We start from the raw sequence: 288,358 nt of genomic DNA on the forward strand, positions 1-288,358 counted from the left end.
CCCCCCCAAGTACCCTCAACTCCACCAGACAAAAAAAAAAAAAAGTGCGGGGGAAGATGTCTTGGTTGTGATAAAACCCAAGTCTGTAATATTTCAGGGGCTGTATCTGCCTCATCTTTGTTTTGATTTGTCTTAGTTTGGGCTAACATGTAACTTGAATGAAGTTTTAAGGTTTAAAATATAGGTGAGAGGAAAGTATGTTACTGAGCTGCCTTTTCCTTGTGTGCAAGCATATTTAAAATGCTAACCTAGCAATTGGTGATAAAGTGGGCTCTTGACTTACACTGTCTTCCTTTTAGATGCAAACTGTTCTGAATTTACATCTCTGCATCATAAAGAAGAGCAGAGGTGTGGTGCAGAGAAACATGAGGGGGATCACTTGAATCTTTTTCTTGAAGAGTGTAAGTATAAAAAGGCTTCTAAATTGCTATGTAAAGTATTTTTGCATAGCAAGCATTAGCATTCTCTTCTCTTTCTACAGTGAAGAAAATGAGGGAAAACATGGATATGCTTCTCCTCAATCAGCAAAGTCAGCTGCAGGTCCTTCAAGAAATTCAGAAACAACTGAATATCCTCCTGCCAGGCAATGATCTCATTAATTCAAACGTCTACAGTTTAGGACTTCTGCTAGGACGGCAGGCAGCTGCAGCAGCATCTCTTACTTTCCCCCTTCTTAATCCCAGCAGTCTACTCCCCGAAAATGCCAGCAGTCTCTTTTCCCAATCATCCACTTCTGGAGTTGTGCCTACCACTCAGCTCCCAACCTCTCCGTATCCTGCAGCTTCTACAACCTGACCAGCTTTGTGGTGTGAATCCATCCAGTGTAAACAAATGTCACTACTGTTTTGTACTGGTTTCTCACTCGAATATGTGATCTCTGCGTTGTGATTTTGAACATGTAGTACCTGTGAAGGTGTTGACTGTACACTCAGACTTGGAAAGATATCTGTCTCAGGTGCATCAGCAAACAGCAGCTAATTAAATCCACTGATTATTCATTCATTGCAACATGCAGGTACTCTGGCCATTTATGTGTTTTGTCCAGGCAACTTAAGACACTGGGGTGTAGTTAGGTGCAACATCCCTATAGCAGATAATGCCTAAAACTTAAGCATATTTTTCTAACTGACACGTAGTTAATATGTACTTGTGAAATGGAACCTCTCCTAATGAGCTGAAGCTAATGATAAAATCACCAGGGATGCTTGCAGCAACTCCTGTTAAATCTGAATTATACAGAGGTAAACAGCATGCTTAGGGAAAGGTGTTCAAGTTAATTCTACCTCTATTCCTATCATCTGTTTGTAAAAGCTTCCTTCTTTCAGGAAGGATGAATGAAGGCACTACTAAAACTACAAAAAGTACTTGTTTTGTTGTTTAAAATGAGCGAACAACTTTCCCCAAAAAACCAATTCTGACAGAAGACTGCTGTTCAAGTTGCTTATTAAGAGTTTATGAGATTAATCCAAAGGGGTTTATAGGACATATGTTCTGTTGTTCAAAGGTGAACTCACTTGAGTCTGGTTTGAGATATTCTGTCACATCCTATTTGGATTAATACATGTTGTTGACTGTTGCCTATTAGTTCATTGAGGGTAGGACTAAAGTAAATAATTACCATTTGTTTATGGAACACTGAGGAGCTCAGGTGCATGATCTTGTGAAGCCTACAGTGTTAGGGGAGAAGGGATCATTTCCTTCCCCTGAACCTCATTCCTGCAGGTGTCTGACACAGGGACTTTAAAAATAAGGAGGTGCAGAATAATAAGTGTTAGTCATTTCTGCCTCCTTGTTTCTGTTAGTGACACGGGCTGGTAACACTGTCAGAACCTTTGAGATTCAAAAATTAAAAAAAGGTACCTTGGAACAGCTGCTGGGATAAAGAAACTTTGGGGCTTGTGCCTGATCCAAGCAGTCTTTGTCTTGAACTGCCATTTTGTTTGTGGTTTTTTGGTTTTATGGTGGTATTTTTTTATGATGTCTTGTTAAAAGGATGCAGTGTTAGTAATTAATAAAATATGATTTAGATTTTTGGGAATGAGAAGAACTACTTCCCTTAACAAGTTGTCTTGCTGGTAACAGTGCAGTGATGTCAGATTGTGGTCCGAAGAGAAAACTCTGTGGGAACACATATGACTCTTGGAATAAGACAGAAAATCACACACTGGTTCCTATTATGTAGATTTTTGTATTAGTCTTAACTTGATAGGATAGTAATTTAAGCCAAATTAAGAGGCCCTAAAGGCAGAGCATTCCTTCAATGTGAACTTGTACTGAAGTGTTCAGGATGTATATTCCATCAGCTGAGTATGATGAAGTCATGTTACTCTAGATTAAGAGCTCCATTAAGTTTTTAAGGTTATATGGTAACTCTGTGGTACTATTCATAATTTCTTGGATGTATAATTTCATTTTGCTTTGAAGAAAAATCCCATCTTCAAAGCAATGGTTAAAGTTTGCATTGTGGTGTTTTTTTAAGATGTTCAGTATTAAAGTGTTGAATTTTTGTTAAAAATGAATCTTTGGTGAAATTTTGTCCTTTGTGAAAGAGCACCAATGCTGAGACATTTGTACCTTGAACTGGAATTCATTTACTCTATGTGCCTTCCCTGGATCCTTCTCTGACCTTGAGGATAAAGTCTGAAAACCTCTGAACTGCAGATGTACTGGGCAGTGGAGGAAGTGTTGATATTGAAGAGCACAAGTAACCATCTTACTTCTTAGGTTTGGGTTACCCCTCTCTCCTACATGAGGATAGATGCCAAAAGTCTGCCTTATCTTCCCAAGCATTTAAGTAGTTCTAAAAAGCACCTTTGACGCTAAAAATATTCCTGCTCCTAGGTGAGGTGGGGTTTGGGGACTTCTTACCCATGTTGGAAGGTATCTAGAATGCTTTTTGCCTTTCCTTCCTTGCAGTGCTCTGGGACTGATGTAAAAAGGTGTGCAGGACAATGTCTGATAGCTTGCCAGGGATACTGGAAAGCTTTGCAGTGTCCAGAAATATGTAAGAGTATGACACAGATGCTCTCCTGATGAATTCTGAGTCTTTGGTCCATGCAGGTCTGTGTGATGTTGGGGACTGGACAGTGCATAGACAAGTGAAAGGTATTCTCAAGGAGATGAAAGCTGCTCTGGCAGCTTTCAAGTCCTAGGATTGGAGGTTTAACATCATTTTCATCTGCTTCTCTAAGCATTCATCTCTACATTTAATTTTGTCATTCAGATTGGGTATTTTTCAGTGTACATAGTGTGCTTGGTAATAGTTTTCTGATGAAAGCAATGTTTTTGCATCATCTGGAGAAGACATCTTTGTTAGTCCATGTCAACTCTATTAAACTAAGTAGTGCCCGAGTAGGCACCAGATGATCTTGAGGGCTTTCTCCAGTCCTATTTTCTCTAAGATCAAGGGAGGAAAAATAAACAGATCAGAGACAATATGAGTTGTGTATCTAATTGTGAGGATGATTGGTACATATTGTTTTGGAACTGCTGTGCCTTTGCCTTCATCAGTGCTTGTAAGGGCCCTTAGGTATGGTTTGCTGCTGTCATTTGATTTGTTTTTCTTGAGTTACCAGACTTTTGCCTTTATGAATCGGATGTGGGATATCCATGAACACATCACTAAATTTGGCAGAATTGTACCTTCTATAAGCTATCAGAGGAGGAAGATGATGCCTGTCTTAAGTTATGTAGTAACTTACTCTTTTTACACATTTTGGTGAGCTGTTAAAGTGCTGTATTGCTGTTCCAGTCACAGCAACTGGCTTGTCCTCTTCTTAAAAGCTGTAATTACTTAATGATAATAGTAGTTCTCATTTTGAAGACAAAGCTGTAATCCAGAAAATCATGACGAATGAAGCCAGTCTAAGAAAATGTGCCTATTCCCTGTGTGCACAACAAGAAAAAGAAAGGAAGCGAGGGCAGAAACTGGAGAAGGCAATATAGGAAAAGCAGCCCCAAGAAACCTGGGCTGAATCAGGAAAGAAAAATACCAACAACAAAAGAAAGAAAGCAAAATGCACTCCTGCCCCCCCTCAAAAGGGGTAAGAGGAGCAAAGAAACTCTTCAGAGTTTTCTCATCCATCAAGTTCAATGAATAATCTAGTAGTTCATGCAGAAATAGCATGCAAGTAGTTAAAGAGCCTGCTTGTAATACATGAAGTGGATAGAAAGCTTTGATATGGCATTTTATAATTCTGAATCCTTGACTATGGTAACTTAATAGTTATAGTGATTTTTTTTTTTTTACATAAAATTCCTTTGAAAACTTTCTAAAGTTGGCCTAGTAAGACCATGCAAGTATCTGTGCAAGTACTTTTAATGTGCAAGATACCACTTTTGCTAAATGAAGTAGGAGTCCTGTTCCAATTTAACAGGAATATTCTGAGTTCTGACCCTGCCCTTGGCAGTGCCTGCAGCCTTCCCACCTTGTGGCTAGCTGTGGTTTTGAAGAAAATACTCTGAATCCCATCATTCAAATTATTAATGAATCAAATCCTTCTCATCTGGGGTAACATAATACAGTTTTTCAGATTACCATTGAATTGCAAATAAGCACTGCGATGATCTGACAAGTTTTGGATTCATTTTATAGTATTCTTGCCTCAGCTCATTAATGAGAATCACTGTGAGATAGTATCAAAAACCTTTTAAAGCATTGACTGTATGCCATCTTCAACTCCTCTGTTTTTAACAGTGCCTCTCACTCTATTGTAAGAGGAAATTTGATATGACATAATTTGGCTTTAAAAACCTAGACTGTCTATTTTCCTTTTAAAATTCTATGTGACTTCCAGACTTGTCTCAGTATTGTTCCTGTAGTGAAGTCAGGCTCACTAAAAATAGTTTCCAGGTTCTTCTTTTCCTTTCATATTTCCTTTGGTCTATCTTTTACAATCTTGCCCATCTTTCATGAGCTGTCTGTGATATCTACCAGCATACTTCAGCTTGATCAAGTTTACAGGTGATGTTAAAAAAAAAAGTACTCTGTAACCTCTTCTCTACCCACTGTAAACTCAGTTCTTACCCTTTGGTTGCTGGTATTGAGCTGAGGATGTAATTTCTGCCGTTATTTCTAGCAGACACAGGTCTTGATGTCTTGTGTTGATTTTTTGTATTTATTCCCCCCCATCTCACTGAACAGAGTATCAGCTCTGCTGATAGTCTTTGTCTTCCAGTCAGTAGTGTTCTAGAATGTTTTCATGATGTTCTTTCTAGTAGCGTTACCTTTTGTTGCTTGCCATACTTGCAGATGCTTTTTGTCCCCCCTTTAATTATTTTATGTAATCTGACCTACTTCTCACCTTCTATGTGGTTCCTCTTCATGACTTTGGACCAGTGGGGAAATTTGTGGCTTGTCAGGTTGATTTTCTTCACCTTTTGTCTTTCCTCTAGTTTGAGAGAGTGTTTACATGTTCACTTAATGTTATTTAAGAGACTGCTGGGCTTCCCACTGCCTGTTCCCCAATGAGTTACCTGCCTTAGGATTTTACTGTCAGTGCTATGAGACTGCAAATATCTCATTTCTGCAGTTACATTCTCTGTACTTTATGCTCCCTCTTTCCATCCATTCAAGCACATTTCCAAATAATGACCCAGAAGCTCTATAGTGGTCACAGTGTAGGCTTAGGAGGGTCAATTACTACAGTTTTTTGGTGAGGAGAAAATGCTTTGGAAAATGATGAAAATAAGATTCCAGGTCATCTTATGGTACAGTGCTTAAAGACATCAAAGAACTGTCCATCTAGTAAATACAGCACCTAGTAGCCAATGTCTGAGGTTTCACATGAAGATATAAAATCTTTCCATGCTTTAGTGGTTTAGTAATCATTATAGGTAGAATAATGCACACTGGATTTCATTTAGATATGCTTGCATTTTAAACATTTAAAATATTTTGTTATTTCTCTTACAAATACACTTGTGTGCTACACTGCTCTGTTTTCCAATATCCTTGTTTGTATATTCATTATGGTGCAGCCAAGTATTCAAATCACAGCATCTTTGAATATATACCTCATGCATTTACACCATGTTCTTATATTTAGAGTCATGCTACAGAGCATTTCTTTAACGTGTATGAAATGTTTTCCTTACATCTGTTTTATAGGGACCTTTAAAAACATTAACATCCCATCTTCTCAATGGAAACTTTTTCCTTCTCCAGCTATCTTTCTGGTTTTGCCTTCTGTACAATCTGCAAGTGCAAGTGAAAATAGTAGGAGAGAAGGAAGATAGAGGGCAAAATAACTATTACTCCAAAGCATACTTAGATTCTTTTCCATTTTCCTTTTCATTTTTAAAGCTACTGAAGCATGACAACATAATCTCTGGTTATTTTTAGATTAAAATAGACTGTTTATATAATAGCCAATACTAGCATTGCTGATATGTTCACAAATGTATAAAAAGTCTGTCTTATGAAAATGCAGCATATAGGCAGACTAGGAAGTACAGAACTGTCAAATCTAACTTTTAAAATGCATATTACAGCAATGGACAGAATGAACATCAATTTGCTAGTGATTTTGCTGCTTCTACAGCTGCCGGGCTTTGAGCTCTCAACCCTGGGGTATTAATGCCTACTCTTTGCAGAATACATTTTCCTTTCATCAGCCCAAACTGGACAAACTGACTTCTCAGAAAGCTGCTTTCTGTCCAACTGTTCTTAAAATGTCCAGCTTTTAAATTTTTTTTGCTGAAAACCGAAAGTACTCCAGCGGCCTTTTGGTAATGAAAGCTACAGGAAAACAGCCCATCGTGATTCATTTCCTTGCCCTTTTCATTTGGGTTATTTTCAGTGTTCAGATCTCTGGCTCACAAGGATAAACAGTAAGATCAGTTTGAATTCCCCAGGTCTAGGATTCTGAAAAAGGAAATGACAATTTTTGGGAAATTTTTCATGCTTTACCTTCCCACCTCACTTCATAGCTTTCTGTTAAACCCTTTTAAGTCCTTAAAGATGTAAAATTATGTTTCTCATTCTTCAAATGTACCAATTTTTAATTTATTTTACACAAAGTAATGCAAAACCTCAGTTTTAAAAATAGCAAAAGTAATACTTCCATAGCAGAAAAATGTTGTATTATTTTATTCCAAAACTGAAGAATTTAAGATTATGGAGTTCAGTGTGTAGTCACCACTACACAAGGCATCTTTAAGGTAAGTTTTACCTCAAAGTAAAACAAAGTATAAAATACTATTAATACATTTCAGTTATTCTGCCAGCTAGATGCCATGTTACTTTTTCTATAAATAAATACACACTACTTCTTAAAAACCAGTTAGTTAAATGGGTGTTATTGACATTTCTGTTGTCAGTGTTCACATTTTTGTGACGATGGTGATTTAGATTTTTGTTCAAAGGCCACGTTTTTTAAAGGCTCCTCCCCACCAGTTTTGCATTGCTCTTAAAAAGAAGAAGAAAGAAGAGAGAAGAAGGAGGAAAAAACACAATCTCAAAATAAGCCTTGTCATAAACCAAAGATGTTATGCCAAATTGTAAGATTCTGGAAGTCATGAAGGACTTGACTCAGTTCACACATTTCTCCATTGCAGCAAGAGGAGGATAGTGAGCAGACTTTACTTTGGTGGATGTGCATTTCTGTATAGCACAGAAACATAATCCATTCACTGCTGAAGTCAGTAGGAATTCTGCATTAAGTGTACATGGACTTCTGATTACTTGGCTGCAATCTGGAGAAAAAATAGCTTAAAAAATAATCTGACTACCTTTCAGTCTTTGTGCTCTTTAGAAGTTCTTTCATTATAAAGTTTGAAAGATCATTTCATAGGTTTGCTTTTTATAGTAATCCCCTTTTCTGATGAGTCTCTGAATATTACTGGGATTAAAAGAGGGCTCTTGCTTAACTCATTTTAAAAATTATATCCTCTATTCCTTAGACCTCAGTAGTTCTCTGTATGACTAATACTCATCAATCATTCTCTGCATCAGCTGCTGTCCCTTTTCTGCCTTATCACAGTATATGACAGCAGGGTGTTTTCATCTCCTATGGCTTTACTTAACACCAGTTCAGCCACATCATCCACTTGCTGTATAGGTGGGAGCTAATGTAGCAAATTAGTTTAATCCAATGTGAGAATTTATGGAAATGGAAAGGTGCTTTCCTGCAGGTTTCGTTGCGTTACTTTTTCCTTTTTTTTATAATCTCTCAAAGCAATTTTCTTCTGCCCATTCACAATCTTTCATGGATTTAATTCACTCATAGTCTCTCACACATGCACCCACTCACACGTGTGTGGCCTGACCCTAAACATATGTATGCAGGGTGGAGGTAAAGGCATGGCAGATGGCAAGTTTGCTTTATTTTTCTTGGGTTCTTGAGCGGAAGTGAGGGATGCAGGGGATGTCTTCTGGGATATTTTCTCTCATTTTCTTTCACTTCTCATAAGTCAGTGGCAAAATTCTTAATTTTCACAGTTCTTAATCTTCTGTATGTGGACATCTGACAGATCCATTCCTCTTCTCTCTTTTCTTGCTACCTTATCTGTAGGTAAATTTGTTCTTGTCTGATTATTAGCACGAAGCCACAGGACTGATGGAGTGATATCAAGCACAGAGACTTAAATCTTCTGCTAAAGGGAATTTTGATGTAGTGATGAGATGCCAACACTCTCATCTGTTTATCTACAACATGTTGGTCTTCTCTGTGAACCTGATTGGTTCCACCAAGTTCGTTCTTGCAGCTGTTTTGTGGTCAATACAATATGATGGTGACTGGACAAGAATGTTCTCATGTCAAAGCAGGTGGATTTCTTTCTCAATACTATGAAATAACTGAGTGCTGGAGGCAGGAGAATTGGCAATCCTGAGGCACATGGGACTCTTTCTTAAGATGTGTGATCTATTACAATCTTACAGCTGATGGACAAGATAAACATGTAGTGTTCTTATTTCTCTGGTAACCAAGAAGCTGAGAAAAGCCATGATATCCTGGCATATAGAAAGAGTCATCTCAGTGCAGGACTTAAATTAATGATCACAATATTCTAGTGGACTTTCTGAAAAAATAAACTGTGCTATCTGTGTTCAGCCTCCAGAACTGTGATCTTCTCAGTCAGCTTCCCCAGTGCAAGGCTGTTTTCATGATCTGGTTCATTTTTCTTGAAGACTATTTGCTGCCCCAAAGTGTTTGCCAGTTATAAACTAGACAGACCTCTTTTCATTTCTATGGGCAAGTTGGGTGCCATTCAGATAATGGGAAGAGAGCAGAGCATGGAAGTGTTCCCACTCCTCTCTGTCATCTCCCATTCATAATGATGAGCATTTCTGGAGGAGGAGGAGAAGGTGCAGGCATCCTCTCTCTGCTATGCAGCAAAGGCAGAGGGCATTACCAAGACCATCTTCAAGACTAAACCTGCTGAGAGCTCCCCACTAAACCCTTTTGTGAATCAGCAGTAGTAGAAAAAAAACAGCAATAGCAAAAGTGTCATGTAGGTCAGGACTGCCAAAATAATTGTTCTGAGGGCTTTCCCCTAAGATGACCAAGATGCTGTGGTCACAAACAGGAATGAAGTTGCTTTTGTGGCATACATGCTGAAAAGGCAGACCTAGAAATTAATGTATTGCAGTGCCTCTGCCTCCACTAAAATCTGGTCACAGAATAATTGTGTTTTGAAAGGACCTCTGAGATCACTGAGTCCAACTATACACACATGCAACAAGTGAAAAACCAACCCCCTACAATTTCTGCCCCTAGATTATGCCATGAAGTGCCACATCTTCATGTTTCTTGAATACCTCCAGGGATGGTGACTCAACTACCTCCCTGGGCAGGCTGTTCCAGTTCTTGACCACTATTTCAGTAAAGAAATTTTCCCTAATATCTAATCTAAACCTTCCCTGCTGCAGCTGCAGACCATTTCCTCTGATCCTGTAATTACTCCCTTGGGAGAAGAGCCCAACACCCACCTCCTTACAGCCTCCTTTCAGGTAGTGTGGAGGGCAATGAAGTCTCCCCTCAGCCTCCTCCAAACTAAATCTGCACAGTACCCTCAGCTGCAGCTTGCATGGCTTGTTCTCTGGGCCACTCACCATCTTAATAACTTTTCTCTGGACAAATTCCAGCACCTCAATGTCCTACTTGTAGTGAGGGGCCCAGAACTGAACACAGTACCCGAGTTGTGGCCTCACCAGTGCCACGTACAGAGGCACCATCACCTCCCTTCTCCTGCTGGCCACACTATTCCTGATACAAGCCAGGATGCTGTTGACCTTCTTGGCCACCTGGGCACACTACTAGTGTTTCAGCATGTCACTACAAGGCTTGAAGTGGGTGATTTTTAGATACACTGAAAATTAGACGTGCAGCAGCCAATCTGACATCCCTGCTCAACAAATGCCTTCTCTGAAAAAAGGCCTAAACTCTAGGAGACCCGGTAAGCAGTCACTAAAAAAATGAGTAAGTAATGGCAGAGTCTTGCCACTCTGAGATATGTGAAGCACTGAATCACCAAATTTTTTTGAACAGTACTTCCATTCTTTCCATTTTATTTCTGTGCTTTTCCTGTGAATCCCTGATGGTGGCATAATGACACAGCCTTTCCTTAGGAGTGAAATCCTATCCCACCTCATCCATCACCGAGGTCAGCTGACAGGAGGTTCTGTAAAGTGAGTTCTTTCTTGAAATGTCATTACAGCATCTTTCTTTGGCATTAATTCAGCCTTTGAAATAAATAATATCATTGGGTGGTCCCCAGCATTGCTGAAGGTCCCTCAGGTGTTTCTAACATGCTTTATCAGTCCAGTAGGCCTGGAGTAGAAGAGCAAGAGAAGACAGCATGTTCTAAGAACAATTAAAACATTGCAAGTTTTCTGCCTAGGGGGAGGATGATAAATTATGTACATCTACTTACCATATTTGCCATAGTTCAGTTCATAGTAATTCAGCTTTTTACTAGAGATTAGAGAACAAGGGATGGGGTTTGCCCTGGAGCAGTGTTCTTCTGGCAGTGAACCCGGGTTCTTCTTGAGGTTTGCACCTGCAGGTAACAAAAGACTGTTTTCCTGACACCTTGACTTCACTGATCTATGTGCAAGATTTAATCCCAGCTGGCTGGCCACCCACTGCTATTACCATCTGAAAAGAATTTATGTGTTCAGACTGACTTTTTTCCCTTTTTTTTTTTTTTTTCTTTTCCATAACATTAAACCAGTTTTTTTCATGCAATATTTTTATTACATTATTTTTTCTTTTTGAGTCAATAATCAGTATTTCTAAGTGATATTGTTTAAAACTTAGTTCTTTGGAATACTTTTGTGAGGTTTTTATTTTCCTTAGAAGTTGTTCCTCACCCATCTTTGGTTCTGAATTTCTGTCAGTGAATGACTAGAATTAGTGCCCATGTGAAGAACCTTTGCTTATGTCTTTGCTAGGGACTTCAGGATTGTTCCCTTTTGTTTAGCTGAATGAGGCATTGTTAACTTCGTGGCTAAATCATTTAACCAGTTTTCTTTGCCAGGAGGAGCAGGTAAATAGTCTTCATGTTGTAACAAAAGGAATTTTTGTTCTCTGTGAGGGAAATGATCCTTCTATATACAAGATGGACTAAAGGTAATTTTTTACAGTATTAAGCACATAATTAATGAAAAAATAATAGTGCAATATTCTATATGTGGACATTTAAGGCAGGTAAAGAGGGAAATGTAAGGATCTGTTATAAGGAAAATTCTGCCAAAAAAGAAAGTAATAAAGGCATATGACTTGGATGATATTTTTATAGGGGTGACCAAACTAAGACTAGTCTTATAATTTCCCTAAGTTTTACCACAGAAATGTGGGGTTAGTATAGGTAATTTATGCCAGGGAAGTTTGATTTTTTTATTGGGAATGCTGCAGGCTAAATGATATAATAGAGCATAATGAACGTACAAAGATCTTGCTGTTGTGCCATATAAAAAAACTAGCAAAGGTTTAGGTTGCCAGAATCAGTGTGCTGAAGTGAATTCCTCTGTTATCTTGTGCTAAATTGGTAATTAAATGTTTAATTTTGACACATATGCAGTCATCCATGAAAACAGAGAACTTAATTGCACAGTCAAAAGGTGTGATTCTGACAATGACAAAATGCCCGTGCAACATGAGATTTAACACCTGGTACCACAGAGTTTGGCCATTCAGCCAGGGCACGTATCGTGCCACTATCCAGGGGTAGCCTGGCAGGAAAGTAAAGGTTTGGCTGTAGCTGTAGCATCCTCCATCAGTTCTGAGAGTGCAGTTCCACGCTCTCTCTGCTTTGGACATTTTCTAAGCCATATTAGCCTGTAAAGTCCTGTTATTTTGCAAAATCCATCTCAAGAAGACAGGTAATAGTATAGAATGAGGTGATAGGGTAAAAGGACTATATCTAAAATGTTCTTCTCTCTTTTATTTACCAAAATAACATGAACAGGACTAAAAATTATTGGCAGTACTGGTAACCATATAAAGGTGAATGGTTGGAAGTGCATTATTTGTTTTGACAGGGAGGGGTAGTTATCCTCTCATTTCTGCATTACCAGTGTATTTTAGAAAAAGGAAAGCTTGTACCAAAATCTGAAGGTTGGAAAGGATTTATTGATAAAAGGAAATTTGCTACTAAGACTTGAAGGTAAAAATTTTCCTTCTGAAAGGGAAATTTTGTCAATTTATGGAAAAAAAAAAACCTGTAATGTTTTTGTTTCTTTTCTGCTATGGCTTGTACCAATACACAACTCAAATTTACTTATATTTCACAAGCTATGAAAATAAAAAAATACATTTTACAAGCGATTAAAAATACAGACTTGGGAAAGATTTTAGCCTTATTTCTGATGCCATTTAGGCATACATTTTGACTCTTACCTTCCACAGATATGAAATTACCTGGGTCTTTTTATCAGGACTTCTCTAAATGACTGTTTAGAGCGCCACAGATGGAGGCCCCTGTGTGGTGGCTACAAAAGGCAGCCCCAGTGAAGCTGTCACCTATAGGCAAGTGCTGAGGTCCCCAGGATGTGTGTGGAGGAGATGATGAGCAGATCTGCTGGTGGGGAAGAAGGGCAGGCAGAAGCTGGCTGGGGAGGGGGAAGCTCTTTCCTTTCCTTTGGTCAGCTCCTTACATGTTGGGAGAAATCCTCAGGGGCTGTGCAGCTGTTGGCTGTGTGGCATGGGAGCAAGCTTAATTTACTCTGGTTGTCTGTTTCTCTTCCCTGCTGGCTTCTGCCTCTAGTGCCAGGCACTTCCAACCTGCCATACTATTTCCTTGCTGTCATGCTATTTCCTTGCTTCCATACTATTTCTCTGGTTGAACTGGTCACAGAGAGACTCTTCTGCTTGCACAGCTTTGCTATTTGCACGTGGGGTTATGTGGCCATCATCACCCCTTGTTGCAAAAGATATTTCATGGACCTGAACTGGGCAGCTTAAGCTAACCCTGCCTGAGGCTGGTGAGTGCAGGCAGTGTTATTTTGGGAAGACACTCAATGCCTGAGTGGTGGCAGGAGGGCGGAGCAGGGGGCAAGGTGGGATGGTGCAGATGTAGCTGTGCTGGCTGGGATGCAGCTACAGCAGTTGTGGTGGGATGGCTGCTTGCATCCACAAATGGCTTTGCAGGCCTCTGTCATCTCCTCTGGAAGAGCACAGGAGTTTGTACTTGGCCCATAGTGTTGGTTATCAGTAGCAGCTGAGCACAGTTTTCCCCATGAAGGATGTGAGGGTAAAAGTGGGAGGATAAGGGAGAAAAGCAGTGGTGTGGGGAAATGAGAAGGTTCAGCACTGCCTATGAGTTTAATTTGTGACCCTAATGTTGGAGTACAGTGTGCACTTCCCAGCTTTGCAGATGGCAGTGAGAGCAGAAATATCAGAGGAGATGATTAGAATTTGAAATGACCTGGATGAATTGGGAAGAATGGCTCAGAGATGATTCAATAGAAATGCTCAGGCTTGGTACTGAGGTGGAAATAATGAGCTGCACAGCTCCAGGCAGGAGCTCCAGGAGATAAGAAGAGCTTGCAGAGGCTCGTGGGGGAGAAAGAGTATGTGGCAAAGCTAGAAAATGAGGGGTGGAAGGAGAGAAAAAAATCAGGATAAGTTATTACAATTACAGTGTATAAGTTATTACAACTACAGTACAAATAACCTGGAGATAACTGCTTTCATCCTACTTCCCACATGTTCTGACCATGTGCACTTTTACTGTGAAGATAAGTGGAGTGGTAGGTAAGCTGAACATTAAATCTTTTTGGAGGTGTTGTTGTACTACAGATCAGGTTGTATCACAGAACTTAGTTTCATCAGGGTTTGTTAGCTCTCTCCATTAAAAAAATCTAACTAGATTTACAAAAGACAAACAAATTTTTCCCTCACAGTAAAGGAGAAACTTTAGGACTCTGATGTCTTTTTCCATGGTAATTGTCTTGGTTTGGGCCAGGATAAAGGTGGTTTTCTGTCTTGTAGTTTTGCTTTCAGCTAAGTTTCTTGTAAGTGGTTGCACTTGCTGGAATTAACAGCAAGTTTTGCAGACAGTGTCTTCTTCTAGGACTGATAACACTCGATGTTTATAGTTATAACCAGAGACTGGTATGCAGAACCAAGGACACTGCTCAGTTCTGAGGAACATTTTGCCATCAAAAGGAGTAAAAAGGTCACACCTGAAGCCCTCCCTTAGGGAGGAACGGACAAAATAAATGACCAAAATTGACCAGAGTATTCCACCCCCTACACGTCATACTCAGTATAAATTTGATGTATCACTAGGGTTAAACCCCTTCCTGCTTCTCCCTCTTTACCTGTCCCTGTTTGCTTTGGCATCCTAAGAGGAGTCTGTCCATTTATCTGCCTGTGGTCCTGATCTGTGCCAGCCTGAATCTGTGTGTTCCTGCCTCCAGCTCCCGACTGCTGCTGACTCCAGGAGTCCAGCCTGGACCCTGGGGCCTTGGTGGTGATGTGAGAGTTATTGAGGGAAAGGGGAGAGTAACGTAGTATAAATTTTCCTGTATATTTGTATATATTTAGTCATTTTTCCTATTTATCATTACTGTTTCATTAAAGTCGTGTAGTTTAGTTTCCAACCCTTAAGTCTCTTTCCCTTATTCTCTCTCCTTTCTTTACCAGGGGATTAATAGAGAGCATCTGTTATTGGGTTTAATTGCCGGGCCAGTGTTAAACCGTGACAGTAATGTGATTAAAAATATGAAACAAATACAAGACAAAAACCGCAAGATTACAACATGTTTTTCAAGCCAGCATACTGGGAATAAGTAGCTCAGTCTGTCTAGAAGCAGCCATTTGACTGACTTGTCAGACTAGACACAAATAGATGTAATTTCCTTTAAAGCTGCTGTCCAGCTAGTTGCTTATGCTTGTGAATGTCTGTTAGGTCCCAGAACTGGCTCATGAGGTTTGTCTAAGGAACTCCCCACCAGAGGATGCAGCCACCTCTGTGGAAAGTGGTGCAATGAGTGCTTTTGTACTAGGGGACTGTTAAATTTAGGGAATACAACCTTGGCTACTTCCCACACTATGGCTGGGTGATGTGGAATGAAGTCACAAATAAAAGGGGTTGCATGTCCTGCACAGTTCCCCGTAGGTTTTCTAAGACCCTAAGAACACAAAAAGGGTAAGGGCTAGTGTGGCAGTCACCTGAAGCAGAGCAAGGTGTTTGGAGGATGTCTTCTTGTCTTTCCCTTTGACAGTGCAGGATATAAAGATACCAGGACCCAAAGGAGAAATGTGTTTTCTAGCTCCCCTGTCTTCACTTGGACAGAGTAACACATCCAAGTTCCTTTGTAGGTCTGGGACAAATTGTTCAGATGTGTTTGGGACGTAATGATGCACAAAATTACAAGTTGTCCTGTGCCCTGGCTTTCTTATAAATGAGTTGGGTTTTATTTGAAAGCGTTAAATCTGGGTTAGTCCTCTGCCAGCCAAGGGTAGGATTTACTGCCAGTGGGGCTGAGGCCGTAGGTGGTGTATCCAGAATCCCACAGTGGGGTGGTCCTGTCTCCCTCTGCTTGCTTAATTAACCTGTGTGGGAGCAGGGCTATGCTTACACTGATGCCCCACTCGGGGTGGCTCACATGAAGTATGGGGCAGACAGACTGTGTTTGTGGAGGAGCACTCTGTGTGGCTTCCCATATAAGTTACTACTTTACAACATCCCAAAGCTTTAAAGGTTTTGATTACAAAAATCTTGCTCACAAGGGTCACAACTAATAAAAGGTCTGTTGTCTGACTGGGATTATAAACTGGTGATGTGAATCTGTGTTACTGGAGTCTAGGAATAAATGAAACTGTAAGCCATAAATAATGTGGTTATGCTTATCTGCTTTCTTTCACCAGAGCAACATGAAAAAATTGTTTATTTCTCTCTTTTGCTTTCTAACTTCTCTTATTTGGCCCTGCTGTAGTGAATTGTTTTCCTGACATGAGAATGTCAAATCCCTGACTTCAACCTCACTTGCCTTTTCAAGTTAGTTTAATTTATTAGTCTGTTCACTGCTGAATTTGCCCTTGCTGATTTAATGGTACTATTTTTCTTGGCATATCCTATCTGGCAGCCCCTTATTTGTCAGCACAGTTTTCCCAGAGGTGCTAAGTGGTAGCAAGCTGTCCAAAGACCTCTGCAAGCAACTAACATTTTTCTCTTCCCAGACCAGTTGTCACATCAGCCTCTGCTGTGAGAGCAAGTATGAGGGGAGTGACAAAATGTGCTAAAATGATCAATAATCACAGATTGTGAAGAGCGGACTAACTCAGGGGGAAAAAATTCCCTTAAACAGTGTTTAACATAGAAACATAGAAATTAATTGCTGTATAACTTACTGTACTTCTAAGTGGCCAAACATTTATTACAATTACAAGCTCTAGTTTATACTGTCTGTAGCTGTAAATTTCTTTTTAGTTCCTCAAGTTCCAAAATGTCTTCATTTTTGAAAGTGTGAGGCAATGAGAAAGAATAAAGTAAATTTAAATCCACCTTCCTTTCTCTGCAAGTTTGTCCCATAATGCAGCTTTCTATTACTTTCTTGGCAAGATGTAACAGGCAGAGACACTGGGGTACTTGCCCATTCTTTTGGGGGCTTTTCAGTTGTCTTGTACAGCAAATCCTGTCAGAAACCATGGCAAATGACAGTGGCAAAGGACAAGCATTATGTCTCGCAAAACAATTGCCTTGTGTACCTCAATTTTTGTCTGTTCTCTCTCATTTACCAATCTAAATAGAGACACAGCCTCTTCCTACAAACCTTTTTTCTATTTTTGCTGACATTTCACCAGCCCTGATTTCTCTAGCTTGTTTATATATATTTATACCAATTAATTATGTTGCACCTTGGCAGCAGCTTTCCCCATGTACCTTCCTAAGCCAGTGAGCTGTCAGGAGTGGTTATGAGCCCAAACAGCTTGACTGGAGAGCAGGAGCTTGCAGGGAGGAGTGAATCAGAAATACACAAGCCAGGTCAGCAGCTGAGGTGGGAATTTCTGCTTGAAAGCCCTCTGCAAAGCTCTCTGCATACACTGTTCAAGGAAAATTGGGGAGGGGTGGATTTTGTTGAGCAGTGGCTTTAAAAGTCACTTTTTTCCTGGCCCTAAGTTAGGTGCAGACTGATCCCTGTACAGGCAGACTGTCACTCGTATCCCTGTGCCTGCAATCCGTGTCAGAGGACCTTCATCTGTGTTGCTCTTTTTTCACTCCCTCCTCTTCCTTAGTGGTATCCAAACACATACTGGGACAAAGATCAGGCCAGTGTGTAGGGATGGAGACATAACAGTGCTAATGATATTCAGTGAATTTTTCCTCTGTTTTGTTTTGGAAGCCTCTAGAAATCACTACCAGGTGGCCCTTGAAAGGAGACTTCAGCATTATTACCTCGGTGCTATCTAATCTTTATTCTGGCTCAGTTTCATAGAAGGTGCATTTCTTTGATGACTAATTTTGATGTGGCTTTTACATCTGTGTCTAGGTGAAGCTCTTGGGATTAGCAGTGTAGTGTGTGCTCTTTGCCTGGAAGGAGGAAGTCACCTCTGAGACTCCACTGCAGGGAGTTTGGGGAATTCTTAACAGGTCACTTCTGACAACACAAGGAGATGAGTGTGTGCCCCTCTCACAGAGCTGAAGGGGACACTGCAGGCACCTATTGCTCCTTTTGCTTTGGTGTCCTGGTTAATAGGTAGGGTGTGAATGCTGAGTCCAGAATTTTACTGTACCACTGTGGCACAGAGTTAAATAATCCTGATTCTGGCAGTTATGAAGTGAATCCTGTGGAGTCTATTCTTAATGAACAACAGTGATTTCTGGCTGTCCTTAGCTGAAGGAGATGGGGACAATTGGATGGGATTCATTCCATTGAGACCTGGAGGTTATTCTGTTATCGAAGGTATGGTGTACCAGCTAAGGATTGGCTGTTCTACATCACATAATTTTCCTCCCCCCTGTTTTTTTTCACTTGGAAAATGAATAGTAATGCAGTTTCCTTGGTTTATTTAATTAATTATTTGGCTTGATAATACTGTGTCATCAGAATGTCAGAAGACACAATTTAAATATTAAAAGTTTGCAGGGTGACCTTTAAGTCTTTGTACTTTACCATGAATTTGAGCTTTCCTGATGAATACATCTTAACAGAAAATTGATTTTCTTTTTCCTCCCTGAAGATCACATTTACATAAAAAAAAAGGGAAATGACATTTTAAGAAAAGATTTGCTAATAAAATGAAAATTATGTTTTTGATGTATGCCTTAGGCTTCACAATTTGAAATATTTTTCATTAAGGAAAGACTCATGATAATGCTGTGACTTTTTCTCTCATCAAACTCTGCTATGTTTCAAGGAAGTGAGAGGTGATTACAAGGCATTATCTATTCATGTTTTATGAAAGACCACATCATGAGGTGTGGTCTCTGTCCTTAATTTTCAAAACCAATAAGGCTGAAAGGCTTATCCTCTGTTTGTTCTCTAAAAACAAACAAAACCCAGAAACCAACAAAGAGCCCTTAACATCTTTGTCTTTTCTGATTGGGCTGGGACATGTACTATAAATCTTACAAAGCCTGGAGCAAGACTGAAAAAATGCCATTCTGATGAAAGAGCATCATTATAAAGTCAATAGCAAATGCCACTAAGAGTGCCATTAACTTAAAAGAAGAATGAAAAAAAAAATTGTCTAATTTGAATAGCATGAGTCAGATTTTGTTTTTCATGCTAAACTCTGTTTGGCAAGACTGGAGGAGTAAGCCTGCAGTAAGCTGTAAGCTGTAGTAGGAGGCTTTTACAAAGGCTGAGGCAAAGCTACTCTTTATCTGGAGTCCTTCAATGCAATCTGGGGGAGCTCCCTTCATCATTCTCTCCCTAACCTTACTTTTGCTTTAGCCTACATCAGCAAAGGACCATCTTGTGGATATTCTGCAGATTGAGAAATGTCAAGCTCAGCCCTCTTTCTTCTCCTTTCACAGTGAAGCTGTGATGAGCCAGTTTCCTTCTAATCTTGGCCCACAAAACCCCTGGTCTTCTCTGGACCCTCCTCTATTTTTTCCTCATCTCTGAAACATAAAACAGGACTTATCACAGAGAACTTATAATAAAAATTTTTTGAGAGAGCTGTGTGGGATAGAGAAAGACAACAGATTGTGTAGACAGAGGGAATCTGGGACCTGCATTCTAGAAGAACAAAAAAAAGTGATGTTAGGATTGTGGAAGTATTGTTGGCTTTAGGAACAATGTCTTAGCAAAGATGTGACTTTGAGAAATGTAATGGTGTGGAATGGGCTGTAGTGATGGTGTGAGTTCCCTTGCCTGCAGCAATGGATCAGACCTGCAGGATTTGTGATGCTCACACTTCTGTACATATAAATAGAATGCATCAACAATGCTTTTGCAAACTAACTAATTTGTGAAGTTATTTTAAAAATTATTTTATAATGAAATGTTTTTCTTGAGTAGGGTCAGACAGAAACTGAAATATACTGGTCCATCCGTATCTACCGCCTCCAAGTCTTGGCCCCACATAAACCTCTTGGAATTAAAGAACAGGAATGTTTGAAAGATATTTTAATCTTAGCATTCAAAATAATGTCTGAAGAATAAAAAAAAGCCAACGTTCTGGTCTCTGAGTAGGCATGATTTTAAAAATTAAGTAAGACATAGTTTACCTTCATTTTGAAAGCAGGGCAGCTCTGGCTCCTACTTCTGTTAAGTTTGTTTACCCCTACATCCAATGACAAGTGCATGGCATGTCACCATTTACAGCATGTTTGCACCTCACTATCCTCACGTTACACTTAATTGTAATGGCAAGCAATGTTAAAACCTCATACCTCTCCCTTTCCAGAAAGCCAGCTATAAGGAGATAATACCCCAGTCAGATTAGACCTGCACTCTGTCCCTGATTCTGTGTGTTTCTCTGTGCACTCATATGTTAAGACACAGATATATAATTGCCAAGTACTTTGACCAGTCCTGTCTTGAGACATATGTTCGATATTTAATTAAACACATAGGGAATATATATACATGTATATACTTTTAGGACTCAAAGTTTCTGAAAATGAGATTATTGCAAGGAACTGCAGTCATTAGAATAAAATGGAAGTACTGAAACACAGAACAATTACAATTTGTGCTCAGCACTCAAGGTGACTGATCCTGCTGAGCACTGGAAGAAGCTCAGACAATCTACCTGTCACAAATCTTTGTGTGGTGCTGGGGAATGAGCCAAGATCCAGCAGGCCAACCAGAGAAATGACTGGGCTTGTGGTATGCTGTGCAGATGCATTTGAAAACAGAATTGCTGCAGCAGCCAAGGGAATTGAGGCATTTTGATTTTTATTTGCGTTGAGCAGCTGGAGATTTTTGACTCTTGAAGTTCCCAACTGTAAAGATTCTATTTCAGCAAGAACGTATTTTTTTCAGAGCTTGGAAAGGTAAGAAGTGTTGTACTTGTAAAACAAAAAAACCCCAACTTTCTACTTAGTCCTGCTATTCATCAAGTAAATTTCATTATGTCACTGTAATTCCAAATGGCCTTGGAGACATCATTTGAAGTTCAGTGAAGTGTTTGTCATGAAGTCAGAATGTTCTAGGCAACCCCAAAACTGCTTGGTTAAGAGTTTACCTAACAACCTGATGTATTAATTGTGTACACATCTTGGAAACAATTATTTTTCATCCCCTTTTCATGCCTATGAAATAACATCCTTAAACTTTTCTCACTATATAGTAGGGTCTTGAGGTGCTAGTGTACCATGTTTCTCTGGACTTTAACACCATAGTCCTCTTCTGACATAGAGAATTTTTAACACCAAGTGGACACGAAAGTCCTTACCTTCTAAAACGAAGAATTTGGGGTAATATTCTCAGGTGTATCTGTTCTGTTGCTCAGGAAGTTAGTAAAGTTGTTACAAATTTGTTGCTGAAACTATGACTGTGGGAAACTTATCAGAGACGCACACTTCCAGGTTGTCTGTATCTGGATTAAAGTCTCATCCTTATACTCGATAACATTTGGGATTTATCCTCTCTTTACTTTCCTCTCTCCTGGGGACCTCTCCTGGACTTCAGCAAGGCCTTTGACACCGTCTCCCACAGCACACTCCTGAAAAAGCTGTCAGCCCACAGCTTGGACAGGAGCACCCTGTGCTGGGTTAGGAACTGGCTGGAGGGCTGGGCCCAAAGAGTGGTGCTGAATGGGGCTGCATCCAGTTGGGGGCCGGTCACTAGTGGTGTCCCCCAGGGATCAGTGTTGGGCCCAGTTCTGTTTAATATCATTATCGATGATTTAGATGAGGGGATTGAGCCCATCATCAGCAAATTTGCAGATGACACTAAGCTGTGGGGGAGTGTGAATCAGCTGGAAGGCAGGAGGGCTCTGCAGAGGGACCTGGACAGACTGGAGAGTTGGGCTGATTCCAATGGGATGAGGTTCAACATGGCCAAGGGCCGGGTCCTGCACTTTGGCCACAACAACCCCATGGGGAGCTCCAGGCTGGGCACAGAGTGGCTGGAGAGCAGCCAGAAAGAGAGGGACCTTGGAGTTTGGATTGACAGGAAGCTGAACATGAGCCAGCAGTGTGCCCAGGTAGCCAAGAAGGCCAATGGCATCCTGGCCTGTATCTGGAACAGCGTGGCCAGCAGGTCCAAGGAAGTGATTCTGCCCCTGTACTCAGCGCTGGTGAGGCCACACCTCGAGTCCTGTGTCCAGTTCTGGGCCCCTCAGTTCAGGAAGGAGATTGAGGTCCTGGAGCGGGTCCAAAGGAGGGCAACTAGGCTGGTGAAGGGACTCGAGCACAGACCCTATGAGGAGAGGCTGAGGGAGCTGGGGATGTTCAGCCTGGAGGAGGCTCAGAGGAGACCTCATCACTCTCTACAACTCCCTGAAAGGAGGGTGTAGCCAGGGGGGGGGGGTGGGGCTCTTTTCCCAGGCAACTCTCAGCAAGACAAGAGGGTACGGTCTTAAGTTGTGCCAGGGGAAGTTTAGGTTGGATATTAGAAGGAATTTCTTTACAGAGAGGGTGATCAGGCATTGGAATGGGCTGCCCAGGGAAGTAGTGGATTCTCCATCCCTGGAGATATTTAAAAAGAGACTGGATGTGGCACTCAGTGCCATGGTCTGGTAACCGCAGCGGTAGTGGATCAAGGGTTGGACTCGATGATCTCTGAGGTCCCTTCCAACCCAGCCAATTCTATGATTCTGATTCCTTGCCTATGCAGGTCCTTGTGCTGCCCGTAGGTGGGGCTGCGGTTCCAGGCAGGCAGGGGCTGAGGCAGCTGTGGTACAGATGTGAGGTTGGAGCATGTGCTGAACTGCACGATCTCCTTCAGTGATGAGCAGTGACCATAGTTTTTAAAATATTTTGTTTTATTAAATGTTTAAAATAACATAAACATCGTATTAACAACTTTATGGCTGAGGTTCTTGTTATTTGTGACTTTACCGTTTTATCCAATTTGAGAGCTCAAAAGATTACGCCATGACATTAGAAACTTTGTAATTAAGTTTTATAACAGTAAGTTTTCTCATCGCTAACAAGAGAATAGAAATAGCAGATAGGACCATATAAACTTTAGACAGTGGGAGAGCACATATTTTGCTATAAATTGGGATCTGCCAAGATTCTTTAAGAACAAGAAACCTTTTACAAGCAGTTTCAGGTTAATCTGAACAAACCAACTCAATTCACGGTTGACTTTTAAGCAATAGAGAAAAAGTGGGATAGTACATCTTTATTACCAAATACACAGCTATATATGTATTTTTTAATTCTCTTAAGTAAGTCTGTGCCACCTTCATATTGATATTTAGCACCATGTAATGGGATATTCACCATCTAGCTTCTGGGGAATGTACAATATCTTATTTACTCTGTGCTAGAATAAAGGGTCCAATTGTAGTAAAAGTTCATCCTTGCTTTCTGCAGTAGAATGTCAGTGCTGGAAGAGCAACAGCATGCTTTCAACCATGAAGCTGTAGCTTATTTACAAACAAAAGAATGCCCCCCCTCCCTCTTTTCCCAGTTGCTTATTCATGATGAGGAGTTGATTAATAGTACTACAGGTTAGGTTTCTTTTACACTGGTAAATAGGGTAGGCTTTAGTCGCTTCATCTGAAACTGAATTGGAACAGTGCATACCAAACAAGCACAGCCAGGAATTTCAATATGAGCTCCACTCCTTTTACCATTTATGTATGTTGTATGAGAAGACCAGTGGTGAAAGATGTAACTATATACACAGACGTATACAATAATGTTTTCTTAGAAAATGTGAAATAGATTTATTGAAGAAGTGGGTAATGTGCTGACAATCTGTAATATACCAAGTATGTCTGTTGCCCCCTCTCTCAACGAAGAAAGAATTGTGTTTTCATAATAAAGTTATTTGGGTAGATGGTGGAGGGGTGAGAAACCCTCTTATTTTGGGTAACAGACATGCTGGAGATAAACAGCTGTCACCAGTCAAAGTGCAGTTTAAATTCAGACTGATTTGAGGGGTTTGCTTGTTACCTGTTTCTTGTTACCTTAATTGTTCGAAATTTTTTTTGTTATTGCAATTTGATAAAAAAGATACTTCTTAATTATAAGTTTTTGCCCATAGCTCTTGGACAGTGAAATGGTATTCTGTTTCCTTGCTTTCACACAGCAGTTCATAGCTATATCCTACAGATCAGTGTATATGCATAGTATTAACAAAACAGTATTAGGGGTTCAGCAGTGAGCCCTGGTATTTCTACAGCAGCACTGCAGGCTTCTAACACCATGAAGGAGTTAGACACACTACACCTTCATTAGGTACAAACCATTTTAGATAACAGCCCCATTATACTGTCTTGTGGCAGAAAGTTTCTTTTGTGGTTGTGCAGAACAACTGCTGATCTCATTCTCCACGCTGCCCGCTGGTAGCTGGGGAAGGTCAGAGGAACCTTTTGGTTCATAGATCTTATTACAAGAACCCACACTCCTAACACAATGCTGATGGAGTTCTTCCCCTCCTTGGGAGGCAGAGTCCTGAGGGTTTGGCAGCTCATACTTCTCTGATCCTTTGAGTCTCCCTTCGCTTGTTGAGTTGGATGCTCCCTGCCTAGCAATGCTTCTGACGTCTGTGCGCAGAAGCTGCAGGAATGCTCCTCTTACTTATCTCATCACGCTAACTCTGCAGGTAAAAATACTCACCAAAAACCTGGACCCCTGCTTCAGCCTTACCAGGGATTAAAAGTTCTAACCTTCAGCCATGAGTTAATATCCACTCCCAAGTTGTTTACATTAATTTGAGCACAGCTGCCACAGAACCTCTGAGTAACCTTAATAACAAAGGTGTTTGGCTTTTCTTTTGTCAAAAGGTTGAGTATACATGAAAGACCAAGAGACAGAATAGAGAAGTGCCATTCCTTGGCGTTTTCTTTTAGGTCTTTTCCCCAAGGCTTGGCTTTCTTCAGAGCAAATACAAATACACTGAGGAGCACACAGTAGAACATCAAAGAGAAGTCACTGCTTGAGGTGAGAACAAGTTCTTATCCCAGATCCAGCTCTCCATGATGACAGTCATGACTGACAACCAGAGGCCACTGCTATGTGCCCCTCTCTGCATTGAGGTTATTTTGAAATATTTCCATTCTCTGAGCCACCTGGAGACATCTCAAGCCACAAGAAAACGGATTAAAGATTCAAGTCTCACAGCATGTTATATCTGTATAAAGAAATGCTAACAGCTTGAGCTCCCTCCAGGCAAAGCCAGAGCTCTGGAGCCAGCTGCTGGCAATGCTGCAGGGGCTGTGAAAGGTCTCCAGAAGAACACACACCATCTGCACCAGCTATGTTTCTGCAACATCCCAAGCAGCTCCTGCTGCTTCTCAGGGCTCAGTAGCAGCTTTGCTGTGGCTGTTACCATCAACAAAGTGCTGACAAGCTTTAAAACGTGACACCGCCATTGTGAGTGAAACCTGAAGCACCTCTTTGCATCTATGAAAAACAGGTTGGGACGTGCTTGTGGTGAGCAAAGGTACATCTCACACTCGTTGAGACATCACAGGCTGTGCTGTGACCTGTGAGGAATGCACAGTGTGACTCTCACTGGGGACAGGAAAGCAGGAAAAGTTAAGAGTAGGTCTGGGCTACATCAGTCAGCTGCTGTAGGGGTAGCAGCTCTGCAGCACCTACGCTTATTTCTCTTTCCTGTGAGACTCAAGTTTTTGTCTATCACGTGCACAGCGTAAGATGGCTGAGTCTCTCACCTGTTACTTCTGTTTGTACATAAGGCAGGCACTTAAAAAGACTTCTAGGAGTTAAAATTTTACCTACTTTAAAAATTAACTTTGATTCAAAACAATCTGCGGTTTTGTTTTGTTTCTAACCTTTCGTATGAGAAGACTGCAAACTGGCTGATGACCTGAGATTATTTACTTGAGGAAATGCAGTCTTTCTGGAGGAATTCCTACAGCTACCTGCCTCACTCTGCCAAGGTGGCCATAGCCTCTGCATAGCCAAGTGGGCCAAGTATAATGCAGATGGGTATTCCACCAGTACATGGTATCTCTGGCCAGCATCTGAACCCATGCCTCCTAGTTTTCCAGCTGGGGACACTTTGCTAACAATGCACAGCATGCACTGCCAGTTTTCTGGAGTAGGAAAATACCTAGCTAAAAAACCCCAGCACGTTTTCATTCTGAAAGGATGTTTTCAAGGCTTAAAAAGTTTGCATCTTGGTAAACTGTGTGCTTAACCTAATAGAGCATAGATCAGAAACACTGTCTGACAAACAAAGAGGCCTGTGTTAGGGCCATTTTGGACAGCATGTGTCTGGTCAGGTTCTGCTACAGGCATCCTTTGGCAGTTGTTTGCAACTAGACCTAATGGGGGGAAGATTAATTCCTTGCACCTTTAGAAAGACTTTTGAACTAGCTTAGAGGCCTAAGATATAAATACACTGTCATCTCAACTTGCTATTGTCAGCACTGCCAAAAACAAGTATAATTTTTTAAGCATGCCAGCTTTGTAAATACTCTGTTATTCTCAGGTCTCAAAAGACCAACAGTGTCATTTTTATTTGTGATGTAGCATTGCTTTTCCAGACAGCTAGCATGACACAAGACTAGAGAAACTAGTTAGAGAAACATGCTGTGTTATTTCAAAAACTACCTGCTTTAAAGTCTGAAAATCTTAAAGTGCTTATTCAGTGTCAACTGAATAAAAAAACGTTCCAGTATTAGATTTGACTTTGAAAATCTGATAGCACAATAAATCTGTTGCTGTTGCACTAAGGCTGTTGTTGCACCAGCTCTTTCTCTCACCCTCTCCTAGGAATTCAATACTTCACGAAGCAAAACAAATATCTCCAATAGACATGAGTGTTAGGAAGGACCTTTCAACACTGCAGTGTAGGACAAAATGCATTACCTTCACAATGCATGATTGTTTTAATACAGAAGTTAATTAAACCTTTCCCGTTCATGACAAGATCAGGTTTCAGACTTTTTAATTCCTACTGACAGGAGTGGCAGCAGAACTGACGAGGAGGGATTTCCTCCATACACATCTTTATGCTTTCATTGCTAGGGGAAGTGATTTAGCTATAATGAAAGCCTGAAGGACAGAATCAGGCTGGTTTTGAACAACAAGGAGAGAAGTTTTCTACAGGCAAATGGAAGAGGGAAAAAGACCTAATCCTCAAAAACAATATAAAGTTTCTGAATTCTATTTCCATCTTTAGAAGCCTTCTCTTCATTCATAGAGTAAATACAACATTTTTCACACCAAAAAAGTACAGGGCATTTTAACCACAGAGAGGAAAAAATAGCTCTCCATCAGAAAGCAGCTTGTGAGTGAGTACAGTTAACACAGGTACGTGAATTCGATGTATGTCTTCAGTTATGGCTTGAAAGTATCAGTCCTCAGTAGCAATATAAGACAAGACCTGAAAATTTTTCATTGTGTTCACTGGCCTAGCATAACTGGTTTTCCCACTCCTACTAAGTTTTGAAAAACTGAGAATGTGAAATCTTGTCTTTTAATAAAGTACCATTTCACTGAATGAGAATGAAGGAATAGACTCTTTAGGAAGACCTCTTACAGGTTAATTTCCTTGGTTGGGTCTTCTTTGGTGGCATCCTTTTCTTCCAAGGTTGTATGTTTTAAACAGCCTCTTCTGTGGAAGAAGATGGAATTTAGATAGCCTAGGTAGTACATGGGAAGACAATGACTTTGGTTAATCCTTACTCTTGTATGTCAGACTCTAGATGAAGGGTTCCAGCTTTAACTGTTCCTAAAGCTTCAGTTATGGCTTTAAAAATCGGCCTGGTCCTAGGGAAGAGAGACCACCATGTGTTAAAGCATTAGTTACAATTAAAAAGGTGAACATATAACAGTGCACAATAAATGCAGGCTGCTGCTGAAGGGTGTGGATTTTTCTGCTACTTTGAGACCCCGATGCCCACAGTTGCTGATTAGACGAGATGGAAGTCCTTCTGGAAGAGGCTGGTTGCTGATGGATGGCTTCAGTGCCTGAGGGTGCTGGATGCCCTGAAGTAGGAAAGGAACTTGTAGCAGAGGCTCACTACAAAGTACCAGATGTTCCGAGCCATCTGTGACCTCGCAATGAAAATGCGCCAGATGATCACAAGGAGGGTGGTGTTGAATGCATACTGGATGTTCCTCAGCCTGAGAAAGAGAAAGAAAGAGGCACCTTATGGAAGAAGGGAAAACCAACAACAAGCTTAGAAGCTTGCTTCATTTGCTACAGGTATTTTTGTTTACAAGTGGCCTTTGGGCTTTTTGCCCTTTCTGTTTTGGTGAAGACACTTGTCTAAGATGTCTAAGATGACCCCTCCCATCTTGCCAAGGACTATGTTGAAGTTACAGAATAGTGAATAGTTAATGGGATAGGTGGAATACCTGCATTGCAAGGGTCTCTTGCTCCTCATTTTAGATGAGTGGACACTGAAGTCATCCTGAGAGTTTTCTTAATGATAGTTTAGGACCAATTCTTTCTGCTTTGATACATTGGTTATATATATTGTTTAGTGGGATTGGTGACAAGCTGGAGGATCCTTGCAGGAGCTGCTGAATAAGGTTCTCCTTTTTGCTTTAAACCTTGCCTTTAATTTTAGAAAATTACTCAATAATCATAAACAGGCTTCACTTTTACAACACTGAGGTTTTGGGATTGTTTCATTTTTTTCACACCATATATTTAAAAGGGATTATTGGGTCTTTAAGATGCTTATCATTTTGTCCTCTTTCTGTCAAGTAAAAACTTATGGAATTCTCTAATCGCACTTCCCCAGTGTCTGACCAATAGAAAAAAGCTTAGAAAACTTCATTCCCAGTGTGCCCAAGACTGGTTTAATTTTATTAAGAGTCTCTTGTGGGGTTTTTGGTAAACTTTATCACTGCACTACACCACCCTGCCTATTTGGACTATGAAGCAGTTGCTGGCCTGTTGCAGAGGTTCTTATATATCCTTGAAAAATGACCCATGAACAAGAAATTGTTTAGGATTCCTCACTATGGCAACAGGCTGTTTTACACTTGTAGAATTTGTAATGCACAAGAATGGTTTTCTTAAAGGAAACAACCAGGCTCTTATTCCAAGGGAGCTGGTCCTTCTCCTTTTGCCTTCATGTCTCAGCAAAAGGGCTGGAGAACATAGGAAGAGATCAATCTTTAGCTGAATAGAAAGAAAATCTCAAATTGCTCATCCAAATACACTTTTATGGTCACCAGGGCTTGAATTCATAAGGTCTCTGGCAATTTTGGGTAATTTTTTGCCCATTACCCCTCAGGCATTAGAAACTTCAGCTTTCAAATGAAATTTAAAATCATCCAAATGCTTTAAGTCTTTATATAATGTCTTTGAATTGCTGAAACCTTCTAGGTGCTTCACAAAATCTAAATCTGACCCTTATTTTATGCTGTAATTCTGAATTATGAGAATCTTCTGCATTAATGTATTCCTCTTATGCATTGCCTCTGGCGAGACCTTACAGCAGTCTTCCAGTGCCTGAAGGGGCTACAGAAAAGACAAGGAAGGACTTTTATAAGGGGATGTAGTGATAGGATGAGGGGGAATGGCTTTTAAATGGAAGAGGGTAGATTTAGGTTAGACATAAGGAAGAAATATTGCTCTCCTCAAGTTCCTTAAAGAAGGTTATAAAGAGGTGGGGATTGGAATGTTCCAGGAAGTTACAACTGATAGGACAAGAGGTAATGGCCTCAAGTTGCTCCATGGGAGGTTTAGATTGGATGTTAGGAAGAATTTCTTCACCAAAAGGGTTATCAGGTATTGGAACAAGCTGCCCAGGGCAGTGGGGGAGTCACAATTTTAGTTAAGGACTTGTCAGTGCTAGGTTAATGGGTGGACTCGATTGTCTTTAAGGTCCTTTCCAACCAAGGTAATTCTGTGATTCTGTGGTGAAAACACTGTAACAGGTTGCTCAAGGAGGTTGTGGAGACCCCCTTCCTGAAAGTGTTCAAGGCCAGGTTGGATGGGGCTCTGACCAACCTGGCCTAGCAGGAGGTTAGGGTCTCAGGAGGTGTCACTGCCCATGGCAGAGGGGTTGGAACTAGGTGATTTTTAAGGTCCTTACCAACCCAAACCATTCTGTGATATGACTGTAAGTTTGTTAGTTGGATATCTGCTGAGAATGCATAATATCCCACCTCTGATCATTAGTATCATCAACAGTCCTCTTTTTCTTACAGGATGAAAAAATGAAATACTGACAACCCTCCACCCTAAGAAATAAGCTATGCTATGTTTAGCTCCATATTATTCAACAACAGTTATTGCAATGTAAATAGAGTAATTTTCCTCAAAGCCATTCAAGCAAGCCAGGAGCTCTTGTCCTTTCCACTGGGTATGACTTACTTTCGTAAGTGCTGCTTTGCTGCTGGAATGCCAGCCATGTCCTCATTTAGCAAATACTTCTTAGCACCTAGGCAGTAGCTTTCAATGTATTCTGACCAGTGCAGCTGGCGAACATCAAAATTGTATACCTGGGATTTAAAGATAAAGAGCAGAGGTAAGATGCCAGAATTCAAAAATAAGTTTACTTTAAGCATCAGTTCTTCAATGACATCTGTTCCTGCCAAGGCCCTCTCTGTTAAATTCTTCAAGCCACCAAGTTTCCAAGAAGACCCAAGCACTGTATTTCACAGCTGTCCATTAGTGTCTTACTCAGCTGGGAATTTGGGAAAAGCAAGCAGAAACCTTGTGCTAGTTGGCAGAAAACAAACGATGATTTTGTCTTTCAGGTGGCCATTTGTGCAAAAATATGTGTATTTGTACACACATATCTATTGCATATACACATACACAAAGCCATGGAAGAAAAATGGAGTTCCACTTAGGAAAGTGGATTAATCTGAAAACCTCCATGCAGTTTGTAACATGCCACTAGAATTCTGTATAAATAAACTGGACACTGAATCAACAGGTGCTTCTGCATCAGTATTGACTGTGTCGTGCTGTTTTATCCATCAGCATTTAGACCAACAGAAATGAGTTACTCTGGTGTTGAGCATCAAAAATTCTCCTTGTAGAGTAATTAACCCAGATAATTTCAAATGCTGATATTGGAAAAATTGTCAGCAGGCTCTCAGGCAGCTGACTGTCCATAGAGAAAGTAAAGAGAAGTAGTAGTAGTTGTAGTAGTAGCAAAGAGAAAGAGGTTTTGTTGTAGAGAATTTTTTAAATGAATGAAGTGAATGGTATTTCTTACAGGGTCTTAAAAGGGAAAATACTCAGAAAAACAAATTCTTTTCACCCCCATGCCAATCCAGGCCAGTTGCTTTGGTGCAAGAGCTTTGCAATCAGACCAGCAAGTGTTTATTATTGCTATAGATAACAAAAGTGGAGATTAGCAATCCTTATCAAGGATATACTTGCCTTTTTGTCCTCTGTGTTAAGGTGACTCATTAACATATTCATATTATCTGAAGACCAGTCCCAGGACTGGGTGGAGAAATACTGCAGGAGCATCATAGACTTATGTAGTCGATTGATAATCTTCATCATTCTGAAACAAGAGGAGAAGCATCAGAGGTGGACAGGAAGTTTGACCCTGAGCTGTCAGTTTGCTCTGCAGGTTTTCACCAGTCCAGATGAAACACCTATTGCAATGCCTGATGATCACTGCACTCTGCTCACCAAGCTGGGAACTTGCTCAGCAAGTCTGGCTGCTCCAGCTGAGTCTTGAGCCTACAGCTACCCAGCTTTTATTGATGGTTGGAACATGGGTGCAAACATTTATTTTCCAGGGTAGGACTAATGCCTAACTAAGCGGCCAAAACTAAACTAGGGGTGGTGGTCATATCTATATCATGTACCACATTTGAGGTGAACAGCTGATCTGAACCAGTATCAACACAGGAGATTCCAAAATTACAAAGGGGTATTTCTTGCCTCTCAAGGTGGGTACTTGTCCTTCTGTCACACAAATTCTGTTCTGTGCTGTCTTCAAGCCTGAGTTGGGTCCCAAAGCAGGCCTCTGATTTTTAGACTTAGTTCCAGTAAGAAGGTGACTGCATCTGCAGCATGGACAAGCTCTGAATTAAATTGTTTAACTTAAATTAAATTCCTTAATTTGTTTTTCTTAAAGGCCATTTGCTACTGTATAATATAGTAGCAGTTTGGAAGGATGTTTTGTGTTCTTCCTTATACAGGAAAGGTCTGATATTATGCACTCCTAGCAGGTGTCATTGAAAATCATCCAGTCTGTATGCTTCTTGCAAGTGTGTGTGTGTGTGTGTGTGTAACTGTCTGAATATCTTTCTGGAGTGGGAGTGTCCTGGTAAAAATGAAAGCTGCTTCAGGGGCATTGCTGCTAAACAAGGACTTGCAAAATTTAGGTTCAGGTCTTCCGTGTGCCTTGGCCTTTTTTTATTATTAATTATTTACATAAAATGGTATGACAGTAATGTTGTCCTACCTTGCAGGATTATTTTACAGTGGTCCCAATGGCCATGAGTACAAAAGGCCTCTGGGAGGCAGCTGTTTTAACATGTGATGTACAGTGCTTAGTGAATTTTGAGAGAACACCACGTTCTCTCAGACTTGATAAGGGCAAGAGAAAGCATGAAAAGGATGATTTCTGTGGAAAAACAGAGCTGTTTTCATGAGGAATTTTGAGCTGCCTAGAGGGTAACACAGTTGCTGTGACAAATAAAAGGCTGACAAATAGGAGGTGGCAGTCTGGGGAAGAATGGTGCCAGGCTGGCCTTTCTCCATGCAGATGTGACTGCCACAGTGATAAGCACCAAGCAGAAAAAGACTCAGTGAGTACATGATTTCAGAGGAGAACTGTGCAGCTTATCCAAAGAGAACTGAAAGAGCACTAAAACCTTACACAGGCCCTCCTACTCAGAATTAAAGTGGCTTTCATCTTAGAAGTACACAATCTGATTAGGGGAACCTTCATTCTGCATAATTATGTGCACATTTGCTGAATGCAGTTTATCTAAACTACTTTAAAATTACTTCAGATTATTGTTCCTGATTGTCCCCGTGTAGGTAGTTTCTACAGGGCAAAGCTTTTTGAATATTTTAACACCTTTTAGTGATGCAGGAAAAAATGTAGACGGCTAAGAGCTAGAGTTGCTCTTCAAAATGGCTCCCCAAAAGCCATCAACATCTTTAAAATGCTTAAAACTAATGGAATCCAGCAAGAAATAAATAAATAAATAAATAAATGAATGAGTCAACTGTGTGTCCCTGCTTTCATTTTGAAAATAGGCTGTCCCCATGGTCTTCTGATAATGTGATCAGAATAAACTTTGACTACTAGATATACTCAAAGCAAAGTATCTGCATGGCTAAAAGTAAGGGTCAAAAAGAGAAATTAAGCATCTAAAAGAGATATGTATGAAAACTGTGTTTCAGAGTAACTGATGGATCACATCAAAATTATTTACTAGTTTGAATGAAGTGCACTGGAAAACATCAGTCAAGTAGAAACATGCTTTTCTGCACAGTTCTCAGAGGCTTGGGCAAAGATTTCTTACAGAAAATCTCATTGTCCACTGTGGAGGGACCAAATGCAAAAAACCAAGTCTAAGCTGTCACTGATAGCCTTATTTGTTACACTTCAGAAATGCATTTTGTCTTCTAGAAAACTGTTTAAAGCAATGATTTCTTTATTTGCTCCCATACTGAGTCTTGCATGAGCAGATTCTGAGGGGTGACAGACAGTCCCAGGAGACTACTAATGATATAAACCTCATTTTCTTACTCATAGATGGATGTGCAGCTATAAGAGTAAGCCATATAGAGCAGCTTTGCTAGACATCTGGCAATTTATGTGTAATGAGCTACACTTAAAATAAGCTTCTCAGGAGAGGCAGTATATTAAAGTCTAAAGGGGAAAGAGATGACTCTTGTACCTATTCTTTGGTCAATGAGATACTGTGTGTAAGAACTACAGGAGGAACTACACTGAGTTCCCTCCTGGTACCCTGCAGTTCCAAATTAGTGAAGGGCACAGGCTGGTTCTGAATAAACAGCAGAATTGTGAGACCATAACCAGCTCCCAGATAACCTATTCCAGATGTTAACCCATCACCTTCTGATGACCTGAGTATGGATACACTACAGATTGAAGCTTGAGTCTTGCTCCTCACAAAGAAGTTTCTCCTTTCTGCTTGCAAATCTAGTGTAAGGACGTGGAAAGAATTTAAAAAGCTGCCATGAAGATGGCTTGTACTTCAATAGAAGGGACTGACAAACAAGACAATTAAGCTACATGCTCTGTGTAAAGCAGAGGGAGAAACTTAAAGGGAACCATTAAAGTTTACTGTCCTTAGAGCATAAAGACCTGATATCTAGGTAGCTGTGTAAAAAACACAGATTGAGTTTATACTATGTTTTCTATCATATTGTGGCAGTACCTGAATGAGCTTAAGTAGCATGTAAAAAGAAAAGGTAAATTACATTTTAAAAGAAAAGAAAACAAAAAGACTCGGTGAACTCACAAGTTCATTGCTGTGCTGTGTTTGCTCAGCATTCAGAAATCTGAAAGTCCAGATGAGGAGATCTTTCTCAGAATGACTTCATGCTGAAGCTCTATTTCAAATTTAAGTACAGTGTTGTGGCCACTGTCCATTGGCTACCTATTCCATCAGCCTTCCAGAAAGAAATGCCTCCTGTAATGGCAATGCCAAGTTCTTACTGCTGCCTCTTTCAACAGAGTCTGGAGAGTCCAGTCTATCCTTACCCAAATTCTGTTTACTTCTGGGGTATTTCTTGCCTCTTGGATATTTGGAAGTCTCTTTACAGACCGATTTGCCTCTAGCAGAAGTCTGAGAGAAATCAGAGCAATATATCTGCCAGGGATCTCCTTGCAAACAGCTTAAGCACGCTTTCTAACAGGCAAAAGAGCACTGAGAAGCTGATCTGGAACATACCACTGGCAAACTGCTCTTGTCTTGCACAATAAATTCTACTGTGTGGTGGCCAGGAGTAAAGGAGGATGATGGCTGAGCTATGTCATTTACACCAAGATTCCTTGCATGTGGGACACGTGTCTGTATTTCTCAAAACCACGACACTGCCAAGGCTCAAATAGTAAACTGTACCTGTAGTGAAATGAGACAATGATGCAATCAGGTGTGGCTAATTACAAGGTGGGAGGCATGAGCTTGTGCCAAGCCCACCTGTGCCCAATTAGGGCTGACCCCAGCTGCACATGAGCAGGATTGGGCAACCAACAAAAGGTGAACTTCCGAATGCACGCTCAGCTCACTCTCGAACTCACAACCTCGGCATTGCTTGGCTTTGTACTGCTTCTATAAGCACCGTGTGCTAACCTGATTGTGCCACTGGAGCTCACCCAAAGGTGAGGCTCGAACTCACAGCCTCAGCATTGCTCAGGTTTGTACTGCTCTATAAGTACCGCGTGCCAACCGGCTGCGCCACCGGAGCTCATCCCACCGGTGCTCACCCCTTGTAATTAGCCACACCTGATTGCCTCATTTCACTACATGTACCCATAAATACAATTCAGAATTTATTCAAACCAAGAAACAGATTTCAGGGTGCTGGGACAGTGATGGCAACTACTAATTATGCATCTGATTTATGGGAAAAAAAATCAGATTGTTCTAAACTTTGCTGGTCTAAACTCCTTACACAAACTTGAGTCTCGTGATAGATAGAGGCAATTGCATCAGTAATGGTGGAGGGTCTTGCCATACAGAGGACAACATAACTAGCAGTCTTCTTGCTACCCTAGGAAAGTCTGAAGCTGAGTTTAAAACATGTGCTGCTCCCCAGGTATTGGAGAGGGTGAGAACTCAAGGCTGTGCTTAGCTATGGCTCCTCAATTCTTTTTGGTTTTGAGCACTCTCCTCAAGACTCTTCCTGGAGAAGGGAAGAAGACCAGGGACTCCGGGCTGAGGCAGACAGTTCTCAGAGCTCGTTTGAGATTTGCTCTCTGTAACAGTGGTAGGTGGACAGAAGTCTTACCTGGGCTTTCTCCCCGTGAGCCTCATGTACAGGTCATAGAGCATGGCTGGAGCCTTGTGGCTGACAGTGACCCAGTACTGGTTTATCAAGTAGTTGGATGTCAAGTGAGCGTTGGGTGTTCGGAAGGCCTGCTCCAGGGGGTTCCTTTTGAACGTGGACATGACATATTGCTCTGTAAGGGAACAGGAATTTTACTTAAAATCAGGCACTTAATTTCAGTTGACTTTGGCACACCTGTGCCAACACGCTGCAGTAAAACCCAAGTTACAGGAACCCATTTAGGCTACAGTTCTAAAAACTATGTCACCAGGGCACAATCATCTCATGGTCCCTTCTGGCATTAAATTGATTATTCCACCAGTTGCTAATTTGAACTCAACTTATTTAACTCAACTTAATAGTGGCAGACATAAACTTCCTTATCAAAACACCAAAATGCAATGGAGGAAAAGCAGGAAGCAGGTAGCCTGAAGTGCTTCAAACCAAAGCAACTGCAGTTTTGATTTCACCTGCAGTAGATGCAGAAGAAAGTGGTAAGTGTGAACATATCTTCAGATAGATGAAAGCAAAATTTGATCTGCTAGCATAAAACAAAAACAACATTTCTAATTTCCAATCAATTTTTCAAAAGGGTTGATGTCAGTATTAATCTGAGTCACAGACAGATTGCTTGCACACATAAGCTTCTAGGTGCTGCTTCTAGAAAGACTTCATTATATCCTTTCAAAACACATATGACCCACAATGCCAAATACCTCAGCCTGTTTTCAGAGGAGCTCTGGATAACATGGAAACTCAGTAATCTTTCATTTCCTTTGTATTTTGTTAAGGGAAAAAATAGATTGGGCCTGATTCTTATGGCCTGATTGCCATTCTTGCAATGGCACAATGCCACAGAAGTGGCATCTTGATGTGCAAATCTGGGGCATTTCCATATTGCAGAGGCTTAATAGAACTGCAGTAGTCGAATATAAGACTCTCATCCTAGGGACCAATAAACAGATGGTGCTCCTATTCCTGAGTGCCAGTGAGCTCAGCAAAGAAGATGTGGGTTTTTTTATTACTTTTTTAAAAATTAATTTGAGAGTTACGATATCAATCTGTGCTCGTATTATAGTTTATTCTCTAGGCTTATGTTACAAATAGAAAATCAGATGACAATTTGCAAGTCACAAAAAACATCCAGATCATCCTCAGATAAGCAGATTCCAAACATTATATTCGTATGGTCCTCTCATGTATCTGTGCCTGGCTCGTTATTGCACTTCAAATAGTGGCTTTTCCTTCTGCTGTACTTGTTCTAAGTAACAGCAACTAGAGGTGACTTGTTAACCACTTACCTGCTAAGTTTAGGCAACAAAGACTTTTAAAATAGTACAATTCAGTTTTAGTGCAAGCTAACTGTTAATTTTTGTGTCCCATATACCACAAGTTTAATGGCTGAAGACCAACCAGTTCTCCTAAAACCCACCTTGCATCTGAATAGCTACAGCTGATGGCCATCCCTTCTGTTTCACAGAGCCTCACTGCAATGAGGTGGTTATCTTGTGGTCATCTTATGGGGTGCAATATGGAAATCTTACCCTTTGCAGCATATTCTCTCAAAATGGCAGGGATGAGCAAAAAAAAACTTACTTAAACTTCCTGATGTAGTTGTACCCGGTTCAATGGAACTGCTTTAATGAAGATCTGGAAAAGTATTCACTCCTTAGAGTACATTCCAGTGTTTACTGGTTATGAAGGTTTCCCTTTGGAAACATGTTAAAGATATTACTGCCTTTCTTTTCTCTTTGCATTTTTGGTACCTTTGGCCAGGATAGCAAGAAAGAACTAATCAATAAGTGGAAATTTCTTGTTATTTCAGATCATTGGCCATATATCAGATTTACACAAATCAGCAACATCCTTATCATCTTGGTTACTTCAGTCTTGTAGAGGAAGAGCAGATGCAATATCTGATGGGAACTCAAGAAAAACTCTCAAAGTCAGGACTGAAATCAGTTTTTTTCTAAAAATGCACAGTAAGGAGGCAGTGAGAGCAACTTGAAAAGAGTGACTGGAAGGAAGTCAGGAAAACACCAGTGTTGCAGAAGGTGGAACAGTTAATGCTATGGGTGTTTTCTTTACAAACTTCCCTTACCCAGGCTTACACTGACTCAGCACAACTGCTACGTCTCCTAATTTCTGGAAAGCGTTCAACTTTGCAAGGGTACCAAGTCTCTTATGCTCTAACACTTTGTGTTTTGGAAAGAGAGAAAGAATCAGACACACAAATGGGTCAGGCAGAAAATCCTGAACCAGAAACACATCTCCAGGAGCTACTGAGATGGCTTAAGGGTAGGTGGTCTTTCCCTTCTGACCCCAACACAAAAAACACAGCAGCAAAATCTGTGACTTAAAGGCAGATTTAGCACTTGAAGAATCAGGCATTAAGCTCACCTAGGTAGCTTGTCAAGGCTACATTGAAATGAAATTTTCACATGCTGAACACTGTTTTAAAACTTGCTCTGAGGTTTAGTTTTGAACAGGAATTGCACAATGTACTCCACAAAGTCAGACTAGCAAGACTTGCCTTGCAGCCAAGCAGAATACACTTCTGCAGATTAATATTCAGTTGTCTGACCATGGTGTGGTAATAGCAGGAAAAATAATAGCAGTAGTGGAAGACAGTAAGAAAAAAATTCCAAGGCATGGTATTACTTGGAAAGGAAAACATCAGTTAAGGTTCCTTCTGACACCAGAAGTCTGTCTGTATCTGGTGAGTAGTAGAATAAACTGCTCTGCAATAGATGTTTAAGTGTAAACTCATAACTAGACTTCCATATTTTACAAATAATTCTCTTTTAGATTATCTTTCTTCTCCTTCTTTCCAAGCTCACCAACTTTGTACTTAAAATGTCCCCATCTCAGAAATTTCCATTCCCTACCCAGAGCATCCTCAGGCTACTCCTGTCTCAATTTCTCTGTCTGATCTTTCCCTCCTCTCCTCCTCCCCTCCTCCAAAAAACTGGTAGAAGATTGACTTGAGAATTGAGAATGTGTGGTTACAGTCATAACAGTCCAATGCAATAAACCTTTTCCAAACTCATTTCTTAAACCATGTGATATCTGTAAGGGCAAAATCTTGCTCTTTGATAATCTGTCCTAACTCCTGTTCATGAATCTATACCTAAATACCCTTCAGCAGGCTGCTGCTCTCAGGAAAACTGTGGTACAACATGTGACATAAAGAGCTCCACAATGTCACCCAAGGAGAAAATTTTGCCTTCAGCCCCATCCTGCAGCTGAACTGCTTATGCAAGCTTCTGCTGTGCTCAGATTATTTCATTGCTAAATCCACAGTTATAAGCAAAGTAACAAAGTAAGATCAGTTACAATGCATTAATAAACTGCTGTCTTCATCAGTAAAATTACACTGAAAATAGCATTAGAAAGGCAAACCTCAGGTTGCAGTGTTATGGCAGCTGTTGCCTGAAGTGGCAGCCTGTGAAAAGCTTTGCATTTACTCCTGTGAAAAAGCCACAGAAGATCTGACTTCACACATTATGAAGACTGGCTACATTTCTTAACAATTACCTATGAAGTCTCACCTCTTCTCAGAATGTGATAAATCACACCATTAAATCATTCATTAAAAAAAAAAAAAAGTCAGGAACTTGGTGTGATTTTCTGACTGCTCATCCAATTGCTGAAACATCTCTCCTGTTAAATCACTCCATCAAATATCAGGGTAGGACATTAGTAGGATTTTCAGGCAAGCCTTGTTCTCAAACTGCAATTATGGTCTCGATTCTCTGCTGACTTACAGTTTTCCAATTAAATAATGCAGAGAGAAATGCAAAGCAAAGGCTGAGAGGTGGAACACCACAGCAGTGATTTGCCAGCATCCTGTATCTGAAGCACAAAGGTTTCAATTAATGTATAACAGCAAGTGAATCAGACCCTGTTCATCTGTCCATGACTGCACTGAATGAATGAAGTATTTCTGCTGCTCAGCCTCAGTGTGAGTTTTCTACAGAAGGGTGTCAGGATTTGCCTCCCTTTCTTTCACCTCTACCTTGGAAGCACATGCACATGATGTCAGCCACAAAAAAAATTGGGATTTTTCCACTGATGAAACTAAGGATCAAAAGGCAAACTGTCCTTGAAGCACACCTGTCATCTCAAGCTTTGCCTTCTCAAGTCTACAGTAGTCACTTCTGTTCGCAATTTTCCTCACAGAAGGAGGAAGGTAAGATACTTTACTTCCATAATACACTAGTTTTCATTCACTATTGAGGTTCTCCAAGTGCTTTCAAAGCATGAAAAAACCCCAAAACAACAAACCAACAAAAAACCCAAACAACAACAACAAAAAAACCACCACGAATAAAAAAACCCAATACAAAACACAAAAAATGTTCCCAGTCATAAAAGGAAGATGTCCTATCATGGCAACACAGAGCAACTTTTCAAGGAATTAAGGAAGGGACAGGATATTTTCCATTCCTTTTCCCACCACTTTAATACCTCGTTGCAGCAAAGCATGTACTTTGTTGGCTTTGGTGGTGATAACACCCACAATGAAAACTGAATAAAAGCTTTCCTGAGCTGAATGGCCACCACCAGGACCCTCACTGACTGCAGCTGAGCCTCCCACATGCAGTTTGAATGACAGCTGCTGAATGCCACCTAAATATAGGTAGGCATCTTTTCAAAGCCTGGCAGAGGAATGCTATTGATGTTTGACATGTTCTGGGTTTAAATTAGACCTTACCCATCTCTCCCCAGAAGAATGGGTTGATTCCACCTGTTGTACAGTTGCACACCAACAAGTTTTTTGGTCTGGAAAAAAGAAAGAAGTATTATTTTAAGGTGTGAAGAAAAGCACTCACAGCTTTATTGATGAAGAATGAAAGCTAAGCTTGCATCCCAAGAAACACTAACATCAGCTCATTAAAAATGTAGAAGAGGTCATTTTTCATAAATATGAAAATAGAGTATAAAATGAAGTTTTAATAACTTCATTTTAAACTTCATTTAGTAGTCAGATTCTGGAGAACTATGAAATTAACAGAGACAGATGGAGTTTAAGAAAAATGATCCATATATCAAAAACTATAAATAAGTAAGAAAAGCATCCATACTGACAAATGTAATGCTTTCCCTTAGCATACTGTAAATAATAGGCCCAAGCCAACCTCAGGACACACTATGTATTTTGTGATAATTTATTTAATGAATATGATTTATGTTACTTTTAAGGTCTATTTGTCAGGGTGGTGATTACAAATCAACCCATTTCAACAAAATTCTCATTTTAATGCCAAATAAATCTTAGCTGTTATTTGTACACGGAACTAAACATAAATCATACTGGCTTTTTACTTCCTTTGATACAAGGCAAGAAATATCCAAACAGCTTTCTCGATCCAAGCTTTGCCAAGGAGCAAGTGATGCCAGCAATACAGCATTTTTCTTTCTCTGCATTAGCAGCTGGAGCCATCTCCCAAAGTGCTAAAAGAAGTGGTGTCTGGTTTTGAACAGAGGATAGCAGCTTGGCTGGAGGATACAGCATCTCAGTGCTCCTGGGTGCCTGTGGTACCCCCAGCCTTGCTCCACTGGGGGAAGCTGCCCGAGAGGAATTTTCTTTACAAAACTTCTATGTCTGATGCAGCCAAGTGACAGAACCCCTTAGCCTGGGGTAGGAAATCTCACACAGTAATACTGGAAAACTGCATTTGGATACTGCACAGTTTTAACAGTGCTTTTTGTGCTTTTTTTTTTTTTTTTTTGGCATTTGATTGTATATTATCATTATTAGTAATCTCTAGGAGACTTCTAGTTATGGTTAAGACTAACAGATGTGTCAGGTGCTGTATCCATGATCTCTTGTAATTCTGAGTTACTCAGTCGAAGTCTGATAGAATGCTAAACATAAAAATGTAGGGCTTAATGTGGGAAACTGCCTTATGGAAATGAGTAAGGCAACTCACTAAGGACTAAATCCAAAATAGGTGCTCATAAAGAAAACTCACCTAGTGCTGAGCCACACGCACAGCCTGTGGCAAAGTGTACTGAAGTGAAAGCATAAACTTTCACTTACAACAGTTTGGCCCAATAAATACCAGCAAAGAGGATTTCTCCATTTTCCCAGCTCCCAGTGAGGAATCTCTCCCTGTTGTATTTTTCCATTCTCAACCCTCCTCATAAGCCTCAGACCTTGGTAGAGTGGACAGCTTTGTAGAGCTTCCACAATAGGTAAAGAAGATTACAGTTCTTTGCTAAGTTTTACAATTTAATTTCCCTCACTAATTTCACCTGCCTTGAAGGAGACTGACTTTCTAATCAGATGATTTGGAAAAAAAAAATTAAAAAATTAAACCACACATGCTATTCTTCAAGACAGCACCTAAACCCAAAACTCCCTCCCTGAGACATTAAATTTACAGAAGGTTCAGGCTCTTGTCTTTTTGTTTACAGATTTCTAACCCTGGGGTTGTGCCCAGCTAGACAACGCTTTAATTCAAGTTCTGCAATTGCTCCTCAAGCCTATTAATTATTTCTGTGGGAACTAGATTAAAAGCATGTATCTGTCTGTCACCAAGGAAAAGCTGAAAAAACATGGTGCATCCCCTACTATGGCCTGAGCTTGGAAGGTGACCTGAGTGCTGAGATACTGCTCATCAATCAGCATTTTTCCATCTCCTTTCCCAGCTTTATGGACAGCCCTTTCCATCGGGAGGCTCTCAGGCAGTGTGTGGGTAAGGGCAAGCTGTATTTTTTACCCAGGATGTGCTGCTTTGCCTGTTGCTGATAGAGGGGGACAAAATCATGAGAAAAATAAATCTGAAGAGCTGGTGAGCTGCCTTTTAAGATCCCTGTGTTTAGGTTACTCTACACGGCTCTTCTCTACCCACAGCTCAGAGAGCTTCCTCTGTCTTTCAAAGTAAAATATTTCTGCTTTTATCTTTCCTTGTATTGATTTCTCATGGTTGAACAAACCTCCAGAATAATTCATGTGGTTTGCTCTCTAGTGCTTCCTACCTTATGATTACAGGTCAGAGCTAGAGATTCACCAGCAAAGAATATAAAACCTTGTTACATTCTCGACAACAAAGAATGGGATTTTCCTTTTAGATCATCTGCCCTGTTGTATCAGCCCACAATATATTTATATTGTGCAGTGTTTTCCAAGGAAAACACGTGGAGCATTTTCACCAAGAAAACTCTAGAAACCACTTGAAAAGCTGCTTAGTGTAGCTGCCTGACAAAGGGGAGCCAAAAATGCCTGCAGTAAAGCTCTTGAACTTCAAAATAGTGACTTCTGAGAAAGACAGAAGACTTGTAATCCCAGTTTAAGCTGTACAAAGAAACAGTGTAGCTCTAAAGCTGTAGCTTTAGAGATTTCCTAACTCTAAACCCTGTCTTTGTTGCTTCTGCACCCTTGGTCATTGTCAACCCAGGGAAGAAAACATGAACCAGAAAAATGTATCAGCAAGGCTTAGTTTCTGCTTCCCTTTCAAGCCCTGATGCAAACAGCAAATGCCCCGTTCTGGCAGCAAGAGGAGCACCTTCCCACCTGTGCACAGCAGTGTACCACCCAGCTGCCAGGGTGAAGTTGATGGCCACGTCTACTGGGATCATATCTGCCACGGCTTCGTTGTTGGCAATGACTGTCCGCAGAATCCCTTTGCCTGCCTGTGGGACAAAGGAATAAAAGACACTGAGAGTAAGACTGGCAGCGAGGTTTCCTTGGCTTGGAATAAGGACAGACCACCATGGTAGCACATTTCAAGACCAGCATTAGTGTCAGTAGGAGATTATTTGGTTTCTCTGAAAACAAACAAGGATCTTGCATGGATCACAGCACTGTATTTTCAGAAGAAGTCTAAAATATGATGGCTCTTGGGCTGTGTGTAACATGAAACAAGTGGGCACAAGTTGCACCGGGGATCCCAACTGAACACAAGAGGAAAAATTTTCACTGTGAGGACAGTCAGACATTGGAATGGTCTCCCAGGAGAAGTGGTGGATTCCCTCACTTTGGAAAAAGTCTCAGCTCAATGGGATGCTGAGACTCGTATAAACTACAGTATTAGAAGAGTAAGACCAGATGATCCTTGAGGTGCCTTCCAACCTGACATCCTACGATTCTGTGAAACATTGTGATTCTTTGTTAACACAATATGAAATACTGTAAGAAAGAAATATATTTGAATTGACTGCAGAAAAATTCCTAGTGATACCTAAAGTTCCATTTTCTTAGGCAGACAGAGGTCTAAGTGTCCCTCAAAGACAATAGGTACTTTGGAAATGACACCAATAGGCTTTTTGGAAAATTTACTCCCTGTAGAAGCATTTACACCTTCCTCTTTTCCAAAGCTTTGTTTGTTAAGCACAAAAATACAGTCAAGATGTGGCCCCTGCCCTTCAGAGCTCACTGCCTGATTTAAAACAAGATTCAAGAAATCAATGAATGAAAATACAAATTACTGTCAGTTAAAAAGAAAATGGAGGCAAGAACAGTCAGATTTTTATTTTGCTTTGGTTGGAAGTGTGCTTGGCAGGGGGTCACACTCTCTGAAATAAATGTATATTTAACCTGAATGCTTATCAAAGGTTTTCCCCAGTGACATCCAAGTTAGGCTTTGGTGGGGGACACAGCCAGACACTAGACAGACTCAATCAGACACGACAAGTCAACAGTATAAAGAAGGTGGAGGTGGCATGGGGTGAAAGAATTTGAACCTAGTGTGTCATGTATGAGGGCTGAATAGAACGAATGAAATGAAAAGTAAACCCCCAGCAGCAGAGTGAAGGTTTCAGTCAAGTTATCTAGCATGTGGAAAAAGATATGTAATGGATTTGAGTTTCATATAGAAGTTGAGGTCCCAGTTAAAAAGCTGGGAGAATACTAGTGAAACAAAGAAGCAAAAAAATCCTGTAATTTAGATCCATGTAAAGCCAAAGGAAAGGAATAAGTGAAAGGACAATGGAATATGCTCTAGAGATTCACAAATATTTGGAAGTCAGGGCAAAAGAAATGTTAAAGCATTTTTCTCCTTTCTTTCCAACCTGATCCCATTTCATGATGAAAAAGCTTTCCAGCTGTGAAAAATAATTTTTTTTCTACAGCAGCTAGGCAGGACGTGCCTCATTCTGCAAAATCACTTGACTGAAGTCTGGGAAGAAAAAAGATGTGATGAAAAAAGGATTTAAGACTCTGTACCAACTTACAAAGCACATACAACTGTCTACTGCTCATTGGTAACTTTAAGGGACACCACAGTTCCAGGGTGGGAGGTGTTTATCTCAGTTATATTGTTCTCTTTCCCCTCCCTCACCTTTCTCCTTCTATAATCAGATGGCTTTGTTACATTTCACAGCTTACAAGTAAGGGAATACCACTGATAACTGATTTAATTTTCACGTGCTGAGATCCAGCTCATCCTCGGTGCAGGTGGCAGAGGGATCATAGAGGGACAGGCTCAGACACAGGGACCATGTAAGCTCCCCCCCATGACTCCATCCTCCTCAAACCCAGGGCATGCAGTTAAGTTCTGCCACCATGGTTATGCTTGGACATTAAAACCTTAACTTGCAACACCACTCAAATTTTTGGTTGTTGTTGTTTCTACTACTGATTTTTCAAGCAAGGAGAAGTAAAAAGAAACAAAGGAGGAAATCAAGCTCAGCTATGAATTTTCCACTGCTGTGAGCAGATGCACACTAAAGACCACTGCGTGACCAACTATCACATTTGCACATGTGCACTGAAGACCTTTTAGAGATCTTCAAAAGGAGGAATTTTGATGGATGTGCAGCAAAGATGCCTGTATTCAGAGCAGCATGTGGTGGTCTTATACACATGGATGAATGAGGCCTTTTATATCTTGTGTATTGAATTAAGACTTCAGGTTTAAGATTTTTAATGTTATTTCTTACATTGGAAATGGTTTGGTATTTCTTTATTGGGTGTAGCTTGGTTTCATGTCATAGTTGCTGGCTTCATTCTTTTAGTTAAATAGAAGATACTGTATCTGAAGCCTCCAAAATAATTTCCTGGTCTGAGTCTGAGGTTTCTGGACAGTCTCCCAATGGATGTGCTTTAGGGTCAGTCACTGTCCACAACATGAATTAAACCATGGCTCTGCCCTAGAGCTCCACTGCCATGCAGAGAGAAAATCTGTCCATGTAATACAGAAAAAAAGATAAAATGTCTCAATTACAGTCCAGTGGGAATGTAATTAATTTCATTTTGGTTTTCAATTGACAAAGCTTCACCCTGCAGCAGCTAGAGGAACCCTAGGCAAAAGAAACGTAATTTGACTATCAAGAACAACTTGAACTCCCATATTTATGAATATATAAAAGAAAAATATCTATTTGAGGAAAGAAATCATCAAACTCAAATATTGTAGTGCTGACTGATGAAAAAAAACTCAACACAACTTTGCAAGGTTTAGTGTTCAGATTCTGCCCAGATGACCCCAAAGATCATCTGAACCAAAACTGAATCTGCAGTTTGTTCTCCTTATAGGATGAGGTTGGGTTAGAAATGCTCAAATGAGTATTTTAGTATGGGGGAGCAGGAACGGACCTCAAAAAAACACACAATCACCAAAACACTTCCTTTTTGCCTTTTTAATCCAGGTAATCTTAAAACTACCAAACAGGATTTATCAACCCACTACATCCAACATATCAAATCAAAATATGTATCTATTTGCAAACTGCCCCCTGCACCCCGAATACCTAAAGTCTCTTGGGATCCCTAATAATAAATACTTTTCACAAAGTCATCATCTCTACACCCTGCACCTATTGGTATTGCTCTTTTTCTTGCTAATTTGGTCTGTCTTAGCAACTTTCTTGGTTAAGTCTCAATAAAGTTACATTAAAAATCATCACTGAAGAGATCAGTGCAGATGACCTGAATTTCAGTGTCTATTTCCTATATTGAAGAACTTACAAGCTTCAATCCTAAACCAAAAAATACCATCTCTATTTCAAAACTCTTTCAGTACAAATTGAAGCTTTTATATAAAAGGGGAGGAAGATATTTACTACAGTGACCCTATAATCTCAAAGCCTTTATTTTCCATGGAGTAAATCTGGAGATAAAGATACAGGCTGCCATCTGCATGTAAAACCTAACCTGAGTGAAACCACCATTAGATTTGCCTTTGTAAGGCTAGAATTCTTTTGAAGAACAGAAAATATTAGTTACTGGTATGAGTGGCAAAGGAGAAGCATATAAAATACATGTAAACTATAGTGTAAGATCCTGAAGCAGACACTATATAAAAAAAGATGGATATATGGGCAGAATTCCCAAATATTTAACCATTAGGTATTTTTTACTTGTTGGCAGATTAAAAGAAAAGAAAAAAGAAGGGAGAAAAATGCTTTTTAAATTACAAAAGATTTGACTGGCATATTTTTATATGGTTGAAAGCATATGAATTTGGCCTGTGTTTCATAATGTAATAGCATACAATACACGTATGTCAGCTAGCTGCTGTAATTTGTTACTTTGGTAATTCACTTGTGGGGAATAAAATGCAACACAATGGAACTTTTTTGCATAACATCCTTCTTGCAAACCTAATCTGGAGAAATTTTTCTTACAGATACCTTTAATGCTGCAAAGTAACTATAAAAAAAATTAAAACTAGGTATCACTACAAAGCTTACAAAATTTAGAATCTGTCATGTAAAAGTGTAAGGAGTGGATCTGCAGAATTAAGGAACTGTAAATCCTTTATTTATTACGGTGACAAGAAGACATCATGAATCACAGAACCGTAGGATGGTCTGGGTTGGAAGGGACCTTAAAGATCACCTCATGCCATGGGCAGGGACACTTCCCACTGGACCAGGCTGCTCAAAGCCCCATCCAACCTGACCTTGAACACTAACAGTGATGGGACCTCCACACTGGCAACCTGTGCCAGCGCCAGTGTCTCACCACCCTCACAGTGAAGAATTTTCTCCTAATGTCTAATATAAATCTCCCCTCTCCCAGTTACCATTGTCATTACCCCTGGTCCTCTCACTACATGTCCCTGTAAAAACAACAGGAGATGCTGGGAGTAGAGCAGACAGGCAGTACAAGGTTTATGAGAAATCAGTATTGAAAAAAGAAGATGACTGATAATTACTTTAAAGAAGCTATGACACGAATAGGAGCTAATAACACTTTGTGACCACTAATTATTTGGGGGCTTTTGAATGTCTCTGAAATGTGTAAGTGGGGTTTCAGATAAAAGCATTAGTTGGGATTTACCCACTAACTTCAGTGGTCCTTGGGATTACAGGAGTAACTGTAACAGTTTCTATTTATGCTCTACTTCAGGTACAAAGGAACATTCTTAAAAAAGATTATATTTGGATTTTAATGCCCTCTCCTATGATTGTAGACTACTAATCCTTTTATATACTACATCAGGCTGATTATAATATAGCTTTTACAAAGTAATCAGGTTGGGCAAATCACGCATGAACAAAAATAATCTGCCCATAGCTATATGCATTATGCATCAACAAATACAACTAAGGCAGCAGCTTGAGTTCAGAAAAAAATAGAAGCCAGAAGAAAAGATATGCAACTTTACTGGTTTTGTATTTTAAATGGTAACGATCATTTTCCTATTACAGGGAGTGTTTTATTAACTTATTGTTTATCTTACAGATTTGTTCCTCATCATTTTGCACAGTAGTTATGTGCACCTGTGCTAAGCAAGAATATAGTGAATTATCCACATGACTGGCAGAGTCTGAATTGATAGTTACACACATTATTTAGGTGCACTCTGCACATGGAGAAATTCTGCGTAAAGCAATGGCAAGTGAGACCCAGAATCTTTGTTACTGTGGAGTGGTCATAAACTAGAGCAGTGGACTTGGCACCAGAAGACATGAAAATAAATGAAAGGATAATGCTACCTTGTATTGATGGCATGGTAATCTAGCCTGGAAAACTAAGTTCTGTTATAAGATTCAAGCTTTGACATCTGTGAATTTACCCTGGTTTCAAGGATGCATCATTTGTTCTTTCTCTGAAAATCTGGCATAAATTGGACAAAACCGTAGGTTTTTGCAATAGTTTTTAGAAAGTGCAATTCACTTTTAGTGCAAAACAAATAGTCTTGCAATCATCTCTTTTGAGTGCCACAAAAATGGACAGTTTTCTGGGTAAAACAGGTACATAGATCTAAGGCAACTGTGTGACAACCTTTTACCAGGTTTAGAAAATTGCTATGATCCCTTTTTGCACTCAGTTTCAAAGTGAGGCTGTAGAGTAACTTTAGAGTTGCTATGGGTGATGATAAAAAGCTGGGAGGGGTGGCTGGTGCACCAGAAGGCTGAGCTGCTATCCAGAGAGATCTGGATAGACTGGAGAGCTGGGCAAAGGTGAACCTCATGAAGTTCAGTAAGGAAAAGTGTTGAGTCCTGAAGCTGGGTAGGAATAACTGGTAGGCACCAGTACATTCTGTTGGAAAAGTGGCTCCATGGAGAAAGACCTTGGAATTATAGTGGAAAGTGAATTCTCCGTGGGTCAAGTGTGCCCTTGTGACCAAAAGGGCCAATGGTATCCTGGGGTGCATCAGGAAAAGTGTGTCCAGCAGATCTAGGGAGGTTCTCCTCCCCCTCTACTCTGCCCTGGTCAGACCACACCTGGAATACTGCACCCAGTTTTGGGCTCCCCAATTCAAGAGAGAGAGGGATCCACTGGATAGAGTCCACCAGAGAACTATTAGGATGATGAAGGGACTTGAATATCTCTCCTATGAAGAAGACAGGCTGAAATAACTTGGGCTATTTAGCCTTGAAAAAAGAAGGCTGAGAGGGGATCTTAGTGATGCCTATAAATATCTGAGGGGTGGGTGTCAAGAGGAAGCAACCACACTCTTTTCAGTGGTGCTTAAAGGAATAACAGGTTTAAGCTAGAATATAAGAAGTTCCACCTCAACAGGAGAAGAAACTTCTTTACTGTTAGGGTGACAGAGAACTGGAACAGGGTACCCAGAGAGGCTGTGGAGTCCCCTTCTTAGGAGACTTTCAAAACCCACCTGGATTTGTTACTGTGTGGCCTGCCCTAGGTGACCCTGTTTTGGCAGTAAATTGGACTAGATGACCTCTAGAGGTCCCTTCCAACCTCTAACATTCTATGATTCTATTTTAGTAGCCCTAACTCCACTTTAGGGGGTCTAAATAGTAACCAGACATACCGCAACAAATATTCCACTTGTCCCGTTGAAGCTGTCAATCCAACCCTGCAAAAAAGAAGAGCAATTACTACTTCCTTCCATGACATGCTGCTTACACAGGCTTCTAAATGGTGACAATGCTGTGGTGCAGACAAAGCAAGGAGACACCAGTGGAGAAGGGAGCCAGTCTATCTGGGATCGCTGCCAGGAAGCAGACGAGGACAAAGTACCTAATTGATTTTAAACAGGGGATGCATTGTATGATACCTCATTCTGTATGCAATTTACCCATTAACAACAGAACCTAATTTTGTTATTAGAACAACAACAACAAAAGAAGGATTCCACTTTTTGAATGCCATCCCACTTCAGGTCAGGGAAACTGCCACTTGTGGGAGATGGAGTTCGGAGCAGTGATGAGCTGTCTGATCTGAAACAGATTATGACACCTAAGAGAGTTCACTCTGTCTTTTCAAGATGGGGAGCTTGTCCCAGGGCCTCGGCTGTATCTCAGCCATCTTTGCCACACTTCAAGCTGCATGAAAGCTAAAGGTGACTTTATGTTGCCTTTCCAATTTGGCTACAACGTTAAGGCACATTATTTCTACCAGTATATTTATCTTAGTGAAATATTTCAGTCTGAAAGTTCACCTGCATTTAATTACTGTGTGGGTGAGGTGTATCGGCAACAGGCCCATACAGGTGGCAACCCAGTGAATCCAACCAACATGAGACAGAGATACCAGGTAACTGCACATGACATTATCAAATGCTTTCATGGATAACGTGAGGTCTACTGTGCACACCAGAACCTCATTTATAGGCTGAATAGACCATGGAATGACTGATACCAGAATGCATCAGGACTACAGTCGACCCCCAGATTTCACATTTGCCTAGCTAGTACAGAACTGCCCTGCATGTCTGTCTGGGCGTGATCCTGTGTGTAAGACTGTCACTTGCAACTCCAGCATCCTGCACCATTATTATCCTTCCTCTTGTAATTAATGCTTAAATGTGTCCATTTCACATGGAGCCAAGAGTGTTTTTTGAAAATACTGAAGAAGGCTGCCTGTTCTACTCTAGCACAGGTCCTCCACTTCTTCTACACGCTTTCCTTTGAACTGGAGTACCTGTTTCTCAAGTGGACACTGCTACAAGTAGGGAGAGATCCCTGACAGCACTGCAGCTATAGCTGTACCAAAGGGGTCTTGATAGGGAATTGCTGTGTATTTATGCTTACTGGGAAAGGCTCGTGCCAGCTAGCTCCCACGATGGATGGCCTGATGATAGCAATGTTCAGGTTTCCTTTCTCTTGCTGAATCAGGTATTCTGACAAGGCTTTGGTGTAGGTGTAAGTGTTGGGCCAGTCCCCAAGCAGCTTGGGTGTGATGTCTTGAATGATAGATTCATCCAGCCACCTACGGGTAACAAGGAGAACTTCATTATCTGCCATGCAGAGAGAGAAAAGAAGACCAGTGAGACAGGAATCCTCACCTGAAACAAAGGACAAGGAAGTCAAAGCCACGTAAGACAAAGCAAGGAGCAACTTACAAGTTCGGACTTACAACAGCTCTGTGGGAGAAAGGTTACTTTTGTCTTTAAAGTGCAAAATAACTCTGATGAGCTTCCTGGTATTCATCGTATATACACAATCCCATTTTTAAGGCAAATTCTTGTGTGCTTTATTCTTCACTCCAATCTGTAGCATAAATATATCCATGGTCTACAGCTTTCCAGCCTAGCACTCTCACTAGGTAGTGCTCATCTTTAGCCAACACAGTCCCCCAATACTCCTGAGTACCTCTCAGGAGAACTTTGGTAACCCTGAGTTACTGAATCAAGTAGCATTACCAATGTCTCAAAAATTAGAACAATGTGCTACAGGCATATTATATATAGGACTATCTATAGTGTTAGATATTCCAACTTACTGGTTTTTACACAGGCTTGCTCGCACAGGAAATTAGAAAACTGTCAGTGCAAGCTGCTTTAAAAAAAAACAACAAAAAACCAGAAAACAAAACCAAGCTTTGCTGAGGTGTGGTGTATTTTTTTTCTTTTCTTTTTAAGGTATCTATTCCATCAGAATACACCTTTTAAGAAGTGGCCCTTACCACCATGGTGCTGGAGCAAGGGCCTAAGGCTCTAAAGCTCTTCTCCCTGGCACACCATCAAGACTCCCATCGGTCCTGCCAGCATTTGGGTCTAAAGGACAGGAACTGGCTGTACTTCCAGAGCCCTTGGACACTGCTGCCAATCCTTGACAGGCTTTCAATAGTCTGGTGTTACAGCACAGAATCAAAGATTAACTCCTATAATCCAATTTGTAATTAAGTCAATGGACTTATAGCTCAGACTGAAGGGGCAGGCTCTTCCCGGGGGCATGGCAAGGATACAATTTCCTGTGGGTCCTCGCCTCACCCCTCTTTATCTTCCAGATACAGGGGGAGGTCAATGGGAGAGGAATAAGGTGGAGACTGTCACACCTGGAGAATTACTTGACTGTATCAACTTAAACATGCAAACTCCTGATGGCTGAGGTGGCACTCAGATGGCTCTCTTTGGACACAGATAGAAATTTTGCAGGGAAACTGTTGCAAGAAAAACCATTGAGTCACTGAAACTGCAAAACCACTTGCAGTGAAACTCAGTTTTGCAGTGAGTTAAAAAAAAAAATCTGTCAGTTTTTATTTAGTGAATAGAAATTAAATTTTTTAAACCAAAAAGCCTTACAGAGGCACAGTTTTCTTTGCAACCTTAGTCCCATGCTTTAGAAATAAGGCAGAAAAATTGTTTGAGCATAAAAAATGGAGTTGAAACATGCAGAAGCTATAAGGAGCACACAATATTGAGTTAATTTATAAAGCCTTTTTAGGCAGGCACTGAACCCAGCCTCCTCAAGGTCTCAGCTAAATTGCCAGTGTTTGAATCTGTTGAGTAATTAATTACCAGCCTACCAAATGGAGATGTCTATTTCTGCAGAGCCTGGAAGACTAAGTTCATTCAGGAACTCAGACTAAGTTGCATACAAGTCTCTTTTATTTTTTATTATTTGTTTTGTTTGTTTGTTTTTTATAGTGCTAGGGACTTACAGGTAGTTGTTTCTCACAAAGCAAAGACAGGTAAGTACAAGGAGAAGAAATTTCCCCTTGCCCTCATCCTTCCAGACAGGGCTCTGCATTACTTTAAGTGGTCATCAAGAGGACTAAGTACCTGTCTGTCTCAAGGGTGCCATCCTACCAGGTGATCTGATCTACCAGCATTACCATCACAGGAATGCTGATCTGACAGTTCAGTGAGGTGAACTGTTCCTACTCCTGTGACCTACTTTGAAGATTCCAAAACACTAAATCACAAAGCTACTGCTTTTGCTCACTGCTGCAGCTGCCCCATAGAAACAAGAGATACAAATTAAACACCACATACATGCACCAAATTACTCTGCCATAGGGAAACATAACCTTGTTATGTTAAACCCTCTGCATTAATAAGACTCCTTCTTGTAAGTAATGACAAATCTACATTTTCTGCAATAACAAAACCAGTTCTGGTCAGCTCACACTTCACCATGTGCCATGTTCCCTATCTCAGCACACCCTTCAAAGCTGATTTCCCTCAGCTTTAGATTAAGGCAAACCTTGCTTGATGCCACAGATTATATGTTTCCTCTATTGGCAGCATTTAGAAGTGTGACTTTTGCTTTACACAGATTAACCCTAAGGCTTTACTTGCAGGTTAAATATCAAAATACTGGAAAGAAGAGATATAATAGGAGGATTAGAACAGGAAAAAAAAGAAATAGCCAGGAGTCCTATTTGGGATTCCAGTTGAATAAAGAATCACAAGAATGCACTAACTGCATGGCCAAAAGCATCATTAAATGAATCTGTGATCATGCCTCTTAATGCATTTTTAGAAGGATCCTTTAAGACAAAGGTTGTTTGCAAAGGGAAGCTCCTTCTCAGACGGCTGATGCAAAACCTGACCTGTATTTCTTCTCCCTTAATAAAGGGGGGTTTTAATTCCTTGCCTGATTTTTTACTCACCCCACCTCTACATCTTTTTGATTCTGATGCATGTTAATCCCCTTTTTCCTGAAACCCTCCATACCCAGATATCCACATATTTCTTCCACTAACATGATAATAAAAGGTGTGTCTCTCACACCTCCTTTCAATTCTGCTTTACATTCTGTCTCTCTCTCCAACTAATACTCTACCCTTCACATTCCCTCTATCCCATCCTACTTGCATCATGCCCCAACATCACAGGGACTTTCCTCACCCTGCATGGTCTTCAGCCCAATGCTTCTCCTTCATATATTGCTTTTGATTTGCAGAACACTTTTCAAACCAGTGACCCTGGAGACAGTGGTTTTCAAACAGACCCACCTGGTTTCAATGACTTAGAAAGCAGGGGTTGTATTTGCTGTGAGCAATTATAACACTACCTGAAAACAGTGTAAAGAAACAGATGCCATCCTAGATGAGGACATGCTGTGACTTCTGTCACACTAAAAGTATCAGAAGGTGGTGAACTTCTGGAGTGTGGGACATAGGAAAAACAGTAGAACAAACTGGAAAATCTAAACTGAAACAAGCATGAAAACCCATCTCTAATTATGTGTCTAAGAAAAACCCAACATACTACTAAGATAAACACATGAAACACATCTGAAAGCCCATCCTCTGTCACTCAGCCTTTCTTTCAAACATCATCCTCTCTGCTGTACATGCAAACTATGACAAATGAATTCCTAATGTCTTGTATGAAGCAGCTGAAGTAGCAGCCTCTGGGGTAGCCAGGCACTTCTGCACATTTCTGATTAGCATTCAGTCCTTTGCTGGAGTCTTTTTTTATCAGAGCCATCAACACTAATTGTTTCTAAAGCTGCAAGTGATGAGGCACTGAAATGGAATATTGATAGTGATAAACTCCAAAGGATGTTGTAAAACTCAGTCAGTGGCAAAAAGGTGGTTGATTAGCTTCAGTGTAAATAAAGGTAATGCATTTAGGGAAAAGCAGTCTAAACTGGTATTAGAGGTTGCTGAAATCAGAACTGGCAATTGCAGCTCAGCAAGAGCTCTTGGAAGCAGAGCTGACAGCTCTATGAAATCTCCAGGTCAATGAGTACCATCAGACAAAAAAAGTCAGTGAAATGTTGGATATCATCAGGCACTGAGAACAAGACCAATGGGGCCATCCGGAAGCTATTTAAAGAAAACTTTAAGGGGCTACACCTTGAGGACTACATGCAGTTCTGTTTAGCCCCTGCACCTCAGGGACACAACAAATTTAAAAAAGGCAGAGGAAGGGCAACTAAAATGAAGAAGACAGATCAGTTGGCGTATGAGGAGATAGTAAAAAGGCTGGGACTCTTCGGACTGCAGAAGAGAAGGATCAGGGTGAAAGGAATATAGATTTGCAGAACTGCAGAGGTGGTGAATAGGGCAAATGCTGCAGATACTGCAATGCTGTAACTACATGCAAAAAACTATTACCATGACAGCTTGAAACAGGTGTAAGAAGGCTTGTCTTTAGTCAGCAGTCAGTGAACCTCTGGAACTTGCTGCCACAAGGGTTGTAGAGAGAGTACACCAGAAAGTTCAAAATGGAATTAAAAAATTGATCCAAAAAGTGTAGGATGTAACACTCCCCATACTACAGTTCACTCCCTGGGTGGCTACAAGGGGAAACAGATTGCAAGTATCCAGACTTTTGCAGTTACCTTAAGCAGCATCTCTCATTGCCACTGTTGAGGGCAAGACAGTGGGCCAGACAGTCCATTGCTATAAAGCACTAGGATATTTCTTATGTTTTTATCATGCTCCACTTACTGAATAAAGGATAAACAACAGATGACTACTAGCTGGAAGTAAACATTCCCGAATATGGGCTATTGGAGAAACTCAAATAGAAAACACTGATTTGTATGAAATTTCCTGCAGTAGTACTTAGACAGTGAAATTACGTGTTTAGGCAAACAATTTTTTGACATAAAAATGCAATGGTTCTCCTAGTAGACACTAATTCATCTCATCTCCTATCACCCTAAATCAAGGAGAAGATTTTTTTTACCTGCTCTTTGGGTTATCATTTCACGTCTTATCTCACAAATGGAATACCACTGGAGAATAAATGAAAACAAACTTAAAGCTCCAGGAAAATCCTTCTAAGGGATAGGTTTTCTTGGGCCTTTATCATCAGGTTTTTTTATTCTCTCTGAGTATTCATTTTGGTAAATTCAGTTAAACAAGATTTTTTTCTGTTCCCTCAGTCCTGGATTCTCACAATGGACTCTTTTCTAAAACAGTCTGTTCCTAACTCATCCCCATATAGCTCTCTTTCAATACCACAGGATTGCTGGAATAAATGGAAACAAGGTTGAAAAGCTGAAGAGAAAAAGGAACGAATATAAAGTAAAGAAAATTTTCAGTTATTATTAAGTTAGCAACAGAACTGAGCCACAGAGAAAGCAACATGACTCCACTTGTGCATAACTGCTGGACTCTCATGAAATCACAGAGTCGTGTCTAAAATCATTTAGAGGTAGTGGAAATCACAGGATTATTAAGTCTGACATGATGTTTCCTAACACTTCTGTATTTGGAAAAGTATTGTTAAGCTCTACCACATGTTTTAAAGCCTGACTTCATCAGTTCTCCCGGAAAAAAGGCTACAAAACGGAGTCTCTATTTCTTCTGTTTTCAATAAACCTCAGCTCATTTCAAGAGAAAAATCTGGAGATACTGGGTGAGATTTTGTGGATAGCAGCCCTCAAAACCCCATAGAAAAAAAGCTCTCTCTTCCCTTGGTCTCACTCTCATGGTCAGCATTTCTTACTGCCATGGGCGTGCACCCATGAACAGAAATCCCACTGGAGAGGTTGCTTGGACAATTTCCTCTTTGGCAAAATGAAGCAAACCCAGCGCTTGGAGGAGGCCGTGCAGTTCCTACTTACTCTACCAAATCGAAGAGCTTCTTGGGTTCAGCTGGGGGTGGGTAAATGACTTCATCTATGCATTTCCTGACACAGTTTGCATAGGCAGTGGAGATGTGGACAAAGGCCTCGAGGTTCTGCATCTGCCGGGCCAGCTCCAGAAGCCGCTGCGTGCCCATCGCGTTCAGCTGCACCGCGTGTCTAAAGGGGGAAAGAGACAAAATGCGTTTCACTGGAAAAGTATATATCAAAACTGGGCATTTTCCAAAGCCCAAGCAATGAAAAGAGAAGGAAGAGAAGGGGTCACAGCAGAATGGAAAACTTCAGTGGGCTAAAACAGCTTTTTCAGAACTGCTGGATCCACTGTTCTGGTCACAGAATGTCTCTTTTTACTCAAGTCAAAGGATCAGTGATATTTCAGTAATATCCCAAAATATAGTATATTTTTTACCCCCTTCCAGAACAAATATTTCCAATAGCCACTGGGGCATTACGGTTCCTATGGTCCCCATCCAACTTTCTCCTTAAGGAACTTGAGAATCACATGGTCTCTGTAAGCAGGAAAAGGTCCTTGAGCCCACAAAAACAGTTTCATATTGAGAGAAGACAAAATCAGAGACAGCTTAAATTCTGAAGGAATGGAGAAGAGGACTGGCTAGCTAAGTTGAACTTGAAGCACCCAGCATAGCTAGAAGTTGTCCTAAAGGCTATCTGCAATGGATCTCAGTGGACAGATGTGCAACTTTTTTGTATCTTTTGAACAGGAAGAAAAACATTTTCCTGTACAGAAGGGAAAAGTCTAAGGAATATGCCACCTGTTCAGCCCAGGGGTAGAAACTTTCAGCAATATGGTCAAGAGTAGGAATAAAGTAATAAAGTACTGTGTACACTAAGGAAATTAATTACAAGAACACTGAAACAAAACTGGAAATAATCCAGATGAATGAAAACAGAAGCTAAGGGTATCACTCATGTTTGAATCACAATACCTAAAGCCAGAGATACTACTTTTTATAGTATGCTGCTATTAAAGAATAGCATTTTCTATAGATTTCTATTTCCTCCTGCCCTTCTCGCAGGAGAAATTCATTAGTTTCATCTCCTATGAACGTTACTGTATGTACAATTTCTATTCAATTACATCCCTTCTGAGAGAGGGTGAACAAAACTGCAGTCAGAACACAGGCCCAGCATGGGTTTCAGCTGAGATATTCAGAGTTCCTTTAGCCCTCTAGGGGAATATCATCTAATTGTGGAGATTTATTACTCTTTATTTTTTGTATTTATATCAAAACTGCATCTACTAATATTTCAGTATAACAGTTTCTCAGATTTCTGCCCTCAAGAGTTCCAGAATCTGGGGAATTCCCTAAATATACTGTATGTTGATGTCAATAATTCATTTAGTTTCTCTGCTGTTGCTTTTTTAGTATCTTGATAGCATTGCTTTAGCACCTCCCTTATCTATTTACTCTTCATATTCTGCAGCAGGCTTTGAAATTCTGCCAGGCTTAAAAAATATTTTTCTGTGTGTGTTATTAGCAAATTGCTGCTCAAAATTGTTTGAGATACAGTACTGTGGTTTCACATTTAAGTTTCTAGAACTTTCACCCAAATTATATATTTTGTTACTCAGACAGGGATAATTTGATTTAAGGAACTTCAACAATTCAACAGCTATTTTGCTCTTGTTATCTTAGAGAGATTTTGACAGATCACATGCAATCAGCCTTTAAATAGTTTCTACACTGCCTGAAATCAGATGACCATTTAATTTTTTTTTAAACTTACTTTAAAAGAAGTAGTTTCCATTTGATGTTACCTGCCACTATGACTTCTTTCTTTTTTTTTTTTTAGCATGATCATTTGTGGATTGATTTAAGAACATTTATGATTATCAATGCAGTGCAGTGCTTTGCTACTTGTACCTTGAACTGGATTCTCATGTGGCTCATGATTAAATCAAGAGCTGCTTCCTTTCTGGTGGGTTCTCTAATCAGTTGTTGCACAAAACCATTACTTATGGTGGACACAGTTGATATCTATTTAGCCTATGGATGAGCAAATGAAGACATCGCTTAATAATTGTGTTTTCAACTCTTACAGCTTCAGTGTTTTTTAAAAAGCTGTGAAGATCTGGCAATCTAGATTATCCACCTCTTTTTGCTGACCTTTACAATTTACACAGAAGCAGCCACACATCTAATCTTGGTTTAGTGGCTTATTTCTGCTGTTCTTTCTTAATGGAAAGCCTGCTTAGACAAGCAGTCCCATGAGAGCTCCTTCGGAAACTGAGCATTTATTGGAAACAGTTAATTATATTCAGTGTTTGGTATTTGAAAGTTTATGATAGGCTATCTGCTCAAACAACATCTCATTTCCTTCTTTGTCATGCAGTGACAAAGAAAGGCCATTAACACCAGCTTTAGAGACAGACGCAACATAGTTTCAGTTCAAGCTGTCTCCAGCTAGTTCTGCCAAAACATTTCCCTCTTGACCTAAAACACGTTTTTTCCTTATCCCAATTTTAGGTCATACTTAACTCTCTTACTATATTACTATATTACAACCCGAGCTTGCAGTACTTCTTTCTGTTCCTATGGAAATCTGCCAAGATACTTCACTTTTGACGTGCATATGCACATGACATTTCCAGAGCATTCACACTGCATATTCAGCTCAGAACCACATGTAGCATGAAATGGGGAATTATTACTGCAGCCATACAAGGATGCACTGAATGGTGTGTTAGGGGCTAGTAGTGAGCATTCTGAACCATGCTTAGGAAATAGAGAAAGGAGGAGGACATACTTCAGGGGTTCATCAAAGCGAACTGTTGCTGCACAGTGGAAGACAATATTGACCCGGGTCAGAAGCTCCTCCTCATCTTCAGCACTGATGGCCAGCTTGGGCTGAGTGAGTTCAGCATTAATAGGCTTAATCTTCTCGTGGAAATTAGGGCAATCTTCTCGGACCCTGTCAAAGACCTTGAAGCACAAACAGAGAGAGATCAGGTACAGAATTAGGCTACCGAGATCAATTCGATTAGTAGCCAGTCTGATTTTATATCAACCTATGAAACTGGCACAAAAGAGAAAGCCTGGTTCTTGAGGGAGGACACAGGTGAGATGATAGAATGGTTAATTAGCTTGTTCTCTCCCATGGGAAAACCTCACAGGGGAAACAGAACAAAAATATCAGAGGTAATGCATTTCCCTGAAGAGAGGAATGGTTCTCTGTACCTCCTGTTTCCTAAAACAGGCACTGAAATGCCTGTATCTCTACATCTCCTTCAACCATTCTCCGAGGCTGCTTGTCGGACCATATTGGGAGCAAAAGAGGATGGCAGAGTATGGAGTAGGAAAGCCTGGGAAACATTGGACTGAAGCAATTTTCTTCATGGTTTTACAAAGAATTTGAGGAGGAGGGTAGAGCAGGGCACATTCCGGCTTCTCCCCTTCCTTATGCTACTCCTTGCCTACTGTCATTTTGTTCACATCAGATAAGTCCTGTGGGGAACTGCCTTTGGGAGGGAAAGATGGGGAACCTCAATAACCCAAACTGCTAAAGCTGCTGACTGCCACCAGCAGTTTTGCATGAGTGGACAACTATGCAGCTAGCTGCCCTCTCAAGCTGTCTTCCAGCTCTTTTTTTTTATGACTACAATCTACAGCTCTTTCCAGTACATGTTTTCTGCCCAGTCTTCTGCCAAATGACAAGATTATGCATCTGTCCACTAAAAAGATCCTCACATTTCTATATACTGTCCTGATGCTGAGCATCTGGGGCTGCCAGTCTGCCTAAGTTCCAAGATAGCAGGTACCCTGAACAGCAAGACAACGCTCCCCAAACCTGCTGAAAATAAAGGGAAATCAATACTGTAATCACCTGAAAAGTGCTTGTGTGAAAGCAGCAGGTTCCTCAGCTGCCATTTTAACCCTGTGTATAGATCAGAATCACTGATGGCAGCATAGCAGCTCTTGGCACAGCTCTGCCTGCACCCAGAAAGCAGACAGCTACTACTGCAGGTTCCACCTGCAGACCTTCTACTTGGTAAATCTGACAGGAAAAAAAGCAGCTTGAATTTCCAAATACTATATGAGTTTGCTGGAGTAGGAGAGGATATGAAAAAAATCACCCTGAGTTTAGATGTACTTTTTCTAAGAGATTTGTAGTGCTGGCCAGGATTATTGTATTCGAGCAGATTCAAATAAAATACTAGTAAAAGTGAATCCAAAAAAGCTCTTCCCTTTCAGGGGTGGAGTGACAGAGTAGAAGGGTAGATTAAACAGAACAGAGAGAGGTCTGAAATCAAGATTTCATAGGTTAACTACACTTCAAAGGTAAAGTAGGCTACTGACACAAGCTAATCAGTCATTTTAGTTGGAAAAGACCTTAAAGATCACCAAGTCCAATTGTTAAAGCACTGGGAGAGATTGCTGGTGGATGCTGTGTGCCTTTGCATGCATTTATAAGATAAATGTCTAGATAAGCATCACCAGGAAAGGCAGGGGATAGCTGAACCTTCCTTGGGGCGAAAGGATGGGCCAGCTGGCTTCTCAGTAGCTCTATTTTTTTTGGTTGTTTCCACTAGTTTGTAGCTTACTCATCAGTAACACCAAGTTTGCAAATCTCTTTACCATCATGGCCTGTTCTTTGCTACAGATTGTTCTCTGTGTGAGCTGCCCAGTACTTATGTAACAGCAGAAATTGTGCTACACAGATTAAACATACTAAAAAAGAAACACATAGGAAAGAGCAAATTGATACTAATAGCAGTATTTTCTAGTTTGAGAAAGGGATTACTGTCTTTCTGATTATCTGACAACTTTATCTATATAAACCTCGATGTTCTTAGGGAAAAGGAATTATAAGAAAATCACTAGCCTTCTCTATTATGCAGCCCACTCAGTACTTCATGTATAAAGCACACAGCTGCACATCCTTCAAAAACCTGAAACGTGAGCAAGTTAACAGAAGTTGGGACTTGATAATGTCATTTCATTTATCTCAGCTGCACCCAACTATTTCAGCAATGTAGTCTAGGCAAGAAAATATAGACAGAGAAAACTAATCATGGCAAAGATGTTGGTGAGAACCATGTGGACCATGGGAACTCAGTTCCCTGCTATCAGCATTAGTGTCTGAAAAAGCTTTTCTTCTAACAAGAGGACAGTAGAGTGGTTGTCCAAATATCCATCATCTCATAAGAGATCACACACACAAGCAAACCCTGATGAGACACAAAATGGAAAGGTTTCTCTGAGAATCCATACAAGACCAAAGCTATCTTTTCAGAGCTTTAGGAACAATTTTGCATTTGTTTGTTCTGTTGCAAAAAAAAAAAAAACAAACAAAAAAAAACCAACCCAAAACAAACGAGCAAAAAGAAACCCCCCAAAAAACCAAAACAAAAACCAAACAAAAAATCAACCAACCAACCAACCAAAAAAAAAAAAAAAAAAAGACAAAGAAAGAAATAAAAAAAAGAGTGTGAAACTCCACCCAATGAGAGTTATTTTATATTTGCTTTACTTTGGTGCAAATAATGCAGAGTAAGAATGAATCAGCCCTTTCTCAATTTCAGTCATGGTGTATAAAAAGAAGAGCAGTATTTCTGCAGTGCCAGCATTGCTTGATTTTGACAGTTTTATCCTTTCCAGGTACCATCTCCTCCTGATATTCCCATTGCAGATAATATCCCCTTCAGTTTCTGTGCTTACTTTGAGGTACTGTGTACTACCACATGCCATTCCACAGCTGTAGTTTTTCAATCCCTTCATTGATTCAATGCATTTCTCTGCAGGACGATGGCAGTTTCTAAATGGAAGCTCAGAAATCAGCATACTGCTTTGGAAACCTTCTGGATCACAAGAACATTCCGTTCCTCACCACTATTAAATCAGATAATAGGAGCAGCTGTTTAATCCAAGTCTGCTGCTTCTTTTATGGTGTCTGAAGATCTCAGACTTGTCAGTGCTTTACAGGAAAGCATAAGAAGATTAAAATATAAACAAATGCAGCTTATTCAATACTATTTCCTACAGCTAAAGGACTGTTTAACATAAAGATGATGCTTAGTCTGCAGGCAAACCATAATTGTATCTCTAAATTCTGATTAACTCAAGCGTATATATAATAAGTCCCCAAAACTGCACAAGGCCTAAGGATTGTTCTGTTTTTTCTTTTTAGAAGTCACCTGCCAATACAAAATACATTGAATGCATAGAAGTGGGCTGGCATGCTATATGCTTGGAACTGCATGAAAACACTGGCCAAGTCAGCAATACTTCAGAAGTGATATATTAATTACTTCTGGATTATAGTGAACAGAAAGGAAAGATGTTTGATTTCAAGTTGATCAATAGTGTCCAATATTAATTAAACTGAGGGGAATCAGTAATAATGTATCCTGCTTTTAGTCTTCTTTGAGCATCTTAATGCATTCCAGGGAAATACTGCTGCCTTGACAAAAGCAGAAGAAATTAACCTAATAACTTCTATTCCCATTTTAAGCCTCAAAATAGGATTCAAGTTGTGCACAGGCTGTTCTGTCTCTCAGCAGAGGTGAGAATTTCACTCTGCAACTTGGTGATTTGTTTCTTATGTTATAATCAGGCAATTTCCACTTATAATAATAAACTAATTTCTGTAATTTCCATTCACATTTTCAAGCCCTTATTATGAAAACAGCACTTCTAGAAATTCTCCCAACATTATACTTGAGAGTGTTTGATGGGCATGTCTTTCCCTGTTCCTGCTCACTTAAGATTCAACGTCCCTTCCCAAAGGATATCTGTAACTGTGTCCCCTGCTCTTGCCTTAAAGCATGTAATAGAGAGATTTCTGACCATCAATCAGAAATTTTCCTATAACACACAAACACAGAAACCTTAAAGAAATGGCAAACTGCACATCTATGAAACAGCACAGCTGAAAAATAAAGGAACTGCTGAATAATGTAAAATGCAAAAGGATTCACTTCTTCCTCAGGAGAAAATACAAAATAATGGAAAGCAGAGTGCCTAAGCCATAGTCTATTTAAAAAAGGAACTTAAAAGAATTTGGTAAGACTTTTGTCCTTCAAACAGGCCTGGGTAGTCTGTTTGTTTGGATACATCAGTCCTAATCCCTAAAAAACCCAATTTACTGTAACAGGCACCATTCATGATGGCACTTCATTGAGAAAGGTAGGAAGGAGAGGAAGCAGTTCTCCTTCTTGCTTGGTGATGTTATCCAACATTATTCCTTGAGCTCTCCCATGATATGAAGAGTTCATCTTCCAAAATGCCGAATAAACATGTCCTGGTAATGCCAGCTGTGCTAAAGGTGGGCTCCTGCTCTTCATCCTGTAGTCAGAGGAGTCTGTAACTCACAGAATGGCTTAGGCTGGAATGGACCTTAAAGATTATTTAGTTCCAACCCCCCTGCAGGGGCAGAGACACCTCCCACTAGACCAGGTTGCTCAAAGCCCCATCCAACCTGGCCTTGAACACTTCCAGGGGAGGGGAGTCTCCACAGATTCTCTGGGCAACCTGTTCCAGTGTCTCACCACCCTCTTAGTGAATAATTTCTTCCTACTATATAACCTAAATCTACCCCCTTTCATCTTAAAGCCACTGTCCTATCACTACATGCCCTTGAAAAAAGTCCCTCCCCAGCTTTCCTGTAGCCCCTTCAATGACTGTACTGGGAGGCTGCTGTGAAGTCTCCCTGAAGCCTTCTCCTTCTTCAGGATGAACAACTCCAACTCCCTCAGTCTGTCTCCACAGCAGAGATGCTTCAGCCCTCTGAGCATCTTTGTACCTCCAACAGAGCATTGGTGTACAAATGTTAGGGCACAGCCTAACATCCTGGTGTGTGTCCATCCCTCTGAGACTTCACTGCCAGTGTTGTAAGTGGATATGAGAGACCACCACAAATCTAAACTAGTGAAGGTACCAAAGTCATGAAAACATCTCTTTAAAAAAAACCAACCAAACAAAAAACAACCAAACAAACTGATTTCTGCAGTTTTATTTTGACGAAAGGCCTCATCCCAGTTGTGTTTGCCACTGATAAAAATCCTCCAGTACAGTCTTGAAGAAAGGTAGGAAGGTAGGTAGCTACTTCTAGAATTGCCATTGTACAAATCTGAGAAATAATTGGGCAGCTTCTTGACATAAAGTAATTAGCCTGCAATTAATTTTAGCCTGGTACATTTCCAGCAATAAGCATCAGGATTGCTTAATCTAGAAATGCGTGAAAATGCATCTCAGGCAGCATTAATGGGCACAGACCCTTTGTCTCCTTTGTGGACTCTCTGCCTCATTTCCTCTTCAGAAAGTTGCTTTTTCAGTATGGTTCTTCTCAAGGCAAGCACAGCATAATTCATCTAATCAGTTAGAAAGCATGCAGCAGAGTGTTTCTCATTACAGGGAATCAAATGGCTTATGCTTCAGTCTACAGCTATTACTTTCCCCTGAGTAGAGCTAATGTAGTGGAAATACAGTACCCATGACCAACATTTAGTAAACAAAAGAGCTGATTCATTTTAAGGCTACAGAAACAAAGAGACAACAGACAGTAAATTTCAATATAGATCAGTCAAGGCTAATACATATAGCCAGCTATTTAGGATGTGGTTTTAATTGGCCAATTTCCTTGAAAATTGGCTGCTGACAAAGCCTGCTGTTTTCTAGCAAGAATACTCGGGTTATGTGTCAGTTAATTTGGGACAGTAAAAGGAGCTCTTTCAGAGATATGCATTGTAGGCAGGAGCATTAGGGACTTGATAGACACAGCAAAACTTTCAGTTGTCTCTAGTGCCATTATACAGGTGGGTGGCAAAGTCACAGAACATGGAGCTTTTTTACATTCATCACCATTGTGTGCTACTTAGAGGGATCTCACTATCAGCATTTGATGGAATGTTTGACATTTAAAACAGGAGAAGAATTTAAGTGTGGGGAAAGAAGATAGTAGCACTTAGAGCTTCCATTTAGTTTACTCCTTGCCATGTATTTCCCAGAATTGTTTTCCTTCTCATCCCCCCTCTATAAAAATGCCCCAATGTGGACATAGGTGAAGGGGGAGTCAGTGGCCAAAGGATCACAGGAGCACTTGGAGACAACCAGAGAGAGTCCCGTTCATCTCCCCTTTCTCATTCTCACCATGCAGAATTTGCAGCTGACTACTAGGAAATCCCCTCATGTACTTGGAAGTGTTATATAGTGCCAAGTTATCCTGACATGGGATTTGAACCTGCTTTTCCATATCCATTGCCATAATTACAGATCTTTGAAGTTTCACTGCCAGATTTGCTTGGGCACCAAGGTACTTCAGGAGTGCTTGCTAAGTTCCCCAAAGGCTAACCAGCCAGGAGTAAAGGCTGTGCCAAACACAGATGCCTACTTCTTGGAGATGTTTATAGAAAGAGCTTAAAGTCATACAAGGAAATAGCCAAATAACAAAGAAATCAGTTTCCCATTTTAAAATACCTAACAAAAATCAGGATGACTTTTAGGAGTCTATGGAGATTGGTATTGTAACTGTCAGTGTGATCTCCAATGCAGCCTCACTTACATTAAAGCACATTATATAGGACAGGTTCCTCCTCTCAGAAATATAAGCTGCATGTATATAGTCACGCAAATAGTATGGAGAGGAGTTTTGGGGAACTGGGGGACCACATGCAGGCAAGCAAAGTGTGATTCAGGTAAGAATCCCATTTACAGGGAGCCTTAGTAGAGGAAAACAGGCCACACAGAGCTCCCTATAGCTGCACATCTGGCTGCCCAGGTAAACCTGGCTCATAGGGTCACAAAGAGGAAAAGATCACACAGCCCAGCTCTGCAAGTGAGTGAGATGCAGTCCTGGCTGCAGAACAGACACTCTCAACTGTGAAGCTTCCCAGGACTGAATGATGGGAAAAGGAGGCCATCACAGGCTAAATTCAGCACGATGGCATCCTCAGCCAGCTGCAAAACAGCTGAGCCAGCACAACACAATCAGCCTTAGCTCTGCATAGCAGTCCTTGTTTCTCCTGGCTATCATTCCTCTGATGGCTGGAACTGGTTGAGCCCCACAGAAGTCTTGGGATCTACCTGCCCATGTCTCTGTTAGACTGCACAGCAACTCACAATCTCACTTTCCAGTGAAAACAGAGCTCTGCCAAAAAATCACCGAGGGATCTCCACAACCAGAGACATCCTGGAAACCTTATTTCAGCCACACCCTGAGGGTACTTCTCCTTCTGCTACAATCCTGTCTCCCAAGAGGACAACCAGGCACATCGGTTGTCGCACAGATAAAGCTGAGGAAGCTAGCACATAACCTAGGTATCACACTGATGGTCAAAATTTTGCTTCAAGGACAAATCTGTGGATATATCTGGGTCCTGTGACTCCTGCAAGTATATCCAACAGTCCTGAGGTGCTTCACAGTGAACCTGAGCCCCTCCAAAGAGCTCTTCCAAACTAATTACTGCAGCAGCTGTGGCAACCTAGGGTAGATGTTCTGCACCTCCATATTCCTTTAAGCTCTCTGACCATTTCCTGGAGCACAAAGAAGAGAATGCTGTTATGAACAGGATCACAGATAATGTGAGCACCAAAGTCCATCTTGGTTAAAAGTGGAAGCAGGAAAAAAAAAATCCTTGGATGTCACACAGAACAGAAACTGAACAAATCAATACAAGTGCACTGAATATTTAAAGTGACTCAAATAATAAAAAAGGATTTTTAAAACATTGTAGTGAGATGGCACTCAAGCACAGAGAGCTGAACATCTGGGAAATAGTACAGCAGAAAAGTAAGTCCTTCTTCTAGCATGAACTACACTGGAATTTTCTGGGATGAGAGGAACAGGCAGTCATCAAATGGTGAGCCTTGTGCTGAACCTCACCTAAGAGAGCCAATGAATTCTGTGGAAATATCTATACCTGTAAATTAAACTGTGCCAGTTATGCCCTAGGCACAGGAACTCAGTCATAGAAGGGTCTTAGCACAATTTTGCCCTGACCCAACTACCAGAAAGATGAACAAATTTCTGGTCACAAGTGAGGAGTTAGCCTGGACCAGGGGCATATATCCTATATGTAGCCATGCTTTGGAAGGTAAGACATTTTAATGGGATAAGTGCAAGCCATTTCATACCAGCTGGTCTCAGTGCCTGAAACCCATCCCAAGAACACTAAATTTATGGTCCTTGTCAAACAGTATGATCATTTAATCTTGGAAGTTTTGTATACAGGTAGTCTCTCTCATTTCACTTCTGATACAAATATTTTGGTCTTCTTATGCCATTCCACGTATATTTTCATTATATTAATCACAACAATGTGATTTTTGATTGGTGCTTAAAAGAAAAGCACTGAGCCCAGGTACCTCTGCTTATCAGTTATCTTCTTCCTTACTGTCACTTAACTGTAATCATATGCACACAGTAAGGCTACAATCAGCGCACACATTGAGTAAATAAACCGGAAAATTACTGGGAGATGATTGGAAGGTAATGCAATCTGTAAGGCTAACGGGAAGAGCAGGGACACTACAAGAAGTGAAGGCACTTGTGAAAAAGACGCTGAGCCTAATGAAGAAGAAACAAGTGAGATTCTTAGAAAACATCTAAGAAAGGAAGAAAACCATTTAAACCAATTTTCTGTAGAGTCATTATTTGAAGCAAGCAGGGAAGTAAAGAGTTACATGTAATCCTTGATTTCCATCCAAGAAGCCTTTAGCTTAGGGAATTTAAAACTTCTTTAAGAAGATAGAACCATCTGTCCAAATAGTGTCCAGCTGCTTATAACCCAGTGTGGCACCTCAAGTACCACTCTTATCAAGGATCAGCTGTAATCAATGGTCCTGATTTTGGTCATTTCTCAGAAGAATCCCTGGAAACTCTTCAGAAATGGTTGGAGAAGCCCACATATAAGCCTGACAGCTGGATTCACAGCTCTGACCTTCCCTCTAAATCCAACCTCTTTGCATGTTATAGAAAATATGGACTTCTTTCTGTATTTGAAACCACTTTTGACCGTGTTTGATCAATTGGTTCTGCCCATAATAAGTATTCTTGAAATTCACTTCTATTCACTTTATCAAGTTATCCTGATGTAAGGAAAAGGCAAATTGGGCCCATGAAGTGCACCCCAGCCTTTTGGCACATTTACTCCTTTTTCTACTGCCCTTGGTCTCATCTGGCAGGAGGTGCAGTTTTCAGAATGAAGATAACTGTTGTTAGGAGGACCACTTAATGTCAGCTTGTGATAGTAACACTTCTACCAGGAGCAGATGTCACCCAATTCCTGGTACAAAGATCAGAGCATTGCCACAGATGGTTTAGTTACACCACATGAAATTTTTCTCCTGACTGTGCCATTGAAGTTGGACCTGCCTAGAATGCTTTGACAGGGCTGATGGTAAGAGACAAGCCAGATGATGTTTCATACACCCTGCAAGAAATTTTCCTCCTCTTCAAGGCAGTACAAGATAAGAATGAGGTTTGGGGTTTTTTTTTGCAGTCAGGTAGGAATTTTTCTTTTTTCTTATTTTTCTGTTTTAAATAAATAGTAGAGAAATCCAGGTATTTTAGTACAGAAACACACACACATTTTAAAGAGGATCAGGAAAGCCATATGAAGTGTCCTTAAGCCAGGTTCAGGTTTTAGCTTACTCTGGAATCTCTCTGAGACTGCTGAAGGGTAATCAACCATTAGAAGCCTGACTTCCCACTGCTGGCACTCCTACTAATTCTTCCAGCTAAAGCCATAATGTTAAAACTTTCTGATCAGAGGATGTGTGGCTCAAGACATCTTTCACACTGAAATGCAGTCTTCATTTCACTCAAAAAATACCCCGAATACTTTTCATCTCTTATTAGAAAAGTTGTCCCTTCAAGTACATTTTCATCACATACTCCTTCCAATGGAGACCAAAGAGGAGAATTCATGTAAGCTAAAATGGCATTGATGTTTTCCCCATGCCCTGCCCTCAGCTTCTAGATGTAGATTTCACCAATAATTTTTCTGTTACTCAGTTCATACAAGGCAGAAAAATGAGCACCTGGACTAATTATATTTCAGGTGCAACAAATCACTTGCCCATGTGTCACCAGAAGGAGAAATGTTTTCAACTAGGTTGAACAACAAAGTTGTTTGTCCACAAAAGTCTTCTCATCTGTCTGAGCAGGGATTACAGCTAATGAGCCTGTGTCCTTGGCCCTAGTCCTGCGAGGTTATAAATTAATTTAATTCTCTAATCTACCAGTGAAAAACCCCGTCCAAAGGAGTCTGGAAAAAATAGCAGAATATACCACAACCAACTATGCATACTGAAATACACCTCTCATCCTTCGTAGTGGTTACACAAACAAGAAATACACAATGATCTGAAAAGGACCACTTGCACGAGGCTATACATCCTAATTATATATTTAACAGAGGGAAATATAACCCATCTTTACGTTTAGTCTTCACCTGTGTGCCACATTCAGTAGACAGTCTATCAATTTTCCAGATTCTCTGGGGGAAAAAACCCCAACAAGCCAATGCTTAAGGATTTAACCCAAACATAGCACCTTTAGGGTATACAGCTCCCCCTGAGCTGTGCTGAGTCTGCAAGGCTAATAGACCTAAAATTGCATTTCAGTCAATACAGCGATCAAATGAGTCCTGAAAATACACTGTCAAGCAAGAAGGGGCACTTACTTAACTGCTTTCAGTTCTTGCACTGAAAAAATTGAGATGTTATTTATCTAATTCCCAGCTGGTGGGATGGTCAAACAACCTGAAAATGAAACACCAACTTATCAATGGCTGGCAAGGAGCTCTTAAGAGATTACTCATGACTAAGCAAATAGCCCACAGTACTGAGTAGTTCTTCTGTAGGGGAAAATCTCTTTCATGGGGAGAGACTTTAATACACCCACTCAGCAACCTGGTGTCAGAAATGGTTCTGTATTGCTCACAAAAGTCTTTCTCAGTGCTGGTAATTAAACCAGGACCTTTAAGAAATAAGTTTTTATAAACACTAGTGAACTGAAATGAGCTTAAGTGAAGACTCTATCAGTTTTAATTGTATGTATCAGTGGATTTACAGGATGAAATCTTTCATTATGCAAACTGCCACCTCCCTGGGCAGCTGCAGAGAGGGGCACCTTCAGCCTCCCAAGCAGGCAATTACTATTGCATCCATGTGGTTCCCACCACTCTGAAGAAGGACACATCTGAGACAAATATGCAGCACAGTCTCCTGCTGCTTCAGTTCCTCCCACGTTTGAAGATCCACACAACAGGGCAGCTTCCTACTGATCAGACCTGTGTTGCTGGTCACAGAAGGAAGCCCAGGTCAGGCAACCACATCTGAATCATTTATCAGTGGCTCAAAGACACCTACTGGTCATCCCAAGTATGATTTATCACTCTCTTTTTTCTGTCAAGACCTTTGGAGATACAATGCAAAAATTAAACTTATGCTGGCCTCCATCAGAAATTCTCAAGGGTTTCCTACACCACCTTTATGTGGATAGATGTGGATCTGTAGAGGCACAATTTCTGCTATCGCAGAATTCTTTTTCATTCCAAGTTTCATGTGCCTGGTTTTCTGCCCTCTGTGCTCAATGACAAATACAGGAACATTTTAAAAAGAAACAGCTCCATAGAATATTGTCCATAGGAGAGCTATTAAAAAGCAATTTATTTACCCAGGAGACTTACCACTGTAAAGTATACAACAAGCAGCCTTGCTTCATAGTTCATTTCTTTGTTTACACTATGGTTACCTTTCATATTTCTATTCTTCAGCAAATCAGCTTGATAGATTCAGACTTTTTTGAGCGTTGGTCTTAGGCACTAGAGTCTGCTCACCAAGAACCATCTGTTCCCCAAGATCTCCCTCCCACACACCATGGCAGAATTACGCCTACAACAAGTTTCTTCTATTAGGAACAAAAAGACTATAACAAGCTAGTTGACATAAGTCCCTAGGGAGACAACACAAGTACTCATGTCTTTGTTCATGATTATAAAGCGTTTATGTGTAATACCCATCACTCAAGGACTGACTCTGGAGTGTAAGTGAACTCACCTGCCCTTCCCTATCAGAGTCAGAATTTAATACTAGAAATGCTTTAAACCACAGTGGTATCATCACAAGGAACTAATGTGGAAATCTGAACAAATTCTCTTTGTCAGTCATCTGAGAAACATTTAAGAGAGGAACCACTGTTTTTTTTTTTATTGTCTTCCCCTTCATGCCTAATGGAGACAGTATTATCACCCAGCTTGTGTCAATGTTAGGTCAGTGCAAACTGGAATAGCTCCACTGACACCATGCATTTTAGCTAGAGAGATAACTCATCTTTTTTAATGGGAAAGTTCATATTGGCAGTTTCCCTGCAGTACAATATCCACACTTCAGTTACAGAGGGCAGCTGGCCCAGAGGTTAACACACTGACCTGGGATTTAGATATGGATTTACGAGCTTCAGCTCCCTACTCCGTATGGATTTCTGATTCCAAGTCCCTTGCTACAGTACCAAAAGCTCAAGAGCTGTGCAAGATGTGGGGTTGGAGAGAGAGTGAACAAGGTTGTACAAGCCCTCCTTCCTCTTCCACATTGCAGGCCCTAATTTCATTGAGTGTGTTTATGTTCAAGTTAGGGGTGATGCCCCTCAAATTTCTTCCCTCTGCCTCTGACCTTCTGGTGATCACTCAAGAGTCACCTAATCTTTCTGACTCAGACTCATCCCATCTACCTTACCTAAGTAAGTGTCTGGGAGAGTTTAATCAGATTAAACTAAAAGAGCTAACAGGTCTATAATGAAGGTATCATCTTGCATCAAATCTGCAACATCTGCCAAATAATAACACTAAAGCAAGGGGTCTCATCCAAAGTACAGGACATAGACTACAGACAAAAAGCCAGACTGCAACCTGTGCTACGCGTTTATGCTTCACCAAATACCAGGATCAAGTGCACCCTGGGTAGCTATCACCTGCATTCATGTCACTCAGGCAAGAAGGCAAATTGCAGTGGAGGAGTGAATAAATACATGCCATGCATTCCATAGAAAACAAGCTGTGAGGCAGTGAAAAAAACAATTGCTGTTTCCAGACTGAAGGGGAATACTATTGAAGAAACAGCTTCTGTCTTGAACTTTACCTATACAGTATTTTCACTCAGTGTCTTAAGGGGCCTGCTGAACCAAGCCCCAAGGCATGCTGCTTGCCTTAGAGAAAGTTTAATCTCTTTTAGCAAAATGCTGAAGAAATGGCATTTCTTGGCTCTTCATCTTTCCAATGTTGCATCTGAGGAGCCCTGGCATCTTACTGGTGCATGCACTCAGAGATGCTTTGGGAGCTGAAATCCATCTAACCTTACTGTTAGAATAAAAACTAATGAAAAGAAGAAAAAAGGAGAAGTTGGTAAAGTAAATGGAGTTCCTGCCAGAGGACAGGAGCACAAAATGAGGTGTAGGCAGAGAGTTTATCCAGGGACCCAAGATCTGCAGGAGCTGACCTAAGGCATATCTGTTCCTAGGCCCTGTCTGACAGCAGCTACAAGGGACGTTTCAAAGAAAAGATGTAAGGAGTCTGCATCAGGCTTTCACATCATTCCAGATAGGTCTCATTCTGATTTATAGGATGAAAGGATTGGTTAAAGTGTGAAGTTATAACACTATCTTTCTGTACATATTTTACTTGCAATATATTTTTATCCATACAAATGTTTAATATAGCTTGAAACCTCATTTCATTGCCTCAGTAACAACATATATAATAAATTTCAAAAATCCAATTATTCTTTAGTAACATAGTCTCTCCCTTCCTTGCTTTTATTTTCACTTTATTGCCCTTTGCTGGGCACTGACTTTATCTTATTTTGGTTTTATTTATTTTTAGCACAGATGTCTTTGGCTACTCAGGTTTCATGTTCTGCTGATTCTCCTGATGCCAGGGATTTGAACATCTATTAGTGCATGAGCGATCTCTTGTCAAGCATACAAAGCTGATTGCTTTCCTAGAGAGCATCTGCATTCCAAGGAACTCACTGTTTCCATAGGCACAGGGACAGCAAATATAAAGAGCATGGTTTCCAACTTATGTGAGTGGCTGAAGAATGACACTCACTGGATGTCCTTGAACCTTCCAGATTAGGTTTGAAGCAAGAGAGACCAAAGGATAAGTAAAGGTACTCCAGACATATCTTTTGGCTTGCAAATAGTTTTTTTGATTAAGTATTCCATTAATACATAACTATTACATAGCATTTTTCTTCAGTAAGGTTTTTATAAAAGAGAGCTATGTAATTTTCAGGGGAAGAAAGACACAGACTTCGAGTGACTTACCCAAGGTCATATAACTAAGCAGCGGAAGAACTGGGAGGAGGCTATTTTAAAGCCTTTTAAGAGGCCATACTCCTTCCTTAACTAAGTGCTTCTTTCCTGAGAGCTGCAATTTGAGTGCCAAATTATCATTAAAATTACGGCACTGACTCAAAGGCAAGCTTATGTTGAAAAAAAATTTCAGCACGCATATTTTAGGATCAGGAATATTATCTCTCTTTAACCGAAGTGTAAGATATTTCAATAAAGGCAGAATACATTGGTGTGAATGGTTAAAAAAAAATTGGGCCTGTGAAAATATCTGTTCTTTTTGTAGGTACCATGTGCTCTACTTGGTGACTGCTCATTGCTTCTCTGTTCAGGAGACCACAGGCCCTGAGGGAGAAGGAAGGGGAAGCATAAGGCAGAGGCAGAGTGATTTCAGTTCCAGAGCGTTTCAGCCCTATGAGAAACAATTCAAGGTGGTGGTAACTACAAAATGCCTCTGCTTGTCTTCAAGCAGGCTGGGATGATCACTCTTTCCACCTCCAAACTTCCAAAGAAAGAGGGTACAAATAATTGCTTGGCTCTTCATGCTTAGAATCATAGAATTAGCCGGGTTAGAAGGGACCTCAGAGATCATCTAGTCCAACCCTTGACCCACCGGAGCAGTTGCTAGACCATGGCACTGAGTGCCACATCCAGTCTTTTTTTAAATGTCTCCAGGGACGGAGAATCTACCACCTCACCGGGCAGTCCATTCCACAGCCTAATCACCCTCTCCGTGAAGAAATTCTTTCTAATATCTAACCTAAACCTCCCCTGGCACAACTTAAGACTGTGTCCTCTTGTCTTGTTGAAGGTCATCTGTGAAAAGAGTCCTTCCTCCACCCCTTCCCCCCCCAAGTTTCTGACCCATTCTAATGAGGTCCTAACATTTATCTGGAGTAAAATTGCCTTGAGGTAGCAATCCTAACATGTCCTACAGAGTTAACATGGTTAGGAAATGTGGAAATTGACACGTGGTAATCCAGGGGTTTCAACTAAACAAAATGAAAGCAGTGAAAACTGTCCTCAAAGGACACATCCGAGAGGGACCAAGGAGTGACTGATGTGTGTGACTGAAGCAGACACAGGCGAATTAAATTAATGCCTGTAGAGCAACTAAGGTAGAAAACCAAAATAATCTTCTCTGCAATTCACAGACCAACACAGAGGCAGCTGTGTCAGCTCTCATTTGATGTAGTACAGATCCCAAATATGCGTTGAAGCAGGAGACTAAATGGTACACGAATTACAGAAACTATCTCAGATCTCAAAAGCACTTCTTCAACAGCTTTTCCCATTGCCCAATTTGTGTAAATGGATAGATAACATTCAGTTGGATTAGGCTAAATGTATGTCACTGCTACAGAAAACAGCAGGGAATCGATGCCTTAGGATTGCTAGAATTTGTGTTTTCACGTCCCCTTCAGCAGGAGGTTTATCTTTGCAGGTTTTTATGGACATAAACAAGGCTTCATCTTAGCCACACCCCTGGGCCTCTAGCATTAAAGAATGTCTGCTCATTCTTGCAAGAGCTGTTCAGCCCCCCCACTCTTCTGCAAAGTAATGAATCGAGCACACTCCAAAATAGGTTTTTAGAACTTGCCAAGGCAACTAACTGCATATTTTACTTTGACAAATCACATATGAATGCATGTCTTCTGCAACTGACTCAGACTAGCACTCAGGGTAATCTAACAGTGTGTGTTTCCGTGCAGAAGTTGTGACTTCTACTTAAAATGATTTGCTTTCTCTTACTGTCAATAGGTAAATGTTCTCCTTTGCATCACAGACAATGTACAGATTCACAGAAACATGCCCTCATTTATGTGCACCTGCTTCACAGCTATTTAAAATACACAATGGCATACATGAAGCCTTACTATCACATACAATTGGCTTTTCAGTTTAATGGAAAATTTAATATGACAGAAATTGGTTTTCAGCCTGGTTTCCAAGGAAACATTTCCAGCACTATTGGTGGAGGTTACAGGTTGACTGTCAAGCCCATGGTTTCCTTTGTTCCTGGACTATCAGTTTGATTTCTTTTATCAACTGGTCTTCCCTCCTGAATAACATGCCCATAGAGGGGGAAGGGTTGCTTAATGCATGAAACATAATCACTGTTTCCCAAACAGCCTTCCCAGAAGAGAAACATTTTAAAAACAGTAGCAATGATTAAAGGAGAATAAATGAAATTAATGTATTCAAATTAATTTCAAACATGATACCCAGATTTGTATATGTACGAGCCTGTGGAATGTTGATAAATATCTACTGGAGATAATCTACCATTTTAGTATTTACCCCTAACAAACAGATGGACTCCCACATTGCCATTTCCAGGAGTACAAACACATTCCAAAACTAAAAACAAAACAAGGAGTTCTAGAATACCTGTGTAGGTCTTTAAGCATATGTGCCAATGCTAAGATTTTATAAAGCCATTAGAATGCCCACATTTGCTACAATTTGCCTGGTCACTGCCTGGCTTTGCTTCTTACAGAAAAAAAAAAAATTTAAAAAATGGTTGGTGCAGAGGAAGAGAGGGCAGCTGGATATTTCCATGCATGCAGAAGTGAAGCCTTGCTTAATGAAATTACACAGACTCACAGATGTATCACTGCTTCTGTTTCTACTTTTGCCCTTACTCTTCTTTCTGCTCACTCTTTTTTTTTGCTCCCTGACAGGGAAAAATACAGGGAATTGTGGTGGTTCCCATGTCCTTCCAAGGACACACTCCCCTTCCCAGGGCATTCACATGAGCCCATACTACAGTATTTTTGCTTCTCTTTACCTTTTCTAAAACCTCTGTAGTGCCAGAAGGCTGGGCATGTCTCTTTTTAAGGACACTACTAGTATCTTTCACACACAAGAGAAAATTTCTGGGAGTTATTCCCTCTCTGCTATACCTAAGCTATGTCAGTCATTAAATAAGCACATACAGTAGCATTTTTAACAGATATAGTTCATCTTTTTCTGACTGCAATATGCTCTTCTCCACAAGTGCCTTGCAATGCAATTGCCCCAGCCCGTGCTTTCTCTCCTCGCTCTTCTTATCTAAATTGCACACTAGTAAACACCTTCCTCTCCTGTGTTTAGAGCACTTCTGCATACATTGGATTAAAAAAGCTCAAAATTTCTCTTCTTGGGCCACACAAAATAACTTCACAGTCCTTCCAGCCTGCTATTCAGGATACCCTCAGCTCACGCATCCTGAAATGGATGAAGGCAACCAGAAGCAGAGATTAAGGACTATGCTTTATGTTAACAACTGGGTGATGAACCAGGCCTGATAGTCTCAAAATTAGAGTAAGACATGACCTACTTGCATAAAAGCACAGCCACCAACACTGCTATGAGCTGAACCTGACCTTAAAAACTAGCTGCCTTAATTCCTACACAGCAACACATACTCTGACTTTTTCATTTAGACAGTCACAATTTTTAAAAAGTCTGCTATGACAATTTCCCTCAAACTTGTGTTCTCAGTTTCCACCCATTATTTTCTATTATATATAAACAGATTTCTTTCCTTCCTTTGAGGTCTACAGTGAAATTAGGAAAAGAATGTGAAGGCAGGAAGGATAGTATTTAATTTCTGAAAAAAGCTGACCAAGAAGTCTTCCTCTGAAGACATGGTGCAAGACACTGAAGGAAATGAAAACAGAAATGGTAGGAGGATGGCTAAGAACAAGTGCAGGCTGGAAGTGCCAAGGGAGGCACATGGTGTTGGCAGTTTCTTTCCTGGGATGATGACAGAATTAGCACATCACTGTAGCTTTGACAGCAGACAGCCCAGAGCCGGATGCAGCACCAGAGGAAGGCTACTGGTGACCTGGATGGGGATCAGTTCATGGCACCACTTTTCCCACCTTTTACTCCCCGTGACTTGCACAGGCCCAAGAGGCTGGGAATTGGTTGCTCCCACCCCTGGCACTTCCCCAGTGTTACCCAACCAGGTCCCTGCCAGCAGCAGCTCCAGCAGCACAGCTTGCTGAGGCCCCCAGCACCCTCTCTTGGTGGGTGTTCATTGATTTATTGCCATTTTTTTTTCTTTCAGTTCCAGGATACTCCACCCCTACTGTATTTGATTATTATTCTTTGTTTTGGTGGTAATAAACACTATTTTATTACCCACTTCCTTTGCAGCAGGTGTGTGATGGTGCTGGGAAAGGACAAGAGACACAGATGCAGAAGGGCTGGAGCACAGCAAGATGTGGGGTTAGACACTGCTCCCAGGACTTAAAGGCTCATGGCCTTGAGGGAATATCTATTCCTTACCCCTTAAAGTAAGGAAAATGCATTCAGTGGTCAGGATGGTCTATGGTTTGCTGAGATGTTGCTTAAAATCCTTGTCTTTCAGTTGCTGTCCTAGTATTATCACTGTCTTATTTTACTTATTATAAAAACTTAATTTACTTCTGTTCACTCAATATAGGTTTTCTGTATTTCTGGATTTTTAGGTAATCTTTGTGGGTCTGATCTATGAAAGTCTGGCCCAATATCATAGAAGCCTGATAAATTCTACTGGGCAGGTCCTGATAAATTCTAACATTGCTCTAAATTTATTTTAGAGTGAATCCACATAAATTGATCCAATTTAGATCACCTGGGATCAAGGTGAAACTTTTCCAAACATGTCACGCAAACAGGCCTGCCTTAGAACACTGCAAGGACCCACCTTTCTCTCCTGAAATTAACTAAGTGGAGATATCACAATATTATGAAAAAATTGTGGTTTGGATAAGAGCAGTATAAACATTTGACACTAATCAACACTGAAATGCCTAGAAAAATAGGAAGCTGTCAGTTTGCTTAAAGCCTGAAGCAAAATTTGCTCAGTTGATAGCAAAGTGAACATTACATAGGTTCATTTATTTTATCTGAAATAGATAAAATGTCTCAGCATGACATGCTTTCTATCCAGAGAAGTGAATGCATTTGCAGTGTACCTCAGGAGAAGGGAACACTTCCCTCAACAAACTCCAGGGCAGTTTATACATGGTTAATATTTTACAGCCATTTAATATAAATACACTCCTCTCTGATAAGATAACAATCTGAGGGCAACACCTTCTCTTTCAAGGCTGCCAGTAAAATGATAACCTTTGAAACATGCCAGCTGCCTGATATAAAAACTTAGAACTGTTTTCATCAGGCAGCTTAACTTCTCATTACAGAGACCTGTATTGCCTTAAATTGCTTCCAGAAAGACACAAATGAAAATGAAAAAGTTATTCTAGGCCCCTGAGAGGGGCTTGCTCAGCATATCAAGATACCAATACAGTTCTGTTGGAAGCCTTCAAAACACCTACATGGGCTGTATGGCTACTATACCTGCAGTTCACTTCAGATGAGTATTTTACTTCTTTTGTTCCTTTTCTTTCCATGGGGCAGCAAATTTTACAAGCTGTAGTTCTCTTTTTTCCCACCCCCCAGAACTGCTAAGGACTCTCAGACTAATATTATGGTGGTCAGTTGAGTGACATCCCATGTATCTTGCATGGGTAGACTTCAGCCTCATTGTGCATGTGTTCTGAAAAAGAAGATAGCATTGTTTGCCATGCACAGGTAGAAATGAAGAAAAACAGGGTTGAAAGGGACCTCAAGATCATCAACTGTCCCAGTGAGATACCAGATTCTGAGAGTGTTGAATTTGGGGTCCATGATGTGGTAAAATGGCAAAGACTTTATTTACTGTTGACTACAGTTGTGAGGGTATAGGAAGGGGCAGCTGACCTGAGAATGCTGGGAGCTGGAGATAATGAGAAGGAACTGAGCAATGATGGCTGTAGTACTCTATAGATCATTAGACAGAAAACAGAAGTGGAGCTGGACACAGGATTTGGGTCAGACTTGACTTGAAAATGTAATGGTGCAGCTAGAATCACTGACACGAGAGTGATGTTGTGATCAAAACCTTCCCTGGAGTTTTCTTGGGCTAGTGGGAAGTGGGGAAATGGGCTGCTAGGCTCTGAAGTAGAAAGCTTTGCCTGTCAGAAAGATATGGAAGAGCTAACAGGGACAGGGCAGAAAGAATCATCATCTTCCAAGCTGCAAAAGGAAGGGCTGAAAGGAAGAATCTTGGAAGGATGACAAAATGATTTTCTGCTTCCATGCCCTATGGAAGATCAAGGTCTCCGTGCTGCTAAGAATGGTTACCATCCACTTACTCAATGTGCTGTGCATTTGGAAAAGTTTGACAGAGAAGAATCTCATTACCAATTCCTAAAGGCTCAGAGACCTTCCACTGATAAAATTCCTTCAAAGTCATGGAGACATTACATTAACAATTCCGATTTGAAGTAAACTTGATTTATTCTTTTTTTCTCTGGTATTCAGGACACAATGCACAGAGTCCTACTGCCCTTTGGATGTTACTACCAAAACTAGCACATTGACTTCTTTGAAGAGTTTGTGTTTCTGCTCAAGATGAAACAGAGACAAGCAAAAGCAGCACTCAGGATTTGCAGCAGACATCAAGCATTTCAAGGATCTAATATACTGGGTTAAATACTGGAATGAGAGTAATATCTACAAAGAACATGCCACAGTGTATTTTTAGCACATATAAGTCTCCACATAAAATATTTTTTTCTCTTTTGAACTGCCATACCTTGATCTCCTGTGCATCCTTTCTTAGTGTAAATCCTTTAAATGGGTTATATTGAAAGAAAGAAAGAACTACTTATTTAATGCTTAAAAGAGATGCTAAAGCAGTATTTGGCACATATTTATAAAATGACTAAAATCTTCTACTTATTCCACACAGATTAAAAAAAAAAACCAAACAAAAATGCACCTTCTTTGGTAACTGATACAAAAAAGCAGGGACTAGTACTTTAAATCAGTGCAAAGATAAGAATCAAAACCTAAATGTCCTTTCTTTAATGAACACAGCATAAGCCCTGTGCAGTGACAGTCCTTTTTTTTGAAGAACTATGAAAGACCAAGCACTATTTTCACTTCAAAATCCTTGGGAAACTCAGAGCAGGTATGCCATAGGTTTATAATTTCGCTCCCAAAATGATGCAGTGTGCTTCTAATATCACGTATGTGGAGAATGTGTGACACATGGCAGGTAGAAAAGAGACAATGATGGTAATATTTCTTAGAAATTAAATGTTCTTAGAAAGCTCTGAATGTACCGAGAAAGCCGAGCTGTATTTTAGATGCAAAGTTTGCTAGAGAAACCAGCTGGCAGCAGCATATCTGAGTAAGCTCTAAAACACATGCTGGTTTTCTTTGACTGTGCAATGTGGAAATCTGTGGCTGAGTAAGAGCTCCTATCCACAGCAAAGGAAAAGCTGTCATGGCTTAGTATTCATTCGCTGGCATATTCTCCATGTCTGACACACATGGAACATCTTTTCTAGCTTTGGGCATCCAAAAGGTAGGCATTCTGACTAAAATGCTGCCCAGATTAGGTTTAAAATTTAAGATTAAATGCATGTGTACTTGTCCTCATTCCTTATGAGAGTTTAATTACAACCTGAATTACACCTTGCTGCTGGCAGTGCAAGCCTCTCCCCTGCTTTCCTGTCTGCTACCAGTGTTGATGGACACATCAGGAGCTGACCTGGTACAGGTTCCCTTCTCAGCCAGAGGGTGTTTTTCTGTTTTGTTATGGCAGCCAGGTTTGGGGGCTGCTTTTTGTGCAGGGGGCAGAGAATGTTGCCTGTGGGTATTTGGATTAATTGCTTACTTAATTTATTTTTGCTGTATAAGGGTACACCCCATACAGCACATGGGAAGTAGTCACATCATGTGGCACGTGGTGAAACCATCCTTTTTGGTGGAGTCAGCAGGGACTTCTGACTGGCTGAGGTCCACCCTTTAAGTAAATTCCTCTTTTAGAAGTTAAATCAGGGAAGATTAACCCTGCTCTTAAAGGTCTTTGGGTTAAAGCCACGAATCAGAACACAAGAGACAGAAGATCCACTGCTTGCTTTCCACTGACAGGCTGTGGAGCTTGACACAGGTCAATTAAATCTTGCTTCAAGAAGATGCCTAAGCAGGTATTTTATTTAAAGCATACTCATTGTAATTGAAACATATTAGGTTGGCTTTTGCCACTTGGGGTCTGGAAGCTGTACATTTTGTCTCTCACTATAACAGGAAGAATAATACTGATTTTTTTTTCACAGAAGGGGTAGATTGAAATGATTCATCTAGATATTTAAGTAGTTTTTCTGAAGGAAGAATATGAAGTTCTGATATGTATCTTTCACATCTCTAAATTATAGCAGGTGTATGGTCCCTTTACTGAATCAGAACTTTAATTACACCAGGCCTCCAGTATGCCATTTGGTCGGACATCTTTGGTTGGAAGTTAGCATTTGGTTGGTATTAGTATTGCTACTGGCTCTTCATTACCTTTCCAGTTTTGCTGCCAGCTGCTCACTTGCTTCACTATCACCAACTGGTAACTCCTGGAACTTAAAACACCCTGCCAGGATGTGCCTGACACTCTTGGAGGTTCTTATCTGGTTTGTTCAGTAACTGACTCCTAGCAAACAGAAACTTCCTTGTACTTCAGTGGCAAGGGACTTTATATACTTTTATGTATATAAAGACCAGGGAAAGGTAGCAGCCTTTGGAAGCAGACAGATGCAGAATAGGTTTACTCCTCTGTTTCCCTTCTCTGGCTTCATATATTAGATATTATTTATGAAAGCACTGCCAGTTATCATTAGCTTAGCATAAAGAATGCAGTATAATCTGGAGATTTTTTTTCAAGTCACTAAACAGGGCACATATCTTGATAAACCCCTATGGAGTTCTACTTATAACTGGCCTCCAGACAGATCAAGAACCATTAAACTCTCACAGTATGACTGTCCAGTCAGTTTTCTTTTCCCCATCTTGAGGATAACATCCCAGTCTGGATGCTGGTGTACTGCTAGAGACTATGCAGAAAGCTTTCCCTTTATCCATAGATTCAGTCATTTCATCACAGAGTACAATCAGGTTGGTCAAGCCAAAGGTACCAGATTTACCAAAGAGTAAATCAGTCCTGAGCATTCTCAGTCATCTTTTACTCTTTCATGTACCCGAAAATGTGCCCCAAGAAAACTCACTCCATGATTTTTCCAAGGACAAGAGTGCAACTACCTGGTTTGCAGCTGCCTGAATTTTCCCTCTTGCCCTTTCTGACCATTTGTCTTTCTCCAGACATGTGTCCTCCAGAATCTAGAAAGCTGGGAAGCTTTAGAAATAAATTAAATCCATGGGTTTTCATACTCTTTGCCCCTGTGGCTAAGCACTTTGCTGCAAAACATAGACACAAACACACTTTTAATAAAGACAGCTTCCTGGAGATCATAACAAGGACAAAAGCTTGGGAACACATACAGTGGGGAACAAACAAAATATTGTCTCTTCAAGCATGGACGCTACACATTAGTTAATTAGACTTTTTTAAGAGGTTATTTCCTTCAAGTGAGCAATCTCCCCAAACAGAAGTCTACACAGAGGAGTGTTTTTCCTGTTCCAGTTATTCAGGTGGTTAATTCCTTGGGTGTGGGTACACATGCAATGCCAGAAGCAGTACAGCTGTATTCACCAGGGCTTGTGAAACATGACCTTAGTGCTTGGTTCAGGAGTAATCACTGCAGAAACCAATATGCTAAAATCTTCTGTTACCCTACTGTTACCCTACTTACTCCTCTAGTAAGCTCTTACAGCTTACATTACACTTGAATACCTTGTATAGCAAATAAAGTACTTTTTAAAAAGTACTTTTTAAAGAGGTCAGACAGAGATGGTTTATAGAGAAGATCATAAAGCTTTTGAGTAAGGAGTCTAACTGCGTGCTTACTGCATGTGTTACACACCTTTTATTAACATAACTTTATTTTAAACTTGAGAGTACTATAGAACCACATGGACACCTTATTTTTCAAGATGCTTTTACTATGAAAGCGAGAACCCATATAAAATAATTCTTGCTTGAACTGAAGGGGAAATTTTTCATGAAATGAAAAAAAAAAGTGTCACCAACTAACATTTTTGCAGTAATTTTGAGCTCTAGTTACACAATTTTAAAAATAAAAACCTGAAATTATTTTCAAAACGAAACCAACCTTCTGAACAAAAATGTGGACAGTTGTTTCAGAAGAAGTCATCCAGAAATACTTTGGGTTGTGTTCCCCCCCACTCCCTGCCCCTTTTTAGAGCTTGGTGTTGGAGCATCACCAGAACAATCTGGGTAATTCAATACAAATGTGCATATTGCTTGTCCTTATCCGTATTTAATTTGCCAAAAAACATTTAGGTGGAATTATATTTAATTCCCTACTAGCAAGATAGTGACTGTTCACCATAGAAATTTTATTACATATATGAACTACTTGTGTTATTATACACAATTGTAATGCCCAGCTGCATTACAAATCATGCTGCAACCACACATAAACAAATTAAATGTTTGTAGTCAGTAATTTCTCTCAGATGGGAGAGAAGCGTCCAACAGACTGGGACAAAAATTACAAAAACATTTTATTATTTTGTTGTAAATTCTGCCATTCAAGTAACCAGCATTGTTTCTTGTTATCACAGGTACCACATGCTGTGCATTGCAGGCATTCCTGTCTTGGGTTCAGCCTGGAGACTTTACCTTTTATTAATTTCCCTTGGTAAATGCTCTGGCCCTCTGCTGTTCTCCAGTTCTTTGTCTTCATAATTCTGCACTCTTCTAAGCATTACATTGTGCTGCCACTGGGGAGGCTTCCCAGTTCTGAATTTTCCTTACTACACCTAACATTAAACAAGGTACTGATTCTCCAAGCTCAAACTTGACACATCTGAACTCTTCCAACACCACTGCCCAGCACATGCCTGATGGAATATTTTAGGAACTGACAGGCAAACCAGCTACTTAATCCAGCGATTATCCCGAAGCTCAATGTATGAGGAGATAATTCTAAATTTTCTCTCTCACCTAAGTCATGCCCATAAGAAATGGGCCACATACTTGACAAAGCTCACCCAATTCAATCTGTATCAACTGAAGGCAAGATTCTGCTAACTCTTTACTGGCACCTGCTTCAACACGAGCTCCTTGAGTTTAGGATAAAACAGGCCCAAACTACAGCACAAGACTGATTCACCAGTGAACAATGCACCAAGTTTCTTCAAAGAAATCAAATACTGCAAGACTTCTAAAATATTTGTCATCTCAATAGCCAGACACTTCTTCAGGCACCTGAGCATCCCAGCATCCAGAAACACGATGCACAGCAGCAACCCCAGTAGCCATAGCTTAGAATCCACTGCCACTCTGCTTGCTGCAGGTTCCCAGCAGTTTTAGAGTCACCTTCACTTTCTGTGGGAAGGTGACATGAACATGCAGGACGATGAAACCACAGGAAATCACATAATGATGTCTCAGGAGAACAATAGGCAGAAGCTGTGACAGCCAGGCAGAAACAAGGATGTACAAAACCCTGTCAAACTGGCACAAAGTCCCAGATGGCATGGTGCGGGGCTGGGTGCGGTGATGTAGGAAAACGTTCGGTCCCAAAAGTACAGCTTGGAAGCATTCATCTTACAGTCAGGGTTTTGAAACTGGAAGCTTATAGTAACTAAGCAAATAAAGGATCAAAAATCAGTCTAATGGTAAGTTCTGACTGTGCATAAAGGATGCTTTAATTTTAAAAATATTTAGCTAGACCGGTAACCCCTTCTCCAGTACCAATTCTGTATCAAACACAATTCTAGTAATAAACAACAGGCTCTGAACAGCAACCTTCATGATCCAGAACATGGCAATAAATCATCAGTACTCACAGAATCAACAGGGTTCCCCTTTGCAAAATCAGAGCAGCTTACTCTGAACATTTGGCTGCAGTCAACCAGTTGCTGTTCATAATCAAACCATCACTCACATTTAATTACGAACGGAAGAGCAGCTTTGCCACAGCAGTTTTTCTTTCAAGAAGCAAAATTAATTTACAACAGGCTAACACTAATAATATTCCCGCCACCAGCTCCCTTGAAAGGAAACAAAAGGCCTAATACAAGTCCACAGAAAATTACCAAAATCAATTTTTATGCTTGGGTTCCTTGGCACAATTCAGACATTTTGATTTGTGTCTGCGATGATGTGAGTCAGAACTTCACATTTTTAAAGCATTCTCCCTAATATACTTGGCAGTCCTAATAGGTTTGGTAAATGAATTAAAAACAATAGGCTGGATTTGCTGGAATAAACTGCAGTTGAAGGTGACCTTCAGCCAATTTTTAAGCTGTCTGATGTTCTGGAGGATTGATTTTGGGGCACATTGTTTGGTACATATTGCAGCAGTCAGTAGCTCTATGAACTGTCTTACAAGCACTTTCTGGTAATCACAGCAACCTGGTGTACAGGGATACCCTGCATCAGTTCTCACTCTCCCAATTGTAGCTCCATGCCAGGGACAAGGAGCAGGATGATGTATGAGCCAGTGACTCTTTGCAGATTTTCCTAGAAGATCCAATGCTCTGGACTGTGCATAGCAAGGTGTATCAGTGTTTCACAAGTGGGAGCTCTCTCTTAGGGGTTCTAAAGCTCAGATTATTCCTCTCCCATCTCCCCAGTATTTTACAAAACTTGTTTATAGAAAGTATTACCTGGTTATCTGGTTTGAAGGTTCTGACTTCAAAGTCAAAATTGGAGACTAGAGACTGCCCCACTATATCAAGAATGCCTTCTTAAACTGGAATGTTTTGTTTCCAACAAACTTTATTCCTTTACAAGGTCTTCTGACATAAAAATGGTTTTAGCTTTCATCATTAAGTCATAGTCAGTTGCCAGGTAAGAAAAACTACAGATAAGTAAGACCAGGGTTAAATTTAGGAAAATAGAAAAGCTTTCTTTAAGAAAAACTGAAAGAAGCAGCTGGGGATAGGCTGTAATAAAACTGGACATGAAGGATGAAACATGACTTTTATTTTTTGTGGAATGACAAAAGAGCAAATTCTGCTCTTCGGGTACTGACTGATAGCTCCATTACCATCCCATCTAAGAAAAGATAAGACCCCATTCTTAACGATGATTTGCAGGCCAAAATGTTCCCAACAGAGGTTGCCTGAGGTTAAATGTCCTTTGAATTCAGCTCCAATTCAAAGCAAAGAACCCAAGCCTACATATAAGCTTTGGTTCATGAGCAACTCCGTTGATGTCCAGAGTAGTTCTGAAGTGCAACAGCCCAAAAAGGAATCATGCCAACTTGCACATGTCAAGAGCCAAGTCAGGGGCTCCAGCAAAATGACAAACATTGTTTAAAAATGTTTGCTGATGGCCTTGTTGGTGAACGGGTCACTTGGCAAAATTGTGAACACAAAGCACGCTGTGCAACTGCCTAAAAAGCTCTGCTCTCCTCTGTGCCAGAGCAAAACTGGGATAGAGGAGAAATCAGAAGGTTACAAAGGATGCCCAGTAGGGCTGCTCTAATCATGCTGCTCCATGGCCTTGATACCAGCAAAAGCTGCTGGGAAAGAGCTTTGATTTTTGTTACTGATGACAACTCTCGAGCCTGTTAAGTGAAGCTTTTCTCTTCAATGCTCTTTTTACTCTTCTTGTCCTCTTTGAAATTGCTGTGATGAACTCTACCATCACTTTCCCCTGTGCCCCATTTCTTCCACACCTCTAATGCATCCCTTCTCACCGTCTTGATTTTATCACTTACGATACGCAGAGAGCAGTGGTGACAATGCTGAGAGCTGAGAGCTTTCTGCTCTCCAGGAGAATAACATCATTGCAGGGCAGTTAGACTAGCTGACCTTTAAAGATCCTTTCCAACCCAAAGAATTCTATGATTCTTGATACTACTTCCATTTCCAACCTGGGTCAATTCCATTTTCCACACACAGGGTCAAGTTCAGATGCAATCACATTGGTAAAAGAAGGGGATGAGAGTCAGCAGTACCAATAAAACTTTCGCTTCTTGCTTTTGGTAGCTTTCAAACCCCAAAACTTGCTAATCCTCTAAAATGAGCTTTTAGGCTGGACTCAGACAGAATTGGTTTCTCCAATACAGAAAACTAATAAACTGCATTTGTACCCCTGTAGCAAACACCTCTTACTATGGTTAAATTGCTATCATCTGAAGATGAGAAATTGGCATTGAAATAAAATTCACACGTGCATTTTTACTGTAAGATAAAAAAATACCCAGAATAAAAAGAAAATCTAACAGAATCATATACAAATGAAAGGATAACCGTAAGTTATTTATTTGGGACCATCTTTTCTTTGAAACCCACCTTTAGCATGGTACTCTACCAAAAGCAAATGAAGATAGCAAGAGAAATTCCACTGCTTTCAGGAATTGGGCTTTGGCTGCAAACCAGACAGCACATAAGCATAAATGCAAATTTAAGCAATGTTATGAAGATCCTTTAAAGCTGTGACTCAGCTGCAATATTAGTTTGCTAACTCCCTGAGACTCCCTCTTTTTTCTGTAAGATATCCTTGCATTAAAGAAAAAACCAAAAACCTGTGAAACAGATACAAGCTAGAAGTGTCCCAAAATAAAACTGCTTATGGAGAACTAAAAATGCATTTCATTTTTCATACATCTAGGCTGATACTGACAAGAGAAAAATCTTACTTTTGAGGGCTTTTAGAACTGTATCGTTTTAAATGCATATCCCACTCATTTGCTTCAAGGGGTGAACATCTATTTTATCATTAATCAGCTAGCAGAATTTTTCACTGCAGACATTAACACATGAATCCCTTGGCACATCCAACACTAAATAAAAAAATGTGGGTTGGAACTAGATGATCTTTAATGTCTCTTCCAACCATAACTATTCTATGGTTCTATGTATATGGGTGGTTAGATATTACTCAGACTGCAGAGCAGAGTTTTCTATTTACTGCATAAAAACCTTGTCCATAATGTTTCTTGGATCAAATGAGGTCCCTGACCATCAGAGTTCTCAAAGAATTGCATGAAATTAGCCATATCTTAACAAATATATCAGAATACAGGAATATTTGCACTCAAACTTGTGCCTAAGTCTCTTGTTAGGCACCTAATGTGAAACTGAGTGATTTATCCTTCCTTTTCAGTTTTTTTTCTGTTGTTGGTGGTTTTTTGTTTTGTTTCAGGTTTTTTTGGCTTTATGGCACTGGAATCACATGCAGTAGCACACAAGTGGCTAGAGGGCTTTTTCTGGAATGTTTATATTTGAGGCTTTATATTCTCCCCTGGAAGCGCTGCTGTTTAGATTATGATCATTCATTTAAGTAACTAAGTAAAAAAACAACCAACAAAAAAACCATATTTGAAATCTGATGATTTATTGTGATTCCAGTCTAGGCCAAGAAGAATCATGTGAAGCCAATAAGTAAAGATAAAAATGAAGGCCAGCTTTTACATTTCCTTCTGTTAGTGGTGGATATTTGTGTTGACTTGCATGACAGAAACCATTAACTCCCTTGTACCTGAGCAAGTAGGTCCACAGGAGGCTAAGCTCCAGAAAGAAAACTTTGTAGACCCTTGGAACAAGATAATTTCTGTGCATGTAGCTAGCAAAAATGAACGTGCACCTTGTGATGAGAAGCTGGTAAGAGAGATGGAGTTCCTGCATGGCAGGGCTGCCAACAAGTGAGATGCTGAAGTGGCACCTGTCACCAGGCTGGTGGCCTCTGTCCAGATAGTGATGGTGGGACATCACACTTCATGCTGGATTTGTCTTGCAGGTGCCTGAGCACCTGGACAAGTACCACTGTTGCTGTCATTCTGCTGGTCTCAGTGGACATGCCACATCAAGACATGTAACAGCTATTTCAAGTGAACAATGTGGAAGCTGACGTGCCAGATTTTGACAACAAAACATTGTAAATCAGAAAATGAAAGACAAACACTCCTGAAACGGGTTGTGAATAATTTTTGCTTTCAAAAAATTACTCATTTCAGAATAATATGCCTTGATTTTCCTGTTAAGCACTGTGTCAACATTTTTCATTTAACAATTTATGTTAATCAATGTCAATTTCATCATAATTTATTGTATAACTATTGCAAGAATGTATAACTGGAGTGAATTAAAAACTGCAGTTGATTTCAGGAAACAAAAACACAAGTTGACCTTAGTACTGTGAATGCCCCCAGGAGCTGAGGTACCCAAGACAGTTAGGAAACCTAGAAGCTGTGAATTCTCCTTGGCAGTGACAAAACTGAGGTTCTGTACCACCTACCAGAACTCATGACCTGCAGAAAACTGGCAGGCTGTAACGCTTGTATTCCAGCCATGCTGCTTGTTGTAATAAAAGACAACACATCACACAATTTGTTCCTAATCCTTCCTAGATTGTCAGGGTACTCTGAGTTCTGCTTTTAAGGGACAGCATCCAGAGGAACTATTTTGATGACACAAAAGAACTGCATCTTTAAGTGACCAGAGCTTTATGTTTCAGGGAGAGATTCAAGCCAGAGCACAAGGAGAACCCATGTAATAACAGCCTCAGTGGGAAAAGCCTTTGTGATCTGCATAAATTATTTGTGCTTCGAACACATAAAATGGAAAAAATATTATCCTAGTCTTCTCTGATTCCATGTAAGATACTCTGGAACTTCTGGGGACAGTCTTTCTCTGCCTCCATTGCAACTTTCAAGAGAATCTACAGAGTGCTCCAGAAGACAGATTTAATGGCCAGGTTTTTTCCTCATCAGAAGGAGGCACTTCAGAACTGGTTAGCCCAACACTTATCTGTCAGCAGCACTGCCTGAATGATTAACCATTAGCACTGGTTATTTAGCACTGGTGAGGCCACAGCTGGAGAGCAGTGTCCAGTTGTGGCGTCTCCATCACAAGAGAGGGATGAATGTCCTGGTGAAAGTTCAGTGAGGGGCCATGAAAATGATGAAGAGACTGGAGCACCTCTCCTATGAGGAGAGGCTGAGAGAGATGGGCCTATTCAGTCTGTAGAAGAAAAACCTCCAGGGGATTTTATCAATGTTCACAAATACCTCACAGCAAAGGGTAAATAATAAGGTGGAACCAGGGTCTTCTCAGGTGTATCCAGTAACAGGACAAGAAATAATGAAATTCTGCCTGAATATATGAAAACACTTTTTTTACCCTGAGTGATGGAGCACTGGCATGAGTGCCCAGGTAGGCTGTGGAGTCTCTGTCCTTGGGGATTCAAAACCCACATGGACATGGTCCTGGGCAGCTCCCTCTATCTGACCTGCTCTGGGCAGGAGGTTGGACTGGACCATCTCCAGAGGTCCCTGCCAGCTTTGACAGTTCTGTGATCCTGTGAAAAGGGGCAGAGGGGAGCATGAAAACAACAAGAGATTGGCGTTTTCAAGTTAATAAAAAACTAGCTGAAACAGCAGTAAGGAGAATAATTGATTTTTAAATAATAAAGGTCACTACAGAGGTTTTATTGTATTCTCTAATTGAAAAAGGTGAAATTTCCTGAGAACAGCTACTGTAGTGTGACAGTATCAAAGACCAATTATAATTAGAAGACTAGGAGATTATTTTCCCCTGAAACTGGAGAACAGTACCCCTTTCTGATTCTTGATATGAGTGGCTAGGGGGAACACAGAATTTCTCAGGCCACAGGGATGTCCACATGATATTATGACACAGGCAGAGAGCAAGTGATAAATGGACAATCTAACTGGCCAAAGGAAGAAGAAAGAGTGAAGCTTAAATGTCTTAAACCTCTTAAACCTCTGTGAAGTTTTAACGATGTTAATAAAAAAATTATTTGCCATTTCAATAAGTGACCACAAAAAATTAAAAACGTAACGTTTACATTGAAGACAAAAGACTTCTTTCAAAAATGTCTTGAACAGGGCCTAAAAACTCCTCTTTCATCCTCCTAAAAGTTCAATGATGTTTAACATACTTAGCAAAATGTGGGATAAGCAGGAAAACATTGTCTGATCACCCTGATAAACAAGAAATAATGAATTCAACAGGGCTATAAACCAAACACAAGGGGTTTTCTTTTAAATCAGGCATAATCCTTTTTATAATTCAAGTCATGGTGTTGATTCACTTTCATAGGCTCTCTGATCACCCTAAACGACTTGTCTTTTTGCTAATGCCAATATAAGGCAAATAAAATTTAGAATATATCAATATGAGAAAAGAAGGTTTCTTCTTTTCCCTCATGCCTGCCAATGTCCTTTTCTGATTTTCCATTACTTTTTTCCTCCATCTATCTCCTCAATCCCCTTTTCTTCTGGATTGTTGTCCTGACTTTCATCAAAGGTTATGCCCCACTACTCATACTTTCCTTCTGGTGCCTTTTAAAACCTTTTTTTCCCCAACTGTTATCCTCTCTTATCTGCTGCAGACCTCCTCCCTTCTATTTTTTCTCTAATTGTTTACTCAAGTTCTCTTGCTACATTTTTATACCACTTCAGCTTTGTATTAGTCCTTTCATCTTCCTCATCTGTTATGTTTTCCTCCAGTTCCATGGGTGTCACCATTATGTCATAAACTTATCTCTTAACTCTTCTGTTCCTGACCCACTTCTCTTTTTGCCATCTTTGAACTTAGTTGATGTCTCTCCTTTTAGATGTCTTGATTTTCATTGCAACATCTCACAATCAAAATCTAAGTCCTTTCTTTAACAATACCACCAAGTCATTATTTAATGACTATTTAATGCTTCCTCTCTCTGGCCCTGAAAGTCTAATTTGCATTACAAACCTGTTACCTGTGTTTCTCTCTGCAGTTTCATTAAAAACTGAGGTCTCATACTTAAAAACTATATATTTATATATATATATATATGTGTATATATACTATATATATATATACATTTTTTCATGTCTGCTTTTGTATGTGAATACAAAAGAATCCTACAGAATAAAGCTGTTGTCCTAAATGAAGGAGTATGAACCCAGCAATGCTTCTTCAAAGATACAGGATGTTTTCAAAGTGACTGTTGACCTGAGGTGCTCCATTTTTAACAGTTCTAAATTAAAACATCCCAAAGGGAATCAGTCTGCAAAAAGGCACCAGGATTAATCAGACTCACCAGAAACACTGGAAATTTTTAGCAAAGAAATACAACACAAAAAATATGCATCTGCATAAAGAAAAATTTAGTTATTATTATTTATAACAATATTATTAGGCATATATAAGTATAACAAAGCACACAACACACACAGCAAAGAAGATTTAGGGTTTCTCTAAATCCATAATTCTGAATGCATCTGTGACCAACTTACACTTCGTATGTAGAAATTCTAAATTACAATGCAACATCCACATATATGAAGTAGTGATAGCAATTGTATTCTGACTACAAAACTGCAATAAGTCTATTTTACGTGGAAATTGCCTCAGTCACACAAACAGAATCTTTCTTCCTCAGAAGATTTTGGCCCGAATTTATATGACTCATGCAATGGAGGGCATAATTTCAGTTACTAACTTTCTTTCCTGCTTCCTCCTGTAATGTTTTCTACTCTGGTATCTGAGTATGCATTAAACAACCCTAAACCCTGCCATTTCTAGCTAATTCTCCTTCCAGCACTTCTGCAGAACACAGTCTGTGCTGACAGCTGGGCAAGTGCAAAGAATGTGTAGGAGGCCAAGTTCTCCTGGTGCTAATTGATAATATCATGGACCTCTGTTCTTCTCAGCTTGTCCATTAGTCTCCTGGTAGTTATGGGTTTGCATGCAGAATAGATGGAAAAGCAAGTAGGGCTGCCAGATGTCCCAGTTTAACTGAAAGCTCATGGGTGAGATTCCACACCCTGCCTCATAACAAAGGTTGGATGTCCATAAAATGAGGAGAAGCTGCCACTATTCAAGGCTGCAGCTTTGGCCCAGCACCCAGAAAAGGCAATGCCATTGCACTTAGCTTATTCCAGATGCCCATGCTCCAGCAGAGCTTGGAGCCAAGGAGCAGGACCGAAAGTATTCAACTCCAGAAAGTGGCACCAGGAACCAGTAAATGTGTCTTGACCTCAGGACTTTGCTGGAAGAACCAGTGGTCTTGCTGGTCCTTCTTTATGCTGTAGGAAGGAGGCTATTAGCTGCTACTATATAAAGCAAAACCTTACTACCTTTCTTCAAACATGAACTGGAAAAGAGAAAGAAATTAAATGGATCCAGAGGGTGTTAACTTTGTAAAGAGGAACAGAATGGTTCAAGACTCTTGCCTGCATTCATGCCAGCTATGTTACCACGCTTAAGATGGACAGACAGCTGGCTCCTCTCCACCACATACATGGTTTACAAATCATGCGGCCAAGTAAGAAAACAGTTTTTGTTAAATGATAGATTTGTTCCTTTGATAGATCAGAGTTATGTTTGATAACCTACTGACCAAAACGAGGTGAAATTAAATGGATAATAAATCATAAAATATCTTTATCTCTGTTTCACTCCAACTAGTAGTCTCCATTCTTTCTACTGAGAAAGTAGGATCTTATTCCATCAACCAAGCAACGTTATTACTCTCAGGTACTGATCCATGCACTATGACAGTGACCACAGCAGATTTAGAGGATGCTGTTCCAAATGGAGCAACAACCACACTGGTTTGGCATGGAGAACCTTTAGTGCTCGTGGCAATGAGCAAGATCCATGAGTGATGGAGTGGAGAAAGACAGTCAAAGGAGATGAAGAAAGAGTAATCTGGTGAGATGGGGAGAAATTCATAGTGATAACAGAGTCTTGCTGTATATGTGCTCGTAGAAGTAGCACACTTGGCAAGAAAATACCACAGAGGCAAAGTTGCATGGTAATGCTGGACTTGTGTTCAGTTTTCAGTGGTCAACCCCATCATTATGAGCACCCAGACAAAGCTTTGCAGGGAAGAAGCAAAAGAGAGGAGCTCTAGCTGTACTATCCACTCACTGTACCTGTTAGCAGAAAGGTTAGCAGAAGCCTGTAGTTCGACAATATGAAAAAGCAGTAGCATTTTACAGTATTTATGGTCACACCCAGCAATATTTGCTCCCCGTTATCAGTAGCCTTGCAGCCTCTCCATTTACTCTTTGAATTATCAGGGACATCAGCAAGAGTCTTCATTTTGACTGATATTTCTCATTAGGAGCATAGAACAAATAGATCCAAGAAACAGCCTGGCAGCCACGAGCAGCCTTGGTTCACTGCATGCAGGGCATGGAAAAGGCTCTGCTACCCCAGGAACAACGTGAAAGCTACAACCAGTGACTCACTGTTGGCCCAGTAACTGCTCTCCAGGGAATCTGAGACAACCCCTCCAAGCATTCCTGCCTATTTCTGCACATGGAGTACAGATCAGACAACAAAAATTACTCCTTGAAACAATTTCCTACTTTGAGTAAATATCCACTTCTCATGAACTAATAAATAAAAGAGCACTGTCAAGCTTTGCCTCGTGATACACATCCATGGATACATCCAGAGTGAAGCTGATACTGAATTGTGTTTTTCTGTGCAGCAGCTGTGCTCTGTGCCATGCAGACATGACATTTTATTAAGCACAGGCTAATAGCTTGATTCCCTTAGGGATTCACTGCTGGAAAAAAGAACATCTCCTTTCATAAACAGGCAAGGTCACCGTGCACCACACATTCCTCAGTGCACATGCTCATTTTGGATTTGCTGCTGACATAGTTATGTATCTGCTCATTAGATGTTTCATATTAATGCAGTAACACATCTTCATGTAAAACTAATTTTATGACATCTGAGGAAAATCAGCATTACATTACATTTCAGTGCCATCTGTTTGGCTACACCAGAACACTCCAGAATCAGAGGGAGAAGACCTGTGATTCATACTCAACTTATTTATTACATTTTACTCTTCATTTTGGATTCAGAATTTGAAAAATTCCACCTAATAAACATTTGAAAAGAACAGACAAAGGTATTTTGCCCCCTCACACTTCATCATGCTTTTAAAACTTAGTCACTTCTTTATTTAACAGGAACCATCCTCCAGCATATCCTCCCCATTTACACACTGTGAAGACAGTTCACAAGTGTGACAACTCAAACTTTAATCTCCTGTAGACATAAGAGAAACCACTAAAAATTCAAGAAGTATATGAGAAATATAAAAAATGATAGGTGATTTATTTCAAAATACTGTAAAGTACTACCAAAAATCAGGAGTCTGCAGAGGGCCTTACCTGAAGAACCAGTGCAACTAATTCCTGCTAATCTATTTCTCAGCTCTCATCTTATTTCATTCCAAATACTATTTTTATCTGTTTGTTTAGAATATTTAAGAAGCTGACAATCTGTTTTCCTCTATTCCTCTGGCTCCTGGGAAATTTCCCCTCTGGATGTGAAAATGAGAAATTCCAGAGTTATTGGGTTAAAGCATAAGGCAGAAAAAGAAAGAGCTACTTTCCAAGTGAATGTGTAATATGGCAGTAGAGAAAATGACACAGAATCATAGAATGGTTTTGATTGGGGTTGGAAGGGACCTTAAAGATCATCCAGTTCCAACCCCCCTGCATGGGCAGGAACACCTCCCACTAGATAAGGTTGATCAAAGCCCCATCCAGCCTGATATGTTGGATGGTAGAGTAGAATATAAAAGCAGAAATAAAGTATTTTCTTCTAAAAACAGACACAAATGCTCTGTTGTATTAAAGCCAACAATTTGTGGGGGGGAAGAATAATTATGTAGTACAGAACAGACATTATATTAGTACATGAAAGGAAGGGAAGGAATTTAATTCTTAATATCCTTTTGCATACTCAAATCTACACATTCTTCATTAGTGATTATGACCAGGAAAGTCAAGAGCAAATGTTGCCTGAAGACTTGGAATAAGCTCTTGCTGCATTCTTTGTTTATTATATAGCTCAGGAGTTTCCCAAACTGAAGAATGCAAACCACAACTGTAAATTAAATTGTAGTCTCTTCACTTTGAATGACTGCGTGGCTTAAAGACATAGAGTAAACTGAACTGCAAACAATCCACAAAAATGTTAAGAATAATGTTTCTTGCCCTCTCTCTGCCAGAAAATGTAGAGTTAATTGAAAAAAACCCACCACCACCAAAGGCTGTCAATATTTTCACATGGAAATAACCTTTAAAGAGTGGAGGTTCTGCCTTAGGGTAGTGTTTTTGCTTTATTTTAAAAAGAACTGCATAAAACCCCACCTTTTTCTTTAAGGGGATCCTGGATGAGTTGTGAGCATACCTCTGGAGCTTTTTCCTTTTCAAAGCTGTAGCAACCTAACTTAAGAGACTTGCCTCCTTCATTTGTTCATTTGAAACAGGCTGTCAAACGTTCAAGGAGAGGTTATCAAGTCCTGTTTGCTGTCAGCATGTCTAAAACTGCTGACACATGCTAGGGAAAAAAGGTAGGGCAGCTGCAACAATAAAACATTTGCTAGGGAGACTCACCTAGAACTAATGACCACACTGAACTGTGATGGCCAACTGAAGAGGTAAAAGAGTAATATTCAAAAAGAAAATGCAAGCAAACTTTGTACAAGTCCTGAAAAATAGCTTGGTTTGGCATTTTAGTGGGTTTAAAGAAAAAAAAAAAAGACAAAAAGCCATGCAAACACACCGTATTTGTGATTTTGTTCTTTGAAGATGAAAACCATTACCCACAGTCTTCAGTGATGAAACAGCGGAAAAATGTTCACTGGCAGAAAAAGTAATAAAAAATTGTGCACTTGACAGACTTGCTACAAGTGACTGATGTGATGGTTTCCTCTTGTATCACAACTTTTCCTGAACAGGAAAAAAACCCACTCTGTGCTGAAAACACACAAAAAATCAAACTCTGATGTTCAGCACAAGTACTTAAGATTTTATAGCTTGATGCCTCACAACATCAGAAGGAAAAATGCAAGCCTTCTCCCAGATCCACTTGGCTCCAAGGAAGTTCCCTATAGCCCTATTTTACCTCTAACTCCAGTAGATCCAGGAGGAGTGCTTTCCCAGTCAAGCTTTGTTTAAAGTTTTAGACCAATACTCTCAAGATATGTTGAGATTTCTTGGATTAATTCCAAGTAATTCCTTTATTACTAGGACCAGGAATGTCCCCTCCCTTCGTTTCCCATTGGCTATGTTCAAATTCACATTAGCACCAAGCATTAGCTTGAACTCTGGCACTTACCATAGCTGGAGGAATCTGAGCAAGTTCATGATCTCACCAGAGGCCTAAGCTCCTGAGGACCTTGAGATCCTCCAGCCAAGATATTTATCCAATCAAGATAACCAGCCTAGCAGTGTCTCCTTACAAATCTTTACATTCAGTACAGCAAAGGGCTTTGCCATCCCTGCTTGACACTAGAGATCTGGTTTTCTTCACTAAAGCAAGACACATGGGAGGAGGTCACACAGGTTTGTGCTCCAGCTCATGCTGTTTTCTTAATTTTTGTGAAATTTTGGAAAGCACTCTTTTCAAAGTATTTTATCAATCCATAATTAAGCCTAAATTGGAGCTGCCATCAGAAGGTGGCAGAAGCCCTACTGTACTGTAGCAATGTACATCTCACTATACCTTGCCACTAGGCTTTTTTTTTTAATTAGTTCAATGCCATGATAAGGGCAATTAATGGAATGCTACAGGCTCACAGTTTTATTTTTTAATGTTATGTTTTGAACGTGGGGGAAGGAAAAGAGTTCATGAGACAAAAATGCTTCTGTTCCTGCAAAAAGGCAGTTTGCTCAGGCAACAGGATTTTGAAAAAAAATACTTTTTCAACAAACAGCAATGCAGAAATGAAGAACTGTATCCCTAAATGTACAAAATACTTCATCACCTATCAAAATAAGACAGATTCAAGTGCATTCATGTACAATATTTTTTTTTAGATGCAGTAAGAATATACAATGATTACAATAGAAGAGTTTGTCATCAATGAGTTGTGTGTACAAGAAATCCTCTGTTTCACTCAGCTGAATGGATTTCAGATTAGCATCCAGAATAAAATATAGAATCTTACCTTGCATTTCAGCATGTTGGCCACTCTCTCTTGCATTGACTGTCCAGCCTTTGGCCTGACGAGGATATAGATTGCTTTTACATCAGGGCTGGAGCGCAGAAGCTTTTCCACCAGTACTTTGCCCATGAAACCTGTAGCTCCTGTGATGAGGACGGTCTTTCCATTGTAATAAGCTGAAACTGAAGACATGGTGCTTTCTTGTTTCTGTTCTTTCTTTAACTTCCTGCAGGAGGTACCTGAAAAGATGCAGAAAAAATATTTTAAAGGCTGCTGAGTCAAGACTCAGTTTGCTTATTTGGATATTTCAGTCTGAGATAACCTTTCTCAGTCATCTAGAGCAGCTTACATTACATCAATCAACAGCAGTTTTAAAGATGATTTCTTTAAAAGCTTTTCTTATAAAAATACACTACAAAATTTAGAAAGGTTAATCTGAGAAGCTTAAAAAAGTTCAGGCTCAGTCTTATCCTCTATGTTATACCATAGCTTCACCCAGCAGGCACAGCTTAGAACATAAGTGGTGCTGCTTCAGACTCCTAGCAGTAGATGCTCACTGTTGAATAGTGTTTACCTCACACACTGTGAAGTGGCAGCCATGAACATATGCAGTTATCCCTACATTGCAAAGCAGAAACAGATCTCCTCACAAACAATGCAGGTACAAATTAAAGTTTTCCACTTAAATTCCACTGCGTCAAAGCAGTTACGTGCCACCCACCACTTTGCAATGTGCTCAGTCTTTTCCTGTTGTCTTTTCTTGGAATAAATCCATGAAAAACAACCTCTTCATGGAAAATATAGTCCAATGGCATTGCTCTGCAGGACTGGAATACCATGTTCCTGTGTGTCATCACCCATTGTTGGCTGCTGAGACCAAAATGCATCTAAGGAGCATAGATGTCATAGGCTTTCTCTGGAGAATTTAGGTTGTTTGAAATGCCCTTTGGAGATCCACTGACTATATAAAGGGACTGACAGGACTAGGCTCCCACATGAAGTGTCCCAGTTAATTATCTTAATTAGATAGAATGGTTTCAGGCCTACACATCCCAGTGCAAACTCAAAGTTGAATAAATGACAAACATGGCTGGACTGAGTCTTCCTAGAACAGCCTCTTTCTCTCCAAGACTAACTGAAAGAAAAAGGAAACATCTTGCCTATGAAGTACACCACTTCCATTGCAAGCCAGCACATAGAAACATCTTATATAATGAGTCTTTGGGTTGACCCAACATAAATGAACAACAGCAAAGAGTTTAAAGTACTGCAAGAACTTTAGCTACGTGTGATGGTAGGTTAAATCACTTTCATCTCATAGCATCACAAGAGAAATCTAGCTTGTCCTACAGCCCATGCTTTCCTCAGGGTGGAGAAAATTGACCACTGCTATGTGAATCATGAGAAGCACCATGGATCAGTTCTCATAAGGTGTATTGTGTTCATTGCAACACTCAGGAAAGTGCTTCATGGGACTCTGATCCCCAAGGTGTCAACACTCATAACAGTGAAAAACAACCCACAGTTTGTGCTGATGTGCTGTCATTACCTGGATCCACAAGCTGATGCATCTACCCAGACTTGACTCTGCACTCCTACTAATCTGCCAGTTTTCACAATCATGGCATTGCTAATTGGAAACCCTGAATGAAAATTTCTAAGTCCAGACAAATGGACAAACAAAATTTTATGTCCAGACACATAAAATAGGGACTCAAGCCAAAGAAAATACTGTTCTTCTTTCCCAGTGCTGCCTTGGGATTGCAAACAAGTGATAATCCTTAAATTAATTTTTGGTAAAGAATCATCAGGTGTGCCATCCAATTTAGAAGGTGGGTCACGTAGAAAAACTTCTGAAGGACACTATTTTACAAATTAATAGCTGTGGGTATTTCAGCTCAGTGAATTTGGGCATTAGCCTACTTTCAGATATGGCCTAGATCACATTCTAAACAACGTAGCAGGTTCGGCTCCGTCTATTAAAAACCTGTTCTTATTAAAGAGACGGCCACTTGGGACGTGAAACAAACAGGTTAAACTATTAGATAATTAACTTGTATATAATAAAATGTCACATCTGATTCAGGTTCATAAGAAGTGGGTGAGACTGGAAGAGAGGAACTCATAGAACCTGTTGTGCAAGTCCAAAAGTAGATATTAGTTGAGTCAGATAAAGATGGGAGGTGACAAAAGACTTAAGAAATTTGGTACAGAGCATGCCCTGCAAAGCAGAGAAGTTGAGAGAATATCTTAGTCACTAGAGGCCATACAAATTCTACTTATCATAAGGAATCAAGAAGATGGAGCATAAGACCACTTTCAGCAACTAGATACTTGCTTTGAACTCCTATTTAGAAGATCTACCTAACCTCCCTTAATATTCTGCTAGAAAAATGGTACATTTACAGAGTGCTTTGCACTACAGACTGGAAGATTATTGTAGTGTTTAACATGAATTATTCTTCCCACACTTCAGTAGTACAGAACATTTCCCATTTCATCACTAAACATTAGTGCTTTGCATTATAGCTGTAGACTAACACAAAGATAACTGCTAAGATTTCAGAATGTGGGTATCAATTTATTATGGCACTTCATCTGTGTTCTCTAAGTTATCCAAATAGGGCTAAATTTGTTTTGGCCATATGTTCAATGCCTACTAGAAGAGTTACACAAAACAAACCAACCAACCAAACAAACAAAAAGGGAAAACCAGAAAAAAAATACACTACTTTATAGCAGCTAAAATTAGCTCTGCAGCCACATTTCATGAAGTGTTTCTGGCAAGTAGTATGCACACATAACAGAGTTTTTCCCCATGTAGTCTGAGACAATTTTAAACATTTGTCTGAAAAATCTCAAGAAAAAAACACATCTTCCAAACCATTCTGGTATGGTGACAGTGGCAGCACCAAACTGCCACAGAAAAACTGGACTTCTAAGGCAATCTGGTTGATTATTGGCTTAACTCTATAGAGTTAAAAGAAGAGGTATGAAAACCTCCAGCCTTTCTGTTTTCTGTACTAAAGCAGTCCAGGTCAGACAGCCTGTGATTCGCACGACCAGTTTCAGTTGGATCCAGTAGCTCAGGGCCTTATCCACAATAAAAAAACATGAGGAATGAGATGGTTTTTACTTATTACAGAATAAGTTTTGTGTCTCCTTTCAGTAATTTTTTCCCCCTAAGTTAGCTTTGGAAGCAAATACAATAATCTTGCACTGACCTGATGCCAATGCTATTTATCATCAAAGAAAATCTGTGTATTTTTTAATGTGCACCAACTGATGTTTTGAGATCATGACACAAAAGCCACAATGCTGCTCAGACAGATCCCTGAATCTCCACTATACAAGCAAGTGTTAAGAAGCTCCTACTAGGTTCCAAATTCAAAAGCAGATTCTAATTTATATTCAGAATTGCTAAGATATTTTACAGTTGGCTCAGTCAGGGAACATTGACTTTTTTATTTTAAGAACCATCTTTGTTTCTTCTATATTTAAGAGTGCTATTTTATAATAGAATTTATTCTTCTGTTTTAATTGATTTTTCCTGGCCCTTGTAGAGAAAGTACAGAATAAGTTATAGAGATTTTTAAGGAACCAGAGGATTTATAAGGTCAAAAGGCTCAATCCAAGTAATTTCTGCTGACCTGAACTTTGGATGTGTACTTCAAGATACAGACAACAACATGCATGCTTTTTTTACTTTTCACATTCACTCAAATGAAGAAAATGCTTCCTGCAGAAGCTTATACTTAGCTTTCCATTTTAAGGAACAAACATCCAGTACTGGGCATTAACCATTTCCCAGTCAATTAAGCTGCATGGGATTAAGTGTCTGGTAAGAGAAAACTATTCTAATCCTGAACCAGAGTCAGCAGGTGCAGTGAGCTGATCCTTATTGAAGTGAAGAAGGACAAAGACTGTTTCAGAACCTGAGCTTCCTGTCTCTCCCAAAACTGACTGGAAGTAATCAAGCCACTGGCTGGGGGAGAAAAGCCCACACATGAAGCCCAGCTCAGGTGATTAATTAGAGGCAACTCTGACCCTTCAGGCACTAATCAGAGAGCAGCAAAGGGATGACTGCTGCCATGTGAACTACTGAACACAGCACCTTTGCAGCAGTACACATTTCATTGATGCTGACTCATCTTGAACTGTAGTGTGAAAAAAAAAACTTTTGGACAGCCAGCCAGGAATTGCACTGAGCATCTCTGCAGACTTGAGTACACAAACTGCTCTGAGGGTGAAGCTCAGTTCCTGATGCCTGTAACAGTCTGCTCTGGGTGACCCACAAAGGACAACTTAACAGCCCTGTGTTACAAGTAAAACCATGGGTCTCTTGCCAGGGGCACAGGCCAAAGGACCAGCAAAGGGAAGGTGGGAATCCTGCCAACCAAATGCTTTGTTCCCACTAAAGAAAATGCTCAGACCCCCAGCAGAAGAGTATAAAGGAGAGCTTTGCCCCACCAAGAGCAGATACAATTGAGCTTACATTTAACAGAACAACTAATACACCACCCTCCTCTTCCACCTATTTGAATTACGCAGAATCTGCATTTGGATTGCAATGGTGCGTGTGGGGAGTTGGATTCATAGAATCACAGAATGGTTTGGATTGGAAAGAACCTTAAGCATGGTCTAGCTCCAACCTCCCACTTGACCAGGTTGCTCAAGGCCCCATCCAACCTTGAACGCTTCCAGAGAGGGGGACTCCACAACTTCTCTGAGCAACCTGTTCCCGTGTCTCACTACTCTCACAGTAAATAATTTCTTCCCAATATCTAATGTAAATCTACCCACTTTCAGTTTAAAGCCATTACACTTTGTCCCTCCCCAGACTGCTATCAAAGCCATAGCAATGGGAAGGGAAATGTGTCCCTGAACCTCACTGACTGAAGCTTCTGCTGCCCAGAGCAGTTCCATGACTGCAGGTGTTAACTTGAGATGGAAAAACTGAGCACCACCAATGAAGAATGGGTAAGCTGGAGCAGGTTTGGACCTGTTATAGGATTTCCACGCTCTACACAACTAGGTCAGTGGGCAATGCAAAAGCTAATTTGTCATGATATTTGCCTTTTCAAGTAAAGAGCACAAAATTAAGAAGAAAAAATTAAAAATGTTTAGCTTTGTGCAAGAGCAAAGGACTGTATGCCTGCAAATACAACCTAGATTTACAAATGGCCTCTCTGGCATCTCTAACTCATCTGGTTTTGATGAGGTTTCTCCTATCGTGCATTTTCACAACTTTACGCATGGATGTAACGTCTATAAAGGACAGTCTTCTAGACAATGTATTAAATGTAATGAACCACCTTCAACTAAAATTATAATTAATGACAAATAACATTTTTTTAAACAATGCTACAGACAGCAGGAGTCCTTTAAAACAAAATAACTTTTGGCCACTTTCTGAACACAAATTTTAAACCCTGGGTAGAAGTGCAAACAAAAGTTTTCCTTAATCAGGATTCTGAAGGAATCATAATTAACCTGGGACATGCAGAGAAAGGAAAATTGCTTTGTTGCTTCAGAGAACTTGTACAGCTGAGGTCCAAAGAAGCAGGATAAAGTGGTCACAAGCCATTTCAGTTTCATCAATTTGCTTTTGCAATCTATTAGTTTATGAGTTTAAAATGGACTGAACAGTGGGGATACCTAAATAATATATTTCCATACAATTGCTTTCTTTTTTGTAATTTTTCCCAGGATGTGTGACAGAGACTTGAAAAATATGCATGTAGTTACTATACAATAAGCAATTATTTCTAACATATAGAAATATATTCAGGCAATATTCTTTGCTCCAAAATATTTGCACATAATTTCTTGTTAGTTAATCATAAGCAAGTAAATAATCCCATGACTACACCTGTAGCAGAAACAACCTCATCTTTACATTTCAGTAGCCAGCAGAGGTGGAATGAACAGTTTTCCTCAACACTAATGCCTATAGAACAATTATATGTTTCAAGGCAAACCTGTGGAACCTAAGGAGAGCATGTACACAGATGAAGAGGCAAGAATAACGTTAAAAGTGCAGCACCTGCACACCACCTCCTATGGAGTGAAGTCCAGTCTGAAATAAATCAACTTTACAAGCTGCTGATTCCTGGAGTAACAGAACACTCAATTCCATGCTTAAAGAACACAAATTAAAAAGATGTAAGGAAAATGCAATAAGCATCTACGTGTGTCATTTATGTGTATGATTTAAACACGGGATATAACAATGTTCATCCATTCACAGTGAAATCTCAGATGGATGCAGGTGCAATAGTTGTGTGTACTCTGTTATCTGAGATGCTTTCTATGGATGTCAAGGTTTTGCTGAGCACCAGGCTCTGCTTCAGAGATTCCACAGAGTATTTTCAGCCCCAGGACATCTGGAAGTAATAGAGCATACTGTGGCCTTGGAGTCACAGATCAGAGTCCAACAGCACACACGCTAGCAACAGCTGAAGTAGTGACTTGCATTTCATTGCAGTGACTTAACTCCTGGCTTCTCAACAACACTGGGAAGAAGCTTCTGCCACTCAGCTCCATTGATTTGGTTTACTGGGCCAAACTCACAGTCAGGGTAGTTCCACTGCAATGACCACCATTTCATCAGAAATTAACATGAATTAGCTGAGACTTGAGCCTTTACACTCAATATATTTTCTGCTTTTTTCAGTAATAAATAAGTGACTCAGAACAGAAAGGGGCTGCAGTTCAACACTGCTCAACATTTTTGACAGCAGCACTGCTAAGACGAACAAGCAGATAGTACCAACAATGAGGCACTGATGTTACACAAGGTATTTTCAAATATCTTTAGGTATATAAAGACTTGTGTAGTACAGGATGTTTGGGAAGAGGTAGGAGAGATTTTACTGATGGCAGAACATGAAGGAAAGATGTTAAAATCATTAATAGACAAATTAAAAGATCCTCATGGTTTGCTGAACTTCCATAGTTACTTAATAGCACTAACAACTTCACAACAATAATAAACTGACAAAAATAAACCTTCTTTCACTTAGCTACAGAATTCAAAGGAAGGTTATAATCCATGCTTTGCACAGGCACTATAGATGCTAATACAACACAAAGAAATAAAATACCATGATTCAAAGATGAGCACATTTACAGCCAGACTCAACTCTTGACGATAATCCTCTTAACAAAAGAGATTTTGCTCCAAGCAATTTGCACCAAATGTAAATGTTGTTGCTAGAAGCCTGAAGGTTAAATCACTTTTCTGCAGCTAATATATTTCATATAATTTTTATTTGCCAACAGTATCACCTCAGTTCCATAAAAGCATATCCATGTGGCAACAAGCAAGGAGAAACTCTCGTTGCTCCCGGAAACCCTTCATGGCTTGAAAAATGACACCAGTTTTGCAATCCATTTCAATTTACAGCAGTTAAATCTAAAGAGACAATGCAGTGTGACAGGATAATTAAGAGCTAGAGATAATGAGCAGCATGCATGGCCAGATCCTGCAAACTCCTGGACATTACATGACATGCAGACAGAAGCTCCTGATCCTTTGGAAGCTACTGGGAGTTGTGGCTTCTGGGCTAGGGATCTGCCCACAGAACAAGACCCAGACACAGGGCAAGATCCTGAATTTCAAGATTTGGTCATTGCTTCAGCATTACCTGTAGAACTCCACAGATCACCCCACTCTCCTACATATCCCAAGCTGTTTGACTGCTATTAGGAATTAGAGAAGGATAAATGATGTATGTGGACCACTGATGTAACACAACCCAGGAGAGGCCTCTTGATTTTTTAGAGAAACCTGTTAGTCTGCGTCTCACTATGATCTCTCTAAAAACTATGAAAACAAGCCTATAACCCTTTTAGAGCTAAGATGGGGCTACTGTGCTAAAGACATTATTTTGTGTGTGATACTGGATGTATTCTGACTCACCCCTGTTTAGTTACCCAATGTTAAGAACAGCAGCTCGCGGGATATCAAAAGAGCAGCTTCTGCAAGCTCCTTTCTGTATCACACATGTCAGCATCAATACCCCCTCATTCTTTTTTTTAATTCCTTTTTTTTTTTTTTATCAACACTCCCTTAAAGCTGGTTGTTGCAAAGCCATTGAGCGGGTCACATGATCAAAGCTTAGATGCTGTGAATAAATCAGGAGCAGAAGAGAGTTTTTGCTCTGCCTCAGGATAATTGAATACAGACATTCTGCATCAGAACATTTTCACAGACAATCCTTCTCCTTCTCTTCCCACCAGTTCACATTCCACATTCATTATCTCCTTGCTCTTTCTCTTTTAACTGTGACTGGAATTTACAACCAGCAGTCTTCTCCCAAATCCCTAAATCAAAAGCTTTGCAATACCCACTGAGTAGCAATCACACTGCATCTTGGCATAGCAAAAGGGAGGTCTCTCAGTTATTAAGTCAAAGCTGCACAAATCTCTCTGTGATACCTGGTGGGTTGTCTGGTACATTTACTTTCTTATAGAGATCTCCACTGCTAACTTTGTATGAGTATCCAGCATGTCTTAGCACACTCTCTGAAGACTTTCTGTCCTTCTCTACTTGGTTCTTGCCCCTCATCAAAATTAGTGGCACTGTCATCTACGGCACTTGTGGGAAGACCTGGATTTGGAGACACCAAATTGGGTTGTAATGTTGATTTGCCTGAGGGTAGGAAGGCTGTACAGCAGGACCTGGACAGGGTGGATGGATGGACCAAGAACAATTGTGTTGCAAGACAAACCTCTCTTAGGGTACAACGCTCCAAGGTCCAACCAGGTGTTCCAGCAGAAACTCACAAATAGTGCTCTGAGCCTATTGCCCTCAGGGTTGACTAGCCTGGATCAGTGCTATTGCTCCAAGAGCACCTGACCTCTCTGCTGACTTGCTCAGGAGTGACCTGAGCCTGTGCTTCAAAGCCTCACCTTTTATTGGCCCCCTAATCCTGCTCATGTGCAGTTAGGGCCCGCCTTAATCAGGCACAAGTGGGCTTAACAAACTCATGCCCACTACCTGGCAATTAGTGGCATCTGGTTGCCTCATTTCACTACACAATCATATGAGATTCCATGCTACAGGCTTGGGGAAGAGTGGCGGAAAGCTGCATGGCAGAAAAGGACCTGGGAGTATTGGTTGAGAACTGGCTAAACATCAGCCAGTGTGTCCAGGTGGCCAAGAAGACCAACAGCATCCTGGCTTGTATCAGAAATAGTGTGGCTAGAAAGAGCAGGGAAGTGATTGTCACCCTGTACTCAGCACTATCTGCTCAGCATCTGCACCGCAATTACTGTGTTCAGTTTTGGGAACCTCGTTACAAGGATGCTGAGGTGCTGGGACATGTGGAGAGAAGGGCAACAAAGTCAGTGAAAGGTCTAGAGAGCAAGTCTTATGAAGAGTGGCTGAGGGAACTGGGGCTGCTTAGACTGGGTAAAAAGAGGCTGAGGGAAGACCTTATTACTCTCTGACCTTATTACTCTCTAAAACTACACGGAAGGATGTTGTAGCATTAGCATTGGTCTCTTCTCCCAAGTAAAAGGTGATAGGAAAAGAGGAAATGGCCTCAAGTTGCTCCAGAGGAGGTTTCATTGGATATTAGTAGGAATTTCCACAATGAAAGAGGTATTAATCACTGAAACAGGCTGCCCATGGAAGTGGTTGAGTCACCATCCTTGAAAATATTTGAAAGACATGTAGATGGGGTGCTTAGGGACATGGTTTAGTGGTGGACTTGTCAGTAGTATGTTAACAGTTGGACTCAAAGATCTTAAAGGTACTTTCCAACCTAAATGATTCTGTGATTGACAATTTTAAGAATTGCCACATACAATTAGAGGGTAACAGTAGGTTGAGGTGCTGTTTTTTTCAAGTTTCACTTTTGGAACAGTCCAACTAACACAGCTGTTGTGAAGGACTGCAGCAGCAGGACTGACACCTCTCCACTGATTTTCACATTCCACCACTCATGAAAAACCATCTCCTGGTGGCCCCAAAATAGATGGAATAACTAAAACAAAAAGAATTTAAAAACTGCCTGAATTTTTGTAACATGAAAAAAAAAAAAAAAGTAGTGATTGACAGTAAGGATGCAAGTATTTAAATGATTACAGGAACAATGCTCTTCACAAAGGCACTGTCATGACATTAAGAATGGTCTTCACTCCAGATTTTGAGTCAGCAGCAATACTGACCCAAGTAAAGCTTTATCTAGTCAGTAAATCTATGTCACATAATGATGGAGAGTCTGCCTTCCTGAGGGATTCCTCCTTTGTCCCTAACTTCTACTGTCACTGGAGCCAGCTCTCTTGCCAGGTAAATATTTAAGCACAATACTTAAGTCTTAATGAAATAAGATTCATTGATTTTGAACCACATTTATATGTTTTCATAACAAAACCTAAAAAAATACAAAAACCAATGAAAGAAGAAACTGAGTGCTACATCCAATGGTCAAATTGATGACCTCTTAAAGACCATGTTTTTGAAAAATGAACTTATCCAAGCCCATGCCCCCTTCCCTCCTCTTACAGCATTTTTACAGCTATGTCCAGTGGAAGCTGTAAATAGAAAAGATGAGTAGCTTTGTACTCCTGTGCAGATTTACCAGAATACATTCATATCTTTTTTGTTTATATTAAGCTTCAAAACAAATGCAAAGCAGTTAATAATTGGCTGAATAACACTAGCTGCAAGCAAGCAAGCAAGTAAAAAAAAGCTGCAAGGGTTCAAGAGCACACATGTTTGCCCTCTCCAGTTTCTGATGACCTCAGAGTCCCCCATTCAATCTGTCTGGACTTCCCAAAGCATACAGGCTTTTACTGAAGGAGGATTTTCTTTAGTAATGTCTATGTATATACTTGTGTATTTACACACACATGCAGAGAAAACCATTTTTAGATCATAGATATAACAATGTTAACTGATCTTTTCCTTAAGTCCCAACCATTTTTGGGTCACCAAGACCACAACTCCTTTCCACGGTGGTGGCTACAGAATACTTCCAATTGTAAACTTCCATAAGCTGTAACAGAATCAGTATTCCTTTTACTCCATCCCTCCATAATGTTTAAATTTGCTAATAGCTTCCCCACAGGCCAGAGGTGACCACTGAGAAGCTCTTGACACGTCGTCAGTGAAACCTCTTGATGAGCTCAGATGAAACCATAGCAGGGTGCATGTTACTTAATGGAAAAACATGGTGACTACACTAAGAAGCCTAGCAGTCCTGTGACAGCAAGCTAAAATGAAATTTCACACTTCAGATCTCAGTTCTAACAGAGTGGAAAAAATCACCTGCTGAATCCAGATGAAGATTTAAGCTTAATTAAATAACTGTAATTATTTTTCTTTCCAATAGAAAACTGAGCTGAACAGTCTGAGCATTTTTTATATTCAGGTTTTATTGAAAAGAGCAGCCTAGAACTCTCCTCTTGGTTGGGGCAGAAAGATACAAATGTTTGGAGTATTTTCTACGAACAAGAGTCTTTTTAAAAGGACAATCAGATGGATGTGAGAGTCTGTTCTATCAATTTAACAGCAAAGAATATATAAGTACAGACACATGCTTCCCAAACCGAAGATGTAAGACACCATCAGATCTTCTCTTTATACTGAAACCTAAAAGAGAGCCTTATCAATAGAAATGCCAGTTTCGCCTGTATCTCATCATTGTATCAAAATTGACATAGGGTAAATGGAAACAGAAAGAATTTCTTTTTTTAATTTCTCCCCCATTTTTCTATTGTTCACACTTAAAACAGTTGATGGCACCTGTCGATTCATCAGACAACAGCATCAGTCTCAATTACCCTGTCCAGCTACTGAAATAGGACAGAAGCTATCCAGGCTTCTGCTATGCAAAATTCACCTGTCAAGTGAAGTTCTCAGCAGACAGAGCAGGATCAAAGCCTCCAGGAACAGGTACAATGTGCAACCAAAGTTTATTTTGTTAAAGAAATTCTACAGGGAAATTTATGCTGCTTGGTGCATGCTGCTAGCCAGTTTATTCTGCAGGAAACCATCCCAGCAGCAGCAGTGACCAGCTGTCCAATAATTACCTGCATCCCCTCTTTTGTTGAAGACAATTCTGGCACCACCTGAATCTGAACCACGATACACTGACATACGTGTTGCCAGACCCCTCAGCACTGAACCCAGGACCTTGCACAGGCAGTGTGAGGGTGTGCACTAAGGCAGCTACAGCAGCAGAGGTGCAGCTGTTTCCCTGTTTGGCAAGATGCACACCAAATGGAGATGAATGATGAGTGGTGTTCCTCAAGGGTCAGTACTCAGACCAGTGCTGTTTAACACTTTTTTCGGCAACATAGACAGTGAAACTGAATGCACCCTCAGCAAGCTTGCTGATGACACCAAAATGTGTGGTGAAGCCAGCACACTGGAGGGAAGGGGATGCCATCCTGAGGGATCTTGACAGGTGTGAGAAGAGGGCTCGTGCAAACTGCATGAAGTTCAACCAGCCCAAGTCAAGGTTCTACACCTGAGTAGTGGCAATCCCATGCATGAATACAGGTTGAAAGGAGCAAGGACAACCCTGAAGAGAAGGACTTGGGGGTGGCGGTGGCCCAGAAGCTTAACCTCAGTGTGTTCTGGCAGCCCAGAAAGCCTGGGCCCAGAAAGCCCGGAAAGCCTGATCTTGGGCTATATCAAAAGAATCACAGACAGCTGGCCTGTGGGGTAGGGCTTTTTACACAGGTGTGTAGTAAGAGGACAAGGGAAAATGGTTCCAATCTTGAAGAGGGGAGATTTAGGTTAGACGTTAGAAAGAAATTCTTTAATTTGAGGGTGGTGAGACACAGGAACAGGTTGCCTAAGGAAGTTGTGGCTGCCCCCTCCCTGGAAGTGTTCAAGGCCAGGCTGGGTGGGGCCTTGAGCAATCTGGTCTGGTGGGAGGTGTCCCTGCCCATGCAGGGGGGTTGGAACTGGATGATCTCTAAGGTCCCTTCCAAACCATTCTCTGATTCTGTGTCCTGACTCTTGCTTCCCAGAAGTAATAGACTGACAAACACCTCATTCTCCCATTGGAAATGCAGAGAAACCACAGTGAGGAGAAACTAGCAAGCTGTTTCCTCTTACAAGGACTGGGATTGTTGGGAAAGGGCAATGGAGACAGCAGTATGGGGCTCATCTGCTTCTAAAGAGACAGTGATGAACCCCAACAGCAAAAAATATTTAGACCTGATATGCACGACACAGAAAAAATATAAAGCATCTTATTTCTTCAGAGAGAAGTCAGTGAGAGAGAAGGCATTCCAGAGATTCAGCAGTGTTGCTCCTTTCCATTACACCTCAGCATTCAGGGTAGAATTTTACCCTACTTTGTCTGACTGTCCCTGAAGGGATGCACTCCAGAGCTCTTTAACTCTTGTTCTTTTCCTTCTAGCAAGATGAGAGAAGTTACAATGCACAGCTGCTCACTGCTGCTGCTCACAAGGCTGCAGGATAACTTGGAGCCAGGGGATGAAACTGCACAGCAAGACCAGTAGTTTTTGCTTCTGCCCTTTTGGATAGCAAGTGTCATCCTGAGAGTTCAGGAGGATTTCTTGCTTGGGATCAACAAACACAGCATGTGGGCAGCATGAGCAAGAAAGCTGCCTTCTCTGGAATTGTGAACAGGGGATACAGAGGCGGCCCAGCTAAGCCAGAAGCTTCACTAGCCATGTGCTTTGAGGTAGCTTGGTAGCTCCAAGGTGGCTTCTAGAGGCTTGCTTGGTTTTTGGTTTTTTGGTTTTGTTGTTTTTTTGGTGTTTTGGGTTTTTTTGGTTGGTTGGTTGGTTTTTTTGTTTAGGAACTGCCTGAACAGCCTGTAATTTCAAACCTTTAGTCCAAAAGAAAAAAAAAAAAAAGCAAGAGAGCCACAAAGAGAAGAATTTCTAAGACTCTCTGTGATTAGTATCCGAGTCAGTCTGTTCCAGGAAGACTTCCCATTCAGCTTCTACAAGTAGGCCTACATCTCACAATGCAATGAGTGTAGAAATCCAAGAGACCTCCCTCACTGTGCTACCCACAGCAGCTTAAAACTTATGTTAGCTCTCTGATCTCTAAACACACGGAGTCAAATTACTCCTGGGTGATATCTTAGCAATCTTCAGTGATGATAATGCCAAAACTGAGCTCTTCCAAAAAATTGTTTCCTTAAGGCAGACAACAACCTGAAAGAAATAAACAACTTCCAAGGGTCTCCTCATGTCCCTTAAAAAATACTTCTTGTAGAATTTGCCAACTGGCATGCTGTGGCTAGCTGGCAACAGTTTGCTAATAGGGGTGCTTGCAGAGAATGTGAGCTTTTTTTTTGAGGTGGTTTAGTAGGAAATGGACTAAGGAGCCTCCCATTTTTTGCCATCTGACAGCCACGGCCATAATATTTTGAGATACAGGTCAAAGGTGCAGTTCATAAGAAGGTAATCAACAGATCATAGAAACATGGTCTATTTGCTCTTATAACTATATTGAAAATATTTAGTGCTGGCCTTGGTAGTGCTATGTTAACAGTTGAACTTGATGAACTTAAAGGTCTTTTCCAACCAAACTGCATCTGTATGATTCTATAAAACTTTTTTTCCTACCCCCATCACCTGTTCCCTCACTTGAAATCCAGCTACAAACAGGAACTAATTCTACTAACAGTGATGACATTTCCACAGAATTTTTCAAAATTTTACTGATCAGACTCTTGATACTAAATATTATCTTTACCTAATTTAAGAGAGTTCAGTTACACTCAGGAGGTAGTTTCACTACTATCAATTAGTTTCACTACCTCCTGGACCCTCATCTTTAAGGATTTCTGACTCTCTCTCTCTCTTCTACTAGGATAAACAGACTGAGAAAACAGATATAAAACTACAAAACAAATGTGAAGTAAGTCTGAGTATTCTGTTCTAAAATACAGAGCTAGATGCACTCTTCTGAAATATGTATTTCTCCAGCAGAGTCTACAGATTGCTGCTTCGAAAGCCCTTTGGGATGGGAACTATACAAGTGCCATAGTACCAGTCAGAATAGGTCTCTGATCACAGCTGAGCTACCTAGAAGTTAGTAGAGTGAAAATATTTTTTCTGGACATGTTTATGTAAATCAGAAATACAGCAAGTATATTCAGAGCAAACACAGCATAGCAATGTTTATCTCTACCTTGTGCTGCTAAAAATTCTTTTGTTGTATTAGTGTATTCACTTATTCCCTGTTTTATACACATTAAATAATGATCTCTGAATTACACTGGAGAAGCAAAGTAGATGTGTATTTTATTATTCCCATGATTAGAAGCAAGGCAATTCTCAAGGGCTGATAATGAATAAGAGTTAATGAAGCAGTGCCAAGCAGCCATTTGTTTTCCTCTTTTTATAAGCTGTTTTGCTTGGGGTTCTTTTTGTTTGTTAAGTTGCTTTGGAGGAGTTTGGTTTGTTGGGGGATGGTTTTGTTTAGTTTTTTTTTGTCATGCAGTTATTCCTCTCACTCTAGAGCACAGGCTGAACGTGATGTCAGGAGGGAAATGAAAACTCTACATAGAAGAAGTCAAACTAGAAGAACAAAACAATACCTTTTCAAATTAGATTTTCTCACAAACTACAAGGAAAATTTGCTCCTTAAATCTCCTCACTGGGTTTCTCTGAAAGAAAGGCAGCACAGTCTGCAGATTTCTCTCCCCAGAGTTCTCCAAAAAGCACAAACATTTACTCTTTGGATAAAGGGAAAAGAGCAGGAAGAGGAAACTAAAGAGAATTCCCTGGAGTTACTGAAAACTGCATTAAGGAACTTCGCTCAGCACATCAGTGGCTCTGAATACTGAGGCAGCAGAGAGTTTTGCAGAAATGGGACTCTTTGAAACACACTTCTCCAGAAAGAAAAGACAATAAAATGCAAACAAAAATGCTTTTTTGCTGGCACAAACTGGCACAGAGAAAGTTTTTCGTCGTTTTCCACAGAGGGAGCAGCTTTTTTCTTCACCCCTTCTCCAACATTTAGAAGTTGGTGAGAGAAGACAAGGCACACTTAGGTTAAAAAAATACAGTTCTGAATAAAAAGTGCAGCATTGGAAAATGATGGTGAGGCTGTACTACGATCATCTAAATATATTCTCCATGCACTAAAATGAAAAGAGGGAATGGAAAGAATTCAATGATGATTTGGTTATAAAGAGTCAAGTTTAAGTTTAAAGCACTCAAATAATCCTGATGTAATTAGTACCAGGTGCAAATGAGCACTCATGTTTTCCAGAGCCACAAATTACCTATTGGTCTTTAAGAATCTCTGCATTCAAAATTTACACTCTTCCACTGAATAAAGTTTTTCATTACTTTTCCTTTTCTTTCCAGTGATTAACAATTAAAATCTTAATTACCTGGTAAAGAAAAAACCCTACAAAATTTTTGCAGTGCTGGCTTTCACAAACCCCCTGCTCCAAATCTCGCCACACCTGATCTATAAAATAAAGAAGTTCTTTATATTTTCAGAATATTGATAGACTTCTATCTGTTCCTACTTCTCCTAACTGCAGACAAAAGCTGCAGCATCCTCTTCAAGGTATCACCAATTGCATTATTGCCTCGATTCTTCAGACACAAATTATTCACCTCCAAGTCTTGCAACATTTGTTGGATATTCCCCATCTTCGAAGTTCTACTGCTTATCTTTGGTCCAGATAAGATTCCTATCAAGAAGGGCTGAAGTGAGCTAGATGCAGAGTGCCAGTCTGGAAATTCCTCGCCAAAATACAGAGTTTAATTGGGCAGGGACATAATATGAAGCATGTATCTGCACTAGGCTTCACACAAGAAAGAAAAAAGTTGTTTTATTAACAGCCAAAACACACACTGACCTTGCCAAAAAGTAGTCTTTGAGGCAGGACACTTCCTACAATAGACAGATTTTTACCAAAATGAGCACACGGATTAAGGCTCACCTCTTAGAGGAAAGATTAGTAGGGAATGAACATGCCTACAGGTAGTAGCAACCATTTCTTCTCTCCAGTTTAATGGCATTAAAGTGGTACCATTCTGTTGCTTGTGAACTCAAAGCAAAACAGAACAAGAAAGGTGCTTCTCTCTGACCAAAATTCTATTTCTTTAAATTTCTCTACCATAATATTCTATTTTAGGAGATTTTTTTTTCCCTTGGCAGTGCAAAACAGACTGAAACTCAGCATATTTGGCTTCCTGAGAATTTTTCCTGGCTGAGTATCCAGTCTAAAAAGGCTCTCTGTTGTAATTTTTTTGCCAGTCCTCTTTGTTGACCCCTTCCCAATTGGATGACTAGAGAAAAAAGGTTGAAGATAGAGAGAATATATGGCCCAAAGATCCTCAGTTTATCAGAAGGGTGCTTGAAGCCACAGAAAACACTGCACTGAGGTGGCCTTAATTTGCACTGGAAGATTTAGTGGCTTTGCCACCACATCCATCCTCTTTGATCTTATATTGAACACAGGCCAAGATACCTACATCTTAACAACATAAAGCCAGGCAGAGCTGTCCTGCAAGAGGTGCAGTCACAAATAGCCAGAGAAGGAAAAACTCATGCTTGTGAATATACCATGACTCTTTTGACAGAAGGAAGCTTAATCATAGACACAGTAGGGACATGGTAAGATAATTTGTGCTTGGAATAAAATAATCCCTTTATATGACACTTGCAAAATCGGAAATATTTTTTTTTTTTAGATTTTCAAGAATTTTAGAAAGCTTCAGCATTCAAATTAAGGTCAGAAAGTCATAGTGTTTAGCAGAAGAAAGGGAACTTAAGAGTATGTCATAGAACAAGTAGCTCTTCTTTAGAAACAGTGGCACTAAATGAAAACTACTATCTGTGATCTAAAAGACAAATGAACCACAAAGGAAAGTAGTAGAAAGATCCCTTTGCACATGCCAGGCTTCTCAGCTGGCTGTGAGATGTCAGGTTAGTCAGGTTTCAAAGGCTCTGTAGAAGCTATTAATGCCACTAATTACTACATAGCACAGAAATGCCCATAGGTGATATGAAGCTCTTAAATCATCTTCACACCACAGGAACAATTCATTTTTTTTTAATAGGAGATTGAGACTTCCAAATTTACAACACCTGAAATATAACTCTGAGGCAGAGCCTGGGCCAGTTAATTTGCTAAATCTGTTCAATCATAAGCCTTAATTGCAACATTCTTCAGTTCTGACAGTAAGACTGAAATAATCAATGTCCTACATTTCAAAGGGGAAAACCATCATTAATCCTCAATTATTATCTTCCCTGAATCTCTCCATTTGCACTGTGGCTAAATACAGATGTTGGGGCAGCAGCCTTAGGGTTTTTTAGAATAACTCTTGGCCACTTAGGATGGGATTTTCTTGCCCTGTCACTTGTGCAGGTGGAATTCTTGTGAGATCAAGTTATGAATTAAACAAATTCACTGGGCTGGTTTACCATGCAGCCTGAGAAAGAGCTGTGTCAGCATCTCTGAAGGCACTGTGAGACAGAGGTGGGTGAGAGGCATGGGCAGGAGTAAACAAGAATTCATTTGTCCTGTATGGCTGCCAAAGCCTTCACCCTGAGAAAGCCTGGTTTCTGGGCAGGAAAATTTAATCTACCTATATTAGAAAGTACTCCAGTTTTAAAACTTATCTACCTGAACATTTAAAAGCAACTTTCCCCAGGATTTCCATGGCACCTCACCTGAATAATTTCATGACATCCCTCCAGCTCCTTGTGAGTGCTCTGCAATACTCTGCTATTCCCCTTCATAGCCCTTCTTTTCTTTCCCCTTATTTAAGCTTCAGTCCAACCTGGCATGTTGTATTCTGGACTGGGAAGCTTATAACAAAAGCAGATCTCCCAAGGTTACCAAGCAAGAACTAAAGCAAAACCCTTGTAGCCACAATCAGCTTTAATCCACCACCCTTATCAGGCAGTCCCAGCTGAGAGGATGGTGATGGAGAAGTGAGAACTGGGGGGATCATTTAAGAGGGAGAATCCCAGCCTAGCATGGAAGGGAAAGTCTAGCATCATTTATAAAGCAAGGATTTAGGAACACAGGTTACCTGAAAAGATCAGCTCTTACAGAAGTTTATCTGGATGCAGATTGTTTAGCCAGGGAAGTCAGCCAAACTCTCTAGCAACAGGGAGAACTTTATAGCATAAGACAGGGATCAACTAGTCCCTCCTTTCTGTTTGCTGTAAGGGAGGTATTGAGAGGTTTGCAGGAGGCAGAGAAGCTATTACTTATTGGGAAACAAAATGGATGTAAGATACATTGAACCCACTCAGTCTTGGCAAGCTATAAAAGAGGTGAAGAATTGCAGCAGACAAGCTGACACAGTAACTAAGATGAGGCAACATTACTGATTTTTTTTGATTTTTTTTTTTTTTTGACAGCTATTTCTAGAAGATAGAGCCTGTTCCTTGCTCAATGGGTTCTGCATTTTTCGTTAATTTGCAGCTGAATGGAAAGATGAGTCACTTTGTCACAAAACCACTTCATCATAAATCAGGATTCAGCTCGTAAGAGCAGAACTGCTGTGAGCACAACATGATCTATTCTGACAATTTAGCACCCCTTTCCTAATGCCTAGGAAAAAGAGCCCCTTTACTCCAGAGTTTATATCTTCATTTTCACTGAAGTAGCCTAATATGATGCTTTCATGGCCTTCTCCACATCTCACAGCAAACAGATCTCAGGCTGTCAGTCTTTCTCATGCCTTATCTAAAAGCAGAACCAATCAGTCCAGCAAGAAAGCCTAGTGAAGAAGAAACTCAGAATAAAAATTACTTTCTCTCTCCACAGAGGCTGTATCCCAGCTGTTTCAAACACCTTTTTCTTGAAAGTGAAAATAGGCATGTTTTAGTCATGTAACTTGTCCTCCTCCTTACAAAGGAAAGTACTCATACAGTCAAAACATAGTGAAAATGACAAATTATTTTTTATGTAAGGACTTCAAAGCAAAAAGACTGAGTAGATACTAACCTCCCATTGAAAGAAGTCTTCCTTGACTCACACAAGGTTGTAGAAAAATGGCATGAACCACCTTGAAAAGAAAAGATCCCAGTAACCTCCAGCCTGGGACTCCTGTTTGTGCTACCATGTCCTATGGGGAACCTCCCTGCTCAGACACCCAGGGTGACAGAGCTGAAATAAACCTGAGCTTTATAAAGTGTCGCATAAATGTCCTGTTTCTCTCTTATAATACCTACTTTTCATCTCAATACTTTTCAATAAGGTATTTTACTTCCCTAAAAAGACCACCATATGTGCCACTGTTTTCCTTTGCAAGCACACACAGCTTCTTCAGCCTGTTATACACACAATGGAAATATTCCACCATGCCACAACATAAAATAACCTTGCTGATATTTCATTTACATGGGAGAGCCAGTTTGCCCATTGCCAATTCGGCAATTAATGAGTAGCTTTCTCTCCCACCCTCTTTTATTTATAATTTATATTTTCAGTAATTTTACTGAAATATGTAGATTTCGTGCCATCTAAAATCCTGAATCAAAATGTTTATCCTGAAGCCAGTACCAATTAGAATCAACTGGGATCTGTTCTTTTGATAAATCTTGTACCATTTGGACATTTATCTGCATCCACGTGTATTACCACTATACTAAAAGACAGTACTAGCTTACATAGGTCTTGCTCTCATTATCACTATCATTTGGGCCTCTTGATGGAATGAATGTATCTTCCAAGAGACACACACACATACAGATCCTGGAGTATCCTGTGGCCTCTGATCTGCTCAAGCTTTCTGGACACAGATCAGGAGCCACATAAATGTGATTCAGCAGGACAAAGGTGCTTGGCCAGTGACTCTAGCTCATAGTGATCAATGAATTCCCAAGACTCATCAAAAGCAGTGTTGGAAGTGTCAATTTGGTCCTTTTACAAAAATAAAACCCACCACACTATCCTTTTGAAAACCAAAATTTTTCATAACCCTTGATTCTAGAACAAAAATGGGATTTCTTAAATTCCTATCTAGTATACAGATGAATGCTGAAGGATTAATTTTTCCTTCTTTCCCTGAGGGAAGGAAATGCTGAGTTTTAAATGAGCTCTAGTTATTCCTCCTCCTCATTTCATTTCAATCAGTTCTTGCTACATATTCTACTATTAAAATTTTCCTCCTGTATCTTTCCCAGACAAATCTTTTACTTAAGCTTTATAAATTCTCTCTGGTTTGCTGACTGTTATCAGAGGTAGATAAGACAGAGCAACACAGCTCTCCCTCATGTGAAACCATCACAACCTCTTTGCCTAAACAGATGAAACTATGCTGGGTTCATCTCCCTTTCACATTTTGCTCTCAGTAGCCCAGGCACTTCTCCTGCCCAGTTATCACTGAGCTGCATCTGCCTTCTTCTCTTCCCTTCCTCCCTTCTTTCATGAGGCCACAAACACAAACTTAATTTTATTACTCACTGTTAACCCTTAAAATCTTTCAAGTGCCTGTATAGGAAGTAAAATTGGTTTGGGTTGCTCAAAAAACCCACTGCTCATTCTTGCAGAGTGGCATCTCCTCTCTCATGACAGGTAATACAAACATTACAGGGACTGGAGAATCATAGGAGATGCTCTGAGCACTGCATCCTCCTGGCATAGTGCAGTCACTGAAGTAAAAATTAACCAGAACTGCAAAGGGAGATTAAGCTAAAAGTCTTCACTTTGGAGGTAAGTAAGTAAGTAAATAAATAAATAAATAGTTGATTAACAAGCTTTTTAAAACTAGTTTCCTGCAAATTCAAGGTAAAATAAAATTCTCCGTTTTACAAGCTTCTTTAGACCAGCTTCATACTTAAGTCTCTACATTTAATATAAAATATTTACCATTGCATATTTTTATACAAGACATTCAAATATATTCACTTCTCCCTGGAAGTTTTCAGAACCAAGTTGGATGGGGCTTTGAGCAACCTGGTCTCGTGGGAGGTGTCCCTGCCCACAGTAGGGAAGTTGGAACTGGATGATCTTTAAGGTCCCTTCCAACCCAAACCGTTCTATGAACAGGTTATTATGCAGGTTATTTGCAACAAATGCCAAACCCTAGTGCATGGGATCTGAGAAACTGGCGTTCTGTCACTTCATTACTTTGTTTATTGGAGTCCTGATGAACACATACTTTATAAATGCTTGTGAAGATAGTGAAAAATAAATAAGTAATCAAAACTCAATATAAATTATCCTGTAGTTTACGAAAAAAAAAATAAACTAGACACTAGAGACCAACATAAATGCAGCTATTTTTTCAAAGCTACATGAAGAACTCTTTCCAGAAAGAAGTAAAAATACCTTAAAAAACACTACGTTTCATAGAGCTATGAAAATTTTCTATACATTATTTCTTAGTGCACTAACCAAACACAAAGCTTCTTAGTAGAAAAAATCCTGGATTTGGACAATAGTTTACTATGCAGCCTAATAATTATTTTAGCCAGAGAGGCTTTCCTGAGATCTCAGCCTCCTGCCTTAACCTGCTCCCCACAATACAATTACTTTTCATCAAGGCAACACTGACTGCTTAATGACAGGCTTATGAAAATCCAAACAAAGTATTTTTTTCTTTCAGCAGCAGGAAAGTCTCCAAATAGTTAATGAATGACTAAAGTCAGGGAGTGTCCAAGCAGGGAAATTGATTCAGAAGGAAAGAGGCCTTGCTTTTACCCTGTGGAAGACACAGTCTGTGAGCTGATTTGCTGTTCATTTCACCCTGGGAGCAGATTTTTACATTTTCCTGAAGTGCTGTTTTATCAGAATGATAAACAAAAACATATGTTGTCTTTGCTTTGTGTAATATTTACTAGTTTTCTACCTACCATCCTATTTCTGCTGCTTTGGGCTTCTCTCTCCTTTTCTGCAGCTCTCTTTACTGAATCCCCTGAATTAATTTCCTCTGAGCTCTGTAACATTGCACTTTTAAAATAAATACAGAGAAACTGCTGCTTCCCTAGGGCATTTCCAGGGGCAGCTCTATAGGAGTGTCAATGAAATGCTGCTTCCTGGATCCTCAGCCTGACCTAAGGGGTTTTTTTTCTTTCCATTTTTCCTTTCTTCTTTCAATCTTTCTTCGTGAAGTCAAAGCAGAAAAGAGACAACATTTTAAAAGCCCCGTAAAGTGGGAAATCTGCATGGCTGAAACTCAGAACTCTTGGTCTCCCAGCAAATAAAGACTGCAGAGAAAAGGTTCCTTAATAATATATGAGAGCTGAGTTTCCAGGTAGTCTGCATAACTGTTGAGGTCTTTAATTACATTAATTTAAAATCCATGAAACACATCTCTGTCGTTAATAAATCTAACAGTAAGCACTGGAATGAGATTTACATAAAAATTACCTATTACTCCACAGCACCAGATTTTCACCCTCTGACTTTCCCACATTGTGAATTTCTGAGGAATTTCACATTTAAGGAATATGGAAGACATACCCATCTACTTTCAGAACTGTTAAAGGTGCAAGGTAGCTGTCTGTATCAATTAAAATAAACACTTTTAATTTTAATAAACATAATTAATTTAAGCTCATGATACCAGCTTTTCCTTTAAGAATGGTCTCTTCTAGACTAGACCCTACAACAACTGGGCCCTAATTCTAATAATTGCACACTTTTTGGAAATCCCTACACAGAGGCAAATTCAAAAAAGCTTGTGCTTTTTACTAACTTCTCCCATATTTTGTTCTTCTCTAATCCAAGAAATACAAAGCAGTTTCCAGCTCACTGCATCATTGTACAGTAGAGAAATACTGTAGTACCCAATTTAAATTTAGACCCTGGGAAATTAAAGGATCTGAATAAGGACACACAGAAATATTCCAGGAGACAGCTGGAAACCAAAGGGGGAAAACTGAGCAGAAAAAATCTGCTATGGTGAATTTTATTCTTCTATAGCTTCTGTTCAGTATGTAGTAATTGAGGCTGGAGTGAGTATGTACCTGGTTTTAGCTGAGTTTCTTTTGATATATTAGGAACACCATAAAGCAAGAAATTTATCCAAAACATAGGCAAAACAACTTTGTAGTTGCTGCCCAACAGCAAGTAAATCCTTCTTATTCACTGCTCAGAGAAAACACAGAAAATGAAAGTGGTTGCTGAAGATGGTGAGGAACTTCTAGGTAAAATTCTGATAACAATTAATAAAATCAGGCTGCATCCTGCATCTGCAACAGAAGGAAACCAGGAAACAGTCCAAAAACATTCATACAACAGAGCAGTCAAAGTAATTGTGTTCCTCCAAATCTTTATTCCGAAACTACAGCTGTAAGTGGGACCCATAGAAGACATCTGAGATTAGAAAACAAAAATTTTGAAAACTGGATTTGGAATCAATTCCAAAATGACCCCTCACATATCTCTGAATTTAGGCAGTGGAGTTTTTTTGTTATTATTTGTGATACTCATACAGAAAGGATTTTATTATTTCTTCCTATATACATACCAAATGCCAACATTTTTTTTTTTGTTTTCCCTAGATATGACTGAAGAAGCCCACCTTTTGTCAAATGGCCAAATGGGCTTTGATTCCCTCACATTTTCTATAAGAGAATGGAACCTGCCCCATTAAGAAAAATTTTAACTCACGTATTCCAGTCACTGTAGATCCAGGCTTGTTGTTGCCAGTTTACAGCCCAGAGAAAAGACAGTGATAAGATCTGCAGAAAACAAAAATTTGCAGGCAAAGGCTGAGGACAGCATCCCACTAGGGGGAAGCCTTTGGGGGACAGAGAAAAAAAAAATAATAAAAAAAAAATGTGGAAGTGTTACCAGGGCAGTTAGTGTAACAGGGCAACTGAGTGTGTGCTCTGGGAGCTGTGAACAGAGAGGGCAGAAGGTTACAGAGGGAGAGGAGAGGAAAACAGAGGGTGACTATCAGAGCAGCCAGAGGTTGCTGGGGATGAAATGAAGCTTTGGGGTTAAGGGAGGGTTAGCAAAATCACTGACTTCTGAGGAGTCTTCAGGAAAAAAAAAAAAAAAAAAAAAAAAAAAAAGTCATCTTTCTGTGTACTTGGAATACTGATTTTCCAGATGTAAGAAGACCAGTTCAAGAATCAGTCCTGAAAAGTTAATAAGCTCAAAAGGCATCATTAAGCATGCATATTCTTATAATTTTAGATCTCTTTGGAGGGAGGAAAATGGGAACAGGATGATAACATGACTCATAATTTTCCAATATTAGGCACTACAATTCTGTAGTGGTAGAGGCTGAGACTTGTGAAATAGCCAAAATTACCAGTGTAGCTGGGTGGGGTACATACTGGTTTGTCTGTTCTTTCCCCAAAGCCAGACATAGTTTAGAAAGGTAGTAACAGAGATCAGTGTTAGGCTGCAACCTACACTGAATAATTACGATCTGAAACAGGATTTCCTCACCCATCCCTTCTGGTTAAAATGCCACAGTCAGACAGCATTACACACATTTAAACCCAACTAACTAAAATAACATTGGATCTGCAGCTCTTCCTATGCAGACAGTCTGATAGTACTCCCAGGTACTTGGTATACAGATTTCAAACTTAGAAGTGGCAGAAGGAAGAGCTAAAAAAAAAACCCCCAAAACCAAAACAAAACCCCAAAACAAAACCTCCAAAAACCAGCATTAAGGCACAGTGACATCAGAGTGACATTCCCTTCAGATCACTTGTAGCATTGAAATCAGTGAGGACCAAGAAGAATTTGGCTGAACATCTGGAAGGGAAGCTTGCTCTGCCACAGAGCATGAAGCACGGGTATGGCATCACAGTTGAGGAGGATAAAGGGAGCATGGAAGGATAAGGAGTGCAGGCAGCTAGGTGGGGACATGGATGACAGAGTGAAAAAAAGTCTGGTTCGACAGCATCCACCTCGAAACTCCATAAAGTTGAAAAGCTTGACAGCTGTCAGTGAAGCTGCTCTGGAGGTGCACATCCCAAAGTCCTTCCTGTGGTGAGTCCTCCATCTAGAACTGAGCTCTAGGCAGGCCTAAGAATGCTCCCAAATGAATTACTCTTAACAAATCCAAGCCTAGGCTTACAGTTGTAATTCAGAAATGCATAAATGTTAAAAAAGAGTCTGCTGGGTGACTAAATCTGGCAGAATCTGTAAAAAACCCGAGATACGTTTCATGTGTAATGAGTCAGAACTGGAGAAATTAGGCTGCTTCTCTCTCACCAAGTATATATTTAAAATACTGGGTTTAATCTTTTGACAGAATTAAGAGAAACTTTTTTCTTAATGGTTAGATTAATTTAAGGCTTTATATGAGAACAGTTAAGAAGGAAGCTCTTCAAAAAATCTGTTACAAAATAAACATTTAATCCTTAAGTAAATAATTTGGACTTTGTCCACTATTCTCAAGCCTAGTACACTGGAAATGCAACAACAGGAGTCACAGAATTTTGTCTTCATTCCTAAGACATCAAAGGAACTCCTTGAACTTTTGAAACACATTCACACAGTGGAAGTTTTGAGTCCAGGACTCTCCATGCACATCAGCAAAGGTTACACTCATGTACAGACATCATGGGATGCAGGGGATGAGATCTGCTGGACAGAATTCACAGCAAGGGTTTGACTGGTACTTTCAGAGATGCAACAGCTTATGACTGCTTTTAAAGAAACAGATCAAACCTTGGAAAACTTAAAAAATTGACTTACTTCATAACGGTACAATATTTACCATTTAATCTGAGCATGTATTAATCTTTCCCTGAATTTCTGTATTCCAAATATCACCACAAAGAAAAATACTCACTACCTCATTAAGATAATCCTCTTGCTCTGCCTAGAAAGGGATAGAAATAGGATAAAATTCTATGACACGCCTGTCACTTTTGCATATTTCATAATTGGGTGTTTACTATATTTCTCAATGGTTAAATCAGAACAACAGTAAAGGTATTTTAAGGCTCTTTCCATCCCCAAATTTGTTGATTTCTCTGTCATGAAAGTTGAAGCCATTTAAGATGGTGAGCTAATCACACTATCTGCTCGAAGGGGCTTTCCAAATTTGTTTGTGTGAAGGAACATCTGTCCAGGCAAGGCAGCTTATCTTACAGCTGTCTGTGGAAAATACTCAACTGCAACTGAAAATATTAGCAATGCTTTGTCTCCCAGTCCCTACCTGAGATTAACTGCTGGTGAAATACCTAAGGACACAAAAATCCAGGCTCCAATGAAGCCTGTGGTAAAGGACTGCTCCTTTCAACAGAACTGAGGGTTCATGCTACATCTCCAAACCACCTGACATTTGTCACCATCATGAACTCCTCTTCAGTCTTTTGCAACAGCCTGGGAAAAAAAAGGTGTGGAATTGCCTGTTTTCAGTTGCAACAGTCATCTGGCTGGGAGGTGACTTAAAATCTTGGTTGCTCAAGACAGCTCACGTGGCATTGTAGGTGTTGCACCCTTTACTCCAGGGAGGTCCTCCTTCATCCCCTGTCAAAGAGGCCTTCTGTCAGTGCACATCATGGACTCTTCTTGTGCAGCAGACATGCTCTGTTTGCCAAGCACCAGCTGTGCTCATCAGAAAGCTGATGTCACCAAAAGCAGCTGAACTGTTGTCATTCTCTGCAATGGATCAGCCTTGGCCCCTCACAGCTCAAGGTCTGGCAGCTCCCATTTAACTGCATGTGAAGAACCATCTTGTTCACCACCGGGTCACTGACCAGCCTATAAGTTTTTCACACAAACAGAAATGCGACCATCCCATCTGTCCTCCTGTGAATGGCAGTCCTGCCTCCTCTGTTAACATATCTGTAAGCTTCCTCATTCTTTCCAAAATATTAGGCCTTTTTTTTTTAATCTGCCCCAGCTCAAAAGGCAGTGTGATCATAGAATCATAGAATCTGCTGGGTTTGAAGGGATCTCTGAGATCATCAAGTCCAACCCTTGATCCACTACCGCTGCAGTTACTAGACCATGGCACTGAGTGCCACATCCAATCTCTTTTTAAATATCTCCAGGGACAGAGAATCCACTACTTCCCTGGGCAGCCCATTCCGATGACTGATCACCCTCTTGGCAAAGAAATTCTTTCTAATGTCCAACCTAAACTTCCCCTGGCACAACTTAAGACCATGCCCTCTTGTCTTGCTGAGAGTTGCCTGGGAAAAGAGACCAACCCCCACCTGGCTACACCCTCCTTTCAGGGAGTTGTAGAGAGTGATGAGGTCTCCCCTGAGCCTCCTCTTCTCCAGGCTGAACATCCCCAGCTCCCTCAGCTCTTTCTCACATGACTTGTGCCAGAGTCCATTCACCAGCCTGGTTGCCCTCCTTTGGACCCACTCCAGGACCTCAATATCCTTCCTGAACTGAGGGGCCCAGAACTGGACACAGCACTCAAGGTGTGGCCTCACCAGCACTGAGTACAGGGGCAGAATCCCTTCCTTGGACCTGCTGGCCACGCTGTTCCTGATACAGGCCAGGATGCAGAAAACACCCAGGAGCCCTGGGTTACTGCAGAGCTAAGCCCACCAGGCAACATCGAAAGCACAAAGCCCTCTGGCAGAGACCAAGGAATATTTTAAAATATTTCTAGAACAGAAAAAGGGAGACATGGAGAAGAGGGGTGAAACTTGACCTTGTTTCTTCCACTGAACCAGCAGACTGTGGCTGGAAAGGAGGGGCATGTTTGTTTTCAAAACAATAAAGTACAAACAGGCCACATCATTCCACATTACCACCCTAACAGCACTCTTCACACAATGGTCTTCTGTTAACATACAAAACCCGGCCTTTGTTTCATTAATTAAAAAAACCCACAAAACAACAATGTAAGAAAACAACACACCAACCCCAAAAGACAATCCCTTCTCTCCACAAAACAACAAAAATGCCTGAAGGGTACCCAATATTGTAAGTACTCCAAAGACACCACACACTCACCCAAACAAAACAGCTGCTTTTCTGTAGAGCTACATTTACCAGACCTTTCATTCGTAGCACCCAAACCACAATCCGAAGAAAAACTAATGGCTACATCCAGCTGTGCTGACTGTGTAGCAGATCTGCAGAGAAAAGCAGCAATGCCCTGGTCTAGCTGTGACCAAGCTGCTTCCAGAACTAGAAGGATAAAATCAGCTCCAGGCAGCACTTCTCCTCAATTAACTTTGCTCCTGTAATCCCCGTGCAGTGCTGCCAGCTGACACTTCTGAATGTACCTTTGAAGATCTAAGCTCCTAACATCCCACAGGTCTGTGATGACACCCAGACAAAAGTACCAGTCTGATGACTGTTCCTTGCACAGCTCTCCACTGTGCAGCACAGACGTACCCTTGACTGAGATAACCTCTTAGGTGTCTTTTTCCCTTCATCTTGATGTAACACCAATCTCCTTGCACATGTTATAAGAGCAACTCAGACAGCACAAAAGTAACAGACTTGGAGCAAACTGATCCTCCTGAACTCAAGCAGAGCAATGGATTCAGATACATACACGGTTATTTTGGATCTCTGTGAAAAATACCACAGCTGGAAAACAAGCAGGTGCTATTTGAGAGGAAGAACATAAATGTGAATATGTGCCATTCTGGGGGCTGCAAAAGACTTCAAGCTGTGGGCAGCACTTTACTATTCTGACTGCTTACATTCAGGGAAATAAGCCTTGCAACATGGAGACAATTTCTCTTCCTCATAAGGAAGACCCCTAAATCCTACTTTAGTCAAACCCTACCTTGACTAGATAAAACCGTATTACCCAATGAAGGTTGAATTCCATGCCTCTGCCATTTCCTGGGCCTGCCTGTTGAATGACATTCACCAGCAACACCAAAGAGCAAAGTTTTGTAAAGTTAGTTTAAAAAACCAAACAAATGATATGCACACACAAAACCAACTCTCAGCAGATTCTGTTGGAAGATTTTTGGAAGGTGGTAGGGTGTTTCCTCCTCTTTGCATTGTCAGAATACATTTTGGCAGAAATTCAGAGAAAGGTTAAATAGCAAAACTTCTTTTTGCTTAGTTAGGGCTTTGTTATTGAAACTGGGAAATCATCTGAGAAAAAGTGTGTAACTATTCTAGTAAATTCTGCCCCCTTTCCACATTGGTACTAGTATTTGTATTGAGATATTTAAATAAAGGCATTAGAGCTTTCATTACTTTCTCATAACCTAAGTAAAATTAGAATTTTTGTTTCTTTTCTGGAATTTGTATTTAGGGGCAGTTTTCCCACCATGAAGGCTGCATTCCAGTAAGTAGCAGTGTGAGTGGAGTCAGTGTGTTAAGCCTAAGATAATGTCTATTTACAGTCATATCAAGGGCACAGTGAAAGCGAAATTAAAGTTTTTCACTACATGTCAGCTCTCAAATAATGACTCTCCCCAACTTGATTCACCCTGGAAACACATATCTCAGCTACTGAGTCAAACCTAGATGGGCATGATCTGATTTTGACTCCAGATATTAGAATTCTTTAAGCATTGCAAATGAAGACTTTTATCAAAATGGATCAAGGCTTTTTTTCCTAGATTGGTCCATACAGAACTTCAGCAAACTGCTGTCAGGAACCAGTCATTCTGCAAATATAGCAGGAGGGATAGCAAGCAAATGGGAGGGGAAGATCAAGATGTTATGAAGTTTTGCAAGAAAAAGGGTGTAGGAGCAGGAAGATAGCTGTGATGCACTCTGTAATGAAACATCATTCAGGTGCAAGGAGTGAGCCATACGGTCTGGTTCTCAGTTGGCAGACAAATGTGTTTCCAGCCCTGAGGGTTAGGGCTATGTTTCAAAAACAGCTGGCTAGCTAAATAGGAAGCTTTCCTGAAGTGAGGAGAATTTTCCTGGAGCTGACTGAAGGACAGATTGGGTGCTTCTTATCACCTGCTGAGATGAATTAGTTTTATAGGCTTGATTTAATGCAAAACCTAGATGATGCATTTACTAGGGCAGCTATGGCATTTTACTAGTGTGGAAGGAAGGCAGCCAAAACCGTGATGCTCCCACCAGACAAAGTAATAGCTTCTCACTTGCAAAGCCAAGACAGACAAGCATTTAAACTGTCACTGCAATCTCTATAAAATAAATAGATATTCTCAAAAATATCTTAATTATGTGCTGTAGTTTAAGTACTCCCAAGTGATGGGAATACTCCCACTAGGGAAATGGAAGATCTTAATAAGCAGATGATCCCAAAATGTTGTGATGGAAAAGGTCCCTGATGGACAACTAGGGATAGGTGGATGTTGCAGATGAAGGGCTGCAACATGGAGTTACCTCTACAGTCTTCAGCCTTTACATTCCTGATTTAGGCCCCTGATGTGCTCATTAATGTACATTATAATTGTGTGAAATAGGCAACTCATGCAGTGATTTTCTTTATGGTGTATTAAATAAAAGAGAGAGCACAATATACATGTACCTGGAAACAGCATCACTGTCACTGAGCTCTGGCCTCTTAACATGAGAGTAATCTGATGCATTCACGGACTTCTACCCAGATGTGGTTATGAAGGTGATAGGGAAGTGCTATTAGAAGGAAACAAGAACTTCTGACTGAAATTTTCTTGGTGAAAAATGAAGATCTTGGGGAAGGCAGTGTTTTCAGTTATGCCACTTTTGGTGTCAGTTTCCTATAAATATTTTTGGGGGGAAGGTGGTAAAAAAAGCCTCCCAGACCCTGAATATTTTATTTTAAAATTTGAAAAATGGAAAAGCTTTTGTTTAACATTTATCACTTTTGCTTATCACTTGGGAAGAGGTGAGGTAGAAACCAGAACAGTTTATTGTAACCAGAATATCTATCCTCCTCAAATTCATCAATCATTTTCCCTGTTTTTTTCAGAACTAGCACTGACCTGAACGCTGCTTAGCCTGAATTCTATTAGCAACTGGTCCCTATCCAACAACTGCACCTTTCTCTGTTCAAACTGTCCAGATACAAGCCATTTCCTTTCATGTTTCAAAATACTGTAGAAAACCATCCCATATCATGCTTGCTTAGTAACAGAAAATAACACAAGGACTTGTAGAACTAGCTCCTTTCTCATCTGCCCAGCTCCCACCTGCACACTGACATTATGAAGAGCAGAACTGGGGGTGCTGGCCCAGAACAAGAAATGGCAACACCTCCAGCCTGTTCCACACTCATCTGCATTCAAGCTGCAATGAGTCCCCTCCTCCTCCCCAGATGGGCCTGAGAATCAAAACACTGAAAAACTGCTTGGGCTCTGCCTTCTCCCAGCTTATTCGCATTGAAATGCAGCCTCTTCAGTTATCTCCAGGATTTTGTCACTTGCCAGTGCCAGTAACTTGGTGTAACAAGGAGGAGGACATGCAACAGATGTGCTATAATAAGCTGCAATCCTTGCAAAATGCTATTAGGAGCAGAGACTCTACCTTTCCGTGTCTCCTGTGTTAATGAAATATTAATGAAACATTCCTTTAGTCATTTGAAAACCTAAAAACCATATACTGCTGTTTCTGCTACTTTAGCATCTTGGGATAATAGGTTTATATAATATATGTGCCTTCAGCTCTAGTTGAAAATCATGGAGACTCCAAAGATGCAATAATTTTAATAAAGAAGTAAAGCTCTGCTAATCTTGACTCCAGGGATATTACTCTTAAATATGATTAATATGGCATCCATGCTATCTCCTGTTGGACAGCTGGCCATGGGCACTGCTCTGCTCCTGAACACCTGGCTGCAAGTTTTATTGGTCTCAAGTGAAAGCACTGATGGCACAACTCACCTGAATCTTCCCTGCCTATTAAACCTTGTGCTCAATTATATGAAACAAATCAATTTCCTTCTCAGAATTCCCAACTGTGCTGATATGACTGATCTATAAAGAGAAAACTCACCACAGACATGTAGCTTAGGATTCTCCAACCCCTTCCTTGTACTTACTGAATTGCCACCAGTCGCACCCAGCTTTGCTGACATCATTTTTACAACCCTGCCCATCACCCAGCCCCTCCAACAGCATGCCAGGAGTGGCTGGTTAAATTAGTTTTACAAGTGTTGTTGCTCTGACTTGATGGTCTCTGGGGGTAAAGTGAGCCTCACTTAATGCAGCATATGGATGATGCTCCCAGTGTGGTGTGCAGCAGACTCCCATCCAGATTGACCTCTGCTGAGCTTATGCAGAGGTCTGTGCTGCACTCCCAAAAGCAGGCAGGTCGGGAAGCCCAGTGCATCACTACTTGAGAGGCTCCATGTGGTCTTGGCCATGATTGTCAGGCTTTATTAGCCAAGGCCTTAAGGTCTTCAGCAAAGAAATGGCAGTGATTGCAGTCATGCCTGCTGGATGCTAAAAGGATGGAGGGAGTATTTAGAGCAAAACCATAAAGGGACAGAAACCGAACAAGTTAAGTGCAGAACATAACCAGCTTTCTCATGTAATAATCAGAAATAAAGGATGATGAGACTCACCTTCACAAGATAAAGCATTACAGGTAACTATACATAGATACTCATTTTGACCTGTACACCGCAGGCCATGCCCTACCACACCAGAGTAAAAACTAATTTTTGCTGTATCTTTCACTGAGAAGACTATTGAAAGATGAAGTATCCACTCCCAGTTGTTACATCCAACATCTGGAAAGCATCTGCTGAGCTAAGTAGTTGGCTGGCTACAGACCATCAGAGTAAGACAGCCCAACAAAGTTTTCCTCACTTGGCATACAGGACTCCACAAGCCAGATATGGTAATAATGAGAACACTTCTACAGAAGGCTGCAGGAAGAAGAAAATGCTGGAAACAAGTTCCCTGGTTGAGTTGCTTCACTGTGTCAACATGCCTGAAATATAGCTGATGAAAAAAATACCAGCATGGGTTGAACCCTTCACGTGGCATGTGGAAACATGGAGCAAGGGAACGATTGTGGCACTGCCCTGAGAAGTTCCAGAGAGGCACAGATACTATTCCAGAGTTCACATGCAGTGTTTGAAACTTGTTTGGTCTGCGCATATCTTATTGTATTTGTTGCATCCTCCTGTGTTTCACAAGTGCCCCACATTTTGTTAGGAACCTTGCCTTATCATGGGTGTGTGCTGCTGCACCCACAGAAAGTGGATAGACAGAAAGGCAATTTTTTTTCCAAGCACTCCCAGATGGGTGGACTGAATCCATGCATTTGTGCCTTTGTAATGCAGAGTTTACAGCACACAGATCAATGATGATAGCTTTGTCCTGTTGGGGTGAAAAGATGTGCAGTTTCTTCCTCACAGCTAGATTTAGCTCACTTTCTCCCTTCATGGGAAAGCGGGATAACAAACCACTGCATCATACAAGGATGATGGCTGCTGTTACAAAAGCTGCCTTGAGGCATTTGCCTCAAGAAACAGAATATTATCTTCCTCCCTGCTAGCATGCTACTGTACTTCAGTGTGAGCCCATGTCATGCCCTTTGCAAAAGGAAAGCACAGTCTCTTGGCAAGATGCAAGCAACCAGGGCACCAATATCAAAGCTGCAAGTGAACATTTTGAGGCTGATATCATGGGTGTGATTCTAGCAGCTAATAAAGGGATAGAGTGGTAAGACTATGCATATCACAAACAGTGATGTTGTCAAGGGTGGAGGGTTGTCATTACTGCTGTCTGATGTCAGAAGGTAAAAAAGGGTGGAAGAATATATTATAGGTATGTGACACAAGAGGCATAGTCTCTCCTACTTTACATCTCCTGCAACCCCCATGCTTAATTAGAGCCTTACTAGCAAATTGATCAGGTAGGAAAGGAAGAATAAAAAGTTGGTAGGCAGAATTTTTATACAGGCACATCTCTACCAGTATTTTAAGAAAAAAAAATAAAGAAAACAATGGACAGATATGACACCTAAGTACACATAGTGTTTGTTGAGCATAAATATGCTTTTTCCCAAGGAAGACCTTTAACTCGTAGGCTCTTCTTGGAGGAAAGAGAAAGAACTTACAGCTCCAACTTTGGTGATACTGATTTTTTCGGTTATTTAAGAAGCTTCCCTTCTAACAGTTTGGTGTTCTGTTTGCATTTGGCCTTCAGTACCCAGCAAATGGAGACAACCATGAATCAGGTGATTTCAGGTGTGTGATATAGCACTGTGATTTCTTTATAGGTGCATTTACAGAGATGGAACTATCGCTTCCTGAGTGTGCAGTTCTCAGCCCAGCTAAGAATCCACACAAACCTCACACCAAGGAGATGATATTATGGCTGGCAGAAAATTAAAACCTGTTTTTCTTCAGAGAAACAGCATTTTTCATTTGGTTGACCCATTTTACAAAGTTTATCTGCTTGGTGCTGAAGTTGGTGATTAAACCCCCCTATTTTCCAATTAACACTACTAACTTGCAGCCAAGGGCCAAAAATCCATCACTTAAGTTTGCACCAACACAGAACAGCACCAGAAGAGCTCAAGTGGTTAAAGCAGTAGCTGGAAGGAAGTTTTATCAGTGAAAGTGTGCACATTGGGAAGAAAACATATTCCAATTAGCTCTACTTAACATCTTCTAGCAAGAACAATGATTTCTGTATGACATCTGTTGTCATTAAGTATGTGTACCTATTTGACATGCCCACTGCAACACGGTATCACAGGAGTTTTTTATAACAGTAACCTGGGGAGAAAAAAAATCATACCTGTAAATACTATGTTTTTGTGAATGTCTTTTGCTAGCAGAGAAATGTGTCTGGAAATGAAAAACCTGTTTAACATCTGCTATTCAGTAAAAAAGCCCCAAGCTAGCAATCTACAGTACATAGTTTTCCACATTTTTTAGAATATTGGGGGGGAGGGGAAGGTAATGGAAAAATCTTTCTGTAAATCTAATTTAAGAAACATACATTTTATGCATTGCGTAAAAAGCCAATCATAGCAGGATTCTTTCCACTTCTCAGATACCATGAAATGCTTCTACCTGGGCAGGCAAAATTAGGAAGCCACATTGAGTTATTTTTAAGAAAGATTTATGACTTTTTAGCAACTTCTAATTAAGCCTCCTACTCTTCTACAATACAACTGCAACATCTTTAAACAGCATTCAACGAATGCCTCCAGCAGTCCCTGTGTAGATGCTTTTTAGCCTCAGCTACTATGGAAAGTAACCTAGTTTAGCTCTCAAGTTTAAAAAAGCAATCCCTCATTTACTCATTTTCCTTTCCAGCTGGTGGGCAGGCATGATAGATGAATGAAATTATTCATTTCTTCCCATCTCCAGCAATGAGATTTGTTATGTGCACATCCTGCACATTAAGGACAATAAAACTCTAGGTAGTAACGTTTGATCTGTGAAGTCAGTGGCTCTGAAGAGTGAGCAAAGAGAGGATCAGCTGCTCACTCTTCTATGCTGGAAGTCACTCTTTGTAAAGAGTGCAATAAAGATGTTCTCAGCTGGACACGATTGAATTAGGAAGCAGCCAACACTTTTCTTTCCTGACAGCCTCCTCTTGGTTGTCTGCCACTGATCTGTGCTCCCTAGACTGTGGCCAAAGACTACTTGTAAGCGGGTCTATAAATGACTGACAAAAAAGATGTAGATATTTTACTTTTTTTTTCAGAAATAAAAAAAATGTTCAGAAACATTGCTTATGTCAATTTAATCAATTTACTGGTTGGGAAAGAAGTGGGTTCATACTGTGTATCACATGAGGTACTGAGACAGGAAGGCAAGGGGAGTAACATCAGGTACCAGTTCAAAATTTTATAGATGCCAGTACCTTCTGTTCTTTTCCACATCATCTTAGCTTGGGGCAATGTGAAACACATGAAACGGCCAGCAAATGGAGTAGGTTCCAAGTCCTGGCACTTATTTGAACTTCCCATGTCTTTGCCCTTAGGTTTGATGTTGTAATTTAAGACTGCTCTCACATTATCACTCCTACGCACCCTAAACATAACCCTCCTGAAGTTTTTGTGCCAGCATTTATTAATAAATACAAAGGAAAATATTCAAATTTCACTGTTCCAGTAGTTTCACAGTTTAGAGAGAAATACAAAATAAATCCAGAGTCCAAGATGGGAAAAAAAAATATTCCAGCTACCATTAAATATAAGCACACTTATAATTTTAGGATCTCTGAAAGAGAAGCCACAAACAACCTTGGTATGTTACCATCACTAAGACACAAGATGAAGTTCCCACGGTGTTTCTGTTGTCTCAAGCTGTTTGTTCCTTTCCCTTTCCCTTAAAATTCTTCAGAAGGCAGCAAAAGAAGGCATTCTTATTGATCATCTCTTACACTTACCAGTACAAAAACCCCAAGCTCTTAACAACTAAAAAGACCTCAGGAAACATAATACCTATAGCAAGTGTGTCAACATACCCCAAGTGAAAAAAACTGGCAAGCTCTCTATAGCTTGTTCACCTTTGACACTGATAACAAGTACATTTCCATCCTTGTGACTTGCTAGGGAGGTCCCCCTATGTGGGAAGATAATGGGACAATTAAAGTTTCAACAGGATTTTTTTAAAAAAGAGAGACAAAGCAGTATGCCCCAAATTGTACAACTGCTGCTACAGAACAGATAAAAGTAGTACATCAGCCTGAATACAGTGCACTGCAGTGAAGTGGGGCATTTCTACACAATTCTAATAATCATTAATACTAATGACTGTTACCTGTACCCAAGACCCTTAGGGCAAAACCAAGGGCTGCAACACACTTGGTAGGGCTCTAAAAACCTCCACCTTCTATTCCCTTATGGATATTACAAAATCCAGAAAGAGGTGTTTAGCATACATGCAGGTGCACATGTACATCATACTCTATTACATCATGTTCTATTCAGTACCAGTTTCCAGCATTGCTATGATCCTGTGGGGGAACAGTCACTAATTTCTAGATAAAGACTTTTCTAATTGTTGTAATTACTATTTTTACCAGTATTAGTCTTCAGAAATGCACAACCTAAATTCTGTTCCTTAACACTGCTGTATATCCACCCAGGAAGACTGAGATGTGTAGTCATGACTTCAGTGGCATTGTTGCATTTATATTTCATAATCAGAGGTATCTGTGACCTAAAGTGAACAGCAAAATCAGAATTTCTACCCAAGGAAAACCCTACAAGTACAAAAGGGTGTTGTGGAAAAGCTGTAGTAAAGGTTCCTAGAGCAAAACAGTCCCAACAAACCTTTGAAATAAAATAGCAAAAACAGAACAACAACCAAAAAAACCTTTTAAAATTATGCCAAACACCTGCAATCTCAGTTTTTTGACTCAGTCTGCCCCTCACAAACCTACCAATATCTTAATACACAAGCTAAGGATCCTCAGCAAGACCTATCCACCCACATACCCTCCAAAGCTCTCCTGCTCCATCACTGCAGGTTAGGGAGATGCTTGCAGAGTTGAGGGCTGAATCCCCATGAGCTGAAGATCCCAAGGGTTTGTCCCTTTCCTGATGACAAACAGCCCAGTGTGACAGGGCACACAATGACAGCACAGCCCACAGAGCAACAATATTCAAGAGCTGCAGATCCTTTGGAGATAGGCAGAAACGTGCCAGAGCAGACAATTTGTGAAACTTGTTTTATTGGAATTATTCCAACTAGATCTGACTATCAGATCTTCTTTTGCCATGCATTGGCTTAGGCTGTAAAACACAGCACCTGTATGCAAGGCCAAATGCCAAAGCAGTTTCAAAAGCAACATTTTGAATAACTTAAAAGTGACTTTAAAGTTAAGGTCATTGTTTTGATTTTCCCTGGCACTTACAGGGGAAAGGTCATGGTCAAATGAAATGCATGACAAGGAACTCCCTGAGGTTTATAAATTCAGAAATTGTTCAGAGTTAAAAATCAGAAAGCACAAGAAAACAAGTTACTACATTTTCTTCGAGGCAAACTGAAAACTGACCTTCTGAAGAGCTCTTGCTTCTGACCAGGTCCACTTAAGAGTTAGTACTATACAAATTCCTAACTTTTCTATCTATTCCCAGCCTGACTTGGGAAATTAATTTTTAAAAGTGGCTGTAAGAAACTGCCCAACTGTCTGAAAGGAAGCCTGATATGACTATGTTCCATAATGTTACTAGCTTATAGCTGTTCTCATTAATCACAGAAGCAACGTGGTAGTGCTTAGCTTCAAATCCAGTTAGGAATTACAGAGAGGGTGCTGCCCTTTCAAATTTCCAAATGCACATTTACCAGGTCTTGCAGGCCTTTTACAGTCTAGTGAAGTTTTAATTCTAAAAGATACCGACATATAGCTTAGTGGAAGTGGCATCTTCAGTCTCTCTCTGTCTTATCTTCCCCAAAACAGCTTTGAGAGCTAAGCACATGGATTTTGTCAAGTGCTGCATTCTCATCTTCAATTTATATCAGCTGTTCAGCTTTGAATAGCTGATTGGTATTCGCCATGTCAGCAGAACTGCCCCTCCAGGAGTTCCATCTCCAGCCAAACCTCAAAAGAAAGAATCACTCCTTGGCACAGGTAGCTCCTCACAAGCATCCTCTGCTTCCTGCCAACTGCTTTTGGTTGAGCCTCAGCCTCCAGCACTCCACACTGCTGCTGACAGGAGCACAACTGATGCTCTCAACCCTTCCAACCCCTCTCTTGTCTCACAGCCATAGCCAGAAATAGCTGCAAAGATCTGCAGTGACCTAGGAGAAGAGCAACTTGTGCTCCAGGAGAGTTTCTAGGGCTCTGATCAACTGGAAGGCATCTTTTGCAGTCCCTTGACTTTTGCCTTGGAGGGAAATGCTCAGTGGAAGCTGCTTTTAAAACCTGTTCCACAACATCATCTGTGGCACCCGAAGTTTGCTAATTCAACAAGCACTGTGCAACATTTTCCTCTCTGTTGTCAAGCATCTGTTTGACAGGTCACACTGAAGCATGTTTTGCATTTATGTATAAAAGGTTGGGATAAAAGTGGTTTTGCTTTAATGCATTGCTTGGCAAGTAAAAAAAAATACCCAAAGAAAACCACATCTGAAACTGGGCTTAACTGGAAATTAGCAAGGATAGGTGAGTGGCAATTAGTGCTGCCATAATCCAAGGACACTCACTGGCCCATGAGAGACTCAAAGATACACAATTTTGTGATTAATGAAATGGTTTTCTGCATTTTAGGATACAGGATGTTTCACTCCTTCCTGGAGTGAAACACAGGTTTCATTTTGTGGTTTTATTTAGCCACTTGTTGACCACAATTAAAAGACAAGAAATTGTGCACACATTTCTTCTTAAATATTTTTTTTGAGAAGTCTTCCAAACTTCCCAACTGTCAGGTTAACAAATTGAGCATTCCCTAGACTGTACCCTACATGAAAATATGCCACTTAGAGTAAAACCAAAGCAAAACAGAAAAACCTCCTCATCAGGTTGACTGTTTCTATTTGAAGAATACAGATGAAGAACTGAGCAGCAGCAAGCTTATCTTAGTAAGGCTAAGTGGAAAGACATTTCCAAGTCCATCTTGAATTCTAAGTTAGTGCTAATAAAAGCAAAAGAAGATGAAAAAAAATATTTAAATAAAGGATTTCATACGGGCATAAGACCCCACGTCTTTTGAAATGGGTGCTGGTGGTCTATCACCAGAACAGTCCTGAGTTCCCTGAGGTTCATCTGCTCTACTAAATTTCTAGCATCCTTTAGCCATCCTGTCAACATCTTCTTTCTCCTAGAATTGGATATCCTTTTGTTATTTCTGGGAAAACTGCCAATCACCTTTAAGTTGGGTGAAATCATACACTGCTGTGGTAAATGCTCCATAACTAAATGTGAAGATGGCTTTCCACTTCAAACATTATTTTCTGCACTTTTTTCTTTCAAATGAAATAATGAACCTGAATTTCTTGCATCTGGAATCCATGCTACAGCAGTGAAAAACAAATCATTACAGATAGGACTGTTGTTGTGAAACCTCTTCAAAACAGTTCTAGAGAAATTTCATAACATTCCTTCTTGGCAGACGCTTTCACTTTGTTTGACTATCCTTCACAAACTAAAAATTGGTTTAATTTTAATGGCCTCTGATCTGAAGAACCATTGCTAAACTTCCAGAATGAATGAGCTAGCAGGAAAATTACAAGATCATAACCCATGCCATAACATAGCAAGGAAAAAGTCAGGATGCCCTCATTAAATCCATGATTTTGTCAAGTGTTCCTGTTCAAGATGGTATTGATGCACATCTTTCAAATGGAAACGAGTGATAAATTTCTAAAAGGTTATCAGTTCAAAGAGATATAGAACTGTAACTACCTGTTCAGACAATAGGGCTTTACGTCAATATGAATCACAGGTGTACACAGAATATTCAAAAGCCCAAGATGCTTAAGCATAAAATATTAATTAATAAAATGTAATGCTATCTTTAACTACTGTGTTAATTCACACTTTGTGTTAAGAATTATTTGTAATTGTGAACACCAGCAGCTTTGCACTTGGCAGTAAGTTACAGGCCATTAGTACCTGCACAAGTCTGAGTGAAAAGAACAACGTCAGCAGGTGGGTTGTAAACAGATGATCTTTACGGTCCCTTCCAACCCAAACTATTCTATGATTCAATGATATCCCCTTTAGTCCCCTCTTTTCCTGCTGATGAATGCATGTCTGCTTTATCTTAGAGGAAACTTGTCAAACAGCAAACTTGAGATGTTCCACAACATTTCATTTCACTTGGGCTGTGGCAAATAGTCAAAACAAATATTACATCACTACATGCCAACTATAAAGCATTGCACTCAATGGTTTTAAATGAAAAATAAAATGTAAATAAGTTGGGTCTGTAAATCAAAACTCTATGTATTACAGGAGGAAGTTCTTGGAAAAGAGACAATAAGCACTCCCTTTTCAAGAAAAAATCCCAAGAAAACCAACCTCTCGAGAGATGCTTACATATAGCATTGCTAGTTCTTAATTTTAAATTTCACCATGACTGTGTTGAAACACATGATTCTAAGAGCTGCAAGATTAATGAAGATGACACCAGCAGCAGGTAAATGGTGTTTATTAGAAAATAAAATTGCTCAATGCCTACAATCTCACTCTAGAAGCTACCTAAAAGTCTGGCTTGAGGTGTCCAACCACCAGGACCAAATGTGCTAAAAGGTGTTTAGACCTTTAATTCTTAAGTTCAAAATTTACAGCTGACTGTCGATTAAGGCTGAGTAAATAAAACTTGTCAAATTTTCCTTCTTGTCTTTGTCAATCAAGAGACAAGTTCAAAGCAAAAACTGAGGAAAAGAAGAGGTTGGAAGAAGACTGATAAATTTACTAGGCAACAACTAACTCTTCTCATCCATTTCTGCTTCCAACACAGAAGAAACCAAAGTCTAGGGTGCAAAAGAACAAAGTACAGTCTGCTCAAAGGAAACAAGGTGCTTAAGTTTCCCTGAACCAAACAAACCAAAAAGATAAAAATGAAAACTAGACAGCATTCAGCTGTCCTTTGTCATGATCTTTTTGGGTCAGCTGTGATTGTTCTTTTCACCAAGAATAACCCAGGAGATAAAATAAGCTACATTTTCTGGCAAGTTTTGTACCCATTACATAACAATTTTTGCAATAAAGTAATGGTCACACGAGTTCAGTGGCTTCTTCTCTCAGCTAAAAAAAAAAGACAAACTTTGTCTTGTTTATTAAAAAAATTAACAGCTTAAACATAAGAAAGTCACACAATACTTGAGTTAGACATCATGCAATATGATATATATATGTTTCAGCTATAGCTATGTATTTGTTACTGACTCTGCCCATATTCCAGCATTCCTGTCCCTAGCAATACCAGAGCAATCCTTACAATAGTATTTTTCTTGAATAGCTGTTTCATGAACTTCCTGATTACACGTGAATTCTGCTCTTACAGCCTGAATTCCTGCAACAAAAAAACCCCCTAAAGATCGTGAATTCAAACAGACTTGCTCATTTGTCCCATTGTTTTCTTTTCCAGTACTTTCTCATGGATTTTGAGGACATGATTCATGTTTCCTGAATAGCTGACCCTGGCCAAACCAGTGTCACCTGAGGACAGCGGAATCCAAGAAGAAGCACCCTTGGAGCTAAATCAAAATGTCTGAGTCAGGAAGAGGAAGGGTTCCAAGGTTATGTGCTCACAAATCATTCGCTCAGTTTATAGCCTTCATTCAACAATGCAAAATTTACAGTGTACAAATTTAAAAAGAAAAGTGATACTGTGCTGCCCAGTTATTATTTATACAGCATTTGATACACCTCTTTAAGCTAGAAAATGAAGCATTTTTAACACCTTCAAAAACCCTGACACTACAATAGTTGACAAGTTCAATACCTGAATGAAAACCATTTACTTGAGTCAATGAAGTCACATCCAGTGCTGTAATACATTTTCCTTACAGTCTGCAGCATAGAGGAACTATTACCTTCTGGAGGAATTTGGAGGAAATGCAAGGTGGATTTGAGGAAATCTTTCTATCCATTTAACTACTGGCTAGGAGAGCACACTCTCTTTAGTGGGCTTTTGAAATATTCTGGCTCTTAAAACCATGTTGACTGCCTTCACCATTAGGAGATTTAATAAGACAGTTTAACAAAGAAAAATCCAAGAAAATTTTGCCTTCAAACTTCAGCAATTTTGTTCTGCAGTTCCCTGCATTTACAGTATGGGGACTGACTCCCATTTTGTGGTAGGATGCCACAGAAATGCAGACTGCTGGACTAATAATGCTAATAAAAAAAAAAAAATTACTCTAGGCTGGTTATTAACTTCTCTGCAAAGGAAGTCTTTTTAAACACTTTTTAAAATCACATAAAAAAAAGTAATCAAGAAGACTTCAACTGCCATAAACCAATGCAGATCATTCGTTCTGCTGAACTTCCACTGCAAATCTCATCTACTGCTGCTCAAAACAAAATATTACGTTATATGAGCCTGGTTATTCCAACATCGATTTGAGAGACAGACTCTTTACTAGCATAAAGAAAAGATAGAACATATAAGGGTCATCTCATGCGTGCCGTAAGCTGTCAGACAATAAAGAAAATGAGCATTCAATGGTCAGCATCATAGAGGGAGGCAAAACCTGGCTTGCAGCACAATCCAGTGCAATGGTGCCTCTCCAACTCCATCAACTCTCGCCATCAGGTGTAGCCTGAAGCTGGAGAGAAGCCATCTGCAAATACCAAATTTTAGGAGCAAGACCATGGACCAAATCTTACACATAAGGCCCAAGACCCAACAGACCAGTCTGGGAAGTAGCTCTCTACCACTGGAACCCACTTTCAGGTATGTTTTTGCACATAAAAAGTTTTGCTACAAATGCCACCTTATCCAGTGTAATCACAGCTGGTGTTTATATAATATTTCTGTTATGAGCAGTTTTCCAGGCATGCAGCTGACTCTGCACTCATTATATGGATAAAGTCCCTGCTGAGTGGTAACTAGCTTGTAACCTGCTTACTTAAAAGGCTTAAAGACATTGGAGGTTTTGTCATGACTTCTAGATGTCTACACAGTGCTGCTGCTAACCACACAGCAACCAGCTTCGCTTTAAACACTTCAAAGTGCCAAAAAACATCTGTGCAATGGGATGCTCCCTGATACCATATGCTGCACCCCCTTTCCTTCTCTCCAGAGATGTAAGTGGTTTTACTTCTTCTATTCTACATGGTTTTATGGCATAACAGCAGTCTATTTTTTCCTTATGGTCTAAGACACCAGGTACATGGAGAGAGAGTAATACACTGGTGCTCTTCTGCAGGAGAAGCTTCGGAAGAGGAGCAACCAAGTTACAGTCTGAAGTTTAAATGAGTTTGCTCTCAGTGAGGGATTAAAAAGTGAACAGGGGGATCACACTGACACTGCCACTTTGGTACAAGGGGCCTACGAACACTTCTTACCCGTTCTATGTAGACAAAGGTCCTTCAATAAACTACCCATATCCCAGCTTGACAGACTCGAATATTTCAAATAAAACCCATTTCAAAGCCCACGCACAAAGCAGAATTTAAAACAGTTCAAACCAAGAAGCCACCTATTACAAGACAAATAGGAGCAAGAAAATCAGGTAAAGTTTCAATTTATTTCAAGGTGGTGTGTCTATCACTCATTACTGCAATCCCGGATAGGATTTACTGGATAGACTACTCAGAGATTTGAAGATACAGCAGATTGTACCCAAGGAATTCAAAAGAGAACTGCAAAGCCCCAAACAGGTTTATACATTTATTTTCATAAAAATGACCCCACCCAAGCTTCTAGATCCAATTGTGATACTGCAGCCCTATTTTAGCTGGTGTCACTCTCTATTTTTTAATTTCCTTTCATAAATGCTCTTGCCTAATGTACATGGTTTTATCAGGTTTTCATACATTCTAGTTTTTAAGGGACTTGGGGGTCTATGCACATAATCTAACAACCAGATTTGGATTTGCTGGCTCTTGACAAGTACAGTTCACATTCAGGCAGCATATCCAAGATGCCAGGGAACAAGGGCATTAGGGATAACACCTCAGTCAACCCCAGCAGCAGGAAAGGTGGCACCAATAACCTAGCAAGCCCAGCTAAAGGCAGGCTGATGCTTGATGAAGTGACTGAGCTGCTCTGACTTTCTGGATGTAGTTCCAGACTTTATATAGCCCCAAGCCATCACAGTTCCCAACACCCAGAAAACAGTGCAGAAAAGCTTGACTTTTTTCTGACTGAACTTACTAGTCCCCACTAAAGGCTGATGATGTGGAACAACACAAAACAACTGAAGATCTTCTGCAGGTTGCCACCCATCCCCTCTGTTCTCATGGAGCATGAAAACTCCCCAGCTGGCAGAAAGCTCTTGGCTCACGGCAAAGCTGCAAGGCTGCTCTGGGGCTTGCATTAGCCCTGGGGGTTGAAGAGATGCATCAGCATGGCCCTGCAATGAGGTAGCACATGTGTGAGGGAGCCAGCATGCTGCTGTGGCACGGATAATTTGAAAATGAAAGCCAAGTAAGATGTTATCCTGAGAGGGATGCTTCATTGCAATGTTTGTATTGTCTCTGCAGTACTGAAGTTCACAAGAAAACAGCCATTTCTCAGTGAACTTCTCACTGCCTAGGCCTAAATCACACATCCAGAAGGTCTGGGGGAGATCTCCAGAACAAATCTAACCTCTTGGTGCCAACTTGCTTCCCACACTTTATTTAGACAGCTCTTGTGCATATGCTTGTTCCCTGGTTGCTGCTTCTGGTTCTGGTTTGAAAACAAATACAAATGTGCACATCCTCCTGCTACATAAATGAGTACACAAAAAAATTGTTTGTCTCTTTGAAATATGTTTTAAGATATTCTACATATAAATTATTTTTTTCCTGAGATCTAGACTAGGTCTTAATTATCCTCCTGTGAAAATTTATCTAGAAAATGTAGAGACATTCCTACCAAAAAATCTTTTCAGTCAAACTGCTTCAGCAAAGTCATATGCTTAAATGAAGCTGTAACAAACATAACAGAACTTGAGAGAGAAAAAACTGTGTTCACAGCTAGCAACAACTTCCTGAGAAACTGATAAAACTGATAAAATTATTTTGTTGAAATGAAAGTCAAGGTTTCATGGGGGGGATGAATGGGGAAAGCAAGAATTTATTTCATCTGACATTAGGTGTTCATTGCTAAATATAGACATCATTTACCACATATAAGATCAATGGTAACTTCTGTAATTACAGTCACGGTTTGGAGGGAAGTGTTGCTATAGCAATACCAACCATAGGAAGGAAAGTCACATCTACTCAGAGCATTATTCCTACATATCATTTTTTATAGCAGAGCACTCCAGGAGAAAGGTTGTAGTAAATCAATAGAAATGCCTATTTAAAGCTCATAGGTGTAGTTTAGAAAGCAATTCACAGCAAAACACTGAACAGGGTTATGAAAGACCACGATCACATGTTAAGTAAGATTTTGTTTGGTTTAGTTACTCTAGTGTTGTTTCTTGAATCAGCTTACATCAGTTAAAGTAGAGAGTTCAAATGGCTGCTTTCTCAAATGAACTGAAACTGGATTCAGAAGATCAAACAGTTTGGATTTGTTTTTGTTAGGTTTTTTTCCCTGTTCTCTACATAATCATGATGAGCCAGAACGAGACCTTACACCCCTTGAACTGGTTTGACTCCCAGGAACCCTAAGTCAGCAGTGTCCCTTGGCTCAGGCAATAACTGAAAGAAATTAAACTGGTCTGGGACTGAAATCAGCCTTGGAATGATATAGCTACAACTGCAAGGCCCTATCCTGATGAAGCTGGCGTTGGTGTTAACCTGGGTGTCAGATAAAGCACAAAGGATGACCAATATCTGACAGGAACACCTTTTCCTGGCCAGCCCTAAGGGAAGGCTGGTGCTCAGGGTACAATCCGTGACATTCCCACCCACAGGCTTCTGGCAATGGGACCTCAGCTGTGGGTTTGGGGAACTGGGGCTTCCGGTGTTTCTGTGTTATGCAAACGCTGACCCCATTCTGTCTATCTCCACTCCTACCTTGGATTACTGATAAAATCATACTCCAAATTATCCTGGCCTCTAGTTGACTGGTTTTGACCCTTTCCATTTGTTGGCTCCTTCAATTAAATCTTGCAGCGCTCAGAATTGCAGTCAGATTTAAAAGGAGGAGTCAGCTCCATTGAAAACAATCATTAACACTGATCTTTGAAAACAGATCTATTATGATCCTCCTGACAGCTGATTTTCTTTCTGTCCCTTTTTCTCTTCTTTATTTTTGACAAATTAGTTTGAACAAGACTTCTAGACATTTCTATAGCTCCTGGCACGCCCAGGGAGAGAGCAGGAATGGCTGAAATAGATGGGATTCTTAATAATCTTGATTTCAATGAAATGGAAATTATTTGGATTCCTACGGTCATGGCAACATTGTAGTCTTCCCAAAGGCATTTCAAAAGAGGAGAAAAATTGAAAATGGCTTAGCAACATAAAACCACGTAATAACATATAGCATTAAGCACTCCTTATATGTGGATACAATTCAAGCTGATGGTAGGAAATAAATCTTTGTAGAGAGGCTTCCCTTGTCCACCATTCCATACCCACCATTATTGATACACAAATGTCAAAATGTTACACAATTTTTACGCATTGTACAGCCCTGTTGTCTTGGGCAGACTGATTTCTTTGCATCACAGATTTCTCTGAATCACAGAAAAGTTTAATGGAAGGGATCTCTGCAGATCACCTGTTTAAGTCTGTTGAATAGGGACTTTTAACAATGTGAGGTCAGCTCACCCACAGCTTGATCCAACCAAGTCTTGAAAACCTTCAAGGAAAGATTCCACAACCTCTCTGGGTGACATGTTGATAGTCTAGCACTACTCCATGGTGAAAAATTTTTTTTCCTAATGACTAGTCTAAACTTTTCAAATTGTAACTTGGGACAATTGCATCTTCTTTTTACTATATGCTACTAATAGTTCAGCTCCACAGTCATTTTAAGTCTTCAAGCATTTACAGGCTCCCATGAGATTGCCCCTTAGCCTCTTTTTTTGGCCAGACTAAACCAGTCCAACTCAATCTGTCCATAGACCTGTGTTGCACACTCTTTCCATTTTTTAAGCATTGTCCTTCTCGTCTGAGTGATGTCAAAACTGACTGGAGAACCACAGAACTCTCAAAGTGCTGAGGAAGATAGACATTTCTCCTTATCTGCTGGCCACACTTTTAACAAAAACCACTTATTTGCAACAAAAACTCACCAGCAGCACCCATACTATGCCACTGCTTCCTCACAGATGTTCTGTTCAGGCATTTGTTTCCCAGGCTGTACTGCTGCAGGAACGTAATCTGCACAGGCACAGAACTTCACAATTATTCTCACTGAATTTCATGAGGTTTCTGTTGGCCCAAAGCTTAGGTTTCTCAAGACCCAGCTGTATTTAATTTCTACCATTTGGTGTGTTAAATTCTCCTGCCAATTTAATGGCATCTATGACTTTTCTCATGATGCATTCTGTATCATCATCTAGATGATTAAGAGATCTAACACTACTGGCACAATCCTGCATAAGCCACTTTTTATTGGTCTCTAATGAGACACTGAGCTACTGAAGAGTGCCCTTTGAAACTGGGTATCTTCACTCAATCTAACAACCCATATCTCCAGCCCACACTCCCATAGCTTCCTCAGTGAGAGATAACAAAAACTTAACTGAAGGAGAAATCAGGGAATGCTAATCCACTGGTGTCCCCACACCTACATAGTCATTCAGTTGCAGAAGGCACTCAGGTTGGTCAAGTACCTCTTGCTCTTGGTTCACCTGAGTCAAATGTTCTTGATTACCTTCTCATCCTTCTCACATTTGGCAACAAATTCCCTGAGGACATGATATATATTTCTAGGGATTGTGGTAAGGCTGATTGGACTACAGTTCCCTCACCTATATTTCTTACTCTTGTTAAAGATGAGTGTAAGGACTTTTCCTAGCCTTCAGGGACCTCTCTGTAATCTTTTTTTTCATAGAAAACACAATTACAATTGCATCACTCATGTCTTTCAGCATCCTAGCATAGATCCCATCCAACCTGATAGATTTGAGTATCATAGAACCATGAACTTGTTTGGGTTGGGAGGGACCTTCAAAAACTTCTGGTTCCAACCCCCCTTAACTAGTTTTTCTATGTAGTTCTGAAGATTCAATTTTTTTTTTGTTCCCTGTGCAGCACTGCTTAATTATGTTCTCCTAGGCAATCTCTGCCTTATTGCAAAATCATATTTGGAGTAAGAATTTATCATGCCTCTTCCTTGGTAGGCCACATTGCAAGACAGGTCATCTCTTGCCTGCACATTCAGTTCTACATTGCTTAAACTTTGAGAACACAGTACGTATCCTCTCCTCACCCTTATAAAATAGGAAAGTTCTCTACCCCCTGATTTTAATGAGCAGTTATCCAGCAAGAAAGTACTTCTCACAAGCAGCCAGTGGCATCAGAAAGATGAAAACCCAAAGCTTCAGAGCACTAGCCTTCCATATACTGATTAAAGGATAAGAACATGAGAAATACCCACAATACAAAGAGAAAACTTTTGACCCTACCGTTAATAGCATCTCCAAAAAAAGAGAAGGGATGAATACTAAAAAGACAAACTCACCTTTCTGACACAGGATGACCTTATTACTTGCTGAAGAGGATTAAAATTTCTAGGTTCCATTTGGATTCTGCTAGGATGTGGCTCCTTCAGGGGAGGAAGGGAGATCCAGTAAGGGTCCCCTACAGGAGACCTTGCTGCTGTCATGACAAACCTGCCAGTTCACCTTCCTGAATGCTCAGTGGAAGACTGCTCCGTTCCTTTTCCTCTGAATTTACCAGGGACCTGTAATCTGCTGCAGACTTGTCACTGCTTGCTTCTGAGTCAAGAAACGAGAGGACCTAAATGTTCTCTTTCTGGCACTGCTTCCAGGGCTTTTCAGAAAAGCCCTGCTGTGCTTTTGCCAACTTTCAGTGCTAAGCCAGAACAAAAGAGGGCAAGCCATTTCCACCAGCTTTTAAACACTACTCCCTATCAAAAGTGCTGAAAAAATGCTGCATCAAAAGTACTGTGTCAGCTGCATTGCCACTGTTAACAGTGAAGTGGGAAACACAAGTGCAAAGCACTATCTGACTCCTCTTCATTCAGCATATGGCACTCTAGAAGACATCTGTATCTGATTTGAAAACTAACACATTTACCTGATTTTCACATCCCTTGAACAACAAATTATCACTTGTGCCCTGTATTGTTCTCCATTTGATTTCAAGTACTAGTGCCACACTATTAAAAGGAAAATGCATGTTTCTAGTTGAGTATATGAGTAAACACGAAAGTAGAGATACCAAGAGACCAACTAAACAAATAAAATCAAAATAGTGCTGGAAGAAAACATCTCCAGATGTTAGAGACCACTTCACCTTTGGCCCAGCAAATTTTATTCTTGTATCATTCAGTTCTGGTGGAACTATATTAGAATTTTAATGTTAATCCTAAGACATCGCAATATATGTTCCCTTGCTAACAGTACACCAGATGTTTATTTGAAATATATTAAAGAGATGACTTAATCAATGGAGAAATGCTCAACACAGAATAGTGGCTTCTATAGTTGTAGGTTTACAACTTATGAATAGGAGGACAATGAAAACAGCTGATACATTTATCTTAATTTTTCAGTCATATTCTTTCAGAATTTGCTTTTTAAAGAAAAGAAGGTAAATTTCCATAAAGTATGGAGAACATGGCATTTTAAAAAGATAAAGGAATGAAGTATGACCTTTTTGTCACAGAACTATAGTTATCTTTAATGTATTCTCCTGGCCTTATATGCAATACTTCTGTTGGTGGAAGTGGAAAATTGTGTTTTGGTAAGATTTTTGCACAATGCTGTACATAATAAAGAAATAATCACCCGTGTGACACTAAAATGAAAGTTCTATAATTAATACAAAGGAAGCTGCCACTGGCAATTATGAACATTTAGATGAAAAGTATCCCAGACATGACATTTTGGGCATTATGTTTTTCATAGACAGGATGTAAAGTTGCACATAACAAATAAGAATTTGAAAGGCAGAAAGACAGACAAATAGAGAAAAAAAGGGAGTGCAAAGAGGTGCCCATTTTACTTTGTAAATGAATCAGCAGTATAGGGTGATATTTATACAAAGCTACATGAAGGAAAGCACCAAATGTTGCCAGTGCTACTCTAGAGTGAAAATATAAATACAGTGAAAAAAATTATCTTTAGAGTAAAAACATATATAAGAACTTGCATGCATGACATGAAAAAAAAAACCTGTTTTCTTGATTACTTCCAACTATCAGATGTAATAAATTTAGCTTATGATTGTTACCCATGGGACGAGTTTCCTGCCGTACGTATCTAGGAATAAACCTACCTCTGTATATCCACTTTTTATTTCTATGGCACTTTAAGGGCTCAGTCACAATCACATTAGTCATATTAGGTGTAGGCGTACATGGAAAATCAGAGAACTACTCTCTTTGAAGGCACCCTGTCATTTAATGAAAGACATCTTCACTTTCAAAGTATTTTGACTGCTTTAACATTTTGAACACATGAAGCTCAAAACAGAGACAAGGTCCTATGAAGGGCTCTGGATCACCTTACTTCATTTCCCAGAAGAAGGTTGCTATGGAAATTAGATGTTAGTGACAAGTAGAGAACTTGGCTTTTGATAAATACAGATTATGTTGCTTCAGAATGCATCCTTGTTGCTATCTGTGGTCAGCAACGGAAACTCTGGCAAATATGTTGTTTTTTAATTTTTCAACATGACTGCCCAGTTTTTAAGGTGACATACTGATAGTCAGATATGCCAGCCTGTAAACTTTTGAACCTTTCAAACTGGAAATTTAAAAGCATATATAATTTCATGAACAAAGTAGAAGCACTCACAGAGTAAGCTGTCTTCCTACATCTGTCACCATCCAGGTCTGGGAGAAATCTAACCTTTCAGAAAAGACAACAGAATTGTTCAGTATTAATGCAACATCAGCCTGTTTATTATTCCCCAGCAGAAATAGGTCTATTAAAATATAAAAATACATCATTTGAAAACCAAAGCTGCAGTAAACATAACATTTACAGGCACATGTTTCCAAGAGGAATCAGAGAATTAAGACTTCCCCCTCCAAGTGGTATAGCACAAGCAGCTAATCGACCTGCATGCTGTACTATCAGATCAGAGTTTAGGTTTGCATACACTGTTAGTTAAACAGTATTATTCAGTTAGTACAGTCCAGAGACCTCATTTTTAAGTATTGGTATATCATGGTTATCATCTTGGAAGTGGACAGTTTCATTTGATCCATGACTTGCTTGCTAGAAATTCTTTATGGGTGAGTTTGTCAGCAGCGAATACTACTTAATCAGTGCTTCAAAGCCCTGACATGGCCAAAGCACTGGGTTTTCCATTTTCAGAGAATTCAGTGTTACCCTCTCTAGATAAACAACTGCCTGAATCTCAGTTCAATATGGTCCAATACCAATATTCAACAGAAAAACACTTGATGCCCGAAAACACTTGATGCCCCAAGTATGAAGCATCCCAGCACCAGGAACTGAAAATCTCCGCTGCCTGAGGAAGAGGCGGCTCAGGGGAGACCTCATCGCTCTCTACAACTCCCTGAAAGGATATTGTAGCCAGGTGGGGGTTGGTCTCTTTTCCCAGATTAATTTCAACAAGACAAGAGGGCATGGTCTTAAGTTGTGTCAGGGGAAGTTTAGGTTAGATATTAGAAAGAATTTCTTTACAGAAAGGGTGATCAGGCATTGGAATGGGCTGCCCAGCGAAGTAGTGGATTCTCTGTCCCTGGAGATATTTAAAAAGAGACTGGATGTGGCACTCAGTGCCATAGTCTAGCAACAGCAACAGTGGTTCAAGGGTTGGAGTTGATGATCTCTGAGGTCCCTTCCAACCCAGCCAAGTCTATGATTCTATGATTCATCTCTGTGTGTCAGCTGCCTGGGACCCTGTAGCAAACAGCTGCACAAAGGGTTTGAGCCAGGTGCCTGTAAAGCACTGATTTTAGCATAAATACAGGACAACTTCAGAATATGATGGAGATGAGTTAAATGCTTTTCTTTGCCTTGGGGATTGATGTACAGCTAGCAGTTTCCCTGAAGTAACAATAGAAATGAAGGATCAGTGACAGACCAAAATGAAGGTGAAGGGATGCATCTCTGGCATTAACTAAGTCTTTATAGACACAGACTCTTTATTCTCCTCTCTCAGCTTAGTGAAAGCAGAACTAGGCAAGGGGACGTAACAAAATGCCTACAAGAGAACACAATGATTAGGAAATAGGGGAGTGGAAAAAGTTAACTGAAAAATGCATCAAGACCCAACATTTCTCATCTAATCAATATATTGTTTAGGATGCCCTGAAACCTTGTATTCAAATATAGTAGAAACCCACAGGCTGCTCTGAGGACACAAGGGACAAGGCAGCAGTCACTGAACATAAACAGAAGAATGAAGAAAAATTAAAAGTACAGCTAGACAGTATTACAGCAAAAGTTACTGTTATCTGCAGAACCCTGAAGGTCTTCCACTGAGTTGACAAGCTTTACTACTGGATCTAGGTTCAAGATATGATGGTTATTTTGATAAAAACACACTTGTGCCTATGGACTCCTTTGCCCTTTCCTCTCTGCAAAAGTGTTCTCACGTTTATTTCAGATGCAAAGAAAGGAAAAAAAAAAAAAAAAAAGAAGCCACAATGGGGATCACTGACATTTTGTTCCATACTTGTAGCATATTAGCTTAGTCACTTTGCTCTGGAGTATCTAATAAAGATAGCAGCAGTCAGAGTTTGAAGGAGGTCAGAGGTAGAAGTCAGTGTCATTCAATGTCTGTAAGGTCTTGATCTGGAATTTCATTTCTTCCCAGAGATGCAAAACTGAAGGGCACCATAGGGAAATACAAGCAAAACTGCATCAAAGCAATGATGAATGTTACTAGAGAAAGGATCATAGGGAATGTATAGAGCTAGACAGAAAGCATCCAGCTGCAGTCACAAGAATGAAACGGATGTTACTGCATGTAACATTAGACTTCATGGCCATCAGAGCTCCAGCTTTGCTTAAGCAGATCTTTTGTCAGAAAAGAAAGCAAACTGGGTTTTTTTTTGCAGATCAGAAGTAAAGCAGTGGGGTTACAGCTGTATGAACTGTGGGTTAATTAAGGGTGTAATTCTATCTGTCACATTCAATTTAGAAATCTGAATACATAGAGTTTGGGTGTCTTATTAATGGCCTGGGGACCAACAGTCTCAGCCTCTTCAAAAACTGTTTGTCCAACAAAGGAGTTGGGTGCTTTACAGCCATGACATTCAATTCAACAGCCAAAGAAAATCTAGAAGCCATCCTGGACTGTGACGTTCCCCTTGACTTAAAGCTAGAAGCAATGAATAAACTGATGTCAGTGCATGCAACAGAAGTTTGCTAAGGGCTCCTTCTGTAAAAAAATGTCAGACTTAAAATTGTCCTTAATACTAGGTTTAAACAGAATCATGCCATACATTTCAGACCAGTTGATAACAAAAAAAAGTCCCACTGACAGCACTGCGAGCATATACATCAGAAAGTGCAAACTTTTTCCCTCTCTCTCTTGCCCTCTCCCTCACAGAGCATTTCTGCAGTCTCCTACTTGAGGGATATAATGGAGGGATTTCAGAAGAAATATGCTTATTTTTATACTGGAAGAGAAAAATTTTTAATACTAATGCCCAGTAAGACTGCATGTTTGTGAATAAGCAGTGACAGGTGGTAAAAACAGATGGTTTTGAAAAGATTTGTGGCAGTCCCTGGCTCTGCTGTACTCGAAGCCCTGCAGGATACTGGCAGAGAAAGCGGGTCCCCTCCTCTTCTTTCCTTGCCTCACTTGGGAAAACCAGCAACAGCCAACTTCACAAAGCCAGGTTAGGACAGGCAGAGCTCACTAACTCATATTCTTCCTCCTCCTACCAAATTGCTTCAAAAGCCCAGCCGAAGCCCAGCCACTGACACGGGCTAAACAGATGGGTGCTCATCTGACAGGAACCACAAAACCACCTCTGCATTTGCTAGTTCCAACCAGGAACACAGCAGACACAGCTTCTGGTTTCAGCAGTCTAATGCTGTGGTTATTTACCACAGACCACTACCACTTTGTTTCTGAACGTGTTACTTCTGGCCACACCAGAGGAGACTATCTGTGAGTGAGCATCATCAAATGCTCCCATGCTGAACCCAGGCACAAAAACCTGCCTTCCTGTACAGACCTCTGCTGAAAGCCCTACTTCTTCTTTCTGAAGGCCTCTCAGATGCTTCAGCCTTGCGTAACCAAAGAAATTTTCACAAATGGTAAAAACCTTGTGTCATCAGTCATACAGTGAGACTGCAATGGGGATTGAAGGTCAGAGAAGCACAATTATTTACCTTATAGCTCAAAACAGAGAGACTAGGAACAAAACATTTTTCATATGTCAACACCAGCATTAACAGAATATTTCCAGCTGAGTGTTGTGTTTTGCCGAAGCAGTGCTGGCTGCTGCACCTACAGCCTTCTCCAAGTTACTGTTACTTGTGTCTAAGTTAATTTTTCTTGTGTTTGGAGAGCAAAGACCCACCACTAACAAGAAAACAGTGCTAATTCAGGCTGTTGTTTTGTACACAATGCATAAACTGTAGCCCACAACTAGTTAAAAGTAATTTGTTATTCTCTTTTGAGATAACACAGTACACGTATACAGATGACTCAGACTATTTCATATACCACCAATGAATCACTACATGGTACCACCTCTGGCTACTATCAAACCCATCTGAGTAGCCTAATTGTTAACTCCTCTGTACACCCACCTCAAAGAAACCTTTAAAAGGCTGCTCTGCTCTGTTAATACCCACACATCTCGTGAATAAATTACGAATCTCTCTTTTAGGATTTACTAAGGTGTATTGTAGGAATTATGGTCCTGAAAAGGGCTGGTACCTCTTTATACAGCAGCTCTGCTCTTCAGATTTTCCTCTGAAACAGGTTTGACTGACTCATTGTCAACATAACATGTATTCTTGTTTTTCATTTCTTTAAACAGTATAATTGAATAGCTTCTTATAATTCATCTACAGCATTGTTTAAAAGATTGCAGTTAATTTAAATTTTCATAATTTCACTCACAGTATCATGGTATTTTCTGAAGGAATATGGTAGAGAGGATTAGGACATTACACTGTATTTATACTCAGCATCCCTGAATATGAAAAGACCCACCTGAGTCATCTATGGAAAAATAAATCTACATTCTTTACATGAAATCAGGGAACTTTTCCTTCCTTCAATCAACAAGGTTTACTAATCAATGGTTGCTTTCAGCAAGGTAAAAAAAACAACAACAAAAACCCAACCAAATAAACAAAAGGAGTTTTCAATCCAACTGGCCTCAATTTTATGCAGAACTGCAGAAACAGTCGTGAAAACTGAGTTTGCTATATGGACCCAAGCCATTCAAGCCTGGAATCAAAAACTTAGATTTTTTTCCCAGAGAGCACCCCATGCTAAAATTCTCTCTCACCTCTGGGCATAATGAAACATGGGTTTGGGCTTGGATAAGCAAGGCTGAATGACAGCTTTAGAAATTGTAAGATTTTAGACTGTAGGCATCCACGTTGTGAGCAGTCCTGCCATTCTTCATGTATTAACCCGTCATTAAGTTTTGCATTTGTTCTCTTAATCCCATAGGACAACTTACTGCTTCCCAAGGCAGATATAGGCATGAAAGGTTAAAAATGGAACGAGGAATGAGAAAACCTATAATATGTGTTTCTTATGAGAATAGCTGCTCCAGGGTTACTTTCATGAAGGAGGAAAGACTGGTGTTAAACACAGTGGTATATTTTTGTGGTAAAAGATACCTTGTTCTGTAAGCATGGATGGAAGAAACAGGAAGAAACTGTGCAATTTCCAGTCACTTGAAGCTGCCTAAGCATAGGTACAAAGAGAAAAATACTCAAACAAACAGCACTTGTAAAAGACAACCAATAAAAGATTAGAACTGAACACAATTATAACAGAATTACAGGTATTTTTGCCAAACCTTCAGTATGCCTCTTGCTTTAATGAAAATGAATGTAGCCAGAGATTTGAGGGAGAATTTCCAGTCTCTAATAATTACCAACAGAACATTAATTACACGCCTACGCACACAATCCTATTATTGACTATTTCACTATGTAAAGACCTAATTAGCTGCAATTTTAACACTGTATATCACCCAAAGACAACTACATTTTCTAAAGAAAACCTGAAAGCACTACTTAGATGAGATTTTTTAAAGAAAAAACAGCCCAAGAGACAAAAAATCTACATCAGATGGTGTTAACAAAACACAAGTTATAGGCTTCCCATTCAAAAACAGAATAGAAAAATATAATAAAAGACAAAGCATCTAGCCTGCTGTGACATCAAATAAAAATGGACTTTTGCTAGTCATGCTGTGTATAAATAGGACTGAGATGCTTCAAGTCCACGGTGGCACTACACAGCAGTCCATGGCAACTGACCCACAGGAGTCCAGGGGACCTCACAAGAGAAAGCAAACTAAAGAAATGCTCCCTCCATGACAGCTCTCCATGGCCATGACCATCCTGTGCTGAGAAATTTTTGTTTTTGTTATCACAGCAAAAAAGAACTCATTCTACTAACCTGGGCTTTATCACGACAAGCCATGTGCAAACATAGAACAAGAAAGAGATTGCAGCTAATGTAGTATACAACTTAAATACAGAATAGGCAGATTTAGAAGCAACAGGAGTCATAGTAAGGGTATAAATCTGGTCAGTGACAGAGCTGACCTCGAACTTAAAATCAGAGCTCTACATCTTGAGCAGAGGGAGGTTACCTATCAGCACACACAAGTAAGGCCTCCACTTCCTTCAAAAATATAAGTATTAAAAAACAACTTTTTGTCCTTCAGGTTTCCTCTTTCACTCAGTCCCTTGAAGAATATGTCTACACAAGTGACTGGAGACAGACAGGTACTTCTCACTCTACAAATAGGCCAGATATAAATTAAATCCAGTCTGGAAGCCATGCAGAAGTGTTAACAGAGTACTGAGTCAGCTTGTTAAGATGCAGGTCCATCATCATTTTAATCTGGTCTAAACAGGGCTCTGATTGAGTGCAATGAGGATCAGCCTGCTCTTCTCCCAAGTGCATGTCTGCTGACTCCTCGATGCATTTTAGTCATGCATTGAGTCAGACCCAGGAACTCATCCAACTGAAAACCAGGCCAACAGCAACAACAAGAGCAGATTTGCATTTGGCCATGAGTGACAACACCAGCACAAGTGAGAGATCAGGAATGCGTAGCCAGAGGTGAGGCAGGCAGGCTGACCCTTTGACAGAAGCCCACATTTATGGCCAAATAAAATGACCCCTGAACTTTGCCTTGCAGAAGTTCAAGGCAAGTTTTGGCTAACTCCACCACAGCCTCACTCTGAGAGGTGGGCACCTCTCAGACTTTGTGTAGCAGCTTGTTGCACCAGGGAACTGCATGTGCTCCACATGACAATTATTTCTAGGTACATCTGGAGATGCCTAACTCTATCCATGACCTACCACTAATAACCTAAGTAATTTTAATCTCATCAAACAGTACAGCAATATTCACACTTTCATTTCTTAAGCCTCCTTTGTGAACCCAGGATCCTTTGGGAATAAGAATGCAATAATTTTTAACCATAGTAATGGGATAATAATGCAGCTAAAGAGCAATGCTAACATTATCCCCTGCAGCAATTATTCCCAGTGCTTTCCTACAAACACAGCAAAACCTTACAGTCTAGACAGATGAGTCGAGCACTCCTCAATACCATTTCCCCAACCTCCCCTACTCTCCACTGCCCTTTGGTTTCTGTGGATTCTTCATGTCAAGGGGATCTCTTCTGCCTTTCCCATTTCAAAACATGTCTTTTCTTCCTGCTTTCCTATGTCTCACTTACATGATCTGCCCCAATTACCTCTCATCTGAAAAAAAAAAAAAAAAAGGCAAGCTGAAAAATGTAAAAAAATGAAGTTTTTTTTACAACGATAGTTTAATGCTGCAGACTGCTCCCTTGAAGCAAGGATCTACAGGCTGCCACAGGACTTGAAAACAACTGTATCCTAGAGATTTCTGAAGCCATCATTCTGAAGCCATTAATTCTTTTTCTTCTACCACACAGGCCAAGGGGCAGTCTCCATGCTGCTGGTTGTATTACCTGCATTCCCTGCCACAATCCTTCTGCCCTGTCATTACCAGTGTTCTCCCTGCCAGCACCCCCACACCTCTCCAGCTTCAATCACCCATCCATCTGAGATCCAGATCTGAAATTACTTTGGGAAAAGCATAGGAAGTTTATCAGTCAAAGCTGCCTTCATAATAAGAGATGCAAATTTGTGCCTCTGTTAACAGGCCATTCTCTGCTACTTTCCTGGCAGTCTGTCTCTAGACTCTTCTCCTTTTTGTACCCACCTGACATGCTATGGGTTTTATTTAGTTATGCTTCTCTTACACGGTCCTCAAGATGTTTTAAAACTACATCTCCCCACCACTAATCTAAACAAGCCTTAATCGGGATTAGAACTGAAACTCAATTTGGCAGAAGTGAGGAATTAGCAGCTTTTTTAAATTATCAGATCAATCCTCGATATCCTCTAAATATAGTAAAAGGACGGCCCAAATTTGCTATTGCCTCATGTTTAAGATACCTTGGAGTGAGTGCATCTTTCCCTCCATCAAATTTTCTATTCTCAGCACCCGTGTATTGAAGCTCATGATGACTTTAATTTAGACAAACAAAGCACAGACAAAATGTTTTAAAACTTGTTTTTGCAAAACAAAAGTTTTATCAGAAGGAGGGACCACAACAGAGCTGGATATTAAAGCACTACATTAGAACACAAATTTTACAAATTCTCTAAAGCAACTATCAGTTCAGTTTTTAAATTGTGTATTTACTTCAAAGAGCAAATGAGTACTTCATACAGTGATGAACAGAACCTGCACTTTTCCTATTCAAGAGCAATAGGTTTTCCTATTCAATAGGTTTTCCTATTCAAGAGCATTACAGGTAAGCAGGAAATTATGGTTTTGATACAGTAGATGCAAATGAAAACAAACTCCAATAGAAGATCTCAGAACTGCCAATAGCTTCTTATCAAATAGAGATGAAGGTTTCCAGAACACGAGCACACCCAAAAAGTTACACTCTAAAGTAAGGTGCCAAAGAAACTTGAGCTTTGGAATTAAAAGCTTCTGAAAAGCCATGCATTTTATTACACCCTTGGGTTCACCCAATAGTTGAATTTTACACTACTTTTAATACAAATTCAAGTGAACCAGGACTAGAGCAGATACAGATTTTGGAGTACATTTTTCTAGCCTAATAATGACCTTCACGGATAGCAAAATTTCAGTCTAAACAAAGATGCAAAACTAGTCTGACTGAATCTGTAGTTCAGTATTTCTGGGTGAAGCAACTCCCATTTAGTTTTACTGCTTCCCAGTGCAAGATAATGATCTGTCGTTAGTTATTCGTCTCGCTAGTTATGCCCTTAAAAGGCTCCCAGGCAAATACATAAAACCCAATCGTTCTGAGTAACATTATTGTAGAGGACTGGGTAAGACAAGACAAGGTCACGTGTCTCTAGTTTCTAGAAAACCGAAGATATCCTCAAAACATCCTGCAACACAATTTGGATTAAATCTGTGTGGTGCTGTGTGGGTGGGTTGCAGGGGTGTCCAGTAATTTCACGATCAAGAGACAGCAAACAGCACCAAGGCTGAGAATTAAGAAGCCCTCCCCTTTCAATTAAAACTCTATTGCTGTCTAATACTACGTTTCAAAGAAAAATGTATGGGAGGCCTTCTCTAAAACTGTATCAGTTGGTTTGGTTTTTTGTTTGTTTGTTTTTTTAACAGCATCTCACTGAAAATAATCCCTGCCCGGAGCAAACCCTGCTGTGAAACACCAGGAGCCGCTCACCACACACTCCTCATTCACAAGGTTACACTCCGGATCGAACTTCCCCAAGGAGAAGCCGAAGCGCCGGTAGGGCTGCGACCACCGCCCAGTGCCGGGGGTTCGGGTCGGCTCCGCGCCGGCACCCACGGCTCCCTGCTTGCCCACGAGTCGCGGTATCTGCTCGGCACAGACCGACCCGACCCCGGCAGAACCTCTTGTTACAGCGGCGGCACCGAGCGCTGCAACCGGCCCGGCCCCACCGCCCCAGGCAGCCTCCCGGTAAAATTGTGCCCCCAGAGCGTCGCCTTCTCCTCCTCTCTTACCCCCATGTTTTCTTTTTTTATTATTATTTTTTTTAATTTTCTTTTTCCTTCCTCCCCAATGTCCCCCAGCGGGTTGTTACCTTCAGTTATCGCTTTTCCGAACAATTCCTGTCTCCAAACCGCTGTCCCCACCTCCCCGAGCACACAAAGAACTCCCAGCGAAGAAAAAGGAGAAAATTAAAAAAAAGGAAAAAATAAAACAAAATAAAATAAAAACAAAAAAAGAGAGAAAAAGAACAAAAAGAAGAAAAAAAAAAATCACAACCCTCTCCTCCCCCTCTGAGCCCGGTACTATATATCCGGCCAGGAGAAGGAGGAGCAGCGCCTCTGCTCTGCCTTCCTCTCTACCGTCTCTCACACCGAACGACTGCGGCCCCGCGTACCCGCGGAGGAGAGGGGGGGCTGGGGCTGCCCGCCCGGGGATGCGGACCAGCTCAGGCCGCCGACGCTCGGCCGCTCTCCTCCGCCTTGCCCGGCCCTGCTCCCGAGCGCAGTGTAAACGGCAAGCGGCGTGGCTCTGCAGCGAGAGCCTCTAAGCACGCCAAGCACACCGGGGCGGGGAGGAGGAGAAGGAAGGGGTGCTGGAGAGGGGCCATCCCCGGCAGGACTCGGCCCCGTGTCCCCCCGCCCCACCTCAGGCTGCCCCTTCTTCCTCGGTCCCCGGCATCGCTCAGCCGCGGTGAGGCAAAGGCACATTTGGCTGCCCCGTCGCCGCGCAGCCTGGCTCCCCTTCTCCCCCCTCCACCCTCCCGTCAGCCGTGCCGCAGGGTAGCCGGATCCTCCGCAGCAGCCCTCGGAGGCAGCCAGCAGAGCAGGAGAGAAAAAGCTGCCTCCCGGAGAGGCTCCTATCTCTCTTTACCGGGGTAGCGGGGCTCCTTTGCCGGCGCGTCCGCTTGCGGGTTCCCCCAGGGCACAAGGGGCAGCGGCGGTTCCTCAGCACCTTCCCGAACCCCTGTCCTGTCCGCGTCCTCCTCCGCTCCGCTCCTCCAGCCCAGGAGAGCGGCAGCGCCGGGCGTGAGCGGGCAGGCGGGGGGGTTGCGGGAAGGAGGGCTGGGCTGCAGCCCCGACACGCGTCCGGGAGGTGAAAGGAGGCGGCCAGGGAAGGCGATGGGGGTATGCAACGGAAAGCTTGTTAAATCCATGACGAAGGGGCAGGGCAGGTGGTCCCTCGGGTGTCCTCCAGTGTTCTTACACCTCCTTCTCTATTCACTTTTAAGCAGAATTTACCTCTCTGTTCAGAATTATCAGGAAAAGCGTTGTACACGAAAACAGAGTTATAAAACGGGCGTATTAAGTTAGCTCCACAATTTGCCTTATGAGCCTAATGGAAAAACCTGATACATTCAGCAAACCCGCTCAGCTGCAAATACCTACCTTTGCCACGAATATTAATTTTCTCACTGCAGTTACAGAAGATACACCCTGAGCTCTTTTCAATCCAACATGCACATCAGCGAGATGTGGCTCTTTTATACCCTCTTATTACCCTTACAGTATACACAGGCATTAATTAATTTTACAATGTTGTGTTTATCTAGTTATTGTCTTCAATATATCAATGCTGGAAAAGGCCAACTCAAGTGAGGTTGGGCAAGATGCTCAGTGATGACTGATACTCGTATCAGTATCAGCTGTCAGCAGGACTTCACACACGAAAGGATTAGACACTACACCCACAGTTGCAGTTCTCCGGCCTCTAGCTCCTTATTTGAGAAGCTTAGAGGTTACAAGTGCCTGCCATTTCCACATGAGAGCTCCCTCTGCATGTCTATTTGTACACGTGGGCACTAGTAGCTAAAGTCTAAGAGTAGGTGGAGTCTCCAAAGCCTCCATATTTTCACCTCTAGTGTCTTCAAGGTTCATGTCCCACCATGAGACACCTGGGCATGGGGATCTAAGAGCAACATGAAGCAAGTCCAAATGGCCCAGGACACAAGATCTAAGTCAACCACTGTCCACACAACACCTACAGAGTTGGAGTAGGATTGTATGTGCAGGGTCAGGAAGAGCAGTTCAGGGAGTTCATCCCACACACAGGGATGGGATGTAGAGTACATTGATTTCATAATTTCTATAGATGGAAGCAGGGCTGCTGCCTTCACAAATTAGTAGGTCTATCTCAATGTACTGGAGCATTGAACAGGAGAGTGAAAGCTCTGGCTTCAATTTCATTTTTCTCTTTGGAGAGAAAAGCAACCTACAACTTTTTTAATGGTTGCACTTGATCATAAGGGTCTTTTCCAACCCAAATGATTCTATTACTCTAGCAAGGGAGTTTCTGATTCATTCACAGGAAATGTAGCCAGAGAAAGCTTGCAAGGAAAGAAACCACAGGAAGTGGTTCTTACCCAAGAAAGTCCCAACTATTTGCAGAGAGTGACTGATGGCTGCTGGTATAGTTCTGATTAAACAGGATTTTGGTTGCCTACATCTCAATCATATTCTTTAACATAAACATTTGTCTTTGCAGACTGGCCAGGCCTCTGTCTAAATTGAAAAAGCCATACCTACTGGAGCCATACATACTGGAGCTGAAGGTGACAACTTGATGCCAAAATGGGGAAGAGGTAGATCAAGATGTGAACTAACAGAACAGGGCTGATTTTGTTCAAAGATCTTGCAGTCTGAAACATAACAGGAAGGAAAGATTCTGAGAAGTGCAGAATCAGAGAGCTATTGCTAGCGTTATCTTTCAGGGCATCGAATAGAGACCTTGATAAGCATCTGTCCTTGCAGAAACTCTTTCAAAAGACATTGCGTGGTAGACAAAAGTACACTTGAATCTATGAACCTACAGAAGTTCCTTTGTGAAGTTCCAAAAAAGCAGGCTTCAACAGCAGTTCCCAGCTAAGATCCAGGTAGGTCATTGAGCAGGTAGCATGTCAGAGACATTTCACGACATCTTCTCAGAAAGCTCTAGAAAATGTTGAGAGGGTGATTTAGTCAAGGAGATGAAGAAACAGGAAAGAATCATTGAAACAGTGCAAGCTTGATAAGGGTACTCTTTGAACTGATGAAATGAAGGCAGTCATGCAGCTCTCAGATGTGTTGAGGTCTGGAGAAAGTCTAGAGGCTTCACTGATAAAAAAGATGTCTTTCTACTGGCCAAATTAGTGCATCACAAATGCTTGAAAGGAGTAAAAAAATGTAAATTTTCCAGGGTACTCCATCCTCAAAGAAAAATGAGATATACTAGCCTTATTGTTTTTTCTTGAGTAACCCTCTTAATTCCATCTTTAATTACAGGGACTGGGCTGGAGAAAGAGCTGTTGCAAGGCTGGAATTTCAAACCTTGCTAGAGATTGCATACACCTGAATTTCTATCTAAAGTAGTGTAAGGAAGATGTAACAGCAGGATGGTTAAATTTTATATCAAACTACTATTAAATTATTTGATGAAAAACTGATTAAGCAAAGTTGCCTATGAAGAGTCCATGAAGCTAATAGTGGAAGAATCAGAGAAGCACTTCTTTCAGTTCTTTTAACAACATGCCCCAACCCTGTGACCAATAGGTTACTGAAGGGCAAAGGATCAGGATGAAAGAGATGAATTTTTGAAACACATAAAAGAGTATCTCCAGGGCAGATCGGCCTCAGCACAAACCCCCTCATCTTTTATGGTTAACAAACTAAGGAGGTTTACAATTGCTTCACAAAAAATGAGGGAAGGTTGAGGAGTTTAATTTGTGCAAGGTCAGTCCATAATCTTTTGTTGCAATTGCAGATCTGTACTGGATGCAATGAGGAATTACCGTAACCTTTTGACATAACCTTACCCAGTGTCCCATTTCAACACAGGCCAGAACACACACATCACCTGGTGTGGACCTGTGGTTCTTTCCTCCTTCGTATACCAAACTCAGGACTATGGTTTAGGTATGGAAGTTTTGTTTCAAGCAGCCTATGGATTCTCTTTTGCAGGTTTAACAGTACATACTGTCTCCTTCAAAAAACACCAAAACCCAAGATAGTCATTTTAGCCCAAGCTTGACATCATTAAAAAGTTAGAGACCTTAAGTGAATGTCAACAAAACATCAGGAGCATAAAACCAAGGAGGCACTTAAACAGAGTAATAACTTACAAAAAACAGACCTCAGTCATTCACGGGTCATTAGTGAAAGAATCCTATCCTAACAGTGGTATAGTTTCATCTAAATGCAGGAGTGAGGGGCTACATCTCCTCATTTACACAGTAAAATGCATTGCATAAGATTTCTTAAGAAATGAATGTATAGACAAGTACCTGGACTAGCTGAAATTTATCTTTGGTATATCTTAGCTTTGCCAGGAAAAAAAAAAAAATCACACAACTGATTAGCCACTCTGACACTGATGTCTTAACAGATAAAGTGCTAAAAATCTTAATTGCTGTCAAAATAAACATCACTGTCACTAACTTTGAACACCTGTGATGGTGCAGATGCCCTGTTCACTAAGCCACATTGCAAGATCAACATCACCCAAAAGGGTTCTTGCTTTAGTTGCAAATGCAGTGGGTTCAACATTGTTCTGGTTTTCAGTAGCTTGCACTAAACTGAGGATATATGGAACTTTCTGATCTTGCCTGCTGGAACAGTGACTTGAAACAACTGGATACCTTCTGGTCTTAGTGTAAATACAGTGATTTGGGGAAATCAGATACTCCCTAACTGCACTCCAAACTCTGTTGCTTGCAAAATGTAGCTGAGACCCCTCCTTCTCAGATCACAAGCCCACTCTGAATCAAGGCCATCATGGAAAAATATTGACCAGAGTCAATCACCTTGAGAACCTCTAAATATTTGTCCCAGGAAGGAGCTCCACAACATTGCACCAAGATGCATCTCATGAAGGAACTTGCTTCATCTGACTGGAAAGAGTAAGTAGCTGGCTACTTCTCATAAATCCAGTGGAAAAGTCAAATCATATTAGGTTGTTATAATTCAACTCCATAGGTTAATCAGGGGTATATTGCAACTTCTTTTTGTGCAATTAAGTACCAAAATTTAACATCTTAGTATAGGTTAACCTCTGTAACTGTGTGTGTGTGTGTGTGTGTGCACGTGCACAATATAATTTAGAAACTTTGTTAGATTTTTAATTGAACCTCTGTATTGGTTATAACAAATTGTTGGTTATTAATTAATTAAGCTCCTAGAAACCATATAATCTATTTTTTGGTGAATTGTTATAATAGTGTCAATTAACCTTAATTTACTGCAATTTCAGGTCACACCCATAATTATGTGTTAAAGCACTACACTGAAATCCCTACACTTAAACCCCCTAGCTGTAAACCAAGTCTGGGATTAGGAGTGGATTCACACACACCCACACCACTCTCTGAGAGGGAGGTTAGAAAGCAAGAGGGTCCACTCTTAACCTTGTGACTCAAACAGAGGACTTTCCTCATTCTTCTGCCTGATTCCTGTGCAAGTCTTTACAGCCTGTTCCTGACTCTTCCATGTAAGTCATTTCCCCTGGTCCCCCTCTAAGTCACTCTGATAAGATTTTAACCCCTACACACCCCTTCCACATAAGAAGTAACAGAGTGAGCCTTGCCATTGAACTGTTAAGTCACACTTTCATAAATCTCTATTAAAATACAGCTCTGCCCTCTTACAGTTGTAATAGAGAGAGAAGGAAGAAAGGCAGCTGGCAGACATAAAGCCACAATTGACATAAAACCACAAAATAATCATACAGATCTTGAAGCAACACCATCAATAAAGCTGGTGAAGGATCTAGAGCATAAGTCTTACAAGGAACATTTGAGGGAATTGATGTCGTTTATTCCAGAGAAAAGGAGGCTGAGGGGAGACCTTATTGCTCTACACACTTGCCTGAAAGAATGTTGTAGCAAAGAGGGTGCTGGTTTCTTCTCCCAGGGTGGCAGGATGAGAGAAAATTACCTCAAGCTGTTCCAGGTGAAATTTAGAGTGGATATTAGGAAAGTGTTTTTCACCAAAGCAGTTGTCAAGCTGGCTGCCCATGGAAACAGTTGAGTCACCACCTCTGGAGGTATTTAAAAGACATGTAGATATGGTGATTAGGAGCATGGTTTTGTGGTGGACTTGGCAGTGGAAGATTAATGGTTGTACTTGATGATCTTAAAGATCCTTTCCAACATAAACAATTCTATGATTCTCTGATTTGGAATTAATTAGCTGTGGTTTTTTACCAGTTCAGTTTCAGCAGTGAGTACAGAAGAAGCAGCAGTGAAACATCATAGTACTGCAAAGAATTAATGTAATACTTCATGTTTTCAGGTCATATGATGCCTAAATAAATAATGCTGTGTGCCTGTCTGAAGTACCTTACATCACAAAATGCCAAGCCACTTCACATGAGGTGATTGATGCTGGGAAGAAATAGGCTTCTTGTCACATGAACCTTAATGCTGCTTTTTTAAATCACAGAACTTACAATGTTTGCATTATAATCTTTCAACTGTTTAATAGGGGAAAAAGTGGAATTGATATTTTCTGACTGACTGATCTGTAAATCTGCAAATCTCCAAGTGACAAGACATATGCTAGAAGTTTTCTGCTATAGCACAATTTTTATTATTTCCTCGAATTATTTTGATCTTTAACCAAAACAGTATGATCTGGAAATCAGATTAATACTGCACAGAAATATGAGCCGACAACACTCCAGTATCTCCTGTGTTTCAGAAATTAAACTGAGCTTCAGAAACCTTACAGAAGTCAAGCCAAGAAGTTTGCATTTCCAAGTTTGCTTGTTTGGGGGTTTTCCCTTTTTTTTTTTTTTTTTTTTTTTTCCTTCATCTTTTTCTTTTGTTTGATCATTTGTTGTTTTTTATTGGATTTTCTCATCCCTGAATACTGAATACAGTAAGATACACCATACAGGAATAAAGTTACTGTGAGAGGACATCTAGTGGTATTTAGCAGGAACTCAGAAATGTACACACTTTTATGAAGACACTCAATTATACATATATATGAGATGTGCTGTTCGGTATTTCTAGGTTATGATATGTAGTACTTGATTTTCCTTAAAAGTACTAGAAAAAGTGTCAGACACCTTGGCAACTAATATAAAGAAACCACAAACCCAGTTTATTCCTATAGTTACTACAGTGTGTTGTACCATTCTGTTCACACCTCTGGGAATGAAGCATCATTCCATAACAAAGAGCTTCATGTGCAAGCAAGATGACTACACACACTGAGCTACTCTGTGAGCTTTGGAGTTCCAGATTTGGAAGAGTAACAGTGGTGAAGCTGAGGGAAACTGTGCAGAAATGTTATATTTAAATATGAAGATTTTTGGCTGGGATGGAGACATCATCCACTTCTGTGCATTGGCATCTGGATATTCTAGATGGATGAACTCAGAGAATCAAATAAAGGAAGCCAACAGCAAGGTGCAAGAGCACAAACAAGTAGATTGTAGTTCTGGCATCAAATTCCTGAGGCCTAGCAGGCCATGCAAGGTGGTTTGAAAGCCTCTTCTCAGTTATTTGTAATGCCATTGTAAAACAAGGGACTAACAAATGAAAACACTAGCACAAAAGTCAGCTAAAGTGAGCTGCAAAAAGAGAAGGTATAGTAGATATCTTGCTTGAAGCTTGCCAAGAAAAATGAGTCTGGTGGAATTACCTGGGAATTAGTCAGTAGGAAAGTTATTCATGGGCTAAATGTGCTCATATGTTTCAAGTGCAAAGGTACAAACTACAGAATCAGGGTATTAGTATTAAAAAAATGCACATCCATTTCAGAAATATGAGTTCTACTGCAATTTCATATACACCCATTAGTCTGATTTCCTGGTTTCCATGTCTCATTTGATAGCATTTCTCACCTGTGCAGATGTTTTGTCTTCATGCAGTTGGTAGCAGAGGCTCTTTCTTCAAAGTATTTTCTGTTCCTTCCTGGCATTTCTTCCTGATGTAATACTTGCCATGATGTGTCTTGGCCACAAGGAAGAGGGCTGAAACCCAGTTATCCAGCAAATATCATTGATTATCAGTCTCCATTACACCTATAAAGGTCAATGACTGTTGCATGATACGTGGTACATGGGCTCACTTATTCCTGACCATTAGCCCCCTTCTGAGAAGCACAGGCTCTATGAGCTTGGCAAGCTTTGAGAAAACAATTCTTTTGCTGAGCTCTAGAAAAAGTAAGAAAAATAAAGACTGCATTGAAATTGAGACAGTGATAGTGACTAGAGAGAAAAAAAAAAAAAAACCAACCTGGAAAGTGTCAGACCTAAGGACAAGGCATCATAAAGTCAGAAGGGAACCCAGCAAGAATAAAGATTCTATTTAAACATAGAAATATGTTTAATAGGGCAAATATGTTGCATAGGGCAAGAGTTTCCCACTGGATTGTCAGCTGCCCAGCCAGCAGACTCAAGAATTGCCTGCATGGGAGTGGTAGGCATGCTAGTGCTTGGCCCAGTAACTCATTAGTTGTATCTGTCTGCTATGGGTATTAGCTAATATATGGTTGATGTGTATACCTAAAAGTATAATGCTGCTTGCAGGGACTCTGAACTTTTTAAGACTCTCAAATAAAAGCAACTCATTGGTAAAAGTTACAGCAGGGTTGTGTTACAGAGAAAACAATTATTTTGTTCTTTCCTATGGTAAAAAATGGTGATAAATTTGATGAATAAAGGACTGAAAAATAAAAAAAGTTTTTGTGCTGGTTTTATAGATTCCACATTTGTGGCTTTGAAGGCTTTGAATCTCAAGTAGCCTTCTCAAAAAGATTTATGTTGTTCCTTTGGCTTTGGAGCTAAATCATGTGCTGTTTCCACCATTCGTCCAACTTCATTCTTCAGTAAGAAGAAGCAGAGAAAAAAACAAGTTCAAGTAGATCACCAGTCTTTTGTTATTGACAAAAAATAATCTAAATCAGTGAGAAGGTGTGGGTGTTTTAAGGACACCCCGAAGCAGCACTGCTCATCATTTACTTTTCTTTAATGAATTAATGGCAATTGCCATCTTAAATCACTTTCCTCACATCCCAACAGCCAAATCCTCGGACACCTCCCAGTATACCAGGTTGCTTAAAGCCCCATCCAGCCTGGCCTTGGACACTTCCAGGGAGGGGACATCACTAGGTAACATCCCTGGGCAACCTGTTGCAGTGTCTCAACACCCTCATAGATGAATCTTCACAGTTCCATGGGATAACAACAGCTAAAACTTTTAATATTTCTTTTTCACATGCTACTCAGGATTTTTTTTTCTAAGTCTGCTAACAATTCGTTCTCTCATATTGACATTTCAGTATTTTGTCTTTAGAAAAAATCTTTGATAGCCTACAATGATAGCTCTGTTCCAGATCAGCTACTTACTGCTCTTCTATATGAATGTATTCAGTTCCTACACCCATGGCTACTTACTATGAATCAGTGTAAGATCTAGATTTTGGTATTTCCAATTAATTTGTATTTGAACTGGTCAAACAATGAAATCTATCTGCAGAGAGAAGCGTTCCTCCTCAACAGATATTCATATATTTTATTTATTTACACTTGATGATAATTTCTCTAGTGCTGGTTAAGCTCTTTTCTTCCAAAAATAAACACATTTGGGGGTGTTGGCATGGTGAAGGGAGGAGAAAGATCCTGGGTGTAGTCAATACTCGTTTAGACAAAAAGAATAACTATTTATTGAAGCATGAAGGTCAATGGTTTTAAAACTCATTTGAAACATATAGGAAGAAAGATGAGGTGATGTTTTCTCAGGTCATTATGTGCACACATGAAATAACAGACCACTGAAATCAGAATAGCTCAGGAAGTCACGTGTGTGAGGAATTTAGCAAACCTATTGTCTACTAAATCATACCATCTCTTTAGCTTCCAGTGATGCTGCTCAGATTTGTGATGAGCTGTGTTACTCAAGCCCTCGTTTTGAATACACTGTGTTAAAATGTTTTGGTAGAATAGAAGTTGAAAGGATAGCACATCAGGTAAAGATGTATCAAACCCTGACTAAGGTAACAAGAAGTCAGTCATTAGCAGGCAGCACAGCAAGGCACTAAGTAGTCATTCTCATATGGCAAGAGAACAGAAATGTATTGGCCTACTCTGTACTTCAGTACTTTCTTACCAACTTATTTTTGGGCTGTGAGGAAGTACAGCTCTTACTTAACATGTACAGGACTGGAAATGCTATAAAATGCTGTCATTTTCACGCTGGAAGAATTCTGCTGTTTCCAAAGCAGCATTTCTTGTATTTCTCTAGCGATGTTCTGTCAGTGGTTTGGGCTGCAAAGTCACATTATCTCTGTGCTGTGTTTAAAATATGCCCTTGAGGTTAGCATGCTTACATAATTAATGACTTTTAATACACCTTTTTGGACTATTAGCCAAACCTTTGATCATTCTTGAGCACAGAAGAACATTTTGTATGTTGAGTGGAGAGGCAAAACAGCTGCTGGGTTTGACTGTGTGTACTCACTGTGATCTCTTCACTTTGTTTTATTTAAACCTCAGGTTTTCCCTCTGGAAAATTAATATATTAAAACATGACAGGAGGATTAATCAATCTGCTTTTACAAAAATCCTTGAATGGAACATGAAAAAATAGGAATTTTGGACATTTTTTACTTCCAGAAACATTTTTCTTCTTTGGTTTCCAATCATTTCCAAATTTGTAGCTCCAGGTTTTAAGAAACATTTTTTAAGCTACAGGTTTGTAAAGCAGAGGAAAATTCTAAAAATATTTTCAATGTGTGAATACGGTCCCTCTAAGCTTATTTTCTTAGCTGTATTTACTAAAGCCAGAGCACTTTGGGAGTGATGTAAAAATATACATGCAGACTTGCAGACATTTTTCTGACATAGACTCTTCCTGACAAACAAAAACTGTGAAGCTTTACAAGTGTATTAGCTAAAACTGTACAGCTAGTTACAAGTCCATGTACATTTAAAGGACTGTTGGATCAAGGTCTAAATTCTTCTGAAACCCTGGGTTGCTATAAATAAGCAAGACCACCTCTGTTTTGTAAGAATAAAATCTGTGCATGAATCTCAGCAAACAGACTTTCAGCATTTTGCTAGAAGTGTGAAAAATCCTATTTACATTATTCTTTCTGAAATTACAAGGAATTTCCACAGGAGATTCTTCTGTGGACATGCGTGTCCCAGCAGGGCTCTAAGGAAAACTAGGTAAAAAATTTCTTTTTCAGTGGAAATACTAAAAAAGGTAAGCCTTGGTCATGATTTTTAGAACTGACACTTTAAAATCATGCCTATTGGTAGCTTTGGCAGCTTGAAAAAGGAATTAAAAAATCCTGCCCCAAACTCATCGTTAAATGGGCTAAGACCAAAAAATATAAAAATATTTGCATGCAACTGAAAAAAAAAGATGCTCGAAAAAGCCTCATGGGGCACAAGGTTGCCAGAAGTCTTGATAACAAGCACTAAAAGGAAATATCAGGTAAAGATGCTGTTTCAATTCTTGCTGTGAGTTCAAGGGAACGGTGAGTTAAATACATCACTTTGAACCGTGATGTTTAGGCACCCATTCAGGCAGCCTTCAGCTACCAGAAACTTCATGACATTCTCAGAGTCACGTTTAGTATCTTGGGCAAGGACACCTTCTGCCCTTGGAGACCCATTCCTCCAGCCTTTGTAGGGAAGGTACTTTTCTTCTCTAGATTAATATTTAAACAGGTTTTGTGTGGTTTTTTGTTGTTGGTTTTTCTTTTGTTTTTTGTTTGTTTAAATTGTCCTCCTTGTGGCACTGTGTTAGATATCCTGGGAGCAGAGCTTTTGTGACTCAAACATTTGTATATTAGAAGATACGGGGAGAGGGGAAGGAAGCAGCATGAATAAAATATAAAAATAAAATGCCTTGCTTTATCTGACCTGCTTGAAATGCCAGATTAATGTCTGCTTGAATTAATAATTTTTTAAAAAAGTTGTCTCTCTAACAAATAGTTTCCAAGCACTGTGTAGAACACAGTTTATTTTTACCACTCAAGCCCTGAATCCCAGTAGGGGTTATTAGGACTGTGGCATAAGTTTTAAGATTAATCCCACGATCACACATCTCTTAAAAGAGGAAATATTTCATGTGCATCACTCTTGAATCTGACTTTACAGCACCTTCTCTAAAATGGAATATGGTTCCTATTAATTTATTGAGCTACTGTGTTTAAATAAAAGCTTCCTCATGGTCCATTTAGTTTTACTACCTGTGCTCTAACCACTAGACCAAGAAACACAAAGACCTGGAACTCATTATTCCTGATTTCTGTTCCCAGTGGTGCCATCCTCGTGATCCCTGCTGTTTCAATTTCCTTAGCACAAAGGGAAGGGGTGATAAAACTTTCAGATATTTAGAGCAATTTATACCAACTTTGTGGTTCTTACTAAATTCCAAAGGGTTGGTTTGTATCACATAGCTTATCATACCACATAGCAGTGCAATTCTAAGAACATTTTATGAGTGGTGAGTTTAGTACAGCCCTTCTGTAAGAACAAAAACCCCAAAAGGTTCATATAAAATAAGTGTATGATAAAGAGTGCTACAGAGATTCATTAGCTGACTTGTTTAAAATTTGGATTTTCTTTTATAAAACTTGTCTGTGTTCAAATTTGGAATAAAAAGCATTTGTGGAACCAGTTTTCTTTTGGTCTTGTTTTGCAAAATTCAGAAAATGTCATTATAAAGTTTCTTTAAGGAATTTGCCAATTTTAAAATTAAATACAAAGTGTCAATCAGAACACTGTTTTTTGAAAAGTCTTTTTATTTAATGATTTTTCAGTAGCCACTGTAACAACATTAGACCAGTAGTACTGCTAATGATATAATTCAGTGTGATGTAAAGCATTAGAGGATTTTTTGAAAGCATTATGGGCTGTTGTCTCTTAATGATGACAGAGGTATCTTCTTTTTGCAATCTAATAATAATATATTAGACCAGTTGTTCCTAGTAGTATGACAGCATAAAATGTGTGAGTGGTTAGAGGAAAAAAAAAATCTTTTATTAGGTACTAATTAGCTGCTGTATGTAATTATGTTGTGAAGGAATACTCCAATTAAGAAAAAAAAAAAAAGACATTGAAATGATACAATAGGTCATTAAAATACAAGTAATGTGAAAACCCTAGGCATAAATAACAAAGCTATTTTTGCACTGAGTATTATCTGTGCTGGACAATTTAAAAAAAATACACAACTTTTCCTCTTGATCTGGTTTGCTCAGTCCTCATGAACCACTCCATTAATTTTTTTCTCTTCACTCCTTGCTCAGAAGGTTTCTTTGGCTGGTGTGAATGGCATTCTTATACAGATTCCCACATGTGATGGTCAAATGCATCTTTTTAAGTTAAGGAAGTAATAACCCAAGATGTCACCCAAGACTCAGTGTGCAGGCATATCATCTAATCTCTGAATCTCCCTTTTTCCTCTCTTTATTCTCTCACCATAATGACTTTGTGTGGGTACAAATCTATCACACTACAGAGCATTGAGAAGACAGTAAGGTCACATTTAGCTATCCATAGTTCAGGAAAAGCTCATGTATGCTTAATATGTGTCATAAAACAGCTTGTCCAAGTGGTTACAGTGTCCTGTGCCTGATCTGAGGCAGGGCAAACAAAAGAGAAAACAAGCAAATGAGAAAAATAAAGTGGGATAACCTTCCTCTCCCCCTAGTGTTATTTATTAGATACATAAAAGTTGGCATTTGGATAATCAGTGAGTGAGCTGTGCTGCTTCAGGAAAAGAGATGGATGGGGGGGTGAGGTGGTGTTGTGCATGTATACCTTAACTTTCTGTGAATTAAGGGTCATGATTAGAGGGAATAATATATCTTGTTTGGGATTTTTTCCCCTGCAATGAGTAACTTCAGACAGAGCAGACCTGTCTTCACGTAGCCCTTATACAGGTAATGGAAAGAGGAGGCTCCTCCAGGGGCTGACACAGCAAATCATCCTGAGTAGCATGCTAGAGCAACTTCTCTCTTTTTCCTCAGCTGTAAAGCAATAATCTCATCCTGTGATCCACAGATACTTCTAAGAGTGTTGCAAGTGTCTGTAAGAGTAGCAAACCTTTCCACAGTTTATTCAAATTCAGTTTACAGGACTTGGCACCTGTGGTGAAAAATTGTTAAAGGACTGCCACTAAAAAAACCCTGAAAATCACTGCTCTAGATACACCCTGTCCTTGCAGATCTAAGATGTGAGAAAGCTTTACATGTGGTTTTCCATTTTCAAGGATGTAAAAACATATAAGATTTAATCAAGTGAATTAACTCTGTTAGATGAGAAATTACTTCATCCTGCTGCGTTGTGCTGCACGGTCTGATGCACTGATATAGCAGTTTGAGGATGCTCTCTCAGTAACCAATGCCATTATACTCTGGTCTCAGCATAGTACTCTGCCATGCTTTGCCATACTTTAACTCTCTTTTTATCTCTTAAAGGGATTCTTTGCTGCCATCTACTTGGCACAGTCAAATATAGCAGCACAAAGTGCTACTGAAACAGACCAGCATCTGAGCTCCACTTGGACAAGCTGCAAAGCAATGAACTAAAATATTTTCCTCCGTTCTTTTTCTTTTCTTGAACTCTTTTAAATACAATCAAATTCACTCAGAACAACACTGAGGTGATGATAATGCTGCAGTATAGTTCATCAAAAGTGGATTTTCATAGTGCTGGAGCAGTGCACACCTCCTTGAACCAATGATAATTTCCAGTTGCTTCATGCATTTTGATTTTGGGACATTAATTTTTCATTTTGCCAAAGCAATGTTATGTTATGTTATGCAATGTTATGTTGTTATGTTTTCAAAGCAAGGTGCACTATTTGCTAGGATTTTATCACAGTCAGAAAGCTCAGTGGTTAAGCCTCTGAGCTTTTTGGTGAGGATATACCTCTGAGTCACAGTACCTGTCCCTTTGCCCAGGCAAGGATGCAACCCAGTAGTATTGTAAATGCTGGGCAATATCTGTGCATATATGAAGAGTTATTTCTTCCAAAAGGTAAAGAGAATACCTCAGAGGGGTTAATTCACCTTATTAATCAGCACAGAGGGGTGTAGCCATAGCCTATGCAAGGAATTCACCAATGAATGACTTTCTCCATCTTGTGCCCCTAAAGGTGAACCCAGGAAACACTAATGAGGGATGGAAAGGGTTATAAATCCCTTATTCCATCTAGTTAACTTAGTTCCAGCCCAGACAGATGGCTGACTTTCTAGCTCCCTTATCCCTCATCAGTGCAGCTGACTGCCAGCTTTTGCCACTTAAGTCCAATTAAATTATTTGTAACAAAATACATAAGTTGAGGCAACAAAGGCATTTTTCTCCTTGTTCCCTGGGGAAACAGGTCATGTCAAAACAACCCTGCCTGATGGCCACGGCTTCTTCTGTGGACACAAGAGGATGAAGTGTAGGGTTTCAGAGGATGGTTGCTCTAGAAACCAAACTGAGCAACAACAACAACAACAACAACAAAAATTGCAAAACAAGTCCCCCTCCAAAAAATTAGGTGCTCATATTAGATAACTTATCAGTCAACTCATGTTAAATGCCAGTGATAAGTGACTCTTGTTTTATCTAGAGTCAGAAGCTTGAGCTGGCCGAATTAATTGGTGTGCTTGATGGGTAAGAATGGTAATGGCTGTGCTGTCTTTTTTCTCTCATGTGACACACAGCGTGCATCCCACCAAATTGTCCAGAGGGAATACAAAGATCTAACACAACTTCTTCACATGCAATCTTTGTTTCTAACCTTTTCATAAAAGTAGGTGCCTTTCAGCAGAACACAGGACTCAAGCACATCATATAAGTAAGGGACTTATTCAGGGACTTTTGGGACTCATACAAATGCAGATATTATCAGACTGATATCAGCAGATACCACCTATCAGCAATAACCATTTTTTTGATGTTTTGACTACCCAGAAACTTGAGGAGTCAAGGAAATGTCTTACTAAGGGTAAACGTGCTGTCCCTTCCAATTTTATTTATTTATTATTTTAAAAAATAATTAAGAACTTTCCTCTTCTGAGTAGTTCCAGTTTATCTGCTCTGTTCCTTTATTAGCAGGAACATCCTTTGAGAAGAGAGTGCTTGTTATAATCAAAAAATGTTGTGTCACACTGTAATTTTTAGAATTTGTTATAAAAAGGCCAAACCTCTGTATTAATTGAAACTGAACAAGCAATGAAATTTCAGACACAGACACATATCTCTGCTTTTAAGTAACACACCTCTCCCCCCCACCATATAACAGGTGACGAAAAGCATGAATAATAGGCACCATCCCTTTCAGTAACCACTTGTGAAACCAGCACAGTTACATCAGTGAACATTTGCACATCCTTTGTAGATTCTGATAGACAGGCTCTGACACTGAGCCCAAAAGTGAAAAGTGCCAGCTGCTCTCAACATACCTGCAGCAGGGATTTCATTTGAAAGATACCTGGAAACAACTTTCCTTTTCAATAGGCAAGTAATACTGAAATGAAAAATGTCAGGGCAAACAGAAAGGAATTGTGTTGAAGGCTGGACAAACCCCCTGTTAGACAAGCAAGGGAAAAAAAAGAACAAGACAATGTGAGTAAAAATGCTGCTAAATAAACATAATGTAATATAAAGGTACTTTTCTGCTTCAGTTATCCTTGTCTCCATAAAATAATCTTAGGCTTTCTGGCAATCAGAGTCAGCTCATTCAAGTACTAATCCTGTAAAAGGAAATGGAAAATTACATCCCTTAAGACTGCAAATAACTAGGATGCTGCATCTTGAAAAATGAAATATTAAGCAACATACTGTCATTTCCTGGAAAAAAGTAATAATGCAAATTCTAATTTGAGAATGGTGTTCTCCCCTTCAGAATTGCTTAAAATATGCAATCAGTTGGTGAAATACTCCTTCTTAAATGTAATTGTAACTGGAAGAAAAGTCCTGGCCCTGATTCCTTGAGGAGCTACAAAAGTAAATACCAGTCAGAATCTGCAGAGACAAGTACATCTGTCATTACTTAACAGCCCAGCAATGGCAGTTGCAGGGGAATAAAAAAAAAAAAAAAAAAAAAAAAAAGAGAGAGAAAAGAGACTAAGACATGAAACAAAACAAGAGAGAACAAGATGCCACAATGCCACACAAGACGATGAAGATTGTCTGTTCAGCTAGAGGTTTTTACAACCTCTTCACGTCACAAACAGGTATTGTACTGGGTGAGCCAACAATACAGCAGCTCTGTCTAGTACAAAGAAAAAAAGTGGGGTGGAGGGGGGAAAGATAAAAGAGAATAGGTCCCTTATCTGTATTTATTTTGGATGTTTAAGGCCTCTTCTTCAGAGTCCTTGTTGTTCTGGAGTTGCTTTCATTGCCAGAGGTATCAGGGTAGAGATGTGCATCCAGCTCACTGAAGACACACTCTTAAGACAGTGTTAGCAGAAACTCAACTCTGACTCCTAGCACCCACCAGGAGCACCCAGTTTGCCAAAGAAATCTGATGCTCTCATGCTAGGTGTAAGATTATTGCCACAAATGCATACCAGACAGCGAATCTCTCCCACAGCCTTTACAAAAAGTGATTATGATCATCCAGAAGTGAAAGCCCAGGGACTGACTGGTCTGTCTCCCCTGCATAGTCAGATTAGATGGATGTAGTCAGACTTTCCCTCAAGTTACCAAAGCATGGCACATGGAACACTGCAGGAAAAAGGCAGGGAATTGCTTTCTACCAATGCAAATTAAAGACTGCTCAGCTATACTTGGTATGCCCACTACTGCTAATTCCTCCAAATGCCTAAGCAAAAGGAATTAACACCCCAACAAAAGCTGCAGATCTTGGTATTGGGACAAGAGCATGTGATTTACATTGGTGAGTTTGCTAATGAGCAAAATAAGACACTGCATATATATGATATGTGCAAATTTTATTACCCATCCCTGTAGTAATTTCCCTTGAACTTCACCCCCAAGAAGGGCTTCAGCATGTTGGGCCATCATTTTAACTAGCATTGGTGTCCTTAAGGCTGCCACTGTGGTAATGCCACACTTCCAATAAAGCCAAAGCTTTCACTCACTGGGTGTTGTGCCTTCTCCCTGAGGGATCTGCACCTACTTTTTGCCCATAACTTCAGGCTCTGAGCAACCTGATTTAATGAAATCCCTTGTCCCTGAGGGATCTGCACCTACTTTTTGCCCATAACATCAGGCTCTGAGCAACCTGATTTAATGAAAGATGTCTCTGCCCATGGCAGGCAGGGAGAGTTGATTGTCAAAGGTCCTTTCCAACACAAACCGTCCTGTGATACTATGACAAGTGGATTTTATTGGAACTATTGTCAAAATCTGGGAACTAAAGAAATGTAGACACAATAATCTGGTGAAAGGCTGATGCTTTGCTTCTTTCAGGCACACACATTGATTTCCTTACTGGCTAAACTGAGAAAAGTACTTTACTGATACCTCCTTTAACTGACAAGGTGCAGACAGCTTTGTTAAAGTTACCCAACAGTATGGAAAACAGAAACTGCTTCTACTTTCCATTCCTAGGTCATATGAACAGTGGGAAACTTTATGCTTTTCCCTCATACGCAACAATTCCTTTAGCATAAAACAGACTTATGCTTAGTGGGAAGCTAACAATAGCTTCTCTTTATGATGAGCTCTCTGTCAAATGTAATTTTAACTGATACATTCTAGAAAAAAATAGTACAATTCAGAAACTCACATTCTTTTAATCACTGAATATCTTTTCTGGTTTTGCAACACTCATTCAGGGATTGATCTCCCTGCCTATAGGCTGTTATGATTTACTGATTTGTCTCAGAAGCCCTATCCCTTCAAGGAGTCCTCTGTACCCCATTTTGTAGATCTTTTTTCTTTGCCTGTATTCAGAGAAATCTACCTCTTTGGTAGTGGTACAGGTTACCACCCTGTAACTTTGATATCCCTGGAAAAAGGAAAGGAAGGAAAGTGAAGGGAAGTATCTTCATTTCACTCTGAAATATTCTTCATGTTGTTTCAGTTTCATTTAATCCTTCCCCAGATTGCATTTGTTATTTCTTGCATGTAAAATCCTTGGAATCTTTTGACTGTAAAGAAAGAAGAATTAAATGTTGACATCTGATAGCTGCTTCTTTTCTCTTGAAGGACAATTTAGCATGTGAAGCAGTAGTTCATTCACTCAATGGAAGATCAATCCGGAACACATTAAACCTAAACAAGGACCCACGACAAAGTATGAACAGAGAACTGAAACACTGGCAGCAATAGCTAAAAGACTCAGGGGGTCACAACAAAGAGTGCAACATGGAGAAATCAGGCTTATTGAGGACATTGTGCAGATGACTTCTGCTCTTTGATTTACTCGATCTTCAACTGAAGCCAACATTCATTCCTCTAGTTCCTCTTGAAGGTCCCCACAGGACCATTCATTCCTCTGTTTGCCTTCTTTATTCCATTCTGAAAGTATCAAAACATTTTCAAGGTGTTTTTGCCTTGAAAAGTACAAGGTTCATGACAGCAGGTTTGGATGAGGGTGGTCCCTACTCCATGTACTGATGCCTGATGGAAGGGATATGCCAGATGCCCATTAGTTTATGTACAATAGTGTACATGTTTATGTACAGCATTTCTGTACAATAATTCTGACCAGCCTTCAGGAGGTCTGGAAATGTTGGATAAATGTTTAAATTTCTTAAATTCCTGTCGGACATGATAAAAATTCAAGGGAACTAAAACATTTCCTGGACACTTGCTTGTCCCCATATTGGATTTGCACATCAAAGCACAAGTAGGTGAGTGAAAATAATGAGCAGAGGCACCACTATAGCTTATTTCAGCCTGTGCTTACCAGTGTACTCCTTTGTATCATACCTGCTGCATTAAGTGAATGAGAGAGTTGTGGGTAATGGTGTGATATATGATTCCAATATATGTTAATGAATTTATATTCCTAACCAGTAAATTCAGAATTAAACTAAGAAGAAAGTGAATATGGGGCTAGACAAAGCAATTGAGACCTATAATTTTCCACAGAAACAGTGTAAGCAACACAAGGCCTTAACAAGATGAACTTCTGTCTCGGTGATAATTGAAGCATGGGCCTTGTTCTTAAAACAAAGCACTGCCAAGGCTAATGAGGCACCAAAAGAATGTGAACATCTGCACAGAGACAACATAAAAATGCCACAACCAACAGATAGGGGAAAAATTATGGCTAGTGTCTAATCTTGCTCTGTAACAAGATAATGAAGTCAGCGAAGACAAGAAAGGTAGAGTTCAAGTTTGAGGAAGACTTCTTACTTCATCCAAAGACCCACTGACGACCCCCCGATATCTCCCCAAGACAGGACTCCGCCCAGACTCTGCCCAGACTCTGCCTATCATGAATATTGTAATAACATGATGTAATCCCTATGAATATGTATGTAAACCCACCTCCTTTTGAATATTCATAGAATTGTAATCAATAAAAGGTAATCCTAGAGTTTTAGATTTGTGCGTGTGAGTGGAGCGGAGACTCCCCATGCACCCAGCGCTGTTTTGCTCATTGCAATTTCAATTTCATTAATTAATTAAACCATTAACAGAATATTGAGTCTCGGTCATTTTTAACAATGGGAAAAAAGTGTGGCTACAGAGAAGTACAGGCGAAATATGACCAAGACATATCTATATGTGAATCCTTCCTTACATAAACATTTGACAAAAAGCCTTCTTGGTTATAAGCAAAAAAAAGAAAGAAAGAAGAAATTTATTTTTCCTTCCCTTACTATACTGTTGTATCAAAAAGTTAAAAATTGTTAAGGAAATGCAATCAACAGCAGCCCAGATATGGGTCTATATTACATAGTCACTTAATTATTTCATTTTGAAGTTAATGTGAACTAGCTGTACATTTTATGTCTGGCAACCTGGACACCAGGTCTGGTTTTCCTACCACACCACTGCCTGCCTTTTACTCTAGCAGACTGCTCAGCACCAGACCAGTGCTGAGGCTGGAAATACTTCCCAGATGGTGTCCTGACCTGAAAGCACAGACTCTGGTTTCTCTGTAACCAGTCACCACATGGCTTCTCCTGTACAAGTATTTCTAGCCTCACTCTCCAGCCACAACTTTCTGTGCCTTGAAACTGAACTGTGACACTGAAACCAAAGGTCCAGCTTGTCCACTGTTCTGTTTCTGACAGTGCCCCACACTAAATGCTTTGGGAAAAGTCTTACACCAGAGCAAGGACAGAGATAATCCTTCTTCTGCCAAAATTTTACAGCCTAGACCAGGAGGTTTTTTAAGAGCTTTCTTAGTAGAAGATTAAAGCTGGAGCATGCCAATTAAGTTACTCTTTAGGGGTCTATTCTACATTAATTTATCTAGTGTTCTTTTTAACCAAAATATACTTTTGGCCTTCACAATCTCCTGTGTCAATTTGTTCCACCATGTATGCTCTTTGAAAAGGAGCATTTCCTTCTGTTTGCTTTGGCACTTGGGCCTGCCAATTTCCATGGGTGTTCCCTACTTCTTGTACTATGAGAAACAGCAAATAATAACTTTGGAGAACTAAAGGATGAACTGCTTTTTGTTCTCTGACAGATGATGCCTATGGATATATATATAATTTTTCCCTCTCAATCCCTCTAATTTAATACTTCCCTGTATTCAAAAATTGCTCTCTCAAAGCTTTTTCATCAGAGGCTTGAGGGTATTGGCCTAGTCTCCCTTCTGCTCAGGAGTCAAAGCTACTCAGTTAGATCTTAGCAGGGCAATCTATCCATATCCATTAGTTGTTAAAGTTTTCTTAGAAGGAAAGACAGTGTCACCTCCTGCTCTGCCTGACTCTGCGTACCTCCCTTCCCATGGGGGACCCTACCTGTGCACCACAAGCTGCTCCTTGAAAATAAGAACAGCATCAGAAGTGCAAGCTTCTATACCCACATGAATTTTGTGTATATCACCTTTATGAGTCCTTCATGAGGTCTGAGCAAAATATACTATTCATCTGGATCTAGGCAAGTGCAATTAGAGCAGCTCTGCCCAACAGGCTTGCTGGATTTTTCAGACAAGCCATGTCAGTGCTGTATAAATAAAAGACAGTGGGTTCTAGTATTTAAGTGGTCTTCACAATTCTTTGAGTGATGTCCTCCCAGTATTATTATATGTACCTTCTCTCTATGGACACAGATGCTAATGTTTATGTTAGCTGGTCTAAATTTTCTACTACCATTTATCAGGAAGTGAGCACTAAACTGAACTTGGGAGAAGTTCCAAATTCAGCCAAGGCAGTTTATTTTCCAAAGAAAACACTGTTGACAATATAATTGGGGTTTAGAGACCTCATCTTCTAAAAGCGCAGACAGATTCAAACGTTGGTCCCTAAAATATGGGGCAAGTAGACTAATTGGCTTCTCCATACCACCCTAATGCAGTCTCTGTGTATTTGTGTACATTAAACCATGCTTTTTTCTGGTGCTTTTGAAAACTACTCGAGGTAAGGGATTTCAGCAGTTCACAAGGTTTAATGTTGCATGGCACAGTCTAATTTTTGCAGGTTTATATTGGCCAATATTTATTGAATTTTATTGAAGAACTGTATTTTGTTTACATTCTGGCTGGGATTTTGAGATCCCTTCGCCAGACACCCACAAATACCTTACTACTTCTAAAAGTACAGGTTGTACAAAGAGAAGCAATATGCAGCCTGTCAAAACCACGTTGGAGGGAACAAGCTGTTACTGGAGCTCCAAAAGATCTGAGGACCTTCCCGGTCTTGCCATTTCCATGGCACTGAGGGGCTTTGCAGCATATATCTGCAAAACAGGTAATCTAGCACAGACTGTAAGAGAAAGACCATTCAGCTTCCTGAAGGCTCCCAGAGCACACAAGAGCAAAGAAAGAGAAGCAAGGACAAGGCTATAGCTGGGGCAAGACACCTCCTTGCCCCAGCTGCAGTGCTTGATGTACTCACATCCTCCATACCCTGCAAGTGAAGAGTGGCAAAGAGCAGCTCCTACCTTGGAACCTCTCAAAGGCTGAAATCCCAGCAACAGAACAATAGGAAACGAGCCTTGAAAACTTTTGCTTGTTTCTTAAAATAGCTCTCCCCCCCTGTGTCTGCTCCCCTGCCCTCCTCCCCATTTTTGGCAGGGAGCTAGCTGGAGCAAGTAGTTAAAGAGAGACTTTCATGCTGGGACAAACATGTTGAAATGAAAACATTTTACATTTTTCTTTGCCAGTATGTACATTTCTGTATGGGTAAATATTATTAAAGATACTTGCATGAGCAACAGAGCTTCTTCTCTTGGAAGCCTAATAACGTTTTCTGTTTTTATTCTGCAATTAACAAGGGCATGTCTGATCACAGTTATGCCAATGGAGTAGTTATTCCCTGATAAAAATAAGGCAAGGCTTTATTTTACAGTAATCTATGAAACGTGGGAAGGAGGAGGTATTATATAAATCAGAAAGAGCATTTGTCTAATGTCAGTCACTACAACATATTGCACGGAAGGGAAAACTGGCTTACACTTTTTTTAAGACTTGGCTTTGGCATTTTCCTTTTTTAAATTTAATTTAATTTTCATTTTGAAATCATAAAAACTTATTGCAAAAAACCCCAAAACAAACACAAAACCCCCCAAAACAAACAAACAAACAAACAAACCCTACGAGACAAAAACAAAAACCAAAAAAACACCAAAACTGGATTAGAAGATTCCCTTTTAAAGTAGTATATACAACAAAAACTTTTCCAGAAAGAATTTTGCCTGGACAAGGGAGTCAGGATGAGGCCTGGTCAGTCATATGCCAAACTCCTTCAGAATCATTAATCTCCTTGAAGGATTTCCTTAATTTTCATAATGTTACAGCACATCCCAAACTTCCACTTTAGTTTACTGATTTTTTTTTTTTTGTGTGTGTGTGTGTGATGGGAAGTTGTCCTTATACAACAGCATAATCAGCACTAATTTTGTAAATATCAATCTGCATAATCAAGATTCATGTTTATAAAAATATTTGTACTTCCTCCTCTCTGTTAGGAGAGAAAAATTATATTTTATAATTAGGCAGTGGCAACAAACAAGATGTGTAATTGCGTTATTAGCATGTGTGAATTCAGAATAGGAAGCCCTGTCAAACTTTACTTGGGAAAAAAATGTCCTGGGCTTGCACAGAGGGTGACTGTTAACTTGCCAGCTGTTGCAAGTCTCAGTTAAGACTTCCCATATTAGTTCACTATGGGGCAGATTCATTCCTCAGCAGCAGAGACTTAAGCATTAGTTAAGTTTCACTGAAATCTCTAGGCCTTTTCCATGTGGTGTCTTCATGCATGAAATTCTCTTCCAGATGTTTGCATAAGGAGAAAGGAAGACATAAAGGAAGAGATATTAAAATATAATTAAAGGAAAACACTATTTGACAGATTTTTATTTATGCATCTGTACCTATATATTTGTGAATGTGTTTATCCACAACCAGGGGCAAAATCTTACCTTCACTGATTTTCATGATTACCTTTACAAAAGATGCAAATTCATCCACCCAGAGAGATTAAAGTGTCTTCCAAAACATTTCTTGATGGATAAATTAAATTTTATATCCTTTAATACAGCACCTAAGGTTACAGAAAGAGTTCTGCTCAGTTGCCATCACTTATTGCTGCACACCAAAATAATGGATCCTGTCTGGTTGATGGGGTCAGGGTGCAAGTAAGGGAATATGGCAGTACCCGACACGCCAGATGCCTCAAGCCTCTGCAGCTGCAACTCAAAGGTCATTGTGGCTAGTGACTCCACAAAGAATAAAGACCAAACCTTGGTTTATCACACTAGCAGGCTGTAATTCTGCAATGTAAGAAGGCCTTATGTTATCCTGCTAAGTAGAAGAATAAAATCTGTGATCATCTGGCCCTTTGACAGTCAAAACATTTAAACCTTCACTTTAAATCTTAGCCTCTTCCTATTCCCATTGCCAACACACTTTGCACATGGTTAGAGTTACACTGGGTAAATGGTTTTCCGTGGACCCCTTGGAGAATTTATTAGTCCAATCATGGATCTGATCACCACAGTCTAGCATAATGCTGGATAATAGGGACTTGTCTGTGAATACACCAATTTAAGCAAATGCACATGATCTGCTTGCTCTCTTCAGGCACCTCGCCTTGCTAGCCATCTGAGTGGTCCAAAAGAGTCAAGTGGTCAGAAAGCCTGTTAACCTTAGCAGAAATGCTTCTGTAATCTCCCAAAATATTAAAGAATTAAAATAATTTTTATAAGAATTAGGATTTTTTTTATTCTACCATGCAGAATATTTGAAAACCTGACAGTTTATATGACCTCAAGGTTTATATATTTCAGAGATGTCATTGATTTAAATAAGGCAAAAGGTATGAATTAATATTGTTTCAGCATTTGAGAGATAGCTAGTTTTCTACAAATTCTTTACTTGGCTTTAGAAAGCACTTTTTCAAGTGCTTTCTTCTTAGACTAAGTCTTTCTTCTAAGTTTTCTAAGTCTTCCTAGTCACTAGACTAAGTGCTTTCTTCTTAGACTTCATAAATCCACCAAAAATACTGTTTTATCTGTAAAAATACTTCTCTTTACAAATGTGGCAAATACCAGGACATATCGGCTTCTATTAAATAAAAGAAACCAGATTTAAATATGTCATATTGAACCTCACTACCAAAAAGACATATGAGAAACTGGAAGGTGTCAGCCTTTGACATAAAATGAGTGCATTATAAAAAGCAACAATAGACAATAAAAAGGACATTGATTTGGCAGCAAAAATTAGTGATCAATAGTTGTGATCCCACTTATACCATTACATGTCTTTGTTCCATAAAAATCACTGGTTGCTTAAAGCATCATCCTTCTTGTTCTTATTTTTAGTATCTAAGATAATCAGAGGTTTTTCATATTAAAATTCCTGGACACAGCCTCTTATGGAGTAATTACACTGAGGTTCAGTCCTTTGGGTGCTGCTACCTTGGATAAGCAAAATCAAGTTTGTTTAAGCTCTAGCTTAACCAAGTTTCAGAACATGGGCTGGAACTTGCATAAAAGTGGGTGCTGGTTAACCAGTGCGTACATTTGCTGTATGTGGCAATATGTGTGACTTCTATTCAAAAGGCTTTTTGTTCCTTCATTAAAATTTAACAGTTTTCTAACTTTGGACATAAATATTCCAATATTCTCCAAGTATTTCTGACTTCAGAGAGATGCATTTCAAGTCTTCGTCTAAGTGAAATACCAAGAACTAATGAATGTTTGGTTCAGTCAAAATATATTATTGTTAATAGGATACAGCCATTGCAATAGTTTGGGCATATCTATGCAGGGATGAAGCTACCTCCCTTAGAGAGTTGATGCACGACCAGCTTATGAAGTTTTAAATGTCTACTGCTCCCAAATGGGCAGTCTTGCCCTCCCACCACTCACAAATACCAAGAAAATTGTATTTACTGTGGTATTGTTTTTCAATATCCTCAGATGGTAAATGTCATCCTCCCAGGGTGGACAGAGATGCAACCCCAGAGGAAGTACATAACACCAGAAGCTCTGACAAAAACAGACACTGAGAATTCATCAGACAATGAAACACCCAAATAACCTCAGCCCAATCATGCTGCCCAGTTTGACAGGGAATTATTCCTGCTATAAATTTGGTGAGCAATGCGAGAACTGGGTGGGTGGGTGGGTGGCAATCCCTGTACCCCATAGAGTATTCTGCTTTGACTGTGTCTTAAGTCCTTTGCCACACTGTGTTCACATGAGCCTCTCTTGGCAGAACATGCATTGACACCCAGCTGGAGAGAGCGGGCAGACTGGGTGACCGCTGCTGGTGGCACTTGCCTTGTGTGAGCTCTTGAAACTTCTCAGCCTGATCTGCAAATTTGCCACCAGAAGAATGGCCCAGTCAGTTCATCCAGCTCACTTCAAATAAATCCTGTAAGTCAGGCATCAGCTTTGGGCCAGACTTCATCTATGGATATGCCTCAACTAACACCTTTCAAATAAAGAGGAGCAGTGGCTCTGTGGCTTGCAGACAGCATGTCAGACACACAGGCTTCAATGTTCAAGGTTAAGCTTAATTTGCTGAGTTGCCTTGCGATTGTTCAAGTTAAATTTTGTGATCTGCCTAAGAGAAGCAACATGTGGTTGACTTGCCCACTAGTATTTAGTGCATACATGAACACTCATACACATCGTTCACTACTATAGGTTTCTTTTCCACCTATGTTGCTTCCTGCATGGACTTAACAAATTTCTGGTGGCTGTTTTATCCTGGAGAAAAACAGATGTCTGAAGAGCTACCACAGGAGGGCTCCCAAGTCTAAGCTTTCCTGAGATGAATGCCTGTGCACATTTGGTGTATCTGCAAGAAGCTTTGTTTCCCCTACTCTTCTCTTTAGCATTAGTGAGCTTGTGTCCTTGCCAGTCAGAGGACAAGAAGTTGTCCTTTGAGCCACTCATAGTGGCTACTATGAGCATTTTATGTGCTAGGTTACACTGAATCTTGCCCTCTGTGTCTGTCCCATTATATAACTAATCATTCTTTGACCTGCAGTGTTTTCTGACATTTTCAGGCTTCAACACCCTGGGAGGGAAGTTGGGGAGTGTTCTTAAAGAAGTGCAGGGTGGAGACCTGTAAAATGAGTTTGCCTAATTGATTTTCACTGGCCCAAGCAATTTATCTGCCATGGCCAAATCAAATGGTTATTCTTTGATCCTCCTGGTCTCCCCATCACATAACGATGGTGATCACTCTGAAGAAGCCAAATGAAGCAGGAAGGGGTTGCAGAAATGCTGCAGCCCCCTCATCTGTTCACTTTGCCCACAGGATAAGGGAGCTCAGCTGTAGTAAAGGCACTGGGCCACATCCCCATGCTGAGGGTTATCTCCATAGAGTGATTTCATGAAACAGTTCAAAGATGTAAACACTAAATACCTTATTTGGGAAAGACTCATTTGTTTAAAGACTAGAAGACAAAGAGCAGAAAAAAAAATGTGGAAATGTGGACTTTTGCCTTGTTTTTATTTTTATTTTTTCTTTATGAAAACTTCTAGCACAATTTAAAACTTCTAAACCAAGAGCTTTTTCATTTCTTTCTCACTAACTCAGTTTTTCTTTAGACTCAGCAAAACAAGCTCTGTTTATTAATGTGAGCTTGTCTCAAGATCTGGATTTGCCAAGCCTTGAGCATTAGAAATCCCCTAAAAAACCTTTCTTTCTCATCCATCCTCCTAACCTTCCTCTCCCACAACATACACAAGACACTTCCTTCAGGTTTTCTCTGAGATCAGAGTTTCCTCAGGATGTTCAGCCTCAAAGCTTGAGAAACACTGCAACACATTAGTCACCTCCATCACCACAGTTCCCAAATACACCAGCCAGCCAGACTTCCAGCTGATGCAATTCATCAGTTACCCTGTCAAGTTTCACCAGAGACCTGGTCCACAGCCTCCACCACAGCAAATGACTACACCCTGGCCACTTGCTGGCCTCATTTTGTGGGTAACTTGAGATGCATCATGACCAAAATAAAGTGTGGGAAACTCATTCGTATGATCAGGGCTACCTGAATATTAAATTCTTGCTCAGAGTCAGATACAGATAAAAAGAAGGGGACTCGTATGCTTGTTATTGAGATTTGTAAAAATATGAAAAAAACCAGTACTCTTCTCTAGGAATATCTGTCTGCCTTTTGCATCCCTCATTACCTAGGGGTAGCATGAACACGTGCACAAAAAGTCAGCACAGGGAGTACATTTCAAATAATATTTACTCTTATGTTATCATGTTTGAGAACTCTGCATTAGATATAATGCACCCAAGAGGAATTAATCTTTTTTTTTTTTTTTTTTTTCCTTCTTATGTCTTCCTGGGATTATCAGGTTTTGAATAATGACATTTGCAGCAGGACAGTTTGTTTGGCAAGTTGGTGGTGCCATGAAGAGGGGCAGCTCCTGCACCTCATGGCACAGGCCAAAGGCCAGGGACTGTAGGTGTTGCTGACGCAGTGCTGATACAGCCCTCTCAGTAACAATGCACTGGCATGCACAGCACATGCCAAAAGATAAGTAGTGCTGTGGTAAAATACTATGTAACTCCATTTCACCTAAATCAGTGCAAGCAGAGTGAAATCAGGACTCATCAAGGTAAATCTAGTCTGAACAAATTGGGAATCATGTCCCAAATTCAAATCATCTCCCTGATTGAAGCACAGCTGTTTCCTGCTCCTGCTTTCCTCACTGGATGTACAAGTCAATATATTTCTAAATAATTTTCCAGAAAAGTTGTTCTGTTTTCCACTTTCACAGAATGGTTGAATGGATTTTCCTCAGACGTTCTCCCAGAAGCCATTGGCTGAGCTCAGTGATGGAAAATTTCAGCCTAGAAAGTAGAACCTTTGAGAAACCTAGGAGCAAGGGAAAACACTGAACTTGGAGCAAAAGCTATTTTGCAGCCTTAACTACAATACTACATCAGCTCCCATTGAATGCTGTGATACATACATGATATTGATTTCCATGTGCAGTTTTTGAAGCTGGGGGAATCAGTTACTTTATAGACCTGTAACACAAGAAAAGCAGAAGATGCACACAACTGGGATATGCTACTGGCCTGATTTGACTCACCAGACTTTTCTCAGGAAATGCTTGAACATGTTTCGTTCAGTAGGTGCAGCCGGCATGCCTGGACACAGCACAGCTCTTCCGTTTGATGTGGCTTCCTAGGGCTTGCACGTCCTTTGTATCACATTGTGGGTGCTCAGGGCAAAATGAGATTGGCTGGTGATTAAATGGCAAGCGTAAGCAGTGGCACCCTTCAAAATTCCTCTGGAACCATAAGAACGTACAAATCAGCGACTTGGTGACAAACTTCTTTCTCACAGTTAGCCCTCTGTAACCATTTGATGACACAAAGGATGAGAAAGAGCAAGTCCAGGACAAGAAACTTCATAAACACTCTTGGAATTTATCTCTCTTCAGGAACACCATCATTAATTTTCTGTATGAGAATCAGAAGACATCTAGCTTGTAGGAACAGGAAGAAAAATCATTGGGACACCTCCGAGTTGTGTGAAATAGCCTTTCTGTTTTGTTTTTCACCCTCTGTGAAACACTTCTGTTGATATGTAAGACAGGGCTTTGTAAAGTAGACTTAGCTATTTGACTGCAGCTCACACTGAACACTTACACTGGTTCATAGGAAAGAAATCTTTAGCCTAATTGTGCAAGAATAAGTACAAGAATAGCACTTGCTGTGTCCTTCCATGCTGTGTGCCAACTATAGATCTCTTAGAGCACAAGTAGCTGCTCAGGAGAAACCAGTTTGCTGCTGATGCAGTCTGCAGCAGGAAAAGCAGCTAACTTAAATAGAAACAACATAAAGATGGACTTGTGCATTTGGCTGTGTGTCCTTAGAGGCCAGAGCTCCTGTGCTGGCTTACAAATGGGACCAAAAGATGCCAAGATGCTTTATAGCCCTTTGGGTTGGTGGTTTTGGATTCTGAGTAGAAGGTGGTTATTTTTTGTAAACATTGATCGGTAATGAGAAATATTCTTCTCTGTTTTACAATAAAAAGGGCAGAATAAGTAACCATTCATTTGTGAATGAGACGAATTGAATCTTGCATGAAGTTTTGCATACTTTGAGAAGAGTAAATGTGTGTTTCTTACTGCAGCTGTGGTTGCTCCTGCCTGCTCATTTCCATTAGAGGGTGCTCTTGCTTCAAAAATTCCCTAGCATCAAAAGGCTGCCTTTAAAGCAGGTCTTCAAGTTAGGTGGTCCAGTCCAGTTACTAAATGCTAAGCAAGGTAGGAGACAGCATGATTAAACAAGATAGCATTACTTATTTTCCTTGCTTTACAAGTCAGAAGCACTGCAGACATTAAAGATCAAGAGGCAGCAGCTGTGTAGAAACTGTTCTCCTTGGAGTCTCTCATTACACAGACCCTGCACAGAGCCTCACTGACTGGCTAAGACCACTTTTCACAGTTTCGTTCTTTCTCTCTTTTAAAAGGGAAGAGGCAGAAGAACTGTTTGTGTTTTAAAGTGCCTTTACACAATAACTTTCCACTTTGTACAGAAGATAGGAGATAAGCCGAACCTGGTATTTATAGGACTTTACAAATAGGTGCATTTTAAGTGACCCAAATAAAACACAAGCCAGCACAGAAGGTTTTTCTACTGTCACATTGGCAACAATGACCCAATGCAAGCTATCCTCTGTTGTAAGAAGAGATGCTTGGTCTCCACAGCTGTCTCTCCCAACAGCCCACATACAGCAGCCTCCTTCTCACAAAGTCTTCCATCTAGAAGGCAACAGGCATGACATGGGGAGGTGGTGGCACTTGTGTGAAAAGCACAGCACAGCCACTTGGTACAAACTTTCTATAGCAGCTCATTTCCATCCCTCTCTTTACTTCCATTCTCCACTGTTTCTGTAGGTCATGAAAAATTGCCCTCAACTCTCCTCAGTAGCTGGCCTTCCTCTTCATTCCCACAGATGAAGTCCTGCAGTCCAGCTCCATCCTTACAGTCCATATGGATGCATTTTTTTAGGTGCTCAGACTTGAATGATTTTTAAAGAAGATAGCAACAATAACAACAGGTTCCTGGAAGTACAGCACTGGCTAAGCACTGTCAATATTTGAGAATCATACAGCTAAACATGTCTGCATCTGCCTCAGAGGAGAGACAGTTGACCCTTCAGGCGCTGGGGAAGGCTCCCTAACCCCTTGCCAAGATCCAGCTGCAGACTAAGGAGAAACAAAATTCTCCCACCACTTCACTTGCAGGCTGCTGCCTTTACAACTGACACTCCTGGCTATGATTTCTGCTCGCCTTTAGCAGCAGCTGTGCCCCCAGCTGGGAGCTTTCACTTTCTATTTTTAAAATCAGTGAAATTAGGAGCATATGGGGCCTATAATTTACCATGTATTTTTAATAATAAAATCCACTCAGCAGCGTATCGGGCTGTAATCCTACCCTGGAGATGCTTTGCTCCCTAAGAGATCCTTTATCAGGGCTTACTATACCTGACTATACTGGGTGTGTGACATTCTCTACAATTTGCAGTCACCAAAGTGTGCAGCATGTCACACAAAAGCCAATGCCATATGGTGTTTGCTTTTTGGGACCTGGCTCAGAAGCAAATAAGGTACAACAGCTTTCTACATTCTGTCCCATGAATGATTAGGAGGCCTAAGTAAGCTTATGACATTCTATGTATGTATGACCTCTCACCCTCAAACATTACCCATTTCTCATTCTTTTTACCTTTTTAAGGATCTTCTGGAATCAGTTAACCCTTCAAAGTTTCCTTCAGGTACTATATATCCTCCTTTCAAATGCCAACACAGGGTTCTCTGACATCCTCTCTGTATTTGCTGTTGGGCTAAGCCACCAGCCTACCAGGCTTTCCCCTTTCTGAAGATACTATAAAATTAAAACCTGGTGAGGTCTCCATCATCAGTGTGACTAATGATTGCTTGTTATCACTAATAAAATGAAGCTCAGCTGGGGTTGTTGGTGATCCACTTTAATGATCAATTAAGTTTATATTAAGTTCCTCAGTAGGGTTTGCATTACACTACTACATTATATTATGGTTGTTGTCATTGACTGGGATAGGGAGTGGAGAAAAGGGTAGAAAAATCCTGCCCACTAACCTGTGTAGAAATTGTTACTTGCCACATCCCTTTTAAAATTTCACATACTACACTGCAAGTGACTGGAATAAACGTTCACAATTATCATTTTAGAGACTTAAAATTTAAGGATCTGTGAAATGATTGCTTCTACTTAGTGGCTTGACAACCAATGAAATAGACACTGAGTTGTATTCTCAGGACTAGGATGTTCCAGCAGGACAGCTAGGGAAAGCTTGCTGAGCTGCTGCCCAGCTCATAGGTATAAAGAGAAGCCAGCTTCTAAGACAGAAAAGCCAGCACCTTTCAACAGCTCTAAATTCATGTGAAATAAAATTATGCCAATGAGAAAAGCCTGGATCCTCTTGGCAAACACCAGGAATGGAATGAAACAAATGAGAACAATATGGACAAAGCTACTGAACTGAACATCCCTAGGCTTTGGAGCCAAATTTGTTTTCCTAGCACAATCTTCTTTGCTGTGAAGCTTCTGTGAATGCAATTACTGAATGGTTTAACCCAAAGGTTAATTGGTTTGCAATAAACAAATCTTAGTATCATTGTACTGGGCTTCTGCTCACTCATCAGTTTCTATTTTTATATTATTCACTTCTCTCAAACCATTTCCAGACTCAATGTATTAGGGTTTCTTTCAGTAGTAATTTACCTTTCATACTCAGTTAGTTATCTGTAAAACTCACCACTAATCCTATTGCTGTTCAAAGTGATCTCTATTTACAAGCAAAGTACTTATCATCTGCAGCAATTTTGTCAGCTCAACTTAGCAAACAAGGCTCAGGAGAACCAAGTGTTAGCTTTTAGACTATTAGGATGTTCTCCTCCAGCCCTAGCTGATGTAGTTACAACTGACTCATGTAGAAGACTAAACTGGAAACATAAAAGTAGCTTTACTAATAATGTCCCATATTTGAACCTGCTTTTGACAGTGGGCTAGATATGATTACTTAATAGGGCTATTCCATCTCTGGTTTCCAAATTCCCCACTGATTTCAGGAAATGGTGAGTCAATAGGTTAGCAGATATTACATCTGTCTGTTTTGCTGGCTTCTTTATTTACTTCGTATGTCTTGCTTACTCTGGGAATAAAAGAAAACCCCAAAACATATGATGCAAGTAGGGAGGCACAGACGTCAAAGACAAATAAGGTTAAATAAAAATTTCACATGGTTCACATGGTAATGACTGCTCAACTGCTCTTCAGGTTGTCTGAGGGATCTGGCTCTAGAATTGTTTCTTCTCCCTGAACCAGACTCATGGTTCAGAAACAATTTCAATCATGTCAAATGCTTTCCATATCAAGACAGCAAATTGACTGGCTTTCAGACCACAAAGGCAGCATCCCACCCATAGCTGGACATGCATGAGAATTGCCTGACTTTTACTAGTTAGAACAGGAAAGTGAAGGATTAGCAGTTGGAATAAGTGTTAGTCAAAGTCCTGGGATAGTTTGTGTACATACATACACACAGTCTTGCCAATGCATGAGAAGTTTCTTATATCTGAAGCCTGAAGCTTTCCTGCACAGAGGTTAACAACTGGTTTAATTTCTCTGACAAACACAAACCTACTAGGAGCTGAGAAGAAAGCAACCCAGTTATTTTCATTTTTTGACCTGAGGTAGAAGTTCAGCTCATGTTCCTGGCATCGAATCAGTCTCAAGGCAGCTGTCTCTGTGTCACATTTATAGCAATGTTCCAAGAATAAAAACAGACAAAAGAGCCCACCCATCTCATAAAACATGACTTTGAGGTGATTAAACCCTCGGGTAAAACAGAAAAAGATGAATCAAGGTTGACTATTGAGACAGAGGCTTCCAGATGTCAGAATTACTGGTACAAAAGAAAGAAACAAAACCAGTGCACCCTTTTCTTGTCTCCTCCTACACCAGAAGAGGCTACCAGTTTGATGAAGCCGTGGAAGGGCAGAAGTATTGAAGAGACTGAGCAAAGCCATGAATGTGGATGTCTGTAGCAGGCAAGGCATCACATGGCAGAAGGTGCCAAGCTGCTCCTCTCAAGCTGGCACATCCACATGGCACAAAGCTTTTCTGTGATCCTAGATCAGGTCCAGAAGTACTGCGCAGCAGCCTTACTTCTCGTTCCATGGCGCAGTGAAAATAAACCCATTGTACTGCTGAGGCTGAAGTGCTGAGCCATTATTTTTCTTTCATAATGTCCGTTCTCAAGCTGGCTGTGTTTCTGTGCCAGGGATAATGTGGGTAACATTCACTGTGAAAAACTGGCAGTGGGTGGTGTTCTAGGAGGCTCTTCTGCTCACTGGCAAAAAGAAAATACCTCCTTCACACCACCATGCATGCCCTACCAGAGGAACAAAGAACAGAGCAGTACCTTCTCCAGCCAGATACTTGCCAGGTTAGACCTTCAAAGGGCCTGCAGGTCCCTGAGAGCACTCAAAGCACCGCTTTGAACATCATATACTTCCTAGGTTACGAGATCCATCCATGCATGGATACACAGTCCACCTGCCAAAACTGTGTGCTTGTAGCCTCTTCTGAGACCTCATCTCATGTGGAAACTTCTTCTGGGCTGCATGACCAGCAAGAGCCCGGAACAACACAGAGTCACAGAGTGAGTGACCCCACCAGGGAGCATTTACTGTGTCACCGACTGGTTGTAAACTGTGAAACTGGAAAGAAATATCCCTCTCCACATTACCACTTCCACCGTGGGCTCTGATTGTAGTGTCATCTACTCAGAAGCCAGCCAGGGCAGATCTGCCAGGCAGAGTTCTGCCTCTCACAACAGAGGCTTGGAAAGGAGGGCGGCTCTCTGTATTAAGCCTGTTTAGAAAGATTAGAGAGCAAAGAATATTAGGATATTTTGTTTCCCATCTCCCTTTGTGCAAGTGAATGAGAAGTTCTCCTGAGGAGTTAGAGAAAACATGAAGTTAAGCACTTTCCAGAAAGTAAGCAAGCAAGCTCGCACACCCACTCAGCTCCCCGAGTTTGCCTGTTAGTGTAAATTTTCAGGAATTATCCTTTTAAGAGATAAAGGGGAGAGAAGGAACAGAGAATATGATTGTGCCTTGCAGCCAGTTTGAGAAGGGAGCTGAGGAGGGTTTGGCATAATGCCAATTTGCTGGCTCAAATTTCACCTGTAAAAGCCCTGTAGACATTAAAAAAGCATTCATTATCCACCCAGACACAAAAAACTCATTATGCTCTATTTTCCCAATCCTGCTAACTATGCATGAACTGTTCCTGCTGAAGGACAGTATTACCTGCTTCCTTCAGATTACTTCCCCATCACAGCATCTCATGGGGTTTTGTTTTTAATGAAATGGAAGGTTTTTTGACTAGACTTCCCCTGGATGATAATGGACCCACATGTGTGGATTACTGGTTCCTCTTTAAAGGGCTCAGCTACAGCCAGGGTCTGCTCATCTCTCCCACTTCTTGGGACATCCACACATAGTGGTCAAGTGACTTGTTGCTTGTAGTCATATGAGTTCAATAAGAATCTGGTAGCCTCTGAGCAAGGCTTTTCCACCATTTCTGTGTATAAAAACAACCTAATGCCAACTACCAAAGAATACAATTTTTTTTTTTTTCATAACGTATGTAGGCATTTTTGTACATATTTGCTTTCTGCATGCAACAGAAAGGCCTGTCTAGAATATAACGATGAATGTAGATATCTCTATTAAAAGGCTTAGCTGAACCTTATGATTAGATTAATTTCAGTTATATATATACTTTTATTAGCACTTTGGCTCCAAAAGGAAATGTGTTGTAGCTACCCTTAGCCATGGCATCACATCTGCTAGCACAGTGATGACCTCTAAGCACAACCTCTAAGCACCCCAGTGCTTTTCCCTATGTGAAGGCAAATGTTGTATCTGGTGGTCTGATGCATGATAAAATATGGCAGGGAATTAGCAGGCTGCATCACCCAGGTGCTACTCTAGGTGTGCTCTCCTCCAGTTACTTAGAGGCCAAATCCTTGTGATCTGAAGCCAGCAAATCCCTCAGATAACCAAAGAGAGTGCATACACAGGACCTTATCTCAGCTAACACTTGGCTCTGGTCCTGTAAGGTGATTAGTAATAAATTTCAACTATTTCAATATGCCACCAGTTTTTCTGTGACTACTATGCAAACCCTCACACCAAAACCACACTAATAGGAGAGAAATAAATATGTGGTATATGGCAATTAATTTGCTCCAGGGCCAGAGTTTCCAGAGAGGTAGCATGCTCCATGAGCAGCTAACAGGCTGAAAGAACTTAAGTTGTTAAACCTGAAGAAGAGAAGGCTCCAGGAATACCTTATAGCAGCCTTCCAGTTCCTGAAGGGGGTCTACTGGAAAGCTGGGGTGGGACTTTTTACAAGGGCATGTAGCAATAGAACAAGGGGTAATGATTTTAAGCTGGAAAAGTGTAGATTTAGGTCAGACATTAGGAAGAAATTCTTTAGTGTGAGTGTGATGAGATGCACTGGAACAGATTGCCCAGGAAGGTTGTGGATTTCCCATCCCTGGAGGTATTCAAGATCAGGTTGGATGGGGCTTTGAGCAACCTGGTATAGTGGGAGGTGTCCCTGCCCATGGCAGGGGGGTTGGAACTGGATGGTCTTTAAGGTCCCTTCCAACCTAAACCATCCTATGCTTCTATGACTCTATGAAACGCCTCCTACTTCTCACACGCATATGAGGTAGCTGCTGCTTGTTCTGATACCAGAGCCAAGTACTTTTGGGAACCCTCACTCTAAGACATGTTACATCTTTCCACTCAAGACCCAAAGATAATTTAAAACCCCATTTTTTTTCCAAGGAAGGTTACTTCATCTTGCATGCACTCTCCTGTTTCCTGATAGCAGGCAGTGGCAGCAAGCAATGCTTAACAAAACACCTAAACACTACCCAAGTTCCTGTAAAGCAAAAGCACGAGAGAAACAGAAGGGTAGGGCAGGCTTTTCTTCCCATGACTAAAAGCATCCTGCACCAAAGTTCTATTTCTCTCTACAGATTCCTGGGAAGTGACCAGGATGATAGAGTCAGAGGGACACAGTCCTGGTAGGTGAATCATGTTTTCTTTGGAAACCCAGGTCCCAGGTGTCTGGCAGGCCATTTGGCTCCATCTGGTATAAGAGGGTCCTGGAGCCAGAAAGATCTTGTAATGCAATGCAATGCAATGCTTAGTGAAATGCTGGTCCTACAATGAGGGGCTGTGAGCCAGATGAGTGAATCTTTAATTAGAAACTGAGATTTGGCAGGTTTGGGATTGGCACTGCAAAACTGTCCCAAAACTAGCCTGAGGTGGCAGGGAGGGTGTATGAAGAATATTGTATTCCTCTCACTTACAAAGACTACAGAGAAACCACTAGCCCCAGGCTAGTGGTTCAGCTCTACACTCAATTAAAAACTGTATCAAAGCTGTATTTTGAAGCAAAGACAAAAACTTAATGAAGTAAATGGAGAAAAACTGATTGTTTTCCTGCACTTTTGTTCTGTGCATCTCCAACTTGCTGGCTGAATTCTTGAAAAAGGAATAGCATGGGAAATCTTCTCAAGTACATGCAGCATGTGTGAGTATTCAAACAGATGCTCTTCAGCCCCATGCTTATCTCTCTGAAGGACATTTAGGGAAATTACAAGAAGAGTCTTGAAGTGAGAAGTGTTTGGAGATGGATATCTTACAGACACTCTGAAGTGGTCTTTTCCTCCACAGAAGTCTTCTTCTCCTACACTTGGCCTTTATTTGTTTTTCATCTTGATCCATACTAGGTTTTTTCCCACAAGTTCTCATTCTGTACACCTAAAATGCTACAATTCAAGAGGAGAAGAGAATTCCTTTTTTTTGTGTTTTACCATATAAAATATTATCTAGGGACAGGTAATTTTGTCCTAAGTGATCAAGCAGAAAAAGGATGTGGCAACAAATAAAAATATAGAAAGTATTTTCATGTGGTTAAAGCATTAGTCTGTTAATTCTGGAGATCTGTGCTCCTTTTCTGTCTCTCCTACAGTCTCCTTACTCCCTCACGGGTTAATTTCTGTTCCTCACTTCTCTTCCTGTAATATATGGATAATGCTAACCTATCTAGCAGCTTGGTGCAATGAGGATAAATTAATTACTGTGTGACAGATTTTTGAACACATTAGAACTTACTGCCATAACAAAGCCTTTTATGTAAACAAACACTCCTGGGAAAACAAGAGGATGGATTTAAATGTTTTGAGGTAAATTCCTATACCAGCACTCCCACCATGGGCACACACGCACACCAAAGGAAAAAATAAGGCAAATGTACGGTGTCATGCTTTAAAGATCTTGAAAATCAGCCAAATCTGTAAAATGCTAAGGAGACTTAATGCAATGCTTCTACATCCTGGGGCTAATTCTCAGGAATGCCGAGTACCCTCTGCTCCCCACTGACTACAAGTTGTGGGCACTCAGCAAATTCACATGTAAAATAATCATTTACAGAACAAAAGGCATTTGAATGAGGCCTTATTCCTCAGTCTGCATATTTTCACAAATGCTAACACTGTGTCATAGAATCATAGAATCATAGAATTGGCTGGGTTGGAAGGGACCTCAGAGATCATCGAGTCCAACCCTTTTACCACCGTTGCAGTTACCAGACCATGGCACTGAGTGCCACATCCAGTCTCTTTTTAAATAGCTCCAGGGACGGAGAATCCACTACTTCCCTGGGCAGCCCATTCCAATGCTGGATCACTCTCTCCGTAAAGAAATTCTTTCTAATGTCCAACCTAAGCCTGCCCTGGCACAACTTAAGACCATGCCCTCTTGTCTTGTTGAAAGTCGTCTGGCAAAAGAGACCAACCCCCACCTGACTACACCCTCCTTTCAAGGAGTTGTAGACAGCGATGAGGTCTCCCCTGAGCCTCCTCTTCTCCAGGCTGAACAGCCCCAGCTCTCTCAGCCTCTCCTCATAGGGTCTGTGCTCGAGTCCCTTCACCAGCCTGGCTGCCCTCCTTTGGACCTGCTCCAGGACCTCGATATCCTTCCTGAACTGGGGGGCCATAAGTAGTGTGTCCATAAGTAGTTCCACAAAGCTCAATTTCTGTACCCTGTATATGGTAGGTGCAAAACTTGGAGATCTGTGGCTTAACATACCAAACAGGGTGGGAATAATCTCTTTTCTTCCTATCCTATTGTTTTCCCCAACCCTTGTGCAGCTCCGGGGAACTCAGTCAGGAAGAGAAACAGGGTGGGGATTTTGCCATTACTTTCTCCAGTGTCTAGGATGGCCTTGGGCCTCCTCTTCCCTCTTGGGACACATCCCTGAGTCCTAAGAGCTCCCGTGGCAGCTGGAGCTCCAAAAACCACTATATAGGAATCCTTCCTTGCACCAGTTTCCCTCCATAAAGTGCTGCCGAAGGGTGTAATTTTTTCTACCCGGTCAAAACTAATATGACAGCTTGGAGTGGGGGAAAGATTTAGTCCGTTCTCAGAAAAGCAGCTTTTGTTTTTCTTCTTGAAAACGGAGCTTAATTCCTCTCTGGCCTGAAACAGCTTTTAAAACTCAATTAAAAACAAAACTTGGCTTTTGGCGTTGTGATTGAACCATCATTTCCCTGCCTGAAAACATTTAGACTTTGTGGATGTTAACATCCAGACCAGTGCTCGGCATATACTTGTAGTTAAGAGCTTCCTTTGGGGGTGGGTGGAAGTTGTTTTTTATAGGTGCAGAAGAGGCACCGAGGGGCAGCAGCGGTGTGACCTTCTTCCATCCTCTGATGGTGGAAGCCATGTGCGACCAGGCTTGGCCACACCGAGCATGGCGAGCCAGGAGGCCGGCGTGACACCACGGCGGGGTGCGATGCGTCACCCCACCCCTTGCCAGCAGGAGCCTCTGGCCAAGTCTAAGCAGAACCAAAAAAACCTAAAAAACAAACCAAAGTCAGTTCCAGACTGAAAGGCACACAAAGATCATGCCCAGTACAGGAGCCCCCATCCTTCATCCACGCATCATGGAACATTTGCCGGGAGCAGCGCGCGCGAAGCGTGCAGCGCACTGGAAGGGAAATACCGGAGGGGGAGTCAACACTGCCCTCCCTGTTTGCCAACCGGGGCGCGCTCCTTCAGGCTTGGCCCCGTCACTGCTCCTCGCTGGTGACCAACTTCTCCTCAGACCCACCTCAGAGCTCTCTGTTTTTTTTGGCGGGGCCTGCGACCCCGGGCAACCCAGCCCAGTGTTTGAGCCTTGCCCGGCGCATTGCAGAACAGAGAACACATGTTTTTTTGTTTCAAAGATATTGCTTAAAATAACTCCATCTCTAGAAAGTTGAAGTTGGACACTACCTCCCTCCCCCCCCCGTTTCCCCTCACTCTCCCCTCTTTGCACAGCTGTAGCTCCCAAAAGGACCCAAAGACAGATGTGCCATGAGGATCTGGTTATCATTCCTCCTTCCCACCCCCCACCAAAAAAGAAATATATATATATATATATATGTGTGTGTGTGTGTATGTGTGTATGTTTCTCTGGGCTACTGGACAACAGCAAGAGTCTGTGAAAAGAAGGGGGGAAGGAAAGTATTGGCAGAAAAACATCCCCTGCCCCCTCTCCCCCTTCCCTGTCGTCCTCTGCTCTCTTCAAACACGTTTTTAAACATACCAATTTGGGTCTGGTTTCCTGGATGGCACATCTTCATGTCTAGCTGGGCTCCATCCATTACTTGATGAGACAGGGTAGGACCAAGGTGACAAGATTAATGAAACGTTTTGAGCAAAGGGAATGGGTGAGGAAACACTCAGAACAGCAGTGGAAATGGGGTGAGGGGACACTTTTGTATTTTAAAGTCACTGAGCAAATCCATTTCAGGAGGGGAAAGGTAATTTATATTCTAGAGAGATAATTTGGCATTCCCCTTTGTTGATGAACTGACTCATTTAATTTTATTTTATTTATTTTTTATTTTAAATTCAGTACCTTTTTTTTGTGGTTTGGAGGGGGGTGAGTTAAAATGCCTGCTTTACCTAGAGTTCAGAAGTAACCAAGTTACTTCCACTTCTGGAGGGTCCTATGTTTTATTCCAAATTGGCACAAGATCTGTTCAGTTATTCTTAGCCTTGCTGACACCTTTTTGCTTTTGTTACATTAATGCATGGATGTGAAGAAGGAAGGGACTCTCGAGTTCTGGATCCTGTTCCACTGAGCTGCTAATTCATATTAAGAAAGGTCAAGTCTAATAGAGCACCTCCTTATGTTGAGGCTAAGAGGAAAAAGAATTAATTTGAAAACTCATTTTCCAGGTGTATTAACCCCTTCAAGCTCCATTAGGTTGCATATGTACCACAGCAGCAGCTCATTTATAGAGTAGCCCAGATAAACTGGCTTTTTAATCAACTTTCCATTTAAATTCTCTGCAGCTCAGATCATGGCTCTGCTACGGTCCCTACTGCTGCTTCATCTCACCTTGTATCAGACTGTGTTGCCTGCCAGGGGTGAAGACACCCTTCCCTGCTAGTGTGTATAGTTTGTATGTGTCTGATAATCTATCAGGGTACTCCATGCAGAGTGAAGAAAGGCAGTAAAATGACTATGCAGGATCATTTAGCTTAAAATTCTGTGGGTTTTTTTGTTTATTTGTTTGTTTGTTGTTTTTTTTTAGGCAGCTGTGGAGGTGAAAGGGAAGATTTGCTTCTTGAGGAAGTTGGGAGGAGTGAGGAGCTACTATGTAGAGTGAGGTGACCTTTGCTACTCGTATTCCAGTGACATCTGAAGTAGAGGAACTGAGCAGCCTAGAGGTACTGGCTTCTGAGGAGTGTCTGCCTGGAACCCTACATATGTGGTTGCCAGATATGAGGAGGAAAGAGAAAAGGTTAGATGGCTGATCAGAAGGAGCTCAGGGAGATGAAAGCAAAGTTTATAGTTTTGCTTTTGTTACAAAGTTTGCTAGCTGATGGACAGAAACACGTCTGTTTATCTTGAGCAGGGGTAAGAAGTATAGGGAGTGGAAGAAAAATTTGCTTTTGTTAAAGCAGAGAAATACAGACTATGGTATTTGGCAACATCACAAAACCTGAAGCTCATTTGAACACTTTAAGAAAGCAAAACTCTGGGCTCAGCCTCAAGGGAAAGAGCAAACAATTTACTTTTCACTCTGTCTCAGTTCAGACAAAGTTAAGAAACCCTTTCCTCTGAGAGGGGCAGAATGTGGTGAACAAAGAAAAATCACCACTGCCAAAGTCCAGGTGGCTCTATGCAGAGTTTGGTATTGTTCTGACTTCTTAAAGAGGAGAGCCCTGGACATTCTAGTGAATATAGATGCACAGCCAACAGTGGCTTGCAGTGCACATATTACTTGTTAAAATGCAAAAAGACTGCAAAAGGAACTGAAAACAAAACAATAGAGATATCCCATCTGTGTATATTCTGCACAGTCAGGATGTCTACTGCATGGAATCTTTTTCATTAATCTCAAACCAGTTCATTTTAAAACCTTTTTTTGAAGATGAGCTACTTTAGTGGTGGATTTTTCTTCTAAACATAAAAAGCTTAATTTATATAACCAATGAAATTACATATGTGAAATGGGCCAAATTTTTAATTTATGTTTCTATGCACATGGAAACATAACAGTTCCCAAAACCTTTCATGAAAGCTGGCTGTGATGTCTTCTAAAGCTTCTCTGGACAAGGTCGATCTTGAATAAAGCATAGAGGAAGCAGTAGCATTGACACAGCACACCAGAGAAGCTGTGCCTTTTTTCAAGAGCAAGGGCAAGAGAGAAACCACACTGACCAGGTGACACAACAGGAGACAGGGGTGACATTGCAAAGGTGTTGCTGGAGGGCAAAGGGATGAATCCCCTGATGGCAGCACATGGTTGTCCTGGTTGGTGTTGCCCTTTTCCAGGCACTCTGACACCCCATGAAGCTGGCAAGAACCCTCCCTCCAGGAGGGGAACTCCCTCAGTGTTGGCTGGGAGAAGAAATTCAAGTCTTTGCCCTGTGTCCTTCGAGAAAACAAGAATCTCTCAGTTTGCATTTATGAGAAGATTTCACATTTCATTCCAGCTGGAGGGAAAAAGGAGAGGGAAAAAACATGCCCTTTTCCTAGCCAGACTGGAGGTTGTCAGCACACACAGGCTGAGACTATAGGCTGCTCCACAAAGGTTTGAGTGTACCCAGCTTCTCACCCTCGATGATAAAGTCTCAGTCCCAGGAGAAAGCATCACATCCTATGGGGTAAAAGCTTCAGAGGCAGGGGAAGTGTGATATCTGGCTGAGGTGGGCTTATGCCACTCCATTAGGCACAGCTAATCATAGGGTTCTCTTTGGGCTTGCCAAGAGGAGCTTTTATCTGCAGAGCACCTTCAGTGTGCACTTCATCTGTGACAATGTGCATATTTGGATGTTTGGATATTCAGGTCCTTCATTGCCTGTAATTAGTTACATGAAGGCTGAGGCATTTTTGCACAGAATCAGAAATCCTAGAAAGAGTCCCAGAGCATAATGTTGTTCAAGATCTGGACTTTTTTCTAGGGTAAGAGGCTTAGCTGAGGCGCTTGGACACTGAGGATGCCAGGTCTAGAACCGGACACAGCTTTCTAGGAAGGATGCTCAGGTTTGGGAATGCAATCTGTTCCCTGGAGGAAATAAGGGTGAGATACATACTTCAAATTTTGACACACCTTATGTGTTCACAGATGTGAAGCTCCAGGTGGGACCTCTCTGCTAAAATCAGACAGGGACTCCCCAGGAGGAGAGACAGGAAAAGAGACAATGGTCCAGCTGCCTTCGTAGTTCTCTCCAGTTTTGAAGGTCAAGAGCTGCTTTGGAAATGAATGAGAACCAAGATGGAAAAAAGATGGGCACCAAAGTGAGCATTAACTGGGAGTGAGTGAGTGAGTGAGTGAGTGGGAGAAAGCCGGAAGGCCCAACAAATGTCATTCTGAAGTCCCAGTTCTCCCCAACTGTCCTTAACGAGCAGCTGTGAATAAAATACCTGGAAAATGACATTTTGTGTCACCTCTCTTCCTTCTCCCTTTTCCACCCCCACCACCTTTACATCCCTCCTGGGTAAGAAGGCAGCATCTGCTATGACAGTCTGATCTGCACTAATGGGTGGGTATGTTATTCCATGCCACACCAGCTGTGGGCTCCAGCAGGATGATGTTTAAACTCCTCTATGCTATTTTCTCTACCTTCTGCTGCTATCCTACATTCTGCTGGGGCCTGAGGGAAGGGCGGGGAGGAGGCCAGGACAATTAGGTTCAGAGCAGTAATGATAAGAAGAAGAACTGATGCTGAATGCAATTCCCATTTCTCATTACTATGCTACTGTAGCTATGGTTTGGCTCTCCTCCTGGCCTTGGCAAACACGATCCACTTCATCTCCTGCTTCTCCTGTTGGCTGGGCTCCCATCCTCCTCTTGGCTCCTGCAGCCGAACTCCTGGCTGGCTGCAGTAATCCCACATAATATTTCACGCAAATTTATATGAAGCCCGTTACAAAGCTCAGCAAGGAGACACTGTTTCTTTTTCTTGATACAATTAATCATTTGTAGCTCTGCTCCAAGGACCAGCCCGTCTCCCATGTAACTGCTCCTTTTCTGTCAAGAAGGCTGAGAAAGCGCAGTACCCAGGGAGGGCAGGGAGAAACCCAGCTTTCCCTCCTTCTCATACAGAACCCCAGGTAAAATCACATGGACTCCTGCAGAGCCCCCCTGCCTCCTTCCTGCCCATCTCCCCCAGTGCCTTGCTCTGGGTGACACCAAGGCAAGCTCTGGCAGGCAGCCCCGAACACCATCCTGTCCCATCCCACAGCCCAGCCCACCCTCCCTGCAGCCTGGGCTTCGCTACCTCTGTTGCCCTCCTGTCTGCACAATGACTGATGAACATGCTCCTGCTGCTCCTGCTTCTTAGCCTGCTGCTGGGAATATTGTATGGGATTGCTCTTGCTTCCTTTGGTTCCTGTTGTTTTAGCCTGTTTAGTTAATTTTTCAGTACAACTCCTTCTTCACCCCACCTCTTCCCACTTACCCTCCCCATCCCCCTCTTTGAAGTATTTCTGGTGTTGTGGCTGTATTACTAAAAACAAAACAAAACAACAACACACACAAAACACAAAAGAGCCCCACAAAACCAACAAACCAAACCAAACCAACAACAATCCCTGCTCCCCCAAAAAACACCCACAAAACAAAAACCAAAACCCCAAAAAACAGAAACAGAAAGCTAACCCACAGTATAATGTTTCCTGTGGCTAACCAGGAGACTCAAGTCTCTGGGCTTGTCAGTCCAGGACCTCACACTAGTACTGAAATACAGAGAAACAGAAAAAGGGGATCTCTTTTCTGCTTGTAATTCTGGGTGTTCACCTCTTCACTCAGTGTTTCCTTGCTTGAGTCTACCTGGTACATCACACAATTTCTCCTCTTCTTCCTAGTGCCACGTATAACATCAAGTAGATAATTAAGAAACATGCTTTAAAAACCCCTAAAATCCCCATTTTAGCATTAGGCACAGAAAGAGATTGAAAGGTGCAATCTGTTTCAGTATCCTTTTTCTGATCTTCAACAAAACTCATGATAGTCTGAATAGAACATAGTAAAGGAAAAAGTAGTTTAATTAGGTGTTTAATAATTCTGAGGACAAATGCTAGAAGAACCTCCTTTAGTTATTTTCTAAGCAAAATACCCAGAAGGTCCCATTTTCCCTCCCAGAGAAAACTCAGGCCATGTGTGGTAAAAGAAGGAAATTAAATAAGAAATTGGACTTTTTCTCTTCTTTCCCACCCCACAGTTTTATTATTATTATGGGAGTATGCTGCATTTTCTGAAACACAACCACTGACTGCTGCTAAGTGAATTACTCTTGCCCAATAGCTGCAGTTCCTCAAAGCATATTTCCCAGTTCTCAGGGAATTTGGGGAACAAATACTCCAGCAAATCTTTTCCAGTTGTCACAGACTTACCTGCCAGATAAATATTTCTTCTCAGCAGATAGTTATCTTTCTTTGGCTCTACAAGCTGATGCATTTCAGGAATCTATTTGCCATCTGAGATTACAACCAAAGCCAAAACATTAAGAAGCAAGGTTGCAGTCACACCTCGAAGGTGTAACAGCATTTCTGAAGGTCAAACTTGCATGATAGCTTTCTCACACCATTTTTGTGACACAGTAATTTCCTTCTAAGTTGCTTCAGTATTTCAACACCTGAACAGGCAAGCAGTGCTTGGTAGCAACTCTTTACAGCTTGTGGTGTTATGGTGGGTATAAGATAAACAGGACAGGATATTAAAAAAAGCCCTAGTATGAATCTGATATTTAGCTTAATTTAATCTTCTGATCAGGCTATATCCAAACCATTGGCTTCCAGATGATGGGACAACATAGAAAGAAAAATACTATGCTTGAAAGAACTATGCACCTGTTTGTTATATATTTTTGAAAGTGGATACTACTGCCCATTGCCAGAGGCAGGATACTGGAACTAAAGGATCCTGTTGGCCAGCCTCACTTTCTTATTGTCAAAGCTATAAAATACATGGGGAATGTGTATGTGCATTTCACCTTTTTTGTTTTGGTTTTGCTTGTTTGCTTGCGAGGTTTTTTTCAGCAGCAACATGCTTTTCCACCCATGCTTTTCCACATATCAAGCATGTATTTCATTCACAATGCTTCTAAGGTAAGCAAATTAAAAAAAAAAAAAAAAAAAAGAAAAAAATAGAAGTAGCAACTGCATAACTGCTTTTCAGCTTCTATCATGTTCTTTTGCAGAGGACTTTTACCAATTAGGGGCACAGGAGAAATTTACCAATTTCTACACAGGAGACATGTATTCAGACAATTAAAGATAAGGATTTTCAGGTCAGCTTTGATAGAAGGAGAAGGAATTAAAACTTAGGATGAGATATATATAGTGCTATACATTTTCCCAACATGTTTTTGGAGGATAGTGATTTCTTACCACCCTTCTAGTAAAAAATACCACAATCTTTGACTTTGACTTAGACCTGACCAAAGTTAGGATTGAAGTGGTTATGACAGAACCCTGAATCAGCCAGAAATTTGAGGGAGACTTGCTTGTATATTTTCTTTAAAGCAAGAATAGCCACAGAACAGCAAGAGGAATTTCAAAACTCTGGAACTGAGATTTATGAGAACCTCAACTAAAGTAAGGATCTTTTTGCAATATAGAGAACATTTTCAGGCTAACCTGGACATAACTAAAGGAATTGGACAAGAATACTCCCTTTGGAAAGATGGTTGTGTGAGTTGACCATTTTCCTCAGGTTTGTTCATAGCATAGCACCAATTCGTTGTGCAGTGTCTGCTTCCTGGAATACAGCAGTGCTGCACAGATTTCTCTGGGTCCCTAGGAACAGTCCCTTCCTTTCCATCACCTGGGAGGCCTGGCTCCATGTCTGCTTACTTCTTTTCTCAGCAGTCCCTGATTTTTTTCCCAATCAGAGTTGAGGCTTGCAGTCCCACTCAGACAGTCTCAGATTTTCTCTCCTGTCCAGCAGTCAGGACAAGGCAAAGAGGCAAGGCAAGGCAGAGAGTTCTCCTTTCTATTGCCCAACCACTCCAACTTAAAGGTTTATACAAAGGAAAGCTATCTTGTACTCAGAAATAATAAGATGAAAACAAATACGATAGAAACTTGCTGTCACAGGGTAGAAAAATACACAATTTTTAAAATTGTTTAAAAGCAGTACACTCTATATAGAACATGGTTTGGTGTCCCCTTCACCTTCCTTCAGCTTCTGACCAGTATATCTTACTTCTAATATTTGGATCTTTTCAAAATAGCTCCCTGATAACTTTTAGATGTTGGAAAGTTCTTCAAGTGAGAAAAAATGCACTAGTGTCTAAGCCCTCCTATCCAATGTCAGATGAAAAATTGCAATTATATGTTATGGCATCCTGCTCTCCTGCACCCAGCCTTTGAAGCCTGCCTCGTGCTCTCTCAAGGCTGAATCACAAGAGGTCTGATCTTCAGGAAAGGTTTTTAAAGATATTATTACTATATTGGACTGTTTTTCTTCTTGTGCGGTAAAAAGAAAGATAGCATTGCACAAGAAGTTGTTGATCTCTCAGCTGGGAAGGAGCAGTAATTGTCTTTGATCACCATGGCTGGGGCTTCTGATTCCTGGAAAGTGAATGTTGCCAGATGTGCTTGACCTGGACGATGTATAGAGAAACTGAGGAGGGGCTCCTGAATGTAAACCAGTCAGTACAACATCAGAGGAAGTAGTTAGCCCAGCTCCTACTCCTGAGCCAACTGCATGTGATTTCAGGGCTACCCAGAGATTTAGCTTAAGTGCTGTCTTCCGTACATCAAAGATGTGAATCCTGCCTGGATGATAGAGAGAGCCATTGCCTGCAGTATGATATACGCATGAACTTCAGATGTGCCAGGAAGCCCATCTGTTTGCTTACCTTTTTATGAAAGTAGTTGGGAGGAAGAGCTTCTGTTTGACTGGGGACATATTTTATTTATGTATTTGCTCATATTTACAAAAATAAGTAAAAATTATGTGGGCATAAAAAAAGAACTCTTCGAGTAACAGAAGTGATTAAAATCATCTTTCAAAGAGCAGTGTGTATCAACAGTAGTGGCAGCAACACTACTAAGAAATCACAGCAAACATGAACCACCATTTTTTGTTTCTCAGGTATTACCTTCAAAATTTGCCCTTCCTCCTTCTTTTGCCCTCTTCCTTCCCTGAGGCCACCTTTTTCCCAAGACACAGGATAAACTTTGAGGATGCTCATAGACAGGATACTGGGGAAGACTGGAAGCAGGCACACACAGCATCTCTCAAGATGAGGAAAGCAAAGGAAAGAGTATCAGAGCTGTGTATCCCAGGCTGTATCTGATGTCAAGTCATTCAATGTTGGGGGGAGCATGGTCATTCAGAAGATAAAGAGGAGATTCAGGGCACAGTGGCTGCAAAGCAAGCTTCTGGTAGAACTTCTCTCAATACAAAGCCCTTGTTAGGGCAGCATATCTCCAGATGCTGTGCTGTGCTATCCCTTTTTCAGTAGTCTGGGTGCCACAAGATCTCTGTGTGAATTTTGGGCAGGTCATTTAATGCTGCAATGTTTTGATATCCCACCTGTCTCTGGACACTGAGGGAAAACTCCTCTGGGAGTAAGCTCTGGTAGTTTGAGATGTTACTTCTCTCAGGGATGACCCATCCTGACATAGGGTATGAATAGGTAAAAGAATGGGCTACAAATTCTTGCCTTGCATTATCTTCACATGTTGAAGTATTCTTCATCTTCATGTATTGATTTATTGAACTGCAGAAGGAAAGCCTGCACTAATATTTTGGACCTTGAAATGGCCTGAGCCGTGGACATATGTCCTACCCCCACACTACTTCTTCTTGGTAGCAAAATCTGCCAGATGGCCACGGCATGATGGTCACTGGTGAATGTGAGTTTGTCACTCAAATAACCAAGTGGTGACAGCTGGCAACTGCACTGAACACACCGTGACAGTAATAACACTTCCAATGGAGCAACACACTTTTCTTTGTATCAGAACTGTTTTGAACAACTCTTGGGGAAAAGTGAAAAAGGTTATTGCCATCCTTCCAGTAAGAAAAAAGGAGTTCATTTGTGGAGATGTAACAGAATTTTGGCCAGAAAAGAGGCTGTAGTTATTTGCACAATCTTACTTGTACAGACACCCAGGTACAGATGCTTTCATGGAAACTCTGGCTACATAACAATATTAATTTTGGCTGGGTCCTGAGACTATTTTCAGAACCTTTCAGAAATTTACAGGAAGTTCCTTTCCTTTTCATTTATGTACAGTGTTATTGTTATTTTTATGTATTAAACAAATAAACAGAGATACTTTTACTTTGCTCCCACTAGATTTCATGCAAAGAAACGAGGTGTGGTGGAGGGGAGAGAAATCTTGGCTTAACTAGTTCAAAAACAAGGCTCATGGCAATCCAAAAATTGAATGCTCTTTCTAGAAAACCTAGTCTTAAGAGCAGTGGTCTCTTCTGAGACCGCCTGGGCTACTGCTTGTTTTGTGGCAAAACAAACAAACAAACAGACTAAAGTAAAGGTGAGAGGGTCCTCTGAGATTTGGGTCTTTTGCTGTCTCTTTCATGAGTAATGAATGGAGCGACCACACAGACTTGGAAAGTCCTGCAATGCTTGAATCCACTGCTGCCTTTCAAGCTGGCAGAGTGCAGGATTATATGGGATTCACTGGTAGTATTAGGGACTCAGTTAGAGGGGCTTCGAGGGAAACCAGGAGTTTTTATTACTCACACACAGGGGAGAAAAATTCAACAGCTGCTCTTTACTCTCACTGGTGGCATGCAAGCAGAAGCAGGAGTTATACAAGAAAGTCCTAAGAAACTTCTGGAAAGGGAGTCTCTCCAGCCTGGGTGTCCAGATTTGCTGTCTTGAGATCCTTATATGAGTATAAATTCAAATCTGAGCAGCAGTAGGGGGACTTCAGTTCATCGAGCTCACCTGAAGTGACCAGATATCCCAAGGTACTTTCCCATTCAACTGGGTGGTCTCAGCTCCCCTGAAAGGAAGAATCTTTCTACAGAGAAATGACACACAAGGTAAATGAAGCCCATGTTGGCCAGTATAGCACAAGTTCTCCAAACATAAGCATGCTGTTTATACAGATCATACCTCTTTATTCTGTTTTCTCCTTGAGTTGCCTATTCTCAGACCCGTCTTTAGGGCTGTATGGACTTGCTGGAGCAAGGAAAACAAACTTTACTGTAAGCTACACATGGAGTAATGGGAAGAAGTGTTTACTAGGCAGTTCAGTCCTGTATTCTATGGCTACCACTGAAGAAAAGACTGTATTTTGTGGCTACAGTATAGGTTCCCCCTTTGCTGTTGGCACATTACTTGGGTGTTGCCTCTGTTTCCCTATTAAAAGTTCTTTCTTTTCTGCTTCAATGCCTCCCTTGTGGGGATATCAGCAGAATCTAAACATCAGTCACAGAGTTTGGTTGTTTCTTTGTAATTAATCAAGATCTTCATGCTCTCTGTTCATGAAGGAAAAAGATTATATCCTTTTCTTAGCATGTGGTAGGTTATGCAGTATTTGAGGCAGTTGCAAATATGGAAAACTTTGTAGAAGTGCCTTCAGCTGTACAATTTGAATAGGTACTCTGAGGGTAGCAGAAAGAGAAGATTTCTGTCTCCAGTGCTGTCATGGTCTGGTACCTTTCATAAGCAGCAAATATATTTTTCAAACCACTATAAAGAATAAAAAGTCAAATCTGATAAACATTTAAAATGTGCTGTGAGAGAAAGCCAGCATTAGAAACATACCATGAAATAAATCCAGTTCCCTTTGAAGCAGACAAGAGTGTCATAAAGAGGAAAGTATAAGAAAAATGGAGAAACCTAAATCAAGTCATTTAGGACTGAAATCAAACCCAACCCTAGTGCTGAAATAAAAGGAGGCTGCATGCTGAAAACCATACATGTTAAAAAAAACAAACCCAAACAATAACTTCGCAGTCTTCTCTGCTAGCACAGAGCTTATCCTGACCACAGTGCTCTGCCTGGTGGAAATTCAGAATGGGTTAGAACAATGGAGGTCTTTGAAGATTAATGGTTATTAAAGTCAGAAGGGACATACTGGACTTAGCACAAAAAACAAGCTATGGATCCTCAGCCAGCAAGAGGACACACAGTGTCACTCAATATCCTAAACTATAAAAAATGAGGCCTTTGATTTGTTCTGTTTTCAACTAACTATAGTTTTCCTGAAGGAAACTAGATAGCTAGGTATAGGAAATTTATAATAACAAGGATTATTATTTATGAAGTGAATCAGAATGACTAATACTGAATCCATTAAGCTGGACTTAGTCTTTTTTTCCCCACTGCAAACCAAAGGGATGTTTTTTGTTTTGTTTTTCCTTTTTTTTCCCTTTTCTTTTCTTTTTCCTTTTTTTTGTGGTCAGAAATATTTGACATTCAGAAGAAATCAAAGTTGCAGATGGTCATAAAATTTTGAGTCCAGATTTATTTTGTTGAAGACCAGATCATATTAAGAGACATTTTTTTGAAGATCTGCTTTTTCCCCAGGCCGATTCAGATCAGTAACTGCTGAGCTCAGATGGAGATCAGCTAAATCTCTTGATAGCTTAGAGACAGCTAATTGTTCATGTCATGTCTGCTGTGAAAATAAGGAATTTTTGATCTTTGCATTACTGTTTTGTGTTGCCATCAAGAAGACTCTCTAACTGTAGAGCAAGGTGATGGGATGACATACATGTCATCAGAGGGACCTGGACAGACTGGAGAGATGGGCTGACTCCAATGTGATGAGCTTCAACACGGCCAAGTGCCGGATCCTGCACTTTGGCCACAACAACCCCATGCAGTGCTACAGGCTAGGGACAGAGTGGTTGGAGAGCAGCCAGGCAGAAAGGGACCTGGGAGTTTGGATTGACAGGAAGCTGAACATGAGCCAGCAGTGTGCCCAGGTGGCCAAGAAGGCCAATGGCATCCTGGCCTTTATCAGGAACAGCGTGGCCAGGAGGTCCAAGGAGGTGATTCTGCCCCTGTACTCAGCGCTGGTAAGGCCACACCTTGAGTACTGTGTTCAGTTCTGGGCCCCTCAGTTCAAGAAGGATATTGAGGTCCTCGAACAGGTCCAAAGGAGGGCAACCAAGCTGGTGAAGCGACTCGAACACAGATCCTATGAGGAGAGGCTGAGGGAGTTGGGGCTGTTCATCCTGAAGAAGAGGAGGCTCAGGGGAGACCTCATTGCTCTCTACAACTCCCTGAAAGGAGGATGGAGCCAGGTGGGGGTTGGTCTCTTTTCCCAGGCAGCTATCAGTAAGACAAGAGGGCATGGTCTTAAATTGTGCTGGGGGAAGTTCAGATTGGATATTAGAAAGAATTTTTTCATGGAAAGGGTGATCAGACATTGGAACGGGCTGCCTGGGGAGGTGGTGGACTCTTCGTCCCTGGAGACATTTAAAAAGCGACTCGATATGGCACTCAGTGCCATACTCTAGTGACTGTGGCGGTAGTTGATCAAGGGTTGGACTCGATGATCTCTGAGGTCCCTTCCAACCCAGCCTATTCTATGATTCTATGTTTTCAGCTCTCAAGGGCTCGGGAGAGAAAGAATTTTCTCATTATAAATCTGAGCAAAGACAGCAAAATAACCATCTTTCTTAGGTTAACCAAAACTTGCTCCCCTAATGAAGGATGTCAGAAATCCTCTGTGAAATGCTGAGCGAAGTCTCAGCAATGCAGACACTGATTTGACTGAGCCACATGTCCTCCCATTCTTGCCCCTTTTTTGTCCTGAGAGAGCCAGGGGCTTTAGTGCTGGTAATACTGAGCTGTAGATGAAGATGATCAGAGTAGCAGGTTACATGCTGGGTGAAAATGAGCAACAGCTAATTGTTCTTCTCATGAGAATGAGGAGCAGCCATAACTGTGGCAAGCTTCCTTCCTTGAATGAGGTGCTGACATCCACCATTAGTAAGAGGCTGAAATTCTCTCATCTCTGTCACTGATCAAAGGTACAGTACACAGCAGAGTCTCTTTTTCTGCAGTGTTTCAATGACTTTCTGCTCTCTGAACCAGCTGGATTCAGAAAAAGACTATTTTATGTTATCTGGCATACATCCATTGTCCACTTCCAAGAAACCATCTCAGTCAGGTGTGGATGATTTTCTCTGAAAAGTGGGATGTCAGTTTTAACCTGAATCAAATGCACAAGGCTGGTGTCCATAATACACAGTATTACTGCTAATTGAAAAAGAAACCAGCTTTTATTTCTCAGAGCTTGCAGAATGCTGTAGCATCTTGACTTGTTCTATACATTCTCTGCATTGTACACAGTGCTCTGAGTAACTAGTGTCAGAGATTAAAATCAGAAATACTGCTTTAATTAAAACACTAGAGTGAATTTATTCAATAATTAGCAGTTGCATCTGTCATGAAAGTGGTAGGTTCTGCTGTGCCTGTTCAGAAAGGGACCACAGGCTAATGTATACACTGTCTCCCTTGGGGGCATGAAGTAAATTGATTAAACAGTGCCACAGGTTATGCTAAGATTTATAGCCAAGGTCTCTAATGTGTTTTTTGAATGAAAGAGTAATACCCCTATGGTTTTCACTTCAAAATTTTTGGCAAGTTCCCTAATAACTCCACTCACGCACCAGCATGGTGGGCAGTGCTGGGAGGGTACTTTATTCTAAGGTACTAAAATCTGTGATTAGGCAATGATTTATGGTTTTCCTTAAACTCTGAAGTTACTTTTTTTTTTTTTTAATAGGAGTATTTTTGGCTCGGTTAATTGAAGTAAAAGTTGACTGATTTATGATTTAATTTACAAAACCTTTTGCCACACCTTTAATGATGAAACCTCCTTTTTTCCACTGAGACATATTTTCCATTACTACTATGCCAGTATGGCATTAGAAAAGCAGTTGCCATCTCAAACATAACTGAGAGGCTCCATTTCTTCTTGGAAGCTGTTTCAATTATGTATTTAAACTCCTCTTTCCTCACCTCCCTGTCCCCCTATACTGTAAAAACATTTATTCCTAGAGAATTTTAAAATCTTGCATGAAGTCCTACCTTCTATCTTGCATAGACAAAGTCAGATCAGTGAGATTAAGGCTTGTTGTCTTCTTTTCTTCATAGAATATGTGAACTTCTCCTGCTTTGGTACATACACACAGGATAATTAAACCTTCTGAGCAGCCTCTTTAGTAAACCACTTCAAACTGCTGTAAATGCATAACAAACCCCTTTCTCCTCCAAAGCCAGTGTGGCATGGTAGTGACTGTGCCACTGTCATTGAATAACTCCAGGATGCTATTTCTGAAGTGAGAGGAGGTCCTAGGCATGACACCAGGCTGAAATATACCAGTTCCTTGGCCCTAAAAATAAAACTCTTGAAAGTCAGTCCTGATGTGGTAAGTGCTCTACTGGAGGGTGACATGATTCATCCCTAGCCGTCCTTTTTCCTGGAAGCTGAAATGGAGGAGGATGACATGGATTAGAGGATGCAAAGATTAAGATCTCCTACTCCCTTATTTGAGTTGTGTCAAGTCCATGTCTTTTGAAAATCTACCCAAACTTCTTCGGAAACCTACCCAGTTTTAATTGTGTTACAGGGATTTCAGACACCATGGAATGTAATTCTACTGTTTCACAAACTTTTCACAGTTCTGTTTTTACTGCTCATCAACATTCCTGCTATAACCTTTAACATTCTCCATTCAACCAAGGAACCACAGGGATCCACACATTTCAGCAACTCTGACCTAAATTTGTTAGTTATGTTTTGCAAAAGGATGTTCTGCACTGCCAGTAATCTAGTATTTGAAGCATATTTCAACTTTGGATAACACATAATAACAGCAGTAAAAATAACTGAGTTATTGAAAAGTGGAGCAATTCAAGTTTTCCGGTCATTTCAGGATTCTGGTCAGTTCTGGTTAATTCAGATTTTCTAAGGTATAAGCAGGACAACTGATAATATTTTGAACTGAACCTTAGTCTGTTTCTGTACACAGAAGTTACCAAACACAGAGAGACCCTCAGATGGTAATCCGATTTTTGACAGTAATTACTTCTGATATACTTCTGTTTTCTGTTGTTTCTGGGTGTTTCATTGCAGAACAATACTAAAGACATTAAAAAGTGAAGCACAAATGAAATGGTTTAAAAACAAAACTATAAAACATGTTCAATTCCTCTAAGGAAAACTCAAAGTGGTAAAAAAAAATGGGTCCTGGGGACTGCTGAAAACAGATTTATGGCAAAATGGTTTGCAGAGCTTGTCAGAAGTCACAGAAGTCAGTGAGTAGAACTGTGGCACACATTACAGTCCAAGACAACCACCAGTATTTGGAGAAAGACAAGACTCTGAGAGACTGTGTCTCAAAGATGCACTTTTGTCAGGCAAATTGTTCATAGTTGGAATGTATCATGAGCCTGCAGATGAAATTAATTTTTTTTTAATAGTCCAGACAAGAGAGCGACAAGGTAATAGAAATTTAATAGGTGAAATTATAAACTAAACCACACTGAAGAATAATATCAATTAAAAGTAAGTAAAACTAAAAAAAAAAGTAAGTTTAAACTAAAAGTAAGTAACTAAACACCATTTCTAATAATTCTTGGGGAACATAATGAATGACGGGTTTTAAAAAAAAAAGTGACAAGGGTTTTTGTGTATTGTGTGTGAACTTACTGCAGCAAGACAAGAAAGGTTTTCTTTGAAGAGTGTAGGCAAAAAAAAGAACTGAATGGTCCCAAATCATGCCCTTTGTGATTGTAAAGGAGATATAAGAAAGGTAAAGTTGTATTTTCTGATGATCAAAGAACCAATGTAAGAATCTGAAGAACGGGTACACAAGCTGCTAGAAGAGAACAGAAATCCTAACCTGTGTACAGATACAAATAACCTAAGAATACAACCCTTTAAAGGAGCTTTGTCTTTGGAGCAAGGTCTGGTATTTAAAATATTTTCCTCATTTCTATTCTGGCTACAATTCTCTGGAAAACAGAGCATCCACCAGCATGCACATCAAGTTCCACTTTTGGACAATGCTGTAAGGCATTGTGGCAGTAAAACACAAGAACAGAGATGACTATGAATATTTCCAGAGTTGAACAGCACAAGTAGAATTATTAGATTTACTAATTGCTTCTTTTGGTACTAGCATTTTAGGGAGACCTGCAGGTGTACACTGCAATGTAAGGTACTGCAGGTACTTTACTAAACAATGTTTGACTAGATACAAGTGTTTGGAAAGTTATATAATGTTTTGATTATTAGTTGCTATTTTTACCACATCTCCCCTGGAAAGGAGAATGTGAGGACACTGCACCTTCACAAAACATTGGTGTGAATTTTTTGGAAGCAGTTATGGGAGTGTCCTGGCACAAAAGAACAACTGAAGCTCAGACATGGAATGAGGCTCCCACTCTGTCTCCATGTGTCTATGTCTCCACCTTACAGTGGGTTTCTTAGCTGCAGTTGTTATTAGCTCAGGTAGGAAGGTAAAGCTCAAAGCCAACTGAACTAAGCCACATAAAGACTTATCTGGCTCATCAGTGTTAGTCAGATTTTAAAATCAGATTGCCTGGAAAGAGTAGTCTCAATTACTACACCCCAATTACGACACAATTATCTAAGGAAACAAACTTAACAAATCTTCAACATCTATATCCCTTAATTAACATCCTGAGGAAGTGCATCAAAGATAAAGAATAGAGAAGTATGTGCATTCAAATGATTATCTTTAACTGTCTTAATATGATAATAAAGGAACCATTTTCTCAAACTTGGCACTATTTACAAAATCAGATGTTAGTAAGCAACATAGCTTGAAGAATTTTAGTCCAGCCATTTTAAAACTTCACAGAGAGGAGTTCTTTTTCTACTCTTTCTTGCGTAAGAATTCAAGAACGAGGGGACAGAAACATATGTACTTATGGCATGAAACTAAGTTCTGAAAGTTTCAAGATCAGAGAAGAAATATATGCATGTCTGAAAAATAATATTAGAATGGATTTTGGAACTTAACTATAGCAAATGTCCCCTTCATCTGTTATATTTAACAAATCAATATTTACTTTGAAGTATATATATTATTTAACTGCTGCTTCTACTTACATTGCAAATGTATGACAGAAAAGCAAGTAGAGAGGAATGACGCTGGAATTGTGAGTTAAAAAAGGGATCACACAGCTCAGGATACTTTTGGGACAAAAAAATGTAGTCCTGCTGTGTAGAAAATGTTATGATTTTATTTTCTTTTTTTACAAACCCCCTCCCCACACACTCATTATAAGCCCTAAATAAGATTTATAATTTCATAAGCTGCTTTCAAGGTCTTACTAAGGATCTCAGAAAGAGTGTATGGAGGGGGAAAAAAGGAGAATCCAAATCATAAGGATTTTTTTACTGGTAACAGGAAGAGATGATGATCAGTCAGTATTTTCACAGGACTTTACCTCCAGTAAGTGAAACAAATCACACATTTTCCACCAAAGAAAATCAGTTCAGGATTTTAGGGAAAACTTCATGTCAAATAAATGCAACTGTTCATCAGCAAGTCATAATATTTTTTTTTTTTAGATGCAAAATGTTTTTAATACTACTCTAGGAAAGGAAAGCTTGTAAGATAATTGCTGAAAAAATAGTACAATCTAAAGAGAAAATAAAAAAACCCAACTTTTAACTTCACTTTTCACAAGAAGAGTCATCTTTAGTAAGAGACGTGTTGGGCATTCATGCAGGTACAATGGTTTGCATCCCCAGCATGTACATTTGGGCAGGCAAAGGCAGATATAGCCTTGGGCTAAGCTCACATTTGTATCAGGGAGCCACAAGAATGAACAAAGCATTGGTTGGTGCTGCAAAACAAGAATTACAGTTCCTACAGTCTCTGTGGGTAAGTTCACAACAAGGCTGTTTTGCGCACTGTGGTGCTTGATGACACTGTAGCTGATAACCCTTAACAGTAGTCCTTTTTACCCTAGAAACTTTCTCCCAGATACCTACAAGCCTGAGGTTACAGCAGACAGAGATTTCAATCTCATCTAGACTTTGACTTGTCCTTGGACTGCATTACCTTATTATTTTTTTTCTTCTTTTTGGGTTGGGCCTTACTTGCATTGTTGAAAAGAGTGTGCCAAGTTGGTTTGAAACAGATGTAGAGCACTGGGAATACCAAATTATCACACAACAGCAAAGGCATTCCTACCTATTCTGCAAGCCTTTGAGGTCTATATGAAGGCATTTCTGTAGGCAGGTCTTCCATTGAATCTTTTATCATTTTCCAGGGGAGAACCAATTCAACAATAGTTTTTGTTTCAGTTGCTTCCATGCTTCATCTGTGCTTGACATGAGAATTTACTTGAAATCTAGAACCTGCTTTTAACATTTTAGCTGACATTTTAGCTGTATACTATCTATTTTAAAGGTCTTCCTGCTGAGAAAGATTAAAGGTGTGTTCTCTGTTGATTTGTTAATACTCTTAGCTCTTCTAAGGACTGCAGCCAGCAAGGCAGGCCCAAGCAGGGCAATTTAGCAATCTAGCAATTTTAAGATGCTGTAATTCGTTCAAGGCCCATTTGTCACAGGGGATGAATGGTCTGAAGGACAGATAAACTTCCCATCTCTAGGCAGATGAGACTCAGAAAAGAAGAAGGGGAATGCTTTTGGGAATAGACTAGAGCTAAGTAGGGAATGCTTCAAGTCAGAGATTTTCAGTTAAAACAGGAAGGATGCCTATACTGAGAAATGCTTTCTTCTTCCACAAACATATCCCTAGAGCCAATTCCCTGTGCAGTTTTCACTCTTACTTAGCAAAGCATCATGTGATGTATATCACTGTTTATTTTCACCAGTGTTCTTCACTACCATATGAATTATCCTTGCAGCTGAAGAAATGAGAGACTTTTCAGTTATAAAGATGAACACATCATCATAATTGTATGGAGATTAATTAAAAACAAGGATAGAATGAAAGCATTCTGTGATGGTCTCAATATGACAGAGAACACTCTTGATACAAGAGTTCACCATCCCAACCTGTTATTCGAAGCTGGTCTTTTTGATTCAATACTCGGTGATCTTTCTCATTTAATTTCTGCATCATATTCCCTGCACTGCAAAGAAAGCTTTTTTGGTTAGGTGGGAGAAAGGAGAATGCCTCCAAAAGAGATCTAGACCAAATTTTGGATGTTTTTTTTCAGAAGTGCTCAGGTTTGTAAGTTAGATAGCTGAATGCCTTTGAAAATGCTTTTGGGCAGTCTGTGAATGTTTATGTGACTGGATACCACAAAAAAATCACCACAAAGAATTTACTACCATCATGAAGAAAATCTTTAGCAGGACAAGGCAAAGAAAAGAGAGAATGTCCCAAGTCCACAAAGAGTTGGCTTCTTTCCTGACATTGTGTCCCACAAAAAAAAGCAGAACATTAAAAAATTCGTGTGTATATGTATCTATCTGCCTGTATCTGACAATGTCAGTAACCTAGATTTACAAAATCTTGTTTAGAGAGTACTGAGTCAAATACATCTCTCCTGTACTTTATGGATCTGAGAGAGGTTGCACAAAGGAATTAATCAGCCCTTATAAGCTTCAAGGCATATATTTCATTATAAAATATTATATTTTACAGTTTAAAAGTTGGTTGCTGTTTTTTTGGTTTGGTTTTGGTTTTGATTTTTTCCCCCCTCCAGATTTTAATACAGTCTTGAGATATGTCAGCTTCTTGCATTTGTGCAATTTAAAGACTAAAAAATTTCTAGGATTAGCAGGACACTCCCAGCTAGGCCAGAGCATGTTATTATGTGTCAAAGTCTGAAGTAGCAAGCAGCATAATTGCTGAGCTTTGACTGCATCCCATCTACGCTCTGGGCGGTTGAGGGTGTGTAGAGATGTATTTGTTTTGTGCATGTCTGTCATAACTTGCTTTAGGGATTCAACCAACCATTTGTCTGCATCTTGGCTTAGCAATAACTAAGACAGAGGAAGGAGGGGGACCAGAGGGAAAAAAGTAAGACTCAAGAGAAGTGAAAATTATAAACACTATAAACACTCGAGAGAAAGAAATTACATAGATGGTTTGCCCTGTAGAGTAATAGAATTAGATTCAGCTGGGAAAAAATGATGAGAAATAAGAAAAGTATTCCTGTCACTAAAATCCTATCTGCAAACTACTCTGGACAAACCATCAGAAAATGTAGATTATGGAGTCAGTTTGAATAGACTGCCTGATTTTGTACAGCGTTCATTATAATTATGAAGACTTCTGTTGAAACAGAGGCATTCAAGGCCTCTTTCTTTCTCACAGTCAAACTACTGTCCTGCTGTTGTGCAATTGCAACATCATCCAGCTTTGCTTCATCATCCAGCCTTTACACATGGCATATTTGCCTGTCAATCCATCTATGGAAAAACACATCTATGGAAAATCTCTTACCTCACACAAATAAGGCTCTGTGGTCTAGATGTTTTCAAACATTCATGAGACGTAGGTGCGCTGCATTATTGCTCTTCTGCTTGCCCCAGGCTTGCCCAAAGGTTTTGTAATCTGTCTGTGTCACAGCCCCTTTCCAGCAAGGCAACTGTGTGCTTAGGGCTGCTGCTCTCCCTTTTTAGCCCTTCTGAAAGAGCACAGTAAGGATCTTGGGTACAAGTAGAAAGCATGTGTGTCCTATTACATGAACATTTTGGTGGTCAGGAGGCTACCCATTTGCTCATTACTGTAAGCAATATCAAAAGAAACCAAGAGTTTTTTTAGGGAAGTCTAATGTATGGGTGAACAAAAAAAAAAAGAGCAGGCACATCAGCTCAGCCAGCCTGCCCAGTATTTGCTCTCAGTCAACAATCAAACTGGATGCCTAAGGAAGAATATTTCACAAATGCAGTGACACTTCCACAGAATGGGCTCCCACGTCTCCAGCAATTTTTGGAGCAGAGGTTTCCTGGTCCAGAGGCAGTGAGAAATTCAGGATTTCTCAGCTTCTCTTGGAGAGCCTTCCAGCAGAAATGACAGTGGTGCACCACAATTCCTCAGGCATTCTAATGGAAGTGAGTACTGAGTGAAGCAAGGAAAACAGATGCATTTCCCTACAGCATGAAAAATAAATAAAGTTTTGGGGTGGGTGAGTGAGATGAGGGGAAAAGACATGAGAAGTGGTTGAATTTATTTGCATTCACTATTTCTACCATGAGATGTCTAATAATTTAGCATACTCACACATAGAGTAATGTGTTAATTCTCTAACTATCCTGTATTTTATGTTATCAGCTTCCCACCTCAGACCAAGTGTACTAACTTGCATCTAAGCATATAAGGATCACACTTCATTCTTCCTTCCTAAAAAGTGGTTTAATATGTGTCATGTTTCCCCCCCTATTTCATGATGTCACAGAAGAGTAAGAAATTTTTATCATATTTTGCCCAAACTAAAATGTACCTGTGTGAAGTCTAGACCAAAGGCACACGAAGGGTCACTCAGTGGAATTAAAAAGTGGAACCTTGCATGGGTTTGTTTCCTTCAACTATAGACTCCTGGCTCCAGATGTAAGAAAAGTAGCCATGGGAAATTTCAAATCTAGGTGATATCCAGGCTGTTGTGATCCAGGGCAAAGCTCTAGGTGTAACAAGAAAAATGTTTTATGTCCCAAACTGCACTGTTACATGTCTACATCGAAACAGAAAAAGTCAACATCTGGAGTAAAACTTGCAAATTAAAGAAAATAGTCATAAGTACCTGAAAAAAGCTGCTAGTATCCCTCTAACACAGGTCTATGGGATTCATCCATCTTTTATGATAGTTGACTGTAGCCTGGCTTTGAAGTTCCGTCAGCCATGGCTAGAAAAAGCAGAAGAGAAAGTAGTGAACTTTTATCTTACCCCTTAATACTTTCAATAAAGAGTTACATTCCCTTGGTTATTCTGTAGTCTGGGTCAGGCAGGTTGATTCAAATTTTCAGATATTTGCAAACACTTAAATTAGAACTATATAGAAACTTTCTTCTTCTGCACTGAACATTTGACAGAATAAGAAGTGACAGATGAGTACTGTTGAAGAGGAGAAGTGGATACACTCCTCCTTCAGATATGCTTGATGAGGCAAAAAAATCCCTTGTAAAAGCACTCCTCAGCAACCTTGTGCTCTGTCCTAAACTGGGAGTGATAGTTTTTAGAGCCTGGCTGAGGTGGCTGTCAAACCTGGGGCAAAAGTTTAGCAAGGTGAACAGCAGAAAAGCTAAAACTTCAGTGTGCAGAGTCAGACTCAACACATAACTCTACCCATATCTTTGCTCCAAACATTTTAATATATCAGTTGCTGAAGTAAGAAAAATGAAGAATCAGACTTATTATGACTTGTTTCTCTCTACGTTGACTTCCCTGGGAGGGCACATTCAGCTGCCAGTCATACTGAGTCATTTCCTGGGTACTTTACCCCAAGAGTAAATAGATTCAGAGGGTAGCTTTAAGGAGGGCCAGGGGAATGTCTTCTTACTTGTACTGTGCCAAGAACACTCCAGGTCCTGCCACCCAATAATACACCTAAATAATACCTCACGGGAACTTAGGTTTTCCAACAAAAAGTTGAGGGAACCTGGATATACACAAAGTTTTTCTGCTTTTCTGTGTGGCATAGCTCACCTTGGTACAACAGCTAAGGGTGACCTTGCTTGAATGGCCAAACTCTGTGAGCAGCTGGTTGTCTGGTGGACTCCAGATATCACTCAAACCAAGCTCATTACCAGTCAATCATCACTGTAATTATCTCTTCACTGTCTTTAACTCATGGTCATAGGTGCCATAATACACTAAGCATGAGCCCCTAAAACTTCTTATTGCTTTCTTTAAATCTTTTTCAGAAAGAAAAGTTAAGAAATCAGGAAACACCACAGTGAATCAGTGAGGTTTTCTTATCTGTTGCCTAGGCCAGAAGATAAGACCTAGAGTTGCATTTACTATCTGCTTAGCCCTCTTCTTTGAGGAGCTGGACCTATTAACTGCTTTGCAATATGTTTTCTTTCCAGAGAATTATTTAGCCAGATTTAGATGATAAAGGGGCAGCATTATTAAAGTATTCCACATGATAGGCAAAGAATTATCAACTGCTGTTTCTAACCCTCAATATATGATGACAAAGCTGCTGAACTGCAGATAATTTATTGGCGTCTCCCCATTCCCAGATGAGTAAGTAAGCAATTTTTACTATTAAAAAAGTCATTAAAAGAAGTAAAGCAAATTACCCAAACCTCCTGCATTATATACACCCTAGATTATTCAGAGGTCTTTAAATCAATACTCAGATATTCAATAGTGGGTATTCATAGGCATTAAATGATTCTGCACTGCATAATTTCTTAAGCTGCCCTTATTAAACTCTCAAAGACCTGCCTGAGCAAGCTGTGAACTTAATTAATAGAAAATTTGAAAGGAATTTTCTTGAGGGGCAATCATTTTGAAGTCACATTCAAGAATTAGGAAGTTATATATTCTCAGCATTGTTCTTAGACTAGGACATAAAAACATAATACCAACTGGCAACCTACTTCTGAGGCACAGCCATGTTGTGGGAATGAGGAGGAAGAGGATAAGCAAGCCAGCACTCTAATATGGATTAAATCTGACCATTCCAGCTATGGTGTCATGTAACATTGGTGGCTCTCTTGGGCTTCAGTACAGTAAAACCATTTGAAAGGAGTTCTGTAGAGCTAGCCATTGATTTTTCTATTTTATTCCTTTGGTAGGGAAAGAAGGGAGGCGAAGTTGGGGAGAGAAAAAGGCCAAAAAACGCAGTTAGTGCAAAACAGAATACTTCTTTGGGGAAGTGCCTAATTTATTATAAGCTCTATCTTTATGCTGATACCACTTTTTACAGATTAAGAGACTTGAAACATCGACCTTGCACAACGAAGCCTTTTAAGACTGGCTCCACAGTTAGGCAAATAATGAAGGCCAAGTACCATGAATCCAACTGGCAAACTCTTTGCTTCTCTGCATGTAAATATACCTGATATGCCACTGGCACAGGCAACGCAGGTTTGATAGCATCCGCAGGAAGGAGGCCACTTATTTTTTCATGCGTAATTTATCACCACAGGTATTTTTGCCTACCTATGTGTCCTCTGCTTAAATGCATGGCAGCACGTACGTTTGCAGCTGGACGTGCTGTTGCTGTAGCAATCATGCTCCACCCTTCAGCTCGCTGGCAGATCCTGAAACAGGATGTCAGCATGAGGTGCCTCTCTGCAGAGCTACTGTCTCTCAGAGACAGTCTTGAGACACCCTGTGGGGCACTTTTTTGAGAGGAACATGGGTAATTGCTTAGGATATTTAACTATAACATTAAATATTTACTTCTCCTGAGAAAACATTTAAAGTGGCAGTACTCTATATGATTCCTGCAAATGCAAACTCACAGTTTTGGCTGGGATGTTTTTCTCTCATTCTTTATAAAAGTAAAGTTTCACCTCTTATTTCACATCTATCTGCATTTTAAAGTTTATTCACTTCCACTAACCACCTTACCAAATTACATTTTTTGTATAGCAAAGAGAACTGTTCTGAAGTCCTCTTCTCACCCCAGGTTTAAACCCCAGGTTTAATCTGCAGTCTTTGGGGATTTTGCTTCTGATCCATATGACAAGCTTTTCATTCTCTCTGCTTTAGACATAGGCACATGCACCCAATAATTATCACTGTGCAATTGATTGTGTCTTGCTTCACTGCTTTTTCCTTGCCTGATTTTGTAGGCACATGGGGTGAAGTCATAAAGATCACTGTAAAGGAGATGTGATGCTCTAAGCAAATGTGTGTGCACACACCACTCTGCTCCAGGCATATCTCACTGCTCTTTACCAAGTCTAACTAATATTCACTGTACCCTCTTCCAGTTTTCTGCTGTCACAGCTTCAGTTTTGAACAACAAAACCCAACTTGTATTGTAGACTTCAATAACTGGTGTCTGTTGTGATACGACAGCTGACGAGGAGGAATATCATAATATCCATTATGTACCATCCTCCACCTATGAAGATTTCCCCCCTTCTATTTTTTTGGTGCCTTGGCTTGTGTAGGAAGATTTAGGGAGTGTTGAGACATGGAAAGTTAAATCTCCAATGATCCAGAGGTCATGACAGCCAGCCAAATAGTGTGCTTCCCTTTCCACCTCTACACCCACTACACTGTCCTGCTGCTGACCCTGAAATGGAAAGACCACCCTCCTTTGAAATGAAATCAAACCCTCAGAACTTGCTCATCCTTGGGCCTCTCCCAAGAGCTCATGCTGCCAAACATGCCTAATTCGGCAGCAGTTTCATAATCTGGTGGGCTTCTACTCTCCTGTGACCTGAGCTGAGATCATTGCATTCATTTCCATTTACAAAGTTGTCTTGCTCTTAAATTCATGCTGTCCCAGAAGCAAATGTGTGGCTGGGTTTTTCCCACTGTGTATGCACTGCCCTCCTCACACAGATGAGGTTTTTCTGGCAGCCTTCTGTCATGTTGTTATGCTTTGAATAATTATTTTTTTAAAAACCTCTCCAGTCCAAAGTTCACTTTTTTCCTTTCTCTCATGCTCTTCCACATGCTCCTTTTTGACTCCATCACCATCCTCAGCCCCCCTATTTTATCTCTGTGTTATTCTTGGCCTGTCTGGGTGCCGGATCTGAGCTAAGTTAATTTAGGTGCTTGTCTGCTTGCCTGTCGAGTTCTATCAAGACTAAAAAGAGTGGCAAGTTAATAAATTCTAAATTTTGTCAGGCATGAAACAGACTCTTATCCCATGCTGGTTATCTGGCAGCTGCTGGGAAAAAAAAAAAAAAAAGACCAATAAAAGGGAGGAAATGGCCTTTCATACACACACACACTTCGAAAGGAAGGCCAATGGCTGCAGATTACTGTCAGGTATCCCATGCAGAATTAGCTGGTGGTCTCAGGCCAGACCTTATGGGGAAGTTGTCCACATTACAGAAACCACAAGCACCATTTGCAGGCTTCTTGGCAGCAGCAGCACAGGGACTGATGAGCACTCTCGTCAATTCACTAGAGTGAGTTGGTGAGAATATGGGAAGGGAAGTGGGTAGGAAGACAGGGCAGGTTTGTTATGCTACTTGTCAGGCACCATTTGTGCCATTAATAAGAGATGTAGCCTTCACAGATACCAGCCTGGTGTCCATCAGGAAAATGGGGTACAAAGAATTGGCCTAGTCCTTAGAAGACTTTGTTGTGAATCCATGAAATTTGGAACAGGCCCTGTTGTACTAGAAAGAAAAGCCTCAAACAGTGCTATATGCATTGGGCCCCTGACAGCCTCAGGGTTTTGTTCAGCTATCTTAATGAAAGTTAGAGTGAAGCTTTCCCAACTTACGTTAGGTAGTTCAGAACAGTGTATCTTGGGACTAATTGTTTAAAAGATGGCAATCTTTAGGAATGATATGGGTCTCAAAAGATCTAGAAATCTGTCCAGATTCTGAAGCAAACAACACAGAATCACCTGAATGGAAGGAGGGGAAATCCTCCATTGCTTTCTCTTTGTTTGCTTTACTGAGCTTCACTTATGTAATTTCCCTTTCTCTTCCCTGTGAGAAGCCTAATGCCATGCATCTCAGGCTTTAGGGCATGGTGTTTGTCAGGCTTAAGGAAGAACCTCCTTCCCTCAGCAGCTGTGGCATTAGTTTCTCTTTCCCTATGTTTGCTCCAGGAAGAGAATGGAGTGCTGTGTCTTTCCTTGCAGCTCTGGAAAAAGTGTCCAACATGATCTTGGATGAGGTTATCACTCCTACTCAAGGAAAAAAGCTATGACTTCAGACAACCAAAAACATAATATGTTTTTCACTGCTGCATTCTTTTCCCCTTCCAAAGTCCTCCTATTTGTCTGAAGTTATCCTAGGCAATTGACTTATAAAATCATAGCCTTGCAAATAAGTGAGAACATCTTAATGATATCATTGCCAATGCATCCAACTTTTAAGGACTAAACTGCTGAACTGCATCAACAATCCAGATTTCCAGTGGACTTAATTGAATGCTAGATCAGCATTTAACAGCTGGGTAGTTGCTGAAAAATTAAAGCCTTAGTATGTGAGAAGAAATCTTCAAAGTTCTGGCATCAGTAGTGAGTGGCAAAACATACGTAATTAATTCATACATCACAGCATGCCTTTCAGCAGCACTGAATAATATGTTTGATTATGTATTTTATCTGTTTTTATATGTATATTTGTAACTATATGAATTAGACGTGTATAATTATGTATAATTGCACACTTTTATTTACAGATGGGACTGGGAGTTTCCCATAACTACTGCTGCACTGTTGAAGTCACACACTAGGTGATAAAGACATTGAAGTTCCAATACCATCTGGAAGTGTATAGAGAATATCTGGGATTTAGACACCAGAGGGATCAGCTGAAAACATGACCATTTCACTTAGCATGCAGTGGACCATGTAAAGTAAAACACAAAGAAAATTTACATTTGAAGCTTATATATATTAAGGTCCTACTTATTATTAATATTCTCATTGATATTGAAAATCTGTCCAAGTGACAGGTGGACAGTAATGGCCCCAAGGAATAAACTGCAATCTAAAGAACTTGTTGTTTTTCAGATTTGTCTTTATGTTTGGTTTCGTTTCTTTTTAGTTAACTTCCTTATTCTTGATCCTTTTTTCTTTCCAGTTGTGCAGCAATGTCCTATTTGGTCATACTGATCCTTGCTTTTACTCACACCATGACTTACAAGTGAAGAAACAGAGTTCCTATAGTTCTCCCATTTCTAAGTATTGCTGTTCACTGTGACTATGTATTTCAAGCATATCCATTATTAATACCTGCCTTGCAAAACAGGCATGTGATAAAGATAACAAAGTTTCCTCCGAAGGCAGAAGTGATGGAACAACTGTAGAGAAGGCTGTTTAAGCTGAAGAATGCATGCTAGTCTGGTTTCCAAGGAAAATAGGACTTTGCTGCTCATGACACCTATTTAACATCTGCATCTTTTTAATAACCTTTGAGTCCACTGGCCAAATCCATCAAGTAAGCCTCACAGAAGAATGGTGGTCTCAAAGACAGTAAGCTGCTATTACTTGGGAATATTGATAGCTCAGGGGCAGAAGGAAGGAAGACACTGTGACAGAGTCCTGACTTTACTTTCTGCAACAATTGAGAAGCAGCAGTCAGTCAAGCAATCAGAGAAGCCATAGTCTGAAACTTTCACAATGCTGCCCATCTGCTGAGCTAGCAAGGCTCCCAAAGGCAGGTAGGAGCTACAGGAGCAGCTATGGATGTCAGGGGTGTGGGTGGTTTTGGGCAACATGGAACAAATTACAGTCACTTTTGGGAAAGTCCTTCAGGGTGGTGGAAACACTGTGGTTACTGTAGTGGGAGGATGTAAGGCATGCAGAATACATATTAAGAAAACAGGCTTCATTGGTCCTAGCAGTCATAGTCTGACTTCTGTTTCCTAGCTGTTGGGCCCCAGTTCATCACAACACTATGTTGGGTGCTTGGATTTATGCAACTTAATGACAATAGTAGAAACAGTGGGGCTTCTTCAGTGCCTACAGGCTTTCTGCAGAGCCTTGTTTGATTATGGCCATAAATGACCACAACTAAGAGCTGCAATGTGTCCTACAGATAAAAGCCATCAGTTTGACATGTGTAAATAAGCATGTTTCTTGCATTGAATTCCATTCATATTCAACATATCATTTATAGCAACAGACCTCATCCCTGCGGAGCAATTTCTTTCCCACTTGGTCTGCTTCTGATTAGTGCAAGAGAATGATGTATAGAAATGACACTGTAATAAAGATGACTGATAGTCAATGAAGCAGCTGCGTATTAGGAGAAAAGGAAGCTGACTACTGAAGCACAGCTTAGGAAAAAGAAAAAACACAAAGCCAAAACCCAACCCCCAAAACAAACAATACAAAGTTCTAACTGTACCTGTAAAAGGCACTTGAAATTCTCCTACTGGTGTTCTTACTGTTGCAACACTCATAGAGTGGAGAACTGCACCCAGAACCCGGAATTGCAATTGCAAAGTATTCAGCTGTATGTAAGGGGACATGTAAATGGCTTTTGGATATGGCCTTTAGATCAAGCACTTCCCCTGAAATGCCTTCATCACTTTTGAAATTCCTAATTCACAAGAAATAGAAAAAAACCCAACGAAACAGTTTTGAAAAAAAACAAGCAACATTCTCTTTAGATAAAGATTTTAGACTAGCATGTTAATAAGCCTGTGGCTTCCTTAAGCTCTACATGGATTTTACAGACCAGGCTGAGTCAGACTAGCGTGGGATGACTGGATGACTTTATATCCTTAATCAGATTTTGACTGAATCGTTATTTTCCTTCTGTTTGCACCTGAGGAAAAACTTATAAGTGTTTGCACCACCTTCTAAGCAAACAAAATGAATTGGGCAACAGCAGCCTGGAATACTTTACAGTAGTTTTGGTCCAGCAGGGATCTTGCCCTCTTTTGCTGTTTTATTCAGAGGTAGCTTTTCATTTTAGAAGGTGGTTCAGCATGGAACTGGGGGAGTGGAGCAGAAGAGAGGAGGAAACCAGGGGAGGGGAGGAGGGTTGAAGGATGGAGAGGGGAGGGCAGAAGTTTTTACTTAATGAGTCAAATTGCACAGCTGTCCAAAAATTTCCCTAAAGACATTCACTTCTCATGTCTGTGTGAGCTCCTACAGAAAGGAATGGAATGTGCCACAGTTTTCCATAAAATGCTCCAAACAGAGGATTGATCCTTCTCTCTATGTTGTATTTCTGTTCTGGTTACAGGAGACTTCTTTATGACCATGGTCTATTTATTTTGTTTCTTGAATCTGATATATGTTCCTAAATGGACTTGATGCTATGTTTCTCTGACAGAACTGGAGATGGTAGCTCAGTCCAGCTCTGTCTATCTTTTTAAACCTTTTCACTGCACTGAAGCAACTCAGGATCAATCTAATTCTGAAATCTCTGGATGTATTGAAGAAGAAAGCGTGTTTGACCATACAAAGCAAAAAACTACACACCACATTCAGAAGGACGACACATACAGGGGAGAGGAAGTATCTAATTATTTTAAATAAATCTGTTTCAAGAAAGTGGTTCAGTGCTTGATAATAACACTTAATTGACAGCTCAGTGATAGGCATCTGATTGACAGAGAAAGGTATCAGGGATTACTTTTTTAACTGTGCCATGAGGGATGCTACTGGTCAATTTGCCATCTCTGTAAGCAGCAAGTCTTACTGCAATGGTAAGACTGTAGTTGTCATCTATTTTTTCTTGCATGTTCTCTTCAGTTTTCTTATGACACTGCAATCTGTTGCAATAATAATGTTAAAGCTAAAGAAGAAGCCTGTCTTTGATCTGTTTGCACCATCATTTATTTCAGATAGCTGACCAGACAGCCACCATAGATTACTGCTTGTGAGTCATAGGCTTATCTGAACTTAATAATAACATGGTAATTTAAGTTCCTTCACTTCAACTTTTTGATTCCTAGTCCCACAGCTGCAATAATTTTTTAATTTCTAGTGGGATTTTGTGTAGTTCACAGATTTTCTATAATTTTTTTATTATGGACTCTAAATAGTTGAGGCATTGCTTAAAGCTTGTTAGTGGGTTTTTCTGTTATGACTTTTGAATCAAAACCACTGCCAGCCAATGTGTTATGTATCTCAGCACATGTATCCAGTCCCTACAGCAAACTGATCTTCACACTCTAGCACACATGAACAGTGTTACAACAGCCCTTGAACAGCACGTCAGCTGGGAACAACTCACTATTTCTGGAGCAACACTTCAATGACAGACTAACATGTATGTCCCACTGAAATAATAAAAAAAAAGTTTATGGACACAGATTTTTCAGTTTCAAGATTCCCAGGGTCTGTTATATAACAGCTGAAGGTGAAAAAAAAAAAAAAAAGTAATTAAATATTTAATCAGGAAAAACTCAAAAAACTTTGAATGATTCCATACATCATTAATGAATAAAAGTTTTGTAGCCAAAACAACACTAGCATTCATGGAAGTTTCATAGAATCATAGAATCATAGAATTAGCCGGGTTGGAAGGGACCTCAGAGATCATCTAGTCCAACCCTTGACCCACCGGAGCAGTTGCTAGACCATGGCACTGAGTGCCACATCCAGTCTTTTTTTAAATATCTCCAGGGACGGAGAATCTACCACCTCACCGGGCAGTCCATTCCATAGCCTAATCACCCTCTCCGTGAAGAAATTCTTTCTAATATCTAACCTAAACCTCCCCTGGCACAACTTAAGACTGTGTCCTCTTGTCTTGTTGAAGGTCGTCTGTGAAAAGAGTCCAGTTCCCACCTCGCTACAGCCTCCTTTCAGGTAGTTGTAAACAGCAATGAGGTCTCCCCTGAGCCTCCTCTTCTTCAGGCTGAACAGCCCCAGCTCTCTCAGCCTCTCCTCATAGGGCCTGTGCTCGAGTCCCTTCACCAGCCTGGTTGCCCTCCTTTGGACCTGTTCCAGGACCTCTACATCCTTCCTGAACTGGGGGGCCCAGAACTGGACACAGTACTCGAGGTGTGGCCTAACCAGCGCTGAGTACAGGGGCAGAATCACCTCCCTGGACCTGCTGGTGACGCTGTTTCTGATACAGGCCAGGATGCCATTGGCCTTCTTGGCCACCTGGGCACACTGCTGGCTCATGTTCAGTTTCTTGTCAATGCAGACTCCCAGGTCCCTCTCTGCCTGGCTGCTCTCCAGCCACTCTGTGCCCAGCCTGGAGCTCCCCATGGGGTTGTTGTGGCCAAAGTGCAGGACCCGGCACTTGGCCTTGTTGAACCTCATCCCGTTGGAATCGGCCCAGCTCTCTAGTCTGTCCAGGTCCCTCTGCAGAGCCCTCCTGCCTTTGAGTTGGTCCACACTTCCTCCCAGCTTGGTGTCATCTGCGAATTTGCTGATGATGGACTCAATCCCTTCGTCTAAGTCGTCGATAAAGATATTAAACAGAACTGGGCCCAATACTGATCCCTGGGGGACACCACTAGTGACCGGCCTCCAACTGGATGCAGCCCCGTTCAACACCACTCTCTGGGCCCAGCCCTCCAGCCAGTTCCTAACCCAGCACAGGGTGCTCCTGTCCAAGCTGTGGGCTGACAGCTTCTTCAGGAGGATGCTGTGGGAGACGGTGTCAAAGGCTTTGCTGAAATCCAGGTAGACGACATCCACAGCCTTCCCCTCATCCACCAGGCGGGTCACCTGATCATAAAAGGAGATCAGGTTGGTCAGACAGGACCTGCCCTTCCTAAACCCGTGCTGGCTGGGTCTGATCCCTTGCCCATCCTGCAGGTGCTGTGTGATTGCCCCCAGGATGATCTGCTCCATAACCCTGCCAGGCACTGAGGTCAGGCTGACGGGCCTGTAGTTTCCCGGGTCCTCTTTCCGGCCCTTTTTGTGGATTGGCGTGACATTCGCCAACTTCCAATCGTCTGGGATGTCCCCCGTGAGCCAGGACTGTTGGTAGATGACAGAGAGAGGCTTGGCGAGCTCTTCTGCCAGCTCCCTCATCACTCTTGGGTGGATCCCATCCAGTCCCATAGACTTGTGGGGGTCCAAGCAGCTCAAGAGGTCACTGACTGTGTCCTTCAATATTACAGGGGGGCTGTTTAGATTTTTATCACCTTCTATAGGCTCCAGAAGCCTGCTGTCAACAGGATAACCTGTCTTTCTGTTGAAAACTGAGGTAAAGAAGGTGTTAAATACCTCAGCCTTTTCCTCATCTTTGATAACTATATTCCCACCCATGTCCAGTACAGAATGAATGTTTTCCTTGCCTCTTCTTTTGCTATTGATGTATCTGTAGAAGCATTTCTTATTGTCCTTCACAGAGGTAGCAAGATTCAGTTCATGTTGTGCTTTTGTCTCTCTGATTTTCTTTCTACATGATCTGACTATATTCCTAAATTCCTCTTGAGAAGTTAGCCCTTTTTTCCATAATTGATAGGCCCTCTTCTTAATCCTAATTTCTTTCAGAGTCTCCCAGTTCAGCCAGACTGGTTGCCTTCCCCGCCGGCTCGCCTTCCGGGACTCTGGGACAGCCTGTTCCTGTGCTTTCAGAATATGCTCTTTGAAGTATGTCCATCCCTCCTGGACCCCTCTGTTTTCAAGGGCTGTTTCCCAGGGTATACTCTGAACTAGTCTTTTGAATAGTCCAAAATCTGCTCTCCGGAAGTCCAACACAGAGGTTTTACTGACAACCCTCCTTGTATCCCTGAGTATTGAAAACTCTATTATTTCATGGTCACTAAGTCCCAGTCGTCCATCAACCACCACATCTCCCACCAGCCCCTCTCTGTTTGCCTCATGATGCTGGCCGATGAAATTTTGCCAGCATCATTGCTGGTTTTGTTCAGACTCAGAAGTGGTCACAAGTGAAAAGACCTGCCTATGCTAACCTCTTACTTAGAAATAATTTTTACACTACCCAGATACTAAACACTTCTGTTGTTTTGTTTTGTTTTGTTTTGTTTTGTTTTGTTTTTCCCCTGCTGGATGGTTATAAAACATCCCTGGGGTAGGGAGCAGTTCTCTTCTGTATTTTGTTCTGGGAAAGTCTGAAGTGAAGGGGAAGTGTATCAAGTGGGCAGACTGAAGTGTAAAACTTTAAGTTAATGGTTAAGAGCCTATTGGATTAACTGGACATCAAGTTTTGCCCCATCACCTAATCAATACTCCTCTGAAGTCTTTCGAAGACTTTCTTTCTAAGTGATCACACATTGAGTTTTCAATGCAGCTTCTTAGATCAACTTTTTGAGAAGACAAATCCACATTTCATGGCTATAGATCCACTTTCGTAACTAAGTGTAGCAGAATGAAATTGGAGAATGAAGAACGCTGAACCAAATAAAGTATGTCTTCTCTTTCAGAAGGATATTGATTATACCCTCCACCACTGCCTTGCTCCTTAACCCAGCCTATTTTTGAAAGTGGAGGGGAGGACAAAGTTTGATGATTTTTTCTGGATCAGTTACAGCAGGATTTGATCCTAGCCTCACAAGGATATTTATGCCCATAAACCATCCCACTCTGTTTTGCAGAACCAGAAAGCCTGAGAGCCTTGATTAAACTGTAAAGCTGTTGAAACAAATGTTTCAGTGATTCTTTAAGCTCTACCTCTAAATCTGTGTCAGGTCATTCATTATCACTGCTTGCCCACTTGTGAGAACAGAATGAAACGGATCCCAGTGGCTCAGTAAACATTACATGAACCTCAGGGGCACCTTCTGCCTCGTTTCCCTTCAGGGAATATTGAATGTATCATTGGATGAGACACAAGTACACTGTGATTTTGGAAAGTAAACAGGTTCTCCGTGGCATAACAACATTAAAATTTGACTCTGCACCTCCTGTACCTATTTACTACTGTTGAAAACAAGGGGTACTTATTTAAAAAACTACTACTTCCCTGTTAGAAAAGCCAAAGGTAGGGTTAAGGCCAGCAGCCTGGTTTTCAGAGAAGGAACCTGACACTGAGGTACTCAACCTGTACCAATATCTAGCTGCTGTAACAGCTTTGATGTCATTAGCAGCAGCTTAAGAACCAACCTGTCTGATAGTATGAAAGGTGATTTAATATTTTGGCCATAATCTTATGCTTCATATTTTGTAAAAGCTTAGTTTGATGACTATTGGCAAAAATGGTATGCTTTCAGGAAGGGAGGTGGAAAGGGTCATAATTTGGTCATCAACATTTGATGCATCCCAGAAGAGGACATAAAAAGGTCTCTCACTAGGAGTGATGTGTTGTTGTTGGCTGTCCTTGTCCCCAGCTGTGATTGAAATAGATTCAGCATTTTAGGAGTGAGAATAAAACAGTAAATTGTTAAGTCCCCTGGCTGTTTTGTGCTTGGTTTTAAAAATTATTAAGTACCGTGATTTTTAGTCTGAGATATGACTGTTTTGTTTGTTTGATCACTTTGAATATTTGCCAATAAGATTTCTTTCAGTGGGAAAGAGACCATGGCAAATGGCTTGCTTTCCATATTATGTAAATGCAAAGTAAAATCAGACACCTCTTTGCCATTCCAGACTCCATGGTGCTCTCCAACTAGAAGAAACTTGTGAGCAGTGGAGCAGCCAGGATGTCTACAGCAGCAAAACATAATCCAACCTTCCCAACCTTCCCACGCCTGATCTTCTGCAAAGTTTTTCACCTTGCCTGTCTCTATTCAAGTACTATGTATAACAGAAAGCCTTGTTTTTCCTTAGTGTCAGGTTTCCTTCTTTGATGTCTTTTAAATTTAATGCACTATTAATATATTATTGATGAAAGACACCAAGTCAAGAGTGACAGACAAGCAGGCCAGTCCTGCAAGACCAAGTATATTTTTTGCATTTCTAGCTGATTTCTGGAGTGGCAGCCTTATTATATCTCCCGTCTCTCATCCTTCTCCTTGTACATCCCTTGTACAACAACAAAAGTTGCCCTTTAAAGGGCAGAAATCCATACCACAGATGAGCCTAACCTTGGATTACAGCCTTGCTGCACACATTCCAAAGGGTGGCTTTGTATCTGTAGCCAGCTCTCCCTTGAAGAAGAGGTTTGATCCTGCCTCTGATTTCTTCAGGCAAAGACACCCATGACAGAGAACTGCATCTGTTCAGATGGCATTAGCTGGAGGTCACCAATAAATCTGTGGTCTTTGGATAAGACGTGGTCTTTCACATGTGGTCTTTAGACAGATTAGTTTTCAGATTGCAAGTAACATTTGAACAATGTAAGCAGGACCTCAAATAATAATTGAAGGTGAAAAGCTCTGTACCAGCGTCGAAGTCTTGCTTCCCTGACCAACCCAGTTTTAAGTATGTTACAAGATGTCTGGAACTGTGTGAATTGTTAAGACCTCAGTTGAGGCCAGAAACTGATTTATCTCACTTATTTGGAGTTAATGCAGACTAGAAGTATGGCTCATAAATCCCCAGGAACTAGAAGAGTATAAGAAAAAGCAAGAGTCTGTTTTGGGATGTCTACAAGCCTAAAAGATGACAGCTATAATTTTTTCAGAAGGGTGTTTACTTACTCCTTGACATAATCAACTGACTGTTGACTTTGTGCATTAATTTCTCTTTGGCTGTGAAACTGGAAGGAAAATGGTTTAAGATCTCCTGTCCTGGACTGCACTGTCTTTAATGTGTTTCCTTTCATTTTAAGGGATTCTATAGCACTCTATGATATATAGTTTAAGGTGAAATCTCTTGGTTGAGTCTGTTATGGACTGGAGCAGCAAGCTGTTTATATCTAGATCAAATCTTACTGTCAGACATGATGGCATAGATGCAGGCAAATCTTAAAAATTCTTAAGGGTTTTTTCTATTTAAATGTTTGGAGCAGAGAAGTGAGCTCAGTGAGACTCCATGCACCTTGGACAACTAGCTCAAAAAATTCAGAACAAATCAAGGTCAGCTAAAACTCCAAGTAAGCTCCAATGGGTGGAAAGTGAAGAGATTTATTTTTTTCTATGACAGTAGTTCATCTTGTCTTGCTTGCATGACAGCAAGTGTGTGGGGAAAGCAGTAGTTTTGAGGAAGAGAAGCTCAGACTGGTCATGAGGAATGTATGTTGCTGATGTGCAAAGACACCCTCACAGCTTTAAAGCTTTTGGTTTCTTCTTAATCCAGTGCTGTGCATTGGGATATTTGGAGGGTGAGAGTAGGGAGACTTCACATGGAGACTGGCAGCACTTCTGGGTTGCATTTGGAGATCACTTGTAAAGCTACTTTCAGTGTAGGCATGGCCAACTGGCAAAACTCTTTGAGCCTCCTTTCTTGCTTTGCAATTTTGTGTGCAGGATGCAGCAAAGTCACAGCTGAAGAAAGCAGCTACATCAGAGTGAGGGGTGCTACAGAGGTAAAGGGGCAATTAAAGGCTTATTTGCATGAGAGTCCAAAAGCTTGCTTGAATCTCACTCTCCATCACTGAAACTTGTCCGGTCTGAATTCTGACAACAAAGAAGCTCTGCTCTGATCCTCTGCTGTGATAATTCCCCCTGCTAGCCTCCTTTGCCACACACTATGGTTTTTATTTCACTGCTGGCAGCAAGACACGCTCAAAAGAAAATAAAACAGCAGGAATCAACTGCAACTCTAGGTAACTTGATGTCTATCTCTGCCTCTGCTAATATTCACTCTGCCTCCTGGAAAAAGTTGGACAAAGATGGTCCAAGAGCCCAAAGAATGCTCTGGGAGAGTTACAGCAAAAGACACAGTGGGACATAGACTGAAAATGTTACTGTGCATTGTCACGATGACACTTCTGATCAGAGGCAGTAGTGTGACCCAAACACAACCATAAAACAAGAGAGCATTCTCTAGTGAAGACAGCATTGGTAGAATAAATGTCAGAAAATCTGGCTTTGTCAACACATCATTTAATTTCTGCAGAATTACGATAATCCTTTTTTTTTAAACTGAAACTGTAATTTTGAACTTGATATCATCTAAAATTACTGTCATTTTCAGTCTTTTCTGACTTTTCCATCTCTTTTCAGTAGCTTGCCTGTTTAAAGAATACAAAGACCTTAAAAATCAGCTGCAAGTAATTTCTCCATATTAAAAACAAACAGAAATTCTGAAATTAATCCCAAGGCAGCAGCAGGCTATGAACTAAGATCTAGTTCAAAGCTGGATCTCTATCTGCTAATACAGCCAGTTCAGCCAAAAGAAATCTTTATTTTCACCAGATGCCACATGTGCTTCAAGTATTCCCACACATCTGCATTAGACTAATTTTCACAGCGAAGATAAATCCTTCCCTGGACAATATAAATGTAGCTTTGGTGAGCTGATCTTAAGATGATCCTTGATTTTCCGCTCTTCTAAACAATCCTCTGACCTTTCAGGGATTAGCACATTCAACAAAGGTGGAGTCACCTACTAGACAGACTTGACTACTGAGCCCAAATGAGCTCTAGCAACAATCCAGACAAGTTAAACTGTGCCAGTTAACATCCAAAGTGCAATTTAGTGAAGTGGTGTGATGGATACAGAAATAAGTCTAATAATTTTTGTGTGTTAGTCACATTTTTGTAAGTGCTTCTTGTGTTGACAGTTGTAAATTGTGCTTATTTTTGTTACAGAAAGAAGATTCTGACTTCTAAAGCATCTTTTAACAATGCACACTGGGGATATGGTTGAAAGAGATGATGGAGGAATTACCTAAGTATAGTGCCCTGATGAATAAATGGGTTAATCAAGGTGAAGGAAAAATCAAAGCCAGACTTTATAATTCCCCTGAAATCCCATTTTCATAGAAGATTTACATAAAGGACTAGTCCTCAGCACCCTGGTTTTTAATGATAATCATAGAACCATTGAATATTTTGGGTTGAAAGCCATCTTAAAGATCATGTAATTGCACCCGCCCTTGCCATGGGCAGGGACACCTCCTGCTATACCAGGTTGCTCAAAGCCCCATCCAGTATCTCCTTGAACACTTCCAGGGAGGGCACATCCACAACTGCCCTAGGAAACTTGTTCCTCACCACCTTCACAGTGAGGAATTTCTTCCAAATATGTAACCTAAATCTATCCTCTTTCAGTTTGTAAACATTACCTCTTGTACTATTCCTACAAGCCCTTGTTAAAAAGTTCCTCCCCAGTTTTCCTGTAGTCCCTCCTCATGTACTGGAAGGCTGCTTAAGGTGTCCTGGGAGCCTTCTCTTCTCCAGGCTGAACAGCCCCAATTCTCTCAGCCTGTCTACATAGTAGAGATGCTCCAGCCCTCTGATCATCTTCATGGCCCTCCTCTGGACTTGCTCTAACAGCTCCACATCCTTCCTGGGTCAGGGGCTCCAGATCTGGATGCATTACTCTAAGTGGGGTCTCATGAGAGCAGAAGTGAGGAGTATGACCTGCTGACCACACTTCCTTTGATGCAATCGTGGATACAGTTGGATTTCTGGGCTGCAAGAATACATTGCTGGATCATGTTGAACTCTGCATCAACTGATACCCTCAAGTCTTTCCCCTCAGGGCTGTTTTCAGTCTTTGCCCAGCCTGTATCTGTGCTTGGGATTGCCCTCACCCAGGTGCAGTACCTTGCAGTTATCCTTATGGAACTTCATGGGACTGGCACAGAACTACCTGTCAAGCATCTCAGGTCCCTCTGGATAGCATTCCTTCCCTCCAGTGTGTTGACTACACCACAGAGCTTGGTACCATGAGCAAAGTTGTTGAGAGTGAACTCAGTTCCATCTCAGCTGTCCATGTTGCTGACAAAATGCTCAACAGCACTGGTCCCATTACTCTTGAGGCATTACCCTTGAGGAATGCCTCATCACTTGTCTCCATTTGGACATTGAACTGTTGACCCCAACTCTCTGATTGCAACCATCCATCCAATTTCTTATCCAATGAGTGGTCCATCTGTCAATTCAGTATCTCTCCAATTTAGAGACAATAACGCCATGCAGAATAGTGTCAAATGCTTTGCAAAATCCAGTTTATCTTCCCATCTGATCTTAAATTTAATTGAGATCTGTTCTCTTCAGGCAACTATAGCTTAATAAAGAAAAACTGGAGAAAGCCTGAAGTCTTTCTTAATTGACTTACAAGATTAAAAAGAAGTATTTCTCAAAATATATTTTCTTTAAATCACCATCTTTATAACAAAGAATTGGTGCTTGGAATACGGTAGAATATAGGTGAGAACCTGGGGAAAAGTGTACTACTTTTCAGATTAGGAAAGGGAGAGAGCTGGAATAGCATTCGGATGTATTTAGTTATAGTATGCAAGACCTCCTGTTCATTTTAATCTGCCCTGCTAGTCCAAGACTCTTCCTTTCCAAGGTATCAACAAGCTGTTGGTGTTTGCCACTCCAGCCCAGATTTAAGTATGTCTGCACTTATATGCCACAGAAGTACAAAAAGAAGGCAATGAGCTCTGGTTTAGGTGTGGAAGAAAAGAAACCACGAGCGAAGCTAAAGTTGGAAGGAAAAAAGACCTGATGAAGGGGAAATGTTGCAGAGAAGACAGAAGGAGAAGGAAGGAAGGAAGGAAGGAAGGAAGGAAGGAAGGAAGGAAGGAAGGAAGGAAGGAAGGAAGGAAGGAAGGAAGGAAGGAAGGAAGGAAGGAAGGAAGGAAGGAAGGAAGGAAGGAAGGAAGGAAGGAAGGAAGGAAGGAAGGAAGGAAGGAAGAAGGAAGGAAGGAAGGAAGGAAGGAAGGAAGGAAGGAGAAGGAAGGAAGGAAGGAAGGAAGGAAGGAAGGAAGGAAGGAAGGAAGGAAGGAAGGAAGGAAGGAAGGAAGGAAGGAAGGAAGGAAGGAAGGAAGGAAGGAAGGAAGGAAAAAAAAGAGAGAAAGAAAGAAAAAGGAAGAAAGAGAAAGAGAGAAAGAGTGAAAGAAAGAGAGAAAGAGAAAGAGAGAAAGAGTGAAAGAAAGAGAGAAAGAGAGAAAGAGAGAAAGAAAGAGAGAAAGAGAGAAAGAAAGAGAGAAAGAAAGAAAGAGAGAAAGAAAGAGAGAAAGAAAGAGAGAAAGAGAGAAAGAAAGAAAGAAAGAAAGAAAGAAAGAAAGAAAGAAAGAAAGAAAGAAAGAAAGAAAGAAAGAAAGAAAGAAAGAAAGAAAGAAAAAGGATCCACAGTGTTTGAATGACATGAGCTTTGTCACCAGCTTTAACTCTGTGTATGAAGATGGGAATATAGACTTCAGAGACAATCAAAAGAAAAAAAAAGGAAATCCAGCAATTTTGACTGACAGCTTTAGCAGTGAGTGAAAATCCCCAACTCTTCTGTGAGATGTGATGACTGGAAAAAGTAAATATTAATGGAAAAGTTAGAAAGAAGGGCTTTAGGGAAAAGAGGCAGTTGTCATCTATCCAAAATGTCTGTCGAGTACTCTGTAAATGCAAGTTTCAGAGTCCCCAAGCAAGACTTCCAAGACTCTGGAGCAGCCCAAGCCACATGAATGTTAGGGAAGTGTACAAAACCACCGCTTTCCTTTGGCCCATTCAGCCAGAGTTGTTAAGGTTTCCTGCCTAGAGAAAAAGGATCTGCTACAGGGAATTCAGGAAAAATAGCTGCCTGGAACCACTATAGCTTTTTTTCTAAAACTATAACGATGCCAAATTCACCAGAAAATAAACAAAGTGTTTTAATAAGCAGCATTAGATTTCAGTGATACCAACAGAAAAATACTGCACTTATTAGGAATGTTTCCTAAATAAAAGTAAGATACTTCCCCACAACAACAATGAAATGTAAATGAACATTTAATTCTGCCTTTCTCATTCATAAAATGCCGCCCTTTTATCAATCCCTCTTCCTGCCTCTGTTTTGTGCTTTGCCATGCCTTAATACTATTCCACATCCTCACAAATGTGGCTGAAGAAAAAAATGAAAATAAAAAGGGGTAAGTAAAAGGAGAGGGAAGAAGGATTGCAAGAAAATAAAGTACTAAACCCTAAATTTTTACTGAACATACTTATTTGCATAAAGTTTTCCACTCCAATATAGTATTCAAGGATACAGGGCAGGAGTCTTGGTCATGGGACCTGTTTGTAAATCACTGCAAAGTAGTGAATGGATGCTCCAGTTTGCTAAACCCATTTTGTCCTGTGCAGCTCTCGTAGCATTCATTCTTCTCCTAGTCAGATGGATGAAAACATCTGAAACATCCCCTGAAAACAGGGGATGAAAGCAGCAGACTAGGCTTTGAGATTGGTTTTGTTTTTTTTTTAAGCTTCAGTTCATGATTCTCATTCCCTCCTGCTCATCAGATGCACAGCTTGCCTAGATCCTCTATCGTCTAGTCCCTGCCCTATCCCATTCCCCACCACATCCCCCTGCCCCAAAGCTTTGACTTTATTTGATTTCTATAACAACTTCTTATCCATCTCCTTTATTATTCTCCCCCTCCTGCTTTCCTGAGGCTCTATGTCTACTCCAGCTTCAGGCAGGCCAGAAACTACTTTGGAAATGTACTCCCCGTCCCTCCTTGACAGGGAGTTAAACATAACACTAAAGGGAAGACATCAATTTTCAATTTAAAATTCTCTGGCATTCTGTCTGCTTCAGCCAAAGTGCCTGCAAGAAAAAATCTGTTCAAAGGAAGAGAAGCAGCATGTGATAGTTTTTGATTTCTTGCTGAAGAATATATAAAACAGGGTTGAAGTGGGAAGCTGTAAAAATGTGACAACAAAAAGGCACCTCTGAGAAAATCTTGTGTTCACTGAAGAGGAAGTGAAAGGATTGCCAGGAGGTCCCAGCCACCAATTGATTCGCCATCAAACTTTTCACCCTCGTCGTTCCACCACACCCTCTTTTAAATCCCAGCTCAGATTATTTTTATTTTTTTAAAAATAGCTCATGATTTTGTTGGGCCTATGGCTCATAGAGATTGTGTTGCCACTAAAAACACATAGCTAAACATAAGAGGATAGAATTCAAAAGAACGAAGCAGATATATTTATTTATAATTTATTAAAAAGCTCTGAATACAGATTAATGTTCCTTACTCAATACTTGTTTTATTGTTTCACCTGCTATAGACTGGGAATTTAAAAGGCTGACTGGTCATCTAATCTGGCTGTAGCTGTCTGAAATGTCTGAGGATTCTCTGAGGAAATATAAACTAAGAAACCACCCACAGTAATATTTCCCAGCTGTCCTCTGAAGGTCATTGCTCCCTGTGAGAGAGCTCCAGGCTCTCTCAAGTCACAAGCAAGCAGCTTTCCATGCACCCAATGACATTCACCCCTTCCACTAGCATTTGCTTGCTTTGATCAGAGAAGAAGGCACAGATGTGTCCTTTCATTCATTTAATGAGCCAGTTCTACCTCACATTCCCCATAAATGCCTTTCAAAGTATTCACTACATTTTTATACACAGGTTTATTTTTGGATGCTCTGATGAGTCTTCTTGCCATTCTCTATGCCATGAATCTGCAACCAGAAATGACCATCTGGAGGCCAGAAATGACAAGTTCAAATATGGCATTTACACTCATCCTAGCAGGCCCAAGCAGTATGTGGTGCAATATTTAAAAAAAAAAAAAAAAAAGAGGTGGACTTTGTTTGGAGTTCTTTGTTAATTACCCTGTGTTTTGTTTTTCAATCCTTCCTCCACTTTGTCTTTTTTTTAAGGTAAAGATATGATACCTATGATATATGTAGTTAGATATGATGACTCCTCTATGAGTTCTTTCACAGAATCACAAAGTCTGAATTTAATTCTGAGTTATCAGAGTTGGAAGGGACATCTAGAAATCAACTAATCCAACTTGCCCATTAAACTTCTTTCTTTTTTCTAAGACTGTAGTGAACCTTATTTTTGCCCTTTTAAAAGCCTTTGTTGCAGTATTCCTTCAGCCAAAGTACCCAGAATGACATACACTGTGTTTGGTAGGGGTAGGGCCTATTGAAAGGCCCTGCATGCAGCAATTGTTTTGCTGCTGTGAGCTCAGACTGTGTAGAAAAGAAGTCAGAGTAATATTTCACTTGATGTTGACCTCCGTACTTCTTCCACCCAAATCAGCCTGGAGACACATTGGCAATTGGGCACACATGAAGATTAGAAGTATTTTTGTCTCCCAGTTTCAAATGCCACTTTTCGCCTACTTTTCATAACATTCTTGGCTTTGTCTGGAGAAGAATACTTCATGTCATGATCAGGCTTCCAACGGTGAAGAGTATTTCTTAATTAGATAAGGAAGTGTCAGCAATGAACATCATTAGAATTCATCCCACCCAGGAAAAAGAATGGGTTGGTAGAATTACGTGTTGCATACCTCATGCTAGGAAAGCCAAGATTTTTGTTAGAAGCAACCAGTCCTTTTTTCCTTTTGCACTTGGGCTGTAGACTCCTATATTAGGCAAATGAGTTATACAGAAAAAGATTTAAAAGTGTACCACATAAACTAACAAATTTCAGATTTTGGTTCAACATGTTCTGTAACAACAAATAAGCCTATGGAGTGTCCTGCCCAACTGTGAAATTGTTATTATTATTTTTTAATACAACAGAAAAAAGTATCCTGTGAACTTTTGAACTTTTGAACTTTTTTTTCAACAAAATATCTAAGTTAGCAGGGGAAAAATAAAGTTTCTAAATAAAGTCTTCCCCTAGGACTGCATTTTTGTCTTGCCAGATTAAACTAACCAAAACTTTTGTTTCTCTAGCAATTTAGCTTCCCAAGAAAAATACACCTGCAGCTATCAGGAGCTTTGCTTGAGCAGGCAGGCCTTCTCTTTCATGAAAAACATAAGAGGGCACTTCTGCATTGGGTAGGCTTCAGTCAAAGAAAGGAACAAGCCTGACCTTATCAGCTGAATTGTGCTTGGATTCAGAGGCAACCCGAGATCTGCTGTAGCCTTACCCAGATTAATAACTTATTCTGCAGGCAGCCTCTTTGATCTCATCAAAGCTGATCCTGGAGTAAGGCATGACCTGCTGTGAGGGAAGCTGGGACCTGGCTCTTTCTAAGTAAGTCAGTGGTTAGGGAGGTGAGGCAGAGACATGGGCTCCATCCTGCCCCATGCAGCGCTACAGGCTGGGCACAGAGTGGCTGGAGAGCATCCAGGAAGAAAGAGACTTGGAAGTTTGGATTGACAGGAAGCTGAACATGAGCCAGCAGTGTGCCCAGGTAGCCAATAAGGCCAATGGCATCCTGGCCTGTATCAGGAACAGTGTGACCAGCAAGTCCAAGGAAGTGATTCTGCCCCTGTACTCAGTGCTGGTGAGGCCACACCTTGAGTACTGTGTCCAGTTCTGGGCCCCTCAGTTCAGGAAGGATATTGAGGTCCTGGAGCAGGTCCAAAGGAGGGCAACTAGGCTGGTGAAGGGACTCTGGGACAAGTCATGTGAGAAAGAGCTGAGGGAGCTGGGGCTGTTCAGCCTGGAGAAGAGGAGGCTCAGGGGAGACCTCATCACTCTCTACAACTACCTGAAAGGAGGGTGTAGCCAGGGGGGGTTGGTCTCTTTTCCCAGGCAACTCTCAGCAAGACAAGAGGGCATGGTCTTAAGTTGTGCCAGGGGAAGTTTAGATTGGATATTAGAAAGAATTTCCTTACGGAGAGGGTGATCAGACATTGGAATGGGCTGCCCAGGGAAGTAGTGGATTCTCCATCCCTGGAGATATTTAAAAAGAGACTGGATGTGGCACTCGGTGCCATAGTCTGGTAACTGCAGCGGTAGTGGATCAAGGGTTGGACTTGATGATCTCTGAGGTCCCTTCCAACCCAGCCAATTCTATGATTCTATGATTCTCGTGTCCCTACACTGAAGTGGCTCTGCCCTTGAGACCTCTAACCCAGGGCTAGGGGTGATGGACCAAAGGCAGATGAGAGATCTGCAATGTGGGGTGACACAGGCAGATGTTACAGTTCTGACGGCTTCACTGATTCTGTTTTGAGTCTTTCTACATTTGATGCTTTTACAGCTTTGGCTGGCAAAGGCACATGATTAAGTTATTGTCTCTGCTTTTGCTGAAAAAAATCCCACAAAAAAACCTTTCCAGTCTTTGTGGTTATAGAAGAAAGATTGAAAAAGAGGCCTAAAAACCTTAAAATCAAAAGGTCAATTGGAAGGGAAAGTAAAAACTCAGCCCACATTTATCTCTTTATTTTAGAAATGCCATGATTTTAAAACTAATTTCCTTAGTTTGAGGATGCTGACTCACATTTTATGAAACTTTCAGGTTATCCATGCTTACGTAAGCAAACAAAAACCATCAGCATCACTAAATAGCTTTAGCTTATCTGAAAGCCCCTAAGCAGCCTTTTCAATTCGTGCTTTTCTTCAACGATCTCCTCAAAAGAGTCGTACAAAATTATCAGCATGTGCTCTGAGGGTCTGCTGGGCTTATTTTCCTATTTTCCCTTCTTCAAGGCCTGACCTGTGGAACCCAGCTCCTGAACCCAAACTAGTGATAAAATCCAGTTATTCATGTTCAGCCTCTGTCTCCATTAGGAGGCAGAATTTCACAATACGCCTCAAGAGCAAGTGTCAGTATCTGCTATTGTGCAGACTAACCAGAAAAAGACTGCTTGGTTCAGGCATGAAGTGCCTCTGTTTGCTTTGACACTCTCATTTCTCACTCATAATGCCAGGAGGAGGTTGTAGGAGCTGTTTTGAGTGTTTTTTCCCAGCCTCACCTCAAGGGTCAGGAAGTGACAAAAGACAGAGCTTTGGCAGGGCATTGTGACAATATCTGTATTTCTAAAGGGAGCAACCACAACCTCTCCATGGTAAACTTAAAACTTAGACCTAAAATTCACAGAACCGTTGGAGCTGGAAAAAGCCTCCACAGATCATCCAGTTCAACACCCCTGTTAAGAGGCATTACCCAGAGAGAATTGCAAGGAATTGCATCCAGGCAAGTTTTGACTGTCTTCAGAGAAGGAGGCTCCTGTTTCCACAGTCCTGTTCAAGAATAAGCAGCTTCTTAGTGGAAATTATTTGTTCACCCTTCAACGCAGGCTTAATGCTTAGACCTCTTTGTAACACTGCAAGAGCAAAGACTCCCAGGTAGGCTGTGCTTTCTTGTGTGCTGAATCTTTTGCTGCTCTTTTGAAGATATAACTGCTCTTTTGCTGCTCTTTCGAAGATATAACTTTTGCATCCCAACTTGCATTGCTTGCATCTCATCCATTGCATAAATAGAGAGCGAAATTTGGTGAAACATTGAGTCTGAAACATCTAGGCAGAGGTGCAAGCTTCACTATGGAAAGAGTAATTCAGATTTAAGACTTTTTTCCTGTCTTGATCTAGAAGCCATCACTCCATATTTAGCAAAACTTGGAAAGCACAGTGAAGGGGAGGTATGAAATCTCTCATAGAAAGAGGTCAGGTCTGAAGATCTTGCTGTCTAGCTGGTGCCTGCATTCACCCACAAGACATGAGCAGCAGTACTACAGAACAGAGGCCTGTTTTGGCCCAACTCAGAAGTGAGCAACCAACTTGTAGCTGTGTCATTACAGCTGCCTGGTACAATGCACCTGGCTCTGAGGGAGCAGGAACACTTGTGCATCTGTTCATTCCCCCCCACACACCCCCTGTTCAGGAATATGTCTGCCCCTCGTCTTGGCATCCACTCTCTTCAAGTTTCAACCATCTGATTCATACAGCAAAAAGTCTCCCCACAGAAAACATACTGGCTGAACCGCTTTGTTTTTCCTAGAGCAGTGCAAACAGTTATTGCAAGGGGAATTTTAGGAAGATTGTGCCTGGCAAGGAAAACTCACTAAATAAATACGTGATGTTAATTATCCTTCCCCTATTTCAAGTGAGCGTTTCAAAGTGCTTTGCAAACCATTAATTAAGCTGCAATTTAGTACCATGAGGTAGTTAAATATTATTAACACTGTTTTCTGCAGGTGGGAGACCATGACACAGAGGTTGAAATGACCTGGATGAAGTCTGTCAGCAACAAACCCGAGCCCCAAACCTAGAAATTTCAGGCTGCCAGCACCTTGTTTCATTAGACCTTTGTATTGTGAAAAGACATGGTTGCCTTGCAGAATATGGTGAACAGGACAGGCATTTAAGCTGGCTCTGATGTATATGCTTCAGACAAGTTTTTGGGTCTAGTGTTTCTCTGAAATGTCTCTGCCTCTTTCAGGTGCCTCAGTCAGCCTTCCCCCTCCTGTTCCCTGTTAACCCCTCCTTCCAAGGTGAAGTGACTCAGCTAAAAGAGTGGCTGAATGCCAGAAGCCAAGGAACTGAGGACTGATACTGAAGAGCGGCTCCCACCACCACCTCTGTTGGCCAGAGAGTTCCAGCCAAAGGAGCTGGAGTCTGAAGCTGAAGACTGGATCTTTGGAAAGAGGTGTAAAGTATCGCTTACCAAAAGCAGGACTTGGTAGGAAGGATGTTTAAACAGCTTCTTGTAAGACCCATGTTTCATTATTTGTTTTCAGTTCTGCCTTAAACACCTCATCTTCCATCAGATAACCCACTAGTTCCTTTATTTTCGCATCATCTTATCCAGTCTTCTTCCTTTGTTTAATCACCTTAAGCCTGTTCTCAGTGGAAACTCCAAATTATTGAAAGAACAAAAGAATAAGAAAGGTTAAGAAAGAAGCCTTCAGCTTTGAGTGTACATAGGTGGTGTGGGCATTCAGAGCAAAAAAAAAGTTGGAGTGCAAAAACTGGGGAACTACTTCCATGTTCATCCATCCCTCTTTTCCCCTGTTGGTGTGCCTTGTAACATTTTAGTTCATATTAACTTCCACTCCTTTTAAGAGATATATAATCTCCATGGCACTCTGTGGGAGCTCATGATCTACCGGGCATGAGCTTTCTGAAAAGTCAGCACCTTTTTGAGGTGAGTCCATGCAGAAGCAGCCAGGTCTGAGTCAGCTCTAGCTGGACACAGCACTTCCTGAGCAGCCTGGAGGTCTGCCAGTACAGACATCCAGGGGAGTGGCATTTTCCATGTCCCTTATGGATATAACTCTCAGATATAACCTCAAATACAACTACCTATTATTGCAGGACAAATTTGTGCACAGCAGCTTCCAATCATGTAAATAATGTCTGGGTGATGCTAAACACTTTTAGCCTGCCCCCATGCATGCTGCTGTGTACTACATAGATTTATACCTTTACTTACCCATTTATCCCCCCCACACAGACATATGTACCTAGGTGACCTGATGGATGTACAGATATAGCAATCCACTAGATGGGGCTACTGAAGGAGGGAGAGCGACGTGGGACTATAGGCAATCCATCAGGATCAAGCCAAGTTGCATGCTTAGTGTCCTGGCCTGTGTGGGATCTTTAGTGAAAAGTTTAACCATAATAGCAGCATGCAGCACCTGTAATCTCACCATGGGAAGGGAAGCACGGACACTTTTCAAGCCAAAATGCACAATATTTTACCAGGAAAAAAAACCCCAACATTGCATCCCTTCAATTGTAAACTCTGGGTGAATGTGCTTATACATTCAGGGTATGAGGCAGATGGTAACAAACCACACATTTGTGGATTATCCCACTTTTTCCACATTTGCATTCTCAAAACCACTTTTGGTGCCCGTGGTTTAACCTCTGTTTCCCTAACTCCTGTTTATGAGTTGAGTGGTCACATGTCATCATATTGAGTGAGAAAGTGTGTACAAGGGATAAGGAGGTAGAAGTGGTTCCATATGGTGGAAGAACAGGCTATGCCAAAGTATTAAAAAAATATAAAAAGAGGGAAACACCAAAGTGAAATCTTTCGAGGACATCAACAACCTAAAATACTCATGACCTCATATGAAGGAAAGAGTTGTCTGCATGTGAAAGGGGAGCTTATGACTTGAAATGCAGATAAGACAGGTTTTGGTCTTTGGAGCAGGGTGCAGGTTAGACAGGTTTACATTCCTCTGCTCTATGCACAGTCCAGGCTGGAGGCTGAATGATTGTACTCTGAGGACAGGAGGCAGCTGAGAGATTGTGAAACTGCCTGCTTCAGTTCATCCAGTTTTAAGCTGTTGATCAGAATGAAGAAAAAAAATACATAAAAAAAAACCATTTTAGCTCTATTCACAATAGTATTATGAAGTTCCTGGCACAGTACTAAGTACATGTTTGTGGTTTCTTGAGAGAATTCATCTAGCGAAGTCAGAGTCCTTATGCTTCAGGGAAAGGGAAACAAAATACAACAGATGCCCTATTCAGAGTGGGTAGCAAGGGTCAAAATCATTATAATAGCAGATAATAAAGGAAACACAAAATTATATTAAAAAAAAAAAAAAAAAGCACAAACAAATGAGAAGTGGTCTTTTGTAACCCAGGTTTGAATAAAAAGCAGACAACCATTACAAAAAATCTGTCATTACTGGGTGGGGATACAGTCTTCTCTGTGCTGACAAAACAAGCTTACAGAATGATTTCTGCCACCATAATCAGTTATCATTCCTGGTAATTTTATATTAAAAGATTAACTGAAGACAGATGAATGGGAGTTTAACCTCAAAATATATTCCTACTGTGTAAGCATTCACTGATTTTGTGTGCTATAAAAAAATGATAAATGAAAGGATGCTTCAGTTACCAAAGGTGACTGAGACATCCAAATTTTTTTCATATACCATGAGGCAATAATTTATTTATTTATCACCTATTTATTAATATCACCAATTATTTATTAATATCACCAATTTATTAATATTTTTTATTAAATTTTGTTTAAATTCAATTTTGTCTAAACCCATGAAGTCAAGTGTTTAGATGCAGAGACCCTTCTGAAAATCAAGTGTCTCTGACAGCTTCCTAGCTGAGCATCCAAAATGCAACACATTTATGAATATTTAGGTCATAGCTCTTTGGTTTTGAAAATCAATTCCGTAATCATAAGCCAGCCCCAAAACGGGGATCAAAGACCAGCTTGACTGGCATCCATACAGCTCGTTATTGGTGGTCCTAAGGATTGCAGTCTTGAGGTGGGACTGGTTTCAGAAAGGAGATTAAGAAAAACTGTGTGTGGTTCACAAGCACTCAGCTCTGCCTTCAAGGGGAAGCAGACTTTGTGATAGTCTTTGCCAATGCAGCAGATGATGCATAGACACCAGAGTAAAATTCCAATTTCTCTTTGCCGTCAGCTTCAGTGTGGGCAGGGTTTAAACCCAGTTGTTTTAGGGACACATCCAACAGTCATTTTATCAACTCAAAGACTTCCATTGACTTAAATGGGAGGTGGATTGGTCTCTCAGAAGCCAGGTTTCTCAGAATCATAGCTCACGAAGAAGTGCTTCACTTCATTACTGCAGAAGTGGAAGTAGAATGGATTGGACTGGAAGGAGAAGAAAGCAGAATGGCAGTCACAGGTCAAGACTACTTGGGACCAGGGTGGCAAAGCCAAGACTGCTTCATTCCCAGAAAAGAGAATTGGATTTCTCACAGCAGGTCTGAAACTTTCCCTGAAGCAGGTTTAAACCTGCAAATTGCACAAAAACACTTTCCATCTGACTAGACATCCTATTACAAACCTGTTCTATATTCTGTGAAGCTGGCAGTGGGTGGCTTTAAGTTGACTTCCTCCTCACACACATATTCACTGCTCCTTGCTGCCAAGTCAGAAAGATGAAAAATCATATATACTTGCATTCACTGAGTGATCTCCAAAGCAACTCAATACTGGTTCAAGTCTTCCTTGTCTTATAAATCGGATTCTTTCTGTAGATTGTTTACCTACCACTTCTAGTGTGTCTCCAATAAATTAAAATCTGCTGAAGTGGTAAAATGTACGAAAGATATAGTGAATGGTCTGCAGGCTGTACAGTGGAGCTATTATTCCAAGAGGAAGTAGGAAAAGCAATCATAAAATTTTGAAAAATTATGCAATAACTTTGTAGTTATTGCCCATCTGTATTCATTACAATGATCTGCTTCACAGGCATATAAATAGAACTGGCAAGTAAAAGATGTGCTGTTTGCCTCCAGATGTAGCACTAGGCTTCAGAAAATGAAACATATTAAAGGTTTTAGGAAAAGTATTGTACGTGTTCATCAAGAGATGGAATCTAATCACCTCTCTCTCCCACCTCCCATTTTATATTCTCTCATTCTTGTTTTTACCCTCGCTAAGGATACCTTTGGAAGAAAGATGACAAAATTTAATGGCTTCGTTTGCAGGGCAACCCTGATACACTACATGACTTCATTTTCACAAGGCAACGAATCACGTAAATCACACCTACTGAGTACACACATTAGAACTCCAGTATGACAACTTCATGCCTAATGCTCTCCAAACAGGGACCACACAAAACTAAGACTGTAAAACTGCCCTTGACTCGCAGCAGCTTTTACAGCACGCACTCAGCTTAGAAAGACTTAACTAACATGGTTTTTAATCATGTTTGGGCATAGGAGACCTCTGGCTGATTCAAGACAAAGTATATTAAAAAAAAAAAAAAAAAGAGAGAGAGAGAGAAGAAAAAGCAGAATATATTTAGCAGAGCTCTTTCCCTTGCAGTTCCCACAGAGAAATATGTCGGTATAATGAAAAAGAAATATTTTTTTCATCTTGTAAAAAAAGGGGATCCTGAGAAGTGTTTCTTCCAAAAATAAATTTAAAAAAAATTAAAAAAAAAAAAATTTTGTACTTCATCATGGGGAGGGAAAGAGGTAGGAAGGGTGGTATTTATGGGTTAGATCCTCATGAAAGCAGCTAGAGCTACATGCATTCACTCGGGAGCCCCAGTGCTGCAGGGGCCCATCCTGCCTCCAAAAACATTTGCACCCTCAGGCCCGTGGGCAGCCCACTCTCTTGTGCCCCCCTCATGCTGAATGCAGGCACAGAGACACTTGCATGGCCAACCTCCAGCAGCCTGCTACACACCAGGGAGGAGCAAGCCCTAGCTGAAGACCTGACTGAGGCTATTCAGAGAGTTAGGCAAACAGCTGGCATGAAGTGTTGGGGATCCAAAGATATCCTGTCTGAACTGCCCCACGATGCCCCTGAGTGCCTGAGTGGATCCACATATTTTCATGTTCTTTAGGACAGAGGTCCCATTGCTTCCTCCCAACAATGTGACACGCATCATCACATTTTACTGGGAATCTCATTTCTTTGCACAATAGCTTTTATTCTTTCCCCTTCTCCCCCCCCCCCCACCCCCCCCACAGCTACAAAGGAGACCGGAGGGATTAATCCTGCACACTGTCTAATGGACTTCCTTGCATTTGGAAGGCAAAAAGGAGTTTATATAATCAAGCTAACATGCAAACCAATTGAAATTACAATGGTGCATTAGAATATATTCTCTAAAGTATTCAAACCACAGAAAATTAAAAAAAAAAAAAAAAAAAAATCCTTCCACTAAACTAGAAGGGGCTGACTGAAACCCACAAAAGCTGGGAAAGATGGTAAGGTTTGACTGAAAACTTGTCCTTACTTCACCCCTAAGGAAAAGAGCAGAGTGTATAGATAATACTGGTTGCTTTTTGGTGGGCCCCAAATACAAAGCAGAGCTATTAAGTCCCACAAACTAAATAGGAGGCTTGCAACCATATCCTCTCTCCCATTTCCATACAACCAGACCTCTAACTCACATGCTTGCAGGGCAGCTTCTATCCAAGACTTTCATAGCCACAGGCACCAGTCTTGGCTCTGCTTCCCTGTTTTGTAAGTTATATAAACTTCAGCCTAGCACCTGCTATACTTTTCTATCTCCTTATCCTTGCCATCACAGAAAGAGGTTTTGATAGCATCACCACAAGAAAAAACAACACCCCCAAAAAAATGAGAAGAACATCTCTGGATGCCTGGATTCCTATGAATTTCTGACCTGTCCTTTATACCTGTATCACCCATTCCCACCACCTTTACCACACTGACAGCATCTCCCCTACTTCTCCTCTCCACGGAGGCATTCCTTATGCCTCAGCAGTTGGCTGGGGAAGTGATCCCAGATGTTTCAGAAATGCATGTGTTACCTGCTCAGCTGGTTGCTCCTTTTTCAGGTGGATAAGGAATTAACATAAAATTGCCCTTTCCTCAGTGAAAGCAGTAGTCTGAAGCTTCTTCCTCTACTCAGCTATCTTATTCTTGTCTTCACTTGCATCCCCCTGCCAAGATGAAATGGACTATTGAGTTCAAAAGTTACGAGGAGGGATGGATGAACAGACTGTATGTTCATAGAAATGTTAATACTTTAGAAAATCAGCCTCAAAATTACCGTATCACAAAAGCCTTGAATCAAAAAGGAGAGTTACCCACAGATGCACTGCTGAGTAAACTCCAGATACAGTGGGTTTCATTTTCACCTAAGATTCCCATAAATAAAGTTACTCATCTATGTAAGGCTCATCTAAGTTTCACTGAGTCTTCTGAAGTGGCTGCCATTGTGATCAGTGAAGAAGGGTTCTGATTGCTCCAGGTTTCCCATCTAAGAATACATGTACACAATACATGAACACATACAATATATGCCTCATGTAGGTGCACATATAGGGCCATACATCCCTATTTCTGCATAATGGCAGGCTCCAAGCTCTTCACTATGTGTTTTCTGCAAGCTGTGTTTTCTGCTCTGTAAGGTAAGGAAGTAATTTATTTCCTGTTTTTCAGGTGAAGGGCTGAAGAATCTAGATTAGTATCCTATTAAAATATCCAGTTTCTGTGGTTCTCAGGAGTATTTAATTACTTATGTACATCTGAGGAACTGGTATCACAGACCTCAACCAAGGACTTCCCAGAAATTCATGGAAAAGAAAGGAATTTACCTTGATTTCAGGTCAAAGATTCCTTCTCTAGTTCCATTGTCTTCCATCCATCCCTAGTGTCTTATAATGAAATCAGCTGAGGATGAAAGCAAAACACAATCCCCAAATATTTTAGAAAAAGGTAAAAGAAAGATGTCAGTGTTACATGTACAGTTTTACAGTCTTTTGTTACTTATAGCCAAGACTCAAATGTATGGTGAGGATACTTTAAAACACTCTAGTGAAATAGAAAGGTCTTGAAGAAGGCAAGACTTTTTTTGCCTCTCCAACCCCTCCCTAGCGACCACTATTTGAAAGGTTTCATGGCTATAATGAGAATCAGCTTGTAAGTCTCAAAAGAAAACCCAACCCCCCAATAAACACTACTGGAATATATTCTTTTTCTAGTGTTTTATTATGAGATCTTCAGGAGGGGAAGCAGCATGAAGCTTCAAACTCCACTTGAAGCTGGGTAACAAAAGTTATTTTGCAAAGAAAGGATCATAATTTCAATATAAAAAGCAATGTTTCACATTATTTATGGGTTGGCATGGGCCTGCAGGCTGATGATTTTTGACACTAAACCCGGGGGTGCACCCCATGAGAAACAAACCAGTTCTGACACTGAAGAATAATGGCTAGGGCTGTACAAATATTCCATCTGCTTTGCTCTGTTTTTAAATGAGTACAAGTGAAATATTTGGGATTTTTTTGGTTTTGTCCCTTAAAGCAAGAGAGGGTATTGTTTAGCTGTTAGACAACAGATCTGGGCAACCTGAAGACACATGGAATAAATAATGCAAGAATTGGTGTAAAGCCCCTTATGTGAAAAGGAAGGATAGTCATGTTATGAGAAGTTAAAATGTTACTTCAAGCAAACAAGTGACAAATTCCACTTAGGGGGCTTCACTTGAACTGAGAAAAAAAATAGTCCATAAATTGCTCTTAAAATTTATATAATAGTGAGGTATGATTTAATAATCTGCCTTTATTTCAAAACAGTTTGGTAACATTAAGGTTTTATTATTCTCATTAACTTTCAAATGACAAACAAGGTTAGGAAGGGGTTTGCAAACAAATGAATGTACAAATACAATGGGAGGTTCCATACCACTCTTTCTGATATCAGAGATTAGCAATCTTGAGCCAGACTCCTAAATCCTAAACCTGGCTGAAAAACAGTTAGCTCCCATAAACTCTTCTAGTAGTATCTTTGGGAACTGGCATTAGTGCTTTTTCTATTTGAGCTTTCTGCATTTATTTTTGGAAAACCATAACAAGCAAGCACACAAATAAACAAAAAAAAACCCAACCCCAAACAAAACCAACAAACAAACAAACAAAACCCCAAAAAACCCAGAAAAACCCCAAACAAGCAAAAAAAACCACCAAATCAAATTATGATGGAAGTAACATCCTTGCCTGATTCCTCTAAAACAGGAACTATTTCTTTCTGAGTGTCTGACATTGTACTGTGTCCTACAGAGAGTGAAGCCCTTCCTATCCACCAAGAATTACATTACAAAATGAGTGAAATAATTTGTGTCACAGTACACTACATAAAAAGAATTTTGTACACTTGAAACAGTTTCAATTTAAATTCCTCGCTACTAAAATTTAAAAGTTTTCTATCGAAACATCTTCAAAATAAGAAATAAAATTAATACTAACGATATCCTTTGCAATCTGGCACATTCTGGGCAATTCTACTTTTCTTTTTATAACCCATTTTTTTTTGTTTTGAGTGCTCAGCAATGATCAGCAACTTATATTTTGATGTAAAGTCACAACCAGATCTTGGAAAGAAATCTTGGTGAATACAACTTTTGTGTGAAACAGATTCAGTGACTGGTTTTAACAGTAAGGTGTTGCGAGACGAACCTTTCTTTAGGGATCAGCGCCTCAAGGTCTAACTAGGTGTTGCAATAGAGACTTGTGAGCCGAGCTCTAAGTCTATCACTCACAAAGTGGAACTAGCCTGGAGCAGTCTGTGGCTCAAAGAGCTACCAGCCTCTCTCTTGCCTAGCCCAAGAGTGAGCTAGTCTGTGGGTGTGAGCCTCACCTTTTATTGGCCCCCTGGTCTTGCACATGCTCAATAGGGGGCCTGCCCTAACTAGGCACAGGTGGACTTGATACCAGCTCACACCCACTCCTCGGCAATTAGAGGCATCTGGTTGCTTTGTTCCACTACAGTAAGGAGATCCAATTTTCACTTCATTTATGACATCAGAGTTGTAGTGAAACAAGCCTTAGATTGCATAGGTGGCAACAACTGATATTCCTAAGATCTTTGATTTCAAAACTCTGCTCTGAAGAAGCTACAAGTTCCTCATAACAAAATAGCTTGCTGAAAAAAAATCACTTTCCCAAACTAAGTATGTGTACACGTATATGTGCATATCTGGTATGAATTTTGAAAGCTGCACAGGAAACTGCCATAGAGTTTACATTCATTTCATTGTCAGAAATGGAAAGGCCCCAGGTATATTCGAGAAAATGGGAAAATGCATTCATATTTTAGCTCAAGCCCTGAAGGCATAGTTCCCATTGTTTGGAAGGGAAAATTGCAAGTCATCCCAGTGTGGCCTTGGAGTCAAGGATTATGAGAAGAAAGAGATTACAAGAATAATTACTTAAAATTGTAACATAATTAAACCAATATTTGATTAATTAGAAAAATCCCATCTAAAGCAGAGGAAAATACTAGTGAACATCTGTTAAAACCCTTGCAAAAACATCTTATAAACAGGAAAATAATGCAACCAGATGATTTAGAGGCTGACTCAATGTTCTGAGCAGAATATGTGCTTTCTGAAAAGAGTGGTATTCTTTTAACTACACTGTCTACAACAGTTTTCTCCCAGCATGTTCTCATTGCTAGCAATGTAATAAATTAAATGAGAGCCAAAATTCATTAGCAGATGAGAGTGAAAAATTGTTAGTTTCAGCCACAGAGACATGGTTTCCACACTTGAACCCTTTTCTCTTTGTGTTGCAACATTCATAATGTGCTGCTCAGAGCCATGTTGTGAAGGTGTATTTTTACCCCATTGTATACATGAGAAGATTTAAAGCAAGACCTACCCATTTTTCCTTTTGATATCCATTATTATTCCATGAGATTTGGGAATGATGCTTCCCTGATACTCTCCATAACCACTTTAGCAGTGGGCAAAGATTTTGTTCCTCCACTTCAGCTGCTGTTGGGAATTCTAGTAAGGAGCTGTGAATAGCAGCTCTTAGCAAATCTGTCTTCTGGAAAGCTTGAAAATATCTCCTATTTCTGACACATCTGACCCATGTTGCCTGCCATAGCCTTGTCACCTCTTGCATTTAGCATCTCACTTGCCTCTGGTGGCCATTAGAGATTTGGAGTCTAAAGAAAGTCTAATGACTCTCTAAAGACCGAGCCACATCTTAAAAGTTCTTAGAAAGCTAGGAACTACACATGCTTCTGCCAAGTTTTGACCTGTTGACAAGTACAGAGATATGTGTGCCCCTTGGAGCAACATGACCTCCCCCTCTTGTTGCAGGTGGTCACAGGACAATGAGAGAAGTAACTGGGGACTTGCTGCTCGGACTGAGAGAACCATCCTTCCCAATCTAAAAAGGGAACGTCTAAAGAAGGGAAGCAGTTTTGGCAGATGAGATTCACATGCGTGTGAATTTGTAAAACTTCAAGAGTAGCCTGAAGATATTTATGTTCCTTTTGTTCTGAAAATGAACCTTCTGCATGTTAGATGGGAGAGGATCTCCACAGCCATACTGAAATACCTCCTTTCCTTCCTGGGGGTTACAGGAACAGGTGAAAATCCCCTACCTGTTTAAATCTTAGTTCAAGAAGTTCATTATAGGGACACTCTGTGACACCTCTGACTGCATTTCACCTTTCACAGTTGAGGGTAGGATTTGTGTAATCAGGTGTTAAAAGTCAAAACACCATGCCTTTGTGTCAATGTGTTCACCAGAGCCCTCTTAGCCCTGATATGTATTCTAAGCACCTCTTGAGAGTGACTATTTCTCTTTGATGAGCACAGAAAAACTTTAGACAACTACTAGAGGAAAGATTCCTAACAAAAAAATGGCAAAAGTTAGGGCATAGGAACTATGTGTAGTGCTGTTTGCATATCATATAGCTCATTTCTTGGTGGAAGAAGTGTGGTATTTTTTTCACAAGCAATGTTTCTTTCTAGGTGGATTTTATGTTACTAGGAGCACATTATCAGAATCTGTTCTGCCTTCTGCCAGAGCACCTCTGACCAGAGGGTAGAAGGACAGGGCACAGCATTATAAGTTACCGAAGTTAATTATTCAATAGTACCTGAGAATGAAGCATAGTTTGAAAAGAGCCAAATACTTACAAGACTGGTAGCCTTCTCAGTGGAAATAAGGGCTGCAGGATCTGTCCCTGTGTGGGCAATAGTCTTTTTATTTCCAATATTTTTTTAGGGGGATTTAATAGTTTGGTCTTTCTTTCCCTATGTAAAACCATGATTCATCCATCATGTCAATAGCATCCATATTAGTAAATATACCACCATGCCTGGTGTTTTCCACTGGCATTGGCAAATATACTTAGAAAGAAGTGAAATGAAAATTTCAGGAATTTCCAATTGGGCTTAGCAAGTTGTGAAAGAAGAGTGATGACTGCTATCGATGTCAAGAGTTATGAGCTGCTGGATTCTTCTGTTTTATGGAACAGCTTACCCATATAGCATACCTACTTCACTGCCACTGTGGCCCAGTCCTGGCCATGGCCTTAATTTTTCTGAGGATGTTATTCATAAATGTTCTCTTAATCAAGCTCAGGCCCAGCATTTTACTGTAGAGGCCAAACTAATTGCCAGGATATACGAGATGCCAAACCCTAGAAGGTAAAGCTAAAATTTGTGTGTCCTGGCTCAGAAAAGCACTATGTTTCAAACCTGAAATAAAAAGTGGGTTTTTACATTTCTTAAATAGTTGATTTTTCCACTCTAACTATTAGAACTCTGTGCATTTCAAAGAATTCACACTGTGAATAAGTACATCTTCTTCATTTTTTTAATTTGACCAAAAAAAAAATCTTCCTTTTAAAAGTTTTGGTGGTTTTTTAAATTTTGTTTTGTTTTTTTTAAAGAGAAAGAAGTAAGGATTTATTCCAAAAATTGTCCCTGGTTAGTGTGCATAGTTACCACACTGAAACAGACAGCAGTTTTCTGGGTGAAATGGCATTGCCCCAAGTGCCAAGACCCACAGGGAAGTTAAACCAAGGTCTGTGAAGATTTTTGTCTCTCCTGCCATCATAAACAGGGACCTTATATCTTTCAACTGGGCAATTGCCATGTCCCCATCGATTACACCCTTTAATAGAGAAAGGGAGAAATGAATGATTTTCTTTATCCTTTTTATATGTAACAACTTCTACAGGATCAGCAATCTCATTATTCATGATCAAGAACTAACAAAAAATGTTCTGAGATCCCATACTATCTTAATATTATGTTCATAATAACAATCTCCTCTTGGATTAATCTCACTCACCAAAATGAGGAACAAAAATGTTATTCAATAAGTAACATAAGAAAAATGCTGGGGCTTTCAAGTTCAAAATCTTCTAGACCTCGCTGCTGCAACTGTGGGAAACATTTCACCTTGCCATTCTCAATCACATGAATAGAAAAGAGCAAGATGAGGTGAAATGAGATGCAGTGGATAGCTGATGAACCTGAAAGCCTATACACTGTTTTCTTTGAATAATCACTTCATTAAAGAAAAAGGCCACAGCTCCCAGTAACCTGTATATCAGGTACCTGAGTGCATCTCCACCATAGCAAAGAGGTTTGCTGCCTGGGCACACCACCAGCTCTCTGATATGACACAGCCATGTTATCCACTGGTTCAGAGAGCTGTGAAAGAGCAGCTTTGGAGAAAGAGATGTCTGGTCTTGGGATGGTTTGGTACAGTGGGGAAACCCTCTTGTTAATGAGGTCTGTGTCCCCACCTACCTTTCTGTGACTCTTGGCTTCTAAAAGAGCAGTCTGTCTTTGGTCCTCCATGATGCCTTGTATCACTTCATCCTTTGATCACTATGGTAATAAAATACTTCTATGATAGTGTACATGATTCTGTGACCTTGGATAAATGGATATTACTGATTCAGTAGGAATCCTATCCTATCACCAGGAAAGGTTCACAACCCAGCAATCTACTGGACTGATGCATTAGACAGATAACTTCATCCCAAAGGAATGTTTAATACCTACCCTGTTCCTTCTCAAGGTAAACGTGAAATATTTCATTTGTTCTCTGAATCTCTGAAGAAGATTCTTCTGAGTGGGCAGATAGTTCAGGGCTCTGAAGGCTGGGTGAGATGAGGAAAAGCTGGAAGAGCTTAGTCAAAGAAGGAAAAATCTGTAAAAAATTTCCACCAAAACCCAGCAGAAAACAACAAAAAGTCCTAATTCTATTTCCTTTAATGTCAAAGCCAAAAGGGAGTTTGCCAGATATTTGACTAAGAACTGTTGAATGTAGGAGTATGTTCTTGTCAGCAATTCTTAATTTATCCTTGCCTGTATTCCAGAGTATTCATCTAACATTTTAAATCCAGATGCAGGACTGGGGATGGTTGAGTATCACGAGCCATTTTCAGCAAGGATGTGTTAGACTTACTGTGTATCAGAATCAGGCCATGGCTCAGTTAACTGCAAAGCACTCATACTGAAGGCTATATTCTTCTAAAAAAAAGTCCACTCAATGCACTAGCATTGCTTTTCTCTGCCCTCTTTGTTTTCAGAAGTGGTGTTTAAACCTCAAATTTAGGTTTAGTGGTGATTTATATTGATAAATATTAAAATTGCACCTACCCTTCCCAAGAAGTGGTCCAGAAATGACCTATTAATTCTAGTGCCTGAAACCATTGACACATCATAATTGCTGTCAGCAGAAAATCTCATCTCTACTTCTGTCTTTCTTTCTGTCTTTATGCTGCCTCCTGAAACCCAACCTCCCACTCCTGCGGAGTCAGAATGAAACAGAGGAACTAAATAAGGGAAAGGATGCAGACTAAAACTAACTCATCAGATCTGATGAGAGTCAAAAGTGTTGAATAAGATGGATTAGTCAAGAAAGTTCTGAACTAATTGTGCCAGAACAATTGAGAATGCAGCCAGGGAGTTGAAATGAGAGTATGGTGGTGGATTGAAGGGTGAGAAACAGCTTAAATTGATTTTGCTACAGAGAAAAATGGAAGTTCTTGTGGAACTGTGACACAGGAATCTGAGCTTCATCATCTTCTTCAAGGCTTGCAACTTTAGGCACCATTTTCAAGCAACAGCTCCTTGTTTCCTTAAGGCGGTCAGACGTTATTCTATTCTGCCATAAGTAACAGTAAACATCTGAGCTCACAATGTAAACAACAAAAACCCCTCTAAACAGAAAATATCCCCCTTTCCATATTTCAAGATGAATGAGAGCATCTTACAAAATCCTCATCTCTGCTTTAAATTTAAAAAAAAAATCTGCGAATGTCATCAGTAGGCTGTTAGTGCTGTGGCATATTGTATGCAATACACATGCTTTTTATGTACATTTACATAGCTAATTAGTGACATTACAGACTGAGTGGTGGAATGAAAAATTGAAAAGTCATATTGGTTTTGGCTGTGCAGTTAAGGATTCTCATTGACAGTTCGAAATTCAAACTATGATAAAAAGAATGCATTTTCCATGAGGATTCTGCTAGGAAAGTTCAAACATAATAGTGCACAAAAATGCAAGGAGGGAACTGAAAAAATTTTGAAGTTAAATGAATATGACAGGTAATAGTTTGTTTTATTCACTCAAGTCTGTAAACTTACATGACATTATAATAATGGATGAATATGAAAACCAGTGTCTTGTGATTCTGGATACGCTCTCAGAACTGTCAGTTCTTGTACAAGTTATCTGGATCATTTGGGCATGGAAAAACTGGGTGGGGTATTGCATGAGATCAGGGAAGAAAAAAGGAATTCTCACAAGAATAAGGCTACAAGGGTTGCTGCTTATGGTATTTTGGCAGTTTCTCAACCCAGAAGCACACACAGCAAATGAAAAACAGCAATAACAAACTCCAGATATGGTTGGGAATTAAGTGAACCGTCAAGTACATGGCAGTTTCTGGGACCCTACGCACAGATAGAAAGGCTTGTGGCATGCCACCCTCCAGTCAGCTGCTCACAAAATTGTACAGGAATGATGTTTACTGCTGACTCACGCTGGCAGACAGACCTCGCTTATTCCAAGCATGATATAAGAGGATTTGAAGTGTGCTGTTGGAAGAGTGGAAACTTGTAGCTGCAACGGCAGAATCCCTCAGAGAAAGCTCCAGGAACAGTTAAGCTTGAGAAGAATAGTTGGGCTTTGTCCTTAGTGTGGCTATTGAAAAGCCTGAAGACAGTGACAGGGTTTGCCTCAACTTGCAGCACATAGAGTCTCTTCAGAAAAGGGGGGTGTTTTTAGCTACTTGCAAATGCTTTCCTGACCCATATCACACATGTCTAACAAACAGATGAATCATTTGCAAAAGAAGAATCTTCTTGTTTGTTGTCTACTCCTTCTGCATCATGTCAGCACTGATTTTATTAGCTTCAGTTGTTCTCCCTCTGAGAGAGAGAGAACAATCCCTCACAACCTTTTATAATGCTGAAAAGGGAACTTTGAACACAAATGCTCATGTTTATATTGCTTTATGTTTGTCCTGCCTTGAGTACAAATTATTACAAGACTTTCAAGACCTGGAGACTCAGAGTCCAAAGATGTTCCCTGGCAATCTATTACCCTTCTGGTTTGGTCTTCAGGATCTGCTGTGGATCTTTTGTTAAGTATCTCTCACAGATGGATCTGGCATAAAAAGAAATTGTCCTTAAATTGGGTCATGTTCTTTAGTGGCATGGGCTGGCACAGCACAAATAGCTCTGATGGAGCTACCCCATTTACACCAGGTGTGCAGAAGCCCAGTGGTTTTTCAAGGAGTACATTAAAAAAAACACCGCCCACTAAGAAGGTGAGATCATATATTGGCATAGTTTCAGAACATATAAGATCTAAAAGACCAAGCTGACGTGATACACCACGTTACAATGAATAACACATCTCTCTATGTAGCACACATGTAGTAAATTCATACCAAAAAAAAAAAAAAAAAGTTGGACAGAACTCCTCCAGACAGCTGTGTGTGATCTTCTGCTTCTACCACCAAACATCTCTAGCACAGTCAGAGCTCTTGCCCCTATGTATCAGCAAGACTGGGGCTTCTCTGCAAGGAAGAACAAGCCCAGAGACAGGAATGACCCCATTACAGAGAGTGATATTATCTTCACCAACCAGGGCACAGCTTTAGGTCATCTGAACAACCAAATCAGGGCAGGAGACTGATAACAGAGAGCATTAACAGTCCAAGACGAGGCAAGGCAAGGTCATGACTCAGGTCCATCCATCCATTCCCAGCCAAAAATAGCAGGATAAGGCCAGAAGCCTGAGTGGAGACAAAGTTACCTACAGCATTTATCCAGAGGCCTCCAAGAAAGGTCCATGAGTAATAAAATGCAGACAGGACTGGACAAACAAAGTGGCTAGGAATTTGTATAGAGCTTTCTGAGGCAGTGGGCAGCAGAAAGGTAGGTGGAAGCCCCTTTTGTTGCCTTTTGGGAATGGACACAAAGATTACATCAGTTAAATCTTTAGGCACAAACCTAAAACAGCCTAGAAAAAACACCCTTCTAAAAACTTGTCTCTCTGCAGAAAGGACAAGATGTTCTGGTCTTTTTGATGAAGGACTCACAGTTTAGTAAAACTTAACATAAAAAATTGGTTAGTTTGAGAATTGTAGGTGCAGCTAAAACCACATTAGTTTTAGGCTATGTACCACATTCCCAAGTCAACCAGCACATAAAGGACATGGAGAAGCAGACAGGAACTGTATGCATTTTGTTTGAGCTTCTAGTGATAAGTGCTTCACTCCTTTTTATAAACCTAAACTCAAGTACAGCTGAACAAAATAAATATGTGATGAAACTAGACAACCATTTCAATTATTTGGATCTAATGGGAAGTTTTTTTCATGCTTATGAAGCGGCATGACATTTTCTTCAGATGCCAGAGCAACCGGCTGCACCATCATTGCTATTTTTAGATACACAATAAGTTAATCTATTATTTGATAAAACTTTCACTATCTCAAGATACTGATACCAACTGTAAGAATTGCTTGGATTTGAATAAGAAAGATTCTCCTCCTTGTCTTTCAAAGACAACATTATCACAATGTGTATTTCAGTAATTGGCGACCCTCATGTAAGCTCCTGTTCGTATGTGACTCTAGCATTTCCAAAGACAGGCATCCAAATCAAAGGATGTGAGGAGAGGGAGAAGAATAATCTGTTAGACATAATTGCTATATAATGTTGATATAAAATTATTGGAGGCATAACTCAGAAGAACTAAGTTAAGTGACACATACTGCTTTGTGTATGAAGCAAACATGAAGAAGAATCAGATCAAGAATAGCAGGTTTTTCTTCCATATGTAGCTACTGAAAAGGTATATATGAACAAGGACAGATGATAAGAACATGAATAGCAATCTCTGCAGCAGAAGCTTGGCCATCCTGTAAAATGCCTCTGAAATATTTGTTTTGGGTTGTTTGGAAAGAATGATCCTTTCACCTTGCTGAAGTGAACCACAGTTTGTCAGCAAGTGTCTACATCATCTGGGTATCTTATTGTAACCAGATTTAATAGCAGCACAAGACTTGTGACTCTTGGTTAAACTCATGACTACAAGGCAAAAAGCAAAGAGCAATATCTGCATATCAAAACTATATCAGCTTTGGTGAAAATTTTCACAAATTCTATAAGAGAATTCTTGGCCATAAAAAGTAAGGGAGCAAAACCAGCCAGTATCTGGGATATGCAAGCCCAGATTCAAGTTCTTTTTTAAGGCTAGGACATAATGCCAGAGTCCAATGTCAACAAGATTCCACAAATTACAGTGGAGCCTGAAATCAACTAGGGTCTACTACAGATTCTGTGAAATCATTCTGCAACAGACTATAAACTCTTCCTCTTAAATGCAAAAATTTCTATGCTTACTTAGCTGGCAGTTACAGAGGGTTCTTTTTTTTTTTTTTCCAAAAAAATAAATTTTAGGAGTTAAAATTCAAAGGATATTCGGTATCTTCTGGCATGAAAGTAAATCAAATGCTAAAAGACTCAATAATTTTCAAAATCTAACATTTATATAACTCTGGTATGATTCGGCATATATCATCTTCTATCAGAATATTGATATTTATAGATATACCAGGATGGGGGGCAGCAAAACTGCCACCCTAGACTTCTGAGGGGCAACCTTTAACTTATTTAGCAGCCTGATGACAAGAATCCCTTGGGAATCGGTTTTGAAGGATATAGGAGTCCAGGAAGGCTGGACAGTTTTTAAGAGGAAAGTCTTGAAGGCAGAGGAGGAAGCCACCCCCATGTGCTGTAATGCAAGGTGGAGGCATAGAAGACTGGCCTGGATGAACAGGGAGCTTTGGCTGGCACTCAGGAAGCAAAAGAGAGCTTATGGCATTTGGAGGAGGGGGGAGGCCATCCACAATGACAACAAAAATGTGAGGGTATTCAGGATGAGAATCAGAAGGTCCAAAGCCCAGATAGAAATTAATCTGGCCTCTATGATTAAAGTTTCTATAAATGTATTACCAACAAAAGAACAACCAGGGGTACTCTCCATCCTCTGTTTGGTGGAGGAGAAAACAAAAAAAAGCTGAGAAGCTTAATGAATTCTTTGCCTCAGTCTCAGTTATAGAGAAGGAATCCAACTCCCTAAGCTAGGATACAGTGACCAGGAGCAGAAAGATGTCCTGGCAATCCAGAAGGAAATGTTCAGTGACCTGCTATACCCTATAGATAGCCACAGATCTATGGGGCTGGATAGGATGCACAGAAGAGTGCTGAAAGAACTGGTGGAGGTGCTCAGCAAGCCACTTTCCATCATTTACCAGGAGTCCTGGCTGACTGGAAAGGTATCTGCAGTTTGTAAATCAGTCAGTATAACCTCCCTCTATAAGAAGGGATGGAAGGATGATCCAGGAAATTACAGGCCTGTCAGTTCAACTTTGGTACCAGTGAAGCTGGAGGAGCAGATCATCCTGAATACCATGATGGGGTACATAGAGTACAATCAGGTGGTCAGGTCTTGTTCAATCAACCTGCACTTTGCCCATAGCAGTGTGCCCAGGTGGCCAAGAAGGGAAATGGCATCCTGGCCTGTACCAGGAACAGTGTGACTAGTAGGACCAGGGAAGTGATTTTATCCTCTTACTCAGACTTGATGAGGCCACACCTCACGTACTGCGTGCAGTTCTTGGTGCCACAGCATGGCAAGGACATTGAGGTGCTGGGGATGGTGAAGAGAAAGGAAATGATGCTTATTAGGGTTCTGGAGAACAGGTCTTAGGAGATGAAGGAGCTGGAGCTGTTCAGCCTGGAGAAGAAGAGGAGGGGAGACCTCATCCCTCACGACAATTACCTGAAAGGAAACTGTACTGTACTGGTACCAACTGTACCAACTGTTGGTGTTGGACTCAGTGGGTTCAGGTTGTGACAGGGGAGGTTCAGATTAGATATTAAGAAACATTTCTTCACCAAAAGAGTGCTGGGACATTGGTTGCCCATTGGTGGAGTCGCTATCCCTTGGGATGTTAAAAAGTAAGTAGATATGCCACTTCAGGGAATGATTTAGTGGTTACAGGGGTGTACAACTGATGGTTGGACTTGATGATTTGAAGGTCCTTTCCAACCATGATGATTCTATATTTTGCAAAAGGAAAAAAAATAAATTGTTCCTAATTTAATGAATAAATAAATTAATTTAATATCCATTTTTATCATCAACTGCTACAGCTGGTGTCATGTCAAACAAAGTTGTGATACTCAACATGGTTATAATGTTAGAGACAGGAAAATAATATTGTAGAAGCTGGTCCATACAGGACATTAAGGAGCTACCTCTTTCCCTGTAGTGATCCAGCACTGGTGTAGTCTCTGGGAGAATTCACAAGTCCATATGGGGCTGTTTACAAAGGAAACACATGGTGAACATTTTGTGCTATTTCGAAGGCATCATCAAGCTGTGACTTTAGGCATCCTGTTTCCTCTGAGGTGAGAAAGGTACAATTCCTTCAAAGAGAAAGTACGTGCCACTCTTTTTCCCCCTTGGAATAGGTCTGCCCATACAAATTCCATCTTGATTCAGTAAAAACCCACATAGATCAATGGTTCAGGGGAAAAAAATAACTCTTGGTTTTTACACTTCCTTAGAGCCAATACCAGAACAAAAACCACTGCAGAACTGGTGACACATGGCTTATGGAAGTTTAGTGCTTCAGCCAGTACATGATTACTTGTGCTTGTAGATGGATATAATCATTGGCTTGACAGGATATGAAGCCATTGTTTTAAATATTGTAGACATATTGCAGACCTCTCAACACATGGAAGCTGAGACAATGGCAGTCAAGATGCCTGCCTTGCAGAAAGAAGCTTTTAGAGTGCGATTGCCATTTGCTCTGAATTCTCCTATCTCCTGGAGGATTTTTTTGCTTTTGTCTCTTGTGAGAATACATTTTGCCAGGACATAATCACTTCCTACCCAGCTTTACATTTATGCCTTTCAGGCTTTTCTCTTCATCTTGTTTGGAAACATGGCATGTTTTCCTTAAAGCATTGATACGGCCCCTTCAGACATGGTGACCAAGACTGCTTTGCCTTCTTTCATTGCCAGTTGCTGCACCTGGTCAAATTTTGTTCTTCTACTGAATGCCTGGCCTAGAGCCCAAAGACCCACTGTTATCCCCTGAGTGAAATAGAGGTAATTACCAGTCCTTCAGAATAACAGGAAACCCACAGAATTTCTTACAATAAGAAATCAAATTAATTTTACCATCTGCGGAAGTTTTTTGAGCCCCAGCAGTCCAACAGCAAGATTTCTGATGTAAGTCCACCAGGTATTCACAGTTTTTATTTAATTAAAAACTGTGTAAAGCTTTTAGTCTACTGGCTCTGGGCATGAGAAAAGCTAAATTACCCAGGCTTTCAAAACATAGAAAGATCAAATGAATTTCAGGTTGCCATGGAGGCAGATTGTTGTGCCAATAGCAGACCTCTGTAGCTGCAGATAAATTAACCTTAATTACCCTGACGTACTGTTAGGGAAAATATTTGGTTACCTGTGATGCTTGCAGTGTATAAGGCTGACAATTGAGCTCACTTTTGGCTGTGTGGCTTGAGAGCAAAACATATTTCACTAGCAGAGTTGACACAGAAATTTGTTGGTGTAGCATGATAGCATTTGAGAAGCCACACACAGTCCAGCAGTCTGCCTGCTAATATCCCTGCATCTGAAAACACTGAAATGTACATGCTGAGACAAAATATTCAGAAAAAAATTTGGTAGGTATGTTTAATATTCTGGAGATATTTTACCAACAAATACAGAGAACTAATCGCCTAAATCTTCTTCTTTCCTAGCCTGGAAAAATGAAGAAGAAAATAGATTTTCCAAGTTCCAAATACCAACATGAAAAGCCTGAAAATAAAAAAAAAAAAAGTTTTATCTTCAGTATGAAAAAAATCAGTTTTGTGTTTTAATAAACTTGGGATAGTGATACAAGAACAACAAAAGCCATTAAGCTCACAGTTGATGACAACATCTTACAGTGACAGAAGATCTCATTCTTTTCCCTTTTTTCTTCTCTGCATATTACTGCATTTCAAAGGCTGGCATGACTTATGCAGAATTGTAACACAACTTTTATGTGAAATCAAGAGGCTTAGCAGAATAGTGTCAAAGCTACTTTTAAAGTACTTAATTTCCTTCTTGGAATGGGAGGGATCCAGTAATGGAAAGAAAGAGCTTGGGATTCAGACCACATTCCTGATACTGACTTTACACAAAAGAAAGCGTACCTACTGATGTTAGCAGGGTATTTTTGGACCTTGCTCTGCCTCTGTGTTTTCATCTGCTTTTTAAAGAGTTCCAAACAGCATCTGAGATTGCTGCATTCTGTAGTTTTACCTGAGGTTATTACACCCCAGGTCAGGCTCACCTCTCTTCCTGAGAACCTTTATCAAAACTTTTTGGTTTTTCTTGCAAAATAGGCAGTTCTGAGCCTCTCCTGGTGGGTGCCAAGATAACTTATTCCTTCTCGTGGCCACAATACAGTTGTGAATTGTAACAGTCAGGACATCAAAATACCAAAAGTAACCTACATTTTTAATCTTAATGAGAGGAGGATCAGCCTTGTCTTAGAATTCCTATCAGTCTTTTAATGTATTTCAGCCCATCCCTCAGACAGTTCTGATGAATTTATAAAGAATATGACAAGTCTCAGAAACTAATTAACTCAGGACTTTTAAAAGAAAGTTGCATTATTGCTATTTGTTTCATGACGTTATGGTAACCACCAGTTAAAAGTTTCAAGTTCTGGAATCAAATCTAAATAGAGAAGAGTGTTAGAAAGGTGCTAGTAAAAGCCTTGTCTAGAGAGGACACTCACTATTGGTATAAAAATTAACACAGTTGGCACCTGGTTGCCATTTGGATGAAAGTATTGGCTATTGTGACATAAACTATTCCATAATACCAAAAAATCTTACAGTAGATGTCATTCTGAAATGAAAGTCACTTGCAACCCAGAATAACTGATATACTTCTAAAACTGAATAATTACTTGAAAGAAAAGTCTTATAAGGCATAACTGCTCAGAAATGGTCTTTGTAGAGGCATTTTTTCTTTCCATTTCTAGTTACTGTGGCAAATGTCAGATGAAGACAAGGCTCTGAAGTAAAAAATTGTATTGTCTCCACTATTCAATAAAGTCAGAGAACTTTGTTTCTAATTTGCTGGGACATAACCTTGTTCCAATAGTGTTCTTGTAGAGACTCAGGGTTCTTGTGGTCTAAATGCAGTACAGCAGGTTGCCAGACACGTGTCAGGGAATGCAAAATCTTTGGTGCAGGAACCTTGACGTTATCTGACTTTACGGTAGTGGGGAATAGAAGCTTTTGGATTGTAATAAAACAGCATGGTAACTGAAACACGCATTGCAGATAAAATTATTTGTGTTGGGTGTGGTGCTGCCCGTTTCTGTTCCTTTCACGTAAGTATCCATATGAACACAATTTGTGTTCAGTCAATGGATTTTAAGGAACTCTTAAGTATTCATAAGAAGAAAACTTCCAACTCATACAGGCTGGATAAATTCACAGTTACTTCAGAATGCTCATTCAGTACAGACCTACTTGGGACCAAACAATGCAATGTGACTCATGCATCCAATTAAAACTGGACATCAAATATCAAATTTCATTTTTTAATAGAGAGTACAAAAGTAATTCATAGATGTGGCTTTAGAGAACATCCAAGCAACAAATGAATTGAAGAGCATTCAAAGTTTCTCATGGATGGCCCACAAATATCAAGAGGGACTAAATTAGTGTATTGGGGATTGTTCAAAAAGGAATATTAATACACATTAAAACAAGCTGTTGATTCAGACAAATAGAAGAACTGGAGGCTGAGAAAATGGTAAATTTGTGGATACAAAGAAAGCCTGCAGCCTCGCATCTTGTGACTGAATTCCTAGGTGCTTAAAGAGGGAGGAGCTCATGATGCATCCCCTTCCTCAAAGAGGTTTTTTTCTAGCCATTGCCAGAAAACTTGCTGCAAAATTCTTATGACTCAGGCTGCTACCCACTGTCTGTCCTTGGCTCATTATTTCATAGCCAAAAGAGGACTGGGAATGTAATGGCCAAAACTAAGCACACCGTTTTGAAGCTGGAGGCTCAGAGGCATGACTAGTGCACAGCATAGGAGAGACCTTATTTTAGTGGCATTTCTCCCAGGGATGCTTAGGGTCAAGGTAGATTTCAGCTGCTGTGTTTGCTTGACTCAGTTCACATTTGTGCTGACATACAGTCATCTATGAACACTCCATATGTTAGTTAACATTCTGTTTGAGAAGTACAACTCATTCTAAGAAAGAGCTGAATTAAGGCACAAAAAATTTGTATTTCAAACAGTTACATTTTATGGATCTGAGCTCTGAACTGTCATGACCACAAACCTGGGAATGAGATATTACTGCTCTTGGGAAAGAGAGAGTGTTGATTTTCTTTGGAGTATTTCTAAGCGTTAATGTTCCAGGCAGGAGTCTTTCATAGTTATTCATTATACTGGTTGCTTCTTGGGAGGGCTGTTAATCCCTCTCTCACCTCCACGATCCCTCTCTTCCTCTCAGCCTCCTGTAGACAGTCTCCTGTCTGCAGGCAGCCAGGATTCTCTGCCTGGGTGTTACCAGGTGAAAACTCACAGAATTCATCCACATACTTTCCTATAGAAGTGTAGAGGAAAGAAGCCATTATTGGAAATGTTGGAAGGAGAAGTGCTGGAGTAGTTTTGATAGTAGAGGTATTTAGAAGTATGTTTTTTATCACCTACCAGAGTCATGTCAGGTATCCAGTCAGACATGTTTAATTTTCTTTCATATCTGCTTCCATCACAAATTTACAAGGCCACCAGAGACCTCTTAGCTAGAAGAAAATCTCAGATCATTATGATGCTACAGTTATTTGCTCTTTACAGTGGAGATAAATCAAAAGCAGGCTTTCAGCAAAAATCCCCATGGCTGGAGCAACCACTGCTGGGTTCCTGAAGATGCAAATGCCCCAATGTCTTTAGCATTTCAGTGTATGTTTTGGCCTTTGGAGGCTCAGTTTTTCAATTAAGGATCAAAAAACTTTGAGCTTTGGGTAAATTTCCCAACCTAGACAATGAGATTCTTGTTCTTCAAGAAAAATTGTATTTATTTAAACTTTAAATTTGTGTCCATATTTACTTTTAAAGAGCACAGTGGTGCTGGAACTGGAATGGATCATGTTTTACAAAAAAATTTATGGGAACCTGATTGAAAACTGAGTAAGAGACTCACCTGAAGATGCTGATGCAGTAGTGGCCAAGTGGTTCCAGGAAGAGGAAAAGTTCAACTCAGCTGGAAGTGAGTTGCTTTTTGCTCTTTTGCTTTTCTGCTATCTTGTTTATTGAGCTAAAAAGACACATTCCTTGATCCACCCCAATCACTAGCTCTGACAGTTTCTGGGGAATGACAGAGAAAATAATTAGAGGTGGAGGGTTTTTTGCAGCAGGTAATGGGACAACAGGAACAGTGATCAGTCAGAAAAGTAAGTATATTGCAAAGTCCCCTTTAGAAGAGCTCTTCAGACTCAGATGCTGCATTCAGGAATAGAAAGGCTTCACTGTAGTTCATGTAGTTTCTTGTGAAGCAAACCAGGTTTTGGTTACCTCTGCTGTAATGAATGCAGGCTCCCTCCTTTCATAGGAATGTTAATAGTGCACTATGAACTTCAAACCATCTAGATGATTTTGATGTATTTACAGGAAGGATATTTCAAGGATGGGTCTTCCAGTTTGCAGAGAAACCTCTGGTACATCCCCTCCACCCCAAGCCTTTGCCAAACTTCAGCAGTTAAGTTGAACCAATCATCTCCCTTTTGTAATTTCTTTTTTGTGTAGAAATTTTTTCCAGTCATTTGCCAGCAAGAACTGGAAAACTGCAATGCCAAGGGAACACTGTGTCACACTGTGGTCAAAACTGTAAGAGACAGAAGCTACTGTTCTTACAAATATTATGTGAGTTCACAATATCAGTGGGCATAATACAGAATTAGGGAAGAATATTTTCACCTCCACTTTAAATTCAAGAAATCTGACTATGCAGATGCTTACCAGAACCAAATAAAAGTGCACCAGAAAAAGTGAACTAGTTAACCCCCAGATTTATCAAAACCCATAAACCTTTTTGTATCTTCAAACAGTCAGCCTACTTATAAACAAAATACTTGGTAACAAACATTTTGAGACTTTACTTGTATGGAATTTCAAACCCTGCTTATTTGAAGCAAGTACTGATATCTCAAATACCTTGATATATAAATTGTAATTCTTTTTTGTAGGCACTCAGGAATTCCAGGTTCTTTACATATTTTCCATCATTAAGTGTTTATCAGTCTAATATGAAGAAGCATTCATAAGTATTCTGATATGAACAGCATTGTAAGATTTGCTATCAAGCTATTTTTTTTCCTCCCTCTGAATCGTGTAACTCATTATTTAGATATCTTGGAAATAAGGAAGGACAGATGAGAAAAGTTAGGAAATCTTGGACTTTTTCTTAAAAAAAAAAAAAAAGGAGTAGTGTTGAATGCAAGCATCAGATGCAAGGTAGATGCAAACACTCCAGCTGCCTCCTTTGTTCTTTAACAATACTCACAGAAGAATGATTGGGAAAGAAGCAAACTGCAAAACTGAAAGCCTATTTCATACACTTAGTTTTAAAACTGTCTGTTCCTCAGACATGACAAGTCTCTAATAGCTTTGCTACCAACCAGGATGCCTAAGAGGCTGGAGGACTGCTGTTATTTACTTGGAATCTCATGGATTCAGTTTGTGGTTTTCATAACTTCTGCAGTCCCTCCATTTGACAGGATGGAGAAATACACCAGAAAGGACTGAAAGACCAAGTTGAAAATTTACAGTGTAACAGTGAAGTCCAAAAAATTACTAGCCAAAATTTCAGTTTCTTTAAAAAAACAAACAAACAAAAAATTGCAACATAAAATAAACCTAAAGTACTGACATGAATATTAAAAAAATTTTAGTCGAACAACTAGGTGATGGCAGTTCACAATATAATGATTTTCTGTTTATTGGTGGTAATAACAGTACAACCCGAGGTAGTATTTTGACTATGTGTTATAAAAAGGGGCTAACCAGGATGGGAACCCCATTATGTAAAGTAGTATATAAACAGGGATGGACACAATAACATCATGCTACTTATGTTACTCAACAAAAAATATTTCTTTGCCTTGCTTTCTTCTGAAAAAGTGCTGATGAGTACAAGTGGCTGATACCATTTGCTGGCTCTTCAAACTGAGGCACAGCTTTTCAAGGGAGTGCAATCCTGAACCCACTAAATAATGAGTCCAGATTCCACATTTTTTCTCAGCATAATATGTTGACAGAGCATTAGAATAGATTTTAAGAATAAAAATGTAGTGACTGTGTTGCTAGGTCTTACACATGAAAATTTTGTGCCATAGGCATGGATAAATAGGTCCCTTGAGTTCGTATTTTTGACTTGTGGCTGCCACTGATGAGCATAGAGTGGTGCTGGATTTTGTGATGCACTTAAAGTGCAACTGTAGGAGAATTTTTGTATTTATTGCATTCCTACCCCTGCTTCCCTCCACTGTTATTTGAAGATGTTAATACCAAAGGTCAAAGAACCAAAAGACAAATAAAAGAAACATAAAATGTTTTTTTTATCTCTTGCTATTCATAACACTATCCTATGATTCTAGGAGGATAGAGTTTGTTTGGGTTTTTTTTTTTTGACTTTTGGATATGACCAAACCAAGAATAAGAAAGAGTGTACATTCAACATATATTAAATTATGTTAATTTATGTTATTTGGGGATGGGACACTGCACCTTTCTGCAGGCTGAAACCCTCCCAAATTCTCATAAAAATCTTTCTGAGGGAACAGTAGAGGTAATTTGGGTCATTTGACTGAAGAAATGTGAATGGGAGACCTTACAATCTGGAGGGAGAAGGCTTTCTGGACATCTATTTTATAGAGGTTGGAAACAATGGAAGACTGGACACAGTGTCCTCCTGGGTGTTACCTCCAGGTGTCCTGTGGAGAGCCTGATCTCACCTGCCTGTGGAGTTGGGGGCTTTCTCCCATCAGGTTATAGATGACAGAAAGTTTGCCAAATAAATTTCATGAGCAACCTGAGTTTTTCCTCTTCCAGTCTTGAAGGTTTTTGTTTGAGGACCACACTAAGGGCCAGGTAGCTGTGTTTCTGACTGGACATCTGATATAACCATAGACTGTAGCGGCAGGAGCCTTTCTTGCTCCTGAGGCTCGATGAGCTGCTGGCCTCTCCCTCACCTCACACAAGAGTGAGCTCTGCTCTGTGGGTGTGTGTCCCACCTTTATTGGCCCCCTGGTCTTGCTCCTTCCCAATAGGGGCCTGTCCTAACCAGGCACAGGTGGACTCACACCCACTCTTTGGTAACTCAAGGCACCTGGTCATCTTTCTCTACCTTCCCCCCCCCCTTTTTTTTTTTCTTTTGTCTTGTTTCTCTGCATATTTTTTTCTATTTTCTTTTTTAACACACCCATTTTTCTATTTTCTTTTTTAACACAACCATTTTCTATCTATCAAACTCAGTATTTTTCTATTTTTCTTCTTTTTTCTTGTTTCTCTACATATTTATCTTCCCTCTGCTCAGGGGTTTCCAGCCCAAAGAGCTTGCTGGTCATACCTTTCAGGGAGAATGTTCTCACAGTTCCTGTTGCCAGCTCCTCACACTGCTGCTTCTTAGACGTCAGATCCTGTGCAGTCATTTCCAATTCATTGACTCAAGTTTTCTGCAAGTTGCCCGCATTCTCCACCAAATGTAGCGGGATGAGCCTTTCTTGCTCCTGAGGCTCAATGAGCTGCTGACCTCTCCCTTGCCTCACACAAGAGTGAGTTGGCTCTGTGGGTGTGGGTCCCACCTTTATTGGCCCCCTGGTCTTGCTCCTGCCCAATAGGCGTCCTGTCCTAACCAGGCAAAGGTGGACTCACACCCACTCTTTGGCAACTCGAGGCATTTGGTTGTCTTGTTTCTCTACAATAGACTCTCACAGTTATCCTTGTGATCTGACAAGCCATGGTTACAGAAGAAATTTCTTTCCAAAGAAGAAGGTTCATCATCTGTGTGTTTCTGGTATTGCTCCATGCATTGATAAGAATGTTTGAGGCCCCAAAACCTCTTAATGCTTTTTTGAGAGAAGAAGAATTATAAGAGATCAAGACCTATCAATAAAGCTGTTAAACAAATTCTCAGTTTTGATTTAATGAATTCAGTGTCCATCCATTCAGGTTGCATTATGGACTGGCAACTGAATGCACAGTGATCAGCTGTAACTACTGGAAGCTGTCAGCCTCTAAGCATGATTAAAAGTAGAAAACTTTTAAAGATTTTTTTTTTTCCAGAAAGCTAATAGATGATTTTTGTGACCTCAGTTTTATTCTAATAGCTGTTACTAAAAAAAAAAATAATGTTCCCCAATAGCTGAAATCCAGACCTTGTAATATTCAGAAATCAAAGTGAAATGGCCCCAAGATACTTCAAAACAAATTGGTTTTTTCACTCAAATATATGAAGGTGCAAAAAGAAAAGAAAAAATAAACCAACCTCAATTTTTACAAAACCCCAAACAAGGAAGCAGCTTTCTATATGGTCATGTTGTCTAATTTAAGTAGTACTACTGTGATAAACATAGATGGTTGTTTTTTTTTCCTTTCTTGTGTGGCTTTGAACATGTGAGACAGTATGGGCAGAGCCACAGTGACACATGGATTCTGTTCCATCAGTGTCCTGCTCAGTATTAAGATGTGTCTATGACTTATGATACCTCTTACTAATTCACATTGTAAGCACATTTACATTTATCATTGGTAAAAAACAAAACCAAACCAAAGCAAACCCCAAACAACCAAACAAAAAAACCCACCCTAAATCAATTCTGAGCATTTGTCTGAGCATTTGCATGCATTTTTGCTAGATGCATTAATTTGCTATTTAACCAGACACCAGCCCAAATATTACATGGAGATGCCTGTTTTGCAATCCAAAGCAGGTGTGGGCTAGCTTGTATCAGGGATGTTCATGTCTGATGTCTCTCAGAGAAGAAAATAAATGTTTACTGAAAATGCAAGATATTGGCAATTCAGAAGAATAACTGGTTTATAATAGTTTATTTAGGGTTAGGCAAGCAATAGAGCCCCACACCAAATGGATCATAACATGAGCAGCAGTTTGAGCATACCTTTCTAGCTTTTTCTTGCAAGTATCTGTTATAACAAAACTCTTGATAAGAGATAGCACCTTAACAAAATAAGCCTCTGTACTTCTCTGCTAATAGCCCCCCACCTATGTCTTCATGCAAAATAACATCCTCTCCAGCCAAAGATTCTTCTGGAGCCCATCTGTGGGAGCCTTAAGTGGTTCTGTTCACTGAGTCTGCATGGCTGTGGAGCAATACAGAGCATTCTGCATCACTCCAGCAGGCATTGAGTACTGTGTATGCAGTCACACTGAGCGAGGTTGCTTTGGTACCCATAGATAGGGATGCTTTCCTTGTTACAGGGACTATAAAGTTCTCAGACAAAAACTTTTATTTATCCCAACAAGCAACTGTGCAATAATCACTCTCGACTGAAATGAAACAGCATCTGGAGTGGGAGGGAAACAAATAAACTCTGACAGATTATCTGTACAAGCTGGCAAATTTTTTGACACAGACACTGTGACAAAATTGTTCTTGTACCAAGATTTTCTATCGTCTTATAGATTATGATCGGATGTTTGTTCCCTGTACTCCAGTAAAAAAAATATATTCAGATGTGGCCAACTGAATGGATTACTTCTTTTCTCTCACTTTTTCTCTCACTCTTTAAAGATGAAAAGTTGAGACAAACCTGATGCGACTGTCACCTATTTCTTCCAAGCAACCCTTTAATTTGAAGGGGATGCTTAGGGAACTGAAGTCAACACTTTAAGTGTGCAGTTTGGGATAGCTTACATGATCCCTTGGGAAACAGACTCTCATTCTACAGCCATCAGCTTGAAGCCTCAAAATTTTACTTACACGCCTGGAAATATGCAGCTTATTCCTGGAACCATCTGTCTCAACCTCCCCTGCTCCCACTTTCAGTATAATTGCTCTTGAGAAACAGAGTAATTTTTAAAATGACCCAATCCTTTGCTCAACTACTTGCCAATTCAGTCTGGCAGCAAGACACATACTTCAAGTCAGAATTGTCCAAATGTGAGTAATTAATCCAAAGCATTTTGTTTCAGAACTGATTTTTCAGTTGTGTATCCTTTTTTTTTAAAAAAAACAACAAAGTCTTAACTGTGAACCCCATGAATAATTTCTTTAGAGTTTTTATAAACTAATCATATTTTGTGTACAAAAGGGGCAGCCCTGCAGACATTCAGGTGTTCCAGCTCATAGAACACACTTGTAATTAATTTTTCCTTGGCCACATAGCTAGGGCAAAACCCAAAGTACACCTTTTTTGCAACCTAGAGGGACATGTTAATTATTTATATCTTTCCTTAATGGACCACCACCATGGTCAGGCTATGAACCAAGCTGTGAAAACACCACTGACTCATATTAAACTCATGTTTAGACAGTGGAAGATGTAATTTTTAATAAGTCTTACACTGTCTGTGTTTTTTATTTATTACTGTCACTTTAGTAGCCATAAGTCTATCACTTGGAGCTGTAGAATCTGTGCTCAGTCTAACTTCAAATGAAACACTGCCTCCACTATCTGCATTTCTTAAAGTACATTTTTTGAAATAATGAAGTATTTCCGAGAAAATACAAACCACAGTTGTTTATCATCTAAAAAAGTTTTTCCCCCTGGATTTATGGCTTATTCTGAGCATGAAATGGTGCTGGCACAGGCAGCCTGTAAGAGAAGGACAGGATGTGAAAAATCTCCCTTTCATTACAAATGGACTTGTCTGTCTTCTAGCTGTGGAATGCCAAAAATGAGAACAATTGGGGTCCCTCTAGACAGTTTTCAGACAGGGACATGTGAATGGAAGTAGCAAAGAATTTCCTGAATGAGGAGGAATTAATCCATAGCTGTCAGGAAAAAAAAGGAGCCTGAATTTGGAAGTTGCAAGTATGACCTAAACACCTGTTTTCAAATCCAAATCTCATTAAGAAAGGAAGGTGGAGGGAAGAGATGCAATAAATGGGGAGAAATCCCCATTCACTGCAATGCTTTCAAAGACAAGTCTAGGATGGCAAAACTCACTAAGTAAAACTTTGGCTTGGATTAATTCAAATAGTAAAAATCTCCTTACCTTCACTTCTGGAATATTGCTCCTCTTGGACAATTCTGAGACTCTAGGAGCTGGAACAGGCTGTGATGAATAAAACCTAGGCAAGAGCCTCAAAGCCTCATTATAATAAAATGATGTTAGTTTCTCTAGCAGACCTAGCTCAAAGGATTTTTAAATTAATTTGCCTTCCCTCTAGTAAAACAGAGGCATTACAGTGGAGAGTTTTCTGCCCTTCCTGCAGCTGGTGTGACAAAGCAGCTTTTTAAAATGAGGTATGTACCATGGAGACCTGGATGGCAGAAGTTGCTGGCTGTGGATCTGGTTAGAAGAAAGCCATCTTCTTTTACCTAGCATATCTGGGAATAAGAGCATCAGTTTGGCTAATAAAAGTATAAGCCTGAGCCTTAGGCTGAAGGTCAGACTCCGTATCATTGTCTTATCTCTGACTTTCCAGGCTGAAGCAAGAAGCCCAAATGCAAAGCCCCTAGACAAAGCCCTTCTTGCAAATGCTTCTCATGTTGAAAGCCCGGTGAGAGCAAGCTGTACCTTATGTTTGCCACTAAGCTAGGGTGTTCTTGAGTAATATCTGGACATAATTTTAGAAATCTGTACTTGGTCTGGTTGGGATGGGGGTAATTTACTTCCTAGTGGGTAATTTACTTCCTAGTGGTCTGTGTGGTGCTGTGTTCAAAGCTGATAACCAAACTACTGTTGATAGCATACAGGTGTTTTAGCTGTTGCTCAGCAGCCCTTACACAGCTTAAAGAGCCATCTCTTTTTCTCACTCACCCCCCTCAGTGAGGAGGCTGGGGGAGGGCAAAAATCTGGGAGGAGGCATGGCCAGGAGAGGTGGCCCAAATTGGCTGAAGGAATAGCCCATACTAAATGACATCATGCTCAGCAATAAAATTGGGAGGGGGGAGCTTTTCCAAAGTAGCTGTTGTTCCAAGGCTGGTGGTGAGTGATTGCTTTTTTCACCACTTGTTTCTTTTTCCACTTTTTTTTCCCCTTGACTTATTAAACTCTTTCGCTCTTGACCAATATTTTTTTTTTCTCATGTTTGAACTTCTGATTCTCTCCTTCATCTTACTGTGGAAAAGTGAGAGAACAACAGGGTGGAGGCTTACCTGCCAACTGGGAGCAACCCACCACAAAATGGAAATTTTATCTTAATGATACCAAATGAGTTGGTTGTGTGAAACCATGCTGATCTGGCCTCTTATTGATTTATAGTTAGATTAGGTGGTGAGGAAAATTGCAAAGACCATATGGTGAGAAATGCCTTCACAGTGGCCAGACCCCTCACATCAGAGATTCATCTGCTTTTAAATTTGAAGATGACTGGGAATGATTTCCACAGACACCATTAATGCTGTTATTGCTATGCAGCTGGGTGACCTTAGGGGATGACCCACAGATGACAACATTTGGTGCAGAAATCTTCCTTTCATCATAAGATTAAAACAGTGACAATCCCAGGGATGAGTTCACAAAAGGTCTTTCAATTTGAATATGCATATTGCAAAACTGGACCTTCTCTTAGGTTCTCTGGAAAAAAGCAGTCAATGACACTTTCTTTTCTGAAAAAGCAATGATGACACTTCTGCAAGTAATCTCTTGTTTCAGTACATTTCACAGATGATCTAAATGGAGATGTGGAAGACCAATCCCTCCTTTGGTTGGAAGCAATGTTCAGTTGCTCTCACCTGAACCCGAATAACACCAAACAGCCTGGAGGTGACAAGTTCCTTACTTCATAGCCAGTCTCATGACTTTTGTGTTCCAGTCTTAAAAAAAAAAAAAAAAAAAAAAAAAAATTAAAAAATTAAGAACAACAAAGAACACGTGCCAGGAGTGGATAAGACATGGGCCAAAGTCTACAGGCTTCTGGCACTGCAGCTCTGTTTCTTCCAGCTGAGGAGTAATAATTTGACACCTCTGAAGCAGCAGGACCTCATACCCTGACAACTGCAGCCTTGTTCTACAGCTCTAAGCCATTCAAACACATGACAAATATCGCAGTCAGCAACATCCATAGTGGATTTTTTTCCCACCTTAGCAGTTCTTTCTCTCCTCTGATGTGGGCTTGGAGATATACTCTGCGGTATCACTGTTAAGCTTTTCATTTATTTTTCCACGTTTACCTACACAGAATGAAACACTCCCTTTTAGACACCAGTCCAAATTATTCAAGAATACTTTTGACAGCTGCCAAGTAATTTAGAATGATACCTTCTTAACACCTTCTCAAAACAGACCTGACAGCCCAGAAGAGTAAAGCCCCCCCCTCACACCTTTTAACCATTATGTGCACAGTGATTTTACCAAGGCTGTTAATTTCATTGAAGCACAGTTTTTTTCTTCTTAGTTGGGTTAAGGGACTTCTGGGCTAGAAGGCACATTGCCATTTACAAATTAATGTAGTTTTTCTCTACCTGTCACAACTGAAATCCACACTTTGGCTGATAAGACTTCAACAGTCTCAGAGTGTGATAAACAAGCTATTACATTCAGAGGACGACCTGTTAAAATACCTGATGGGTTCTGTCAGAAATCTACAAGCTACTGAACTCATCAACTGAAGTCTTGCTTTGAAGTGCCTCGTTGTATTGCTTTATGTTTACTGTGTAGCAAATAACGTAATTAGTTAATTTCATTTTCCTGTCTGGGTTTCCCCTCAGTTTAGGAATAATTCTTCTTGCATCAATTCACAATAATCTACCAGAAAATAAGGGGTGATACTGGCTGTCTCCTTTTCAAACACTGAGAGCAGGTCCATAGGCAGAGCAGGAAAAAACTGGTATGTGGTCACAGAATGATTCAGAGTGAAGGTTGTTACACTCTGTGTGTCAGACTCTTATTTTATTTAAATGTTAATAAAACATGTAATTTCAAATGGAACTCTCACAGTGATCTAGTTAGAGGGCATATAACCAGGAATGCTTTTAGATATGTTGCCCTCTTTTAGTGCATGTGACTATAAGCAGAAACCTCTGGGTATTTGATCCAGGATACTCCCCCAAACTGAAAAATAAAAAGGCTGCATAACTTACCTAAAACAATATATCTCTGTGAAATGCATGGATATATCTAATACCTAGTCAGCATAAACCATGTGTTCATTATTATGGATAAATCTCTCAGCACTAGACATTTTAGAAAGTAGATTAAAAAAGAAGGTCATGAGCAGTGTTAAAACAACAACAACAACTACAACAACAAACAAAAAAGCTAAAAAAAACAAAAGAAAAAGCAAGAGGGACCTGTCATTGCTGCAGCAGTTAACCCTTCTACCTATCCCTCACTCCTAAAGCCCTAATGACTGTATGTCTAAGATTTAAGCTTATAAAAATGATTTTAAAACATACCAATGAGGAGCGGAGCCAGTCAGGATTAGGTTTAATTTTTGGCATAATCACTGCTTACTGAACAGGACTCTTCCCTGAAAGAAGCTGACAATTGACATGGAGGTGTTGGAAGAATGAGGCTGTCACTTGCATTTCAGGTCTGGTCTTCAGAAACTCAGGTCCCATTCAGAAGGAGCAGAAGTCTTTGCTATTGCAAAGAGTGTTACAACCAGAAATGCACTCCAAATTGACCAGTACTCCCTGACTACAAATAAGACAGGATCAGAGATAGGGAACTTTGTTGATGACCAGTCCCCCTTCCCTCAATTCTATGGAGTCTAGCTATTAGAAATGATGGGTTTTCTTTTTCTTCAAGCATTCAGTGTGTCACAGGGATCTTTTTAAGAGCTCTGCAGCATCGCTGGACTTTGCTGGTACCTGACTTACCCAAAACAGATGAGTTGAGATGAGTCAAGGAACAGGGTTCACCATTCAGCAGGTGGCACCCTTCTCCTCCTTATTTCATCCTCAGCCACCAGTGCAGCAGGGAACTGAGAGGGATGGTGGTGTGGGTATGCAAGGCATGGTGGTGTCAGATGTTTTAAAGGCACTCAGATCCCAAATATTAGCAAATGGGGATTTGCCTCTCTCTCTAATTTCACTCACAGGTCAAGTCATAGAACCCAATTAGATTACACCTCTCATTTAAAAACCCAGAGGGCCTGACAGAAGAGGCTCTTCATGGCCACAGTCTCCCAGGAACTTTCCCTGCTTTGCCAGTCAATCCTGAATTGACGAAAGCCAGTCCAGGTCTTGTATTCTATCATTAAGTCAATATTTTTGTTGTTGTTTCTTTCATTTTCAAATGGCAAATATGAGACCTCAGGAGTACGCTCTTTAGAAAAGCAAATTTTTTGGTTTTGCTTTCGACCAGTGGTAGCTCACTTTTCTATCTCCAGACACATGTCCAGTTTATGGCTACAGTGATGTCTCATTCTTCTATCTATAGCCATATGTCCTAGTCTATGGCTACAAGCTGTCAGAAGCTACAGTTAGGTGTACTTGCCTCTTGACATCTTGGCTACAACACAGCTTGCCTTTAAATGGGTAAGATGTGCTTTGCTATCTGCTTCCAGATGTTGCATTCATATTGACTGAAAGTGGGTAGATTCTTCATGAAAAAAACAGTGATTTCAGGAATATAATGACTCAATTTATTTTTTTATTTCACATACATTCTTACACTTTCTATAGCTGCAATCCCTCTCTACTGCCACAGACATGCAGGCCAAAACCTGACACAAGGTGGTAGTGGAGAGAAGGGAAAGAGGAGGGTGAAAGTATTAAGAAGTGTTGTTGGTACTGAATATTTTACATGTGGAAGGCTCACAGCTGGCTGGAAATCAGGAGTCCAGCAGTATGAACAGTGGAAGTGATATACATCTTCTAAATTATGGTGAAAATCTTGAAAAGCTTGAACTAGGAAAAATGGATTGATTGAAGAAGAGAGTGGGAGTCAATGTTCTGGAAATTCCCAAGAAGTGATTTTTGGGGTAGGATGAGAAGCGTGATCACAGAGAACAAGGAAATGAAAACTAAACTCATAGTTTGATCCTAAAATGGAAATCTGTCTGGTAAAAGAAGGTTAAGGTGAAAAGGGGGTCAAGAGGGGAAAGGATATGGCATCCTCAGCAGGACAGTATCTCAATAATTCTCTGAGCATCTTTCCTGGAGTACTTAGCACCTTGGAACAGCTACATGATGCCTAAAATTGAGAACCAGTTCAAATGTGACAAGTCAAAGCACATCATCTTCACAGAAATCCAGGTAAATTGGTGGGAAAGAGAAAGTTCTGTAACTATGCAGCCAAAGGATGAATCAAGGAGTAGGAATACCTGGTGGTAGAGTGCTTAGGATATTGGGGGGAAGAAAAAAAAAAAAAAGCAAAAGGTAACAGACAAGAAGTCCCCCTGAAGAGCATCATGCAGTGCTCCTCCAGCAGAGAACAGGCAAAGCTGAAATCATAGAATCATAGAATCATAGAATTGGCTGGGTTGGAAGGGACCTCAGAGATCATCGAGTCCAACCCTTTTACCACCATTGCGGTTGCTAGACCATGGCACTGAGTGCCACATCCAGTCTCTTTTTAAATATCTCCAGGGACGGAGAATCCACTACTTCCCTGGGCAGCCCATTCCAATGCCTGATCACCCTCTCTGTAAAGAAATTCTTTCTAATATCCAACCTAAACCTCCCCCGGCACAACTTGAGACCGTGCGCTCTTGTCTTGTTGAAAGTCATCTGGGAAAAGAGACCAACGTCAAGAGACCAAATGAAATAACTTACACTATTTATCATTTTAAATACAAAGATGCTGATAGGTAAGAAAGATGAAATTGCACTTGAATTAGGGTACAACACAGTTAATAATGTGCTTTGGTTCATTGGCTTGGGGTAGGTTCTAGGAAAACTCTACATCTTGCTTACACCAGCTATTTCAGAACAGAACTGCTGAGCAGGTGCCACCAGAATTGCTTCTGATATAGCTGCAAGATGGCTTTAACTAGTTAGCCTGAGACAGCTAGCCATGTAATCCTGAAGCTCTTGATGAGCTAGCAACAGACTATATAAACAAAGAGGGGCTTGTTCATTAACTTTTACTGTTGAGAGTCAGCAATGCTCTCTATACAAGTCCGTAACCAAGGAGTGATAGTCATGTGGAACTCTTTGTCAAAGAGCGTTTTTGAGGCAACAAGTTCAAATTAATTCAAAGTTAATGGGTTCAGAAGAAGACTGGACAACCATACAGAAAAAAACTCTTCTACTAACTGGACAAAGTGCATCACACTCAGGAGTTATCTAAAACTGGAAATAAATAGTCAGAGATAAGGAGAGCATTTGGAGAAAGTATTGTACGATTTGATTTTGGCTTGGCTACAATTTGGCATCTGTTTATGGATGCTGTTGGAAAGTAGGACCTTGCTAGGCTGTCTCAGATGGCCTTCAGTACCATTTTTAGGTTGTCAGACAAACTTGAAAAGTGACTTGGATTCTCTGGAAAGGAAGATGGGATTTGTCTTGAGACTGAACAGAGTTCATGCAACAACAGCCCTCAGACTGTGTGCATCTGCAGGAGCTCACTGGCATGAAGGAGCTTCACTAGTTTACCACAGCCCTGTGCAAAACAGATAAAAATATGCTGCTTAAAACACTTAATGTTCTGAACTACACTAAGCAGATGAACACATTTAATAAATTATTTGATTCATGGCTTTGGCATCTCCAATAAACATTTAAAATGGTTACTGCACTTCACCTCTGGATAAAAACTACTAAAAGGGCTGACTCTCAAATATTTGAGAAGTTTGGTTTGTATTAATATTTAAAGGTTGGATTCTTATCCCAATTTTTTTTTTTAATGTTTTTTGGGCAGTGAATTATATGTGAACAAGCTTTCCCATGTGGTTTGTAGGCCTTATGCTTGGCAATGTTAAAATTACCACAGGAAGAGCTTTTTCTCATGGCATTTTGGCTTCCGGTCTCAGGCATAGCCTGGAAGTCAAGAGGCGTGGGAAATTAAAATAAGAAGGGAAACAGTTAACAGGAATTCTGTGAAAAGGCTTTAGATTCACAGGAAATTATGGGAAGATCAATCCTTATTGTATCCAGATCCATTCTCCTATGCCTCATAAATTACAGGATTAGGTCAACAAAGTTAGACATACAAGGAGACACTAAAATGTCTCAGGTCTTTCTATTTGTCAGCTGA

The 288,358-nt window shown here is 40.4% G+C and overlaps 1 protein-coding gene across 3 annotated transcripts; it reads right to left on the bottom strand.

Annotated features, from left to right (window-relative positions):
• Positions 1-27,465: 27,465 nt before the first annotated feature.
• Positions 27,466-161,964, bottom strand: FAR2 (fatty acyl-CoA reductase 2). Of its 3 annotated transcripts, none has more exons than XM_030469386.1 (13): positions 161,796-161,964; positions 151,524-151,572; positions 99,303-99,538; positions 59,873-60,048; positions 57,083-57,262; positions 51,362-51,539; positions 50,140-50,184; positions 43,485-43,603; positions 40,680-40,747; positions 35,924-36,095; positions 31,352-31,481; positions 30,332-30,459; positions 27,466-28,122 (listed from the first exon to the last, which is right to left on the bottom strand). In XM_030469386.1, exons 3-13 carry the CDS (start codon positions 99,489-99,491, stop codon positions 27,960-27,962), a joined length of 1,548 nt encoding a protein of 515 aa, XP_030325246.1. In that variant the 5' UTR covers positions 99,492-99,538; positions 151,524-151,572; positions 161,796-161,964; the 3' UTR covers positions 27,466-27,959. The 3 variants fall into 3 exon arrangements, with proteins under 3 accessions (XP_030325246.1, XP_030325245.1, XP_008502673.1); XM_030469385.1 differs by having other exon boundaries at positions 151,524-151,577; positions 161,796-161,849; XM_008504451.2 differs by lacking the exon at positions 151,524-151,572.
• Between the last annotated feature and the right edge of the window lie 126,394 nt (positions 161,965-288,358).

Source organism: Calypte anna, chromosome 1 (assembly GCF_003957555.1).
Source record: "Calypte anna isolate BGI_N300 chromosome 1, bCalAnn1_v1.p, whole genome shotgun sequence".
Lineage (NCBI taxonomy): Eukaryota > Metazoa > Chordata > Aves > Apodiformes > Trochilidae > Calypte > Calypte anna.

Bases quoted from the DNA above. Each gene is read 5' to 3' on its own strand.
- FAR2 (XM_008504451.2), bottom strand. From the start codon at position 99,491: ATGTCTTCAGTTTCAGCTTATTACAATGGAAAGACCGTCCTCATCACA. The intron at 36,096-40,679 runs GTAAGGTCTAAT...GTTCCCTTACAG, and splicing joins ATTCTTCTGGGGAGAGATGG to AGCAATATGTCATGTCCACG. The intron at 28,123-30,331 runs GTAAGTCATACC...TCTCTTTCTCAG, and splicing joins GCAAAGCAGCACTTACGAAA to GCTGAGGAACATCCAGTATG.